Source organism: Somniosus microcephalus, chromosome 11, assembly GCF_052327205.1.
Source record: "Somniosus microcephalus isolate GS21.2 chromosome 11, FLI_Smic_1.0, whole genome shotgun sequence".
In the NCBI taxonomy this organism is placed as follows: Eukaryota; Metazoa; Chordata; class Chondrichthyes; order Squaliformes; family Somniosidae; genus Somniosus; species Somniosus microcephalus.
Genome location: NC_140997.1, coordinates 214,358,368 through 214,626,929, shown reverse-complemented (window position 1 = coordinate 214,626,929; position 268,562 = coordinate 214,358,368). Strand labels below are relative to the sequence as shown.

At 47.5% G+C, this 268,562-nt stretch overlaps 4 protein-coding genes across 10 annotated transcripts; 3 read left to right on the top strand and 1 right to left on the bottom strand.

The window, feature by feature from the left end:
• Positions 1 to 29,541: 29,541 nt before the first annotated feature.
• LOC147111222 (elongation factor 1-alpha, somatic form-like) lies at positions 29,542 to 43,463 on the top strand. Its single transcript, XM_086001901.1, has 7 exons — positions 29,542 to 29,739; positions 31,151 to 31,330; positions 32,207 to 32,503; positions 38,429 to 38,579; positions 38,666 to 38,922; positions 42,770 to 43,004; positions 43,239 to 43,463. Exons 1-7 carry the CDS (start codon positions 29,596 to 29,598, stop codon positions 43,358 to 43,360), a joined length of 1,386 nt encoding a protein of 461 aa, XP_085858027.1. The 5' UTR covers positions 29,542 to 29,595; the 3' UTR covers positions 43,361 to 43,463.
• Positions 43,464 to 58,280: 14,817 nt separating this feature from the next.
• On the top strand, positions 58,281 to 192,332 carry LOC147111221 (uncharacterized). Of its 3 annotated transcripts, none has more exons than XM_086001893.1 (4): positions 58,281 to 58,594; positions 109,471 to 111,417; positions 115,398 to 115,487; positions 186,137 to 192,332. In XM_086001893.1, exons 2-4 carry the CDS (start codon positions 109,542 to 109,544, stop codon positions 188,194 to 188,196), a joined length of 4,026 nt encoding a protein of 1,341 aa, XP_085858019.1. In that variant the 5' UTR covers positions 58,281 to 58,594; positions 109,471 to 109,541; the 3' UTR covers positions 188,197 to 192,332. The 3 variants fall into 3 exon arrangements, with proteins under 3 accessions (XP_085858019.1, XP_085858018.1, XP_085858020.1); XM_086001892.1 differs by having other exon boundaries at positions 58,281 to 58,661; XM_086001894.1 differs by lacking the exon at positions 58,281 to 58,594 and adding an exon at positions 98,798 to 98,984.
• Positions 192,333 to 201,451: 9,119 nt separating this feature from the next.
• LOC147111220 (uncharacterized) lies at positions 201,452 to 234,674 on the top strand. 3 transcript variants are annotated; one of them, XM_086001898.1, is made up of 6 exons: positions 201,457 to 202,130; positions 211,855 to 211,985; positions 214,178 to 214,305; positions 227,452 to 227,511; positions 229,918 to 230,107; positions 234,478 to 234,674. In XM_086001898.1, the coding sequence occupies exons 1-6, from the start codon at positions 202,103 to 202,105 to the stop codon at positions 234,586 to 234,588; spliced, it is 648 nt and encodes a 215-aa protein (XP_085858024.1). In that variant the 5' UTR covers positions 201,457 to 202,102; the 3' UTR covers positions 234,589 to 234,674. The 3 variants fall into 3 exon arrangements, with proteins under 3 accessions (XP_085858026.1, XP_085858024.1, XP_085858025.1); XM_086001899.1 differs by lacking the exon at positions 201,457 to 202,130 and adding an exon at positions 202,171 to 202,443; XM_086001900.1 differs by lacking the exon at positions 227,452 to 227,511 and having other exon boundaries at positions 201,452 to 202,130.
• A 2,240-nt stretch (positions 234,675 to 236,914) lies between these two features.
• On the bottom strand, positions 236,915 to 268,321 carry LOC147111219 (protein disulfide isomerase CRELD1-like). Of its 3 annotated transcripts, none has more exons than XM_086001895.1 (12): positions 268,277 to 268,321; positions 267,951 to 268,011; positions 260,709 to 260,903; positions 258,931 to 259,013; positions 257,259 to 257,369; positions 256,669 to 256,760; positions 248,539 to 248,715; positions 246,312 to 246,407; positions 244,135 to 244,218; positions 243,595 to 243,690; positions 242,352 to 242,492; positions 236,915 to 241,804 (listed from the first exon to the last, which is right to left on the bottom strand). In XM_086001895.1, the coding sequence occupies exons 3-12, from the start codon at positions 260,862 to 260,864 to the stop codon at positions 241,584 to 241,586; spliced, it is 1,257 nt and encodes a 418-aa protein (XP_085858021.1). In that variant the 5' UTR covers positions 260,865 to 260,903; positions 267,951 to 268,011; positions 268,277 to 268,321; the 3' UTR covers positions 236,915 to 241,583. The 3 variants fall into 3 exon arrangements, with proteins under 3 accessions (XP_085858021.1, XP_085858023.1, XP_085858022.1); XM_086001897.1 differs by having other exon boundaries at positions 268,285 to 268,303; XM_086001896.1 differs by lacking the exon at positions 268,277 to 268,321 and adding an exon at positions 268,156 to 268,220.
• Between the last annotated feature and the right edge of the window lie 241 nt (positions 268,322 to 268,562).

Below are 268,562 nucleotides of genomic sequence, written 5' to 3'. Positions count from 1 at the left end.
CTAAAAGGGCGACCCTTTATTCTGAGACTGTGCCCCCGAGTTCTAGATTTCCCCACGAGGGGAAACATCCTCTCTGCATCTACCTTGTCGAGCCCCCTCAGTATCTTATATGTTTCGATAAGATCACCTCTCATTCTTCTAAATTCCAATGAGTTTAGGCCCAGCCTGCTCAACCTTTCCTCATAAGCCAACCCCCTCATCTCTGGAATTAACCGAGTGAATCGTCTCTGAACTGCCTCTTTGGAGCCTTTGGGGGGGAAAAATTTGGTTGTGCCCCCTTTGGGGCACTAACTTCGCCGGGGCTACTGGAAGCGCTCCCCCTCCTTGGGGCGCCCCCATTGAATATCACGACACTACGTGCAGCGGCGCCACACACGGTACTGCAGGCCACCCTCCCCAATTGAAGGGGAGGGGCCCCGGGGCCCTGCTGGGCCACCAGGGAGCGGGGTGCCGGCAAAAGAATCCGGCGGGCTGACGGATCGCAGCCGGCACCCAGCAGCAGGAGGCCAGAGGGGGCAAGTGCTGGCAGGCAGCCCAGCACCTGCCCTTTAATTATCGCCGCCCCGGCCGCAGGAACGCCCCCCTGAACCTGTTGGGCATAGCCGGAGGTGCAGCGCCATGGGACGCTACCGGCTACCGCTAACCTCCCACTGAATGTCGCGGGAGGCATCAGCGGCGCCATGCCCAGGCGCTAGTTGCTTTGCACCCCGTTAGCGCCCCCTCGACAGTGGAGGCGCAAAGCAACTGAATTTTTCCCTCATTAGACTTTTCTCCGCAGGATTCTTCCAATGGATAATAATGTAATTAAAGCTGTAAAAATGTAACCCGATCAGAGCCTCTATATAATTATAAAGCGAGGAACAGCTTTTTACTGTTTAACCATGATACAAGGAAGCTGACTGAATTGTCTTGCATCAAGCTATTCAGCTATCTGCTGCATATGAATTAGATATATCTGATGCAGATGAAAATGTTTGATTTGTTCACACTGTCTTGCCTACTGCTACATTTAAGCTTCTTTTCCTCCTCACCCATGAAGGCTACCTATTTTGGGGAACATGAGTAGCCTTTTCAGCCCTCGATGCTGATGAGATGGTATCTGACCTGAGAAGGATTCAGTACTTGGTATTCAGCACCGTTTGGTTTGAATGCCTCCTGATCAGAACCCAGTTCGGTAAGGAAGGCATTTGGGATAAAAACTGAAATTTATGACACTGGAGTTGCAAATGACCAAATACCATTCCAAACATTGTTTCTCCTATGCAGTGCTACCTGGAATTAAAGAAATACTTCAGCTCAAAGGTCTACATGGGGCATAAGCAGCCATGGGAATATATTCATCCCAATTAACCATCGTCTGTATGACATTTCCAAGGCTGGAGATATATTGCCAGCAACTGAGCCATGCTGCTACTTCCAATGTTATAGGAACAACACCATCCCCTCCTTGGAACCTTCAGGAGGCTCAGTAACAAGATGGTGCAGTGTGTACATTCAAGCACCACAGGAAGAAGACAGCCCATGTAAAACACTCCAGTGGTACTGCCTTTGGTCAGTGTTGTTGAACTTCCAGGCAGGCCTAGGAAGCCTCAAATTATTCATTCATACCAATTAACCAGCTTCCCTCAGAGCCCCCACCACCTCCACTAACCCAATAATAATTAACAAATGCCCTCATTGGGCTACCCTGCTTGAAACTAGATTATGATTCCAACAAAGCTCAAAGGGATAGATGTTACTGAAGTGCTCTCACCAAAAGGAGGGTAAGAGAAAGTGGGCAGAAGTCATTGGCCCCGATTTTCCCGATCGTGCGGGAAATTTTCGGGTTCTGACCTGAAAAAAATGGGTCAGCCAGCTGCACGCAATTTTCCCTCAAGTGGCCAATTAAGTTCCAGCGTGTGGGGACCCTTGCTAATTGTCCATTTCCAGTCAGAAAGCCCCACAGTATGATGTCATCATTCGTGGTGCTTTTAAAGTGTCCAACAAGCTTCTCAACCTCTGCAGGCTTCCCAACCAGACTTGCAGAATGGCAGAGGAGCCTGCACCAGCTGCTGCCAGCGGCAGAGGCCGAGCTGCCGCCAAATTCGACGAGACGTCGCTCCAGACATTGGTGGATGGGGTAAGGGCCCACAGGGAGGTCCTCTACCCACACTCAGGGAGGAAGAAGCCTCCCAAAGAGACCAGGGCTGCCTGGATGGAGGTGGCGGCAGAGGTCAACTCTCTGGGAGTCACCCGTCGGACCTGGATGCAGTGCAGGAAGCACTTCCATGACCTTCACCGCACAGGGAAAGTAATTACGAAGTTTCCATTACCTTCAACCTGATCCCCATTGCCTTTCCCCAACAGCACTCAGCTTCAGCAATCTCTTCCTCCACATCCCACTTCACAGTCACATCCATGCACCCTTACCCACTCTCTATCTCTCTATGCTCACATTCACATAACTATTCCACCATGCAGCCCTCACACTGCCTCTCACTCTGATGCTTGGAACACAACTGACAACACAGGGAGGGCCCTTGGTCTTGCAGCCTCACAACATCTTTGTCTCCTTCTAAGTATCTATGCTATGCAATCTCTACGCTCACTCCTGCACTCTCACTCAAACTCCACTTGTCTCCCTCATTGCAGGAAAAGAGAGCTCACAATAGACGAGAGCGTGCGAGGACTGGAGGAGGACCACCCTCAATTGCCCAACTGAGCCCCTGGGAGGAAGCTGCAATTGAGATTGCTGGGGCTGACGTGCCTGTGGGTGCTGGGGCAGGAGAGACAGGAGCAAGCCCGCAAGCTGGTGACAGAATAGTTCCCCATCTCATTGACATAGCATGAGTTGCTGATATGATTCTGAAGCCACATCATTTGGACTTATGAGCATCTGCCAAATCCAATGTGCAAGTAGCCTTGGCATCACATCTCTAACTCTTTCCTTTACTCCCCTACAGGACCATCCGGAGCCCCCGTCGCCACTGCCGAGGAGGAAGAGGCTTTGCAGCCAGACTCCTCAGAGGAAGCTCCAGCCTCTGAGGGTGCAGCGTCAGCAGAAGTAAGCGCACCCAGCACCAGCGCAGATACTCACACCTCGGTGGGACCTTCGGGACATAGAGTAGTGTTGTCACCTGGTGTATCACAGCTCACAAGTGAGCATCAGCAGAGTGTGGAGACAGGGACAGCAGTGGAGAGTCCTCGTCAGAGGGCGCAGGCCTCTGCCAGCTCAGCTCAGCTGCATGTTGACGTTATGCCTCTGGGTCCATCCGCAAGAGAGGAGGTGATGGATCTCCATGCACAGATGCAGGAGTCTCTGGCACTATGATGGTCTGAGGAGTGAGTTGGGTAGGATTGATTGGGGAATGGCACTCAAAGGGTTGACGGTGGATAGGCAATGGCAAACATTCAAAGACCGAATGGATGAACTACAGAATTTGTTCATCCCAGTTTGGCATAAAAATAAAACAAAAAAGGTGACCCAACCATGGCTAACAAGGGAGATTAGGGATAGCATAAGGTCCAAGGAGAGGGCATATAAATTGGCCAGAAAAAGCAATAATCCTGAGGATTGGGAGCAGTTTAGGATTCAACAAAGGAGGACAAAGGGATTAATTAAGAAAGGGAAAATAGAGTATGAGAGTAAGCTTGCAGAGAACATAAAAACTGACTGTAAAGCTTTTATAGATATGTGAAGAGAAAAAGATTGGTGAAGTCAAGCGTAGGTCCCTTGCAGTCAGAATCGGGGGAATTTATAATGGGGAACAAAGAAATGGCAGACCAACTAAATACATATTTTGGTTCTGTCTTCACAAAGGAGGATACAAATAACCTCCCAGAGATGCCGGGGAACATAGGGTCTGATGAAAGGGTGGAACTGAAAGAAATCAGTGTTTGTAGGGAAATGGTGTTAGGAAAATTGATGGGACTGAAGGCCGATAAATCCCCAGGGCCTGATAATCTACATCCCAGGGTACTTAAGGAAGTGGCCCTAGAAATAGTAGATGCATTGCTGGTCATCTTCCAGAACTCGATAGACTCTGGAACGGTACCCATGGATTGGCGGGTAGCTAATGTTACCCCACTATTCAAAAAAGGTGGTAGAGAAAAGGCGGGGAATTATATACCGGTAAGCTTGACATCGGTAGTGGGGAAAATGCTAGAGTCCATTATAAAAGATGTAATAGCAGAGCACTTGGAAAGCAGTGACTGGATCAGACAAAGTCAACATGGATTTACAAAAGGTAAATCATGCTTGACTAATCTACTGGAATTTTTTGAGGATGTAACTGGTAAAATAGATAAGGGAGAACCAGTGGATGTGGTGTATTTGGACTTTCAGAAGGCTTTCGATAAGGTCCCGCATAAGAGATTAGCGTGCAAAATTAAGGCACATGGGATTGGGGGCAAGGTATTGACTTGGATAGAGAACTGGTTGGCGGACAGAAAGCAAAGAGTTGGAATAAACGGGTTGTTTTCCAAGTGGCAGGCAGTGACTAGTGGGGTACCGCAAGGATCGGTCCTAGGACCCCAGCTGTTCACAATATATATTAATGATCTGGACGAGGGAATTGGATGTACTCCAAATTTGCAGACGACAGAAAGCTGGGGGGGAGGGTATGCTGTGAGGAGGATGTCGTGAAACTCCAGCACGATTTGGACAGGTTGGGTGATTGGGCAGAAACATGGCAAATGCACTATAATGTGGATAAATGTGAGGTTATCCACTTTGGTGGCAAAAACAGGAAGGCAGATTATTATTTGAATGGTAATAGATTGGGAGAAGGGGCAGTGCAAAGAGACCTGGGTGTTCTTGTACACCAGTCGCTGAAGGTAAGCATGCAGGTGCAGCAGGCGGTTAAGAAGGCAAATGGTATGTTGGCCTTCGTAGCAAGAGGGTTCGAGTACAAGAACAAGGATGTCTTGCTGCAGTTGTACAGGGCCTTGGTGAGACCACACCTTGAGTATTGTGTGCAGTTTTGGTCGCCTTACCTGAGGAAGGACGTTCATGCCATGGAAGGAGTGCAGCGAAGATTCCCCAGGCTGATACCTGGGATGGCAGGAATGACGTATGAGGAGAGATTGTGTCGATTGGGCTTATACTCACTGGAGTTTAGAAGATTGAGAGGGGATCTCATCGAAACCTATAAAATTCTGTCAGGCCTGGACAGACTAGATACAGGAAGGATGTTTCTGATGGCCGGGGAGTCCAGAACCAGGGGTCATAGTCTAAGGATAAGGGGTAAGCCATTTAGGACTGAAATGAGGAGGAATTTCTTCACCCAGAGAGTGGTGAACCTGTGGAATTCTCTGCCACAGAGGGCGGTGGAGGCCAGTTCATTAAGTATATTCAAGAAAGAGTTGGATATATTTCTTAAGGCTAAAGGGATCAAGGGATATGGGGAGAAGGCAGGGACTGGGTACTGAGTTTGGATGATCAGCCATGATCTCATTGAATGGCGGAGCAGGCTCAAAGGGCCGAATGGCCTACTCCTGCTCCTATCTTCTATGTATCTATGTATCTATGTTTTGTCTCCAGGGTCGCTGCGAGTGTGGAGCGAATGGAGGAGTCCATGGCGAGCATGAGCAGAGCCTTATTGGAGACATTGGCGCATGAAAGCATCACCACAGAAAGGTTGGCAACCTCCGTGGTAAGGCTGGCTTCCACCGAGGAGAGGAGGTCTGTGGCCGAGGAGAGGAGGGCTGCAGCCGAGGAGAGGAGGGCTGCGGCCATGGAGGAGCTTAGTCACCAGCGTATCGAAAACATGGTGAGTGCTCTGAGTAGAATGGCATCTCTTGAGGAGCGATGGGCATCTATTGAGCACCGAAACCAGACCTTCATGGAAGTCCCTCTGAGCAGGACTTCCAGTGCTGAGACGGGTCCCCATGGCCCCCCTGATGTACTGCAAGGTGCTCTCCAGCCACTTGCAGGCGCTGAGGGGGAGCTGACCCATGAGAGGGAGGTTGTTGGCACACCTCAAGGAAGTGGGGGCTCCTCTCCACGTGCTCACACTTCCATGCCACTTCAGAGCCCTCGGTCAGAGCCCCGCCGGAGTCCACACCCCAGTGAGATAGGAGTCTCGAGCCCTGCACAGCCGCAGGAGCAGCAGACTGCTGGCGAGCCCTCACAGGCTCACCACCCCAGAGGACACCCGCCAAAGGTGTCGAGACAGGCGCAGCAGGAAAGTGAGCAAGGGGCCTCCACATCTGCTGAAGCCACAGAGGTACCACGACGTAGGAGCACGCGTAAGAGAAAAATAAAGCACCACTAGTCACTTGGGTGAAAAGTCTTGTAAATAGTTTTAATGCCATCATTTTCCTGTACATAAAAAACCTGGTGGCAACTGCTGCAGTTATGGCGTCTGTCATTTGGCGAATGGGGATATCACATAGAGGCCTTAGGATAACTTGCAGATGTCAGCAAGCTAGTCAAATAGGTAGGAATGTGCAGGCTGACGTAATAAAGACTCACTACGCACTTGGTTGTACATAAAGCAAGGCTTTAATCGACTTGTAACAAAACATGGAGGTCTAGTTAGTAGTCACTAGCTTCCTATTTCCAGACTGTCTCTGGCCAAGGTGGGCCCACGCCCGAGTGTTTATACTCCTTGGGCAGCGCCCTCAGCTGGCCGTTCAGTAGTACTTCTTGTAGAAGTTGCAATTTATGACACAGGCATGGGCCACTGTCCATGGTCAGTTAAGAAGCAGTGAGGCTGCAGTGTTTGATGTACCAGGCTATGCAAATCTGCCCAGGAGGAGCCTCTTGGTCCTGTGGAATCGGCAAGCCACAACGCTGTGCCATGTTGTGAAGCACACAGCATACCACGACGATTTTGGAGACCCTGGTTGATGAGTACTGTAGGGCTCCACCTGATCTATCGAGGCATCTGAAGCGCATCTTCAGCAATCCGATGGTTTGCTCGATAATGCATCTGGTGGTAATGTGGCTGGAGTTGTAGCGCTCCTCAGCTTCGCTGGCTGGTCTCCTCAACGGCGTCATTAGCCAAGAGCGCAGGGGATATCCCTTGTCTCCAAGTAGCCATCCTTGAAGTTCATTTGGCGGACTGAATAGCGGAGGCACAGTAGACTGGTGCAGTATGAAGGAGTCATGGCAGCTGCCAGGGAACCTGGCACAAACATGCAAAATCACCTTGTGCTCACACACCAGCTGAACGTTAAGGGAGTGGAAGCCCTTGCGGTTGACAAAAACTCCTGGATTGCGGTGGGGTGCCCTAAGGGCCACATGTGTGCAGTCAATGACGCCCTGCACCCTTGGAAAGTCTGCCAGCTGAGCTAATCCAAGTGCTCGCGCCCTCACACTTGCGCGATCCCTGGTGAAATGGATGTGATTGTGCGCGAGGGCAAAGAGGGCATCGGTTACCTGTTTGATGCAAGTGTGTGCGGCCGCCTGGGAGATGCCGCTGATATCTGCTGCTGATCCCTGGAAGGTGCCTGAGGCATAAAAGTTGAGTGCGGTGGTGACGTTGATGGCCACTGGTAAGGAGTGTGGACCTGGTGCTCTGGGCCCCAGGTCTTGCTGCAGCTTTGCGCAGATGTCGGTCACAACCTCTCGCGAAAGTCGGAGCCGCCTCTGGCACTGCTGCTCAGTCATGTTGCGGTAGCTCACCCTGTGTCTGTAGACCCTGTTTGGGGGGTATCTCCTGCGTCGACGGCCTTCCATGCGCTGGCCCCTTCTGGCCTGTGCTGCCTCAGGTGGGTGAGCCGCAGCCTGCCGCTCCTGCTGGTGCTGCTGTTGTTGCCGGTGCTGCTGTTGCTGGAGTTGCTCCAGCCTCCTCTGCTGTTGGAGATCCTCTAATGCCAGGAAGGGAAGGAACAAAAGGCTTCCCATGCTTCTGGCAGATGCCTCCGTTGAGGAGGCGCCGAGTTAGGGTGGTGAGAGGGGCTTCCCAGGAGCTCACACTGGAGAAGTGTGTGAGGCTCCAACCTTCCACAGCTGTGCCTAAGCCTTCAACAAGTTGCCCCAAGCCTTCAGCAACAAGGTCCTGCAGCCTGCAAATGCTGTCTGATTAAATCTCTTCAGTCCTGATTGACCTGTAGCTGAAAGCAAGCAAGCCAACTTTGTTCACGCCAGGTTTCATCAGCGGTGTTCCCACCAGGCGTGTTTTACGTGGGGAAAGGCTGAAAATTGCAAGGGACCCTGAAAATAGGATTAAACATGCCAATAATTGATCATTAGGCTCCCGCCGACCATTCCTGCCTGCTGCGGGCGGGACTGATTCGGGTTGCGCTGAAACGTGGGGGTGAAAGTCGGGTGGGGCAGGGAATTGGGCGGGGGGGGGTTCGCGACCCCCTATTTCTGCGATTTTCAGCCCCCACCCGCCTGAAAACCCGCCCAACGGCTGGGGGAAAATCGGGGCCATTGTGTTTGGCATAAAGGATCACCTGGACAGAGCATGCAAAGGGGTACTGGATGGGGAGCATCACAGGCCCAGAGTCTGCTTGATTTTCCTCTATCCACTGTGCCTAGGCAATCTTTTACACCAAACACAACCATAGGAAAATCTGCCCGGAGTTCTCCACACACGTGCTTCCTTGGGATCATGACAATGGTGCGAGTGTCAACAGATTTCAGACTCCTTTGATTGTCCTTCAGTTTTTTAATTAGCAGATCAACAGTCGGGAAAGGGTTTTCTGCTTCTACACTTACCAGCCTGCAATTTTCCATCCATTATAGCGAACGGGAGGAATATTACAGAAGCTTAAACTCCCAGCCTCAGTCTTCTGCTTCAGTTCAGAAAGCATGCAGGCAATGTGGTCAAAATGGGATTTTAGCACAGGGGTGTAGACAACTGTCTAGGATGGTTCAGAATGATCACTTGAGAAGCAAAGGCATGGTCAACCAGCAGAGTACTTAATAATGGGATTGAAGCACAAGTTCAATCCCCAGCTCCTTGGGTCAAAGCCTAGTGTACAAAAACTAGTTACTGATGTTTATCCAACAGACCTTATAATCTTAATCCAAAAAGCCATGTAAAAACCAGATCACCAGGAATGCATTCCAACTTGTGACTCAACCGATCCAATTATGCATGAAAAGCATTTCACTTAACCACATATAATCAGTGAGCACACTGAGACAGCAGACCAGAATAGCACTGCATTACCATGGAGTACTGTTGTAAATTGAAGGTTCACAACTGTGTTCACCAGTTTGACTTAATAATCTTGGCTATGTTGCTGAGGCAGGAGGTGAAGCACGTAGAAGAAATAAGTCATTCAACAGAGGCTAAGAACTTCTGACAGCGAGGGAACGTAAGTCAGCTCCAGGTCACCTATGTGCCTCCCAGTAGCTGACACAGAGCAGCTATGGCAGAAGAATGTTGAGCTGGCAACTTGTAAATTCAGTTGGGTGGACAATTACCACAACTCCACTTGGTCACCTGACCTGTGAAGCTTCCAAAGGATGAGCATTCTTGCTGACTCGAATCACATTGCCACAAACGTTGAATGTCCTTCCATCAACCCATTCTTGACATTGTACCCACATTGTCTCTGGCCACAGTTTCTGCCAGAGCTGAATAGTGCATCCCAACCACTTTTACTTCAGTCGAAAGGTCACTACCATGACAGCCTTCAGGGGCATTTTCACTCAGGCTACTGGTCAATCTCTGACTGGAAATGAGGTGGTAAATTAGAATTTCAATAATTGAATTAGAAGCAACTAAATATTCAGGAGAAGAGGTCAGATCTTAGCTGAACCCACTTGCAATCTTGTAGACATCCTATAGGGGAAGGTGATGGGTTTTGTCTATAGGACGTGATGGGGGGCGCAATAGCATCCAAAACTTCTTAAATGATCGTTCCACTGGTATTTACTTCTCTCCAATCCATTCTCCAGCCATTGAGCCAGAGCATCTGCAAGTTACAGTAAGAACCTAAGAACACAATTGAATAGTCAGAAATATCAAGCTTCCCAAAAGGCATTTCTCCAGTGAAAAGAACTCAAAACTAGGAATCAGGAGCCTATTCAAGTCACTGAGCAGTGGTTCACTTGTTCAGATCATCTCCAGGTTATTTTCACATACTGAATAGTTAAGCCAAAAGTATTGGGAATTCACAGAATGGTCAAATCAGCCTCAAGCACCAGGAAGGGAATTGTACACAATAAATAACAGTGCGGCTACATTATTTTAAAACCTTTATTCATTTCTCAAATCCCGAGTTTCAGAAAAGCATCAGAAACATAAGGATTGCTAAACCTAACCGATGCACTTACTTTTTTGCTGGATCTCAGCATGTTGTCCACATTTCATCCGGTGAGCGGTACAAAACCCACTCCAGCAAGATTGTAGCCAACTTTGATTTGAGTGCACATTTTCTGCATATCCTTTATTGCTTTTGTGTACGTGTGTGTGTTTGGGGTGGTGGGGGGTGGGGGGGTGGTTGCAGGAGTTGGAGGTGGGGAGGGACTCAGTGATGTCCATCTTGTTAATCATAACAATGAACTGCTTGGTCCCCATGGCCAGGAGTACATGTTCTCTGAATTGTCCATTCTTGGAAATGCCAGTCTCAAACTCTACAGCAGCAGCCAAGATTAGCACTGCACAGTCAGCCTGCAAAAGGAATACTTTAATTCCATTAGAGATGGGCTGATGGCTCATTTGACAATAAACCTTCACTCACCATTGTTAGGAAAACCACATGGGAAACGTTTAGTGAGAGAGAGAGAGGGGGAGAAAGGTCTACAATTCGGTAATAGTTTTATCCAGCTGTTGGGTAGCGTGTTATTGTGTAGAGTTAAGTGTCACTTCCCAGATTATGTTCATGTGCTGGAGAAAGGTTAGATGAGCAACAGCCTGTACACATTTTGATGAGTGCTATTACCAGCCAAGTCCCTGTGATCATGTTCTTTATGAAGTCCCATTGCCTGGGTAAATCAATGAATGTGATGGAGTCCTCCGTGATCTCAAACTTTAACAGGGAAACGGAAGTGGTGATACAACACGCCCTCTTTGCCTTCAGCTTATCCAGCAACCAGGCACACTTGGAGAAGCCTTTACTCATCTGCTAATAAAAACGCCTGAGCCGTATCAAAATGCAGAAACTGGAATGAAGAATGCAAAGATCTTACGATGTATTGCCAAGTATTACGAAGTATACAGCACAGAAACAGACCATTCGGCCCAACAGGGCCATGCTGCTGTTTATGCTCCACATGAGCCTCCTCCCACCCCTCTTCATCTCACCCCATCAACATATCCTTCTATTCCTTTCTGCCTCATGTGCTTATCTCGTTTCCCCTGAAATGCATCTATGCTATTCACTCTGACTACTCCCTGTGGTAGCGAGTTCCACATTCTAACCACTCTCTGGGTAAAGGAGTTTCTCCTGAATTCCTATATATGTAATAGTGCCTCTGCTATCTCTTTCCCAACTTCTTTTAATATGTACAGATGCAATCCACAGGGTTTTATCCTCTCGAAGTTTGATTAGTTTATCAATGATCTCCCCCCTCTATCTTAAGTGTCTTTATATCTTTTTAGGTTTCTTCTTCTAATGTCATGCCCACCCTATTAATCTCCCTGGTAAATACTGAGGCAAAGTAACTATTCAATATTTCTGCCATTTTGCTGTCATTACCTGTGAGTTTATCACATGTATCAATTCGTGGCCCTATCCTTATCCTGGTTTTTCTTTTGTTATTTATGTGTCTGTAGAATACTTTATTATTTCTTTTTAAATTCCTTAATAATTTAATTTTGTAGTTTCTCATTGTCTTCCTAATTGTTTTTTGACTTATTTTCTAACCTTTATGTATTCTCTTTTGTCATCCTCTCCTTTCTTGTCTATGTACTTCATGTAAGCCTTTTTCTTTAGTTTCAGTTTTGCCCTTATTTCTTTATTCAACCAAGGTGTGTCATTCCAGGCTAGCTTGTTCTTGCTTTTTGGTGGGATGTAGTTCTCCTGGACTCTGCTAATCACCATTTTAAATGTGTCCCACCGCTCTTCTATTTCTTTGTCGGTAAATTTTTCCAGTTTAGTTTCCCCAGTTCCATTCTCATCCCCTTAAAATCAGCTTCTTTCAAATTTATTACTTTGGTCTTTGTCTGAGTTCAATCTTCAGTGAGGTAACTACACACAATGGTGAAGTGTTGAGTTTTGAAAGGAATTCTGCACTGTGATTAAAAGTTAATGGCGTTTTCATGATATTCTACCTCTGACTTGTGGTGTATGTAACCTGTTCCACCTTAAGAGAACTACCTTAAGAGATGTACTACTTTCTCTTGGCTGCTGTATACTGTAATACCGGTGGTGACCACACCGGTATATAAACGTTGTGTAGTGATTTGCCGGGCAGTTCAGCCCTGACCTCCGAATAGTAAAGACCTGTTAAAGTTATTCTTGTTGTCTGTGTCCAGTGATTTATAATAACATAACTGGGACACACAGACTCAACAGTGGCGACGAGTCCGATCTTACCCTGCGGCAGTTTTACATCCAAGGCAGCTTCATCCTCAGAACGGGCGTCGAGAAGAGGCATCCGCCCTCATCATCCTGCTGAGCACCACATCGCACGGGAGGCATCGAGAACCCGGGTTAAAAAGAAAAATTCTGACCACGAAGCCCTCCATCAGCGACAGGCAGTGATCATCCCTTCTACCACGGTGGTGGGTAATCCAATCAGCGACACGAGCAGAAAGTTGGCCGCGTTGGCTGTGGAGTAGGGGAGGGAAAACGGAGGAAAAAGGGCGGAGAACTCGACCGCGGCCGGTGAAAAGGGTCGGGCTGCAATCGGGGCCGAGAGGCGCAGCGACTGGGGCAGCGTTAAGGCGACGAGAACCGCGGAGAACTCAACCGCAGCCAGTGTAAAGGACCGGCCTGCAAGTGGGGCTGAGAGGCGCAACAGCAGGGGAAGCGTGAATGCCCACGGGAACCACGGGGGAGCAAAAAAAAGCAGCGTCGGGGAATTGAGAACCGCTGGGGAGGCGAGAACGGCAGCAGCACGGCAATCACCATTGCAGCCAGCGGGGGAAGAAGGCAAACGCGGGAAGCCGCCATTGTAGTCGGCGGGGGAAGAAGACGAGCGCGGGAAAAACCGCCAAGCGCGGGAAGCCGCCATTTTAGTAGGCGGGGGAAGAAGACAAGCGCGGGAAGCCGTCATTTTGGGAAAAAGAAAATTTAAAGAAACTTGCAAGGATGCCTAAACATGGTAACATCAATGCTTTTGATAGCGATGTCGAAGATTGGGCCACGTATGTAGAACGCATGGAAGTTTATTGTAAAGCAAATGAGGTACCAGATGATAAGAAAGCACTAACCTTATTAAACTCAATGGGTGCGAGGACGTACGGGCTATTGAAGCACCTTGTATCGCCAGATAAACCGGCGGATCAGACTTTCGCGAATATTGTTACTGTCCTGAAAAATCATTTAAACCCCACGCCGCTGCTGATAGTGGAACGATTTAAATTTTACAGAAGAACGCAGCTGAAAGAAGAAAGCAACGCTGAATTCTTAATTGAACTGCGTAAGCTATCAAAGTACTGTCAGGTTGGAACAGGACTAGCAGATGCGCTGAGAGATAAATTTGTGTGTGGATTGTTAAAAGAAGGAACACAAAAGCGACTGCTAGAAGAGAATGATCTTACGCTTGATAAAGCTGTCACTATTGCAGCATCGCACGAAGCCGCAGCGAGAGGCACTGCGGAAATGCAGCTAAGGTCATCGGAACTCAGCACCAATCAAATGGCCTTGGGTGCAGTAAAGTGTTATCGTTGTGGAAAGACAACGCACGATCAGAACCAGTGCTGGTTCAAAAATCAGGAATGCAGAAAATGTGGCAGGCTTGGTCACATAGCTAAAGTATGCCGGTCAGGAAAGAAGACCAACAACAAAAAGTCACCGCAGGAAAAGTGCAGAAAGGTACACAAGGTGACAGAGAACAGTTCGGATGAACAGAAGTCAGATTCAGACTCCAGCAGTAAGGAACTGGGTTGTCTAAGAGTACACAATGTGGGTAATGAAGCAGACCTCCAAACTATCTGGGTCACACTTCAGATAGCAGGAGTCCAAGTGAAGATGGAATTGGACACTGGATCGGCATTGACGGTCATGAATAAGCAAGATTACAAAAGGTTATTCCCACATATTCCCCTACGGGATACGGAGATTGTATTGAAAACATACACGGGGCAAAGAGTATACCCCGTCGGAAAGATAAAGGTAAAGGTGGTCCACAAGGGCAAAGAAAGCCGAGGAATGGACTTATATGTGCTACCTGAGGGAGGCCCACCACTACTGGGACGGGAGTGGATCAGGAGAATAAATATGGACTGGCATTCCTTAAAAGCACTAACGGTAGATTCCGGTAAAAAAGAAGATGTCAAACCTAAACGATTGTCCAGAATATTGGACGATGCTAAAGAGGTGTTCCAACAGGGACTGGGAACACTGAGAGGAATTACGGCAACCATCAAGGTTGAAGAACATGCAAACCCGAAATTTTTCAAAGCCAGACCGGTACCTTATGCGATACGACCTGCTGTGGAAGCTGAGCTGGAAGGGCTAGAACGTTCAGGAGTACTGTCTAAGGTGGACTGGAGTGAGTGGGCCACACCCATTGTTCCCGTCATGAAGCGTTCATCGAGCAACAAGCCGGGGGAACCGGGGAAGGTTCGCATCTGTGGAGATTTCAAGATCACTGTTAATCCGGTGCTTCACACGGTGCAATATCCGCTTCCGCGGATTGAGGATATCTTCGCTTCGTTGTCTGGCGGGAAACACTTCACCAAGATAGACCTGGCGCAGGCGTACTTACAGATGGAAGTTGAGGAAGAGTCACGCCAGTATCTCACGATCAACACGCATAGAGGCTTGTATCGGTATAATAGACTGGTTTTTGGAGTGGCATCGGCTCCAGCAATTTGGCAGAGGGCCATGGAGCAGGTATTACAGGGAATTCCAGGCACACAATGTTACCTGGACGATATTCTGATTACAGGAGATGATGATGAGGAACATCTTGCAAATTTGGAACTGGTGCTCACCAGATTGAAAGAATATGGACTTCGAGTTAATCGCCAGAAATGTGAGTTCTTTCAGAAGCGGATCTCGTACTGTGGTCATGTCATTGACCAGGAGGGGCTTCATAAGTCTCCTGACAAGATCGAAGCTGTTGTGAAGGCTCCCGCTCCGGATAATGTATCCCAGTTGAGGTCGTTCCTCGGGTTGATTAACTATTACCGTAAGTTTCTGCCAAATTTATCCACGGTGCTGCACCCACTGAATGCTCTTTTGCAGAAGGGAGTACCATGGAAGTGGAGCGAGGACTGTAAGAGGGCCTTTCGCAAAAGCAAGGCATTGATCACCTCAGAGGAAGTGTTGGCTCACTTCAACCCAACGCTGCCTATTCGTTTGGCTTGTGATGTTTCTCCATATGATATTGGGGCAGTACTCTCACACAAGTTGCCAAATGGCTTGAAGAGGCCAGTCGCGTTCGCATCCCGATCATTGACCTCCGCTGAGCGCAACTATGCTCAGATAGATAGGGAGGCTCTCAGCCTTGTGTGGGGAGTAAAGAAGTTTAATCATTACCTGCAGGGCCAAAAGTTTACGCTACTGACAGACCACCAGCCGTTGGTATCCATTTTTAACCCTAAGAAGGGTGTTTCGGTGATGACAGCACAGAGGCTCCAGAGATGGTCCCTTTTCCTAGGGGCACATCAATATCAGATTGAATTCAAAGGTACAAAGCAGCATGGTAATGCTGATGGGCTGTCGCGCCTGCCACTACCTACAGCGGAGGAGGCACCGACGGTTGACCCTGTTGAGTTATTTCACTCGACCATCATCGAATGTTTACCAGTCACCAATGCAAGTATTGAAAGAGAAACCAGGAACGACCCGACACTGTCCCGGGTCTACGAATTGACAGTGAAGGGATGGCCAGCACATGGTGATCCACTGTTACCGGCATTCTCAGCAAGACGAGAACAGCTGTCCGTCTGTCAAGGAACATTGATGTATGGAACAAGGGTGATTATTCCTCCTAAGTTAAGAGAGAGAGTTCTAAAGGAACTGCATGAAGGTCATCTGGGGGGAGTCAAGATGAAAAGCCTTGCTAGGGCTTATGTGTGGTGGCCGGGTATCGACCAACAGATAGAGGAGCTGACGAAAAGCTGCTCAGGGTGCCAAAAAGTTCAAAATGCACCTCCGATTGCACCGCTGCATCCATGGGAATGGCCTTCAACCCCATGGCAACGTGTACATATTGACTTTGCTGGTCCATTCACGGACTCCATGTTTTTAATTGCGGTGGACGCACATTCTAAATGGCCAGAAGTGATTAAGATGACTACCACTACCTCAGAAAAGACGATCGCGGTGCTAAGAACGATATTTGCAAGAAATGGATTGCCAGAACAAATATGTTCAGACAACGGACTGCAGTTCGTGTCAGAAGAATTCCAGAAATTCATGAAGAAGAATGGGGTGAAACATTATACCTCTGCCCCATATCATCCGGCTACAAACGGGTTGGCCGAGAGATTTGTACAAACGTTCAAAAAAGCAATAAAGGCCATGAGCGAAGATCAGATTCCACTACAACACAAGGTGGACAATTTCCTACTGGCATATCGAAACGCCACTCGTGCAGTGACAAACCAAAGTCCTGCCATGATGTTCTATAACAGGAGGTTGCGGTCCAGGTTGGACTTGTTAAAACCAAATGTGCGGAGGGAAGTCGAAAACAAACAGTTCCAGCATATAAATAACAAGACCACTCGGAGTTTCGAAATAGGACAACCAGTGTTAGCCCGGGACTATAAAAATGAGAAATGGCAATCTGGAACAATTCGGGCCAGACAAGGACCCCTGATGTACATGGTAGATATTGGTGAAAATGTAATACGACGTCATGCTGACCAACTGGTAGAATCGAGAACAAGGGTCGAACCCAGGGTTACGGCAGAGACAACGGTGGAAGAAGTTAGTGAACCTGAAGCATCTACCTCAGAAGTGAATGTACCTGATGATGATGTCCAATCCGTAAGAGATCAACTAGATGAGTCACCCCAGCAACAAGAATCAGAGACCCCTGAAAGGCGTTATCCAACTCGGATCAGGAGGCCTCCTCAGAGACTGAATCTTTGAACTGTTTTGCATGAAGTTGTATATATATATATATATATGTTATTATGTTATGTTAAATGGGGATATACACTGTTAAGCTAAAAAGGGAGGATTGTGGTGTATGTAACCTGTTCCACCTTAAGAGAACTACCTTAAGAGATGTACTACTTTCTCTTGGCTGCTGTATACTGTAATACCGGTGGTGACCACACCGGTATATAAACATTGTGTAGTGAGTTGCTGGGCAGTTCAGCCCTGACCTCCGAATAGTAAAGACCTGTTAAAGTTATTCTTGTTGTCTGTGTCCAGTGATTTATAATAACATAACTGGGACACACAGACTCAACATGACTGAACAATCTGTGAGCATTTAAAAAAATGTAAACACCTGATTTTCCAAATATTCACATGCCCACCACAGCTTGAAAACAATAAAGCCCTGCCATTGTGCTTTTGAAGCACGGCACTGTTGCCTCACAGTGCCAGGGACCCGGGTTCGAATCCGGCCTCGGGCGACTGTCTGTGTGGAGTTTGCACATTCTCCCCGTGTTTGCGTGGGTTTCCTCCGGGTGCTCCGGTTTCCTCCCACAGTCCAAAGATGTGCGGGTTAGGTTGATTGGCTATGATAAATTGACCCTTAGTGTTAGGGGGATTAAATACGTGGGGTTACGGGGATAGGGTGGGATATGTGTTGGTGTAGGGGTTACGGGGATCGGGTGGGATATGTGTCGGTGCAGGCTCGATGGTCCGAAATGGCCTCTATCTGCACTGTGGGGTTTTTGTGATTCTGTGAGTTACCTGCACTTTACAGTAACTGAAAGAGCAGATCCTGCTGTTGGAAAATGCTTGAGGGTGAGCATTCCAACAATTCCCCTGGTTAAAGGACCACAGTTAGGCCACAATTATGTTATATAATGCTTTAAATTAAGATCCTGGTGCATCTCTCCTTTCCTCAGGGCTACTTGGAGTTTGCAAGAATGTACATATACAGAAGGTAAAGGATTCCATTAACTGGAATGAATAACCTCTAAACCCCTTTTAATAATCTGAAGTTTGTGACAATTTAAATCAAATAGAACAGACACCTTATTCTTGAACTTTGCTCTACATAGTAACTGAAATTAAGCTGTAAATATTCCATTTGTATTAATCATTGAAATTATTAGAATATCATATTAGAAACTGATTTGTTAGAATTCAGGATTCAATGAGACCCTGGCTGATCTGTATCTCAACTCTGTTTACCTGCCTTTGCTCCATAGCCCTTGATACCCTTACCCAACAAAAATCTATTGATCTCAGTCTTGATCATTTAAATTGATCCAGCATCCACAGGCTTGTAGGGGAGTGCGTTCCAGATTTCCACTATGACAAAACCAACAACAACTTGCATTTATATCACGTTTTACGTAGTCCCAAGGCACTTTACAGGAGTGTAATCAGGTAAAAATTGACGTTGAGCCAAGGAAGAAGGCATTAGGACAGGTTGGTCACAGAGGTAGGTTATCAGGGTCATCTTAAAGAAGAAAAAAGAAAAAGACTTGCATCTATATAGCGCCTTTCATGACCACCGGATGTTCCAAAGTGCTTTACAGCCAATGAGGTACTTTTGAGTGTAGTCATTGTTGTAATGTAGGAAATGCGGCAGCCAATTTGCGCACAGCAAGCTCCCACAAACAGCAATGTGACCATTCTTATGTTCATTAATAAATAGACATTCTTATTATGAACACAGCTAGCTTTTGCTAGTTACTTTATTGAGCACATATGGACTAGGTACAGTATCTGTAGAGGCTTCCATCTTGACTGCTGCCTTGTGGGTAGCCTAGTGCCTCATGGGTAATGTAGTCTTAATATACATACAGCTGGGTAGTGTAGTTTTATACATACAGCTATATACAGCTCTACACAGCTCTACGGCTCCACCTAGTGTCCACTATAGAATGACATGTTATTGATCATTACAATAATGACCAGATAATCTGTTTTTGTTATGTTGATTGAGGGATAACTATTGGCTGGGACACTGGGGATAACTCCCCTGCTCTTCTTCGAAATAGTGCCATGTGATCTTTTACGTCCACCTGAGTGGACAGACAGGGCCTCGGTTTAATGTCTCATCTGAAAGGAGAGCGAAGCGGAGAGGTTTAGGGAGGGACTTTCAGAGTTTAGGGTCTAGATGGCTGAAGGCAAGGCCGCCAATGGTGGGGTGGGGGATGTACGAGAGGCCAGAGTTGGAGGAACACAGAGTTCTTGGAGGGCTGGAGGAAGGTACAGAGATCAGGAGGAGCAAAGCCATGGAGGGATTTGAACACGAGAATGAGAATTTTAAAATCGAGGCATTGTTGGACCGGGAGCCAATGTAGGTCAGCGAGCACAGGTGATGGGCGAACGGGACTTGATGCAAGGTAGAATATGGGGAGCAGAGTTTTGGATAAGTTTAAGTTTATGGAGGGTGCAAGATGGGAGGCTGGTCAGGAAAGCATTGGAATAATTGAGGCTGGAGGTAACAAAAGCATGGATGACTATCTTTTGTGTGAAAAAAAGCTTCCTGATTTCACTCCTAAATGGCTAGCTCTAATTTTAAGATTATCCCTCTTGTTCTGGATTCCCCACCAGAGGAAATCATTTCTCTCTAGCTACTCTGTTGAATCCCTTTATCATTTTACACGTCTCGATTAGATCACCCCTCAACCATTAAATTCAAGGTAATACAAGTCAAGTTTATGCAACCTGACCTCATAATTTAACTTTTTAAGCCCTGGAATCATTCTGGTGAATCTGCACTGTATCCCTTCCAAGGTCAATATATCTTTCCCGAGGTTCAGTGCCCAAAACTGAATGAGGTACTCCAGATGGGGCCTAACCAGAGCTCTGTACAGCTGAGACATCATCATTTTTAATTCTAACCCAATTGAGATAAAGGCCAACATTCATAGAAACATAGAAACATAGATGATAGGAGCAGGAGTAGGCCATTCAGCCCCTTGAGCCTGCTCCGCCATTTAATGAGATCATGGCTGATCATCTAAATTCAGTACCCTGTCCCTGCTTTCTCCCCATATCCTTTGATCCCTTTAGCCTTAAGAAATATATCTAACTCCTTCTTGAATATATTTAATGAACTGGTCTCAACTGCCTTCTGTGGTAGAGAATTCCACAGGTTCACCACTCTCTGGGTGAAGAAATTCCTCTTCATCTCAGTCCTAAATGGCTTACCCCTTATCCTTAGACTGTGACCCCTGGTTCTGGACTCCCCCGCCATCGGGAACATCCTTCCTGCATCTAGTCTGTCTAGTCCTGTTAGAATTTTATAAGTTTCAATGAGATCCCCTCTCATTCTTCTTAACTCTAGCGAATATAAGCCTAATCGACCCAATCTCTCTTCATACGTCATTCCTGCCATCCCAGGTATCAGTCTGGTGAATCTTCGCTGAACTCCCTCCATGGCAAGAACATCCTTCCTCAGATAAGGCGACCAAAACTGCACACAATACTCAAGGTGTGGTCTCACCAAGGCCCTGTAGAACTGCAGCAAGACATCCTTGTTCTTGTACTTGAACCCTCTCGCTACGAAGGCCAACATACCATTTGTCTTCTTAACCGCCTGTTGCACCTGCATGCTTACCTTCAGCGACTGGTGCACAAGGACACCCAGGTCTCGTTGCACTTCCCCTTCTCCCAATCTATTGCCGTTCAGATAATAATCTGCCTTCCTGTTTTTGCCACCAAAGTGGATAACCTCGCATTTATCCACATTATACTGCATCTGCCATGCATCTGCCCAATCACCCAACCTGTCCAAATCATACTGGCATTTTTGATTATTTTTGTATTGGTACATTAACTTCTAATGATTTGTGTACACAAACACCTAAATTCCATTGCTCCTCCTCCGCTCCCAATCTCTTCCCATTAACAAAATATTGAAATTTAGCTTTCTCAGATCCAGAATGTATATTAATTATTGGATTACTGAATACTGCTCTATTTACATTGACTCAGGTTTACATGCTTGTCATAAACACAAATGACAGCCTCTGTAATTGTGACCGTGGGGCATTATCCTTCCATGTCTTCCTCATGCTCTCCATGGCATTTGACATGGTCTACCTTGCCAACCTCCTCTATTGCCTTTTCTCTTTTGTCCAGCTCTGTGGGCCTAATGTTCTTTTGCTTCCACTCCTACCTGTCCTAATACAACCAGCACATTTCCAGCAATAGTTTCTCATTGGACCCCACACAGTCACCGGCAGAATTCCCTACAGATCTATCCTTGGCCCCTTCCTCTTCTACAGAATGCCTTTGGTGACATGATTTACAGTCACAGAATCAGCTTCCATAGCTATACTGACGACACCTGGCTCTACCTCTCACCACTGCCATTGACCACTTCTGTACTGTAAGCCTGCCTAGCTGACATTGGGTCATGGATGAGTTCAAATTTCTTCCAACAACATCAGGAAGACCCAAACCATAGTTTTTATCTGTCTCTATAAATATTACTCTCTTGCAACTGGCTCAGCTTGAACCAGACTATGCAAAACCTTAACACCCTATTCGACCCAGAGTTCAGTTTCAACCTCTATATCTATTCTTCTACCTCCAGCAACATCGTCCATCTGTATCTCACACCCACTGCTGCGGAAACCTTTATTCACACTTGTATCACCTCTGGAGTTAATTTCTCCAATGTCCTCCTTGCTGGCCTTCCATTCTCCTTCCTCTATAAATTTCAACTCCTATAAACTCAGCTGCTCATGTCCTGTACTGCATTGAGTCCTGCTCATTCATTACTCCAGTCTTTGCTGATCTATGCTGGCACCCCATCTCCCAATACATTGAGTTTAAACTTCTTCTCATCATCTTCAAATGCCTCCACAGCCTTACCCAACCCTACCTTTGCAACCTCTTCCAACCTTATGGCCTAGAAATTCAGTTAGGGGCGCCCAGCTCGCCTGGGCGCCAGAATTACCGCTGCGCGCGGAGCCACTTGCGCCAGCGGGAAATTCACTTTCAGCGCCCCAAGTGGAAGCCGGCCGCTAAACAAGGGTTTTGGCGCCCCGCTTGGGGCGCTGAAACTGAATATCGGCGTGCAAGGTGCCACAGCGCCACCCGCTGCGGCACGGCAGCCTGTGGTACTGCAGGCCTTCCTCTCAGTCTTAAGGGGGAGGTGCCTGCAACAGCGCGATCCCCGCTCGCGAGTGCCGGCAAATGAGCCCGGCACCAAGGAGAAGTGCCGGGCTCTCTGGAAACAGCCGGCAATGCCGCGGCGGGGGGCGGGGTGTAGGAGGCCGGGGAAGGAGGTGCGGGCAGGCGGTCGCCGAAAAAGCGGCCTGCCGCACCTCCACCTTAACTCGCCCCAGTACCGGCACAGGTAGGCCCCGTGTACCGGTCGCTGTTTGCGGCCGGCGCGGGCGAGGCGGCAGCAACCAAATATGGCCAGCTGGGCGATAGCGGGGCGCTGCGCACACCGATGACGTCATCGGTGGCGGCGCAGCGCTAAGGGCTAATGCCGCCATTAGCGCCCCGCTAAATATCGCGGTAGGTTTGCACAGTGGCGCAAAAGCCCTCTTTGGGCGCAAACTGGTGGCGCAGGCCACTGAATTTCTAGGCCTATGTCTCTTCTTGCACTTTACAGTCCTCTGACTTTGGCCTTCTTTGCATCCTTTCCCTTTTTGTTTTTCCCATTGGTAGCAGAGGCTTCACCACTTCAACCCTACTCTCTGGAGCTCGCTCTCTAAACTCCTTCACCTTTCGACTTCAAAATAGGAAGCCCATGTCTCCCATGCTGGTGCTGCCACCAATGGTCCTATAAATACCAACTAGCTTGGTGTCAGAGATACAGATGGTCATAAACATGGGCACCAGCAGACTGAGTACTCTCACTCACCTCGATACATGCCAATGAAACAGTATTGCCATTACTGGTTTTTATGGACCTACCCCATTTATTGGGGAAGCTAGTGGCACTCAACAAAGTAGTGTTAGCCTCTGCTAGATAATTTAAAACAACTGTGCATGTGCAAGCTTAGGCATGCACAGTTCTTTCAAAGTAGGTCCATCTGCTACAGAAGCTACCCTATAATTTAAGAGGTGTGGTTTCTACACCAGTGTGAGCTGGTAATGGAGAATTGGCTCACCAATGCAAATGCAAAATAAAACTAAAAATCAACTTGACATACACTTTCCCAGGGCTCAGTCAAGGTAGAAAAAATGGACTCAGCTTGGAGAGGAGTGATTTGTCCACAGAACCCTGATGCTGACCTATAATTTTAAATAACCTTCCACAAAAAACTGTTTGCGATGTCCCAATGTCACTGAATCCCCCACCATCAACATCCTGGGTGGTCACCATTGACCAGAAACTTAACTGGACCAGCCACATGAATACTGTGGCTACAAGAGCAGGTCAGAGGCTAGGTGTTCTGCGGTGAGTGTCTCACCTCCTGACTCCCCAAAGCCTTTCCACCATCTACAAGGCACAAGTAAGGAGTGTGATGGAATACTCTCCACTTGCCTGGATGAGTGCAGCTCCAACAACACTCAAGAAACCCGACACCATCTAGGACAAAGCAGCCCGCTTGATTGGCACCCCATCCTCCACCATAGACATTCACTCCCTCCACCACTGGTGTACTGTGGCTGCAGTGTGTTCCATCTACAAGATGCACTGCAGAAACTCGCCAAGGCTTCTTTGACAGCACTGCCCAATCCCACAAACTCTACCACCTAGAAGGACAAGGGTAGCAGGTGAATGGGAACACTACCACCTCCAAGTTCCCCTGTAAGTCACACACCATCCTGACTTGGAAATATATCGACCATTCCTTCATCGTCGCTGGGTCAAAATCCTGGAACTCTGTCCTTAACAGCACTGTGGGAGTATTTTCACTACACGGACTGCAGCGGTTCAAGAAGGTGGCTCACCGGCACCTTCTCAAGGGCAACTAGGGATGGGCAATAAATGCTGGCATTGCCGGTGACGCCCACATCCCATGAATGAATTAAAAAAACATGCGATTTAAAAAAAATATTTATAAATTATTTTTCCTTCCTAACAGGTCCCGACATCACAAACTTTTCACATCTGAAAGATGGACTGTTTCACTTTATGCCCAACTGTTGGGAAGCATGCAGGAGTCCCTCAAGGATAAATGGCTGGTCTCTGCTCAGGAACACCCCCCCACCCTCTCTCCCACCCCCGCCATGGTGGCATAGCTGAGATTGGGAACTCGGTCAATGAGGAATTGTGGCTACCAAACCACATCTACCCATCTGCGCTGCAGCATGTTGGGACTCCAGTGTGCTTTACCACTGTGCTGCCCACATTTATTAGTGTAGTCTTTCATTGGCACCCATCCAAATTGGGTTTTGAATAAGTTATTTTTGTGTGGAATTGTCAGCACATGATTATCAGGAATGGTGGGCATTTCATGCTATATCCAGATTAACCCAGTAACAAACGGGTAAATGGTTAGCCCTGAGGCATGCGATACCATATTCAGTACATGCATAAGATTAAGTTTCTGTTCATAACAGGCAGGGTGAGCTTATGGAAGCTGCCTTTTGTGGTGAGCATGAGTTATGAGTTGGGAGAGGGTGTGCATTGTAACACTGCCATTGTGGACTTTGTGTATTCAGAGACAGACGGGATGGGGAATTTGGGTTTATGTAGCCTCCTCTGGATGGCTCATTGACATCTTTCCTCCCTTGGACTCCTAACTCTCATCTGTGACCCTTACTGCTTAGCAGTGGCCTTATCCTGGACACCATCCTATAAATGGCCACAATATATTGATAGTAACCCTCAGAGTCGCATAAAACACGAAGGGTGTGCAGTGTGTCCTCAAGCCATACAGATTTATTTTGCAGGGACTATGTGCACGCTCACAGTGATGTCCAGCAAATTTAGCAAATTAATGTAGCTTGCTACTATCGTTTTGCTCCTCCCAAACCACGCATACCTAGAATCCGGGGTCGAGAAAATAAAAGCCACCCAACATTATTATGGAATATAATATAAGCGTATTAAGCGTTCACGTGAACTTTCCCAATTGGAAGGTCCACCGTATTATATTTGATTTACTAATTTTCTAAGGTATCGCACCATTAATACACGTACAAAAATCAATGCACTTCTATGATAACACAGCTCCTTGTCGTAAGCTGGATACCCTGGAATATGTCAGTAAAGGAATGGCCCGTATTTTCCGATCGTAGGCCTCCCGCGGGCGGAGGCCTGCGATCTGGAAAAATCTGCGAACTTACCTGAGGGATCCCGGGATTCAGATACTTCCGCTCCTGGGCCTCTCCAAACTCCAAGTGTGCAGGGCCCACGTATCCCAGGGGTGCAGGCAGTTCGCAGTGTCCCTGGGATCACGTGGGCCATGGGGAGCCAATCACAGAGGGGAATCTCCCTTCATACACTTGGCAGGAAAACCTGTCAAATATATGAATGGAGATCACCCCAAAAACATAGTAAAACTTTAAATAAATTTTTTTTTTAAATTACATTTTTTGAAAAAGGTAATTAAAGTTTTTTAGGGGTTTAAAAATAAACTTACCTTTTTTTAAAGTATTTTTAAATGATAAATCAGTGAAAATTAATTTTTTTTTTTTTACTTTTTTCAAACTCTTATCCTGGTAAAAGCAGGCCTTATGCGTAAGAATTGTAAGGGTTTTCTGCGGGCGGAGGATCTCCAAAAAGCGGAACTATCCGCCTGCAGATGCCTTCTCCAGGGCAGCCGGAGGATCTGTCAAACATAGAAACATAGAAGATAGGAGCAGGAGTAGGCCATTCGGCCCCTCGAGCCTGTTCCGCCATTTAATGAGATCATGGCTGATCATCCAAATTCAGTACCCTGTCCCTGCTTTCTCCCCATATCCCTTGATCCCTTTAGCCTTAAGAAATATATCTAACTCCTTCTTGAATATATTTAATGAATTGGCCTCTACTGCCTTCTGTGGTAGAGAATTCCACAGGTTCACCACTCTCTGGGTGAACAAATTCCTCCTCATCTCAGTCCTAAATGGCTTACCCCTTATCTTTAGACTGTGACCCCTGGTTCTGGACTCCACCGCCATCGGGAACATCCTTCCTGCATCTAGTCTGTCTAGTCCTGTTAGAATTTTATAAGTTTCAATGAGATCCCCTCTCATTCTTCTTAACTCTAGTGAATATAAGCCTAATCGACCCAATCTCTCTTCATACGTCATTCCTGCCATCCCAGGTATCACCCTGGTGAATCTTCGCTGCACTCCCTCCATGGCAAGAACATCCTTCCTCAGATAAGGCGACCAAAACTGCACAGAATACTCAAGGTGTGGTCTCACCAAGGCCCTGTACAACTGCAGCAAGACATCCTTGCTCCTGTACTCGAATCCTCTCGCTATGAAGGCCAACATACCATATGTCTTCTTAACCGCCTGCTGCACCTGCATGCTTACCTTCAGCGACTGGTGCACAAGGACACCCAGGTCTCGTTGCACTTCTCTTTTTCCCAATCTATTGCCATTCAGATAATAATCTGCCTTCCTGTTTTTGCCACAAAAGTGGATAACCTCGCATTTATCCACATTATACTGCATCTGCCATGCATCTGCCCAATCACTCAACCTGTCCAAATCATACTGGAGTTTCTCTGCATCCTCCTCACAGCACACACGCCCACCCAGCTTTGTGTCGTCTGCAAACTTGGAGATATTACATCTAGTCAAGAGCATTCGGAAATGCTGGTTTTCAGCGCATGCGCTGTGCATACCTGAAACCGGCATTTCCGATGTCCCTACGGGTGTGTACACAGGAAGTCCTCCATGTCAGGATCGGAATATCTGGGTCATTATTGCTGTTTCGCAGTGACTGCTATTAGGCTTTACCAGGCGTGTAAACAGAGGTGTGCTCAGGGACACGACACATGGTGCGATAACATCATTGTATCAATGATCATTGTTTGCCCACAAAACTCTTAATGCAGAAATAAAAACCCTGAGTTGCAAAAATTTGTGCTGCAAAGATGTCACGGTCACTGCATCGCAAACTTACCCTAAAGGTCAATGCAGTATTCTGGGCTGTGCGGTGCTGCAAACTGGGCCAGTCCCAAACTGTTGCAATATACAAGGGAGGACGCCTTTCTTTCGTCCCTATCTAAATATTTTGCCTTTTTCCCCTCTTTCGAAATTCCAACGGGAAGAAACATTCTTCAGCTCAAGTAGTTGTCAGGCAAGCTGCCAGTTACACTCATGATTGTGTAGGGACAGTGAGGGATGTCTTATTTGTTTGTTTCCATTCCCTCTCTGGGGAAAGCAGCCAGCCTTTACTCTGCATTCAACCCTAAGCCTGAGACCCCGTCCTGTGCGGAACTGAAGGAAAGAAAGACTTGCATTTATATAGTGTCCCAAACTGCTTTACAGCCAATGAAGTACTTTTTTGGAAATAGTCACTGTGGTCATGTAGGAAACGCGCAGCCGATTTGTGCACAGCAAAATGTGATAATGACCAGATAATCTTTTTGTTTGACTGATGTTAGTTGAAGAATAAATATAGGCCAGGATACCGGGAGAACTCCCTTGCTCTTCTTTGAAATAGTGCCATGGGATCTTTTATGTCCACCCGAGAGGGCAGACTGAGTCTGTTAGTATATGAGCTACTGAGGCAAGCAGAACCATGGTTCTTTAATGGCATTGCACTTTGATATTTCTTTGCACCACTTTCCACTTCCTCGCCTTTCACTTCTGTTGGGATACCCTTTGTTGCAATATCTCACTGCCTGGTATGGATGACAGCCTGCAGTGGAAGGCTCTTGACTAAGAGACTCTTCCTGGCAGCACGGGGGAGCTGGGGTGCAGAGCTCGTCACGTTGTGGTGGCTTAGTGATGGCTTGCACCACTTTAATATTTATGGCCTGTTGGCTCTCAAGCCATGCTAAGTTGGCAAGTCGACTGACTTATGAGGGGGAGAGATTTATCCATTTTAAAATCTCAATTGAATACTCAACTTGGAAACTAATATTTATTATCTGTTGATTTTCGAGTTGGCTGTAAGCAAAGGCTTTTCTAGAATTCTCATAGTAGCAGTTTCAGCAACTTTATACCTCTTGGGATCTAAAAGGTAATGTACCACCATGGCTCCAAATGCTAATAATAAACTCTGCCCAGCCCTGATTCCTAAGGGAATTGTTAGCTTATTTAAAAAAAAATCTATGTCCTTGCTGAGAATCCATTCTGCACCAGGAGGAAATGGTTTTTCAGATAGATATGTAGAGCCAGAGATTGCAGTCACTATTCCACCATCTGAGGGACTACTCCTCAACTTCTGACTACATCTTTTGCCAAAAATGTCTCTGTCTGGTGGTGTGCAGGGTGAACGACATGGAGGACTTCCTGGTGGGTCTCCTCCCTGGTCTGGCTAAATCCAGGTCCAGAATCGCAGGGAAGGATCTCTGCAATTGCTTGCCCATGTTCAGATCTTTTTTTATTAATCTTTCATCGCTGGAGACTCCGGGTAAATCAGGGAGGGTCGGAAACCCGAGTTAACATGTGTATTGACTCCTGTCCTGTAGTGTCTGCTGACTGCGTTTCCTGTCTAGAGGCTAATGTTTCAGTTCACTCGGTCTCCAGGAATAGTCTCACACTGAGAATACCATTGTTCAATTGTGTCATTCTCCTGTTTTACTTTGTTCTCAAGGGTTTTTGTTTGTGTCTGCTTCTGTAGTGTCACTGGGTACCAACCATCCCAAAGTGACTCTGGGGCTCTCTACGCAGGGGTCCTCCCCTTCACCAATGGGGATCTGGGGTGGAGGGTGCTGCAAGGAACAGTCCTGTCAAACACATTTTGAAGTCACTTCACGGACTCCCAGGCCGCCTGCAACTTTTGCGGCCTGGATGAGTCTGTATTTCATATTTGCACAGAGTGTGAGAGGTTGCAGCCCCTATTTGAGGGGGCTGATCCTCAACTTCTGGCTCCACTTCAGTCCCACCCTCCTGATCTTTGGCCACCCAGTGTGGAGAGGGGGACGGGATAGTCTGAGGACCTCCTCGTAGGTCAGCTCCTGGTCCCGGCCACTAACAGGTCCAGGCGGAGTGCGGTCGAAGGGGCCGTTCATTGGCTATGTGGCTATGTCCATTCCTGGGTGTCCCTGGAGAGGGAACACGCGGTGTCCGCCGGTACGCTTGAGGCCTTCCCTGACCGCTGGGCACCGGAGGGACTGGAAAATTTGAAATGTTTTTATTAGAATTTGGAATTCATTGTTTGTGCCCCTTTTAAAAGTGGCCATTTATGATTTAAGGGTTTAAGTGCTTTTGTTTAAGGATTAACCATCCTAATTGACTAACTAAAAGAGTTGTGCCAGACTGCCTAATTGAATGTTAATGATCCCAATCTGTTGGCTCATTCTGTGCAGGTGCTCAGAGGTCTAAGGGACAGGCTGTCTAGCTCATATAAATTGCTGCTTTTGGAGACAATGCCATTCTTTTATTTTTTTTCAGGTGGTTGTGTAGTTTTCTCTGAGTATCGCCACTATGGGCAAGGAAAAAATTCACATTAATATTGTAGTCATTGGCCATGTGGACTCTGGTAAATCTACTACTACTGGCCACTTGATCTACAAATGTGGAGGTATTGACAAGAGGACTATTGAAAAGTTTGAAAAAGAAGCTTCGGAGGTAAGCCTGCTTTGTTAAAATTTTTACTTGTGGGAAGATATATTGTTTTTTTACTTACGGCTCTTGCTCTCATGAAGTTGTGGTAAATGTAGTTCTTCTACATAAATCCTGACCTTTTTAAAAGACTAATATTGAAGTCATTCTCCTGCTATGCTGGCTAGTAAACTGACATGTGAAGGAGTATGTTGGATTTTTTTGAACAGTTAAGAATCCAAGTTTAATATTTTTATGGTCTGCTTGCTGTAAGCCAAAGATTTTTTGATTACCAAATCCCTAGATTGTTTATACCAGCATTTTCAGCGATGTTCTGTATCTTTGTATCTAACGGCAATGTGCCATTAGTTCCATGTGCAAACAATAAACTCTGTGGAGCCCTGGTTCTTGAAGTGTGGGTTTTAATTACTAGTTTTTTAAAGAAGAAAAGTGACTTTAAATTGCAGTAGTTCAGGGCCATGATCGGTGGAGTTGCCATAATTTGATTCAAGCTGACTCTAGCCTCTGCAAATTTGAGCTGTTGAGAAATTAAATGTTCCCCTTGTTACTAAGATAGTCATTCAGCATTTGTTCGTTCTTCACCTTGTGTTGGTCTGATATGATTACTGAAGCTTCCAGTTCCTGCTAAACCTTCCTCTAAAATCACAAGCTGTCTTGCACTAAATCTTTGTCAATTTATTAGATAAGTTATAAAGACCTAATGAAGGTAATTTTGACTCTGGGTGACAGCGATGTATAATGGACAGCTGATCCGATAGTGTAAACCATTTAATATTCCTATAGCTCTAACATACCTATCTCGTACATTCCAATGCCTGAATAAGTTCAACACACTTTCCCACTAAAATAGTGAAAGACGTATGAGATTGTTATCAATTGGTTGCATGGATGAAAATTTCAGAGTTTTCAAAGCATTAACTTGAAGGTGTGTATTATGTCTTCCCTATGTTTACAAATCCACTTGTTCCCCCAACTATAAAGTTATATAAAAAAATAAACCCAGAGTGTGGCTGTAACCCATACCTTTTGTTAAATATGATTTTCATTCAAATTAGATTTACATTCAAATTAATCAGTAGGATAATTGTTGAACCAGTACTTTATTCCAAAGATACTTTGTTGTAATTCAAGTATACGCACTAATAAATGTAGTGATTGCCTCTTATTTTAACTTCCCAAGTGCCACAAACTTCCACTCTTCAGTTAAGGCCCTGGGTGAGTGCATCTCTTATCCTTCATAAGGGACTCAAAATAATGTAAACTGCTAAGCAATGTCTTTTTGCATGTCCAAGAATTGTCTTGAATCTGGGAGTGCTCTTAACTTCTAATTTTTGGTGGGTGGGGGAAGAACCTGAAATGCTATGTGTAGTTAAGGATTAAATAGTCCTGTAAGACATTAACCACTTGTATCTTGCAGATGGGTAAAGGCTCCTTCAAGTATGCCTGGGTGCTGGATAAACTGAAGGCGGAGAGGGAGCGGGGTATTACTATTGATATTTCCCTGTGGAAGTTTGAAACCAGCAAGTACTACATCACCATCATTGATGCACCTGGGCACAGGGACTTCATAAAGAACATGATCACTGGGACTTCCCAGGTATGCCTACATATCAAACTAGAGAACTAACAAAAGCTTGTGTGACATGTGAAAACCAGTTGTTTGGACTTTAATCTCTAAGTATATTCCAATATCCCCACTTGCACTGAAAAGGGGAGGGAGAAAAGTATAGAAGCCTGAAGGTGAAATCCAAATGTTAAAGGGGGCAGTGACTACTGAGTTTGGGGGGCATGTGTAATTATTTTGCATCACAATTATGCATTTTAACTAATTTTAGGCACTTGACAATTTTAATGTCACTTGATGTAAAGTTCAACAGACCATTGCTTACCCTGTCATCCACCACCTCTCCCAAGAACCATGCTAATTCACAAAGGCACTTTGTCTCTCTCCCAAACACCTTCCCATCCTCTTTACAGCCATCAGCCATGTTCTTCTCTTCTAACCCATTCATACTAGCACTCGACTCCCATCCCCTCAACAAACCAGTTGCTAGAATTCTTTAACTTCCTTAGTTCAACCTGACATTCTCTACCTTCCTGCAACCACACTAGTTTATCTCTTGCCTGAGTCTGCTGGCTAAGGCATGGCAACAAGTCCTTCTGCCCTTTCAACAGGGATTGTGGCTCCTATATACTGTAGGTAGGAATTCCACATTCCTGCCTACAATGGAGACCTGTGCTGTTGGCACAGTCTCTAATGCTAGCATGGAATTCTCTGATGGCATGTATGGATGTGAACCCTCCTGAGATATATCTAGGCTACTTGTTAAACCTGGAAATGACTCTTGACCCAGCAGAACAAAATTCTGTCTGATGGCTAAACACCTCTTCCTGTGCTGTCCATGTTTTTTTTTTCCCCCCTTGACAAATAGTGAGTGAAGTTATTGTGTAACAGAACTGACTTTCTTTGCAGGCTGACTGTGCAGTGCTGATTGTGGCTGCGGGTGTAGGTGAATTTGAGGCTGGCATTTCAAAGAATGGACAGACCAGAGAACATGCACTCCTGGCTTTCACCCTGGGGGTCAAGCAGCTGATTGTTGGAGTCAACAAGATGGACTCCACTGAGCCCCACTACAGCAGCAAGAGATATGAAGAAATTGTGAAAGAAGTGAGCACATACATCAAGAAGATTGGCTACAATCCTGCTGGGGTGGGATTTGTACCAATTTCAGGATGGCATGGGGACAATATGCTGGAACCCAGCAAAAAAGTAAGTGACCATTTTATTTTGTGACCCACTACTGGAGGCAGGGATGCCAAATGTTTTATTTTGAAGGTGGAACATCCGAGTGATGAAAGACAATATTTATAGTATTTACAGCACCGACGCAGGCCATTCGGCCCAACAAGTCCATGCTGATGTTTATGCTCCACACAAGCCTCCTACCACCCATCTTCATTTAACCCTATCAACATATCCTTCTATTCCTTTCTCTCATGTTTATTTAGCTTCCCCTTATGTATCTTTAGAATAATAGGAGTAATGATGCATCTTAGAATAATAGGAGTAATGATGCTTCATAGGTATACATACTTGTGGGCAGAGCCTATTATTGGCATAGCTTGTGAGTAACAGACTTTCATGATGCAAAGTTTTTACATGAACCATGGATTAGGGATCTCTCTACTGCAACTTGTATTTATATAGCACCTTTCACAGGAGTATTAAGACACAAAATTTGACACTGAGCCATAAGAGAAATGAGGGCAGGTGACTAAAAGCTTGGTCAAAGGTAGGCTTTAAGGAGTGTCTTTAAAGAGAGGTTTAGGCAGGGAATTCCAAAGCTTGGGGCCTAGGCAGCAGAAGGCACAGTCACCAAGGGTTGAGCAATTATAATCGGGGATGCTCAAGAGGGCAGAATTGGGGGATTTACAATGTCGGCTAGCTTGCTCCTCTCCACTCTTGGACTTGTTGAAGTGGAATACTTCTTAGCTCTGGGTAATGACTCAATACACTCTTGGATTCGTCAGACAGACAGGCCTTTTATTTCTCTTGCAAGGGGAATCAGCACCTCCACTCAAGGGGTGAGGCTACTATTCCAATGATACACTGTATAAATATGGAACGCTTACGCTGTAACAAACAAGTTTAATTGACATTCCTTTGTTCCTCAATCAGGATACATTTTAGATTAATCATTAGGTATTATTGACAGAAGGATCCTGGACACAAGTCAACCATTAATCTATAACAGGGCATGAATCGTGTAACCGGAGGTCCTCTTTAATCTTAATCATGTATTGGGAGGCTAGGTTTGCTTACGGTCACAAGTTGTCAGGTCACTGGTTACTTCAAAGGAACCCATTGTTTCACTTCTACATTCTCATTAGGTGGGCAGACATCTGTTCTTGGCTGTAATCTAAGTACGTGCAATAGCTCTAGTTACACATCGACTCTACCTGTGTCAAGTCTGAAAACTTTTACCCAGCAAGCACCTGAAATTAACCCCTTATAATATGTAGATTTCCTCATTCCCCCCTTTTGTCCTTTCTAAGGACAATCTATTTCGCTAAGTTTAAGAAATTCTACATCAAAGGTCTCACTCTTAATATCCTCATTCAGACATCATTGGTACTGGAGGAGTTGACGTCAATAAGGAAAGAACTTTTGTACACTAATTTTAAACAACCAATCAATAAACTAATTAAAATTATCATCACAATTGCAATTAAGACTTCCAAAATTTGCTTTCCTAGTGCTCTTCCCCACCCTGAAATTCAATCCCACATGGACCACGGTTCAGGTTGACATAGTTTCTTTATGGCCTCCTTTGTGTGGTTTACCAGGTTGGTGATATTTTCTGAGCTATCTGGAATATAGGTGCAACATTCAGTTCCTATGATTGCACATGTGCCCCCTTCTTTTGCCAACAAATAGTCCAGAGCCATGCGGTTTTGTAAGGCAACAGTGCGCAAAGCCACCATTTCTGCGTTTACATCACTAAGAGCATCAGCAGTATCATTGGCTATTTGTTCCAACACTGCTGCCATGTTTATAGATTCTCTTGCTAGCTTCCCTGTTCCATACAGGGAAATGCTATAGCAAAGAACCTTTCAGTTTCTGTAATGGCTTGTTTTACTCGTGTCCCAGGGTGGCTATCCAAAGATGAAATATGATGTGTATATAGGGCACTACATATCCCAAATAACATGACCCAGTCCAATTTTGTGGTAACCAAGGGTATGCTCTATGCCGACAGATGAAATAGGTGTTATAGGCTTCAAATTTGTTCCATATCTGGTGCATCATTCCTATTCCTTTTTCTCCTTTCCAGGTTTTTTTGCTAGTCAAATTTTGTACTGTGGACAGGTTCCACCATCCCCAATAGGGCCATTCGACTGCACCCGGTGGTTTAGTAGTAGTTTTAATCAAAGTGTAGTTACATTTGCACTCACTCCATCCAACCATCAATCCTTCTCCATTGTCGTTTACCAGACAGACTTCTCCTTTTGTTTTATTTACGGTTCCCATTGACGTCACTAATAGACTCTCTGGATTCCTTTGATTATCATATTGGGGATGAAACCACCCTTCAAATTTTATAAGGTTGTATCCTGCATCTTTCCATTCATTTTCCAATTGATCCAGGTGGTATTAGACTGTAATAACCACCCTACCATCTCTTCTATTTCGAAGGGAATGGGCCTTAGAGGTATTCCACCCTCTGCATGCACAGGGATGTGGCTGCATATCCAGCATTTGGCAAGGTTCTGTCTTTTAGTGTACAAATAACTCATGTATAGCCATACTTGTTTAACAGCCTTCTTCCCTGTTTCTTATCTGTCTTAAGTTTTCTTTTCTGAGTGGCTAATGTTGAAATAAAGGGCTGTGTAACTGGATTGTTACAAAACATTGGCCTGGCCGTCAGGGCCAGTCCTCCCTTTTGGATTACCACTACAGAACTCCTTCATTCACAATTCTTTCACTTGGTGACACAGTATCGGGGCATGTAACCCATAGCTTATCAAGCCTTTGTCCACTATCTTCTTCTACTATCTTACCCTAAGATTTAGGGGTTGATACGGGGGTACCTGCATAGTATGGTCCTGGAGCTGGACTTTCATGGTCTCATTATAACATATAATATAAAAGAGATTTTTGGTTAAAAGTACACATTCTTTTATGCATGGTTTGCCTTGCAGAGGATCTGGGTAAATCCATATGGCAGTTTCAATTATTGACAAAAAGAACAGTCTTATTAGAGTCCAAATCCAGTTCATCTTGGCAGTGTATCGTCTTCAACTGATGCCTTCTTACAATGGGACGTGTGTATCCATGTTGGTCGCTCCTTTACTTTCACAGCGGTGTTTGTGGTCAGGAGTACTTGGAAGGGTCCCTCAAATCTGGGTTGAAGGCTATTCTTTTGCTTGAAGATTTTTATATAGATGTTATCTCCTGGCTCAAAGGTATGGCACTTTCCTTCAGTGGGATCGACCTGGGCTTCCTTCACCTGTTGATGGAAACTAGAAATGCATTTGGTTAGTGCAATGCAATAACAACATATCTTCCTCCATTTTATGAATGTCCATTTGTTTAGCTGTTAAAGGTGCCAAAAAGGGCAATCTTTGTGGTCTTCCCATGACAATCTCGTGAGGCGACAATCCTGTAGTTCTGTTGGTAGCAGACCGCATTGTCATTAAAGCTATGGGTAACAGATCAACCCATTTAAGTCCAGTTTCTTTACACAGTTTTGCAAGCTTGTTTTTCAGCATCCCATTATATCTTTCCACTAGTTCAGCCGACTGTGGATGATAACTGCAATGGAGGTGCTGGTTAATCTGTAAGGCTTTGCATAGTTCCTTAATCACTGTTCCTGTAAAATGGGACCCATTGTCACTTGACAGTTTTGCTGGTATCCCAAAGCGAGGCACAATGTCCTTCAATAAACATTTAGCAACAGTAGTGGCGTCACTCTTTCTACAAGGAAACACTTCAATCCATCTTGAAAACATATCAACAATAACTAATACATATTTAAAGCTCATACACACAGGTAGTTCAATAAAAATCCATTTGCAAGTATACAAAAGGGCCCATGGGGTTTGGGTGGGATGCAGGCTGTACCTTCTTTATTTTCCCTGCATTCATGGTCTGGCAGATAGTACAATTTTCACATATTTGTTTTGCCAACTTTGAGATTCCTGGTGCATACCAGGTCTTGAGGATACAGTCTGCCATCCCCCCTTTGCCCGCATGGGTGAATTTATGAACACATCGGGCAATTGGTGATAGTAATGATTTGGGTGCCACCATGCGGCTGTCATGATGAACCCATAAGCCGTCAGTGTTTTTAAAACAATGATTAACAACCCATTCCTTTACTTCATCAGAACTGGCCCTATCTTGATGGGTCAGCACATCATCTAAAGACAGGGGCTGCGGTAGCTCTGGCTTTTCCCTAACAGGGAAGGCTGAAGCTTGTCGTTCAGTACTTGATGATATAGCTACTGACTTAGCAGCGCTATCTGCAGCAGCGTTTCCAAGCGCAACCTCGTCCAAATGCCCCGTGTGCGCTTGGCACTTAATAATTGCAATCTGTTTACGTCTCTGAATAGCTAGTAAAAGATTTTGCACTTCTTGTGCATTTTTAATCTGGGTTCCCGAGGAAGTCAGGTAACTGCGAATTTTCCAAATTTGTCATGCTCATGTCCAATGGTGGTCTGGTTATTTCTGAATAGTTCAATATCCATTGTCTACAATAGCCAGTCATTCCTAGAAAATGCTTCACTTCTTAGTTTTTGGCAACGATGTGTTGCAAACGACCTTTTATTCTATCCGGCGTTAACTCCCTGTTTTAACAATGATTCCATCACTGGCTCAATTCCTTTTTCTGCTTTCTCTGACAATGGATACTGTGACCTTTTGGGTAATGGTGCAGCTGGATTAATTGTAACTTTATAGGGCTGTGCAGTCTAATAGTTAGGAGGTATTTAAAAACTGCTGATAATCTAGTCTTGTTTTGTCATAGGCCATGCAGTGCAATTTTGAATGCCATTTCCCTAGTTTCAGGGATTCCTGGTATTTTATGGAGCTTGTAACAAATCCCCATGCTCCTAACAGACTGACAAGTTTGGGACTCAAACTTGGGTCGGCAATTTCCCATGCGTAAAGAACTGTTTTATTTCTGTTACTGGGTAGGCATATGCCTTATCTACTTGGATTTCTACCGTTACTCCTGATGGGGAGCAAATGGTTGTAGCATTCATTTTGCACAGCAAGTCTCTTCCACATAAATTCATAGACATCTCCCGATAACAGAAAGGAGTGTTCTTCCTCAAATTCTTCTACTTTTACTGTGAGGGGAGTCGATTGATTCAAACATTGTAGTATTCCAGCTATCGGGGTCTTTTTCCCATTAATAGGCATTCCTTCAGAATATCCTTTCCCTAACACCAAAAAGGTTGCTCCTGTATCTACTAAAATGACATAGGTCTCCCAGCTATTTGCATTTTAATTTCAGGTTCGCGGCGTGAATTTAAAGAAACAACGGGCATTTGGTGGTCTGTGGCTGCTGGTGTCAGTCAGTAATTCTGATCTCTCTTTCTCCTAAATCCCTGTCCGTTTGTAGGGTAACCTCCTGACTAGTCCGAAAAAGGGTTATGGACAGTGAAATTAGGACCTTTATTCTCTAACGGAGGTCCATTATTGGAGGTTTGGTTCTGACAATTTTTCACAGGGCATTGGTTTGCCCAATGTCCGGGTTGTCTGCAATTGTAACAATTACCAGATCGTCCATACCCTCTTATTCTACCACGTCTTCCTCTATATTCCCCTCTATTCATCCTTCGATAGTTACCTTGTTATCCTACCATAATAGAGGAGAAAGGTGTTTCTTTGGGGTAATTTAGATTTCCTCAGCCTCAATTGTGTAGTAATATTTCTGATTGTTCATGGGTTTGTTTTTAATTTTAACTTCCATTTTGAACCCACTTGTGATTAATATTTATTTGCCTTTTTTCTTTAGTAGGGTTCAATATTTGTCTCCAGTTGTATTCTTGACTTGTTCATTTGTAAATACTACTGCACTGGAACCTGTTTTAGTGCATAGAACTTGATTTTAATTTGGAGCTGGCAAACTCCTCTACCTTTTAATACAAACAATGTGCTGTGCCTCTAATGTTACTGTCATTACAGATGCCCTGGTTCAAAGGTTGGAAAATGGACCGTAAGGAAGGCAATGCTGCTGGCACCACCCTGTTGGAAGCTCTGGATTCTATCCTTCCCCCAACACGTCCCACAAACAAGCCCCTTCGCCTCCCCCTGCAAGATGTCTACAAGATTGGAGGTGGGTTCAGATTTATCTATGCTGGATACCTAGTCAAAGTATTTCAAAAGTTAAATTATAACTTTTTTCTACCACTGTGTATTCAGGGATTGGTACTGTGCCAGTGGGCAGAGTGGAAACAGGAATCCTGAAGGCTGGCATGGTGGTGACCTTTGCTCCTGTTAACCTCTCCACTGAAGTGAAATCTGTGGAGATGCACCATGAGGCTCTAGTAGAAGCTATGCCTGGGGACAACGTGGGGTTCAATGTTAAGAATGTGTCGATAAAGGATATTCGACGTGGAAATGTGGCTGGAGACAGCAAGAATGATCCTCCTTTGGAAACTGGAAGTTTCACATCCCAGGTGAGCAAGCAAGACATGATGGGCCTTAATGTTTAGCATGTTGGTCAACAGAACCTGCATTTATAATGGTGCCTTTTAATGCAGTAACATGTTCCAAGGTGTTAACAGAATATTTTACATTGACCATGAACCACAAGGAGATATTGGGACAGGTGACAAACCTTGGTCCGAGGTAGGTTTTAAGGAGTGTCTTAAAGGAGAGTATTGGGGAGGGAATGCCAGAGCTTTGGGCCTAGACTGCTGAAGGTGGCACCACCACCACCAACTGAGGGGCAAAGGAAATTGGGTCCCTTGGGGAAGAAATGGAGCAATGCAGAGTTCTGAGGGTAGTAATGCTGGAGTAGATTAAGGAGATGGGGAGGGGCAAGGCCATGGAGGGATTTCTGACCAATTTAACTTTTGGTCAAATACAGTAATTGAAATGTATTTAATTTCTTCAATGAAACCAGAATATTAAAATTGGATTTAAGTGATCCTTTTGGAGGAACAGGGCAGCTGATGGGAGTCCTGTCTTTTAAGAACAGGAGTAGGCCATACGGCCCCTCGCACCTGCTCCACCATTCAATAAGATCATGGCTGATAATTGACTTCAATTCCACTTTCCTGCCTGATCTCGATATCCCTTGATTCCCCTAGAGTCCAAAAATCTATCACTTGGATTCAGCATTTACAGCCCTCTGGGGCAGAGAATTCCAAAGATTCACAACCCTCAGTGAAGAAATTCCTCCTCCATCTCGGTCTTAAATGGCCAACCCCTTATCCTGAGACTATTCCCCCTAGTTCTAGACACTCCAGCCAGGGGAAACAACCTCAGCATTTATCTTGTCAATCCTCTTCAGAATCTTGTATGCTTCAGAGATCACCTCTCATTCTTCTAAACTTGAGGCCAATTCTACACAATCTCTCATCATAGGACAGCCTCCCCATCCCAGGAATCAATCTAGTGAACCTTCGTTGCACTGCCTCCAAGGCAAGTATATCCTTTTTTAGATAAGGAGACCAGAACTGCACAGTACTCCAGGTGTGGTTTCCTTACTCTATACTCCAACCCAATTGCAATAAAGGCCAACATGCCATTTGCCTTATTGCTTGCTGTACCTGCATGCTAGCTTTGTTTCTTGCACAAGTACACCCAAATCTCTCAATGCCAACATTTGAAAGTTTCTCACCATTTAAAAAATATTCTGGTTTTTCTACCTACCAAAGTGAACAACCTCACATTTCCCTACATTATACTCCATCTGCCACCTTGCTGCCCACTCACTTAGTCTATCTATATCCCTTTGCAGACTGTGTTCTCCTCACTGCTTACTGTCCCACATAGCTTTGTATCCTCTGCAAACTTGGATACATTACATTCAGTCCCTTCATCTAGGTCATTAATATAGATTGTAAATAGCTGAGGCCCCAACACTGATCCTTGCAGCACCCCACTAGTTACAGCCTGCCAACCTGAAAAAGATCAGTTTATCCCTACAGTTTTCTGTCTGTTAACAAATTGTCTATCCATGCTACTATATTATTCCCTAACCATGAGCCCTAATCTTGTGTAATATATTTTGTGGCACCTTATTGAATGCCTTTTGGAAATCCAAATATACTACATCCACTGGTTCCCCTTTATCTACCCTGCTAGTTACATCCTCAAAACTCTAAAATTTGTCAAACATTATTTCCCTTTCATAAAACCATGTTGACTCTACCTAAAATCATGTTATGATTTTCTAAGTGACTTGATACCACTTCCTTAACCATGGATTCCAGCTATTTACCAACAACTGACCTGTTTTTTTTTCCTCTCCCTCCTTTCTTGAATAGCGGTGTTACATTTGCGACCTTCCAATCTGCTGGAACTGCTCCAGAATCTAGAATTTTGGAAGATCAAAACCAATGTATCCACTCTTTTCAGCCACCTCTTAAAACCCTAGGATGTAGGCCATTGGGTCCAGGGGATTTGTTGGCTTTTAGACCCATTAGTTTCTCTAGCATTTTTTCTCCTTGTATTAATTACGTGAAGTTCCTCACCCTCATTAGACCCTTGTTTCCCCACCATTTTTGGTATGCTTTTTGTGTCTTCTACTGTGAAGATGGATACAAAATATTTGTTTAACGTTTCTCCCATTTCCTTATTCCCCATAATTTCTCTTGTCTCTGCCTCTATGGGACCAATATTTAATTTTGCTGCTTTTTTTTTTCCTTTTTACATGTAGAAACTCTTACAATCTGCTTTTATATTCCTTACTAGTTTTTCTCAATTTTTTGGCCAACCTTTGCTGACTTCTGAAACTCCCAATCCTCAGGCTTGCTGTTCTTTGCAACATTGTAAGCTTCTTTCAATCTAATGCTATCCTTAACTTCTAGTTAGCCATGGTTGGATCACTTTTTTCCTGTGGATTGTGGATTTCCAAAAGGCATTTGATAAAGTGCCACATAAGATTATTACACAAGATTAGGGCTCATGAGGTTGGGGATTGGTTAACTGACAGTAGAGATAATTGGATCTTTTTTTTCAGGTTGGCAGGCTGTAACTAGTGGGGGTGCTGCAAGGATCAGTGTGTTTTTGTTTCTCAATTGAATATATTTGAGAATTATGAAATATCTCTTTAAATGCTAGCCACTGCTTATCTACCACCATACCCTTTAATCTATTTTCCAATCTACCTTTGCTAACTTGCCCCTTATACCTATGTAATTGCTTTTATTTAAGTTTAAGACTCTAGTTTTGGACTTGGGCAATTCACACTCAGAATTTCATATTAATTTATCATCTGATCACTCTGCCCCAGAAGATCCTTCACTGAGATTGCTAATTAACAGTCTCATTACACAAAACAAGATCTAATAGCCTGTTCCCTGGTTGGTTCTATGACTTATTGTTCTAGGAAACTGTCCCGAATGCATTCCATGAACTCGTCCTCCAGGCTACCTTTGCCAACTTCATTTGTCCAGTTTATATGAAGATTAAAGTCCCCCAAGATTATTGCATTACCTTTGTTGCAAGCTCCTACTATTTCTTGATTAATAGTCTGTCCAATGGTATAGCTACTATTAGGTGGCCTATATACTACTCCCACCAGTGTTTTCTGCCCCTTGTTATTCCTTATCTCCACCCATACTGATTCTACTTCCTGATCTTCTGAGCCGAGATCCTTTCTCACTACTGTCCTTATGTTATCCTTTATCAGGGCTACTCCCCTTCCTTTTCCATTCTGCCTGTCTTTTTGAAACGTTGAGTACCCTGGAACATTCAGTTCCCAATCTTGCAACCATGTCTCTAATGACTATTTGATCAAACCCATTTATCTCTGCCACTAGTTCATCCAACTTGTTACAAATGCTTCATGTGTTCAGATAGAGCCTTTAATTTAAATTCCCTGCATTGACCTTATTCTCTACTGCACTGCTACCATTAAACTCTCCCTTCCTGTCACTGGTTATTTTTACCCAAATCACTACACTGCTCTATTACCTTGACCTTTCTCTTTTAGATTTCTAAATTTCCCCCCCCCCCCCCCCCACCCCCTTAGTTATTTGATTTGCCAGGACGCTAGTCCCAGCCCTGTAAGTGGAGCCTGTCCTCCTTCAGTACTGGTGCCAGTGCCTATGAAACACACACTCACTCTTTTTTGGCCTACAACTCACTATGCACTGCAATGGTATTAATATAAATAATGTGGGTCTAGTAAGTACCAGCAATAGTATGCAAGACTTGATTGAGCTAACTTGACCTTATCTAACCCTTGGTTTTCTTTATAAACACTTGCAACCTTGCTCCAGTGATGGAAATGCTAGGTTACCAGCTGTAGAATTCTCTGCTCTGCTTGCTGACCATGCTGTTGGTTCTCAGGTGATCATTCTGAACCACCCTGGACAGATCAACGCTGGCTACTCCCCTGTACTAGATTGCCACACTGCGCACATTTCCTGCAAATTCTCTGAATTAAAGCAGAAGATTGACCGTCGATCTGGTAAGAAACTGGAGGACAACCCAAAGAGTTTGAAGTCTGGAGATGCCGGCATCATTGTGATGATCCCAGGGAAGCCTATGTGTGTGGAAACCTTTGCTACTTATCCTCCACTTGGTGAGAATGAAACTTTTTAAAAACCTCCTGCTGTTCACTTTTTTTTTAATGCTGCCATCCCCCCCCCCCCCCCCCCCCCCCCCCCCCCCGTTTCTACAAACTGACCTTAATAGAGCTGGTGGTCAGCTTTCCCTTTAGGCAAGAGTAACTTCTTGCTGTATTGCCCTCATCTCTCATTGTACATGGGGGAAGGGGGTGAGAAGAAAGATTAATCGAACAACCTTTTTGTTGCAGGTCGTTTTGCAGTGCGTGACATGAGGCAGACGGTGGCTGTTGGAGTGATCAAGGCTGTAGAGAAGAAAACTACTGGACCTGGTAAAGTGACCAAGTCTGCTGCAAAGGTTCAGAAGAAGTAAACTTGAATCACATGATCTTTCTACCAGTTATGTAAATGTAGGCATGTAAATGTAGGCATGTTTTGAAATTAACAGTACAATAAAGTCTTAAGTAACCTAGTAAGTTGGCTTGCATTTGTTGTCTGTCTGTCTCCAACAGCCTGGAGTTTTTCTAAACTGGAAACCTGATGGACTGACATCATTCCTCAAATTTGCTTTACTATTAAATAATCTACATGCTGTCCAATGTTCCCTGTAAGCTGTGCTTTGTTCTGCACAGCCTTATTCTTTTAATGTGTGGTCCCTTTAAATTTCTGCACATGCCCAATATTTCCGATGTAAAAGCCAGTGAGTGAGTGGCCTGCACAGGATCTTTCCTGTTACTGCGCAGCTTAGGGGGAACATTGTGGCTGTTGGGCTTCCTCATTTTTATACTGGCCTGCAATTAATGGCTTTAAATGCTCTTTCAAATTAACTTGTCATGGGGGCAAAAGATAAGAGTGACATCTGACAGTTGTGGGCTCATTAAGTTCAATGGTAAAGGGGTCTTTGAACAGGATACCAGCTCTTGTATTGTTGCTTGCTGTTGACTCCATCTCTTGCAATCGGCACCTTCCTCAAGTGAACTTTCCAGATCTGACTACCAGGTTTAGTAGTGTTTAGCAGCTGCCTTCCATTCAGATTAGATTTATTTGCCATATGTAACCAGTACAATGGAATGCTTGTTCCCCGTAGGGACGCGTCAGCTATACATACAGCGCTGCGTTCAGAGTCAATACAATGGCTTTCCGTGGCAGTGGGAGCACGATGTCCCTCAGCCGCTCCGTCCTCCTCTTCACTGCGGCCTCCTCACTGTTGTCGGCTCCACGTGTGGTGGCCTGCTTCTCCCGCTCTGGCCACCATGCCCGGCTCCCATCCGGACTGCGAGTTACCCGAAATGGAGCTGCCGACGTGCTGCTAAAACCAACCTATTTTTAGGGTTTCTACCATCAAGATAGCTAGCAAAATCAGCTGAACATGACAAGTTACAATGAAAACAGATTTTGACCATCAAAGTATGCCACCTTTGTTTGATGGGTGACTTTAATTTTCCTGGAATTCAGTGGCCCTCTGGTGGGGAGCACAGCTGACTTTTGTGTAATTCAACATGTTAAAGTAACCAGGGATAACATTAGATGTAGTGAGCCTGACCTCACATCTGGCCTCCATGTGGGGGATAATTTGGGCAACAGTGATCACATTAGTTTCAACTGGCTGGTAGAACCAAGACCATCTACAACTCTTAATTGAAGGGCAAACTTTGCTTAAAATGGTATGATTTGGAACAGGTAAATTGGCTAACTGTACTGTGGTGAGACTGCTGTAGAATACCAATGGAAAGTTTTTCAAGAACCAGATTTTAATTTTTTTTAAATGGTGGAAGAAAACATGTACCCAAGTGATAAGAAAAAGCCAAGCTGGCTGGTCAGTCATGTACAAAGACAGAAATTTGTTTAAATCTTTTATAAATTGAAAAGCATCTAATACTCAGTTAAAGAAAACAAAGGCTGCTGTTAGATTAGCTAAAAGGATAATGGGAAAGAGGATTGTAGAAGTAATGGGCAAAGCTTTTAAGTATGAAGTGTCAACTTTGTGTATTGGGCCATTGAAGGGTGTTCAAGGACCAGTTACAAAAGACTCACTGGGTATGTCAAATATTAAATGAGTACATCTGTCTTCACTCTTAAATGATGCTCAACTGTTAGAATTTAACAGTACTGTAATAACATAGTATTGGTTTAGATAGCATTATGAACTTGAAAATACAGTGCAGCTGGACCAGATGAGATCCACACAAGGGTCCTCCACATTGAGCCCCTAGCCCATATTTTGATAACTCTCTGCACTCTTGACAGTTCCTTGACTGGAAAGTGGCTAATGTAGTACTGATTTTTTTCTTTGAAAAAAAATGATCAGATGGACTGCAGGGATTGTTGGTGGACTGTTGCTCTTTACTATTATCAACTAGATGTTGGGTGGCATAATCTGCAAGTTTGCAGATGATACGAAGATCTGAGTGTGTTGGGACTGTAGATGATGCTCTGGCTTCAGGTGGTTCTGGATTGGGCTCACGATTGGCAAATGTTTAATTTTGGGAAAGTGCTATGCATATGGGCAGGGCTAATATACCTACACCCTTCTGGGAAAAGCATTGCAAAGTAGAGAAAAAGACCTGGGTGTCCTAGTGCCTACATCTCCAAGATTTATGAGCAAAGCCATGAAGTGATAGCTAGAGCAAATAGGGTGTTTGGGTGCATTCATAGGACAGTTGATTATGACGAGGCACTTTTTTGTTGTCCTTGTACAAGACTTGTCAGGTCTCGCTTGGAATACTGTGGGTGATGGAGGCTTTGGAAAGGGTACAGAGGAGGGCCACTAGACTAAATCACAGTATAATGATAGGCTAAGAGAGTTGGGATGCCACACTTTGGAGAAGCATAGACTTGGGGATGATCTGATTGTAGCTAACACCCTCCAATTATAAACCAGATTTTTTTTCTGAAGAGTTGAGGGAATTGGTCAACTGCAGATGTGATTTGGGAGGGGAATTCCCTCAACTCTTAGTGTGAGTGGTGAGGATTGCTTCCTACTGAGGCATCAGTTGGCGGGACATGGTTCCAAATTCTTTAGTTTTGGGGAATAGGCTGTGGATTCCTTTGATTGGCCCAGTTAGCTACAGCCTCCTCTGATTGGAGGAGTTGGCTCCCAAATTTCCATCCAAAAGTACCAATCTTTAAGCTCATTGCTGACAAACTAGATAGTCCTTGCTTCTTTTCATGTGTTCTCATTGTAACACATGCTGAACTCCTCCACAGCTGCTTGGTAACCATGAGGTAATATTATCTATGACTAATCTTTGATGACAGACCATCTTCTCTCAATGAATCACACCTGTTCAAGGAAACCAGAGTGATGGAGCAGCTGCCTGAGGAGACACGAGGCATTTTGGAGCACATTCTTCCCCAGATGCAACAAGTGAAACATTTTAACTGGCATTTTAGACATGTCCACGCCTCTCGCTCTCTCCTAATCTCAAAACAGCTGTGTTTGTTGACATAGTCTGAAAGCTTCAGAGTGAAAGGATGGCACGTAAATATATCACTATTCATTCATTATATATTAGTAATATAAGGGGACATGAGTGCTGTAGAACATGGAGATATATCAGAGATTTGCCTGTTCCATTGATGGATACTATTTGGTGCTCAGAGCTTCTTCAATGTCTGGGATTGAGATTAATAGGCCTCTGGTTAGTTTCTATTGAACTACCTTCAATTCAGGAATACAAAGCCTCTGATTAGCTATTCAGTATTTAATGCGCACCAGAATGCTTCATTGTCCAATATGTTTCAGGCACACATCAATTAGTGGGAAGATTTTCTCTGCATTAGGTGTACTGAAGCTGTAATCCTGTTTATAAAGAACAGTTTCACTGCACATAGCACACAAAGGAAATCTTCCCCTGAATTATGCCATATGTGATTGTCACTGCGACAGAAGGATATTTTTGGTTTTTTTTGTTGCCCATTTCCCAATTCAATTGTTTTTCTTTACGATGTCATAATAGTTCGGATTTCACAGCGATTTTTCACATCACATTATAAGGCGTTTACCCATTCTCAGCAATACCTTGTTTCCACTTTTGCCTCACTGGCATTTCGTGTTATGGTAGCCGGGAATTTGCAGTTGTAATGACGGTGAAATTGTCAGCATTCGCCGTCGTTACAACTGTGAAACTGATTTCTGGGGTACGCACATGCACAGTTAAATGCGGAAATCCAGAAGTTGCTGTCAGTCATTCCCTGCTCCTTCATAGGGCGTGCTTCTGAAATCCCTGCAGCCGGCAATCAATTGAAATCACTGAACTGACAACTTCCCGTTTTATGCTGGAACATCGCTGTTTTAAAAAAAAAAGTGAAAAAGCTCAGGCTTATTGAATGAGGTGTAACTGGGTTTTAAAGGCGAACAGAGTCATAATTACTGCTGAACAACCGTTCTGGCCCTGAAAACCTCATTTTATATTTGTGGAATGTCAAATTTTTCCATTATGATAAATATTCCATGGTTTTTTTTAAAGTTAATTGTTTCGATTTCTGCCTTAATCCCATGTGTACGTCCCACTCTTCATTTTGTTCTCAGTAAAATGATTAAAAAGTGAAGAAAAATCAGTGTACAGTATTTTACTTCCTGGTTTGCTGTCTGAGAATTTTTCAATGTGATGTCATCACTGTTGCTGGACACTGGCGATTCCCCCTAGATTTGGCGTCGGATTCAAATTAATGTTGGGAGAGGTGATAGCGACGCCACAGAGAGCGCAAGATCTTTGTGGGCAGCTTTCTTCGAGGTCTGGGCGAGTGCCATTGCTTCGCTGCTGCCCACACAATCTGGGCCATTGTTGCAGCGAGTTAGTTGGAATCACATCCCATCACTACAGAAAAGTATAGATTTTGGAATTGATGAAGAGTCATATGAACACCTTTGAAAATCTTAATTGAATTCCCCTAATGGTTCAGTTACTGAATCATACATGTTCCATGTCCAGTCCCTGGATTGTGCTCATCATAGCTCAGGCTATGACAGGAATGCTACAATTGGCCTCAGCAACTCGAGGCTAGTGAAGGGAAAAATCAACCAAGGCTCCAGATCTTGATCATCTATCTAGTGACCCCTGCTGGGAAGTGCATGTGTGCAGATGTCAGATGAGATTGGGCTTGTATGTGAATCCCTCCATGGTCAAATAGCCCACTGACATTCATGGTCAAATAGCCCGCTGACATTCATTGCCAAATTTCAATTATGGGGAATGTTGAATAAAGTGAAGTAACTGGAAGTCAAGCTGTGCCTGTAGACGAGTTAGTAGCGCAGGAGAGAAGTGGTGAAAATTGGGGAATAGTGATGTACATTTAAAAATAGCACGATGATTATGCAACCTACTTTCATGATATTCATTCAGATCCCTGCAACAACCAGCACCCTCTACCCTTCTCCCACCTAGGCTTCTGTCCACTGTAATACGGTCTTCTCAAACACAGCTCATTTCTGTAAGAGATAGAATTTCTTTTTTCCTAATTCCTGTGACTCAATATAAACAGGCTTGTTCACTCTGACACTTGCACAAAATATCTTCTGCTGAAACTCAGTGCCAAGTGTACTTAAAAAAAAACCTTCAATGTAGTACAGTAACGGTAGCATAGAGTTATACCACAAATACATTGTAGCATGATGGCAGCACTGTTTATGGCACTGAAAGTGTAAGCATAGTTTCTACAGTGCGACAGTTGGGAACTTCAACAACAACTATTTTATTGGTCTGTGTTGGAGTCCCAGAGTGAAGAATTCCTAATTCATAACTGATACATAAATCACACTTTATTTGGGATGAAATGGCCTGGTGAATTTATATTCATTTCCCTCATAAGGAGATTTTGAAGATAGCAACTGTTTTGTATTTTGTGGAGGATTAAGTGGCAACTCACATGACCTAGTGGGGGACCATTGAAGGGCTCTCCATGCTCAACATAATCCCCATAGAAATTAATTAAGAAGAAACATAAAATATTTAAAAATAATATTTGAACATATGGTATTGATAGAACATGTCACAGGCAGCAGTGAGATATAGTTTCACATATGAGCCTTGCTTGTGGAAACTTTGCATTTCACATCTGACTGTGACAGATTCCCCTTCTATATATAAGCTAGCCCAATGAGTGGAGCCTGAAGTAGGATATCATTACGCGACAACAACATCATTTACGTTCGGTGTTCACAAATGGGACGAGTTTTCTTAAAACGCGAGGCTTACAACATGAGATCAAGCACAATTTTCTACCCTCCTCTTCTAAAGATAGGACCCGATTGCCAGTGGCTCTCCAGTACCTCACCCAGGAGGACATCCTTCATGTGTGCGTATGAGCAGGCTAGTCAACTGTGGGAAAGCATCACAACCGGTTCTCAACCAATGTCCACACATTCAACCAGCAGGAACCATTGGATAACCGTGAGCTGGTGTACAAATATTGGTTGACAATGGGAAGCAAAGTGACATTCTTGAATCTACCAGTCAAGAACCTTGCGCTCGTGTTGTAGTTCACAAATTTCACCAGTTCAGCAAAGCAATGCCCTCTCATTCCTAAATATCTTCAGGAGGATAGCTTTATGCTATTTGTTAGTGCTCTTTTTCTCCCCTTCAACTTTCTCTCCTGACTCGGACTGAGTTACAGCTCCACAGCCACTGGTCACTCTCCAGTACTTTGTTCAAGTGACACCAAAGGTTACTTCCGGGACATCAGTGGGATAATATTTAGCTTTTAGTTTTTAAAACCTAAATATACATTTGGGATTGAAAGCAGGGCGGAGCGAGGAGGATTTTCCTGCATTGTTTGTACGATGCTTCCTAATCCACTGAGTATTTTTATTAAATTTGTGTGTGAGCCTAGACAGTGCGGGTCTGTAGGCTATTTGACCCTGAGCGACATCACAGTCAAGCCTGATGCTGTGCTAGCCCAATGGGATGCTGGCCTCTTTTCTCCTCCTATAACAGGGCACCAATGGCAATTATGGCAGCCTTTCCTGCTACCTCGACTGAGGTCAGCTAACTCAGCACAGACCAGCAAACGGCCCTGGGACCTTTTGTTGCCTCAGTTACGTGCTGCCTTTGCCGACTGAGCCAGTACTCTTTCACAGCAGAGCCTGACACAACATTGACAAGATCTGAAGTAAGAAGACACATCAGTGCAGCACAAATAGTGATACCTTTACAGGATCATTGTCATGGGAAGACGGTATATTAATACCTTGCACACAGAGTGATAGGACAGGGGTCCGTGTAATCTTGTATTATAATCAGTCTTGTAACATGAATGCACCTATAGAGTGGCATGGCCGGAAGCCTGAGAATTGGTCACTTGCTTGCCTTTGGGTTTCGTGCATGATAAAAGGCGTTTTTGAAGAGGAGGCCAGACAATTGTCTGCACAGGCTCAGTTCCTGAGACAGCGCGTTCTTAAAACTGCACTGCCAGGATCTCGACACTGCAGTCGGCGTGGGTCTGCCACAGTACGAATGTGCGTGCGCTTTTTGATTAAAGCTAGTCATGAGCTACTGATCGGCTTATTTTGAAGACAAGCAGGCCTGGTGATTTGATGCGACACAACTGCATCTGACTGCAGGGGTCGACATTCAAACTAAGGGGAAAAAGATGCGCGAATGGGCCCATCGGGCCACCCATCGCGAGCCTCCTTTTCTTAAGTGGTTTGCACGACCTTGATGATGTCTTCGCTTTTACGGCTCAGTCGGGATTCCTGTTGCCAGACACTTGTGCTGATAGTGCTCTCCAGTCTCTCCGCTCCTTTTCAATAAAAATTCCAGACGTGTAAATCTACTTTTTGGCAGCCGGGCTACTATAATAAACAACGTTGAACTGTTTGTTGGCAAGAGGCGGAGAGCCAGAGAGCACTACCATTTGTTTCACTTTTATGATTAATCATCATTATTTGTGCATGAAGTGGAATTTGGGGATTCTTGATGACGCACTCCCTGATACAAGCCCGTTTCGTACTGAATCTCACCTTACAGAGGGAGCTGTGATATCTCATCCTGTCGTGGCACACACACACACACACACACACAGCCCATCTAGGGTCAAGATTGGCTGTAGCTGGATGATGTGCCTCAATAATTCCGAGACTCGAAGTTAGCAGAACAAAAACAAGGCTTTTATTCACTTAGAAAGTAACACGTAAGAGAGAGAGATGTCTTCCTTCTGGAGACTGAGGCCAGACTGAAGCTAGCTTACAAACGGGGCCAGGTATGGGCGGAGCCCTACACACAGCACATTCCAGCACATTCCAGTATACAATACAGCACATTCCAGTACACAATACAATGAGGTCTGGGGGAAGGGAAATGACACTGAAACCGATCTCAGTCACAGGCAGTGGTGAATGGAATATTTCATCACATTCACCCCTTCTATAGATTTAGTCTGTTCGGGGGTTTGATAGTCCTCTGCGACCGACGTGGCTGTTGCGGTGCCGTGGGTGTCGGCTGGGTGTCCCCGGTAGCCTCCTGGGTCTCTGCCGGGGGTGCCGCCAGGGTTGTTGGAGGGGTAGTTGGTGGGGGTGCTGTTGGTCGGTGTTCTTCCGGGGGTGATGAAAGAGTAGTGGGTGGGTAAGAGTTGCTGTGATCGTCGTTGCCGCTATTGCCGTGGTTGTTGTCGATGCCGGCTGGGGCGACGTCTTTTATGGACACGGTGTCCTCCCTTCCGTCGGCGTGCCGGACATATGCGTATTGGGGGTTGGCGTGGAGTAGGTGTACTGGCTCCATGAGAGGGTCCGTCTTGTGGCCCCTCACATGCCTTCGCACGAGTACCGGACCTGGGGTGGAGAGCCATGACAGCATGGATACGCCTGAGTTGGATTTCCGGGGAAAGACAAACATTCGTTCATGAGGCGTGGTATTAGTGGCCGTACACAATAGCGACCGTATCGAATGGAGCACACCCGAGAGGACTTCCTGCCAGCGGGAGATAGGGAGGCCCTTGGTCCTTAGAGCTAGAGTGACTGCTTTCCATACTGTCCCGTTCTCTCGCTCCACTTGGCCGTTACCCCGGGGGTTGTAGCTGGTGGTACGGCTCGTGGCGATCCCCTTGGACAGCATGTACTGGCGTAGCTCTTCACTCATGAAGGACGCCCCCCTATCCGTATGGATGTAGCTCGGCATACCGAACAGGCAGAACAGGCTGTTGAGGCATTTAATGACCGTGGCGCTGGTCATGTCTGGGCAGGGGAAGGCGAATGGGAACCGGGAGTATTCGTCCACAATGTTCAGGAAGTAAACATTGCGGTCGACGGATGGGAGGGGGCCCTTGAAATCTAAGCTGAGCTGCTCAAAGGGCCGTGTAGCTTTGATTAAGTGGGCTCTATCTGGGCAGTAGAACCGAGGTTTGCACTCAGCGCAAGTGCGGCAGTTCCTGGTCAGGGACCGAACTTCCTCAATCGAGTAGGGTAAGTTACGGGACTTTATGAAGTGGAACAGCCGCGTGACCCCTGGGTGGCAGAGGTCGTTGTGGAGGGTCTGTAGCCGATCCCCGGTGGCGCTGGCACACATCCCTCGTGAGAGGGCGTCAGGGGATTCGTTAAGGGCCCCTGGCCGGTAAATGATGTCGTACTCGAAGGTGGAGAGCTCGATCCGCCACCTAAGAATCTTATCATTTTTAATCTTCCCCCTCTGTTTATTATTGAACATAAACACTACCGACCGCTGGTCGGTAAGTAGGGTGAAGCGTTTGCCGGCTAGGTAGTGGCGCCAGTGGCGCACTGCCTCCACGATGGCTTGGGCCTCCTTTTCCACGGAGGAGTGTCTGATCTCGGGCCCTTGGAGGGTCCTCGAGAAGAAAGCTACGGGCCGCCCCGCCTGGTTGAGGGTGGCCGCCAAGGCGAAGTCAGACGCATCACTTTCCACTTGAAATGGAGTGTTCTCGTCCACTGCCTGTAGCGTGGCCCGCTCAATATCCTGCTTAATGCTTTTGAAGGCGGCGTGGGCCTCAGCAGAGAGCGGGAAAGAGGATGCTTTCAAGAGGGGGCGGGCTTTGTCGGAGTAGTTGGGGACCCATTGGGAATAATAAGAAAATAACCCCAGGCACCTTTTCAGGGCTTTGGGAGTGTTGGGCAGGGGCAGCTCCCATAGGGGGCGCAATCGGTCGGGGTCTGGCCCGATTTCCCCATTCTCCACCACGCTGCCTAGTATGCAGAGGCGCGTGGTGTTGTAAACGCACTTGTCCTCGTTGTAGGTGAGGTTGAGTTTTTGTGCGGTTTTCAGGAACCTCTCGAGGTTCGAGTCGTGATCCTGCTGGTTGTGACCGCAGATGGTGACGTTGTCGAGGTAGGGGAAGGTTGCCTGCAAGTGGTGGTCATCGACCATGCGGTCCATCTCCCTCTGGAAGACCGAGACCCCATTCGTCACCCCAAAGGGGACTCTGAGGAATTGGTAGAGGCGTCCGTTCGCCTCGAAGGCGGTGTACGGGCGGTCCTCTGGTCTGATAGGGAGCTGGTGGTACGCTGACTTGAGGTCGATGGTGGAGAACACCCGGTATTGGGCGATTTGGTTCACCATTTCTGATATGCGGGGTAGCGGGTAGGCGTCTAGTAGGGTGTACCTGTTGATCGTTTGACTATAGTCGATCACCATCCGTTTCTTCTCGCTACCCCTTACCACTACCACTTGGGCGCGCCACGGGCTGTTGCTGCGTTCAATAATGCGCTCTTTCAGGAGCCTGTCTACCTCGGTCGCGATAAACCGCCTGTCCTCCCAGCTGTACCTCCTGCTTTTGGTCGCTATTGGCCGGCAGTTAGGGGTAAGGTTCGCGAATAGCGAAGGCGGCTTTACCTTCAGGGTAGCCAGACCGCACACTGTGAGGGGCGGCTGGGACCCACCGTACTTGAGCGTGATGCTTTGGTGGTTGCACTGGAAATCCAGGCCCAAGATCACGCTCGCACATAGGTTCTTCATGATTAATACTTTAAAATTATCATATACAGTTCCGTTAACGCACAATTGTACCGTGCAGTAACCCAGAATGGTCGATGTCTGGGTTTTATCAGCCATAGAGATGGTACCCTGAGTAGGGACCACCTTTAGGGAGAGTTGTTGTGCCAGTTCTGGGTGGATAAAGCTCTCCGTGCTTCCACTGTCAATTAAGCATTTAACCCGGCACCCATTTACCTCGATGTCCACCATTGATCTGGATAGCGGGTGCGGCCTGGTCTGGTCCACCGTGACCGATGCCACTGTAGGGCCCTGATCGATACAAGATGGCGTCCACGCTGTCTGCTCACAAGATGGCGAACCCCACGAGGTCGGGCAAGATGGCGTCCAAGATGGCCGCTCCCACGGCGCACACGCGGCGGTGGCGGGTTTTCCGGCGGTTGGTTTTCCGGCGGGGTTCCCTCTGCACACCTTCCCGAAGTGCCCCTTCTTACCGCACTTAAAGCAGGTGGTGCCTTTCACCGGGCACAGGTTTCTGGTGTGCTTTGGCTGCCCGCAGAAGTAGCAGTTGGGTCCCTGCCGCGTCGCGGCTGTCGTAGGGCTTCTGGGGGGAGAGCGGGGCCCAGCCGGTGTCGGGCTGTCGGGCGGGGAAGATGCCTTCCAAGATGGCGGCGCCCTCGGTGCACACGTGGCGGCGTGGACGGCGCGGGCTGAAGAGTAGGCGTCCGAGTTTCTCTGGCCCACATCCAGGGATCGCGCGGTGTCCGCAGCCTGTTTCAGGTCCAACCCCGTTTTTTCCAGCAGTCTTTGCCGGATTTAAGTGGAGCTGAGGCCTGTGATGAATGCATCGCGAACAAGCTCGTCAGTGTACACTGCGGCTTTTACGTCTCGGCACTTGCAGTCTTTGCCAAGCATTTTCAGGGTGCTTAGGAACTCCTCCACCGATTCCCCAGGTCGCTGTGCGCGGGTAGCGAGCAGGTGCCTAGCATACACCTCATTCGTAGGCTGCTGGTAATGCGCCTTTAAGATGTCACAGGCGGCCAGGTACGTCTCGGCATCTTGGATGAGGGGTAAACCCGGTGGCTTACCCAATTCCGCAGAATTCCGAGTCTCATCCTCGCAGCGTCCGTAGCGTCTTTGACGGCTGCGGAATTGTCCAGGAAGAATTCCATACACTCAAACCAGTGTCCGAAGCGTGCTGATGCGTCCGGAGCATGTTGATCCAAATTCAAACATTCGAGTTTCAGGAGTTGATCCATAGTGTTGAAAAATAAGTTAATAAAATTGATGTGCCTCAATAATTCCGAGACTCGAAGTTAGCAGAACAAAAACAAGGCTTTTATTAACTTAGAAAGTAACACGTAAGAGAGAGAGATGTCTTCCTTCTGGAGACTGAGGCCAGACTGAAGCTAGCTTACAAACGGGGCCAGGTATGGGCGGAGCCCTACACACAGCACATTCCAGCACATTCCAGTATACAATACAGCACATTCCAGTACACAATACAATGAGGTCTGGGGGAAGGGAAATGACACTGAAACCGATCTCAGTCACAGGCAGTGGTGAATGGAATATTTCATCACACTGGATTAATGCTGAGTGTTACAGAGCAGGCCACCAGAGGCTGATGCTGGGGAAGATTCCCTCAGTCAGCTCCAATCAAAGACCTCGCCCACGCCGTCCTGATCTGTTCTTCAAGGAACCAGTTTATCAATCGTTTCAGATCTTTCCCAAAAAACCCAATCTCTGCGCCTTTTACTGCCAGGGTTGAAGTTCAGATTGGTGTTTGCCAATGGCGCGTCCATTGTATCAGCAGCCTCACACAGTCTGCTGTGTGACGCAAGATAAAAGTGGATAGGGCAGGCCCTTCGGCCTTTCTCAGCTCACCCATTAAAAAAAACCTTACAGTCCTCAAATCACAGCATCTCACTGTTCCCTGAAATGATTCCAAGATTTTTGTCTCCATTAGCCAGAAGTGCATTTCATGTGAAGAATTCTATTTATGGCGCGTTTTGTTACCCTCTGAAAACTGACCCAATTTGGATAACTTTGGCTAATTATAGAGCCCATTCCCATCAATAAGCTTTTATCAGCTAACTACTTATTTTCAAAAGTGTCATGCATCCACTGAAGGTTGGTTAAGAACTATACTGACGGAAGTCTGGAACCATGTCTGCCTACTTTGCCTTCTTGTTTGGGATTAGCTCTTGATGTTGGGGAGGGGGGTCACATCCAAGAGTAAATACATTACAAGACAGACCACGAGTAGAAGATAAAAAGGCATTTTACTGGGATGTTTTGACTCACTGGCTGTTTACATTCTTTACACATGGCGTCTTTTGCACTGACACTGTTTTCATTAACTTCCAAACGGCTGTCATCACTTTTAACTTAAAAAGGGAATTCTAAGCCTCTGCGCCCTTCTCAACTACCGCCGCCCCATCTCTAATCTCCTTTTCTTCTCTGAGGTCCTACAGGCACAATTCCTTCAGCCAGGCCTGCCCATAGTATTGAGACTGCTCTGGCCAAAGTCACCAATGACGGCCTTGCGACTGAAACCAGGGCGCTTTGCTTCTCCTCGTCCTCCTTCACTTCTCTGAAGCATCTCCTGCCCCACCACTCTGTGACCATTGGACTGCCCTCAAGTGGTACTACTACTACTTGTCCCCAAAAAAACCAGCACATCTCCAGCCTTCTCCTCCTGCCCCACATTGTTCTCCACAGGAGTACCCCAAGGTTCCATCTTTGCCACCCCCCCCCCCCCACCTCCTTTTCTGTGATTACATGTTGCAGCTTGATAAAAATCATTTGTAGCCACAGGCTCAGCTTTCACATACGTGACGACATTTACCTGTACCTCTCCACCACCCTCAACTCCATGACCGCCTCGATGTTGTCAGACTGCTTGTTCAACATCAAGTCACACATGAGCCAGAACTTCCTCCAATGGAATGGTGGGAAGACCACAAAGCTCTTGCCAATATCTCTGTATCCATCCCCATTGCCGGCTGCTTGCTCAAACTGAATCAAATAACCTCAGCGTCCTGCTCAGTCCTGAGCTGTTTGAAACCCCATAGTTAATCCATCGCCAACACCATTTACTTCTACCTCCGCAACATCACTTGCCTTTTGCTCTTATCTTATAAAAATTTATAAACTTCTGACAGGACTGGACAGGCTAGATGCAGGAAATATGTTCCCGATGGTCGGGGAGTCCAGAACCAGGGGTCACAGTCTAAGGATAAGGGGTAAGCCATTTAGGACAGAAATGAGGAGGAATTTCTTCACCCAGAGAGTGGTGAACCTGTGGAATTCTCTACCACAGAAGGCAGTTGAGGCCAATTCATTAAATATATTCAAGAAGGAGTTGGATATATTTCTTAAGGCTAAAGGGATCAAGGGGTATGGGGCGAAGGCAGGGACAGGGTACTGAATTTGGATGATCAGCCATGATCTCATTGAATGGCAGAGCAGGCTCGAGGGGCCGAATGGCCTACTCCTGCTCCTATCTTCTATGTTTCTATGTTTCTATCTCACCCAAATTGCCACTGAAACCCATATCCAGGCTTTATTGGCTCCAAACTTGACTTCTCCAATGCCCTCCTCAGGAGCCTATTGAACTCCACCATACACAAACTCCAACTCAGCCAAACGCCACTGTCTGCATCCTGTCCCACACTAAATTCACTTACCATCCCTGTCCTCACTAATTTCCATTAACTCCCTGCCCCACAACGTATCAAAATTGAAATTCCCTTTCTCACTAGCAAATTCCTCCACGACCCTACCTCTAAACTTTCTCCAGCCCTATGTGCCAGCTCATGCCCTTTGATCTTTTAACTCCAGCCTCCCCTCATTGCCTGAGCTTTCGGTCATTTTGTCCCTACTCCCTGGAACTCCCTCCCTAAACCCCTCCGCCTTCCTAGCTTCTCTTCCCATCTTTAAAAGGCTTCTCAAATCCTTGCTTTCCGTCATCTCTCCTCCCAATGCCCAGTGCCCATTTCACCTCTGTGAGATGCCTTGGCATTTTTTTTACATCAAAGTCACAATATAAGTTATCTTACGCTGATCACATTTAACTAGAGCTAGAGTCCTATCAAAATAAAAATTGCGCTATTCACAGGCACAAATGACAGTTTTCCCCTCTAAGACAAGTGAGAAAACGATTTGATTCTATTCTGAGAGAGAGACAGAGAGCAAGCAGCTGCTTCTGGGAAGGTTGGAGCCTCAAGCAGGACTCTGTTCTAATCCTGCCAAAGGGGAGGCATGGAGGCTGGGCCAGATCTGGGGCCATGAGCACGTTAATTCCTTGCAGTCAAAGCCCATTATATCCTCTGTGATGTGTGAGGCGGGTTTCAGTGAGTGCCGCCCCAACACGTGGAGCCCTTGCCCATATACAAACACACATTACAGCTGGACGTGCTTACTCAGCTAACAGCAGTCAAGGGGAGGGAAGCTGTCTGTTTTACGAGTACTGTACAGCTTGGAGTCACAGGAACCTTGTGCTCTCAGATTTATACAGGAACGCATTTGAATTAGAAGAATGCATTCTTTTTTAAATTCAGCTGTGGACTTGGGTTGCTGATCACACACTGCAGTTAATAAAAACCCAGATCTGGGTCAAAGATACCCGCTGCAGAAAAGAAGACAGATATAGAACTAAACTCTCTGTCTAAGAGAACGTTCAGGATTTTGAAAGTGAAAGGGATTTTCTGTGCCTGCAGGACCAGGTGAGTCCGAGTCTACAAAGTGCCTGCAACAAATACAAGCTGCGTGACAAAGGAAACTCAATAGCAGGTATGTCATTGAGGGTTTCAGACAGTGGACGTGTAGCCAAGGAAAGTTGCTCGTCGCTTGGTGACCACGTGAAACTCGATAGCAACAAGGTGATCGAGGACCTGGGACAGTAGATATGCAATCAAGGGAACTGACTAATGGTTGGGTAACCAAAGATATGAGTTAGGGGGTGTGGGAGTGAGAGTGTGCGGTGGTGCGTACGCAACGCGAGAGTGGCTATGTCGTTTAGGCCCGAGGACAGTGGCTCTGTAGCCAAGAGTACATGACAGTGGCTTTGTGATGGAGAGTCAGTAAGCACATGAGGCAACGTCTATGCAACTGAGGGTACACAGTGGTGGCGAGATGATAGTTGCTATGTGACTGAGGGCACATGATAGCAGCTAGGTGACAATGGCTATATGCAGAAGGATAGATGATATGTGACCGAAGACGTGTGATAACGCCTGGGTGGCCAAGGACCTGTGATAGTTGCTCGATGAGTGAGAGTATGTGATTGCGGTAAGTGGCTAAGGATAAAATGGTGGTTACTGGACAAAGGAGGTGTGACAGTGGCTGTATGACAGTGGATGATGGCAGAAACAGAGTTAACCCAAGGGCACTGATTCGAGGCCTTACACTTTTAGGAAAAACTATACATTCAGTGGCTAACCAGTGAATATTCTACTTATACCATCGTGCATGCTGAATTTCAGTAAAAGGCAATTTATTTATAATAATAAGTAAATTGAATATATTATCTTACAATTATAAACAGGTTAATCACAGCAAGGGCACATGTAATGCCATGGTAACAATGATGCAGCATGCAAATAGCATTAATGTGGCATGATCTGTAATCTGACTGTGCTGGATAACAAGGTCTCCCGCTGGTTTTACATGCTCATTCAAGCTGTAAAAAAAATTATATGGCTTCAATGTCTCAGGAAAACATTAACCCTTTGAAAGTAGCATCAACAGACTGATCATCATTACAGAATAATACCTTATATTCAATGCAGGCGAAATGTTCAATGTCTTTGATTCATTCGGTAAATTTTTTTGCTCCTAGTGTTAAAGAAAGACTTGCATTTATATAGCGCCTTTCACAACCACCAGACATTCCAAAGGGCTTTACAGCCAATGAAGTACTTTTTTTTTGAAGCGTAGTCATTGTTGTAATGTAGGAAACGCTGCAGCCAATTTGCGCACAGCAAGCTCCCACAAACAGCAACGTGATAATGACCAGACAATCTGTTTTAGTGATGTTGATTGCGGTATAAATATTGGCTGGGACAACTCCCCTGCTCTTTTTGAAAGAGTGCCATGGAATCTTTTACATCCACCTGAGAGGGCAGACAGGGCCTTGATTTAAAGTCTCATCTGAAAGACAGAACCTCTGACAGTGCAGCACTCCCTCAGCACTGCATTGGAGTGTCAGCCTAGATTTTTGTCACTGGAGTGGGACTTGAACTCACAACTTTCTGACCCAGAGGCAAGGGTGCTACCCACTGAGCCATGGCTGACACTTAAGACAAGATCCCACGTTCAGTCACCTCTAACTCTCCTCCCAGTTTCTTTTCATTACTGAGAGGTTTAATATTATAAAGAATCTTCCCCTGGTTAGCTTTTGAGAAGGGGGATTGAAGGTTCTCGAGATATTAGTGGCACACTGCTTAATTTTTTTTTCAGGGGAGGTAAGGCAAGAAATTTCTGCACCCCGCCTCCCAACCACCCACCTTCATAAAGGGTTTTAGGATGTTTTGCTACCTTGAAGGTGCGATATAAGTGCACATTGTTGTTAGTCTGTGAATTACAAAAGACTGATAAGTCCTAGAATACTTTTCATTACTGAGAGGTTTAATATTATAAAGAATCTTCCCCTGGTTAGGTTTTAGCAGTGGTTTTATTACATATTTTTATTAACGTTCCTCCTGAACAATTTTCAAAATAATCTCTTTAAAGGTTTTCAGAGATTATTCATTCCTATTACTGTGGGCCTCTTTAGAAGGTTATCTTAGGTCCAGCACAGATGAACAGCAAGTCAACTTCTGAGTTTGCACGTACACGAGACGGCACTTGAGTGTACCTGTGTGCATCTGCATGTGTGTATTTATGTGTGCACATATACATATGTCTGTGTATATGTGTGTGAGCATGTGTGTAGCTGCTTGTGAGTGCCAGAAGGAGGAGTGAGGAGATTGGGGATGGGATTGATGAACTTTCGGAGGATGGGTCAATCTGCGTCAACCTTACTACTCGGGGTTGCACCCTGGAACTCATTCCTCCACCTTCCCCACGGCAGTGTAAACATGTGTTCTGTCTGGTGCAAGGAACTTTAGACAAGGCAAAAAAAAAATCATCTGTAACTAAGGGGGAGCTCGATTGATAGCTCTTGAGAAGGGGGATTGAAGGTTCTCGAGATATTAGTGGCACACTGCTTAATGTTTTTTTCAGGGGAGGTAAGGCAAGAAATTTAAGGGTGAATTTTAAGATTTTGTGCTCCAGGCATAGAGTTTCATGTAATGGGGGTGCTTCTCTGGAATGCAGGTGCAGAGGTCAGTGCGACCAATTTCCGCTCCACTTGATTTTCCATCGGGTGCGCTGACCTCCTTTCTGAAAGCATGTTACCCTTGTGTGAAAGTAGGGGATCAAGAGGTGGTGTGGAAGAGAGGCCCATGGTGAAATAATCATACATGCAATACTAATTTAGCAAATTTATCAGATCAGGTTGAATTGACAACTATCCTGACAGACAGACAGAGAGATCAGGATTGGAGTTCAGCACTCCACCTGCTAGAAATGTCATCCGCCCCTGATGTGGACTGAACTCTGTGTCTGCCCCCAAGTGCAGCGTCTGCTCAGACTGACTCACTGGGACCAATTTTCCTCTGTTTAATGCCCTGTTTATGCACCAATTTCCAGGGTTTTAGAGGATTGGAGACCCATAGTGCCAGGTCTTTGTCCCGTTTGAAACTGTCCATTTCCTGGGGCACCTCAGTATGGCTGGGAAAGTCCTAGCTGGAACCAGCGGGAACATTTAAATTGTATGTAAGTGACGCGGGAGTGACATTATAACATAAGAACATAAGAAATAGGAGCAGGAGTAGGCCAATCGGTCCCTCGAGCCTGCTCCGCCATTCAATAAGATCATGGCTGATCTGATCCTAACCGCCAATCACATCATTTCCTGGGATTCGGCTGGGCGGGGGTCTGCACTCCAAGCTAACTGGCTGTTAGATGTTGCAGGGCTGCCCCCTTCAGATTGGAGGACCTGTAAGGGGGCTGTTAGCATTTCTATTAACCTCAGGTAAATACATTTTTTTAGTCTTTCGGTGCAGCAGGACTGCACTTGGGCATGGAAGCCATCTTGCTGTTTCTGACTGCTGATAGCAGGGCAATTAAAACAAACCATGGTCATTTAGTCTGATACAGGTCTGTAGTAGTGCACCATTTCCCTCCTCGAATTTGGAGTAAGCGCTGATTCCCAGGCACTAGTCACACCCACTGCTCACCTAGGACATTTGAACCCAGAAACACAGCTGGGTAGAGCTGAGGCGCTATCGTTCACTATCTCATTGTCTCTGGATGCCTGTATACCGCCATCTCCAACATGGGATATCAGTTTGATTAACTGATCCACTGTCTCTTCCTCCCCCTGGAATCTCAGCCTGACTTAATAGCTCTGCATTATATATAATTTGTGACTTGTGTATGAGTTGGGTGTTTCTCAGTATAATTGATCTGTCTGGAACTGGAATGATGTGGGTGATGGTTCAAGCCTTTAGCTGAATGTAACCAGTATGTTCCAGCGAATCAGTCTGGGGAGTTTCCTGGGCTCCAGTCCCAGGGCTGCCTAGTTCTAAGATACTCCTGTCTTGGTTGTGTGAGTTTGCTGCCTTCTAGCCACAGTCTTACGGCTGCCTGTCATTTTGAGGCCGCGTTCCCTGGCTGTGTCGACTGTGGTTCAGTGGGTAGCACTCTCGCCTCTGAGTCAGTAATGGTTGTGGGTTTAAGTCCCACTCCAGAGACTTAAGCACAAACAATCTAGGCTGACACACCCAGTACAGTGCTGCACTGTCACAGGTGCTGTCTTTCGGATGAGACGTTAAACTGAGGTCCCGTCTGCTCTCTCAGGTGGATGTAAAAGATCCCATGGCACTATTTCAATAGAAGAGCAGGGGAGTTATCCCTGCTGTCCTGGCCAATATTTATCCCTCACTCAACATCACTACACAGATTACCTGGTCATTATCACATTACTGTTTGTGGGAGCTTGCTGTGTGCAAATTGGCTGCTGCATTTCTTACATTACAACAGTGACTCCACTTTAAAAATACTTCATTGTTTGTGGGGTCGTGAAAGGCGCTATAGAAATGCAAGTCTTTCTTTTTGCTTCAGCTGCAATCCCAGGGCTGCCTGTCAGTTCAATGGCAGATATGGAGATGTCAGAGTTCCAGCCCGTCTTGTGCCTCTAGTGGGTGGAGGATGTGTGGTGGAGGGCGCCCCCCTTAACGGGAGGGAAAACAATGGGAGATTGATGACCTAATAAAGTAACACTGCCAATTTGTGCGAAATAAATTGGAACCTGTTATCCTGTTACCTGTGATGGAACACACCAGCTGTTCTGAATGTGTTAATTGCAGGAACGTTCGAGTGATGAAATCACAAATTCACACAGTGATAATGATATAAGCGATAGTCAGGGCTGCTCATTCATCTGTAGCCTGATGAACAAGTTGCTGCAGGTATCCTCGATGAAGCTAGAGGAGAGGAGAGGAGTGGAGTGGAATGGAATAGAGTGGGGAGGAGAGGAGAGGAGTTTATCAAAGCAATTATATTATCAGCAGTCCAGTTAACAAGTTCTATCTTGTATCCTTGGTGAAGCGAGTCAAGGGAGTTTATGTGTTTGCGTCAGGAAAGCTGATATGAATCTGTGTGTTGAAAACCTAGTTTCCATTCTAAGATATGACCCTCACCTTGATCTCAGGGAATTTTTATTTCCAAGCACACAGGTGAGATGTTCTCTGTTTGTATACATGTAAATCTCACATGGCTTCTGGCTGGATACAATATTGAAATATGTGGAATTGACTTTGTAGCATTCAACACAGCAGTTTTCTGTCCAGTCAGACCCACAAATTGTGCAAATGTCATATCGTAAACTCGGGGTGTATTAATAAATGAGAAGGAATAGAACGAGGCAATTCAACCCTTCAAGCTACTCCTTGCTCAGAGCACAAAGAATCGACCCAATCCATTTAATCTCCTGAGGAAAGGTTCTGCAAATTGCTCCTCTAGCAAAGACTATTTATACAATGAAATTCTGTGGAAAGAAAGTCTTTAGAATTCTGAAAGGCATGAATAGTGCCTGAAGTAAGGAGGTTATTTAATTGAAACTGTGATCTGTTGCAGATTTACATCAAAGGCTTGGTGGTTGAAATTCCTTTAGGCCCGTTTTAGAAATTGGGCCTTGGGCCTCGTTAATATTAATTGGACGAGCTGCCCGTGCCTGCAGCGCCTCCACAGGCAGCTCGACCAGTTGAAGAAAATTAATATCGAGCCTCTTGTCCTGCAGGCAGTGGCCTGAAGATAAATCCCGGGAAGGTGGGTAGAACAGGAATGGGGACTGTGGAGTCGCGGTAGCATTCCTGCTCCTGCTCCAGAGCGAAGTAGGCCCGGCCGCTGTTTCGCTCTGCGATATCCAATTTCCCAGAGAGGGCCTAAAACATGTGTAAATGAGGGACCCAACGCATGTTTTAGGTGGCTGCTAGAGAAACTTGGAAAATGGCCCGACCCAATTTCAGGCATCCTTTGGGCATGGGACATTGGTCCTCGAAATTGGCCCCCTTTGCGCCCGTTTTACGCCATAATGAAGTCTAATTTCTACCCCTTGGATTCAGAAACTCAGTGTGAATTGGTCAAATTTGCAGATGATACCAAACTATGGAAGGGCGGTGTTATCAGAGGAGGGAGCTCAAAGATTACGGAATAAGTGGGACAGAATTGTAAGTGGGCTGAACAATGGAATTTAATGCAGACAAGTGTATAGTACTGCACATAGGAAGGAAAAGTAGGTGGCACAGGTATTCCATGAACGGTGCTGAAGTAGTTAAGGATAAAGTTAAAGAGACCTAGGAGTCTTAGTAGACTCAACATTCAACATGTCCAAACAATGTACTGCAGGGATCCATAAGGTCAATAGAATGCTGAAATATATAGACAGAACAGTAGAATTCAAGTCAGAGGAAGTCATGATCAAACCATACAATGCTGTGTTTAGACCATACCTCGAAAACTGTATCCAGTTCTGGTCATTGGGACACAAGGGAGATACTCACGTGCTGAGAAGACCCACGAGGCTGATCCCCAGTGTAAAAGTTCTGAATTTTACTACGCTAAAGGTGCTATATAAATGCAAGTTGTTGCTGTTAGGAGAAAAGATGGGGGAGGTTTTGGCTTTTCAATCTCAAAAGGAGCCATCTGAGAAGTGAACTTATATAAGGATATATTGGATAGTTGAGGGAATGGAAAAAGGTAAATATGGAATATTGCAGTAAGTTAAAGTGCAAGAATAGGATACGGAGAGACACAGGTTCAAACTAGTGAAAAGTAAACTTAGGATCAATGTCAAAAAGTTCACGTAAAGAAAGATCAACACGTGGAGTAGTCTTCTGAATAGCGTAGTGGAGGCGCAAACCAAGGAATGATTTAAGAAACAATTGGATGCCACAATAGGGGGACTGCCAGTGTCAGCCAGGGGCACAGTTGGTAGCACCCTCACCTCTGACTCAGAAGGTTGTGGGTTCAAGTCCCACTCCAGAGACTTGAGCACAAAAATCTAGGCTGACACTCCAGTGCAGCACCGAGGGAGCGCTGCACTGTCGGAGGTGCCGTCTTTCGGGTGAGATGTTAAACCGAGGCCCTGTCTGCCCTCTCAGGTGGATGTAAAAGATCCCATGGCACTATTTCGAAGAAGAGCAGGGGAGTTATCCTTTAATCAACATCACTTTTTGACATTGATCCTAAGTTTACTTTTCACTAGTTTGAACCTGTGTCTCTCCGTATCCTATTCTTGCACTTTAACTTACTGCAATATTCCATATTTACCTTTTTCCATTCCCTCAACTATCCAATATATCCTTATAAGTTCACGTCTCAGATGGCTCCTTTTGAGATTGAAAAGCCAAAACCTCCCCCATCTTTTCTCCTAACAGCAACAACTTGCATTTATATAGCACCTTTAGCATAGTAAAATAAACATCACTAAAATAAACAGATTATCTGGTCATTATCACATTGCTGTTTGTGGGAGCTTGCTGTGCGCAAATTGGCTGCCGCGTTTCCTACATTACAACAGTGACTACACTTCAAAAAAAAAAGTACTTCATTGGCTGTAAAGCGCTTTGGGACATCCAGTGGTTGTGAAAGGCGCTATATAAATGCAAGTCTGTCTTTCTTTGGGGTCGTTCTCGATGGATGAACTAAGATATCCCGAATGGCCTTCCTCGTCTTAATTATCTTGTGATCGTAGAACTAGAGGATATAAATACAAAGCTAACGAGCCTCATGCAAGACTGGAGACAAGAAGTTAAGTGGAATGGGCATTCCATCACACGGAGTTACTATTTTGTTGACTAATCCATTTCAAAAGGAGCTGGGTGAATATTTGGTGAAGTTTGTAATTATGTTAGCTTGAAAAAAAATTACATTTCAGTGTGGTTAGTTACATTCTGTGGTACGGGTGGATCCTGAGCATGATCCAGTGATGCAATCATATGCATGCTATTACTAACACCCTTGTGGTGTCTTAATTGTGGTGTCAGACTGGCTATAGGATTGCTTTATACACAGTTCCATGCACCTGGTGTGATTATGGGTTCTCATTTTGATCTTGATGCATCTGTCTATATGCAAGTGCTTAAGATAAAGAAAATAAACCATATTGGGCCAAAGATCTGCGATGCCAAAATTCTGCCATAGGTGCCAGAATGTGCCCGCTGGTGCTCTTGCGGGCACACCCTACCAAAGTATGCAGGTTCGGGGGAGGATACCTTTCTTAATTAATACCGATGGGCATCTATGCCACTCGGGGTGCATCTCCGGCACCCACTGGCCAGAGGAACCAATAAATATTTTCCAGTTTCAAACATCTTCGGGACTACAGGCCTGGGCCTCCAGATGGGCTCCACTTTCACCTCATTTCACTCAGCATACCTGCCCGCCACTCCTCCGCCAGGACATGGTAGGCAACTCCTGGCTTGGGAGTTCCTTTCTCCTGGCCCACGCCACCTTTTGATGCGGGAGACCTTGTTTGTGGTGCCCAGGAGCTGGCGAAGGAGGCTGGGCCCTGGCATGTCTGGGTCTCGGGCCTTCTGCCGCACTCTCACTGGACTTACGCGTCTGAATGTGCGCTGAAAGGGCTGTGAATTTTCAACCCCCCCCCCCCATGTATATCAATCTATCTATCTAATCCACTGCAGGATGTGCAACTAAACTGTCCTTAAAGCAACAGGCCACAATCAGCACCTTAGAAGCAGAATAATACATTGTGCATTGTGTAGTTCAATGTTCCTGTCCTTATAAAACAGTGGAGGTGAAATTCAACTTCAGTGAAGGTACTAAACAGGCGGTATTGAATCGGCCAGCCTTTATAAACACTGCCCGATTGGAAAGGAAAATCGGTTGGGGTGTATAACAGGTGACCGATCCACTACTGCCTGTTTTGTGCCCCCGCCAAATTTGAATTTCACCCCCAGTGCACTCTTTGGCTTACCATGAACAATGCCATGGAAGATCCTCTGGTATATATGTAAACTCTCTGGGTAATACGCTGCCTCGTCCGAGCTGGTTTACTGTGCAATGATGTTACTCGCAAAACAAATAGAGCTGTGGTTAATTTAATTTCCAAGGGCTATGCTTCTGAAACGAGTCCAACTGATGTTTATTCTATCAGGAAAATAATTCTGCAAGGCAAGGACAAGCCAGGGCACTGCTGTGCGTTGTACTTATCGCACATCACTGCGACTGCTGCAAGATAGGGCCTCTCATCCTAATCTGTTTACACTGAAGATTGACATCACAGCAGCACACAACACGTTCCCCACTTGACAGACGGTGCTGGTGCTGATTGTTTTGAAGCCATGTTCGATCAAGAGTAACAGCACTGCTGGGGAGTGGGGTCCCTTACATCGTATTGGAAATGGCCCTGAGTATAAGGAGATAGGAATAGCCAGATGGTATCCTTCCCCCAAGTTGTTTTGTAGTTGATAAGGTTAAACACAATAAAGTGCTTTTCCACCTCATTCCAGTGTGGAATTCTTTCCAGCAGATTTTAAAGTTGTGGAAGATTTGGGGAAGGGCGTTTATTGAGTCAGAAGTTCCACACATCACACTGAAGACAGGGATGAGGCAGATGGCCAATTCATCCTGTGTAGCCCTCAGTGCACATCGTCATTCAATATATAGATGCACAAATAAAATATTGGATAGGATTAAAGAGGATTCCAATTAAATTTTTATTCCCCATTTTTCCCTTTCTCCTCTGAAGGTGTCATGACTTATGCTGGGGTCCAGTTCCACAGGTGTCGGTAGCCCTGTGGCACTTTGCCCAAGTGACCACTCTAAGTGTGAACTTCGGAGAGGGTGGGGGGCGAAGGCTGATCCTGTCCTCACCTGATGAACATAAACACAGACACAGACACATATTATCCAATTATAGCAACCGCACCACTGCTCCACTTAATCAAATTTAGCACAAACTAGGGTTCAAATCTGGAACCTTCTGTATGGTTCAATACTGTCATGAATCTTATCATGACTCATGAAGTAACACTGGACGGCCAGCTGGTGGCGCCATCCAAGGAGTATAAATACTCGGGCGTGGGCCCAGCTTGTTCAGGACGTTTTTGTAACCAGGAACTAGTGATGTAACTAGAATCTCATGGTTGTGAAACAGTTGATTAAAGCCTTGTTTAATACTCAAACCAAGTGCTCAGTAGTCTTTTTACATCAATTTAATCAACTGTGTATCGGCTCCACGCTCTGAGTAATTTCGGGAACAGCCAGCTACGACTTCGACTGTAGAAGGGAACTCCAACGTAGTAATCAATCCATCATGGACAAACTACTCAGACCCGCCCGTCTTGACCTGGTCCCGAATTCACCTACAACTGCTAAGGTATGGAAACATTGGTATCGTACCTTCAGCAACTTCCTCAGGGTGTGTGGTGAGAATGTTCCTGATAAATTAGAGATACTTGCCAATTATGTATCTCCTCATGTGTTTGACTATATCGAAGACTGTGTAGACTATGACTCCGCTATCCTAATATTACAGCGACTATATGTTAAGGCCCCAAATGAAATTTTTGCTCGACATCTACTGGCCACTACTCGACAACAACCCGGGGAATCACTTGACGAATTCCTTCAAAAGCTTCACAGGCTCAGCAAGGATTGTAATCTTAAAGCTGTCTCAGCTGAGCAGTACCAGAAGGAGCTAATTCGTGATTCTTTTATTAACGGAATTACGTCCCCCTTCATACGCCAGCATCTGTTGGAGAATAAAACCCTCGAGTTACAGGCTGCCTATGACCAGGCATGTTCCCTGGACTTAGCAAAGAGGAATGCAGATACCTATCTTTTACCACGTGCACAGGCTGCTGCTATCACTTTTAATGACTCCTTCGATAGGTCTCAGGTGGAAGCCCTCACTGATGATGACTCTAACCTAGCAGATGACAACCCTACCCAAGAAGCCTTCACTGATGAAGCTTCTGTGGAGGTGCATTCCACTATAGGAAATTTTGTCCTGCTCGTAACGCAACCTGCAATCATTGCAGTAAGAAAGGTCACTTTTCTAGGGTATGCCAGTCAAGAGTCTCTGTTAGTAAGAAAGGCCACTTTTCTAAGGTATACCGGTCGAGAACCCCTGCTAGTTTTGCAGCTACTATCTGTAAAACTGCTCCTCCCCCAAGAACCACTACTAAGGTTACAGCTGTCAAGGGTAAAACTGCCCCTCCTCCCATCACAGCTGTTTTTCCCCAAAGTCTGTCCCATGTAGCCATGAAGGTTTCAGTAAATGGACACATTTTGAGTGCACTAATCGACTCATGCAGCTCTGACAGCTTTATTAGTGAGCGGGCTGTCAGTAAGTTAAAACTGCGTATTTACCCCTCGGACAGGGAAATTGCAATGGCTCTGACGACACTGACCACCAACTCTTCCGGCTTTTTTCTTGTCGACCTTATTCTCAGTGGCCGCACTTATTTTTCCACCCGGCTCGGGGTGCTCAAAAACCTATGCAGTGATGTGCTCCTGGGACAGGATTTCCAGAAACAACACAAAAGACTCACTTTCGAATTTGGAGGGTCAAAGCCGGAGCTTACTATTTCCAAAGTACTGTTTTGTGTGCTTTTGGCAGCTTCGCTCGACGAGCCCTCCTTGTTTGCCAATCCTTCCCCCCGATGTAGGCCCATAGTCACTAAATCACGACGTTTCAGCCAAGATGATCTATCCTTTATTGAGGCAGAAATCTCTCGCCTTCTAGCTGACTGTATCATTGAGCCATGTTCATCTTCCTGGCGGGCTCAAGTTGTCGTTGTTAAAAATCCTCTGAAGCAACACAAGAAACGTCTTTGCATCGATTACTCACAAACTATTAACCAGTATACCGACCTGGATGCCTACCCACTACCACGCATCGATGACATGGTCAATAACCTTGCCAACTACAAGGTATTTTCAACTTTTGATTTAAAGAGCGCATACCATCAAGTACCGTTAAAGGACTCTGACAAAAAGTATACGGCCTTTGAGGCCAATTGTCTGATTTATCCGTTTTGTCGCCTTCCATTTTGGGTCACCAACAGGGTGGCCGTCTTTCAACGGGCAATGGATAACCTAGTCAAACAGGAGAACTTAACGGACACTTTTCCATATCTGGATAATATCACCATTGCTGGTCATGACCAGAAGGAACACGATGCCAACCTCCAGAAATGTTTTGACGTTCTCCGTCGTCGCAACTTAACCTTAAATGAGTCCAAACCTGTGAAATCAGTACCATCAGTCAACATCCTTGGCTACTGGGTGGGCAACGGTGTCACCAAACCGGATCCGGAGCAACTTCGTCCGCTTCAGGAGCTCCCTCCCCCTACAAATCTTGGCTCTCTTCGTCGGGCACTCGGCATGTTCGCCTATTATGTGAAGTGGATACCCCACTTCTCCGACAAGGTCCAGCCCCTGCTTCACGCAAAGTCATTTCCGTTGGAGGCAACGGCTATTTCAGCTTTCAACCTCCTCAAGCGATAACTGAAAAAAGCCAGGCTTTGTTCCATCGATGAAAATCTTCCTTTTGTGGTCGAGTGCGATGCATCGGAGGTGGCGATCTCTGCTACCTTGAATCAAGGTGGTCGACCCGTTGCATTTCTGTCCAGAACTTTGCAGGGTAGCGAGCTCCATTATCCTCCTGTCGAGAAGGAGGCTACGGCCATCATCGAAGCAGTACGTAAATGGAGTCATTTTCTTGTTTGTCGCCATTTCATGCTTATAACCGATCTGCGCTCCGTGGCCTTTATGCTGGATAACCGGAAACGCACTAAGATCAAGAATAACAAAATACAACTCTGGAGGATGGAATTGGCCGCCTTTGGCTACACCATACATTATCGACCTGGCAAAGAGAATGTGGCCCCGGATACCCTCACGTGCATTCTGCTCTTCTATGTCAACTTCGACTCTTGCAGATCTTCATACTGACTTATGCCATCTTGGCGTTACCCGTATGTTGCACTTTGTGCGATCTAAAAATCTCCCACTTTCTACGGAAGATGTGAAAAGAACTTGCTCCACCTGTAGAATCTGTGCGGAATTAAAACCTCAATTCTTCTGTCCATCAGATGGCTCGCTCATACACGCTATGCAGCCTATGCAGTGACTCAGCATTGACTTTAAAGGGCCATTGCCTTCCTCAACGTGAAACACCTACTTACTTACTATGGTGGACGAGTATTCACATAAGAACATAAGAACATAAGAAATAGGAGCAGGAGTAGGCCAATCGGCCCCTCGAGCCTGCTCCGCCATTCAATAAGATCATGGCTGATCTGATCCTAACCGCCAATCCACTATCACAGAACCATCTCCTGAATCTAACAGAATTAGACACACGAAATAGGAGCAGGATCAGGCTACACGGCCCCATGGCCCGCTCCGCTACCCACGGGGCCATGTCTGATCCGAACCTAGACTCATGTCCAAATTCCTGCCCGCTCCCCGTAACCCTTAATTCCCTTTACTTCTAGGAAACTGTCTATTTCTGTTTTAAATTTATGTAATGATGTAGCTTCTACAGCTATTTGGGGCAGCATATTCCATGGACCTACCACCCTCTGAGTGAAGTAGTTCCTCCTCATCTCAGTTTTGAAAGAGCAGCCCCTTATTCTAAGACTATGCCCCCTAGTTCTAGTTTCACCCATCATCGGGAACATCCTCCCCGCATCCACCCGATCCAACCCCTTCACAATCTTATATGTTTCAATAAGATCGCCTCACATTCTTCTGAACTCCAATGAGTAGAGTCCCAATCGACTCAACCTCTCCTCATATGTCCATCCCCTCATCCCCGGGATTAACCGAGTGAACCTTCTTTGTACTGACTCGAGAGCAAGTATGTCTTTTCTTAAGTATGGACACCAAAACTGTATGCAGTATTCCAGGTGCGGTCTCACCAATACCTTGTACAACTGAAGCAATACCTCCCTATTTTTATATTCTATCCCCCTAGCAATGAAAGCCAACATTCCATTGGCCTTCTTAATCACTTGCTGCACCTGCATACTAACCTTTTGAGTTTCGTGCACCAGGACCCCCAGATCCCTTTGTACTTCAGTACTTTCCAGTTTCTTGCCATTAAGATAATAACTTGCTCTACGATTTTTCCTGCCAAAGTGCATAACCTCACACTTTCCAGTATTGTATTCCATCTGCCAAATCTCTGCCCACTTACTTAGCCTGTCTATGTCCCCTTGCAGGTTTTTTATGTCCTCCTCACTCACTACTTTCCCTCCCATCTTAGTATCATCTGCAAACTTTGATATGTTACACTCGGTCCCCTCCTCCAAATCGTTAATATAGATTGTAAAGAGTTGGGGACCCAGCACTGACCCCTGCGGAACACCACTAGTTACTGATTGCCAGTCTGAGAATGAACCATTTATCCCAACTCTCTGCCTTCTGTTAGATAGCCAATCCTCTATCCATACCAGAATATTACCCCCAATCCCATGATTTTTTATCTTAAGCAATAATCTTTTGTGTGGCACCTTGTCAAATGCCTTTTGGAAGTCTAAATACACTACATCCACTGGTTCCCCTTTATCCACCCTATATGTTACTTCCTCAAAGAACTCCAGCAAATTTGTCAAACATGACTTCCCCTTCATAAAACCATGCTGACTTTGTCCTATTAAATTATGATTATCCAAATGTCCTGTTACTGTCTCCTTAACAATGGACTCCAAAATTTTACCTACCACAGATGTTAGGCTAACCGGTCTATAGTTTCCAGCCTTCTGTCTACTGCCCTTTTTAAATAAGGGTGTTACATTAGCAGTTTTCCAGTCTGCCGGGGCCTTTGCTGAGTCCAGGGAGTTTTGGAAAATTATTACCAATGCATCCGCAATCCCTAACGCCACTTCCCTCAAGACCCTAGGGTGTAAGCCATCAGGTCCAGGTGATTTATCCGCCTTGAGTCCCATTATTTTACCGAGTACCACTTCCTTAGTGATTTTGATCCTGTTTAGCTCCTCCCCCCCTATAGCCCCCTGTTTGTCCAGTGTTGGGATATTCTTAGTGTCCTCTACTGTAAAGCCTGATACAAAATATTCATTCAGTGTTTTTGCCATCTCCATATTTCCCACCATTAATTTCCCGGTCTCATCCTCTAAGGGACCAACATTTACTTTAGCCACCCTTTTTCTTTTTATATAACTATAAAAACTCTTACTATCTGTTTTTATATTTTTTGCTAATTTACTTTCATAATCTATCTTCCCTTTCTTAATCAATCTTTTTGTTATTTTTTGCTGTCTTTTAAAGTTTTCCCAATCCTCTATCCTCCCACTAGATTTGGCTACCTTATATGCCCTTGTTTTTAGTCGAATACTATCCTTAATTTCTTTACTTAGCCATGGATGGCTGTCTTTTCTTTTACACCCTTTTCTTCTCAGTGGAACATATTTTTTTTGGAAGTTGTAAAATAACTCCTTAAATGTACACCACTGATCATGTATCGTCTTACCCTTTAATCTATTTTCCCAATCCACTCTACTCAATTCCGCTCTCATACCTTCATAGTCTCCTTTATTCAAGCTTAGCATGCTTGTTTGAGATCCAACCTTCTCACCCTCTAATTGAATATGGAATTCAACCATGTTATGGTCACTCATTCCAAGGGGATCCTTTACTAGGACATTTTTAATTAATCCTGTCTCGTTACACAGGACCAGATCTAAGGTTGCTTGCCCCCTGGTCAGTTCAGTTACATACTGCTCAAGAAACCCATCCCTAATACACTCAATGAACTCATCCTCAAGGCAGCCCTGCCCAATTTGATTTGTCCAATTAATATGATAGTTAAAATCCCCCATAATTATAGATGTTCCCTTATTACAAGCCTCAACTATTTCCTGATTGATACTCCGTCCAACAGAGTTGCATCTGTTCGGAGGCCTATAGACTATGCCCACTAGTGTTTTTTTCCCCTTATTATTCCTTACCTCCACCCAAACTGTTTCATTATCCTGATCTTTTGACCCAATATAATTTCTCTGTATTACAGTGATTCCTTCCTTTATTAACATAGCCACCCCACCTCCCCTTCCTTCCTGCCTTCCCTTTGCTTTCCCTTGTCCCAATATGCTTACTTCCACAGTGATCAAATGCCTCGATCAAGTCTTTTCCCTTTGCGGTATGGCCAATTTCATCCACTCTGATCGGGGTCCCTCCTTCATGTCAAGCAAACTCAAAAGTTATCTTTCCCAATGGGGAATCGCCACAAGTAAAACGACACTGTATCATCCCATCGGTAATGGACAGGTTGAGAGATACAACGCTATCATTTGGAACGCTGTTCGTCTTGCACTGAGGTCACGCAACCTACCAGACCAGCAGTGGGAAACTCTGCTCCCTGACGCGTTGCATTCCATCAGGTCTCTTCTTTCTACATCCACCAATGTCACTCCTCACGAATGAATCTTCAGGTTCTAGCGTCGCTCCACTCATGGGACGTCCCTACCGTCATGGTTAGCAGCTCCAAAGATTCGTCCGGTCTTCCAAAAACGATCCCCACGTCGACGAGGTGGAACTAACGGACGTTAATCCCACATATGCACACGTGCGGTACCCTGATGGCCGGGAGTCCACCGTTTCACTCCGAGATCTGGCTCCCTGTCCAACCAGTCCCATGGACCCAACTGGTAGAGGAACCCATGGTAACGATGCCAATGCTCTGCGCTCCTTTGAGGATGACGCTCTACCTGGGACATCAAGGGATCTGCCGGCTACTCCACTGGATCAACTCGGGGAGCCGAGCGCTTCCCATGGGACGGCCACCCGAAGCCAGGACGCCGGTCAATCCCCGGCTACCAAACAAGATGACGCCAGCTCTGTGCCTGTGGGGACCCGCACCCGGAGTCACGATCTCCCCAGTCTTCCGCAGGTCGATCAAGGCGACACGGGCCCCGTCGATCTACCAGTACGGACCAAGCAACCCAGGGACCAAGACACGGTCCGAGGAGACGTGCCTTCCAGCCACAAGCGAAGATCTAAAAGACTGCGCCTATTCGTGGTCTGCCTAATCAGCTAGAAGGAAGTTGTCGGACTTCCAAAACTTTCAGGTGGGAAGAATGTCATGAATCTTATCATGACTCATGAAGTAACACTGGGCGGCCAGCTGGTGGCGCCGTCCAAGGAGTATAAATACTCCGGCGTGGGCCCAGCTTGCTCAGGATTTTTCTGTAACCAGGAACTAGTGATGTAACTAGAAATCTCATGGTTTTGAAACAGTTGATTAAAGCCTTGTTTTATACTCAAACCAAGTGCTCAGTTGTCTTTTTACATCAAATACTACATCATGCAATGCATTCACCCATTGAGCCCCTGTGGGGGAAACTCATCCATTTTTAAAGCATAGTGTTAACGCCCTTACTAACTGAGTCTTGAGTTTTGAAAGAGTTTACATAAAACCAATAGGGACTCCTCCTCCCGCTTCACTGCATACTATTTGCCCGCTGAGCGGAAGGTCCAGCATCAAACCCACAGTGTTCAGTTCCATTCGCAATTCCTCAGATAATGAAGCAGTCCATGCCCACATGCATCAAGGTCTGGACAACATCCAGGCTTGGGCTGATAAGTGGCAAGTAATATTTGTGCCACACAAGTGCCAGGCAAAGACCATCTCTAACAAGAGAGAGTTTAACCACCTCCCCTTGAATTCAATGGCATTACCATTGTCGAATCCCCCACCATCAACATCCTGGGGGTCACTATTGACCAGAAACTTAACTGGACCAACCACATAAATACAGTGGCAACAAGAGCGGGTCAGAGGCTGGGTATTCTGCAGTGAGTGACTCACCTCCTGATTTCCCAAAGTGATGGAATACTCTCCACTTGCCTGGATGAGTGCAGCTCCAACAACACTCAAGAAGCTCAACATCATCCAGGACAAAGCAACTTGCTTGATTAGCACCCCATCCACCACCTCAAACATTAATTCCCTCTACCATTGGCGCACCGTGGCTGCAGTGTGTACCATATACAAGATGCACTGCAGCAACTTGCCAAGGCTTCTTCAACAGCAACTCCCAAACCTGCGACCTCTACCAGCTAAAAGGGCAGCAGGCACATGGGATCACCACCACCTCCAAGTTCCCCTCCAAGTCACACACCATCCTGACTTAGAAGTATATCGCCGATCCTTCATCGTCGCTGGGTCAAAATCCTGGAACTCCCTCCCTAACAGCACTGTGGGAGTACCTTCACCACACAGACTGCAGCAGTCCAAGAAGGCGGCTCACCACCGCCTTCTCAAGGGCAACTAGGGATGGGCAATAAATGTGAATGAATAAAGAAAGAAAATAAAAAATCCTGTGCCGAGACTTCTGCCAATGGCTCTCTGATGGGGACTGCTTGGAGGTGTGTGTAAGTAGCCCAGGGTGATTCCCCTTCTAATTTTACTTCCCTTCCCTCTTGGTCTCTACTTCCTGTTTTCTTCCACAGGAGACACATGGAGGGCAGGAAGGGGTGTGGTTCTAATTCAAAGTCAAAATTAAACTCTCCACAAAACCAGAATGTTCATCTCTTAAGTTTTACAGTTTGAAAAGTTAAGAAAACACACTGAGTGGCTCAGCTGCACAGGAGGGGAGGAAAATGAGTGGGAGAGCAATAGTGATAGGGGATTCTATCGTAAGGGGAACAGATAGACGTTTCTGTGGCCACAGACGTGACTCCAGGATGGTATGTTGCCTCCCTGGTGCCAGGGTCAAGGATGTCACTGAACGGCTGAAGGGCAATCTGAAGGGTGAGGGTGAACAGTCAGAGGTTGTGGTTCACGTTGGTATCAACGACATGGGTAGAAAGATGAGGTCCTGCAACAAGAATTTAGGGAGCTAGGTAGCAGAGTAAAAAGCAGGACCTCAAAGGTTGTAATCTCTGGATTACTCCCAGTGCCACGTGCTAGTGAGTATAGGAATAGGAGGATAGAACAGATGAATGCTTGGCTAAAGAGTTGGTGCAGGAGGGAGGGCTTTAGTTTCCTGGATCACTGGCTCTGCTTCTGGGGAAGATGGGACCCGCACAAGTCAGACGGGTTGCACCTGAACCGGAACGGGACCAACAACCTTGTGGGGAGGTTTGCTGGTACTGTTGTGGGGGGGGGGGGGGTTTAAACTAACTTGGCAGGGGGATGGGATACGGAGTGGAGCTATAGTAGGAGATGATGCACAGCCAAATATAGAGGAAAAAGCAAGTCAGCCTGGAAGGCAGAGCAAATATGTAACGGCACAAGGGAGTATGGCAAGGCTGGATGGCATTTATTTTAATGCAAGGAGTCTTGCGAGCAAGGCAGATGAATTGAAGGTGTTGATGAACACATGGGAGTATGATATTGTTGCTATCACAGAGACATGGTTGAGGGAGGGGCAGGACTGGCAGCTCAATATTCCGGGGTATAGAATCTTCAGGCAAGACAGAGGGGGTGTAAAAGAGGAGGGGGTGTCGCAATATTAATCAAGGAGTCAATTACTGCTGTAAGGAGGAATGATATCTTAGCAGGTTCCTCTAATGAGGCCATATGGGTAGAACTTAAAAACAAAAAGGGGGCAAGCACTTTTCTGGGAGTGTACTATAGGCCCCCAAACAGTCAGGGGGAGATAGAGGAACAGATGTGTAGGCAAATCTCAGAGAAGTGTAGAAATAATAGGGTAATAATAGTAGGGGATTTCAACTTCCCCAATGTTAACTGGGATAGTCAGAGTGTGAAAGGCTTAGAGGGTGCAGAATTCTTAAAGTGCATCCAGGAGAGCTTTTTGAGCCAGCATGTAGAAAGTCCTACAAGAGAGGGGGCGGTACTGGACCTAATTCTAGGGAATGTAGCCGGGCAAGTGGTAGAAGTGTCAGTAGGAGAGCATTTTGGTGACAGTGACCATAATTCGGTGAGATTTAAGGTAGTCATGGAAAAGGACAAAGAGGGACCGGAAATAAAGGTTCTAAATTGGGGGAAGGCGATTTTAATATGATAAGACAGGATCTGGCCAAAATGGACTGGGATCAGCTACTTGTAGGAAAATCCACATCAGAGCAATGGGAGTATTTCAGAAAGGAGATAGAGAGAGTACAATGCCAACATGTTCCCGTACAGGTCAAGGGTGGGACCAACAAGCCCAGGGAACCCTGGATGTCAAGGGATATACAAGAATGGATTAGGAAAAAAAGGGAGGCTTTTGGCTGATACAAAGGACTAAAAACAGTGGAAGCCCTAGAGGAGTATAGAAAGTGCAGGGGGGGTACTTAAAAAATAAATTAGGAGAGCGAAGAGGGGGCATGAAAAAACACTGGCGGGCAAAATAAAGGAAAATCCCAAGGTGTTTTATAAGTATATTAAGGGCAAGATTCTGACAGGACTGGACAGACTAGATGCAGGAAGGATGTTCCTGATGGTCGGGGAGTCCAGAACCAGGGGTCACAGTCTAAGGATAAGAGGTAAGCCATTTAGGACAGAAATTAGGAGGAATTTCTTCACCCAGAGAGTGGTGAACCTGTGGAATTCTCTACCACAGAAGGCAGTAGAGGCCAATTCATTAAATATATTCAAGAAGGAGTTGGATATATTTCTTAAGGCTAAAGGGATCAAGGGATATGGGGAGAAAGCAGGGACAGGGTACTGAATTTGGATGATCAGCCATGATCGCATTGAATGGCGGCGCAGGCTCGAGGGGCCGAATGGCCTACTCCTGCTCCTATCTTCTATGTTTCTATGTTTAAGAGGATAACCAGGGAAAGAGTAGGGCCCATTAGGGACCAAAGTGGCAATCTGTGTGTAGAGCCGGAAGATGTAGGTGAGATTTTAAATGAATATTTTGCATCTGTGTTCACTATGGAGAAGGGTGATGTAGGCTTAGAAATCAGGCAGGGGGATTGTGATATACTTGAACAAATTAATATCGAGAGGGAGGAGGTACTAGCCGTTTTAGCGGGCTTAAAAGTGGATAAATCCCCAGGCCCTGAAGGGATGTATCCAGGCTGCTGTGTGAGGCAAGGGAGGAGATTGCAGGGGTTCTGACACAAATTTTCAGAACCTCTCTGGCCACAGGGGATGTGCCAGAGGACTGGAGAACAGTTAATGTAGTATCATTGTTCAAGAAGGGTAGTAGGGATAAACTAGGGAATTACAGGCCAGTGAGCCTAATATCAATGGTAGGGAAATTATTGGAAAATATTCTGAGGGACAGAATTAGTCTCCACTTGGAGAGGCAGGGATTAATCAGGGATAGCCAGCATGGCTTTGTCGGGGGGAGATCATGTCTGACCAATTTGATTGAATTTTTCGAGGGGGTGACTAGGTATGTGGATGAGGGTAGTGCAGTTGATGTAGTCTACATGGACTTCAGTAAGACATTTGACAAAGTCCCACATGGGAGACTGGTCAAGAAGGTAAGAGCCCATGGGATCCAGGGCAATGTGACACATTGGATTGAAAATTGGCTTAGTGGCAGGAGGCAGATGGTGATGGTCGAAGGTTGTTTTTGTGACTGGAAGCCTGTGCCCAGTGGTGTACCGCAGGGATCGGTGCTGGGTCCTTTGCTGTTTGTAGTGTACATTAATGATTTAGATATGAATGTAGGAGGTATGATCAGTAAGTTCGCAGATGACACGAAAATTGATGGAGTGGTAAATAGCGAGGAGGGAAGCCTAAGGCTACAGGACGATATAGACGGGATGGTTAGATGGGCAGAACAGTGGCAAATGGAATTTAACCCTGAAAAGTGTGAGATGATGCATTTTGGGAGGACAAACAAGGCAAGGGAATACACAATGAATGGTAGGACCCTAGGAAGGACAGAGCATCAGAGGGGCCTTGGTGTGCATGTACATAGATCCCTGAAGGCAGCAGGACAGGTAGATAAGGTGGTTAAAAAGGCATATGGGATACTTGCCTTCATTAGCCTAGGCATAGAATATAAGAGCAGGGAGGTTATGATGGAGCTGTACAAAACGCAAGTTAGGCCACAGCTGGAATACTGTGTGCAGTTCTGGTCGCCACACTATAGGAAGGATGTGATTGCATTGGAGAGGGTGCAGAGGAGATTCACCAGGATGTTACCTGGGCTGGAGCGCTTCAGCTATGAAGAGAGACTGGACAGGCTGGGATTGTTTTCCTTAGAGCAGAGAAGGCTGAGGGGGAACCTGATTGAGGTGTACAAAATTATGAGGGGCATAGATAGGGTAGATAGGAAGGAACTTTTCCCCTTAGTAGAGGGGTCAATAACCAGGGGGCCTAGTTTCAAGGTAAGGGGCAGGAGGTTTAGAGGGGATTTGAAGAAAAACCTTTTCACCCAGAGGGTGGTTGGAATCTGGAACTCACTGCCTAAAAGGATGGTAGAGGCAGGAACCCTCACAGCATTCAAGAAGCATTTAGATGAGCACTTGAAATGCCATTGCATACAAGGCTACGGACCAAGTGCTGGAAAATGTGATTAGAATAGACAGGGCTTGATGGCCGTCGCGGACATGATGGGCCAAAGGGCCTCTTTCTGTGCTGTGTAACTCTGTGACTCCATGGGGGGAAAGTTCAGTTGTTTGCGCCTCCCGTTAGTGCCTTAAGAGGGCGCCAATTGGAGCGCAAAGCAACTAGAGGCCGGGCGCGGCGATGTTTGTGCCGCTCGCGAAATTAACTAGACATTTTGCGGTGGCGCTGAACACTTCCGCCACGATCTCCTGCGCTGGCAAATTTTGACATCAATCGAGTGCGCAACGCCCCGTTAGCGCCCCAGACCGGATATTGAGTGGCGCCCCCTGTCTTACCGCCTGCCGCTAGCAACGACAGGTTGAGGGGAGCGTTATGCTGTCAGAAAGGGACTAGGAGAGCGCTATTTAAAGGCGACCGCTTCCTGCCTTTTTTTGTCGGTGACATTTTTGCACCACGCATTCTGAGAGAGAGAGAGAGAGAGAGACTTCTGGAGAGATTCAACGCTGTGTGAAGGAGTTTTGAGTACTGAGCAGCACTTTGCAGGTTTATTTTGATTTGCCCTTCCTTGCTTCGCCAGCACTCGGCGGTTGTGCCTTAAGACAGGTGTGAAGCGCCTGATTTAGCGCTCCAATCACCTCCAGGGGCGATAAAAGCCAAGTTTGCTGTCGGAGGCGATAATTAGCGCCAGGCGCTAAACTTTGCGCACGGCCGATAACGGCGCCCCAAATGGGGTGATACCGAATTTTCCCCCCTATGATTCTATACTGCCCACTATAAGATAAATGTTGAACACAAGGACAGAAAACTCCCAAGCAGGGAACCCAGCATTCTGGCAGCTCGAGGCACCATTAGCTGAGTTGTTCATTCCTGCAGCTTTTTGACAGCTTGTGATGCCATCAACCGCGAAGAGATTCAGAGCTGGATTCATTGCTGTTTAATGTTTCTGTTTCTAAATCTCTTTATTACTAGATACACGCTGATTCTAAGACTTTCCATTGCCTAGCACTAAAGATAGGACCCCCTGCTAAAACTCATTAGTAAGGGTAGCTAAGCATAGGGTTCTCCGGGGAGAAATAATCTTCCCTGGGAGAGCCTCAATAGAAATTCCGATTACTGGGTTTGTTAACAGCGGTGGTCCTTTCGCTTCTCTCGTGTTAATATTTGAGTGGCAGCAGCCACAAGCATTGACTTGTCTGAACCTTGGCTTGAGGAAATGTTGTTGGTGAATCTCAGAATTGTACTGGTTCATGAATTCTGCAACTTGTGGACAGACCAGTGGTTTTCAAACTTGTCCCATTACCATCTCCTTTCGCCTTGCACCATCATCCCGTTTGTCATTTAATCTCTCCTGCCTTCCACCCGATCACAGATCTTCCCATTTGTTCTTTCCTCCCCTCCCGCCTTTCCCTGCCCCTACACTTGTTTAAAACCTCGCACATCTCTAACCGTTCCCAGTTCTGACAAAAGGTCATCGACCTGAAGCGTTAACTTTGTTTCTCTCTCCACGGATGCTGCCTGACCTGCTGAGTGTTTCCAGCATTTTCTGTTTTTATTTCACATTTCCAGCACCCGCAGTATTTTGCTTTTGTTTTCTAACTTTTGTTTTGTGGAATCCCACTGCAATTATTGAGATACTCCTAGGATTCCCTGCAAATGTTGACGCACTCCCAGGGACTCTCTGTTCTTACTTTCGAAAGATTGCCTGCTGCCCAAAGAGAAACATTGCTATCATTGCTGAAATAATATTATATCAATATTATTAACATACAGTACCAGAAATAATGGGGGCAATTTTAACTTAACCCGCCGATCGGGATACCCACGGGATCAAGTGCAACACTGGTTTTACACCCCGCCCAATATTACTCGCCATTGACTATGGACAGTAAAATCGGGCAGGGAGTAAAACCAGAATTGCACCCGATTCCGTCAGTTTCTATTGGGAAGACCAAAGCCATTTTTTTTTCGGTTCCCACCACAAACTCCATCTCCCTAACATCTGTCTGAGGCTGAACCAGACTGTTCGCAACCTTGGTGTCATATTTGACCCTGAAATGAGCTTCCGACCACATATCCACAGCATAACTAAAACCGTCTATTTCCACCTCTATAACATCGCCCGTCTCCGGTCTTGCCTCAGCTCATCCGCTGCTGAAACCCTCATCCATGCCTTTGTTACCTCTAGACTTGACTATTCCAATGTACTCCTGGCTGGCCTCCCATACTCCACACTATGTAAACTTGGTCATCCAAAACTCGGCTGCCCGTGTCCTAACTCACACCAAGTCCCGTTCGCCCATCACCCCTGTGCTCACTGACCTACATTAGCTCCCGGTTAAGCAACGCCTCAATTTCAAAATTCTCATCCTTGTTTTCAAATCCCTCGATGGCCTCACTACTCCCTATCTCTGTAATCTCCTCCAGCCCCACATCCTCCCGACATATCTGCGCTCCTCAAATTCTGCCATCTTGAGCATCCCTCATTATAATTGCTCAATCATTGGTGGCTGTGCCTTCAGCTGCCAAGGCCCTAAGCTCTGGAATTCCCTCCCTAAACCTCTCCGACTCTCTACCTCTCTTTCCTCTTTTAAGACGCTCCTTAAAACCTACCTCTTTGACCAAGCTTTTGGTCATCTGCCCTAATTTCTCCTTATGTGGCTCGGTGTCAACATTTTTGTCTTACAATATTCCTGTGAAGCGCCTTGGGGATGTTTTACTACGTTAAAGACGCTATATAAATACAAGTTGTTGTTGTTTCTTGATGGCCGGGTTAAGTTAGAATTGCCACCCAGTGTGCCAACAGATACAGAAATTGGGTGATCGATGGACAGATGTTTGGCATTGTGGGCCTCCTCGGATTATCCCCGGGATCTACAGTTTGAAAACCCAAGACTTTGATCTTTGGTGTTGCAATCAATCGAACTGAATATCAGGCGTTGCGTATAACGGGCGGCCAATCCGATACTGCCCGTTGGGCGCCATCGCCCGAGGTGAATTTCTAGGCCTTTCCCTTTTCTAGACTAAAAAATCAGATATCTACAAAGTTACTGCAGACATCACCCCAAATTAAACAGGTGATCCACAATGTTAGCCCCAAACATCCAGAAATATTTTGGGGTGAATATTTCTAAGGATGGGGTGCAGGCCAGCGGGAGTCAGACTTTGATTCACCTCCCCTATAATCTCACTGAAATTAATGTTTGGGCTTTGGCAACCTTGATTCATTGACTGTTGTGACTCATGCATTGTAACCAGCCCAGCTATCAGGGAATGATATGCATCAGTTGTTATGAAAATACCTTTCGGAAAAGCAAAATTTTTCTTTGAAATGTTTGTGCTCCCACAGCCCTGGGTATTGTCCATTCAATTACTCATTCCTGTAGTTCACTCCTTTATCTTCTTTTGTATGGTAGTAGCAAAGCAAATCAAATGCCAATATCGAAGTCAGATATCCAGGCCGAAGCTTCAGGTGTAACAGTGTGGACATCTTGTAGGCTGCCTGCGAATTTCCTCTGAGGGCAGTGCTCAATGATGTGCTCCAGGGTCTGAGTAGGAACTCCAGAGTCGCATGATAGAAACATAGAAGATAGGAGCAGGAGTAGGCCATTTGGCCCCTCGAGCCTGCTCCGCCATTTAATGAGATCATGGCTGATCATCCAAATTCAGTACCCTGTCCCTGCCCTCTCCCCATATCCCTTGATCACTTTAGCCTTAAGAAATATATCTGACTCCTTCTTGAATATATTTAATGAATTGGCCTCAACTGCCTTCTGTGGTAGAGAATTCCATAGGTTCACCACTCTCTGGGTGAAGAAATTCCTCCTCATCTCTGTCCTAAATGGCCTATCCCTTATCCTTAGACTGTGACCCCTGGTTCTGGACTCCCCCGCCATTGGGAACATCCTTCCTGCATTTAGTCTGTCTAGTCCTGTTAGAATTTTATGATGGGGATGCTTTAATCTTCCATCTATGGAGAAGGTGGCAGCATCTACCGTGGCCCTGGAGATAGCAGATGCTCTAAGGATCATCTTCCGGAACTCCATTGACTCGGGAACAGTACCCGTGGATTGGAGGGTAGCTAATGTTACCCCAATATTTAAAAAGGGGGGTAGAGAGAAAGCAGGGAATTATAGACCAGTAAGCCTTACATCGGTTGTGGGCAAAATGCTAGAGTCCATTATTAAGGATAAAATAGCGGAGCACTTGATAAATGGGGAAAGGATCGGACAGAGTCAACATGGATTTACAAAGGGTAAATCGTGTTTGACTAATCTGCTGGAATTTTTTGAGGAAGTAACTGGTAAAATAGATGGGGGAGAGCCAGTGGATGTGGTGTACCTTGACTTCCAGAAAGCCTTCGATAAGGTTCCACACAAAAGATTATCATGCAAAATTAAGGCTCATGGGATTGGGGGCAAAGTATTAACGTGGATAGAGAACTGGCTGGCGGATAGAAAACAGAGAGTTGGAATAAACGGCTCGTTTTCGGAGTGGCAGGCAGTGACCAGCGGGGTGCCGCAAGGATCTGTCCTGGGACCCCAGCTGTTCACAATATATATAAATGATCTGGATCAGGGAATTGGATGCAATATTTCCAAATTCGCTGACGACACTAAACTAGGAGGAGGGGTGGGCTCTGATGAGGATGTCAGGAGGCTACAGTGCGATTTGGACAGGTTGGGGGAATGGGCGGATACGTGGCAGATGCACTATAATGTGGATAAATGCGAGGTTATCCACTTTGGGGGTAAAAACAGGAGGGTAGATTATTATCTAAATGGCAATAGATTGGGAGATGGGGAAGTGCAGAGGGACCTGGGTGTTCTTGTGCACCAGTCACTGAAGGAGAGCATGCAGGTGCAACAGGTGATTAAGAAGGCAAATGGTATGTTGGCCTTCATATCAAGGGGGTTCGAGTATAGGAATAGGGATACCTTACTACAGCTGTACAAGGTGCTGGTGAGACCGCATCTGGAGTATTGTGTACAGTTTTGGTCGCCCCATCTGCGGAAGGATGTTCTTGCCATGGAAAGAGTGCAACGGCGATTCACCAGGCTGATACCTGGAATGGCGGGAATGACCTACGAAGAGAGATTAAATAGTTTGGGCTTGTACTCACTGGAGTTTAGAAGATTGAGAGGGGATCTCATCGAAACATATAAAATTATGGCAGGCCTGGACAGGCTGAATTCAGAGAGAATGTTTCCAATGGCCGGGGAGCACAGAACCAGGGGCCACAGTCTAAAAATAGCGGGCAAATCATTTAAAACAGAGATGAGGAAGAATTTCTTCACTCAAAGAGTGGTGAGCCTGTGGAATTCCCTGCCACAGAGGGCTGTGAAGGCTAATTCAATAAATATTTTCAAGAGAGAATTGGATATATTTCTGAAGGCTAAGGGGATTAAGGGTTACGGAGAAAAGGCGGGGACGGGGTACTGAACTGGTAAGATCAGCTATGATCTCAGACGAAGATCAGCCATGATCTCATTGAATGGCGGAGCAGGCTCGAAGGGCCGAATGGCCTACTCCTGTTCCTATCTCTATGTTTCTATGACCAGTTCTGGGGTGGTTGATGGTTGTCCACTGTTTGCGAGGAAGGTTTGACCCTTCAGGTTGTACTGTGGGGTCCTTGAAAAGGAATCCATTCAGTATGTCCCAGTTCTTCCAAGCATTTCGCCATCAGTCATCAAGGCTGAGGGGAGATCGATCAGTGACGGTCCAAAATGGCCTTCTAGATTTGAGACGGGTGGTTGGTAGGTTGTTCAAGTCGGTCTGGATCGGCATGTCTTTGCTGGTGTAGCGGTTGTATTCTCTGGAGACTGCATATTCGCAGAGTAGGTGTGGTGGTGCGATGTTTGCAAGCACAGGCGGCCAAAGTGTTGGTGTCAATAAAAGCGTACCGGTGATAATTCTCATAGTAGAATTCAACTGGACATAAACGGATTTGACATGCAGATTCGATAGCCATGCCGGAGAGCAGTTCTCCACAGTCGAGTACGCCAGGGTGAGTGCTGCCGTACGGAGAGTTTGAGCGTCTGCTCCCCATGTGGATCTGGTGAGTGTCTGGATCAAGTTGACCCTACTCCTTAGTTTCTTCCCAAGATTCTGGAGATGTTGTCTATATGACAGGGTGCGATCGAGCGTGACTGCTAAATAGGAGGGTTTTTTGGCATGCTTTACCTCTGTCCAGCAAAAGAAGACTTTCAAAGCTTGGTTTGCTTGATGGGTATTGAGGTGGAATGTCGAGGTGATGGTCTTTTGTGGGTTTGGCCGAAGTTGCCATCGGCGGAAGTAGGCCTCCATCCTCTGTAAATCACTGGTCAGGGTCTCCTCGGTGATGGACAGATTCATGTTTTGCGTGGCCAAGGCAATGTCATCAGCGTATACGAAGTTGTAGTTCACTGAAAGCAGCGATGCCCAAGCCATGGACTTGCTTCCCATTCAGCTCCTTAACAAAAGGGTTACCTAATAATACGTGACAGCGGTTAGAGCAGCAAACCATCCCTGTGCAGGAACTCAGCACTGGCCAGAAGGCAAAATCCTATAGGGTTAACCCTGTGCTTCATGCAGAAGCCATTATAGCCAGCATTGGTATGGTGGCCAATCATTTCAAGCCCATATGAACAGCCACCATTTGGAAAACTGAGCAGGGTTGGCACAGTTTCACTTGCCTTGCCACAGATTTTCTATTTGAGTTTTGATCTGGGCATGGAACTGAAATATTTATTGAACTGACTTTGCAATAAGTATCTCTTTCAATTTATGTGCCCATATTCTTAACATGGCAGCAGAACAGAGTGTTAACTCGGTTGCAGGTGTCGATTTACAGTTTTCCAAATGATTATTCTTAAGTTCAGCTGAAAGACGATCAGGCAGATGGTGGATGTAAAATTATTTGACCTTTTGGCTGGTGCATAATAGAGATATGTTATTCCAATTTGATTATGGAAATAGCCAGTTTGATGCAACTCTTGAACCCTCCTGGGCTGCTACAAATGTATTATAATATATACTGTCATAAATCACAACTTCTACAAGAAGTAACTCAGGAAGTACTACTGAACGGCCAGCTGAGGGTGCCGTCCGAGGAGTATAAATACTTGGGCGTGGGCCCACCCTGGCAGAGACAATCTGGAAACAGGAAGCTAGTGACTACTAACTAGACCTCCATGTTTTGTTACAAGTCGATTAAAGCCTTGCTTTATGTACAACCAAGTGCGTAGTGAGTCTTTATTACGTCATATACTGTATTTACTGGGCTTCGTTTCACGAGTCTCAGTGTACTATTGTATATTTGTATACATATACTTAGTCTATGTATTGTGTCCTGTGGACTTCAAGAGAAAGAAATCGCACCTCGTTACGCCTGTTTTGCGGGCATAAAAAGGTGCGACGCGGCCCAATTTCGGGGACTAATGTCCTGCCCTCCAAAGACACCTGAGAAATGTCCAACCCTAAATTAGGTTGGGCCATTTTTCAGGCGTCCCTGGCAGCAGCATATAACAGGTGTCAGGTCCCTTGTGCATGTAAATGGACCTCCCTTAGACCAGTCAATTTGGCTGCTTGGCCTTTTGTCATCAGCAAATTATTATTAGAAATATTTTCTTCATTTCACTTCGAATATGAGCATAAGATTAGAGGAGCAAGTACAAAGGTCAGAAGACTCGAGCAAAGTTACATATTCAAAAAACTTTTTCCCCCCACAGGGTAGTGGTCGTCTGATACTTTCTCCCAGAAGAAAGAGTTGATTTGTGATCAATTGACATCTTTATGAGGGAGATGGATTATTACCTGTTGAGAGAGGGATTGACGGTAGTAGGCACTGCTTGATTCCTTACAGTAGGGCATCAACAGGCTAGGGCGACTGGGGGAGGGAAGTCCATGATAAAATAATGGCTCTGTGGGTAGCACACTCGCCTCTGAGTCAGAAGGTTGTGGGTTCAAGTCCCACTCCAAGGAACTTGAGCACATAAAGCTAGGCTGACATTCCAGTGCAGTGCTGAGGGAGTGCTGCACTGACGGAGGTGCCATCTTTCGGATGAGACGTTAAACCGAGGCCCCTGTCTGCTCTCTCAGGTGGACCTAAAAGATCCCATGGCACTATTTTGAAGAAGAGCAGGGGAGTTATCCCCGGTGTCCTGGCCAATATTTATCCCTCAACCAACATAATAAAAACAGATTATCTGGTCATTATCACATTGCTGTTCGTGGGTGCTTGCTGTGTGCAAATTGGCTGCCGCGTTTCCCACATTACAACACTTCAAAAGTACTTAATTGGCTGTAAAGCACTTTGAGACATCTGGTGGTCGTGAAAGGCGCTATATAAATGCCAGTCTTTTTTTCTTTAAATAGACCCTTCATGGAATGGGCTTGATGGGTTGAGTGGCTCTTTCTCACTCCAGACTTTCTTATGCTATTATTTTCTATATCTGGTTGCTGAATGATGCAAACAGCAGGGGATTGAGAAAGGACTCCTGCAGAACTCCACTACTCACTGCTTCTCCAACAGGAGCTTTATCTGTTTATCTTCTGCTTTCTATTACCAGGTCAATTTTCAAATTAGCCAGCTAATATACCATGAATTCTAAGTGCCTGCATCTGTATTGAAAGCCTTAGGCGCAGAATATAACCAAGTGGCTTCTGAAAATCAATTTTAATTATATCTACTGGATTGGCCTCAGCTGCAACCTCATCAAAAAAACTCCAGTTAAATCCCGTTGCAAGAGTTACAAGGGGGTACATGTGACCTCTGCCCGAAGTGAGCGCGAAGACTTCTGCCCAAGGCCGGCGTCAAGAGGGCGGGCAATCGGCCCGCTCCCATACTGAACTGGCCGGCAGATCGGGCCTGGGGAGCGGGGGTCGGGAAGGATAAATCGGGAGGGGACAAGCCAGCAGTGGGGACGGAGTTTTTTTGTGGGTCCAGGAGGAGCAGGGCTGCTCACAAAATGAAACATTAAACATTTCCTGGGCCCTTTTTCTGAGTGGCATCCAGCGGTCCCTTTAAATTAGGTTGCTCAATGCCTGGTAGAACTCCACGTATTTTTACCTGGATCACCAGCGTAGGACCCCAGTTTGCGTACTTAAGCAACCTTATGCCTATTTTCGGCGGGCTGGTTGCTTGCCCATTTACAGCCTTACCTGAAAGTTGCATCAGACGGGGTGTTGGACATCAATGGGGTAGCTGAAGTGCCCCCCACCCCCAACTCACCCCCCCCCACCCCAGATTTTCAACTGCTGGTTCAAGAAACAGGTGGCAGTTAGTTGACCATCTCCCCCATAGTGTTTGAAAAGCCATACTAACAACCCCTTACTGATTTATCTGCAATTGGCTCAAAAGTATTTAAATGAACATTGCTAGTCTCCCCTTCCTGACAGTAGACTAACTGGTTTATAACTGTGTCATGCTTCACTCCTTTTTGGAATGTCAGGATTATATTATCAATTCTCCAATCCTCAAGGACAGTCTCTGTATTTATGGAGCTCCTAAAAATATGAAGCAGGACCTCCCCTCATAATTTCCACTTATTTCTTTAAGGATTCCAGGGTGTATCCTATCTGGTCCAGCTGTCATTTAATGCTTGGATTATCTTCGTAACACATTCTTTACTGAAGTCTGTGTATGTTATGGATTCCTGAGCTCATTTAACTGGGTCTGGAATTGATCCATACTTTTGATTCCAGTTGGATTGACGTGAAGAATTTATTTAGCTGTCACCTTTGATCTTCATAATATTTCTGACTAGCTTATCGCATATTGGACCTAATGAATCTTTAGTACCTCTGCTTATTTGGTTTGTAGCTAAGAAAAATATCTTTCAATCCCTCTTGCAGCTATCAGCATCTTCTTTTCTACTGGTCTCTCAGCCGTTCTGATTCTCTGTATGATTGTGTACGAGAAACAATCTTTTCCTTTGAATGTGTTCCTTCAGATCTATTTAGGTGGAGTAATTCATTGCGTCCATGCCTTTGTTACTTCTAGACTTGATGGCCGGCCTCCCGTCTTCCACCCTATATAAACTTAAGCTCATGCAAAACTCTGCTGCCTGTGTCCTAACTCACACCTAGTCCCGTTCACCCATCACCCCTGTGCTCGCTGACCTACACTGGCTCCCGGTCCGGCAACGCCTCGATTTTAAAATTCTCATCCTTGTTTTCAAATCCCTCCATGGCCTCGCTCCTCCCTATCTCTGTAACCTCCAGCCCTATGACCCTCCGACATCTCTGCAATTCTGGTCTCTTGCGCATCCCTGATTTTAATTGTTCCACCATTGGCGGCCGTGCCTTCAGCTGCCTAGGCGCTAAGCTCTGGAATTCCCTCCCTAAACCGCTCCACTTCACCGCCTCTCTCACCTCCTTTAAGACGCTCCTTAAAACATACCTCTTTGACCAAGACTTTTGTCATCTGTGCTAATATCTCCTTATGTGGCTTGGTGTCAAATTTTGTTTGATAACGCTCCTGTGAAGCACCTTGGCACGTTTTACTATGTTAAAGGCGCTATATAAATACAAGTTGTTGTTATTGGTGCATGTCAACCTTGAACTGAATGCGTAGAAACAAAACTCAGCTGCAGAACCTGTTCACAGTGTTGTGATCTAACATTACATTTGGAACATATCGGCCCAGAAATTAGGATCGGGGGTTTGCCACGCGTGCAAGCCCCCGATGTGTACTTACCCGGCGCGCCGACAACTGAAGCCTGGGACTGCTTGGAATTCCTGTCACTGGCCCGGTTCAGCTGTCGGCGCGCTGTGCTTGCCTGATCCAGCGGCGTAGTTAGTGCGATGTGCCGGCTGGGATCAGGTGAGCACTGTGCAGCCAATCAGGGGAGGGGAAACTTCATTCATGAGTTTGATAGTAAGAACTGTCAAACTCATGAAAACTACGGGCGCCCAAAACACGACTTAAACTTTAAATAAAATGTTAAAAAACATCCCACTAATTAAATGAACTATAAATAACTTTAAAAAACTATTTTAAACAATTAATCAAATTTTTGAAAAAAATAATTTTTTAAGAAATCGGGTCTAAAAATAAACTTACCTTACTGTAAAGTCCTTAAAAACAATAAAGCTGTGGAAAAAATGTTATAATTTTAAATAATAGACCACTTACCTTAAAGAATCAAGTCCTTACGCCTCCTTTTTATATGTCTAAAAAGTTCAGGCCCTTACACACGGGCAAACCTGTCAAAAAGAAGGAAGTTCAACGCATGCGCACAGAGTCCTGCGCGCACGCGTTGGACCTCTGAACACCTTGGAGGAAATGCCGGTTTCCCGCACATGCGCTGTGCATGCTGAAATCCGGCACTTCCAACGGGCCCACGCGTGAGTACCCCGTCCGTACTCACGCGTTGGGACCGGAATTACTGGCCCAATATTCTAAACTTTGAGGTTCAGGACATAGAGTTCAGTTCTTATTTCCTGTGTGACCTAAAGGAATTTCTCATATATTGATTGTTTTGCCCCCTCTGCTCCACAATTACAAAACTCAAGGCTCAGTTGGAAGCACTCTTGCCTCTGAGTCAGAATGTTGTGGGTTCGAGCCCCACTCCAGAGCTTTGAGCACATAATCTAGGCTGACACACCAGTGCCGTACTGAGGGAGTGCTGCACTGTCAGAGGTGCCCTCTTTCGGATGAAACTTTAAAACGAGGCCCGGTCTGTCCTCTCAGGTGGACATGAAAGATCTCGCAGCACTATTCAAAGACGAACAGGAGCATTCTCCTGGTGTCCTGTCCAACATTTATCCCTCAAACAACACGTAAAACAGATGTTCTGGTCATTTATTTAATTGGTGTTTGTGGGGCCTTGCTGTGCGCTAATTGGCTGCTGCGTTTCCTACATTACAACAGTGACTACACTTCAAAAGTACTTCATTGCCTGTAAAGCGCTTTGGGACATCCTGAGGTCGTGAAATGCACTATAAAAATGCAAATTCTTCTTCCTTTAAGACTCCTGCAGCTGGTCTTCAATTAGAATTTCCAGAGGATTTTGTCCCAATAGTCAAACTTATCACAGGAATCCTGGTGAATTATACACCTAGGGTTTTGCTTTGGGGCAAAGAATTTGAGTCCACCGGTTTTGCTTCACTCTGGTCCAAATGTTGATCTCTCTTTCCCAATATCAATGCCTGGTTGACTGAATTGAATATATTTTTTTGTGTGAATGGTGGTTATAATAAAGGAAAAGAATAGAGATGTGTCCACATTCGTTACTAAATTAACTGCAAGTTTGCCCTTGAGTGCGAAAACATGCCAAATTCAAAGCAGGCCTTTATGACAACCTACAGGCCTCACTCTGGTCTGACGCCAGTCCAGCTAGAGTTGGATTTTTTGCTGTCTTTCTCCCTTTCTGTCAGTCACAGACTTTCCTATTTTCTCTAACAGGTCTGCTCACTTTCATTACTACTGAAAGTCAGATCTGGTTAGAGAGGGTGAAAAATGAAGTGAGTTGCAGATTATGTGACATTATACTAATCTGGACTGGATTCCATCGCATGTATTTTAGGCATAGGAGCTAGAGCAGTCAAAATTTTAGTTCGAGAGAATCTGAATTAAATCCTTTTAATAAATGTTAAATTCATCTGGGGTGAAACTACTAATGAGATCAACATGGCCATTAGTGTGGCATTTAGCACAATGCTGATTGTGTCTGGACAGATAGGACTTTTAGGGAGTGAGTTGCAAACTGTAATCTCTCCCTTCCGTCCCCCACCCCCTTCCTCCACACAGCCTTTTACTACCTTGTACAGGTGGCCACTCCTCATAAGTGAGCCTGGACAATGATTATTCAACTGTTTGGGGCATCACAGCACAGCCTCAACCTGTCCTTATTCAGTGTCAACGTACGTAGTAGCACTATCTGGCGAGGGCTGCTGGTTAGTGACCAGAGTAGGAACCCTAGCCTAGAAATTCGAGCGCGCCTGAAAGGATAGGCCCGAGGCGTATGATATGGCGGGCGGCGCACATCTGGCTCGTAATTAGCGTGCGCTTCCTACCCACTATATTGGAGGCTAAGGAGGCCGTTCAACGTCTGAAAAACGGGTGCTGTGCAGTCAAATTTCTAGGCCCCTAACTTTTCCTGACTTTAGCCAAGGAATGCATTCCCAGCACCACGTTGGCTGAGATCACAATAGACAGAGGTGTTGGGAATAATACAAATGTTTGAGAGAACAGTCTTAAAATTGGGGTTGGAGGCAGAAAGAATAATTCAAGACTAGATTCAGAGGAAATTTGTGAAATGCTACCATTAATTAGAAACAAACTCAGTTCCAGCAGCGATTCTGTTCTTGCATTAATGATAGAACCAGCTTGAAAGAGGCATGCCTCCCACTAGCGCGGTTACTACTACCAGGAACTGCGCCAGGAGTCTACAATTGAGATGCACTGCAGCAACTCCCCAAGGCTTCTTCAGCAGCACCTCCCAAACCCGCGACCTCTTCCACCTAGAAGGACAAGGGCAGCAGGCACTTGGGAACACCACCACCTCCAAGTTCCCCTCAAAGTCACACACCATCCTGACTTAGAAATATATCGTCGATCCTTCATCGTCACTGGGTCAAAATCCTGGAACTCCCTCCCTAACAGCACTGTGGGAATACCTTCACCACACGGACTGCAGAGGTTCAAGAAGGCGGCTCACCACCACCTTCTCAAGGGCAATTGGGGATGGGCAATAAATGCTGGCATTGCCAGCGACGCCCACATCCCATAAAAATGAATCATTTAAAAAAATGTTGTCTCCGGAGTACAGTTTGATGGGTGGAGCCAATGACTTAATAATTTTTCGCTCCTCGATCCCGTGGCTGTTTCAAGCTCTTCCAAGATCTTTCGTGAAACAAAATGGAATCCGTCATCAGTTTCGACATAACATTTGAAGAAAAGCAAAAACAGTTGCTAACTATTAGCACTGACTGCAGTCCATCTGAGGAACTGTGCTCAGCTCCTGGGAATAGTACTCATCAACCGGGAATGTCTCAAATTGCCGTGGCCTCTGAACAGCTGCCCTCCTTAGAAGCCTGATGTGTGCCGTGGGTGTGCTGCAAAAAAATATGTAAAATGCAGGGACTATCTGACCATGTAAGACCTCGGTCCGGGTACTGGCTACTCAGTATTTCAACTGCAATGTGTTAAGTTTCAGCCGTTCTTGTATTTGTAGAGGTCAGGAGAGCCCTGGCCCATGAGGTATTCAAGTCGAGATGCTTCTCTTCCTGTTAATTAGTTACTATCGTTAATTACAAATTAATTGCTTGGTCCTTCAATGGAACAGCTCTGCTGTTGTCGTTATCATCTGACAATGAATAATACATTACAAGACAGATATCAGCCACAGTAATAACTAGTGAACAGAAGATTTCTGAATCAGATAACTAAAAGCTAAGCTAGTAATTAGTGACTGGCAATTAGCTTAGGCTGGTAGGCAGTAGTCTTAGCAATTAACCTTTCAGTGAAAGAAAAAAAAAGCACAAAGTAACTTGTTTTATGGGTCTCTCGCTTAAGCCCCAATTAACATCCATGTTTGGGCCCATTGTGCGTTTGTCAATCTGTGTTTGTATGTGAATTTGTGCTATTGGTACTAACAGCATTAGCTCAGGTAACACACCTAGATGACTTTCTGCGGATAATGTTTTGAGACTTCAGTGAAGCCTCGAATACGATCTGCACTGGAAGAGTCGATTAACGTTGAAAAGCTTTTTTCCTTTAATTACCCTGCGGTAGATAATTTGGTGCCCTGCTTCTTTAAGAACCTGTATCGTTGATAAGTAAGTTCTCATGAATGTGGGATTTGGTGCCTCCTGCTGATGACAAGTGTTTCAATGGCTTTTGCTCAAAGATGCCTGTTCTGACCTTTGTGCAGAGTCCCAGCTCAGAATGTTGTGTCTCGTTTGGTCAGTGCACTTAGGAAGGTAGCCAACAGTGACTTCAATGACTCTCGTCTGTAGTTTTATGTGTTTTGGCAGCTAAAGAAAAAAGTATTTTAAAAGTGACATTTTATAATAAACCTCATGGTCAACTTTCCTAAAAATGTTAATGCAGAGCAAAATTTTATTCCAAAATGGCACTTATTCCTTTTGGGGTCTTTAGGAGGGCGACATTCCTGTCAACGAAAATTATAATGGAAGATTAAACGTGAGTTTAAAAAGTGTAATATCGGTTAAAAGAAAAGGTATGATCCCTTTAATTGTCACTTTTCTGCGATCTGATTATTTCCTTTGGTGAAAGCGGCAGTGGGGCTCTGATAAAGTCCCATTAAGTGAAGCCAGTTCTGAACCCAGTGAACCCTCGGACATAGGGCTCAGTTTGGTTGGAGCTGCCAGGTACAGGACTTGGCAATGAAAGGAGGGCGGTGGCGGAGGCTGTCTCAGTGGATTTATTCAGAAGGGGAATTGGGAGTCACTAAGAAGCATGGAGCATGATTAAAATAGAAAATAGAAAAACAAAGGGAGAAAGAGGGATCCTCTTTTCCCCCCCCCAATGTTTCTGCTTCTGCTCTCCATTTCATCCCACTTGGCTCCGATCCACCACCTGTTGCGCTTTTTTAATCTTTTCATGCATTTGAAAGAAAGAGAGAACTTGCATTTATATAGCGCCTTTCACAACCTCAAGACATCCCAAAGTGCGTTACAGCCAATGAAGTACTTTGACGTGTAGTCACTGTTGTAGCCCTAGATGTCCCTTCTTTCCTTCCTTCAGATGATGACGACTCGTTCTGAATTTTCTTTTTTCTGAAGGGCTGAGAAAGGGAAGGGGAAATGTTGTCCATGAGCTTCCCTCCGTGTCTGTCACGCCCATACCAATATAGGTTTCAAGGGCGTGACAGCAGCCTAAACACTTTGCTGTTGAATCCTGCTCCTTCAGCAGAGAATGAGGCAAAAGAACGGCACGAACAGATAGCATGATTAATCCTTGCCACCGTCTGGAAGCAATTTATTGTTCCACAAACCCAGCCAAGAGAATGGATAGGTACAGATGGGAACTGGAATTTCCCCCATATTGCAATCTTTTGTTGTGGTTATTTAACGTACTGACCTTTCCCCCTTCCTGCACTTGTAGTGTTTCCCAATAACATATTTAATGTTAAACAGGTGAAGCGTTATTTTTCATGTAGATTCAGTGACCAGTGGGTACAGACTGTGTTGCTGGCCCCAACCTCATGTTCCACATTCAATCATTTTTAAATCAACTGCTCCCTCAACAAGGAATCATTCTGTAAGAGTTCCAGCAAGACCAAGACTTTGCCCAGTCTAGCCAATAAAGGGTTCGCAATCTAAAACAAGACCCATGAGTATAGATACTGTAATCTTCCATCCAGGTCTGTGCTGATCTCACCTAGGGTGCCACTAGGGGCTGTATAAATGGCCTCACTATTGCTAGGCTGGGAAGGGGGGACATTCATAGGGTCCCTGCCCCTAGTCATTATCAAATGATCCCGACTGGGTAAATGGTAACAAGATCGCGCGCAGCTGTGATGCTGCCGGCAGTTGAATAGCCTGCTGACACTCACTGTCCAGGCTCATCGATGAAGAATGGCCACATGGGCAGGGAGTTGGAGGGGTACCAGAGCCCATGAAACCATACCCCAGAATAAATCAGCACTTCAAGGGATGAGGAAAGAAAATGAAGGGCAATTGTGTTGCAAATCTCCTCCTTTATGCCTCCATTTCCCTTTCTTCTCCTTCCATGAAAATAATGGACAGCCCTCTACACCAGAACACTCTGCCTGAAGATCATGGCATAACTTTGAATTACTTCAGCGTTGAAGAGTGGTTCTATCGCACACATTAAAAATAACGATTACACAAGGCTAATCATCTTTTCTTCTTTCTTCCGTGCCTAGTAGCACATAAAGGAACCCATCTCTTCCTCTGCTTTTACGTCTAGCAGCTCGTTCTCTGAGCTGTTTAAATAACAAAGACCCTTTTTACGTGGGCAGATCATTAGCCTGACTCACAGCTTCTACTAGAAGGACCAGCTAGTTGCGATGGTGGGTCGGCACTCCACTCCCATCGGATGCGAGTATTCTGGTGGATGTTAACCCAGTATTCAGAGACCAGTATTCAGAGACCAGGACTCGTGTCTCCTCTCGCTGGGATGAGGATAAGCATAACAGTAACAAATTCTTTCAGTATCCCAACAGGAAGAGGGCAGTCAGAGAAGAGGTGAAAATTATAAAAGATGTAAATAGGCTTAAAATTGAGGAGGAGCACAAAATATTCTGAATGACTACTTCTTCCAAGTACTCACAATGGAAGGCGTGAGCAACATGCCCTCGCCAAACAAAAATACTCTCCACTTGCCTGGATGAGTGCAGCTCCAACAACACTCAAGGAAATCAACACCAGCTAGGAAAAAGCAGTCCACTTGATTGGCACCCCATCCACCACTTAAACATTCACTCCCTCCACCACCGGCGCACCGTGGCTACAGTGTGTACCATCTACAAGATGCACTGCAGCAACTCGCCAAGGCTTCTTCGGCAGCACCTCCCAAACCCGCAACCTATTCCACCTAGAAGGACAAGGGCAGCAGGTGCATGGTAACCCCACCACCTCCAAGTTCCCCTCCACGTCACACACCATCCTGACTTGGAAGTATATCGCCGATCCTTCATCGTCGCTGGGTCAAAATCCTGGAACTCCCTCCCAAACAGCGCTGTGGGAGGACCTTCACCACACGGACTGCAGTGGTTCAAGAAGGCGGCTCACCACCACCTTCTCAAGGGCAATTGGGGATGGGCAATAAATGCTGGCCTTGCCAGCGACGCCCACATCCCAGGAACAAATTTTTAAAAAAGAACCGGTGGTATAAACCTTGTTTGTGCCTCAGGGTGATCCTTGGACCTCAACGTGCAGCATCGCTGCAGCGACTTAGAGCTCTGTAATCACCTGTATGGCCTTCAGCACAGCATAATCAGATGCTCTGTTATCCTCTGATTGTGCCTGATTCAGACAGTGGCGATGGTGTGTGTTTTAGTGAAGGTTAGAGAATACAAGAGTACTCAGTAATAGGGGTTATTACCTTGGGACTGCAGAAAGCGTTTGGAATAATTCAGACACTCTTCACTGACAGTTCATGCAGAGACCAGGAGGCAGGCCAGGTATGATTGTGTGCCTATTTTATTTTCCTTCTTTGCTGTAAGAGTACAGTGAGAAGGACGTGCATGCCAAGTATTTTAATCTCTAATGGATTGGGAGGAGTTTTGTTTTAACGATTTCTATTTGAGTATCTCTTTAGTATTTAGGACTGTGTGCGGAGAGTGTAATTCAGAATGCACTCGGAGCCCTGTCAGGATTTGGGGTGTCTGTTATCTCCATTCACCTTGTAAATTCACTTTGAACCTGTAATAAGTGTTCTGCTTTTTTTTTTTTTAAAAAAAAGCTCATTAAAAACCCTTTTTGCAGTTCATTAGATAGCAATGTTAATTCTGCAGCAAGGGGAAAGAATCATGAGCCCACTGCCCTTTCTACATTTTGTGTGATGATAGGGTACGTGAACGAACGGGGGAGACCCCCTTCATTCCTGAGTTGTGTGCAACCCAGATTTGATGACATTTTATATCAGCTGCTTTTCACGTGTAAATATGCAGCAGTACCACTGCAGATCTGTTCATTCAAGAAAAAGCAATGTCATCATGAATTTCTGGCTTGCAAGGTAGGCAGTCCTGCATGAAAATGCAATCTATTTTGACCAGTATCCAAGGTGGTGGCAAAAAAGCCCCCATAGAGTAATTGTGCATTTTTCACGGCTTTTTTATTGTGGATAAGGTGACACCTTTGACCCCGTTAGTTAATGTAACTAATGTAGTGGACTGGTGCATTTGCCTAAATTCTGATAATCCAACCTTGCCCGCTGTATGTACACAGCAACATTCACCATAGGTAAGTGGACTTGTCTCACTGTTTTAAACGCTCGTGGAAAATGCCCGGGTATGGCAAGGGACCGAGGGATTCAGTAAAGCACTGTTGGTTATGTGGTGGGTGAGTTTGCTGCCATCCAGTAGTCTGGGTTCCCCCTCTCTTCTGAGTTTGCAGTCTGTGCCGAGACCATTTCGGGAGACGTGGAGCGATGGCGAGATACCTCCCTTGAGGGAGAATGGACAGGCAAAGGCCAACTCTTTGGCATGTAATCCTGTAACAGTTTATATGCCAGCACTGGTAGTGAGTTGCTGCATGGCCTTGCAGCCTTAGAGCGGGTGCGGTGGATCTAACACGGGAAAGAAAATACATGAATATTACGCTTTAATTGTTTGGCCAATGAGGGGTTTTTACATTCGCACTTGGCTTCTCCCTCCTCATCCCCAATTATGTGTAGTTGAATCCATAATGGCATTATTTATTTTAACCAGCAATATCCTTACCTATAATCCAGATAATTGTCAAACATTCAGTTTGGCCACCATCTGTGCTTTATTATGCCCCGTTGTGCACAAAAAGGCTTTTCAACTTTTATATAACCAGTACAGGATTGACATTCGATACAATTTTTATGCTTTCTTAAACATTCCTTTACTTGTTCCCGGGCACCATTTTCTGACTTAAGAGTGTAAATAGGGAACCTTGAGTATGAAATTCCTTGAAGCCCACTCTACTGCAGGAAGTGAAACATTTCTGGCCACCTGTCTGTCCCAGCATTGACCCTGTCCCAAATCCCAAGGAGGGGATCGGTGTCATGAAAGGGACAAGGCACCCGTACCATTTATGGCACCGCATGTGCATCTACCCCGCAGGTTGCCAGGAATTTCGTGGCGGTTGGGGGAGGGGGTGCTGTTGGGCCACTCCGGCAGTATGGGAATTCTTTTTTAAACAGCGTTATTTCACTGTTACCATTGGCAAACCAGTATTGTGGGCCCGTTTCTGCCAGGAGGATATCCTAGCAACGCTGCTACAGCTGCATCGTGGAGGCAAAGTTTGCACTGGGTGCAGAGGATGAGAAACTGGTGGATGCATCATCTCTCCAGTCCTGCCTCCTCATCAGACGCAAAGAGCGCTCACCCCCCGTCCTCCAACAAAATTCATTGCTGTTCAAAAAAGGGGCAGACACCAGCTAGAACTGGGGCCCAAATTCCAGCCCACGTCCCAGCATATTCTCAATCTCCCAGGCCCAGGCCCTTTGGTTTCCCAAATTCCCTGTCGATGCTTTCCTTATGTTGGCCTCTGTGGAGACCGCAGCTTGACTCTGTCCTTCCCCAGAAGATGACCAGTAATGTCTATTTCTTCTGCAGCTACAGTGAGTGTCTCCCTGTGAGGGGCTAGACACTTCACCATGGGAGCCAGCTCACTGGAGTGTCAGATCACGGCAGTGCTGGGGAAACCCATCACATTAGGGGCAGGTATAATGGGCGATGGTTAGTCCCAGGACCTCTGCATTGTGGAGTGAGTTGCATCTATACAGGCAACAGACAGTGACCACGGGCCAGATTTTGCTGTAGCAGGGCATCTATCGGTGTCTGCCCCTGCCCCTGCCCCTACACCTCCCTCTGCCCCTGCCCTTGCCTCTCCCATGCCCCTGCCCCTGCCCTTACCCCTGCCCTTGCACCTGTCCCTGCCCCTGTCCCTGCCCCTGCCCCTGCCCTTGCCCTACCCCTGCCCCTGCCCCTACACCTGCCCCTCCCCTGCCCCTACACCTGCCCCTCCCCCTGCCCCCTGCCCCTGCCCTTGCCCCGCCCCTGCCCCTTGCCCCTGCCCCTACACCTGCCCCTGCCCTTGCCCCTCCCCCTGCCCTTGCCTCTCCCCTGCCCCTGCCCTTGCCCCTACCCCTGCCCTTGCACCTGTCCCTGCCCCTGTCCCTGCCCCGCCCTTGCCCTCCCCCTGCCCTGCCCCTGCCCCTACCCCTGCCCCTCCCCTGCCCCTACACCTGCCCCTCCCCTGCCCCTACACCTGCCCCTCCCCTGCCCCCCTGCCCTTGCCCTTGCCCCACCCCTGCCCCTTGCCCCTGCCCCTGCCCTTGCCACTGCCCCTGCCCTTGCCCTTGCCCCTTGCCCCTGCCCTTGCCCCTGCCCTTGCCCCTACACCTGCCCCTGCTCCTGCCATTGCCCCTACACCTGCCTTTGCCCCTGCCCCTACACCTGCCCCTGCCCCTACACCTGCCCCTGCCCCTACCCTTGCCCCTACCCCTGCCCCTGCCCCTGCCCCACCCCTACACCTGCCCCTGCCCTTGCCCCTGCAGCCTTCAGCTCCAAACCTTTTTGTCCAGGAGGTTGCTGAAAGTGTGAGCTGATGATGGCACAGCGAGGGGGAAACAGGGCATCTGGGACCTGAGCAAATAGGACAAGCAACAGGGTATCTCCTGAACCAATCAGATTGAAGGATTGAGAAATAAACAGCGGCAGGACTGAGGAGGAAGTGTAACTTAGTGTGGGTGAATTCAATGCCACATCAGGTACAGAAAGCGAAATAAAGAGTGAGAAAGAAAGATTAAGGGAAAGAGAAAAAAGAGACAGAAAGGAAAAGTAAGAAAAAAGTAAAATTTTAAATTTGGCATTTTTATAATCTCCAACAACAATTAGTACCTGGAGGAATAAGACTCCACATTTGTAATCATTAATTTTCAGTGCCAGAGAGGTTGATTGGCAGTAATTAACAATTATCACTTTGTTAAAACGGTACTTACGCTTGAATTGTCAAGACTTAACTTTCTGTGGTGAGTTTCATTCGTAGCTACCGCGCAAATACAGCAACTTCATGCATTTCAATGGTGAGGCAGACAGTGAGCTGCCGTTTTCGCGAAGCTAACGGCGGAGTGGCGCAACTCGGACAGCAACTTTTGGAAATTTGCATTTAACCGCGCATCTGCTTCTCTCCTGAAGTTGCTGCACCATTTACGCACGATTGACGGCAAGCGCCATTAGCCTCTGGCCCAAAAATATATGTGTGCACCCCTGTTTGATGTGCGCTTTTCACAATATTTTATCCATAAGTTTTCAGATTTTGAGTTCAACCTGATAATTCCAACATTGAGATCAAACCTTATTTCAGAACTTTGAAACATAAGTGGCACATTGAAGCTCTTCCCCTTTCGAAAAACAAATAGATTACCGGGCTCTGTTTTGGTTCATCGCCCATAGTCACAAGGAACGCAATTAAACCTCAAGGTATATTTTCCTCCTTTAGCTAATAATGTAAACAATTGCAGACTTTCTTAATGACATTAGCAAAATGAAAAGAATTGTTGGGATTGTTGGGATGAAGAATGTCTGTTCACGGAGAAGTTTTTTTTACTAGCATGCCCATCACACTTCAGATGTCACACTTTGTATAAAACACCAACAAATCACAACTGATCAATCTTTTTTTTTAAAAAGTACACAAAAAGAGAAAGTAATTTCCTGCTGGTTTTTCCATTTGAGGTAACTTGGGGTCTCCCCAAGGAGAACAGCTGAGCAGTGTGAAGTTTGAAATATGATGAATGTGCCAGACAGTGGGCTTTTATAACACATTGCAGATCATCAGCATCCGCAGTATTTTGCGTTTGTTCTGGTGGACTTTTATACATGAATGTTTATAATCAGGAAATTTCTAGGGTGTATTTTTTCTCCATTCATTAAAGCCAGTCTACAGGAATTACTCATAGTAACAGTAATTAGCCTGTAATTGACTTAATGATGTGCTTATTTATACCACGCCCAAAAGTACCACTTGGCAATGGTCTTAAAGGGACAGCCAGGTTAGCATCTAAACATCACAATCGTGTCCCAGACCACCTGTGAGCAATAACGGGAGATAAAATAATTTTGTTTTATTTTGACCCAGAAGAGGACATATTTGCTCATAGCTGATTTTATCCATTTTTTTTTACCTGAATTCAAGGAAAATAGGAAACCCAAAAGTCAGAAAGAAAAAAGAATGACTTGCATTTCTATAGCGCCTTTCATGACCTCTCGCCGTTCCAAAGTGTTTTACAGCCAATGAAGTACTTTTTGAAGCGCAATGCCACATCAGGTACAGAAAGAAAAATAAAGAGTGAGAAAGAAAGAGTAAGGGAAAGAAAAAAAAAGAGACAGAAAGGAAAAGTAAAAAAAAATTTAATTTAAAATTTGACACTTTTATAATCTCCAACAACAATTAGTACCTGGAGGAATAAGACTCCACATTTGTAATCATTAATTTTCATTGTTAGAGAGGTTGATTGGCAGTAATTAACAATTATCACTTTGTTAAAACGGTACTTATGCTTGAATTGTCAAGACTTAACTTTCTGTGGTGAGTTTCATTCGTAGCTACTGCGCAAATACAGCAACTTCACGCATTTCAATGGTGATGTTGTAATGCAGGAAACGCAGCAGCCAATCCGCACACAGCAAGCTCCCACAAACAGCAATGTGATAATGACCGGATAATCTGGGTTTCTTTTAGTGATGTTGATTGACAGATAAATATTGGCCAGGTCACCGGGGACAATTACCCTGCTCATCTTCAAAATGGTGCCGTGGGTCTCAGTTTAACGTCTCATTGAAAGACAGTGCAGCACTCCCTCGGTACTGCACTGGAGTGTCAGCCTAGATGTTGTGCTCAAATCTCTGGAGTGGGACTTGAACCCACAACATTCTGACTCAGAGGTGAGGGTGCTACCATTGAGCCAGGGCTGACAAAAGGCTTACCTATACATTGAACAGAAGTGCACACTTAACAAAAGTAGATATAAAGCATGGACTATGGTACAGTCTACTGGTTTGTAAAAGTGCAACGGCATCACTCTGCCCTTTACTGATCACACCTCACTACAAGCACGGCTTAGTGCATGATATTTGCTTTGGATAGATGCCAGATTAGGTGAACAATTTAACAGATTTGCATTTATGATGGTGAGATGGGGGAGGGAGCACCTACAAAGTAGATATACCAGAAAACAGCTCCTATTGTTACCCATTTAAGGCCAGGCCTTCTAAGTCAATGAATGGGGCGGGGCAGTGTTCATTGGAGGGAGCCGCCTTCATGGTCAAAGGATGGTGGATGTGAACTTGTGGCAGGGACTGGAACACTTGTGAAATGTTGTGTACTCAACTAAAAGTCAATGAATAAAAGGAGGAGGTTTATTTCTCAAACTCACTGAATTTGGATGATCAGCCATGATCTCATTAAATGGTGGAACAGGCTCGAGGGGCCGAATGGCCTACTCCTGCTCCTATCTTCTATGTGTCTATGTATGTTTAAAATATTTTTCATTCTATCTGAATGGAGAGCCAAAGGTCAATTCTTCCATCATCAACCTTTGGGTGTGTCTATCAGTTCTGTGTTAACTTTGCATTTCTATGCAGAACACACCCAAGGGCAAGCTGTATGTCACTACTGATTCAGAATAATTTACCCATAATTTGTTTTTTCCCCCTCTATACAATACATGTTACACGAATAGCCTGGCTGCTGTGTTAGTGATTGCTGTCTGAGATAAAGTAAGTGGGATTATGCGGAGCTGAATGAGCAAGTATTTTCCCAGAAATAAACTCAAGTGAAAAATATTGCTCTGCCTACACCTCTTGGCCTTGGCATGTGAGCAACACCAGTAAGGTAGCATTTATTGCCTATCCCCAATTGCCCAACATCTGTGGAGAGAGAAACAGAGTTAACGTTTCAGGTCGATGACCTTAGTTCTGATGAACGGACATCGACCTGAAACGTTAACTCTGTTTCTCTCTCCACAGATGCTGCCTGACCTGCTGAGTATTTCTAGCATCTTCTATTTTCATTTCAGATTTCCAGCATCCACAGTATTTTGCTTTTGCCCTACATCTGAATGGCCTTTGAGTCAACCATGTAGTGTAGGGCTAGAGTCACTTGTAGGTCAGACCAGATACTTGAGCACATAAATCTAGGCTGGCACTCCAGTGCAGTGCTGAGGGAGTGCTGCACTGTCAGAGGTGCCATTTTCGGATGAGTCGTTAAACCGAGGCTAACCAAATTAGTAACAATACTGTGGAGGAGGAATTCCTGGAGTGTATACGGGATGGTTTCCTGGACCAATATGTCGAGGAACCAACTAGAGATCAGGCCATCTTAGACTGGGTATTATGTAATGAGAAAGGATTAATTAGCAATCTTGTTGTGCAAGGCCCCTTGGGTCAGAGCGATCATAATATGATAGAATTCTTCATTAAGATGGAGAGTGAAATAGTTGACTCAGAGACTAGGGTCCTGAATTTAAATAAGGGAGACTACAATGGTATGAGGTGCGAGTTGGGTAGGATTGATTGGGGAAAGTCACTCAAAGGGTTGATGGTGGATGGGCAATGGCAAACATTCAAAGATTGCATGGATGAACTACAGAATTTGTTCATCCCAGTTTGGCATAAAAATAAAACAAAAAAGGTGACTCAACCGTGGCTAACAAGGGAAATTAGGGCTAGCATAAGATCCAAGGAGAGGACATATAAATTGGCCAGAAAAAGCAGTAAACCTGAGGATTGGGAGCAGTTTAGGATTCAACAAAGGAGGACAAAGGGATTAATTAAGAGGGGGAAAATAGAGTATGAGAGTAAGCTTGCGGGGAACATAAAAACTGACTGTAAAAGCTTTTATAGATATGTGAAGAGAAAAAGATTGGTGAAGTCAAGCGTAGGTCCCTTGCAGTCAGGATCAGGGGAATTTATAATGGGGAACAAAGAAATGGCTGAACAATTAAATACATACTTTTGTTCTGTCTTCACAAAGGAGGACACAAATAACCTCCCAAAGATGTCGGGGAACATAGGGTCTAATGAAAGGGAGGAACTGATAGAAATCAGTATTTGTAGGGAAATGGTGTTAGGGAATTTGATGGGATTGAGGGCCGATAAATCCCCAGGGCCTGATAATCTGCATCCTAGGGTACTTAAGGAAGTGGCCCTAGAAATAGTAGATGCATTGCTGGTCATCTTCCAAAATTCGATAGACTCTGGAACAGTACCCATGGATTGGCGGGTAGCTAATGTTACCCCACTGTTCAAAAAAGGTGGTAGAGAGAAAACGGGGAATTACAGACTGGTAAGCCTGACATCGGTAGTGGGGAAAATGCTAGAGTCCATTATAAAGGATGTAATAGCAGAGCACTTGGAAAAAAGTGACCGGATTGGACAAAGTCAACATGGACTTACAAAAGGTAAATCGTGCTTGACTAATCTACTGGAATTTTTTGAGGATGTAACTGGTAAAATAGATAAGGGAGAACCAGTGGATGTGGTGTATTTGGATTTTCAAAAGGCTTTCGATAAGGTCCCGCATAAGAGATTAGCATGTAAAATTAAGGCACATGGGATTGGGGGCAAGGTGTTGACTTGGATAGAGAACTGGTTGGCAGACAGAAAGCAAAGAGTTGGAATAAATGGCTCTTTTTCCGAGTGGCAGGCAGTGACTAGTGGGGTACCGCAGGGATCGGTCCTTGAACCCCAGCTATTCACAATATATATTAATGATCTGGACGAGGGAACTAGATGTAATATCTCCAAGTTTGCAGATGACACAAAGCTGGGTGGGCGTGTGTGCTGTGAGGAGGATGCCGAGAAACTCCAGTATGATTTGGACAAGTTGGGTGATTGGGCAGAAGCATGGCAGATGCAATATAACGTGGATAAATGCGAAGTTATCCACTTTGGTGTCAAAAACAGGAAGGCAGATTATTATCTGAATGGCAATAGATTGGGAAAAGGGGAAGTGCAACGAGACCTGGGTATCCTTGTCCACCAGTCGCTGAAGATAAGCATGCAGGTGCAGCAGGCGGTTAAGAAGGCAAATGGTATGTTGGCCTTCGTAGCGAGAGGGTTTGAGTACAGGAACAAGGATGTCTTGCTGCAGTTGTACAGGGCCTTGGTAAGACCACATCTTGAGTATTGTGTGCAGTTTTGGTCGCCTTATCTGAGGAAGGATGTTCTTGCCATGGAAGGAGTGCAGCGAAGATTCACCAGGCTGATACCTGGGATGGCAGGAATGACGTATGAGGAGAGATTGGGTCGATTGGGCTTGTACTCGCTGGAGTTTAGAAGAATGAGAGGGGATCTCATCGAAACTTATAAAATTCTAACAGGACTAGACAGACTAGATGCTGGAAGGATGTTCCCGATGGTCGGGGAGTCCAGAACCAGGGGTCACAGTCTAAGGATAAGGGGTAAGCCATTTAGGACAGAGATGAGGAGGAATTTCTTCACCCAGAGAGTGGTGAACCTGTGGAATTCTCTACCACAGAAGGCAGTAGAGGCCAATACATTAAATATATTCAAGAAGGAGTTGGATATATTTCTTAAGGCTAAAGGGATCAAGGGATATGGAGAGAAGGCTGGAACAGGGTACTGAATTTGGATGATCAGCCATGATCTCATTGAATGGTGGAGCAGGCTCGAGGGGCCGAATGGCCTACTCCTGCTCCTATCTTCTATGTTTCTATGAGGCCCTGTCTGACCTCTCAGGTGGACGTAAAAGATCCTATGGCACTGTTTTGAGGAAGAGCAGGGAAGTTATCCCCGGTGTCCTGGCCAACATTTATCCCTCAATCAACATCACTAAAACAGATTATCTGGTCATTATCAGAGTGCTGTTTGTGGGGCCTTGCTGTGTGCAAATTGACTGCCACGTTTCCTACATCACAACAGTGATTACATTTGAAAAGTGCTTCATTGGCTGTAAAGCACTTTGGGACGTCCTGAGTTTGTGAAAGGCGCTATAGAAATGCAGGTCTTTCTTTTTAGATAGAGGAGGAGGTTCCCTGGAGGATATTAGTGATTCAGTTGGGTTTTTAACTATAGTTCAGCATCTTTCATGGCTATTTTTCTAGTGCCAGCCCGCAAACGAGCAGAATTCAATTTCACAACTTGTCATGATGGGTTTTGAACTCATAGCATCTAGGTTACTAGGCCAAGGCCATAACCCCTACAGTAATGTACTGTTTTAATACACAGCGGAGGCTACAATAATTTGATCATCAACAACACATCCCCCCTAAACTTTTTTAAAATCATGGGTTTAATAAAAGCTAAGATAGGGTAATGGAATAGAGATGGAATGGTGGTTTGTAGGTTTGTGCTGGTGATTCCTCACACAACAGTGACTACACTTCAAAAAGTACTTCATTGGCTGTAAAGCACTTTGGGGCATCCGGTGGCCATGAAAGGTGCTATATAAATGCAAGTCTTTCTTTTTTCTTTCTTATCCTCAATTATGCCATTATAGTAAGATGCTGAATGGAACTATGGCAGCTCTCCACAGGGAAGACTAACTGAGGGCAAAGTCCGCTCAGGCCAATTTTGTTTCTGTTCCTGGTTCCAGAGTGGCATGTAAGGAAATCTGGGAAGAGGGAAGGTGACCCTTTTTGTTGTGGATGATGCAGGGAGACTAATCGTAAGGGGAGAAAATACTCACAAGAAGCTGAGTTGAAGATTGGGCAGCCACACTGCTACAGTTTGCACTGCAGTAGACACCAGGCCCGTTTCCATGTGCATGTTCCTGAAAATGGAGACGTTTTATGAACTATTTGCAGTGGACTGTTCCAGAGAAATGAGAGGCCTCTGAAACTCCGTTCAGTATATGTTATTTTGGGCCTGATATACAGTTAGCGCGTTAGTCTTTAATTAAACGTTCAACTCCGAATAATCCAAAATCTTAATTGAGATGTTTTTATTTCAGGGATTAGAGAACTTCACTTCAAAGAAATGAACGTTTAAAACTTCAATGCGTGTTGGAAGATCCGGGTGGTGATGGAGCACCGAGGTGTGCCGTGGGCCTGGGTCCTCATTCTTATTTATTCCAGTATTGTTCAAGCTATGACTTTATCTGCTCCTGCCAAAGAATCAGCCAATGATGGTTCACTATTCAATAAGAACTTAACCAACATTCATTCCAATGATGTTTACTATAACATGAACTCGGCCCCTCCGAGCAGCTCTTCCAGCTTCCCTCCTCTGCCTTTGCCTGAGATGTCCGTCAAGAACTCAGTTCATGCCAAACACATCTCGCCCATCCACTCAGGCATGCCCCCTTGGTACCTGAGTATGCCACCAGGAGAAAATGCCTTTGATTTTAGCGGAGACGATGAGGATAGAGATAGTGAGGATGATAGCGATGTTGAAAAAACTGAACAGGACATTTTTGAATCTGAACAGTTTATTTTAGGAAACGCATCTGTTCCATCAGCCCTGTCTGCCGAGGTGAATGCCAGCTCTGATTATTCTTTGTTGAGGCCGTTTGAAAGTACCCCAGATTATCAGACGACCCAGACGCATCAAAGCCCCATAAATTCTCAAGGTGACAAAATTGTGGATGCCAACAGTTTTTTCCAAAGGCCTACAGCAACACCTCCAAACGACTCTCCAGTTTTTGAGGTCACCACTCGCCACACGATTCTTACACGCACTGAAACTGTGCAGACAACAGCCGGGCCTATTGTCGCTCTTGAAAATATAGCTCCAACATCGACTTCAAGTCATTTAGTTACTGAAAAACAACATTTCGTCACTAGTTCCTATGCATCACTGGGAAAGGAGGAGGCCCTTGTGCAATCTGAAGGGAACCATGATCAAGTATTGTCTCCATCAGTTACTGGAGCCCCTCTCGCAAAAAGGGAGCAAGTCATGGTTCAAAAGGAGCCAGGTGAGAATCACATGACTCCTGCACCAATGCGATCTGCTTCTCCATTGGTCACAAAATCTGGTTATTCTCCAATGACAAGAGAAAGCTTGCTAATAGTTGGCCAGCCCAGTGTTGGTGTCCCTGAACGAGATGATCAGATGGATGCATTTAATGTGACTGACTCTATGGAAACCAATAGCCAGTACAATTACCAACACAGTGCTAATATTACAGAACATGTCCTGAATTTGCCAACATCTTCTGCTACTGAGCAGCTGGACCCTGGGGTGAAGTGGCAAATTACTGATCAAGCAAATCCAAGTGCGAAGACCCTTGGCGCTGTTGACGGTGCAGGTACGTCACAATGGCCAATGTATGATGCCGGCAAATCCTTACCCGCCCATCAAACTACGCACTCGTATTCCACCTCCGAACATGGATATGGCATCTACACCAACCCAGCAGACAACATGATGACAGTCATTAAGGTGTTGCAAGATGCACGATCCCACGCTGTTCAAGTAACTGATCTTGAGGGGGGTTCTACCGCGAGGGGCGTGCTTCCCACAGAAGTGGCTGCCGTCTCTCCAACTGCAAGGCTCCAGCACCTGACCGTGGAAGGTGGTGGAAGAGGAGTGACCTCAGCCAAGTTAACGAAAGCAGACACTTCCACTTATTTCTTGGCATTAACCGCACGGAGACGTGTGTCATCAGTAGAAGTCAACACTGTTCTTGCATCTACCGGGACTGTGAGGGACGAACGCACGCCAAGTGGCAGTTATATGGCAATGCTAAAGCCAAGGCCTACGGCACTGGCTCCGCACCTGTCGGCAAACGTTTCGAACAAAACAAACATTTCTCCGACCCAGCAACCTTTAACTCCGGAAGGGGTTGGGACCAAATGGACAACTACCAATCTGAGTCTGCCTCAGGCGACGTCAGGAGCCCCTTCTCCCAGTTCCCATCCCACAAAAAAGTTTGAGACGCAGACATCGACCGAGAGAGGTGAGGTGTTGCCTGATTCTGTTTTTAAACGTCTGCTCGGGAAGGCCGACTGAAATAAATTTACTTGGTTCTGTTTGTGTGAGTAGACGCTGTGCACGTCCAGTGATGCCATCACCAGCTGGCTGTGGGGGGTGGGGGGGTGGCAAGATCTCGTCACATGCCAAGATTCTGCCTCATTGTAGGTGGTCTGCACTGATCTGGTCTTTGTTTGCCCTTGGGGAGAGGAGGATGTGCAAGTGTTAACTCAGGCATTTGTATTGTAGCCTTCACAAAATCCCTGGCCCTAACTCCATAGTAAGGGGGAAGAGGACAAGAGTAAGGTGGGACGACATTCACTAACTAATCCTGTCTTCATTGTTAGGAAGAGATTTTGTAGACGGTCACAAATTGTGGCTCCTTGGTTTGAGGCAAGGTCATGGCACACACTTGCTAAACCTGTTTCTTTTATTTTGAGATGGATGGAGATATATATATATATAAATACACTCATTAATCCTAAAGCAAAAGCAAAATACTACGGATGCTAAACAGAAAATGCTGGAAATACTCAGCAGGTCAGTCAGCATCTGTGGAGAGAGAAACAGAGTTAACGGTTCAGGTCGATGACACTTCGTCTGTTCTGACCTGCTGAGTATTTCCAGCATTTTCTGTTTTTATTTCACTCATTCAACCAGTCTTTTAATTGGGGGCAGTTTACACACACTTGCTGATCCTTCGTAGAGTTAACTATGCACACACTAATCATGTTTCCTCAGAGGGGTCCGCACACACTCACTAATCCCGTCTCCTCAGTTAGAGGGGTCCGCACACACTCACTAATCCCGTCTCCTCGGTTAGAGGGGTCCACACACTCACTAATCCCGTCTCCTCGGTTAGAGGGGTCCACACACTCACTAATCCCGTCTCCTCGGTTAGAGGGGTCCGCACACACTCACTAATCCCGTCTCCTCGGTTAGAGGGGTCCACACACTCACTAATCCCGTCTCCTCAGTTAGAGGGGTCCGCACACACTCACTAATCCCGTCTCCTCGGTTAGAGGGGTCCGCACACACTCACTAATCGTGTCCTCTCGGTTAGAGGGGTCCGCACACACGCACTAATCCCGTCTCCTCAGTTAGAGGGGTCCACACACACTCACTAATCGTGTCTCTTCAGTTAGAGGGGTCCGCACACACTCACTAATCGTGTCCCCTCGGTTAGAGGGGTCCACACACTCACTAATCCCGTCTCCTCGGTTAGAGAGGTCCGCACACACTCACTAATCGTGTCTCCTCAGTTAGAGGGGTCCGCACACACTCACTAATCCCGTCCCCTCAGTTAGAGGGGTCCGCACACACTCACTAATCCCGTCTCCTCGGTTAGAGGGGTCTGCACACAATCACTAATCCCGTCTCCTCGGTTAGAGGGGTCCACACAAACTCACTAATCCTGTCTCCTCAGTTAGAGGGGTCCGCACACACTCACTAATCCCGTCTCCTTGGTTAGAGGGGTCTGCACACACTCACTAATCGTGTCTCCTCGGTTAGAGGGGTCCGTACACACTCACTAATCGTGTCTCCTCGGTTAGAGGGGTCTGCACACACTCACTGATCCCGTCTCCTCAGTTAGAGGGGTCCGCACACACTCACTAATCCCGTCCCCTCGGTTAGAGGGGTCCGTACACACTCACTAATCCCGTCTCCTCGGTTAGAGGGGTCTGCACACAATCACTAATCCCGTCTCCTCGGTTAGAGGGGTCCGCACACACTCACTAATCCTGTCTCCTCAGTTAGAGGGGTCCGCACACACTCACTAATCATGTCTCCTCGGTTAGAGGGGTCCACACACACTCACTAATCGTGTCTCCTCAGTTAGAGGGGTCCACACACACTCACTAATCGTGTCTCCTCAGTTAGAGGGGTCCACACACACTCACTAATCCTGTCTCCTCAGTTAGAGGGGTCCGCACACACTCACTAATCATGTCTCCTCGGTTAGAGGGGTCCGCACACACTCACTAATCATGTCTCCTCGGTTAGAGGGGTCCACACACTCACTAATCGTGTCTCCTCGGTTAGAGGGGTCCGCACACACTCACTAATCCCGTCTCCTCAGTTAGAGGGGTCCACACACACTCACTAATCCCGTCTCCTTGGTTAGAGGGGTCCGCACACACTCACTAATCCCATCTCCTCGGTTAGAGGGGTCCGCATACACTCACTAATCCCGTCTCTGCGGTTAGTGGGGTCCGCACACACTCACTAATTGTGTCTCCTCGGTTAGAGGGGTCTGCACACACTCACTAATCATGTCTCCTTGGTTAGAGGGGTCCGCACACACTCACTAATCCTGTCTCCTCGGTTAGAGGGGTCTGCACACACTCACTAATCCCGTGTCCTCGGTTAGAGGGGTCCGCACACACTCACTAATCCCGTCTCCTCGGTTAGAGTGGTCCGCATACACTCACTAATCCCGTCTCTGTGGTTAGTGGGGTCTGCACACACTCACTAATTGTGTCTCCTCGGTTAGAGGGGTCTGCACACACTCACTAATCCCGTGTCCTCGGTTAGAGGGGTCTGCACACACTCACTAATCCCGTCTCCACGATTAGAGGGCTCTGCACACACTCACTAATCCCGTCTCCGCGGTTAGAGGGGTCTGCACACACTCACTAATCCCGTCTCCGCGGTTAGAGGGGTCTGCACACACTCACTAATCGTGTCTCCTCGGTTAGAGGGGTCCGCACACACTCACTAATCGTGTCTCCTCGGTTAGAGGGGTCCGCACACACTCACTAATCCCGTCTCCTCGGTTAGAGGGGTCCGCACACACTCACTAATCCCGTCTCCTCGGTTAGAGGGGTCCGCACACACTCACTAATCCCGTCTCCTCGGTTAGAGGGGTCCGCACACACTCACTAATCCAGCCTCCTCGGTTAGAGGGGTCCGCACACACTCACTAATCGTGTCTCCTCGGTTAGAGGGGTCTGCACACACTCACTAATCCCATCTCCTCGGTTAGAGGGGTCTGCATACACTCACTAATCCCGTCTCCTCGGTTAGAGGGGTTTGCACACACTCACTAATCCCGTCTCCTCAGTTAGAGGGGTCCGCACACACTCACTAATCCCGCCTCCTCGGTTAGAGGGGTCTGCACACACTCACTAATCCCACCTCCTCGGTTAGAGGGGTCTGCACACATTCACTAATCCCGTCTCCTCGGTTAGAGGGGTCCGCACACACTCATTAATCATGTCTCCTGAGTTAGAGGGGTCTGCACACACTCACTAATCCCACCTCCTCGGTTAGAGGGGTCCGCACACACTCACTAATCCCGTCTCCTCGGTTAGAGGGGTCCGCACACACTCATTAATCATGTCTCCTGAGTTAGAGGGGTCCGCACACACTCAATAATCGTGTCTCCTCAGTTAGAGGGGTCTGCACACACTCACTAATCCTGTCTCCTCGGTTAGAGGGGTCCGCACACACTCACTAATCCCGTCTCCTCGGTTAGAGGGGTCCGCACACACTCATTAATCGTGTCTCCTGGGTTAGAGGGGTCCCCACACACTCAATAATCGTGTCTCCTCAGTTAGAGAGGTCTGCACACACTCACTAATTCCGTCTCCTCGGTTAGAGGGGTCCGCACACACTCATGAATCCAGTCTCCTCGGTTGGGCAATGGAGAATCTACACGCATGCACAAACCCCCTTTTGCTTAGCGGGGGTATCCACGCTCATATATTAATCGTAACGCTGGTTAGCAGGGGCTGGTCTTCATGCATCAGAGTGCTTTAAAGGTTGTTACATTCATGAGCTTGGAGAGCAGATTGTTTTAGAAATATATTATAGAATGAGATGTAAAAGGCCACACATTAAATAAAAACCAGATGAGCCATGTGTGCTGCTCCTCCAGTTCTGGTTAGTTTTATTTAGTCTCAACTATAATTTGGGTGCTTTGCTCAGGTCTTGCTAAACCAGATGTTACACATCCCTTTAAAGGTACTGTGACTGTGAGGACAGCGCCACGAGTTACTGGGACACCTGGAATCCATCACAATGTCATGACAACGACGATGGGCAGCCAATCAGGTGAGAGGTTGTTTCTTAATTGGTGCAGCAGTATCTATAGAAACAAGGCTTCACGATGTGTCTCGCTGGCTAGGCTGCTGGTTGCATTTGGAATAGGATGAAGGATTTTCCAGTCTCTGTGAAGCTGCATTTCATACTTACAGACCTCCCAACTCGCCCTTCTATCAAGAGTGGCGCCCTCATTGAAAGAAAAAAAAATATATATATACAATTATCTTATTACTTACTTCACTGGTATACTTTGGTTCAGACAGATTAAAGAAGGGTTTATGACAGCCCAAAGGTTTTTTTTTGGGTGGGCGGGGGACTTGAAGCAGCCCTGGATCCCAAGCCAATTGGATCGCACCTCGCACTTTCAACTCTTCTGCTATTGCCTGCATGACACTTTGACGCGTTGGCAGGCCTGTATTTGGAAGTGAATCCTGACGTGAGAACTCTTTCAGCAACTCTGACCTACTCTCTCTTTTGCTGTTGCAGCCTTCAGTAAGCTCTGTTGGTGCAGCCAGTGGAGTCTGCCTAACTGATGTCTCGGAGGGGTGTCCTTCCCCCTTTGCAGTCTTTTTGCCCAGTGCTTCACTGAAAGCCATAAACACTCTGGGATTCAAGCCATTTGGGTCTCTTTTACTCTAATTAAATTGTAAATCATTTGATTGAGTTACTATTCAGAGAGCAGGAGAGAGAGGCTTGATGTAATGCGATAAGCCTAATGAGGTCACTGTGTGATCAGCTTGTTCTCCTTGGGTGCATGAATTAAGTTTGCATTTATTGAAAGGAATACATTTCTGTGATTGATCGCTGTTGGTTAGATTAGCTATCAGAAAGATTTTTCCCTTCCTTGTTATTTGGTTCTGCTGGCACTGAAAATCAAAGGTGTGCCGGCCTTTAGGTGTGTTCCCTTCAGAGTGAAGGTGTTCTGAAAGAGACGTGAGTGGGGGAGGGTTTTAGTTCTTGGGTGGGGCTTAGAGCTGAGTGAAAGTGGCACTTAAGTTTGGGGGGGATTGTATTTTAGGTTTGGAGGGGGTGGAGGGGGGGTTAGCGCTTGGGTACGAGAGGATTACTGCTTCCTTTTTTCAATGTCTACACTTGTGTCGTAAACAAGAAGCACCAACTTGTAGCAACATACAACAGCTTGTTACCACAGAACTACACCATAAACATGCATTCCAGTCTTGTTCCTTGTTATTTGGTGTCAGTGTCTGCTGTGGCTCAGTGGGTAGCACACTCGCCTCTGAGTCAGAAGGTTGTGGGTTCAAGTCCCACTCCAGGGACCTGAGCACACAAATCTAGGCTGACACTCCAGTGCAGTGCTGAGGGAGTGCTGCACTGTCGGAGGTGCCGTCTTTCAGATGAGACGTTAAACCGAGGCCCCGTCTGCTCTCTCAGGTGGATGTAAAAGATCCCATGGCACTATTTTGAAGAAGAGCAGGGGAGTTATCCCCGGTGTCCTGGCCAATATTTATCCCTCAATCAACATAACAAAAACAGATTATCTGGTCATTATCACATTGCTGTTTGTGGGAGCTTGCTGTGCGCAAATTTGCTGCTGCGTTTCATCCATTACAACAGTGGCTGCACTCCAAAAGTACTTCATTGGCTGTAAAGAGCTTTGAGATGTCCGGTGGTCGTGAAAGGCGCGATAGAAATGTAAGTCTTTCTTTCTGGTTGTGCACTTCTGCCTAACTGTATTCTGTAGGAGGTCCAGGTCATTTAAAGCACATTTATACCCATGGACTGGCATTGTGTATGGTCAGATTTTGTAATTCCACGTAAGGTGAGTTCCTGATCTCACTTTCCCACAGGGAGCGGAAATCAGAAGATCTGTTAACTGCTGTCGGCATGTCGATTCGTCGTCGTACGTGTCTTCACACTGTTCCCTTTGGGGAACTGTATGAAGTAGTGGGAGGATTTCTGGCCGCGATTAACGCTCCTTCCGTGACCGTAACCATCTTCATACCAGCCATTAGGGTGGTTAGTCCTATGGCGGGAGGGTTTTACAGGCTCCCACAACCCATACGAGGGGGGGGGCCACCCACACCCACGGACGCAAGTATCCCGCTGGATGTCAACCCAGAATTTAGAGCCGGAGCTCCGACTCCACTTGCCGGGACTGTCTGGAGCGGGGTTCGAAACCCTACGCCTTCTGGCCCAGCGGCGGGGATGCTACCGCTACGCCAAAGGCCCACTCCGGCATGTCGATTGAAAGAAAGAAAGACTTGCATTTCTATAGTGTCTTTCACGGTGTCCCAAAGCGCTTTACAGCCAATTAAGTACTTTTGAAGTGTAGTCACTGTTGTAATGTAGGAAACACGGCAGCCAATTGCGCACAGCAAGGTCCCACAAACAGCAATGTGATAATGACCCAATAATCTGTTTTTGTTATGTTGATTGAGGGAAAAATATTGGCTGGGACACCAGAGATAACTCCCCTGCTCTTCTTCGAAATAGTGCCACAGGAATCTTTTACATCCACCTGGGAGAGCAGATGGGGCCTCGGTTTAACGTCTCATCTGAAAGGCGGCACCTCCGACAGTGCAGCACTCCCTCAGTACTGCACTGGAGTGTCAGCCTAGATTTGTGTGCTCAAGTCTCTGGAGTGGGACTTGAACCCACAACCTTCTGACTCAGAGGCGAGGCTGCTACCCACTGAGCCACAGCTGACACACTGACACCAGTGTGTTAGCCAATGAGTTGGAGGTGGGGCGGGACTTACGGCAAGACTTGCAGCAAACAGTCTGTTTTGCAGCAAACAAAGTCTATTAAGCGTCTATTTAAAAAGAGTCTGCAGCAACGTTTCCCGATAAGAGAACAGTGATTTTTCCAGCAAAGTGCCGTGAGTGGAGGATAGTTACATACAAATCACGTGCGTAAAATCAATCCCAGTCACTTACAGCACTGCGGTCTCCAGGCGTGATTGACGGGGGAATTACCCAATCATTTCCATTCTGGCCAGGAATAGTGAGTGGTGTGTCGAAATGCAGCCAATTTCTGCTGCTCTCATGCATGTCATTGCAGAACCCTCCAAAACCGCTGCAGCCTGGCTGTCTCCACCATGGGATAGTGTGCAATGGAGAGAGCGAGAACTTGAAGTTGGGGGGGAAATAACTAGAAACAAGAGAATTAAAAAGAAATGAAGCTTTGTTAAGAAGTGTGATAGCTTCTCAAGGGCAATTAGGGATGGGCAATAAATGCTGGCCTTGCCGGCGACGCCCACATCCCAGGAACGAATATAAAAAAAAGCTTGTGCCTTTGTTTTAGTTGTTTTCTGATGCAGACTCTAGAACAAGAATCCATCGGGTGGAGAATCACTCCGAGCTCTGGTGCAAGTGATTCGGAGACCATCCACTTCCATACTTATGGGAGAATGTGGCAGTCTGACAGTTTCTGTTCTCCCGGTGCCCTGGCCAATATTTATCACTCTACCAACATCACTGAAAAAACGGATCATCTGGTCATTTATTACATTGCTGTTTGTGGGATCTTGCTGTGTGCAGAAAGGCTGCCGCATTTCCTACATTACGACAGTGGCTACATTTCAAAATAACTTAATTGGCTGTAAAGCGGTTTGGGACGTCCTGAGGTGGTGAAAGGTGAGATAGAAATGCAGATTCTTCCGCCTTTCGTTCCTTCCTCATCCCTCTGCACGTCTTTTCATGGTGAGTCAGGCGGGACCTTCCCTGCCTTTGCTGATGCTGGTTTTGAATGGTCTGGAATTTTGTCAAGAAATAATGGTTAATCGTGTCTTATGGACCACGCATTACAAGGGGCCCGGGATTGACAGGAGTCAGGCTTGACCCTGCCTTATCAGACTTGACTGCTAGTGAGAGACCCCAGGGTGCCCATCAATGGTCGTGCTAGACTAGCTTCACTGTATAGACGGTTTCAAAGAGCTGGAGGGAGTTAGGTTTCCTGAAACAATGCCGAGGCTGTGATACCTGACACTGACTGGCCCGAGCTAATAAGCGTCAAGGATCTCAGACATTTTCCAGACATTTTCTTTTTGCAAAAATATCTTAATTATAATCTTTTTTTAGCTTATAAAGGAAATGGTGGGAAGCTAACATGACAGACGGGCTTGGCGTTGTTTTATGAATCTCGCCACCATGTTGAAAGTGTTTCAGGCGAGTATTTAATTTCACTTCTTGCAGACAGACTTGGCAGTTTTTCCATTGCCAGGAAATGGCTAAAGTGTCTTTCTCCACACCTGTCTCCTGGCTAGATAGTGCGCATCCAGACTGCCAGTGAAGGTCTGACAGTCTGCAGGGAGCTGCTGCAAACCCTTTCTAAACAATTCATTTTTAAACTTGTGTTTTTCAGTCATATTAATAATTATAATCAAGCCTCATTTTAAATTTCCAATTTCAACTTTTTTTCCTCCCTAAAAACTTAAAGGAGCACGCGCAGAAATTAATTCTCACATATTTCTTTTATGCAAATGAAAAAATATATTTTCTCACACCATTCCGCGATTATTATGGCAAAACTGATATGATAATCTACTTACATAGAAACATAGAGCAGGAGCAGGCCATTCGGCCCCTCGAGCCTGCTCCGCCATTCAATAAGATCATGGCTGATCATCTAAATTCAGTACCCTGTCTCTGCCTTCTCCCCATATCCCTTGATCCTTTTAGCATTAAGAAATATATCCAACTCCTTTTTGAATATATTTAATGAATTGGCCTCCACTGCCTTCTGTGGTAGAGAATTCCACAGGTTCACCACTTTCTGGGTGAAGAAATTCCTCCTCACCTCTGTCCTAAATGGCTTACTCCTTATCCTTAGACTGTGACCCCTGGTTCTGGACTCCCCGGCCATCGGGAACATCCTTCCTGCATCTAGTCTGTTTAGTCCTGTCAGAATTTTATAAGTTTCAATGAGATCCCCTCTCATTCTTCTAAACTCCAGCGAGTACAAGCCCAATCGTCCCAATCTCTCTTCATACGTCATTCCTGCCATCCCAGGTATCAGTCTGGTGAATCTTCGCTGCCCTCCCTCCATGGCAAGAACATCATTCCTCAGATAAGGCGACCAAAACTGCACACAATACTCAAGGTGTGGTCTCACCAAGGCCCCGTACAACTGTAGCAAGACATCCTTGCTCCTGTACTCGAATCCTCTCGCTACGAAGGCCAACATACCATTTGCCTTCTTAACCGCCTGCTGCACCTGCATGCTTATTGCTGCACAAGGACACCCAGGTCTCGTTGCACTTCCCTTTTTCCCAATCTATTGCCGTTCAGATAATAATCTGCCTTCCTGTTTTTGCCACCGAAGTGGATAACCTCGCATTTATCCACATTATATTGCATCTGCCATGCATCTGCCCAATCGCCCAACCTGTCCAAATCGTACTGGAGTTTCTCTGCATCCTCCTCACAGCACACATGCCCACCCAGCTTTGCGTCGTCTGCAAACTTGGAGATATTACATCTAGTTCCCTCGTCTAGATCATACTTGAAAAGGAAACATTTGCAGGGCTATGGGGAAAGAGCAGGTGAGTGGGACTAATTGGACAGCTCTACAGAGAGCTGGCACGGACTCGATGGGCCGAATGGCCTCCTTCTGTGCCGTTATGACTCTGACTGTATGACTCTTTCAAAGAGCTGGCATGGGCATGATGGGCCGAATGGCCTCCTTCTGTGCTGTATGATTCTATGGGGGTAATTTTGACACCCCAAGATGGGGTAGGTTTGGGTCGGGTGAGAAGTTAAAATTTGAAAAATTTCAAACCTAACTCCAATCCGCTCACTTCTGGTTTTAACGGAGGTGGGTCGGGGGCGGGCAACCAATCCGTTCTTGGGAGGCGGGTTGGTTAGTAAAAGCTTTTAAGGAGGCTTTTCACCTCCATTTTGACATGCTTTTTATTTTATTAACACATCGTCCTCAATATAAACCGGCAGGTTTAAGAATGAGACCACCACCTCTTCCGAATATAGCAGAGATACCTCCAAGTATTTACCTCCAACCTTCAAACTCAGTAAAAGTCTTTCCACCTCCTCTCGGCTACAGACCGTCACCTCGAACCCAACATTCGGCTTTGGTCGGCAGACAAAGCAACTTCTCTCGCCGCAGTCCTCATGTACCTCCTGGATAATATCCCAAGCTCGTATCTCCTTATCCTCACACTGAACCACCACCGTGTTTTCTTTTCCAAACCTCCGGGGATCCCGGCCCAAATCTTTGGGCCCTTTTTTCTCCCTTCCCCCAATATTTTCTCCCCTGATTAAATTCATCCTAGGAACATTCGCCTAGAAATTCGGTATGGCCCCGCCAGGTCTTTTGCGCCCGAAATTTTGCGCTCGCCAGGATTCCCGTAGCGCCCGCCTAAAATTCAGTTGCGACGGGCCAAGACGGCGGCGGGCGCTATTGCAGGGTTTGGCCGCCTCGCTAGGGGCGATGAATGTCACTTTCAGGCGTCCAGCTGCCGCTGCGGCACCCGATGCGGTGCGGCAGGCTGGGGTACTGCAGGCCTCCTCCTTCTCTTAAGGAGGAGCTGCCTGCAGCCGTCAGATCGCCAGTGGATTCCCCCGGCAAATGAGCCCGGCACCACGGAGAAGTGCCGGGCTCGCGGGACTCAGACATCAATGCCGCGGGGGGGGTGGTGCAGGAGTCCGGGGAGGGAGGTGCGGGCAGGCGGCCGACGGGAAAGCGGCCGGCCGCCACTCCACCTTTATGCGCCGGCCTTTCGGAGCTGCAAGACCCCGTTTCACAAACGCTGTTTGCAGCTGCCACGGGCGAGGCGGCCGCAAATGAATTTGGCCATCGGGCCGGAATAGCATTGCAACCGGGGCGCTGCGCACACCGATGACGTCATCGGTGCCGGCGCGGCGCTACCGGCTAACGCCGATGTTAGGGTCCATCTGAATTTCGGGCGATAAAAAACTTCAGGCGCAAACCACTTTATAGCCAATAAGTGGGCGCAAACGCAACTGAATTTCTAGGCCATTGTCCTTTGACAGGCCAGGAGTGCTGGGCCCCTCAGCAGCCAAATGGCTGCTGTATAAGCACCAAAAAGGCCTGAAAACTTGGGAAAAAAACCACCACCAACTTTTTACAAACTCACTCCAATTCCCTGCAGTAATCAAGCAGCCAGCAGCACCTGCTCACTCCTAGCCCCTCCCACCAAGAGAGTGCTACCCACTGAGCCACGGCTAACACTGAGGAGAAAGCACATGAAGTGATGGTTATGTGACACAAAGCCTGGGTTTCAAACGCCAGTACATTGTAGGAGGACAGGAAAACTGAGGAAGATCAGGCACTTTTTTGAGGTTCTGGGAAAGAATGAGTTAGTGCAGGAAACTAGTCTTGATTTTTCAGTCTTTGAATGAAATCCTGGACCAGAATGATTCATTTCATCCTAAAAGGCTGCTGGACAATATAAAAAAGTAAAAACATGTTGTGACAGATCCTGAGTTTGGGTGTTTAGCGTAACTTGCTATTTTGCTGGTGAGTGTGTGTGGGTATAGGCCAACAGAAATGAATGCGGTGAAATATTACCAAAATCCCTTGAATAAAATTGGTCAACATTTCGCAGTGTGTGCTTGAACTTGTGATGAGCTGCACTTTTCTTTTACGCTCTTGTTGGTGGTTGGAATACTGATAACTAACTGAGGAAGCTATGGGGAACAGGGTGGGTAAAAGTGATTGGAACTATTCACTTTTTTAAGCTGGGAATGTGTGACGATCCAAGCTCACTGTCTGTGATGCTGAATGGTGGATGGATAAGAGGCCTGTCCTTGTGAGGTGTGATGCATCCCGTCAATTCACACCCACCTACATTAAAGGTGAAAGTACATTTTGGGCTCTACAGTGGGGAGCTCAGCAAACTGAACCACTCCATAGATTGTTTTTTTAACTAACATTGTACATATATTTTATATAAAAATGACACCTTAAAAGGCCTTTCTTTTATTCTGATGTTTCATTTTTATATCCGTCTATAGGTGATTTGATAGAGGTGTACAAAATTATGACGGGTTTGGAATAGGCTAGATGGGGGAAGGACTAGGGGACACAGATTTGAGGTTTTGGGCAAGAGATACAGGGGGGGATGTGAGGAAAAACTTTTTTACGCAGCGAGTGATGAGGACCTGGAACTCACTGCCGACGGAAGTGGTGGAAGCGGAGAGACTCGGGGGAAAAATTTGGTTGCTTTGCACCTTAAAAGGGCACTAACGGGGCGCAAAGCAACTAGCGCCTGGGCGCGGCGATGCCAATGCCTCCCGCAAAATTCAGCAGGAGGTTAGCGGCGACGCTAACCGTTAGTGCCCCGCGGCGCTGCACCGCCGGCGATGACGTCATTGCCGTGCACAGCACCACGCTCGCACCCCGGCCATGATCTTCGGTAGCGCCCCCTGACTTACCGCCGGACGCTATGTCCGACGGGGTCGGCGGGCCTACCTGCGGCTGGGGCGGCGCTATTTAAAGGCGAGGTGCCGGGCGGCCATTTTTGTTGCTGGCCACCTGCCAGCACCTGCCTCCGCTCCCGTCCCCGGCCTCCTGACCCGCCCTCCCGCGGAGTGCCGGCTGCGCTCCATGAGCCCGGCACTTCTCTTGAGTGCCGGGCTCTTTTGCTGGCACTCCCGATTCCCGGGGGCCCAGCTGGGCCCCGAGTCGTGCTGCGCAAGGCCCCTCCCCTTTAAGAAGGGGAGAAAGGCCTGCAATACCACGGCACGACGTGCCACAGCGCCCCAAGAGGGAGGCGGGGCACTTCCAGCTATGACTCTGTGACTCTATAATATAATTATGAATAATGTGCATTGTTGCACATTTCCTTTCAACACGTATTTATGAACCTTCTCTCTAATAGTTCTCAGTTACACCTCATCATAGTCAAATTTATTTCAACCTAGGCAAATTTATTCTACAAGACCATTGTAGTCATGTATGGCCCCAAGTGATTCACTCCTAGCCCTGGTCCTTCCAGACATGACTTCATTTTCTCAACAGCTGCAGCAGACCATAGAGTTAAATCAACTAAAAACAATTGAACAGCTCCAAGATGGGTGTAAAAATAGGAAAGTTTGGTTTTCTTTAACAATGATTCTTACAATTAGGGTCATTTACACTTTCTACCAGCTGCACTCAGCTCTCTTTCTCACAGACGCTAAACAATCCTAAAGGCTGTGGTCAGTTCCTTCTCTCCAAGAACTTACCAGTTTCACGGTATCTCCCAACTTCTTAATTGACCTGCCAATCAAAGGAAGCCCTGGTTTTGATCGGCAGCCTGACCTATAACTGAGTTCAGTATTCATTTCAACAATACACAAAAAGTACACCTCCTAGCCTTAAAGAAATACATACATATTTTCTATTTTGCATGGCATATTGGGCCAAATTTTGCTGTAGAAATAACGGCGAGGCTATCAGCGCAGTTAACCGCGGAAATCAGGGAGTTGCTGCCCGAGTTGCCCTGCTCCTCCAGAAGCTGCACTATAATCAGTATCTCGCCGAGAGACTCGGCACTGAAATACATGAAAGGGCGTGAGGTTGCTGTACTTACGTGATAGATACCCACTAAATGTGCCAGAGAAAGTTAAGGCTTGTCCATTCCACTGTAAGTACATTTTTAACGCCGTGATGAGTCTTAATTACTGCCAGGCAATCTCTCTGTCACTGAAAATTAACTTTTACAAGTGTGGAGTGTCATTCCTTCAGATTAATACTGTTAAATTATTATTATTTAAAAAATAAAATCTCTTTTATCTATTTCTCTTTATCCCATCTTTCTTTCCCTCTTTATTTTGCTTTCTCTACCTGATTTGACATTGAATTTAATATTCTAACTGACACTTCCTGCTTCAGAATCTGCGCTGCTCGTTAACAGTTCTTCAATTTGATTGGTTAAGGCGATACACAGTTGCTTGCCCTTTTCGCACAGGTCCCAGATCCCCTGTAGAGGACGCTGCACCATTTTGGCTCTTTAATTTGGGAGGATTCAGGAAAGAGTAAATTTAAAAGCAGCAAGGGAAATGTCAAGGCTCTAGAGCAGAGTAGAGTTTTGGGTAAAAAATAAGCAGAGTGGGTCAGGAAGGGACAAGAGAGTAACAAAGGTAATAGGGCATCAGTGCCATCAGGGAAAATAGAAAAAAGTCAAAGCTAAAGGCACTATATCTGAATGTGCGAAGCATTCGCAACAAAATAGATGAATTAATAGCGCAGATAGAAATTAATAGGTTCGATCTAATAGCCATTACGGAGACGTGGTTGCAAAGTGACCAAGGTTGAGAACTAAATATTCCAGGATACTTAACTTTTAGAAGAGATAGGCAAAATGGAAAAGGAGGAGGGGTAGCCCTGATAATAAAGGATGGGATAAAGACAGTAGAGAGAAAGGATCTTAGCTCCGAAAATCAAGGAGTAGAATCAGTTTGGGTGGAGCTAAGAAACAGCAAGGGCAGAAAACATTGGTGGGAGTTGTTTATAGGCCCCCAAACAGTGGTTGTAATGTAGGGCAGAGTATAAATCAGGAAATCAGAGGCGCATGTAACAATGGTAATACATAATCATGGGGGACTTTGATCTACATATAGACTGGACAAACCAAATTTGCAGTAATAGTGTGGAGGACGAGTTCATGGAATGTATGCAAGATAGTTTTCTAGATCAGTATGTTGAGGAACCAACTAGGGAACAAGAGTGACCAAAATATGATCGAATTTTATATTGATTTTGAAAGCGATTTAGCTAAGTTCGAAACTAGGGTCTTAAATCTAAACAAGCAAACTATGCAGGTATGAGGGGAGAGTTGGCTAAGGTAGATTGGGAAACTACATTAAAAGGTATGACAGCAGACAAGCAATGGCTAGCATTTAAAGAATTAATACATAATTTACAACCAATATACATTCCTTTAAGGCACAAAAACCCCACAGGAAAAGTGGTCCAACTGTGGCTTAGAAGAAAAGTTAAAGATAGTATTAGATCAAAGGAAGAGGCTTATAATGCTGCCAACAAGAGCAGTAAGCCTGAGGATTGGGAGGATTTTAGAATTCAGCAAAGGAGGACCAAGAAATTGATAAGGAAAGAGAAAAAAGAATATGAGAGTAAAATAGCAAGAGATGTAAAAACAGATTGTAAACATTTCTATAGGTATGTAAATAGGAAGAGATTAATGAAAATAAACGTGGGTCCATTAAAGGCAGAGACGGGAGAAATTATAATGCGCAATAAGGAAATGACAGAGACACTAAACAAATACTTTGTATCTGTCTTTACGGTAGAAGAGGCAAAAAAAATTCCGGAAATAATGGGGAACCAAGGGTCTAGAGAGAATGAGGAACTTAAAGAAATCAGTATAAGTAAAGACATAGTGCTGGAGAAATTAATGGGACTAAGTGGCAACAAATCCCCTGGACCTGACGACCTGCATCCTAGGGTTTTAAAAGAGGTAGCTGCAGAGATAGTGGGTGCACTGGTATTAATCTTCCAGAATTCCCTAGATTCTAGAACAGTCCCCAAGGATTGGAAAGTAACAAACATAACCCCGCTATTTAAGAAAGGAGGAAGAGAAAAAACGGGAACTATAGGCCAGTTAGCCTGACATCAGTAGTAGGCAAAATGCTAGAATCTATTATTAGGGACGTGGTAACAGGGGACTTAGAAAATCATAATATGATTAGGCAAAGTCAACATGGTTTTATGAAAGGGAAATCATGTTTGACAAATCTGTTAGAGTTTTTTGAAGATGTAACTAGTAGGGTGGGTAAGGTATATCCAGTGGATGTAGTGTATTTGGATTTTCAAAAAGCATTTGATAAGGTGCCACACAAGAGGTTATTATACAAAATTAGGACTCATGGTATTGGGGGTAATATATTAGCATGGATTGAGGATTGGTTAATGGATAGAAAACAGAGAGTAGGAATAAATGGGACTTTTTCAGGTTGGCAGGCTGTAACTAGCGGGGTACCGCAAGGATCAGTGCTTGGGCCTCAGCTATTTACAGTCGATATTAATGACTTAGATGAAGGGACTGAGTGTAACGTATCCAAGTTTGCTGATGATACAAAGTTAGGTCGTAAATTAAGCTTTGAGGAGGATGCAAAGAGGCTGCAGAGAGATATAGACAGGTTGACTGAGTGGGCAAGAACATGGCAAATGGAATACAATGTGGGGAAGTGTGAAGTTATCCACTTTGGTAGGAGAAACAAAAAAGCAGAATATTTTTTGAATGGTGAGACTGGGAAATGTTTGCACTCAGAGGGATCTGGGTGTCCTTGTACATGAATCACAGAAAGTTAACATGCAAGTACAGCAAGCAATTAGGAAAGCAAATGGGATGTTAGCTTTTGTTACAAAGGGATTAGAGTATAAGAGTAAAGGAGTCTTACTACAATTATACAGGGCATTGGTGAGGTCACACCTGGAGTACTGTGTACAGTTCTGGTCTCCTTACCTAAGGAAAGACATACTTGCCTCAGAGGGAGTGCAGCGAAGGTTCACTAGACTGGTTCCTGGGATGAGGGGATTGCCCTATGAGGAGAGATTGAGTAGACTAGTCCTATATTCCCTAGAGTTTAGAAGAATGAGACTTGATCTAATTGAAACATATAAAATTCTTAAGGGGCTTGACAGGGTTAATGTTGAGAAAATGTTTCCCCTGGCTGGGGAATCTAGAACACGGGGTCACAGTCTCAGAATAAGGGGTCGGCCATTTAGGACTGAGATGAGGAGAAATTTCTTCACTCAAAGGGTTGTGAATCTTTGGAATTCTTTACCCCAGAGAGCTGTGGATGCTCAGTTGTTAAGTATATTTAATTTTGGGAACTAAGGGAATTAAGGGAATGGGGATAGTGCGGGAAGGTGGAGATGAGGTAGAAGATCAGCCATGATGTTATTGAATGGCGGAGCAGGCTCGAAGGGCCAAATGGCCGACTCCTGCTCCTATTTCTTATGTTCTTAAGTTCTTATGTTCTTAATTTACAGTAAGTTCCAATGCAAAATACCATAGAAAATCTGTCGGCAAGTGCAAGTGTAATGAACGGCTGGCACCGTTCGTTTGCCACTGAGAGCAAAATCAGGCCCAAGGTTCGTGTCCTGTTAAAGTGGAGCATCCTCCAATTTACTGTGAGCAGCACCACAAGCGATTCACTACAACAGCAACAACTTGCATTTATTCAGCGCCTTGAACATAAAAAATCATCCCAAGGCATTTCACAGATAAGCTTCTGGAAAACAGACCAGTATAAAATATATAAAATGTCAGTAAAACCTGTTGGTGAATATTTAAGCTTATTACACACACACACACACACACACACTCACACACATTAAAATTTAAGGATCTATGATTCTCTTTCCATATTGGCAGTTCTCTTTATCTTTATGTCTGTTCAGTTTGCTGGGCTTCCCATTGCAGAGCCCAAGATGTACCGCCACCTCCCAGTCCCCCTCCAAGTCACACACCATCCTGACTTGGAAATATATCGCTGATCCTTCATCGTCGCTGGGTCAAAAGCCTGGAACTCCCTTCCTAACAGCACTGTGGGAGTAGCTTCACTTCACGGTCTGCAGCGGTTCAAGGAGAAGACTCACCACCACTTTCTCAAGGACAACTAGGGACGGGCAATAAATGCTGGCCTTGCCAGCGATGCCCACATCACGAGAATGAGTAAAAAAACCTTTAAAATACAGGCTTCAGATAATAAACAATATAATAAAACAAAACTGGTAGTTCTGTCTATCTCTTTTATCCCCCTCCGCTCCTGATGGCATTCACTCATGTTGGATATGGTTCTGCATTATCTCAGTGCCCTCTAGCACCATAAATAAGTACGAGCCCAGACAGTGAGGATTGGCAAGGTGGTTGTCTAGGGTGACATCACAGCCAAGTCTGAACCCGCTTGATTATGCTGTTTATTATCTCAGCGCTGTAATCCTGTATTTAAAGGTGACAGTAAATCTTGGACTGAATTCAATGTCCACATACGAACGTATTCCAGCAGGAGTCACAACTAGGCGTGAGAACAGAACACTATTGTAGTGGGTGGCCGAGAAGAGATCACAAAGCTTAGACCTGGGTTGTACCTGGGTTTTACCAATCTGTATGACTCAGTTTCCCAGCAGCTAATACATTTCCCAACCAAGCCCATTATGATTGCTCACAACTTCTGTCTTTCATTACGTACTAACATGCATCGATGAGAAAGAAAGACTTGCATTTATATAGCACCTTTCTTGACCACCGGACGTTCCTAAGCACTTTACAGCCAATGAAGTACTTTTTTTGAAGTGGAGTCACTGTTGTAATGTGGGAAACGCGGCAACCAATTTGCACACAGCAAGCTCCCACAAACAGCAATGTGATAATGACCAGATAATCTGTTTTTGTTATGTTGGTTGAGGGATAAATATTGGCCCAGGACACCGGGGATAACTCCCCTGTTCTGAGCCTGCAAACCTGCTTCTGAATACTGACTGCCCGACCTGTCAGGAGTAGAGGGCATGTAGAAAGAAACCTAGCACTCTGAATTGTGAAAGACTATTTTCTCTGGTTGAGGAGTCAGTGACGAAGGGTCATCAGGTTAAAGTAGTCGCTAAGGGATTGAGGAGCGAGGTTAAGAGCAATGCTCCCTTTAAGCCGTACGGCCGCACGGCCACACAGCGCTCTGGACGTCCCGTGCAGCTGGTGAGCCGGCTTGTAAATAGAAAAACCGCGGAATTTTGAATGGTCCGTGCAGCCCATTAGAGGGGCTGCGCGGGCCAAAATAAAATTAGAGGGAAGATTGGTTTGGAGATATTTCTTTATGCAGAGTGTTGATGCAGACAAGATGGCGACCGAGGCGGTCCGGAGCTAAGCGCTCTCCTGCTTCGGACGGCCCGCACCCCCCGCCGCCCGCTCCCAATGCCGGAGTGATGTGTTCGGCGAGTCGGGCGGAGGCAGCGCAGCAGCGGGAAGCGGCAGCAGCAGCCACGAAGACCCGCTTTGGCCCGTCGCCCGGCAGCTCCTCGTCGTGAATTTCTGTTTCGGACTAGGAGGAGGGGAGCCGGGCATGACGGTTGGGGGCCGGACGTGAGCGTGAGAGGCAGACACCGGGCCGTTGCAAATTTGAACCGGCGACAGTACGGGAAGCTCGCAGTTCGAGAGGAAGGAGGGAGAGCTGGGCATGGAGACCTGAGGCCAGACGGTGAGCGTGAGAAGAAGGACACCATTTTGTGGAGCTGGCAACAGGGAGGAGGAGTCCACGGAGACGGAGCGGCTGATGAACATTGCGTTCCCACTGCCATTGGACGCAATTGAATTGACTTTTACCGAACATGGCGCTGTAGAATAGCGACATGTCTCTGTGAGCTCCCACAGCCTATTGTGGAAGTGATCGGGGAGTAAAAACATTCCATTGCAGTAATACATATGGCAAATAAAATTTGATTTGATTTTGATTTCATTTGATTTGATTTGATGGAGTATGGTTGAGTTGGAGGTCAGTGCACTTTTTAAAGGAAAATTGGATAAATGTTTGAAGCAGCGGAAGATACAAGGCAATGGGGAGAGAGCAGAGCAGTGGGATTAGTTTTGGATTGATTTATCAAAGAGCTGGCACAAGCATGATGGGCCAAATGGCCTCCCTGTGTGCTAGAAACTTGTGTGGTTCTATGCTGTCACTAACATTTAAGCTAATTTTGCACACCACATAACAGGATGGGCTGGTAAGATTTTGACCCGTATCAACCCCATTAACATGGCCGATATGATAACCAGGCTACAACGTGTTCAAAGAGGGGACTCATGGACGAGTTGGCACATTCTCCTGTTGTACTGCGGGTAACGGGATTCCCAAGGGATAGTCAAACAACTCTCCTCTGAAACCCGATGTAACCCGCAGGCTGCAGACACTCAAACTCCCCTTCATCTTGAGGATGACGTGACCGTTTCTGAATAATCCCCCACACTTTTTAATATACATCCACTCATTACTTAGTTTACTGGCATATTTTTGCTTCTAACTGAACGAATAAAAAGTTTGTGACAGCCCAAAGCTTCTGGCAACATAAAGCACCCTCAACTCCCCAGCCAAGGTTTCTACACCCGGTGCTTTCAGCCCTTGGCCCTCGTAACATTACTCATCGGGTTGGAAGGTCTGCATCTGCCTGGTGGCATTCAGCCGAGACAAGCCCATCTATTAGGAGGGGAGTCTGTGAATAGAAACCATTTACAGGCTGCACTCTGGGGAGCTGGGAGCGTAAAGCCAGAGCATGAGGTAATCATCTTTGTGATGCTGAGATTTGTGGGATGGGATTAGCCAGGAAGGACAATTCCGCCTCGACGGCAGCGGTGCAAGCATCCTGCTGCATTCCACAAGAAGGGCTAGGATTTCAGATCTGCGTTCCGAGTCTCGGAAACCAAACTCTTGACACTTGATCTTCCCAGGAGTGGCTATGTTGAAGTTATCCCTTTGTTTTAGGGAATGTTGCCTCAGGCACAAAGGAATGCTTCCCCCTGGAATATTTTCCCCTTGTTATTTTAAAATAAATGCTGAAATCAGTAGATTGGAAATCTGAAAACTGCGCAGAAAAATGTCACTCAAAAAACCTGTTGTGTGTAGAGCAGACTGTGTGTCTGTCATATTCTCCAAGAGACCTAACTCCCTGTTGCTCATTGGCTATAATAGTTTGGTTAACCAAGTGGCAGAGCACAGTGAGAACCATCCACTGCAGGATAGTGTAGTGGGAAGCCAATTCATAGAAACATAGAAACATAGAAGATAGGAGCAGGAGTAGGCCATTCGGCCCCTCGAGCCTGCTCCACCATTCAATGAGATCATGGCTGATCATCCAAATTCAGTACCCTGTCCCTGCTTTCTCCCCATATCCCTTGATCCCTTTAGCCTTATATCTAACTCCTTCTTGAATATATTTAATGAATTGGCCTCCACTGCCTTCTGTGGTAGAGAATTCCACAGGTTCACCACTCTCTGGATGAAGAAATTCCTCCTCATCTCTGTCCTAAATAGCTTACCCCTTATCCTTAGACTGTGACCCCTGGTTCTGGACTCCCCGGCCATCGGGAACATCCTTGCTGCATCTAATCTGTCTAATCCTGTTAGAATTTTATAAGTTTCGATGAGCTCCCCTCTCATTCTTCTAAACTCCAGCGAGTACAAGCCCAATCGACCCAATCTCTCCTCATACGTCATTCCTTCCTCCCCCCGCCCCCCCCATATCTTATGAGGAAAGGTTGAGCAGGTTGAGCCTATACTCATTGGAGTTTAGAAGAATGAAAGGTGATCTTATTGAAACATATAAGATTCTGAGGGGGCTCGACAGGGTAGATGCCGGGAGGATGTTTCCCCTTGTGGGGGAATCTAGAACTCGGGGGCACAGTTTCAGGATAAGGGGTCGCCCATTTAAAACGGAGATGAGGAGGAATTTCTTCTCTCAGAGGGTCGTGAATCTGTGGAATTCTCTACCCCAGAGAGCTGTGGAGGCGGAGTCAGTGAATATATTCAAGGCCGAGATAGACAGATTTTTGAAAAGCTGGGGAATCAAGGGTTATGGGGAGCGGGCAGGAAAGTGGAGTTGAGGCCAAGATCAGATCAGCCATGATCTTATTGAATGGGGGCCGAATGGCCTACTCCTGCTCCTATTTCTTATGTTCTTATAGTCTGCAGGGAATGGCAAGTGAGAAGTCATCTAGGCCACACTCGCACACTACCTTGCAACTTGCTACAGAGCGAGGTTGGCAGGCGGCTGGTCCTATGGGATGAAGAGTGCCAGGAAGAGGGAAGGAAATAGTCTCCTTTTTACCCTCAATCTTTTCTCCTCTGCTCCATGAGTCATGTTGGGTTGTAGATGGTCACACGCCAGTGTGGTGTATGTAACCTGTTCCACCTTAAGAGAACTACCTTAAGAGATGTACTACTTTCTCTTGGCTGCTGTATACTGTAATACCGGTGGTGACCACACCGGTGTATAAACGTTGTGTAGGGATTTGCTGGGCAGTTCAGCCCTGACCTCCGAATAGTAAAGACCTGTTAAAAGTTATTCTTGTGGTCTGTGTCCAGTGATTTATAATAAGCATAACTAGGACACACAGACTTAACAGTGGCGACGAGTCCGATCTTACCCTGCGGCAGTTTTACATCCAAGGCAGCTTCATCCTCAGAACGGGCGTCGAGAAGAGGCATCCGCCCTCATCATCCTGCTGAGCACCATCGCACGGGAGGCATCGAGAACCCGGGTTAAAAAGAAAAATTCTGACCACGAAGCCCTCCATCAGCGACAGGCAGTGACCATCCCTTCTACCACGGTGGTGGGTAAGCCGATCAGCGACACGAGCAGAAAGTCGGCCGCGTTGACTGTGGAGTGGGGGAGGGAAAACGGAGGAAAAAGGGCGGAGAACTCGACCACAGCCGGTGAAAAGGGCCGGGCTGCAATCGAGGCCGAGAGGCGCAGCGACTGGGGAAGCTTAAGGCACGAGAGCCACGGAGAACTCAAACGCAGCCGGTGTAAAGGACGGGGCTGAGAGGCGCAACAGCAGGGGAAGCGTGAATGCCCACGGGAACCGCGGGGGAGTAAAAGCAGCGTCGGGGAATTGAGAACCGCTGGGGAGGCGAGAACGGCAGCAGCACGGCAATCGCCATTGCAGCCAGCGGGGGAAGAAGGCAAACGCAGGAATCCGCCATTGTAGTCGGCGGGGGAAGAAGACGAGCGCGGAAAAGACCGCCAAGTGCGGGAAGCTGCCATTTTAGTAGGCAGGGGAAGAAGACAAGCGCGGGAAGCCGCCATTTTGAGAAAAAGAAAAATTAAAAAACTTGCAAGGATGCCTAAACATGGGAACATTAATACCTTTGATAGCGATATCGAAGATTGGACCACGTATGTAGAACGCATGGAAGTTTATTGTAAAGCAAATAAGGTACCAGATGATGAGAAAGCACTAACCTTAATAAGCTCAATGGGTGTGAAGACATACGGGCTATTGAAGCACCTTCTATCACCAGGTAAACTGGCGGATCAGACTTTCGCGAATATTGTTACTGTCCTGAAAAATCATTTAAACCCCACGCCACTGATGATAGCGGAACGATTTAAATTTTACAGAAGAACGCAGCTGAAAGACGAAAGCAACACTGAATTTTTAATTGAACTGCGTAAGCTATCAAAGTACTGTCAGTTTGGAACAGGACTAGCAGATGCGCTGAGAGATAAATTTGTGTGTGGATTGTTAAAAGAAGGAACACAAAAGCGACTGCTTGAGGAGAATGATCTTACGTTTGATAAAGCTGTCACTATTGCAGCATCGCACGAAGCCGCAGCGAGAGGCACTGCAGAAATGCAGCTACGGTCACCGGAACTCAGCACCAATCAAATGGTCTTGGGTACAGTAAAATGTTATCGTTATGGAAAGACAACGCACGATCAGAACCAGTGCTGGTTCAAAAATCAGGAATGCAGAAAATGTGGCAGGCTTGGTCACATAGCTAAAGTATGCCGGTCAGGAAAGAAGACCAACAACAAAAAGTCACCGCAGGAAAAGTACAGAAAGGTACACAAGGTGACAGAGAACAGTTCGAACGAACAGAAGTCAAATTCAGACTCCAGCAGTAATGAACTGGGTAGTCTAAGAGTACACAATGTTGGTAATGAAGCAGACCTCCAAACAATCTGGGTCACACTTCAGATAGCAGGAGTCCAAGTGAAGATGGAATTGGACACTGGATCGGCATTGACGGTCATGAATAAGCAAGATTACAAAAGGTTATTCCCACATATTCCCCTACGGGATACGGAGATTGTATTGAAAACATACACGGGGCAAAGAGTATACCCCATCGGGAAGATAGAGGTAAAGGTGGTCCACAAGGGCAAAGAAAGCCGAGGAATGGACTTATATGTGCTACCTGAGGGAGGTCCACCACTACTGGGACGGGAGTGGATTAGGAAAATAAATATGGACTGGCATTCCTTAAAAGCACTAACGGTAGAGTCCGGTAAAAAAGATGTCAAACCTAAACGATTGTCCAGAATATTGGACGATGCTAAAGAGGTGTTCCAACAGGGACTGGGAACACTGAGAGGAATTACGGCAAACATCAAGGTTGAAGAACACGCAAACCCGAAATTTTTCAAAGCCAGACCGGTACCTTATGCGATACGACCTGCTGTGGAAGCTGAGCTGGAAGGGCTAGAACGTTCAGGAGTACTGTCTAAGGTAGACTGGAGTGAGTGGGCCACGCCCATTGTTCCCGTCATGAAGCGTTCATCGAGCAACAAGCCGGGGGAACTGGGGAAGGTTCGCATCAGTGGAGATTTCAAGATCACTGTTAATCCGGTGCTTCACACGGTGCAGTATCCGCTTCCGCGGATTGAGGATATCTTCGCTTCGTTGTCTGGCGGGAAACACTTCACCAAGATAGACCTGGCGCAGGCGTACTTACAGATGGAAGTTGAGGAAGAGTCACGCCAGTATCTCACGATCAACACGCATAGAGGCTTGTATCGGTATAATAGACTGGTTTTTGGAGTGGCATCGGCTCCAGCAATTTGGCAGAGGGCCATGGAGCAGGTATTACAGGGAATTCCAGGCACACAATGTTACCTGGACGATATTCTGATTACAGGAGATGATGACGAGGAACACCTTGCAAATTTGGAACTGGTGCTCACCAGATTGAAAGAATATGGACTTCGAGTTAATCGCCAGAAATGTGAGTTCTTTCAGAAGCGGATCTCGTACTGTGGTCATGTCATTGACCAGGAGGGGCTTCATAAGTCTCCTGACAAGATCGAAGCTGTTGTGAAGGCTCCCGCTCCGGATAATGTATCCCAGTTGAGGTCGTTCCTAGGGTTGATTAACTATTACCATAAGTTTCTGCCAAATTTATCCACGGTGCTGCACCCGCTGAACGCTCTTTTGCAGAAGGGAGTACCATGGAAGTGGAGCGAGGACTGTAAGAGGGCCTTTCGCAAAAGCAAGGCGTTGATCACCTCAGAGGAAGTGTTGGCTCACTTCAACCCAATGCTGCCTATTCGTTTGGCTTGTGATGCTTCTCCATATGGTATTGGGGCAGTACTCTCACACAAGTTGCCAAATGGCCTGGAGAGGCCAGTTGCGTTCGCATCCAGATCATTGACCTCCGCTGAGCGCAACTATGCTCAGATAGATAGGGAGGCTCCCAGCCTTGTGTGGGGAGTAAAGAAGTTTAATCATTACCTGCAGGGCCAAAAGTTTACGCTTCTGACAGACCACCAGCCGTTGGTATCCATTTTTAACCCTAAGAAGGGTGTTTCGGTGATGACAGCACAGAGACTCCAGAGATGGTCCCTTTTCCTAGGGGCACATCAATATCAGATCGAATTCAAAGGTACAAAGCAGCATGGTAATGCTGATGGGCTGTCGCGCCTGCCACTACCTACAGAGGAGGAGGCACCGACGGTTGACCCTGTTGAGTTATTTCACTCGACCATCATCGAATGTTTACCAGTCACCAATGCAAGTATTGAAAGAGAAACCAGGAACGACCCGACACTGTCCCGGGTCTACGAAGTGACAGTGAAGGGATGGCCAGCACATGGTGATCCACTGTTACCGGCATTCTCAGCAAGACGAGAACAGCTGTCCGTCTGTCAAGGAACATTGATGTATGGAACAAGGGTGATTATTCCTCCTAAGTTAAGAGAGAGCGTTCTAAAGGAACTGCATGAAGGTCATCTGGGGGGAGTCAAGATGAAAAGCCTTGCTAGGGCTTATGTGTGGTGGCCGGGTATCGACCAACAGATAGAGGATCTGACGAAAAGCTGCTCAGGGTGCCAAAAAGTTCAAAATGCACCTCCGATTGCACCGCTGCATCCATGGGAATGGCCTTCAACCCCATGGCAATGTGTACATATTGACTTTGCTGGTCCATTCATGGACTCCATGTTTTTAATTGCGGTGGACGCACATTCTAAATGGCCAGAAGTGATTAAGATTACTACCACTACCTCGGAAAAGACGATCGCGGTGCTAAGAACAATATTTGCAAGAAATGGATTGCCAGAACAAATATGTTCAGACAACGGACCGCAGTTCGTGTCAGAAGAATTCCAGAAATTCATGAAGAAGAATGGGATGAAACATTATACCTCTGCCCCATATCATCCGGCTACAAACAGGTTGGCCGAGAGATTTGTACAAACGTTCAAAAAAGCAATAAAGGCCATGAGCGAAGATCAGATTCCACTACAACACAAGGTGGACAAATTCCTACTGGCATATCGAAACGCCACTCATGCAGTGACAAACCAAAGTCCTGCCATGATGTTCTATAACAGGAGGTTGCGGTCCAGGTTGGACTTGTTAAAACCAAATGTGCGGAGGGAAGTTGAAAACAAACAGTTCCAGCATATAAATAACAAGACCACTCGGAGTTTCGAAATAGGACAACCAGTGTTAGCCCGGGACTATAAAAACGAGAAATGGCAATCTGGAACAATTCGGGCCAGACAAGGACCCCTGATGTACACGGTAGATATTGGTGAAAATGTAATACGGCGTCATGCTGACCAACTGGTAGAATCGAGAACAAGGGTCGAACCCAGGGTTACGGCAGAGACAACCGTGGAAGAAGTTAGTGAACCTGAAGCATCTACCTCAGAAGTGAATGTACCTGAGGATGATGTCCAATCCATAAGAGATCAACTAGATGAGTCACCCCAGCAACGAGAATCAGAGACCCCTGAAAGGCATTATCCAACTCGAATCAGGAGGCCTCCTCAGAGACTGAATCTTTGAACTGTTTTGCATGAAGTTGTATATATATATATCTATATGTTAATATGTTATGTTAAATGGGGATATAACTGTTAAGCTAAAAAGGGAGGATTGTGGTGTATGTAACCTGTTCCACCTTAAGAGAACTACCTTAAGAGATGTACTACTTTCTCTTGGCTGCTGTATACTGTAATACCGGTGGTGACCACACCGGTATATAAACGTTGTGTAGTGATTTGCTGGGCAGTTCAGCCCTGACCTCCGAATAGTAAAGACCTGTTAAAAGTTATTCTTGTGGTCTGTGTCCAGTGATTTATAATAAGCATAACTGGGACACACAGACTTAACAGCCAGCAGCTCTCTGGTACTTCTCTTGAGAGGCTTTTCTTTATATATGAGCCAGAGAGTGAATGCCAGGAGGTGGGAGAGTGCAGAGGTGTGGAGAAGATTGAGCCTGATCTTGCACTCACTCAATATCCACACGCATGCACTTTCCTGGAGGAGTACATACACAGTGATCAGGAGCAGGAACTATGGCAGCATAGCAAGTGCCAACTTGGTTCAGTGGTAGCACACTTGCTTATTAATCAGAAGGTGTGGGTTCAAGCCACCGCAGGATTTGAACACATAGGGCTCGATTTTCATTGCGCCGTGGAGTCGGGCTTGGAGGCGTGCGGGGGGTTAAAATCGCAAAAACTGGTGGCCGGGACCCCCCCCACCCCGGCCTGGTTCCCGACTCCGAGCAATTTTAACTCAGGCGTGTCTGATGGTCCCGACTCCGTCCCGCATCCAACAGGAGGGACTGGTCTTTAAGGCCCTTAATAACCACTAAATGGCCTCTATAATGCTATTTTAAAAGGCCCTTGCAAATTTAACCCTTTTCCCACGTAAAACACGCCTGGTGGGAAACACAAATGTGAAACCTGGCGGGAGCACTATTGGATTGCTGACTATCAACTGCAGGTCAACCATTAAAGAAGAGATTTGATCAGCCATCATTTGCAGGTGGCAGGACTTAGTGGTCTCAGGCCTGGGGCAACTTTTAGAAGGTTTAACCACACCTGTGGAAGGTTGGAGCCTCACACCCATCTCCAGTGTGACCTCCTGGGAAACCCCTCTCGCCACCTTCACTCAGCGCTTCCTCAACGGAGGCATATACCAGAAGCATGGGAGCCATTTATTTCCTTCCCATCTGGGCATTAGAGGAGCTCGAGCACCAGCCGCGGCATCAGCAGAACCAGGAATAACAGCAGCACCAGCAACAGCAGCAGCAGGAGCGCCAAGCTGCTGCTCACCCACCTGAGGCTGCACAGGCCAGAAGGGGCCAGCTCCCGGAAGCCCGTCGGGGCAGGAGATAACCCCCAAACGGGGTCTACAGACGCAGGGTCAGCTATCTCAACATGTCTGAGCAGCAGTGCCAAAGGCGGCTCCGACTTTCGCGAGAGGTAGTGACTGACATCTGCACAATGCTACAGCAAGACCTGCTGCCCAGAGGACCAGGTGGACAAGCATTACCAGTGGCCGTCAAAGTCACCACCGCGCTCAACTTTTTTGCCTCAGGCTCATTCCAGGGATCAGCAGCAGACGTCAGCGGCATCTCCGAGGCGGCCGCACACACTTGCATCACGCAGGTAACCGATGCCCTCTTTGCCCTTGCGCACAATCACATCCATTTCACCAAGGATCGAGCAAGTGTAACGGCGCGAGCGGTTGGATTAGCTCACTTGGCAGGCTTTCCAAGGGTGCAGGGCGTCGTTGACTGCACGCATGTGGCTCTTAAGGCACCCCATCGCAATCCAGGTATTTTTGTCAACCGCAAGGGCTTCCACTCCCTTAACGTTCAGCTGGTGTGTGACCACAAGAAGGAAATATTGCATGTTTGTGCCATGTACCCTGGCAATTGCCATGACGCCTTCATACTGCGCCAGTCTAGTGTGCCTCCGCTATTCAGTCCGCCAGACCAACTTAATGGATGGCTACTTGGAGACAAGGGCTATCCCCTGAGGACGTGGCTAATGACGCCGTTGAGGAGACCATCCAACGAAGCTGAGGAGAGCTACAACTCCAGCCACATTTCCACCAGATCCATAATTGAGCAAACCATCGGCTTGCTGAAGATGCACTTCAGATGCCTGGATAGATCAGGTGGAGCCCTACAGTACTCAGCAGCCAGGGTCTCCAGAATCGTCGTGGTTTGCTGTGCACTTCACAACACGGCACAGTGTCGTGGCTTGCAGATTCCTGAGGACCAAGTGGCTCCTCACATATCCTCCTCAGATGAGGAGGAGGGTGAAAACGAACATCCTGCAGAGGCCCATCAACCAGCGGCAGCATTACCCGAGAATATTGCTGCCCAGGATGCAAGGAACGCACTCATCCTGGCCAGATTTGCTTAGCCTAGTCAATCAAACACTTTTGCCTCGCAGCTTCTTACCAAAGCATTGACAATGGCCAAGAACCAGTGGATTCCTAGCACTCTGACCACCATACTGACAGTTGCAAGTATTCCTAAGGCTTCAATGTGGAAGTCCCAATAGCGAAATGACAGACGCCACAACTGCAACATTTGCCATCAGAATTTTTATGTACAATTACGACGTGATGGCATTTTTACACTAAACACAAAAGTCCACCCAAGTGACTACCCTTGTGACTACTTGTGCTTTATCTTCCTCTTACGCGTGCTCCTACGTAGTGCTTCCCCTGTGGCTTCAGCAGATGTGGAGGCCCCTTGCTGACTTTCCTGCTGCTCCTGTCTCAACACGTTTGGCGGGCGTCCTCTGGGGTTGCGAGCCTGTGAGGGCTCGTCAACAGTCTGCTGCTCCTGTGGCTGTGCAGGGGTTGAGACGTCTATCTCACTTGGGTGTGGACTCCGGTGGGGCTCTGACCGAGGGCTTTGCAGTGGCATGGAAGTGTGAGCGCTTGGAGAGGAGCCCCCACTTCCTTGAGGTCTGCCACCAAAATCCCTCTCATGGGTCAGGTCCCCCTCAGCACCTGCAAGTGGCTGGAGAGCACCTTGCTGCACATCAGGGAGGCCATGGGGACCCATATCTGCAATGGCAGTCCTACTCAGAAGGACTTCCATGAAGGTCTGGTTTCTCTGTTCAATAGATGCCCATCGCTCCTCAAGAGATGTCATTCTATTCTGAACAATGACCATGTTTTCCATACTCTGGCGACTAAGCTCCTCCATGGCCGTAGCCCTCCTCTCCTCTACTGTAGCCATCCTCTCCTCTACGGTAGCTAGCCTTAACTCGGAGGTAGCAATCGTTTCCACGGAGGTAGCCATCTTTCCGTGGTGATGCGTTCATGCGCCAATGGCTCCACAAAGGCTCTGCTCATGTTCGCTATGGACTCCTCCATTTGCTCCACACTCGCAGTGACCCTAGAGACAAAACCTGCCAGAGAGTCCTGCATCTGTGCCTGGAGTTCCATCACCTCTGATCTTATGGACGGACCCAGAGGCAGAGGGTCGACATGTTGCTGAGCCGAGCTGGCAGAGTCCTACGCCCTCCGACAAGGACTCTCCACTGCTTTCCCTGTCTCCACAATCTGCTGATGCACACTTGTGAGCTGTGATACACCAGGTGACAACACTACTCTATGCCCCGAAAGTCCCACCGAGGTGTGAGTGTCTGCGCTGGTGCTGGGTGCGCTGAATTCTGCTGACGCTGCGTCCTCAGAGGTTGCAGCTTCCTCTGATGAGTCTGGCTGCTCAGCCTCTTCTTCCTGGCTAGGGGGGACGGATGCTTGTAATGGTCCTTTGGGGGAGTAAAGGAAAGAGTCAGAGATGCGATGCAAAGGCTACATGCACATAGCTTTTTGCAGATGCTCATAAGTTCATCTGTTACAGCTTCACAATCATTATCAGCGACTCATGCAATGTCAAAGAGAGAGATGGGAAACTTTTCTGTCACCAGCTTGCTGTGTTGCACCCGTCTGTCTGTCCCCCACGTGTGAATCATCCTCAATGCCCATAATTTCCAGGACGGCCTCCTCCCAGGGGGTCAGGTGGGCTATTGAGGGTGGCCCTCCTCCTGTCCTGGCTCACTCTCTTTTGTTGTGAGCTCTCTTTTCCTGCAATGAGGGAGACAAGTGGAGGTTGAATGAGAATGAAGGAGTGAGTGTAGAGATTGCATAGCATAGATACTTAGAAGGAGACAAAGATGGAGTGAGGTTGCAAGACCAAGGGCCCTCCCTGTGTGTTGTCAGTTGTGTTCAAAGCATCAGAGTGATAGGGAGTTTGAGGGCTGCATGGTGGAATAGTTATGTGAATGTGAGCATAGAGAGAGAGGGAATGGGTAAGTGTAGTGTATGTACTTTGCAGAAGGAACTATATTCTGCAGCCCCTGTATACTGCAGTACCAGTAGTGACCACCCCTGTATATAAGCCTGTGTAGTAACTTTGCATAGTTAGTTCCAGTTTGTCTCCACTCAGTAAAGACCTGTTGTAACCAAATCCTGCAGTCCGTGTCTCAATTACACACGGACATAATAGTAAGGGTGCATGGATGTCAGTGTCAAGTGGGATGTGGAGGAAGAGATTGCTAAAGCTGAGTGCTGGTGAGGAAAGGCAATGGGGATCAGATTGAGGGTGATGGGAAATTCATACTCACTTTTCCAGTGCGCTGAAGGTCATGAAATCTTTCCCTGCACTGTATCCAGGTTCTGCGGATAACTCCCAAGGAGTTGACCTCCTCAGCCACCTGCATCCACACTGCCTTGGTCTGAGTGGGAGGCCTCTTCCTCCCTGATGAAGGGAACAGCACCTCCCTGTTGGCCCTAGCCCCATCCATTAATGCCTGCAGTGCCACCTCGTCAAAGCGAGGAGCTGATCTGGCCCTCCCGCTTGTCATTTTTGCTGCAGCTCCCTCACACTGCACAGTCAAGAAGCTTGGCAGTCTGCAGAAGAAGCAAGGCTTGCTGTGGACCTTAAATGCAGCAGCAATGATGACGTCATCGGAGGGGACTTTGGCCTAGAAATTCAGTAGCGTTTGCGCCCACTTAGGGGCGAAAGAGTGGGTTGCGCCGGAAGTTTTTTAGTGTCCGAAATTAAGTTGGGCCCTAACATCGGCGTTAGCCGGTAGCGCTGCGCCGGCACCGATGACGTCATCGGTGTGCGCAGCGCCCCGGTTCCAACGCGATTCCGTTCCGAAGGCCAAATTCAGTTGCGGCCGCCTCGCCCGTGGCAGCCGCAACCAGCGTTTTGTCAGAGATGCCTTACTGCAGTTAGCGCCGGCGCATTAAAGGCCCCGCGGCGGCCGGCCGCTTACCCGCCGGCCGCCTGCCCGCAGCTCCCTCCCCGGACTTCTCTCCCCCCCCCCCCCCCCGGAACAGATGCAAGCCCGGCACTTGTCCGAGGTGCCGGGCTCATTTTTAAGCAGATTTGCGCGGGCCGCGGCCGGGTGCAGGCAGCTCCTCCTTAACGGAAGGAGGAGGCCTGCACTTCCCCAGCCTGCCGCACCGCATCGGGTGCCGCAGCGCCGGAATTGCGGTGCGAAACGGCAGTTAGCGCCCTTTTCCAGGCGCTAAGACCCTTCAGTAGCGCCGGCAGCCGTTTGGGCGCGGCGCCACTGAATTTTTGGCGCGCGCAGGGGACTTAGCGCCGGCACTAATTTCCGGCGCTAAAGCCCTGGCTTAGCCAAAACCCAATTTCTAGGCCATAATGGCCTCTGCTTCAACAGCTCCCTGTGAAGAAACATTCCCTGCTCCAACAACTCCAACATAAAGAAAATTCTTCTAATCTCTGTCCTCACTCTCTTAATGACAACTTTAAATCAATGACTCCTCCTCACTGTCACTCCAAGTCTTTCTCTATTCATTCTTATCAATGCCCTTCATAATTTAAAAAAAACCTCCATTAAATCACCTCTTAGCCTTTTCTGCTCCAGTGAAAATAGTCTCTCACGTGTCCCTCATAACTATAGTTTCCCCGTTCCTGGGCTCCAACTGAATGGAAGACATCAGAGCAATAAGAACAGTTCCTGTCCAGATTTGGAAGGTGATTCACTTTGAGCCCAAAGTGATTTGGAGTTTCTGAAGGCACCACTGGCTGGACTTTTCCCTGTGACAGGACATAATTAGGTAACCACACCTTCCCCCCCCTGACCCTGAACACGGGGGCCCCACAAGGATGTGTGCTGAGCCCCCTCCTCTACTCCCTCTTCACCCACGACTGTGTGGCTGTTCATGGTTCCAACACCATCATCAAGTTTGCGGATGATACCACGGTGGTAGGCCAGATCACCAACAACGATGAGTCAGCCTACAGGGAGGAGGTCCAGCATCTCGTGAAGTGGTGCGCCGATAACAACCTGGCCCTTAACATCAAGAAAACCAAAGAAATCATTGTGGACTTCAGGAAGTCTAAAGGCGGAAGTCACACCCCCATCCACATCAATGGGGCTGTGGTGGAAAGGGTGGACAGCTTTAAGTCCCTCGGAGTCCACATCACGGAAGACCTCTCCTGGTCCCTCAATACCTCCTCTCTGGTGAAGAAGGCCCAGCAGCGCCTATATTTCCTAAGGAGGCTGAAGGGATGTAACCTGTCACCCCTGATCCTCTCTAACTTTTACCGCTGCACAATAGAGAGCATCCTGACGAACTGTATCACAGTATGGTACGGCAGCTGTAGCTACTATGACCGGAAAGCCCTGCAGCGGGTAGTCAAAACTGTCCAACGCATTACCAGCACCCGGCTACCGACCATAGAGCACATATACCAGAAACGCTGTTTACGGAGGTCACGGTCCATCATCAAAGACCCTACCCACCCCAGCCACAGCCTGTTCGCCCTCCTGCCATCTGGGAGACGCTACAGATGCATTCGCACCCGTATGACCAGATTTAGGAACAGCTTCTTTCCCAGGGCTGTCATCCTACTGAACTCCACAAATAAACTCTAAAGCCTGCACATCTGCCAATGCACTTTATTATGGTTATGTTTATGTTAATGTATTACAAGCCAAATGTATGTTGAATGTTTAAATGTCTTAATCTAAATGTACACTCTCGGGAGCCGCAAGCCTACATTTCGTTGTACTGCACTTGTGCACTAACAATGACAATAAAAGTTGATTTGATTTGATTTTGATTTGATATAAGGAGGGGGAGGAGCAGTAAGAATTTCTTCGGGAAGCTGGGGAAAGAATGTGTGCATCTGTTCCGCGAAGAGGATCATAAACGTGCCAGTCTTAGAAACACATTCCCTGGAGCCCAAATCAATTGTCCCTTAAATAAAAAGACAGATGGAGCTACAGGTGACCCTTTACCATAGAACTGCCCGGTTCACTCAACCCGTCTTTATCTGACGTTTAAAATTTATGCTTTTTTTTATTTTTAAAAACTGAACACAACATTATCTGCTGGCCGATCTGGTCTGTAGTTTCAACTTGCAGAACTTTGAAGCTGAGGCCTAAGCAGTCTGATGAAAAGGGACATTTTAATCAAGCAATCCAACTATCCTGAAGGCTAACAAAAAGACCTTGCAATCTGTCAGGGTCTCAGCAGATGGGTGGGGCTGCTCATTCTTGGCAGAGCTGATGGGCTCAAACAGGATTGGAATGTTGGCAGCGTGGGCGATGGGCAATAGGTCCAGGTAGAACTGACATTTTAAACAAAGAAAGCTGCAAAGCTGCCTCCCCCCACCCCCACCCCCACCGTGCTCTCCAACTCTTTTCCAGCACACCGCCAACTAAAAGAAAGTGGAGCGGGTCCAGACCAAACCCCAGGAAAGTTACAGGGGACGTGTTAATGATGTTTTTCAACCTGCCAGGTGAAGTGGAATTCTAGATTTGGATAAATTATTTGGAAGAATTTACTCTTCACATAACTTTTAATTAAACTCTTGGCTGAACTCGCAACTCCTCTCCTAGCTCCAGACATAGTCCACCTTTTCAGCTAAGCTGGGAGTTGAATGCAATAGATTCTTTCGACATGACGCAAATTCTTGTGGAGGAAATGTTCTTTCTGTTCTGGATTCAGATCGTGTCCAGACAGGGGTGAGAGGTTTCCTCTCCGGCGGGGTGCGGCACGGTGCAGTGTATTACATACAATTCATTTGCTGTGAGACAGTTGCACTCGGAACCCAGAGCTGACACAGCGGTGTGACATTAAGTTCAAGCTCTGTATCAGGAAAAGTAAATCTGTGACAAGCAGCCTTCGATGTTTAAAAATAGCCGGTTTATATCTCTGCTGCATCTGAGAAATTCTACACTTTATCGATATGAAAGCTGCTGTGATATATGAAAGGGCATTGGCTCCAGACTCGTCCTTCAAACCGTACAGTAATATTAATGCACTGAACTCAAAAACCAGGCAAAATCCTAACAATTTATTTATCTATTTCCCACTTACTTGAGTCAATGAATATGATTTCTCTGATACTATTTGAGACACAAGTCTCTTTAGAAAGTTTCAGATGAGACTTTTGATGGTGCAGTGGATAGATGCACTGTCTGATGTGGTACTGAGCTGTACACATCAGGATGGCCCCAAGGTTTGGCCCCTTGGCTGTACTGTTACAGTTGCTCTGGTATCTCCTGGTTAGAGAGGTGAAAATCAGCCATGGATCCCTCTTCTGACTGCTATCCAGTCTGCTGGAAAGTGTACATGCGGGCATTGAGTGACGATAGGATTGGACTTGGCTTTGATGCCTCTCATTGTTGATCAGTCCACCAATGCTCGCTATCTAGAATGGCTGCATGAAAGAGGTACTGTGGATGGGTGAGGTGGGGGGGGGGAAGCTGGCAAAAGCTGCGGAACTGTATCCCAACATGTCACCACATTCTGGGTAGGGTGGGGGTTGGGGGGGAGATTAAAAAATAAAAGAACAGACAGTTGTATTTTAACAGTTTGAACAGATTAGCTTTTTCCTCTTTTGCGGCTGATTGGCCTGTTTTTTTTCCGAGGGTGGGCCTGTTCTTGCTGTAGTCACATCTCGACCGCTATTTGATGACCTGCCACCCGAGGCCCTGTGTCTGTCTCCGTTGCCTCTCTTATTGAGCCCAGGCCACTCCCTGAATTCTCAAGGCTGCCACACGAGCTTTGTGTTTTCTTTGAACAGAAGGGCCGTTTCATGCCTTTGCTGTACAGATGAAGGGTTTGCACTAGTTCATGGTGAGTCAGCAAAGCGAGGGCTGTCCTCCCTCCCAAGGTGCCTGTGATCTGGCCGTATTTGTACGACACAAGGCCAACTATCCTGATACTGAGTTTGTACAAATGCAAATTGTATTGCAATCGTAGGAACTGAAAGTTGTGGCAATTCCAATAGAATTTTTGTCAAAAAAGTTTAAGGAGGACCTCTCACCATCAGGGACCCTTATTGAAAGAGAGAGTGGACATTGGGAGCTCCTTTTAAATCCCGAGATGCCAAAAGCCCTACAGCCTATGGTACAATGCTACCACAGCTCCAGCGGGAGTGTGGCAGAAAGGTTGAAAAGTAGGCCAAGTTCCTGCTTTTTGCTCCAGTTTCTAGCTGGCCTTTTGGGGGCAGAGCCTCCGCCCACCACAAGCAAGATCATTGGCATAAGGTGTTGCACGGCTGGGGGTTGAGGACTCCCTCTATCACGAGTTCCTGCCACCTCAGCCCTTAAAGGGACCTGGCGTATCTTTGGTGGTGGTAACACCTAGTGAAAGCGGGCGTACGTGCCACCTCAAATGGAGGGCTGGGGCTCACCTGAGGGGGGAGGGAATGGGAGAGGGAGGTTCAGGCCTAGGTTATGGCCAAATTTCTTACCTCTCACTATCAGCTCCCTTTATAAATGGGGCAGAGGTGGCCAAAAATATGCCTTGCTGGGAGGAAACCCACCAACATCCTCTTCCTCCCCCAGGATCCGGCCACGTCACTCATGCTGTGTGGCTTCCTTGGGTTGGATGGTGCCCGCCATCGAGTGGTGTGGGCATCCACCATTGAGGTGCAAGTGAGGGAACCCCACCCCATTCCAGACCCTAGAAAATTTGCTTGGGTTCCTGGTGGGTACAACATCCTGGCTGTTGTACTGGGATGCAACCATCACCGATTTTAGGCCTCCAAATATTTTAGCCTAATTTATACTTAATTTTAACATCTTTTCCCTCTATAGGGTGCTTAGTGTGTAGAATGTTTTTGTTTCACGCATGAGTGCTGATGGTGTTGAGGGACCTGAGAGAAGGAGTTCCTAAATCTGGCAGTTGAACTCTCTTGTACCAACATGCTCGTTTCAAATTAAAACTAAAAGTGCCCCTGGGTTAATCAATCTGTCCGAATGTTGATTCCGCTCTGCTTCAATTGCTTGGTTCTGTGAAGCCCTTCAGACAAATCTCTCAATAACGTCCTCAGCACTTGCTGTTTAAACAAAAACATTTTTAAAAACAAATACAACATATAGAAATAAAAATGGCATTCAAAATGTATTTTTTATTGCTAAAACAAACTGATGATGACTCAGCGCCAAGATTTCTTTCTCACACCCCAGTCACAGGTCTGAACATTGAAGAGTTCCTCTGTCTTACTCCCGGTCACGGGTCTGAACATTGAAGAGTTCCTCTGTCTTACTCCCGGTCACAGGTCTGAACATTGAAGAGTTACTCCGTCTTACTCCCAGTCACAGGTCTGAACATTGAAGAGTTACTCTGTCTTACTCCCGGTCACAGGTCTGAACATTGAAGAGTTCCTCTGTCTTACTCCCAGTCACAGGTCTGAACATTGAAGAGTTACTCCGTCTTACTCCCAGTCACAGGTCTGAACATTGAAGAGTTACTCTGTCTTACTCCCGGTCACGGGTCTGAACATTGAAGAGTTACTCTGTCTTACTCCCGGTCACAGGTCTGAACATTGAAGAGTTATTCTGTCTTACTCCCGGTCACAGGTCTGAACATTGAAGAGTTACTCTGTCTTACTCCCGGTCACGGGTCTGAACATTGAAGAGTTACTCTGTCTTACTCCCGGTCACGGGTCTGAACATTGAAGAGTTATTCTGTCTTACTCCCAGTCACAGGCCTGAACATTGAAGAGTTACTCTGTCTTACTCCCAGTCACAGGTCTGAACATTGAAGAGTTACTCTGTCTTACTCCCGGTCACAGGTCTGAACATGGAAGAGTTACTCTGTCTTACTCCCGGTCACAGGTCTGAACATTGAAGAGTTACTCTGTCTTACTCCCGGTCACGGGTCTGAACATTGAAGAGTTACTCTGTCTTACTCCCAGTCACAGGTCTGAACATTGAAGAGTTACTCTGTCTTACTCCCAGTCACGGGTCTGAACATTGAAGAGTTACTCTGTCCTACTCTCAGTCACAGGTCTGAACATTGAAGAGTTACTCCGTCTTAATTCAGGTCATGGGTCTGAACATTGAAGAGTTACTCTGTCTTACTCCCAGTCACAGGTCTGAACATTGAAGAGTTACTCTGTCCTACTCTCAGTCACAGGTCTGAACATTGAAGAGTTACTCTGTCTTAATTCAGGTCATGGGTCTGAACATTGAAGAGTTACTCTGTCTTACTCTTGGTCACAGGTCTGAACATTGAAGAGTTACTCTGTCTTACTCCCAGTCACAGGTCTGAACATCGAAGGGTTACTCGCTCCTTCTCCCAGTCACAGGTCTGAACATCAGTGGGTTACTGTCCCACCCAGCCACGATGCTCAACACCGTAGGTTTTTACTATTTTCGTACCTCTGCTTACACTAGCAGTTTTGATGGGTAAATGCTCTGTCTACAGTAAGTAATTCAGTCAGAATGTACATCTGGGTTGGACTTAAATTGTTTGCACATCATCGAGCTCCAACTGTCGTGAGGAGTCCCATCAAATCATGCACCTTTCTTTCACACAGATGAGCTTGATGTCTGAGTCTATGCATGAGTAAGTCTGTCCAGTGGACATTAAAGCTGCATGCTAATTTTGCCAAACTCAACTTCTATCTGGGACAGTAGAGATTTTAAACTTGGGCCGGACTAGTGAACCCACCTCAGACCTTGGTCGAAGACCCAGGCCACTCAGAATAAACAGCTTCTTTCTTGTCTCCCAAATGAAAATGGATATTGTTTATATTTGGGGCAGGTTTCAGTGCAATTAGCCAGTGCAAAAATTGGCTGCTGCTTCTCCCACTTGCTTGAACCTTCCAATAGCTGTTTTGTAACCCCATACAGGAGCTTCTCCCCATGTGGCTGCTGTCTGGAGCACTCTTACAAGCAGACAAGAAGGTGGACGCTCAATTGATATGCAAGTTCTGGACTATCTTGCAGGTGACCATTGGGACCGTTTCCACAAGCACTGCTTCAAGGGACAGGCTCGAACCCCATTTGGGTTGTACGTTAAGGTCTAGTGTTGCTACTGGCTGAGGAGACTAATAGTTTTGTTGCCCTAAAACTGCAATATTTATTTATTTTTTATTTGTTTATAGGATGTGGGTGCCACTGGCAAGGCCAGCATTTATTGCCCATCCCTAGTTGCCCTTGAGAAGGTGGTGGTGAGCCGCCGCCTTGAACCGCTGCAGTCCGTGTGGTGAAGATACTCCCACAGTGCTGTTAGGGAGGGAGTTCCAGGATTTTGACCCAGCGACGATGAAGGATCGGCGATATACTTCCAAGTCAGGATGGTGTGTGACTTGGAGGGGAACTTGGAGGTGGTGGTGTTCCTGTGTGCCTGCTGCTCTTGTCCTTCTAGGTGGAAGAGGTCGCGGGTTTGGGAGGTGCTGCCGAAGAAACCTTGGCGAGTTGCTGCAGTGCATCTTGTAGATGGTACACACTGCAGCCACGGTACGCCGGTAGTGGAGGGAGTGGCTGTTTAAGGTGGTGGATGAGGTGCCAATCAAGCGGGCTGCTTTGTCCTCAGGGGATTTGACAGGATTTTCCAGCTTGTTGTGTAAGATAGTTTACATGATTGTGTCAGAAGCACAAAGGTCTCGATTGTCCGCTAGATCTTCTGTCCTTGATTTGAACTATCAGCACTTCGCCCATCTGAGCCATTTGTGTCATCATTAGGCTAACGATTGGGGGGGGGGGGGAAATTACATGAAGACTGCAGCCTTCGGGCCCTTTTGATTTTGATAATTGATCCCCGCCTCTCTTCTTTGTGCCTCTTACATGAATTAACAATGCCTCGCAAATTTTGTCAGAATTAATTTAAAGGGATAAAATGTTTATGTAAAAAAAACCTGGCTGATCTGTTATGGTTTGGGGTATAAGCAGATCCAGAAGAGTTGTGTGTTATTTTTGTCATGGCAAGAGCAGTGACACGATGCTTGATTTCAATGCGATTTACACCAATGCTTTGCGTGGTTCTAATCAAATGGAAAATGGTTTATCATTATACGAATAGTGCTCCTTTAAAACCTCCAGAAATCCCTGGCTCGGAACTTCCTTGGGAAGTGGGGGGAGGGTGGTGTCCGTCAGACGCCAGCTGTAACTCTGGTGGGAGGTCAACGGCGCCCATGTGGAAAACAGCAGGCACCCAGGTCCTGCCGTGTATGGGTGGAGCCTCCACTCACCCCTTAGTAGGCAAATGTCATTGAGGGGGGTTCCGCTTCCCGGCTCATTTGGGACCTGGCTGTATTACTGGAGTACATCCAGTGAGGTGCAGCCACCGGCCTGAAGAGGTTAGCAGGTTAGTCCCACCAGAAGGGGTGGGGTGGGGCGGGGGTTGGTGCGGGGGGCATCTAGACAAGCGGCAAGCAACCTGGACCCCTGGAGAATGGACCAAGGCTTTTATAAAACAGAGGGCCCAAGGGGAAATAGCTGAGGTTGGGGGGAATGGGCACCTCTCCCTCGAGTGGTGGGTAGGCGCCAGATTTTCTAGTTGCATGGGACAGGTGGGTGGCAGAGATATGCCCACCTGCCCACTGACTCCGCAAACTCTGGTAGAATCAGCACTGGCGGGTGCTGGCTGGGATCGTAGCCTGCATATTTTGGGGCCTCAATGTGTAAACATTAAATGATTATTTTGTTCAAAATATGTTTTATTTTAAGTGTTATGAGACCACTGTAGTGTTTAGTTTTCATTCTATAGGGGAGAAAGGGAACGGCACCTCATCTTTCAATTAGGCACTTTACAGCCTTCTGGACTCAACATTGAGTTCAACAATTTCAGACTATAACCCCCCCCACTCTTTCTCTGCCTCTGCACCTGCTCATAACCTGCTACATCTCCAACTTTTACCAGTTCTGACAAAGGGTCACAGACCTGAAACATTGGCCCAGAAATTCGGGTCTCCACGGGTGAGTACGCACGGGGTACTCACCCGTAAGCCCAATGGAAGTGCCGGTTTCGTGCATGCACTGCGCATGCAGGAAACCGGCACTTCCGTTCCCCTGAAAGAAGGGGTTCAGAGGTCGAACGTGTGCAGGAGAGGCAGCGCGTGCGCATCGAACTTACGTTTTTTTTGCCGGTTTTCCCGAGAAGGTAAGTCTCCAGGGCCTAGAAATTCAGTGGGCTTTGCGCCCAGTTACCGCCCAAAGAGGGCTTCTGCGCCAGTCTGGAAACTTCGGGCTAAATTCAGTGACGCGCTAATTGCGGCGGTAGCCGGTAGCGCTGCGCCGCCACCGATGACGTCATCGGTGTGTGCAGTGCCCTGGTTCCGCCCCGACACCGGCCCGACCCCCATCTTCAGTAGCGGCCGCCTCTTCCGTGGCGGCCGCTAATAACATTCAGAGACTGGGTCCGTACTGCAGCCTCAGTGGGGCGCTTTAAGGTGGAGGTGCGGCCGGCCGCTTTTTCGGCAGCCGCCTGCCCGCACCTCCTTCCCCGGCCTCCTCCACCCCCCCCCCCCCGCGGCATTGCCGGCTGGTTTCCGGGAGCCCGGCACTTCTCCGTTGTGCCGGGCTCTTTTGCCGGCACTCGCGATCGGGGCTCCGGCTGTTGCAGGCACCTCCCCCTTAAGAGAGGGAGGAAGGCCTGCAGTACCGCAGCCTGCCGCTCCGCTGCGGGTGGCGCTGCGGCAACTAGCGCGCCGATATTCAGTTTCAGCACCCCAAGCGGGGGCGGCCACACCCTTGAACAGCGGCCGTCTTGGGCGCAAGCGAGCTGGCGGGGCTATACCTAATTTCTAGCCCCAGAAGTTAGACATGTAAAAAGCAGTCGCAAGGTCTGCTTTTTACAAGGTATGTGGTGAATTAATTAAAATTAAAACATTTTTTCCACAGGTTTATTATTTTTTAATACTTTAAAGAAAGGTAAGTTTATTTTTAGCCCTGTTAGAAAATAAAATTCTTTTTTTCAAAAATTTAAATTATTGTTTAAAATAGTTATTTCATGTAATTTATAGTTTATTTTAAAAATGATGTTTTTTTTAAATTTATTTAAAGATTTAGTGATTTTTGGGGCTTATAATATTTATAGGTTTGACAGGTCCTGTCAAACTTATGAATGAAGCATTCCCTGCTACCATTGGCTCTCCATGGCCCACGTGATCCCAGGGACGCATCGAGCTAACTGCGCCCCTGGGATACGCAAGCACTGCGCGCCGGCAGTTGGAGGAGGCCCAGGATCACAATCCCACGTGGGCCCACAGCTCAACGGCCGGCGCGGTAAGTGCAGGTCGGGGGCTTGCACCCGCGGGAAGCCCCCGACCCGAATTTCTGGGCCGTTAACCCTGTTTCTCTCTCCATGGATGCTGCCTGGCCTGCTGAGTGTTTCCAGCATTTTCTGTTGTTATTTCAGATTTCCAGCATCCGCAGTATTTTGCTATTGTGTTGTGGTCAGTAACAGTATTGGCCTCCTCCTTCCTGACTCCCAGTAATACCACAGCATTATCCTCTCCTCACTCCTCGGTCTCTGAAATAAGGTTGCAGGATTCTAGTCTCTCCTTTCACATGGGTCTTGGCAGCATGGTGGCATAGTGGTTAGCACTGTTGCCTCACAGCGCCAGGGACCCGGGTTCAAATCCGGCCTCGGGTGACTGTCTGTGTGGAGTTTGCACATTCTCCCTGTGTTTGCGTGGGTTTTCTCTGGGTGCTCTGGTTTCCTCCCACAGTCCACAGATGTGCGGGTTAGGTTGATTGGCCATGATAAAAATTGGCCCTTAGTGTTAGGAGGGATTAAATACGTGGGGTTACGGGGTTACGGGGATAGGGCTTGGGTGGGATGGCTGTCGGTGTAGGGACCGGGTGCTAGGGTTTGGATGATCAGCCATGATCTCGTTGAATGGCGGAGCAGGCTCGAAGGGCCGAATGGCCTACTCCTGCTCCTATCTTCTATGTTTCTATACCATTTAAGCAGTAATAAAGGAATGCCTGAGGGTGAACAATAGATTGTTACTAAGAATACTACCGACTGGAAAATCTCAGTAAAGTCTTACCCCAATAAAATAGCTGCTGTGAGTCTGATCTTAGGAAGTTTTTTTATGCAGGGGTTTTGCTGTTAGGAAAGCTGAGGGATATTAATACACTTCCTGTGCAAACTCCGCTATCACATTACCCACTGCTTCCCCATTGAGGTGCATTACAAAGTATCCAAAACACAGTTTTGACATCTGAACATCGGGAAGTCAAAACAGACACCCAGATTGTTGGCCTCCCTCAACTTGATAAGCATCAGATTTGTGCAGAAACAGCAATCTTAAACAGAGACGTTATTAAACGGTATCATTTATCACTGCTTCAGGCACAGTTACTGGTTTTAGTATGAAAGAGGCAGATGCGTGTGGGGGAGGGCAGAAGAATTTCATTTTGTTCCAAAGGATGAAACCCATCCAAGTTCGCTTCATTTGGAGACCCAGTTTATTTTTGTACGACCAGTTTCAAAGCTGGAAATCAGTTTCTTCAAGAAATCACTCGAGGTGCCACCTCAAACAGCTGCTTTCATTTCTTTTCACGTTTCAAAAATCAGAGGGTCTAATCTTTCGGGTCAAGCTCAAGAAAGGAAAATGATGTGATACTGTGACGCTTTAATGTTGAGAGATACTGGATAATTTTCACAGTTCCCTGTAATGCTCCAAAACCAATAATGGGCTAGCAGCAAACTGTCAGATATTTCCAATACTTGAAGTTCTGGGCTGTGAAGGCTTTTGAAAGGGTTTACAGTTTACCTGTTACCCTGGCCATTGGATATTAATAGTGCAAGGGCTGCATGTACAGCCTGGCAGGTGAAAAATCTATTTGTCAACTCAATGTCATCCTTGTTGACTATGATGGTCTTCTTCTCAGATCGTGTCCCTACGGGGAGTAAGCATTCCATTGTACTTGTACTAGTACTGGTTACATATGGCAAATAAAATTGAATTGAGATCACTTCTTAATGAAAGTGCCAGATGAGCCAGATCTAATTCCTCAGTTGTTCATTGGGTAAATGCATAAATGGCACCATGTGGCATGGTAGTGAGCCACAGTCATCAGAAAGGTCCTGGTTAAATTGTAGCCAGGGCTGCAAAGGAGGGACTTGTTGCTATAGTTGGCCTCAGTGTCCTCATGCTAGGGAAGGGAGTAGGGTGTGGATGTCAGCTAAGGATTGTGTCTGGTTTGACTAAGGGTGTTTCCTATGGTTGAACAGGCAGCTGGTGCTCACTATCCAAGCTCTCTGGTAAGGAATGGCCACTTGAATGAGGTACTAGAGGACCACCCACCCATGGAACCATGAGAGGAAGGGTAAGGGAGGTGGGGGAAATCAAAGAAGGAAAAGTTGCCGTAATTAAAATGATTGCCATAATTCATAGAAACATAGAAGATAGGAGCAGGAGTAAGCCATTCGGCCCCTCGAGCCTGCTCCGCCTTTCAATGCGATCATGGCTGATCATCCAAATTCAATACCCTGTCCCTGCTTTCTCCCCATACCCCTTGATCCCTTTAGCCTTGAGAAATATATCCAACTCCTTCTTGAATATATTTAATGAATTGGCCTCTACTGCCTTCTGTGGCAGAGAATTCCACAGGTTCACCACTCTCTGGGTGAAGAAATTCCTCCTCATTTCTGTCCTAAATGGCCTACACCTTATCCTTAGACTGTGACCCCTGGTTCTGGACTCCCCGACCATTGGGAACATTCTTCCTGCACCTAGTCTGTCCAGTCCTGTCAGAATTTTATAAGTTTCAATGAGATCCCCTCTCATTCTTCTAAACTCCAGTGAGTATAAGCCCAATCGACACAATCTCTCCTCATACGTCATTCCTGCCATCCCAGGTATCAGCCTAGTGAATCTTCGCTGAACTCCTTCCATGGCAAGAACATCCTTCCTCAGATAAGGCGACCAAAACTGCACACAATACTCAAGATGTGGTCTCACCAAGGCCCTGTACAACTGCAGCAAGACATCCTTGTTCCTGTACTCGAACCCTCTCGCTACGAAGGCCAACATACCATTTGCCTTCTTAACCGCCTGCTGCACCTGCATGCTTACCTTCAGCGACTGGTGCACAAGGACACTCAGGTCTCGTTGCACTTGCCCTTCTCCCAATCTATTGCCATTCAGATAATAATCTGTCTTCCTGTTTTTGCCACCAAAGTGGATAACCTCACAATTCCCTGGGGATTTAGCTGCCTCATGTATGGGTTCAAATCCAGCTCAGATAAAAGGGTGACAATCCTCGGGAATAAATTAGTTTTGGGCACGGAATCCGAATGATCTATTTCTGGAGCACAGTGGGTGGTAGGAATTTGAGGTGGAACCTATTTCTGCCCGTTTCTAGCTGCTGTCAGAAATTCCGAGGGTGAGTGGATGCCTTCTTCCATCCATCCCCACCTCCATCCTGAGGCAGGACCAGCAGGCAGGTCTCTGGTGGGTGGGCACGTCTCTCCTGCCAGGGTGCCGAGTGGTACATTGGGATGACCTCTCTTTTATGGGTTCCCTTTTATAGGAACATGATGATGATGCAGTGGGAAGCCCTTCTCTCTGTGTTAGGCCTTGGGTGGTACATTGTGAAGGTCTCTTTCTGGGGACTGAGTGGTACAGTGTTCAGATCTCTCTTTGGTTCTTATGTGGGACTGGGCAGTGCAGAATGCTCTGTGCTGTGATTTCATCACTGGTCCTGGTATTGAATGTAACAAGAAGGGATAGTCAGTTCTTGCCCAAAAGTTGTTAAGGATCCTACCTCCTAAGTCCATTGTAATTGTTTACTAATGTCCCGGGAGAACACAAGGACATAAAGTGAGAAATGATAGGTAGAGTATCTTCTAACTTCTAAGCAGTAGTTAAGGCATGATGTCTGGAACGTTTAGGGGGAATCTCTACTCTGTATTTCATCCATCTCTTTTTCAAGCATGATTCACATCAGCCCTGGTTTGAATATTGTTTGCGTCCCCAGAATTGCACCCCAACCCTTGGCACCTCTATATATGCATAGAATAAATACTGTGCCATGTTTAGTGCTTGACTATTTTGGGGCGCTGTAATCCATATTTCTATCAATTGTGACATACTGAGGAATATTTTGAGATGTTCAGTTATGAGCTCTGCTGGATCAGATAGTCTCTCATAAGAACATAAGAAATAGGAGCAGGAGTAGGCCATACGGCCCCTTGAGCCTTCTCCGCCATTCAATAAGATCATGGCTGTTCTTCAACTTCAACTCCACTTTCCTGCCCAATCTCCATATCCCTTAATTTCTCTGGTGTCCAAAAATCTATTTATCTCTGCCTTGAATATACTCAACGACTCAGCATCCACAGCCCTTTGGGGCAGAGAATTCCAAAGATTCGCCACCCTCTGAGTGAAGAAATTCCTCCTCACCTCAGTCTTAAATGGCCGACCCCTTATCCTGAGACTATGCGCCCTAGTTCTAGACTCTCCAGCCAGGGGAAACAACCTCTCCGCATCTACCCTATCAATCATTACTTGGGAGTCAGTATTTAGTCGGTGGCAGTATTACGGTTGTCAGGTTTCATGTTTATTTTTCTCATTGCAGTAACATGACTTTCACCAATGTGACTGCAAACACTCTCCCCTCTGACCTTGTCTATGAGCAACTGAGAGAATCTATATTTAGGATGAAGTTGAGCATCTCCTGCAGCAGAAAGTGAAAATGAGCCTTGGTTTTGTAATATAGTTGACTTTTATCACAGCACGGGGAACTGAATCTACACGATTCCTTCTTCCAAAATTGAGCAAATGTAGAGAGCTGCGTTTATGTATACCTCCCATCCCCTGCCCCAACTCCCCCCAACACCTGGCAGACAGTTAGTACTGTGAGCTGTGTCTGAAATTTTGCACTCTTTTGCTATGCTGACTCGGCCAATCCCATTCCCGACTCTGAGCTACTGATAATAGAATAGAAAGCCTCACAGATGCCAGAATACAACCTTCCAATGGAAGACAGGTCATTTTCGATTTTGCACTATGAGCATGGAACCTTGCGATCAGCTGCACCTGCCGTGGATTCATGGGTGGGGTGGCGTGATTTTCAGTCCATTCATTTTAATAAAAAGCTGAATAATCTCAAGAATCAATGGAAAATTGTGGGTGGTTCATGATGTAATAAAACTCACTACACACTTGGTTTGAGTATAAAGCAAGGCTTTAATCAACTTGTTTCAGAACATGGAGGTCTAGTTGTACTTCACTAGCTCCTTGTCTTACAAAATGTCCCTGGCAAGCTGGGGCCCACGCCCGAGTATTTATACTCCTTGGACGGCGCCACCAGCTGGCCGTCCAGCGTTATTTCATAAGTAGTTTCTTGGTGATGAGATTTATAACAGTTCACATTATCCTTTCAAGGCATTCAGTCATTAATGTGGAAACTACAGTTACCCAGGCAGAAAAACACTCTCGGGTGGAAAGGTGGTATCTAACTAATGCAGCTCTTTGAACGCTTTGTTCAGCTGACTTGCCCAAGCACTGAGTACCAATGTGAGAGGTACAGAATAACACAGGATGAGGTATACCTCAACAAATTGACATAGATGAGAGAGCAAGTGAGAGCATAATCCAGATATTAAGTAAATAGTTGGAAACAAAATGATCAAAAATAAATTTGATAGGCAAGGCTTCAAAATGTCTTGGATATACTAGTAGGTATACTGAGAATAACAGTGAGCAGACTAGTATACTATATGTAAGAACATAAAACATAATAGGAGCAGGAATAGGCCACTTGGCCCCTCGAGCCTGCTCCGCCATTCAATAAGCTCATGGCTGATCTTGGGCTCAAAGCCACTTCCACGCCCGCTCCCCATAACCCTTCACTCCCTTATCTTGCAAAAATCTGTCTATCTCCACCTTAAATGTATTTAGTGACCCAGCCTCCACTGCTCTCTGGGGTAGAGAATTACACAGATTTAAGACCCTTTGAGAAAGAAATTCCTCCTTATCTCAGTTCTAAAAGGATGACCCTTTATTTTAAAACTGTGCCCCCGCGTTCTAGATTTCCCCACGAAGGGAAACATCCTCTCTGCATCTACCCTGTCGAGCCCCCTCAGTATCTTATATGTTTCAATAAGATCACCTCTCATTCTTCTAAATTCCAATGAGTATAGGCCCAACCTGCTCAACCTTTCCTCATAAGTCAACCCTCTCATCTCTGGAATTAACCTAGTGAATCGTCTCTGAACTGCCTCCAATGCAAGTATATCCTTCCTTAAATAAGGAGACCAAAACTGTATGCAGTACTCAAGGTGTAGTCTCACCAATACCCTGTACAGTTGTAGCAGGGCTTCCCTGCTTTTATACTCCAACCCCCTTGCAAGAAAGGCCAACATTCCATTTGCCTTTTTGATTACTTGCTGTACCTGCATGCTAACTTTTTGTGTTTCATGCACAAGGACCCCCAGGTCCCTCTGAACTGTAGCATTTTGTAACCTCTCTTCATTTAAATAATAATTTGCTTTTTTATTTTTCCTGCCAAAGTATATAACCTTGCACTTTCCCACATTATACTCCATCTGCCAAATGTTTGCCCACTCACTTAGCCTGTCTATATCCCTTTGCAGGTTCTTTGAGTCCTCTGCACAACTTGCTTTCCCACCCATCTTTGTATCATCCGCAAACTTGGCTACATTACACTTGGTCCCTTCATCCAAGTCATTAATGTAAATTGTAAATAGTTGAGGCCCAAGCACCGCTCCCTGTGGCACCCCACTAGTTACCTTTTGCCAACCGAAAAATGACCCATTTATCCCGACTCTCTGCTTTCTGTTAGCCAATTCTCTATCCATGCTAATATATTACCCCCAATTCCGTGAGCTCTTATCTTATGCAGTAACCTTTTATGTGGCACTTTATCGAATGCCTTCTGGAAATCCAAATACATCACATCTGCTGGTTCACCTTTGTCCACCCTGCTCGTTACCTCCTCAAAGAACTCCAGCAAATTTGTTAAACATGATTTCCCTTTCATAAAACCATGCTGACTCTGCTTGACTACATTATGATTTTCCAAATGCCCTGCTACTGCTTCCTTAATGAAGGACTCCAGCATTTTCCCAATGACAGATGTTAAGCTAACTGGTCTATAGTTTCCTGCTTTCTGTCTCCCTCCTTTCTTAAGTAGGGGTGTTACATTTGCAGTTTTCCAATCTGCTGGGACCTCTCCAGAGTCATGGGAATTTTGGTATATTGCAACCAATGCATCCACTATCTCTGCAGCCACTTCTTTTAAGACCCTGGGATGCAGGCCATCTGGTCCAGGGGACTTGTCATCTTTTAGTCCCATTATTTTACCAAGTACTATTTCCTTAGTGATAGTGATTGTCTTTAGTTCCCCCCTCTCTGTGGCCCCTTGATTATCCACTATTGGGATGTTGTTAGTGTCTTCTACCATGAAGACAGGTACAAAATATTTGTTCAGAGTCTCTGCCATTTCCCCGTTCCCCATTATTAATTCCCCAGTCTCATCCTCTAAGGGGCCAATGTTTATTTTAGCTACCCTCTTCCTTTTTATATACCTGTAGAAGCTCTTACTATCTGTTTTAATGTTTCTTGCCAGTTTACTCTCATAATTGATCTTCTCTCTCTTTATTATTTTTTTAGTCATCCTTTGCTGGTTTTAAAAAATTTCCCAATCCTCTGGTCTCCCACCAATCTTGGCAACATTGTATGCCTTTGTTTTCAATTTGATACCATCCTTTACTTCCTTAGTTAGCCACGGATGGTGCCCCCTTCTCTTAAAATCTTTCTTTCTCACCAGAATATATTTTTGTTGAGAGTTATGAAATATCTCCTTAAATGTCCACCACTGCATTTCAACTGTCTTACCCTTTAATTTATTTTTCCAGTCCACTTTAGCCAGTTCTGCCCTCATGCCATTGTAATTGCCTTTGTTTAAGATCAGGACACTGGTTTGAGATACAACTTTCTCACTCTCCAACTGAATTTGAAATTCAACCATGCTATGATCACTCTTTCCTAGAGGATCCTTTACTATGAGATCATTTATTAATTCTGTCTCATTACGCAGTACCAGATCCAACATAGCCTGCTCCCTGGTCGGTTCCATTACATACTGTTCTGGGAAACCATCCCGGATACACTCTATGAACTCCTCCTCAAGCCATGGCCAATTTAATTTGTCCAATCAATATGGAGATTAAAATCACCCATGATTATTACCGTACCTTTTTTACAGGCCTCTATTATCTGTTGATTTATACTCTGTCCAACAGTATTGCTACTGTTCGGGGGCCTGTAGACTACACCCACCAGAGACTTTTTCCCTTTATTAATTTTTATCTCCACCCAAACCGATTCTACATCTTGATCTTCTGAGCCAATATCACTTCTCACCACTGCACTGATCCCATCCTTTACCAACAAAGCCACCCCACCTCCCTTTTGTTTCTGTCTATCCTTCCGAATTATCATATACCCTGGAATATTCAGTTCCCAGCCCTGATCACCTTGCAACCATGTCTCTGTAATGGTGATCAGATCATACCCATTTGTATCTATTTGTGCCGTCAACTCATCTATCTTGTTACGAATGCTGCGTGCATTCAGATATAGAGCTTTTAACTTTGTCTTTTTTACCATTTCTCCTTGTTTTGGCCCCATTTTCTCTTACACTCTTATTTTTAAACATTCTGTCCTTTCCTGTCACACTCTGGTTATTATTTCCCCCATCTCTAGCCTGCTCTATTGCTTTCTCATTTCTCATTGACTTTTTAAATTCCCGCTCACCTGGATCCTTCCCCCCCCCCATCACTATTTAGTTTAAAGCCCTCTCTACAGCCCTAGTTATTCGATTTGCCAGGACTCTCGCCCCAGCATGGTTCAAGTGAAGCCCGTTCAAACGGAACAGCTCCCTCTTATCCCAGTACTGGTGCCCCACAAATCGAAACCCATTTCTCCCGCACCAGTCTTTGAGCCACTCGTTCATTTCTCTGATCTTATTTACCCCATGCAAACTCGCTCGTGGCTCAGGTAGTAATCCAGAGATTATTACCTTTGTGGTTCTGCTTTTTAATTTAGCCCCTAGCTGCTCATACTCTCTCAGCAGTACCTCATTCTTTGTCCTACCTTTGTCATTGGTACCTACATGGACCATGACAACTGGATCCTCCCCCTCCTACTCCAAGTTCCTCTTCAGCCCAGAGGAGATGTCCTTAACCCTGGCACCGGGCAGTCAACACAGCCTTCGGGACTCACGCTCTCGGCTGCAGAGAACAGTGTCTATCCCCCTAACTATACTATCCCCTATCACTACAACATTTCTTTTTACTCCCCCCACTTGAATGGCTCCCTGTATCACGGTGCTGTGGTCAGATTGCTCATCCTCCCTGCAGTCCCTGCCCTCGTCCACACAGGGAGCAAGAATCTCATACCTGTTGGACAAGGCCAAGGGCTGAGACTCCTCCACCACGACCTCCTGGATCCCAATACCTGCCTCGCTTGTAGTCACACCCTCCTGTCCCTGACCATGGTCCAAATTGGAAGTAAATATTCTAGTGGGTGTGACTGCCTCCTGGAACTTAGTGTCCAGGTAACGCTCCCCCTCCCTAATGTGTCGCAGTGTCTGAAGCTCGGACTCCAGCTTATCAACTCTGAGCCGAAGTTCCTCGAGCAGCCAACATTTGCTGCAGATGTGGTCGCCCTGGACCTCAATGCTGTCCGCCAGCTCGTACATGCAACAACAACAACACATTGCCCGGTCTCCCATCTCAATTAATTAATTAATTAGTTTTAAAATTTGGAACACGTATATCTTTTAATCGACACCAAGGCACTTAAATTTAGAAGCCCAAGTTTGGAAAAAAAAGCAAGAAATATAGAAATACTCACCAACCAATCACTTACCTGCTTTCTGGTGTCGTCACACTTCGATTACTTCTTACTTCTTTACACTCACCGGGCTGTTTTAGCCGCTCTCCTGGCCTCCCGCTGTGTTTAGTATCGCCGAGGTCTCGCGCTCTCCTGGTCTCCCGCTGTGTTTAGTATCGCCGAGGTCTCGTGCTCTCCTGGGCTCCCGCTGTGTTTAGTACCGCCGAGGTCTCATGCTCTCCTGGGCTCCCGCTGTGTTTAGTACCGCCGAACTCTCATGCTCTCCTGGGCTCCCGCTGTGTTTAGTACCGCCGAACTCTCGCGCTCTCCTGGGCTCCCGCTGTGTTTAGTACCGCCGAACACTTGCACTCTCCTGGGCTCCCGCTGTGTTTAGTACCGCCGAACTCTCGCGCTCTCCTGGGCTCCCGCTGTGTTTAGTACCGCCGAACTCTCGCACTCTCCTGGGCTCTCGCTGTGTTTTGTACCGCTGAACTCTCGCGCTTTCCTGGTCTCCCGCTGTGTTTAGTACTGCCGAACTCTCGCGCTCTGCTAGGCTCCCGCTGTGTTTAGTACCGCCAAACTCTCGCGCTCTCCTGGGCTCCCGCTGTGTTTTGTACCGCCGAACTCTCGCACTCTCCTGGGCTCCCGCTGTGTTTAGTACCGCCGAAAGCTCACGCTCTGCTGGGCTCCCACTGTGTTTAGTACCGCCGAACTCTCGCACTCTCCTGGGCTCCCGCTGTGTTTAGTACCGCCGAAAGCTCACGCTCTGCTGGGCTCCCACTGTGTGTAGTACCGCCAAACTCTCGCGCTCTCCTGGGCTCCCACTGTGTTTAGTACCGCCGAACTCTCGTGCTCTCCTGGGCTCCCGCTGTGTTTAGTACCGCCGAACTCTCGTGCTCTCCTGGACTCCCGCTCTGTTTAGTACCACCGAACTCCCGCGCTCTCCTGGGCTCTCGCTGTGTTTTGTACCGCTGAACTCTCGCGCTTTCCTGGTCTCCCGCTGTGTTTAGTACTGCCGAACTCTCGCGCTCTCCTGGGCTCCCGCTGTGTTTAGTACCGCCGAACTCTCGCGCTCTCCTGGGCTCCCGCTGTGTTTAGTACCACCAAACTCTTGCGCTCTCCTGGGCTCTCGCTGTGTTTAGTACCGCCAAACTCTCGCACTCCCCTGGGCTCCCACTGTGTTTAGTACCGCCGAACTCTCGTGCTCTCCTGGGCTCCCGCTGTGTTTTGTACCGCCGAAATCTCGTGCTCTCCTGGGCTCCCACTGTGTTTTGTACCACCAAACCCTCGCGCTCTCTTGGGCTCCCACTGTGTTTAGTACCATCGAACTCTCGCGCGCTCCTGGGCTCCCACTGTGCTTAGTACCGCCGAACTCTCGTGCTCTCCTGGGCTCCCGCTGTGTTTAGTACCGCTGAACTCTCGCGCTCTCCTGGGCTCCTGCTGTGTTTAGTACCGCCGAACTCTCGCGCTCTCCTGGGCTCCCGCTGTGTTTTGTACCGCCGAACTCTTGCACTCCCCTGGTCTTCCGCTGTGTTTAGTACTGCCGAACTCTTGCACTCTCCTGGGCTCCCGCTGTGTTTAATAACACCGAACATTCGCGCTCTCCTGGGCTCTCGCTGTGTTTAGTACCGCCGAACTCTCGCACTCCCCTGGGCTCCCGCTGTGTTAAGTACCGCCGAGGTCTCGTGCTCTCCTGGCTTCCCGCTGTGTTTTGTACCGCTGAACTCTCACGCTCTCCTGGGCCTCCGCTGTGTTTAGTACAACCGAACTCTCGCGCTCTCCTGGGCTCCCGCTGTGTTTTGTACCGCTGAACTCTCGCGCTCCCTTGGGCTCCCGCTGTGTCTTGTACCGCCAAACTCTCGCGCTCTCCTGGTCTCCCGCTGTGTTTAGTATCGCCGAGGTCTCGTGCTCTCCTGGGCTCCCGCTGTGTTTTGTACCGCCGAACTCTCGCACTCTCCTGGTCTCCCGCTGTGTTTAGTATCGCCGAGGTCTCACGCTCTCCTGGGCTCCCGCTGTGTTTTGTACCGCCGAACTCTTGCCCTCTCCTGGGCTCTCGCTGTGTTTAGCACTGACGAACTCTCGTCTTCTCCTGGGCTCCCACTGTGTTTAGTACCGCCGAACTCTCGCGCTCTCCTGGGCTCCCGCTGTGTTTAGTACCACCAAACTCTCGTCCTCTCCTGGGCTCCCGCTGTGTTTAGTACCGCCGAACTCTCGCGCTCTCCTGGGCTCCCGCTGTGTTTAGTACCACCGAACTCTCGTGCTCTCCTGGGCTCCCGCTGTGTTTAGTACCGCCGAACTCTCGCGCTCTCCTGGGCTCCCGCTGTGTTTAGTACCGCTGAACTCTCGTGCTCTCCTGGGCTCCCGCTGTGTTTCGTACCGCCAAACTCTCGCGCTATCCTGGGCTCCCACTGTGTTTAGTACCGCCGAACTCTCGTGCTCTCCTGGGCTCCCGCTGTGTTTAGTACCGCCGAACTCTCGTGCTCTCCTGAACTCCCGCTGTGTTTAGTACCGCCGAACTCCCGCGCTCTCCTGGGCTCTCGCTGTGTTTTGTACCGCTGAACTCTCACGCTTTCCTGGCCTCCCGCTGTGTTTAGTACTGCCGAACTCTCGCGCTCCCCTGGGCTCCCGCTGTGTTTAGTATCGCCGAGGTCTCGCGCTCTCCTGGACTCCCGCTTTGTTTAGTACCGCCGAACACTCGCACTCTCCTGGGCTCCCGCTGTGTTTAGTACCGCTGAACTCTCATGCTCTCCTGGTCTCCTGCTGTGTTTTGTACCGCTGAACTCTCGCGCTTTCCTGGTCTCCCGCTGTGTTTAGGACTGCCGAACTCTCGCGCTCTCCTGAGCTCCCGCTGTGTTTTGTACCACCAAACCCTCGCGCTCTCCTGGGCTCCCGCTGTGTTTTGTACCGCCGAACTCTCGCGCTCTCCTGGGCTCCCGCTGTGTTTTGTACCACCAAACCCTCGCACTCTCCTGGGCTCCCACTGTGTTTAGAACCGCCGAACTCTCGTGCTCTCCTGGGCTCCCGCTGTGTTTTGTACCACCAAACCCTCACGCTCTCTTGGGCTCCCGCTGTGTTTAGTTCCGCCGAATTCTCGCGCTCTCCTGGGCTCCCGCTGTGTTTTGTACCGCCGAACTCTTGCACTCCCCTGGTCTTCCGCTGTGTTTAGTACTGCCGAGCTCTTGCACTCTCCTGGGCTCCCGCTGTGTTTAGTTCCGCTGAACTCTCCCACTCCACTGGGCTGCCGTTGTGTTTAGTACCGCCGAACTCTCGCGCACTCCTGGGCTCCCGCTATGTTTGGTACCGCCGAACTCTCGCGCTCTCCTCTGCTCCCGCTGTGTTTAGTACCGCCGAACTCCCGCGCTCTCCTGGGCTCTCGCTGTGTTTCGTACCGCCGAACTCTCGCGCTCTCCTGGGCTCCCGCTGTGTTTAGTACCGCCGAACTCCCACGCTCTCCTGGGCTCCCGCTGTGTTTAGTACCGCCGAACACTTGCAATCTCCTGGGCTCCCGCTGTGTTTACTACCGCTGAACTCTCATGCTCTCCTGGTCTCCTGCTGTGTTTTGTACCGCTGAACTCTCGCGCTCTCCTGGTCTCCCGCTGTGTTTAGTACCGCCGAACTCTCGCACTCTCCTGGGCTCCTGCTGTGTTTAGTACCGCCGAACTCTCGCACTCTCCTGGGCTCCTGCTGTGTTTAGTACCGCTGAGGTCTCGCGCTCTCCTGGGCTCCCGCTGTGTTTTGTACCACCAAACTCTCGCGCTCGTCTGGGCTCTCACTGTGTTTAGCAGCGCCAAACTCTTGCACTCCCCTGGGCTCCCACTGTGTTTAGTACCACCGAACTCTCATGCTCTCCTGGGCTCCCGCTGTGTTTTGTAGCGCCGAACTCTCGTGCTCTCCTGGGCTCCCGCTGTGTTTTGTACCACCAAACCCTCGCGCTCTCTTGGGCTCCCGCTGTGTTTAGTACCGCCGAACTCTCGCGCTCTCCTGGGCTCCCGCTGTGTTTTGTACCGCTGAACTCTTACACTCCCCTGGTCTTCCGCTGTGTTTAGTACTGCCGAACTCTTGCACTCTCCTGGGCTCCCACTGTGTTTAGTAACGCCGAACTTTCGCGCTCTCTTGGTCTCCCGCTGTGTTTAGTACCGCTGACCTCTCCCACTCCACTGGGCTCCCGCTGTGTTTAGTACCGCTGAACTCTCGCGCTCTCCTGGGCTCCCGCTGTGTTTAGTACCGCCGAACTCTCGCGCTCTCCTGGGCTCCCGCTGTGTTTAGTACCACCAAACTTTCGCGCTCTCCTGGGCTCCCGCTGTGTTTAGTACCGCCAAACTCTCACACTCCCCTGGGCTCCCACTGTGTTTAGTACTGCCGAACTCTCGTGCTCTCCTGGGCTCCCGCTGTGTTTTGTACCGCCGAACTCTCGCGCTCTCCTGGGCTCCCGCTGTGTTTTGTACCACCAAACCCTCGCACTCTCCTGGGCTCCCACTGTGTTTAGAACCGCCGAACTCTCGCGCTCTCCTGGGCTCCCGCTGTGTTTTGTACCACCAAACCCTCGCGCTCTCCTGGGCTCCCGCTGTGTTTTGTACCACCAAACCCTCGCACTCTCCTGGGCTCCCACTGTGTTTTGTACCGCTGAACTCTCGCGCTCTCCTGGGCTCCCGCTGTGTTTTGTACCGCCGAACTCTCGCGCTCTCCTGGGCTCCCACTGTGTTTTGTACCGCTGAACTCTCGCGCTCTCCTGGGCTCCCGCTGTGTTTTGTACCACCAAACCCTCGCGCTCTCCTGGGCTCCCACTGTGTTTAGAACCGCCGAACTCTCGCGCTCTCCTGGGCTCCCGCTGTGTTTGTACCGCCGAACTGTCGTGCTCTCCGGGGCTCCCGCTGTGTTTTGTACCACCAAACCCTCACGCTCTCTTGGGCTCCCGCTGTGTTTAGTACCGCCGAACTCTCGCGCTCTCCTGGGCTCCCGCTGTGTTTTGTACCGCTGAACTCTTGCACTCCCCTGGTCTTCCGCTGTGTTTAGTACTGCCGAGCTCTTGCACTCTCCTGGGCTCCCGCTGTGTTTAGTTCCGCTGAACTCTCCCACTCCACTGGGCTGCCGCTGTGTTTAGTACCGCCGAACTCTCGCGCTCTCCTGGGCTCCCGCTATGTTTGGTACCGCCGAACTCTCGCGCTCTCCTCTGCTCCCGCTGTGTTTAGTACCGCCGAACTCTCGCACTCTCCTCTGCTCCCGCTGTGTTTAGTACCGCCGAACTCCCGCGCTCTCCTGGGCTCTCGCTGTGTTTTGTACCGCTGAACTCTTGCGCTTTCCTGGTCTCCCGCTGTGTATTGTACCACTGAACTCTCGTGCTCTCCTGGGCTCCCGCTGTGTTTAGTACCGCCGAACTCTCGCGCTCTCCTAGGCTCCTGCTGTGTTTAGTACCGCCGAACTCTCGCGCTCTCCTGGGCTCCCACTGTGTTTAGTACCGCCGAACTCTCGCGCTCTCCTGGGCTGCCGCTGTGTTTAGTACCGCCGAACTCTCGTGCTCTCCTGGGCTCCCGCTGTGTTTAGTACCGCCGAACTCTCGAACTTCCCTGGGCTCCCGCTGTGTTTAGTACCGCCGAACTTCCGCGCTCTCCTGGGCTCCTGCTGTGTTTTGTATCGTCGAACTCTCGCGCTCTCCGGGGCTCCCGCTGTGTTTAGTACCGCCGAACTCTCGAACTTCCCTGGGCTCCCGCTGTGTTTAGTACCGCCGAACTTCCGCGCTCTCCTGGGCTCCTGCTGTGTTTTGTATCGTTGAACTCTCGCGCTCTCCTGGGCTCCCGCTGTGTTTAGTGCTGCTGAACTCTCACACTTCCCTGGGCTCCCGCTGTGTTTTGTACCGCCGAACTCTCGCGCTCTCCTGGGGTCCCGCTGCGTTTTGTCCCGCTGAACTCTCGTGCTCTCCTGGGCTCCTGCTGTATTTAGTACCGCCGAACTCTCGGCTCTCCTGGGCTCCCGCTGTGTTTAGTACCGCCGAACCCTCTCGCTCTCCTGGGCTCCCGCTGTGTTTAGTACCGCCGAACTCTCGCGCTCTCCTGGGCTCCCGCTGTGTTTAGTACCACCGAACTTCCGCACTCTCCTTGGCTCCTGCTGTGTTTTGTACCGTCGAACTCACACGCTCTCCTGGGCTCCCACTGTGTTTAGTACTGCTGAACTCTCGCACTCTCCTGGGCTCCCGCTGTGTTTAGTACCGCCGAACTCTCGCGCTCTCCTGGGCTCCCGCTGTGTTTAGTACCGCCGAACTCTCGCGCTCTCCTGGGCTCCCGCTGTGTATTGTACCGCCGAACTCTCGCGCTCTCCTGGGCTCCCGCTGTGTTTAGTACCGCCGAACTCCCGCGCTCTCCTGGGCTCCCGCTGTGTTTAGTACCGCCGAACACTTGCAATCTCCTGGGCTCCCGCTGTGTTTACTACCGCTGAACTCTCATGCTCTCCTGGTCTCCTGCTGTGTTTTGTACCGCTGAATTCTCGCGCTTTCCTGGTCTCCCGCTGTGTTTAGTACTGCTGAACTCTCGCGCTCTCCTGAGCTCCCGCTGTGTTTAGTACCGCCGAGGTCTCGCGCTCCCCTGGGCTCCCGCTGTGTTTAGTACCACCGAACTCTCGCAATCTCCTGGGCTCCCGCTGTGTTTAGTACCACCGAACATTTGCACTCTCCTGGGCTACCACTGTGTTTAGTACCGCTGAACTCTCACGCTCTCCTGGTCTCCCGCTGTGTATTTTACCGCCGAACTCACGCGCTCTCCAGGGCTCCTGCTGTGTTTAGTACCGCCGAACTCTCGCACTCTCCTGGGCTCTTGCTGTGTTTAGTACCGCTGAGGTCTCGCGCTCTCCTGGGCTCCCGCTGTGTTTTGTACCACCAAACTCTCGCGCTCGTCTGGGCTCTCACTGTGTTTAGCAGCGCCAAACTCTTGCACTCCCCTGGGCTCCCACTGTGTTTAGTACCACCGAACTCTCATGCTCTCCTGGGCTCCCGCTGTGTTTTGTAGCGCCGAACTCTCGTGCTCTCCTGGGCTCCCGCTGTGTTTTGTACCACCAAACCCTCGCGCTCTCTTGGGCTCCCGCTGTGTTTAGTACCGTCGAACTCTCGCGCTCTCCTGGGCTCCCGCTGTGTTTAGTACCGCCGAACTCTCGCGCTCTCCTGGGCTCCCGCTGTGTTTTCTACCGCTGAACTCTTGCGCTCTCCTGGGCTCCCGCTGTGTTTAGTACCGCCGAACTCTCGCGATCTCCTGGGCTCCCGCTGTGTTTTGTACCGCCGAACTCTTGCACTCCCCTGGTCTTCCGCTGTGTTTAGTAATGCCGAACTCTTGCACTCTCCTGGACTCCCGCTGTGTTTAGTAATGCCGAACTTTCGCGCTCTCCTGGTCTCCCGCTGTGTTTAGTTCCGCTGAACTCTCCCGCTCCACTGGGCTCCCGCTGTGTTTAGTACCGCCGAACGCTCGCGCTCTCCTGGGTTCGGCTGTGTTTAGTACCGTCGAACTCTCGCGCTCTCCTGGGTTCCCGCTGTGTTTAGTACCGCCGAACTCTCGCACTCCCCTGGGCTACCACTGTGTTAAGTACCACCGAGGTCTCGTGCTCTCCTGGGCTCCCGCTGTGTTTAGTACCACCGAACTCTCGCGCTCTCCTGGGCTCCCGCTGTGTTTAGTACCGCCGAACTCTCGCGCTCTCCTGGGCTCCCGCTGTGTTTTGTACCGCTGAACTCTTGCACTCCCCTGGTCTTCCGCTGTGTTTAGTACTGCCGAACTCTTGCACTCTCCTGGGCTCCCACTGTGTTTTGCACAGCTGAACTCTTGTGCTCTCCTGGGCTCCCGCTGTGTTTAGTACCGCCAAACTCTCGCGCTCTCCTGGGCTCCTGCTGTGTTTAGTACCGCCAAACTCTCGCGCTCTACTGGGCTCCCGCTGTGTATTGTACGGCCGAACTCTCGCGCTCTCCTGGGCTCCTGCTGTGTTTAGTACCGCCAAACTCTCGTGCTCTCCTGGGCTCCTGCTGTGTTTTGTACCGTCGAACTCTCGCGCTCTCCTGGGCTCCCACTGTGTTTAGTACTGCCGAACTCTCACGCTCTCCTGGACGCCCGCTGTGTTTTGTACCGCTGAACTCTCGTGCTCTCCTGGGTTCCCGCTGTGTTTAGTACCGCCAAACTCTCGCGCTCTCCTGCTCTCCTGCTGTGTTTAGTACCGCCAAACTCTTGCGCTCTCCTGGGCTCCCGCTGTGTTTAGTACCGCCAAACTCTCGCGCTCTCCTGCGCTCCTGCTGTGTCTTGTACCGTCGAACTCACACGTTCTCCTGGGCTCCCGCTGTGTTTAGTACTGCTGAACTCTCGCACTTTCCTGGGCTCCCGCTGTGTTTAGTACCGCCGAACTCTCACACTTCCCTGGGCTCCCGCTGTGTTTTGTACCGCCGAACTCTCGCACTCTCCTGGGGTCCCGCTGTGTTTAGTACCGCCGAACTTCCGCGCTCTCCTGGGCTCCTGCTGTGTTTTGTATCGTTGAACTCTCGCGCTCTCCTGGGCTCCCGCTGTGTTTAGTGCTGCTGAACTCTCACACTTCCCTGGGCTCCCGCTGTGTTTTGTACCGCTGAACTCTCGTGCTCTCCTGGGCTCCCGCTGTGTTTCGTACCGCTGAACTCTTGTGCTCTCCTGGGCTCCCACTGTGTTTAGTACCGCCAAACTCTCGCACTCTCCTGGGCTCCTGCTGTGTTTTGTACCGCCGAACTCTCGCGCTCTCCTGGGCTCCCGCTGCGTTTTGTACCGCTGAACTCTCGTGCTCTCCTGGGCTCCTGCTGTACTTAGTACTGCCGAACTCTCGTGCTCTCCTGGGGTCCCGCTGCGTTTTGTCCCGCTGAACTCTCGTGCTCTCCTGGGCTCCTGCTGTATTTAGTACCGCCGAACTCTCGGCTCTCCTGGGCTCCCGCTGTGTTTAGTACCGCCGAACCCTCTCGCTCTCCTGGGCTCCCGCTGTGTTTAGTACCGCCGAACTCTCGCGCTCTCCTGGGCTCCCGCTGTGTTTAGTACCGCCGAACTTCCGCACTCTCCTTGGCTCCTGCTGTGTTTTGTACCGTCGAACTCACACGCTCTCCTGGGCTCCCACTGTGTTTAGTACTGCTGAACTCTCGCACTCTCCTGGGCTCCTGCTGTGTTTAGTACCGCCGAACTCTCGCGCTCTCCTGGGCTCCCGCTGTGTTTAGTACCGCCGAACTCTCGCGCTCTCCTGGGCTCCCGCTGTGTATTGTACCGCCGAACTCTCGCGCTCTCCTGGGCTCCCGCTGTGTTTAGTACCGCTGAACTCTCGCACTCTCCTGGGCTCCTGCTGTGTTTAGTACCGCCGAACTCTCACACTTCCCTGGGCTCCCGCTGTGTTTTGTTCCGCCAAACTCTCGTGCTCTCCTGGGTTCCCGCTGTGTTTAGTACTGCTGAACTCTCGCACTCTCCTGGGCTCCCGCTGTGTTTTGCACAGCTGAACTCTTGTGCTCTCCTGGGCTCCCGCTGTGTTTAGTACCGCCAAACTCTCGCGCTCTCCTGGGCTCCTGCTGTGTTTAGTACCGCCAAACTCTCACGCTCTACTGGGCTCCCGCTGTGTATTGTACGGCCGAACTCTCGCGCTCTCCTGGGCTCCTGCTGTGTTTAGTACCGCCAAACTCTCGTGCTCTCCTGGGCTCCTGCTGTGTTTTGTACCGTCGAACTCTCGCGCTCTCCTGGGCTCCCACTGTGTTTAGTACTGCCGAACTCTTGTGCTCTCCTGGGCTCCCGTTGTGTTTAGTACCGCCAAACTCTCGCGCTCTCCTGGGCTCCCGCTGTGTTTTGTACCGCCAAACTGTCGCGCTCTCCTGGGCTCCCGCTGTGTTTAGTACCGCCAAACTCTCACACACTCCTGGGCTCCCGCTGTGTTTAGTACCGCCAAACTCTCGTGCTCTCCTGAGCTCCCGCTGTGTTTTGTACCGCCAAACTCTCGCGCTCTCCTGGGCTCCCACTGTGTTTAGTACCGCCGAACTCTCGCGCTCTCCTGGGCTCCCACTGTGTTTAGTACCGCCGAACTCTCGCGCTCTCCTGGGCTCCCGCTGTGTTTAGTACCGCCGAACTCTCGCGCTCTCCTGGGCTCCCGCTGTGTTTAGTACCGCCGAACTTCCGCGCTCTCCTGGGCTCCTGCTGTGTTTAGTACCGCCGAACTCTCACACTTCCCTGGGCTCCCGCTGTGTTTTGTACCGCCAAACTCTCGTGCTGTCCTGGGTTCCCGCTGTGTTTAGTACTGCTGAACTCTCGCGCTCTCCTGGGCTCCCGCTGTGTTTTGTACCGCTGAACTCTTGTGCTCTCCTGGGCTCCCGCTGTGTTTAGTACCGCCAAACTCTCGCACTCTCCTGGGCTCCCGCTGTGTTTAGTACCGCCAAACTCTCGCACTCTCCTGGGCTCCCGCTGTGTATTGTACCGCCAAACTCTCACACACTCCTGGGCTCCCGCTGTGTTTAGTACCGCCAAACTCTCGCGCTCTCCTGAGCTCCTGCTGCATTTAGTACCGCCGAACTCTCGGCTCTCCTGGGCTCCCGCTGTGTTTAGTACCGCCGAACCCTCTCGCTCTCCTGGGCTCCCGCTGTGTTTAGTACCGCCGAACTCTCGCGCTCTCCTGGGCTCCCGCTGTGTTTAGTACCGCCGAACTTCCGCACTCTCCTTGGCTCCTGCTGTGTTTTGTACCGTCGAACTCACACGCTCTCCTGGGCTCCCACTGTGTTTAGTACTGCTGAACTCTCGCACTCTCCTGGGCTCCCGCTGTGTTTAGTACCGCCGAACTCTCGCGCTCTCCTGGGCTCCCGCTGTGTTTAGTACCGCCGAACTCTCGCGCTCTCCTGGGCTCCCGCTGTGTTTAGTACCGCCAAACTCTCGCGCTCTCCTGGGCTCCCGCTGTGTATTGTACCGCCGAACTCTCGCGCTCTCCTGGGCTCCCGCTGTGTTTAGTACCGCTGAACTCTCGCACTCTCCTGGGCTCCCGCTGTGTTTAGTACCGCCGAACTCTCACACTTCCCTGGGCTCCCGCTGTGTTTTGTTCCGCCAAACTCTCGTGCTCTCCTGGGTTCCCGCTGTGTTTAGTACTGCTGAACTCTCGCACTCTCCTGGGCTCCCGCTGTGTTTTGTACAGCTGAACTCTTGTGCTCTCCTGGGCTCCCGCTGTGTTTAGTACCGCCAAACTCTCGCGCTCTCCTGGGCTCCTGCTGTGTTTAGTACCGCCAAACTCTCGCGCTCTACTGGGCTCCCACTGTGTATTGTACCGCCGAACTCTCGCGCTCTCCTGGGCTCCTGCTGTGTTTAGTCCCGCCAAACTCTCGTGCTCTCCTGGGCTCCTGCTGTGTTTTGTACCGTCGAACTCTCGCGCTCTCCTGGGCTCCCACTGTGTTTAGTACTGCCGAACTCTCACGCTCTCCTGGACGCCCGCTGTGTTTTGTACCGCTGAACTCTCGTGCTCTCCTGGGTTCCCGCTGTGTTTAGTACCGCCAAACTCTCGCGCTCTCCTGCTCTCCTGCTGTGTTTAGTACCGCCAAACTCTTGCGCTCTCCTGGGCTCCCGCTGTGTTTAGTACCGCCAAACTCTCGCGCTCTCCTGCGCTCCTGCTGTGTCTTGTACCGTCGAACTCACACGTTCTCCTGGGCTCCCGCTGTGTTTAGTACTGCTGAACTCTCGCACTTTCCTGGGCTCCCGCTGTGTTTAGTACCGCCGAACTCTCACACTTCCCTGGGCTCCCGCTGTGTTTAGTACTGCTGAACTCCCGCAGTCTCCTGGGCTCCCGCTGTTTTTAGTACCGCCAAACTCTCACGCTCTCCTGGGCTCCCGCTGTGTTTTGTACCGCCGAACTCTCGCACTCTCCTGGGCTCCCGCTGTGTTTAGTACCACCAAACTCTCGCGCTCTCCTGGGCTCCCGCTGTGTATTGTACCGCCGAACTCTTGTGCTCTCCTGGGCTCCCGTTGTGTTTAGTACCGCCAAACTCTCGCGCTCTCCTGGGCTCCCGCTGTGTTTTGTACCACCAAACTGTCGCGCTCTCCTGGGCTCCCGCTGTGTTTAGTACCGCCAAACTCTCACACACTCCTGGGCTCCCGCTGTGTTTAGTACCGCCAAACTCTCGCGCTCTCCTGAGCTCCCGCTGTGTTTTGTACCGCCAAACTCTCGCGCTCTCCTGGGCTCCCACTGTGTTTAGTACCGCCGAACTCTCGCGCTCTCCTGGGCTCCCACTGTGTTTAGTACTGCCGAACTCTCGCGCTCTCCTGGGCTCCCGCTGTGTTTAGTACCGCCGAACTCTCGCGCTCTCCTGGGCTCCCGCTGTGTTTAGTACCGCCGAACTTCCGCGCTCTCCTGGGCTCCTGCTGTGTTTTGTACCGTCGAACTCTCGCGCTCTCCTGGGCTCCCGCTGTGTTTAGTACTGCTGAACTCTCGCACTCTCCTGGGCTCCCGCTGTGTTTAGTACCGCCGAACTCTCACACTTCCCTGGGCTCCCGCTGTGTTTTGTACCGCCAAACTCTCGTGCTGTCCTGGGTTCCCGCTGTGTTTAGTACTGCTGAACTCTCGCGCTCTCCTGGGCTCCCGCTGTGTTTTGTACCGCTGAACTCTTGTGCTCTCCTGGGCTCCCGCTGTGTTTAGTACCGCCAAACTCTCGCACTCTCCTGGGCTCCCGCTGTGTTTAGTACCGCCAAACTCTCGCACTCTCCTGGGCTCCCGCTGTGTATTGTACCGCCGAACTCTCGCGCTCTTCTGGGCTCCCGCTGTGTTTAGTACCGCCAAACTCTCGTGCTCTCCTGGGCTCCTGCTGTGTTTTGTACCATCGAACTTTCGCGCTCTTCTGGGCTCCCACTGTATTTAGTACTGCGGAACTCTCGCACTCTCCTGGGCTCCCGCTGTGTTTAGTACCGCCAAACTCTCGCGCTCTCCTGAGCTCCCGCTGTGTTTTGTACCGCCAAACTCTCGCGCTCTCCTGGGCTCCCACTGTGTTTAGTACCGCCGAACTCTCGCGCTCTCCTGGGCTCCCACTGTGTTTAGTACCGCCGAACTCTCGCGCTCTCCTGGGCTCCCGCTGTGTTTAGTACCGCCGAACTCTCGCGCTCTCCTGGGCTCCCGCTGTGTTTAGTACCGCCGAACTTCCGCGCTCTCCTGGGCTCCTGCTGTGTTTTGTACCGTCGAACTCTCGCGCTCTCCTGGGCTCCCGCTGTGTTTAGTACCGCCAAACTCTCGCACTCTCCTGGGCTCCCGCTGTGTTTAGTACCGCCGAACTCTCACACTTCCCTGGGCTCCCGCTGTGTTTTGTACCGCCAAACTCTCACACACTCCTGGGCTCCCGCTGTGTTTAGTACCGCCAAACTCTCGCGCTCTCCTGAGCTCCTGCTGTATTTAGTACCGCCGAACTCTCGGCTCTCCTGGGCTCCCGCTGTGTTTAGTACCGCCGAACCCTCTCGCTCTCCTGGGCTCCCGCTGTGTTTAGTACTGCCGAACTCTCGCGCTCTCCTGGGCTCCCGCTGTGTTTAGTACCGCTGAACTTCCGCACTCTCCTTGGCTCCTGCTGTGTTTTGTACCGTCGAACTCACACGCTCTCCTGGGCTCCCACTGTGTTTAGTACTGCTGAACTCTCGCACTCTCCTGGGCTCCCGCTGTGTTTAGTACCGCCGAACTCTCGCGCTCTCCTGGGCTCCCGCTGTGTTTAGTACCGCCGAACTCTCGCGCTCTCCTGGGCTCCCGCTGTGTTTAGTACCGCCAAACTCTCACGCTCTCCTGGGCTCCCGCTGTGTATTGTACCGCCGAACTCTCGCGCTCTCCTGGGCTCCCGCTGTGTTTAGTACCGCCGAACTCTCACACTTCCCTGGGCTCCCGCTGTGTTTTGTTCCGCCAAACTCTCGTGCTCTCCTGGGTTCCCGCTGTGTTTAGTACTGCTGAACTCTCGCACTCTCCTGGGCTCCCGCTGTGTTTTGTACAGCTGAACTCTTGTGCTCTCCTGGGCTCCCGCTGTGTTTAGTACCGCCAAACTCTCGCGCTCTCCTGGGCTCCTGCTGTGTTTAGTACCGCCAAACTCTCGCGCTCTACTGGGCTCCCACTGTGTATTGTACCGCCGAACTCTCGCGCTCTCCTGGGCTCCTGCTGTGTTTAGTACCGCCAAACTCTCGTGCTCTCCTGGGCTCCTGCTGTGTTTTGTACCGTCGAACTCTCGCGCTCTCCTGGGCTCCCACTGTGTTTAGTACTGCCGAACTCTCACGCTCTCCTGGACGCCCGCTGTGTTTTGTACCGCTGAACTCTCGTGCTCTCCTGGGTTCCCGCTGTGTTTAGTACCGCCAAACTCTCGCGCTCTCCTGCTCTCCTGCTGTGTTTAGTACCGCCAAACTCTTGCGCTCTCCTGGGCTCCCGCTGTGTTTAGTACCGCCAAACTCTCGCGCTCTCCTGCGCTCCTGCTGTGTCTTGTACCGTCGAACTCACACGTTCTCCTGGGCTCCCGCTGTGTTTAGTACTGCTGCACTCTCGCACTTTCCTGGGCTCCCGCTGTGTTTAGTACCGCCGAACTCTCACACTTCCCTGGGCTCCCGCTGTGTTTAGTACTGCTGAACTCCCGCAGTCTCCTGGGCTCCCGCTGTTTTTAGTACCGCCAAACTCTCACGCTCTCCTGGGCTCCCGCTGTGTTTTGTACCGCCGAACTCTCGCACTCTCCTGGGCTCCCGCTGTGTTTAGTACCGCCAAACTCTCGCGCTCTCCTGGGCTCCCGCTGTGTATTGTACCGCCGAACTCTTGTGCTCTCCTGGGCTCCCGTTGTGTTTAGTACCGCCAAACTCTCGCGCTCTCCTGGGCTCCCGCTGTGTTTTGTACCACCAAACTGTCGCGCGCTCCTGGGCTCCCGCTGTGTTTAGTACCGCCAAACTCTCACACACTCCTGGGCTCCCGCTGTGTTTAGTACCGCCAAACTCTCGCGCTCTCCTGAGCTCCCGCTGTGTTTTGTACCGCCAAACTCTCGCGCTCTCCTGGGCTCCCACTGTGTTTAGTACCGCCGAACTCTCGCGCTCTCCTGGGCTCCCACTGTGTTTAGTACCGCCGAACTCTCGCGCTCTCCTGGGCTCCCGCTGTGTTTAGTACCGCCGAACTCTTGCGCTCTCCTGGGCTCCCGCTGTGTTTAGTACCGCCGAACTTCCGCGCTCTCCTGGGCTCCTGCTGTGTTTTGTACCGTCGAACTCTCGCGCTCTCCTGGGCTCCCGCTGTGTTTAGTACTGCTGAACTCTCGCACTCTCCTGGGCTCCCGCTGTGTTTAGTACCGCCGAACTCTCACACTTCCCTGGGCTCCCGCTGTGTTTTGTACCGCCAAACTCTCGTGCTGTCCTGGGTTCCCGCTGTGTTTAGTACTGCTGAACTTTCGCGCTCTCCTGGGCTCCCGCTGTGTTTTGTACCGCTGAACTCTTGTGCTCTCCTGGGCTCCCGCTGTGTTTAGTACCGCCAACCTCTCGCACTCTCCTGGGCTCCCGCTGTGTTTAATACCGCCAAACTCTCGCACTCTCCTGGGCTCCCGCTGTGTATTGTACCGCCGAACTCTCGCGCTCTTCTGGGCTCCCGCTGTGTTTAGTACCGCCAAACTCTCGTGCTCTCCTGGGCTCCTGCTGTGTTTTGTACCATCGAACTTTCGCGCTCTTCTGGGCTCCCACTGTATTTAGTACTGCGGAACTCTCGCACTCTCCTGGGCTCCCGCTGTGTTTAGTATCGCCGAACTCTCACACTTCCCTGGGCTCCCGCTGTGTTTTGTACCGCTGAACTCTCGTGCTCTCCTGGGTTCCCGCTGTGTTTAGTACCGCCAAACTCTAGCGCTCTCCTGGGCTCCCGCTGTGTTTCGTACCGCCAAACTCTCATGCTCTCCTGGGCTCCCACTGTGTTTAGTACCGCCAAACTCTCGCGCTCTCCTGGGCTCCTGCTGTGTCTTGTACCGTCGAACTCACACGCTCTCCTGGGCTCCCGCTGTGTTTAGTACTGCTGAACTCTCGAACTTCCCTGGGCTCCCGCTGTGTTTAGTACCGCCGAACTCTCGTGCTCTCCTGGGCTCCCGCTGTGTTTAGTACCGCCGAACTCTCGAACTTCTCTGGGCTCCCGCTGTGTTTAGTACCACCGAACTTCCGCGCTCTCCTGGGCTCCTGCTGTGTTTTGTATCGTCGAACTCTCGCGCTCTCCGGGGCTCCCGCTGTGTTTAGTACCGCCGAACTCTCGAACTTCCCTGGGCTCCCGCTGTGTTTAGTACCGCCGAACTTCCGCGCTCTCCTGGGCTCCTGCTGTGTTTTGTATCGTTGAACTCTCGCGCTCTCCTGGGCTCCCGCTGTGTTTAGTGCTGCTGAACTCTCACACTTCCCTGGGCTCCCGCTGTGTTTTGTACCGCTGAACTCTCGTGCTCTCCTGGGCTCCCGCTGTGTTTCGTACCGCTGAACTCTTGTGCTCTCCTGGGCTCCCACTGTGTTTAGTACCGCCAAACTCTCGCACTCTCCTGGGCTCCTGCTGTGTTTTGTACCGCCGAACTCTCGCGCTCTCCTGGGCTCCCGCTGCGTTTTGTACCGCTGAACTCTCGTGCTCTCCTGGGCTCCTGCTGTATTTAGTACTGCCGAACTCTCGTGCTCTCCTGGGGTCCCGCTGCGTTTTGTCCCGCTGAACTCTCGTGCTCTCCTGGGCTCCTGCTGTATTTAGTACCGCCGAACTCTCGGCTCTCCTGGGCTCCCGCTGTGTTTAGTACCGCCGAACTCTCGCGCTCTCCTGGGCTCCCGCTGTGTTTAGTACCGCCGAACTTCCGCACTCTCCTTGGCTCCTGCTGTGTTTTGTACCGTCGAACTCACACGCTCTCCTGGGCTCCCACTGTGTTTAGTACTGCTGAACTCTCGCACTCTCCTGGGCTCCCGCTGTGTTTAGTACCGCCGAACCCTCTCGCTCTCCTGGGCTCCCGCTGTGTTTAGTACCGCCGAACTCTCGCGCTCTCCTGGGCTCCCGCTGTGTTTAGTACCGCCGAACTTCCGCACTCTCCTTGGCTCCTGCTGTGTTTTGTACCGTCGAACTCACACGCTCTCCTGGGCTCCCACTGTGTTTAGTACTGCTGAACTCTCGCACTCTCCTGGGCTCCCGCTGTGTTTAGTACCGCTGAACTCTCGCGCTCTCCTGGGCTCCCGCTGTGTTTAGTACCGCCGAACTCTCGCGCTCTCCTGGGCTCCCGCTGTGTATTGTACCGCCGAACTCTCGCGCTCTCCTGGGCTCCCGCTGTGTATTGTACCGCCGAACTCTCGCGCTCTCCTGGGCTCCCGCTGTGTTTCGTACTCTGAACTCTCGCGCTCTCCTGGGCTCCCGCTGTGTTTTGTACCGCTGAACTCTTGTGCTCTCCTGGGCTCCCGCTGTGTTTAGTACCGCCAAACTCTCGCACTCTCCTGGGCTCCCGCTGTGTTTAATACCGCCAAACTCTCGCACTCTCCTGGGCTCCCGCTGTGTATTGTACCGCCGAACTCTCGCGCTCTTCTGGGCTCCCGCTGTGTTTAGTACCGCCAAACTCTTGTGCTCTCCTGGGCTCCTGCTGTGTTTTGTACCATCGAACTTTCGCGCTCTTCTGGGCTCCCACTGTATTTAGTACTGCGGAACTCTCGCACTCTCCTGGGCTCCCGCTGTGTTTAGTATCGCCGAACTCTCACACTTCCCTGGGCTCCCGCTGTGTTTTGTACCGCTGAACTCTCGTGCTCTCCTGGGTTCCCGCTGTGTTTAGTACCGCCAAACTCTAGCGCTCTCCTGGGCTCCCGCTGTGTTTCGTACCGCCAAACTCTCATGCTCTCCTGGGCTCCCACTGTGTTTAGTACCGCCAAACTCTCGCGCTCTCCTGGGCTCCTGCTGTGTCTTGTACCGTCGAACTCACACGCTCTCCTGGGCTCCCGCTGTGTTTAGTACTGCTGAACTCTCGAACTTCCCTGGGCTCCCGCTGTGTTTAGTACCGCCGAACTCTCGTGCTCTCCTGGGCTCCCGCTGTGTTTAGTACCGCCGAACTCTCGAACTTCTCTGGGCTCCCGCTGTGTTTAGTACCACCGAACTTCCGCGCTCTCCTGGGCTCCTGCTGTGTTTTGTATCGTCGAACTCTCGCGCTCTCCGGGGCTCCCGCTGTGTTTAGTACCGCCGAACTCTCGAACTTCCCTGGGCTCCCGCTGTGTTTAGTACCGCCGAACTTCCGCACTCTCCTGGGCTCCTGCTGTGTTTTGTATCGTTGAACTCTCGCGCTCTCCTGGGCTCCCGCTGTGTTTAGTGCTGCTGAACTCTCACACTTCCCTGGGCTCCCGCTGTGTTTTGTACCGCTGAACTCTCGTGCTCTCCTGGGCTCCCGCTGTGTTTCGTACCGCTGAACTCTTGTGCTCTCCTGGGCTCCCACTGTGTTTAGTACCGCCAAACTCTCGCACTCTCCTGGGCTCCTGCTGTGTTTTGTACCGCCGAACTCTCGCGCTCTCCTGGGCTCCCGCTGCGTTTTGTACCGCTGAACTCTCGTGCTCTCCTGGGCTCCTGCTGTATTTAGTACTGCCGAACTCTCGTGCTCTCCTGGGGTCCCGCTGTGTTTTGTCCCGCTGAACTCTCGTGCTCTCCTGGGCTCCTGCTGTATTTAGTACCGCCGAACTCTCGGCTCTCCTGGGCTCCCGCTGTGTTTAGTACCGCCGAACTCTCGCGCTCTCCTGGGCTCCCGCTGTGTTTAGTACCGCCGAACTTCCGCACTCTCCTTGGCTCCTGCTGTGTTTTGTACCGTCGAACTCACACGCTCTCCTGGGCTCCCACTGTGTTTAGTACTGCTGAACTCTCGCACTCTCCTGGGCTCCCGCTGTGTTTAGTACCGCCGAACTCTCGCGCTCTCCTGGGCTCCCGCTGTGTTTAGTACCGCCGAACTCTCGCGCTCTCCTGGGCTCCCGCTGTGTATTGTACCGCCGAACTCTCGCGCTCTCCTGGGCTCCCGCTGTGTATTGTACCGCCGAACTCTCGCGCTCTCCTGGGCTCCCGCTGTGTTTAGTACCGCCAAACTCTCGCGCTCTCCTGGGCTCCTGCTGTGTTTAGTACCGCCAAACTCTCGCGCTCTACTGGGCTCCCACTGTGTATTGTACCGCCGAACTCTCGCGCTCTCCTGGGCTCCTGCTGTGTTTAGTACCGCCAAACTCTCGTGCTCTCCTGGGCTCCTGCTGTGTTTTGTACCGTCGAACTCTCGCGCTCTCCTGGGCTCCCACTGTGTTTAGTACTGCCGAACTCTCACGCTCTCCTGGACTCCCGCTGTGTTTTGTACCGCTGAGCTCTCGTGCTCTCCTGGGTTCCCGCTGTGTTTAGTACCGCCAAACTCTCGCGCTCTCCTGCTCTCCTGCTGTGTTTAGTACCGCCAAACTCTCGCGCTCTCCTGGGCTCCCGCTGTGTTTAGTACCGCCAAACTCTCGCGCTCTCCTGCGCTCCTGCTGTGTCTTGTACCGTCGAACTCACACGCTCTCCTGGGCTCCCGCTGTGTTTAGTACTGCTGAACTCTCGCACTTTCCTGGGCTCCCGCTGTGTTTAGTACCGCCGAACTCTCACACTTCCCTGGGCTCCCGCTGTGTTTAGTACTGCTGAACTCCCGCAGTCTCCTGGGCTCCCGCTGTTTTTAGTACCGCCAAACTCTCACGCTCTCGTGGGCTCCCGCTGTGTTTTGTACCGCCGAACTCTCGCACTCTCCTGGGCTCCCGCTGTGTTTAGTACCGCCAAACTCTCGCGCTCTCCTGGGCTCCCGCTGTGTATTGTACCGCCGAACTCTTGTGCTCTCCTGGGCTCCCGTTGTGTTTAGTACCGCCAAACTCTCGCGCTCTCCTGGGCTCCCGCTGTGTTTTGCACCGCCAAACTGTCGCGCTCTCCTGGGCTCCCGCTGTGTTTAGTACCGCCGAACTCTCACACTCTCCTGGGCTCCCGCTGTGTTTAGTACCGCCAAACTCTCGCGCTCTCCTGAGCTCCCGCTGTGTTTTGTACCGCCAAACTCTCGCGCTCTCCTGGGCTCCCACTGTGTTTAGTACCGCCGAACTCTCGCGCTCTCCTGGGCTCCCACTGTGTTTAGTACCGCCGAACTCTCGCGCTCTCCTGGGCTCCCGCTGTGTTTAGTACCGCCGAACTCTCGCGCTCTCCTGGGCTCCCGCTGTGTTTAGTACCGCCAAACTTCCGCGCTCTCCTGGGCTCCTGCTGTGTTTTGTACCGTCGAACTCTCGCGCTCTCCTGGGCTCCCGCTGTGTTTAGTACTGCTGAACTCTCGCACTCTCCTGGGCTCCCGCTGTGTTTAGTACCGCTGAACGCTCACACTTCCCTGGGCTCCCGCTGTGTTTTGTACCGCCAAACTCTCGTGCTGTCCTGGGTTCCCGCTGTGTTTCGTACTGCTGAACTCTCGCGCTCTCCTGGGCTCCCGCTGTGTTTTGTACCGCTGAACTCTTGTGCTCTCCTGGGCTCCCGCTGTGTTTAGTACCGCCAAACTCTCGCACTCTCCTGGGCTCCCGCTGTGTTTAGTACTGCCAAACTCTCGCGCTCTCCTGGGCTCCCGCTGTGTTTAGTACCGCCAAACTCTCGCACTCTCCTGGGCTCCCGCTGTGTATTGTACCGCCGAACTCTCGCGCTCTTCTGGGCTCCCGCTGTGTTTAGTACCGCCAAACTCTCGTGCTCTCCTGGGCTCCTGCTGTGTTTTGTACCGTCGAACTTTCGCGCTCTTCTGGGCTCCCACTGTATTTAGTACTGCGAAACTCTCGCACTCTCCTGGGCTCCCGCTGTGTTTAGTATCGCCGAACTCTCACACTTCCCTGGGCTCCCGCTGTGTTTTGTACCGCTGAACTCTCGTGCTCTCCTGGGTTCCCGCTGTGTTTAGTACCGCCAAACTCTTGCGCTCTCCTGGGCTCCCGCTGTGTTTAGTACCGCCAAACTCTCACGCTCTCCTGGGCTCCCACTGTGTTTAGTACCGCCAAACTCTCGCGCTCTCCTGGGCTCCTGCTGTGTCTTGTACCGTCGAACTCACACGCTCTCCTGGGCTCCCGCTGTGTTTAGTACTGCTGAACTCTCGCACTCTCCTGGGCTCCCGCTGTGTTTAGTACCGCCGAAATCTCACACTTCCCTGGGCTCCCGCTGTGTTTAGTACCGCCGAAATCTCACACTTCCCTGGGCTCCTGCTGTGTTTAGTACTGCTGAACTCCCGCAGTCTCCTGGGCTCCCGCTGCTTTTAGTACCGCCGAACTCTTGTGCTCTCCTGGGCTCCCGTTGTGTTTAGTACCGCCAAACTCTCGCACTCTCCTGGTCTTCCGCTGTGTTTAGTACCGCCGAACTCTTGCGCTCTCTTGGGCTCCCGCTGTGTTTAGTACCGCCAAACTCTCGCGCTCTCCTGGTCTTCCGCTGTGTTTAGTACCGCCGAACTCTCGTGCTCTCCTGGGCTCCCGCTGTGTTTAGTACCGCCGAACTCTCGCGCTCTCCTGGGCTCCCGCTGTGTTTAGTACCGCCGAACTCTCGCGCTCTCCTGGGCTCCCGCTGTGTTTAGTACCGCCGAACTCTCGTGCTCTCCTGGGCTCCCGCTGTGTTTAGTACCGCCGAACTCTCGTGCTCTCCTGGGCTCCCACTGTGTTTAGTACTGCCGAACTCTCGTGCTCTCCTGGGCTCCCGCTGTGTTTAGTACCGCCGAACTCTCGGCTCTCCTGGTCTCCCTCTGTGTTTAGTACCGCCGAACTCTCGCGCTCTCTTGGGCTCCCGCTGTGTTTAGTACCGCTGAACTCTCGCGCTCTCCTGGGCTCCCACTGTGTTTAGTACCGCCGAACTCTCGCGCTCTCCTGGGCTCCCGCTGTGTTTAGTACCGCCGAACTCTCGCGCTCTCCTGGGCTCCCGCTGTGTTTAGTACCGCCGAACTCTCGCGCTCTCCTGGGCTCCCGCTGTGTTTAGTACCGCCGAACTCTCGCGCTCTCCTGGGCTCCCGCTGTGTTTAGTACCGCCGAACTGTCGTGCTCTCCTGGGCTCCCACTGTGTTTAGTACCGCCAAACTCTCGCGCTCTCCTGGGCTCCCACTATGTTTAGTACCACCGAACTCTCGCGCTCTCCTGGGCTCCCGCTGTGTTTAGTACCGCTGAACTCTCGCGCTCTCCTGGGCTCTCGCTGTGTTTAGTACCGCCGAACTCTCGCGCTCTCTTGGTCTCCCGCTGTGTTTAGTACCGCCGAACTCTCGCGCTCTCCTGGGCTCTCGCTGTGTTAAGTACCGCCGAACTCTCGCGCTCTCCTGGTCTCCCGCTGTGTTTAGTACCGCCGAACTCTCGCGCTCTCCTGGGCTCCCACTGTGTTTAGTACCGCCGAACTCTCACACTCTCCTGGGCTCCCGCTGTGTTTAGTACCGCCGAACTCACGCGCTCTCCTGGGCTCCCGCTGTGTTTAGTACCGCCAAACTCTCGCGCTCTCCTGGGCTCCCGCTGTGTTTAGTACCGCCGAGGTCTCGCGCTCTCCTGGGCTCCCGCTGTGTTTAGTACTGCCGAACTCTCGCGCTCTCCTGGTCTCCCGCTGTGTTTAGTACCGCCGAACTGTCGCGCTCTCCTGTGCTCCCACTGTGTTTAGTACCGCCGAACTCTCACACTCTCCTGGGCTCCCGCTGTGTTTAGTACCGCCGAACTCTCGCGCTCTCCTGGGCTCTCGCTGTGTTTAGTACTGCCGAACTCTCGCGCTCTCCTGGGCTCCCGCTGTGTTTAGTACCGCCGAGGTCTCGCGCTCTCCTGGGCTCATCTATGACTCTTTGCCAATGTACAATATATATTTTTTGCCATTTTAGCTTTGACAGGTGGTCCACACCTGCTCTAGGCCATGATTCATAGTAACCTCCAGAATAATATGACTGATGTTCTCTTACTATATCTTTCACAGGGAACAACAGACAAAGTCCAACCGTGAAGATAGCTTCCAACACTTCAACTGGTGTCGACATTTCTTCCAAAGAACGGGACTCTCAAAATAAGTCAGAACAGAAAAGGATCATGCCAGTCAATGCTCAGAAACCAGATCGCACTCCAGACTCGAAGCCGACCATTGGCAATCGTTCAGATGAAATTAACTCCTATTCCCGACGGTGCTCCACCCGGGATAGGGACTGTGTCTCCAATAAAACTTCCACTCAGTGGAATGATCTGAAACGGGCTCTGGGCTTTGCCTGGGAAATGCATGTTTATGGGGCAGGAGTACTCTTTGTCATCCTCATGTTGCTGCCTCTTATTAATTTGATAGGCTCTCCTATTTTGTACATTCCAGACCTTGGCTATCTCATGGCAGCTAATGCCCTGCTATTTGCATTGGCTCTCTTAAGAGCTGTGTACTTGTTCCTTGACCCCTATGGCAGCAAGTCCAATCTTCCTCCAGCAGGTGATTTGGTGTTATATAACATCACATTTCCCCTTCTCATCACCACCTTTGGCATTCTTACATTGCTGTTGCTGAAGATCGGGAGGCTTCAAATGCTCTCCTCAAAAATGCAGAACCCAGCTTTCTTGGCCGTGATTGCAATTATCCATTTTGTCATGCTGATAAGCGGAGATCTTCTTTATTTCCTGGTGAACCCTGCTGTGAACATAGTCTTGCATGTCTTTTCAGTTTCGTGGGGCTCATTTCTAATCTCTGCATTTTTTCTCACCTATCGTAAACTCAAGAGTCGCTCTGAAGCCACTATCGGGCAAATCCAGAAACCTACAATCCGTAATGAAGAATCCCTTGATCTCCAGAATCAGGAGAGGGCACTAAAGCGGCTTTTGATCTCCACAAGGGTGATGGCGATCGGTGGTGTCTTTGGGTTGCTTTGCTGTGCTCTACAAGTCTATGCCACTTTATGGATTTATGGAATATTGGGAGAGAAGGGACGGTTCTACTGGTCTTGGTGGTTCCTCCAGTTTTGGTATCGAAGTTTTGAGATTGCAATGTCCTTTGCCATGAGTTTCGTGGCCTCATATGCCTTCTGTCAGCAACGAGGCCGGCCTGACCACATCTGTTGGGGCAAGATTGTTCAATATTTCCACCACTACAGGAAGAGTGAGGTGCCAGAATACCCTAACAACTGCTATGATTGGTCTTCTGGAACGCAGGACAGGATAACCAACAATGACATCTGCAAGAACCTTATACGGAACCAGCCAGAGTGCATGCCTCTGAAAACATTGAATGCAACAAATAAACCAAAACCTAACAAAAGTTACTACAACAACGACGGTTCAATGATCTCCCTGGACCACAGGCCCAAAATACCAGTTCTGGGACCCAAATCTCACAATCTAATGATGGGCCGTTCGTTTACTAGCATCTGCATTGAGAAGGAGTCGGTTCTGTCTCTCAATGACTTTGACTTGCGTCCGCCTTCACCTATCAATCTTAGCCGCAGTATTGACGAAGCTCTTTTCAGAGAGCACATCGTCAGAGACAGCCTGTTTAACAATTCCAGTCTTCGATGTCCCAGCTATTTAGCCATGGAAGACTCTCGCTCCTTTGTGAGAGTGCACAACGCGCTTGAGCAGGGTAATGTTACGTTGGCGTCATCAGATTTCAATCGTCGGAACAGTGACCCAGACTATTTGTACAGCATAGCCAAGTGCAGCTCACTGAACAATGTCCAAGCAGATACATCCAAACTGTCCGGCCAGGATCTCGAGTGCACTCAAGCATCCAGCAGATTGCACAGGTCAGCTTCAGGCAGTTCTTTGGATAGTATTTCTAAGACATCCTTTGGAATCCATTGGTATGCATGGACTCGTGACCATTCCTCTGTTGATAGTGTCCCTTCTGTTGATCCAGCTAGCGAGAGTCTTCTCCCGCAAAACAAGAGTTTAGACAATCCTGAAGTAAAATTGAAGACAGAAGACCCTGATGTTGAGGCACAAAAGAGTTTTGTAGAAATAAGAGTGATTGATGATGTCAGTCTTTCTAGTGATACCATAGAACTCTAATGCTTGGACCCATGTCCGATTCCTTTAATAATATTGGGGGAAAATACCAGATCTGATTGAAGGTGAGGTATCTTGCATTATTGGCAATAAAAGGCTCATGATTACTTTATCACTGATTGAAGGGAGAGCTACAAGTCATGCAGAGAGAGGAGCAGCAATACTTCATCCTCAGCCGATGAAACTTGGCCAATATTTCAATGTGTGATTGTGAGACTGAATGTTTACATCCCAATACCAATTTTTTTTGTGATTTATTAGTGCATTACCATTCAAAGCTCACTTGCTCTCGCTGAAGTTCATATTCACACCAAACAAAAGCGACCTTTGTCGGTTAACAATTGGGGCTGAGAGGAATGCCAGCCTTAAAATAGTATCTCCCACCTATGGTGAAAAAGAGATTAACCATTAATCGGTTATTAGGAGATTTTTCTTGATAATGAATAGATTCCTTCCTGTTGCAAAGGAAATACTGTATTCTTGGTTAACAAAGTATCCAATCACACGTGTTCTTATTGGGAAGGAACATGTTGTGTAATCGTTTAGCACTTTATTGGTCTGTCTCAGAGAGATCAACATGCCAGATTTCCTGAGCACACCCCAGCACAGGTCCCGGTAAACATCACCATTCACCTAAACTTTTCAATACCCTTATTGTGGAACTCAACATCAACCCTTTCCATGCAGAAAAATTTTCAGGAGCAAGACGTCACTTGTGGGATAAAGTAGAATCGTAGAATGATACAACACAGAAGAAGGTCATTCGGCGCATCGTGCCTGTGCCGTATGTCGCCACAGACATGAGAGAGAGAGAGAGCGGGGCAAAAAGAAAGAAAGGAAGACTTGCATTTATATAGCGCCTTTCACGACCTCAGGACGCCCTGAAGTGCTTTACAGCCAATGAAGTACTTTTGAAATGTAGTCAATGTTGTAATGTAGGAAATGTAAGCACAGAGAGAGAGAGAAATTGTACCAGTTTTACAGAAACTGCAACCCGAGTCCACTGCACTTTCAACTTCTCTTGTTCTGGTGGATTTCAGAGTTGGACGGAAACAGCTACAGAGCTTCACTGCTCAGTTAATCAAACCTATTCTTTGAAGGGCTCGCCAGCTGTTAGGGATTTTGCAGTGCAGTGTTTACTCAGTTCTCTGCTTTGTAACAGTGATCAGTGTGTTTCAAGAATATCTGAAATGAAACCGCTAGGTCTGTTTTCATAGATGATTTTGAGATGGAAGTGCTTGAAAATGCTCGCCAATGTGTTTTACTCAATCTAGAAAATTATTTTGATTTCCCCATCCATCATCATTTTTGAACATTATATTGATGTGGAATTACTTCATACTGTAAATAGACTCCCCTCCCACCCCAAGCCTTGTCTTTAAAAAAATCTTAATGGCAAAACATTTTTCAATCCATGTCTCTACAAGCTCCCCCCCCCCCCCCCCCATATTCATATCCATCTTTTACGAGATGACTTTTGAGCTAAGACCCTTTTGGCCAAGGCATAATGTGTACTGAAGAGGCCGAGAAAGGGCGTGAGGGGAGAAAACAGGATGAGAACTTTTTGCATAAAACCAACAGAAGCAAATCAATACGAAGAATTATACCTCACATTTTTATTTGTCAAATTGCCTTCAAAATGAGTTGATCCATATTGGATCATGTGGTTTGGGGCTGAGATGGAGTGTGTAACAATGGATTCTATTCACACTCTGCGAATCTTTCCACTTAGTTATTCGTTTGGTTTCCACATTAAGCAAGAGGGTGGCCGACAAGAAAATGAGAAGAGACCCAGCACGGCCACCTGACTAGATTGTGGGATCGGAGCCCTCAGAAAGACTGCATTGAACTTTTTGGGCTTTGTTGAGAATCAACATGTGTGCCCCGCCTCAGCCTGTTCCAGTTACCTATTAGCTCCAAGCACAGGAAACACCACTTTCTGTCTTGCTGTCCACCATTCCCCTGCCAAAAACAAACTGTGCACCCAATCATCCTAAAACATTGCTGCATCATTTGAGTATCGATGTGTGTACAAAATCACAACTCAGACTTGTATTTTGAAAAGTATATATAGTTGCATTGCCATAGAATCTATGAGCACATTGGACAGAGGCAATCACTTCAGATCCAGGTTGGTGCTGTTTAATGTTACTCTGAGTCAAAGGCTGTCTGCAGGAGCTTATAGCTGTCGGAGCTGATAAACAAATGCACTACTCAACTGGTTCATGCAAAGAAGATTGAAGACTTTTCTCCAGCCGACACTTGAAATTGAACTTGGACATAAGATGTAAGGAGAGAAAGTGACCAGCATTTCAAAGCTTTTTCAGCAACCGTGACTGGATTTCAAATACATGTTTTGTATTAGTTTTAAACTAGAGTGATGTTTGCGAGAATTGCAATCACTAGGATAATCCGTCGTCGCAGTATTTCCAAATCGCAATATTCACAACTTGCAGCTAGAGCCTTAAAAATAAAACAATTGCTGCTTAGTATTTGATTGCCTCTGAAGTACAGTATTATATTGGATGAGATCAGATGGCTCCAGCTTTCACACCCACCGGTGACAACACAATGGATGGCTTATTAGAGCAATAACTTCTTTTCATGGGACAGACCCATGAAAATGCACTGTTTGCACAGAACATAAACTTGTTTGCACTCGCTTTAACTAACGACTATACGAGTTGTTTGCTCACGCCTGACCCTATCCTGCCCAGCTGCAGTAAGTCTATCTATTGTCTTACCAACATCAGCAACTGGGATGGGAAATGCATTGTGATAGCAGCAGCCGAAATTTCAGGAAACTTGTCAGGCATTTGTGCAACGCTGCCTCTAGTGGAAGAGGGATAATGTTGTCATTGTGTGCATTATTCGGGAGGCATGTATACTTGAGTGAAGGGGCTGGGGAGAATGTGCAGGTATGCGTTTTATATTTGGGGGGTGGTTATGCGTGCAGGAGAGTGGAGCGTATGCAAAGAGGCGTATGCCGCTTTTAATATCTTCTTGCAACTGCAGGTCATCTTTGTTCAGGCAGGACCAAAGGCTCCTGGAACTCCAACAATATGTTGTGATGTTCAAATGTTGTGTAAATTTGAGATTTAAAAATGCACCTAACAAGCCAAGCCCCTTTGAATTAGACTGGTGAGTACAATGGTTTGTGAACATTTCCTCTCAGTATATTCTCATGGGCAACTTTACAGTTGGCGTGCCGGGGTCATTAAGGCTGAATACTCTCTCTCAATAAGGTACTTCAGTGCCTTGATAGTTAATCTGGCAAGCATTTGCTAAAGCCACTAGTGTCTATTTAAGATATTCATTAAGGTAATGGATTCGAAAAATATTTTAAGGACAGAAATCAATAATGTGATTGATAGCATAACTCTTTTTTATTAAGAATAGTTTCATTATGGGGCCTTCCTTTTCCTGTTCCAAAAGGTGAATTCTCTCATTGAAAGGAAGGTGTACATTGTATTTTAATTCTTCCCATTGCAGACCTTTGGCCAAAGTGACCAAGTTGACCTTAATATTTTTTAATCTCCTATATCCCAGTATAACCGAGGTTCGTGGCTTCTAGTTGCATAAAATAGTACAGATGAATTAATGTTACAATATCTATATATTTTTTCTCTTTCTTTGAGCTTTGTGCTCAGCAGATTTGACTGACTGACGCCACCAATGGCTCTCGGTTTGGTACTAACATGAGTACCACAAATGGCTGTCAATCTGTTGCTCATTGACACACTGCAAATGGTACCCACATTGGGACTGAGAGGCGCACTATACATGGCTGCCAGTCTAGACAATTGCAGTGTCATTAAAGTGAGTTCCAGACTTGTGTTCTGTACAAGGCTGGCAACCTGGGCCCCTGCAGCTCTATTAAAGAGGGACAATTGGCCTTGAAAAGTCTAAAGTGCTTAATTAGACTAGCAAAAATGATGTATATTATGATGCATTGCTGATGGTATTTCTGTACGATACACTTTGTACAGCTTAAAGCACAGCAGTAACTGTTTAAAATCCCCTGTAATTAATCTATAAGTTGCTTTTGATGTTATTTTATAGCAAATTTACAAGACAGCAAAAATATACTTTTTTATGTTTTGTTCATATAATAAACCAAATGTTTGTTTTTGCTTGTTCTGCCGTCTCCTTCTCCTTACTGTGCTCTTTCTAGATAGTGCAACTGTAGGTTATAATCCATGGGAATAGGGTGCACCTACCTTGCACTGAGAGATGAGGTGGATGCAAGCCCATCCTATCTCCCTACATTTTAAGACAACATATAAATGGAATCTCAATCTACGATGGACCGTAACAATGATATGTGCCTCCAGCCAGTATTTGCATTCACTTTCTTACAAAATAATTAACAATATATGTATCTCTGCCCAATCGGTGTGAATGCAGGTGGATAAAGCCATAAAAAAGCCAATCACATTTTGGGTTTTATAACTGGACATGGTGTAGTGGTTTTCATAGAAATGCAGAATTTGAGAGTTAAAATTCCACCATGGCAAGATGTGAAATTGAATTCAATAATTCTGGGGAAAAAAGTGACCATGAAAGCTGCCATGTTGTCATAAAACCAAAGCAGTAGTGTTGTGGAGCCAAGAGGAGCGCTCCTTCTCCTCCTTGCTCCACGGTCAAGGTTAGTTAAAAAGAAAAAAACTTACTTTTTAGTTGGCGGCCACCAGTGGTCCCTTTAAGGACTGTTGGTTAGGCCGTAGAAGGAACCGGAAGAACTGCTAACCTAACAAAAATCTATCGACTTCAGTCTTAAAAGTTTCAATTGTCCCCGCATCCACAGCCTTTTTGGGGACAGAGTTCCAGATTTCTACTACCCTTTGTGTGAAGAAGTGCTTCCTGATTTCACTCCGGAATGGCCTGGCTCTCGTTTTAAGATTATGCCCCCTTGTTCTAGATTCCCCCACCAGAGGAAATAGTTTTAATTTATCTACCCTATCGATGCTTTTTTAAATCATTTTAAACACCTCTATTAGATTGCCCCTCAATCTACTATACTCAAGGAAATCAAGCCAAGTTTATGCCACCTGTCCTCATAATTTATCATTTTGGTGAATTTGCACTGCACCCCCTCCAAGACCAATATATCCTTCCTGAGATATGGTGCTCAGAACTGAACACTGTACTCCAGGTGGGGTCTGACCAAGGCTCTATACAACTGAAACGTCACTTCCTCCCCTTTGTGTTCCAGCTCCCTTGAGTGTTCAAACCAGAAGACTGAAATTGCCCAGTAGAAAGCTAAGATACAGTTCTTGAAGCTGAGACCCGAGGTGGAGAGGTTAGATTAGGAAAGGGAAGGGGAGGTAGAGTGATGAGTCACAGGGAAGCCAGGATTGCATTTGCAGACAAAATGGAGATGTTCAGTGACGAGCCCACCTCATCTGTGTTGGGTCTCCCCAATGTAGGAGACTGCACCACGAGCAGAGAATATAGTATAACTTGAAGGATGTACATGTGAATTGCTGTCATAAATGGAAGGAGTATTTGGGACCCAGGACAACGACGTGGGAGCAGATAATTGGGCAGGTGTTGCATTTGCTGTTGTTGCACGGGAAGGGGCAAGGGGAAGGATATGTGGAAGTAGAAGTGGTGGAAGATTGAACAAGGATGTCATGGAGGGGTCAATTCCTCTGGAAAGCAGAGAAGGGAGGGGAGGGGAGGGGGAAATGTGTTTGGGGTGGAATCGTATTTTGGTCTTTGATGCCGTACATTGCTCCAATGTAGCTCAATGCAAGCTTCAGGAACAGTACCATCTTTCGGCTGGGCACCCCACAGCCTGAGCATGCAACAACATCTTGTATTTATATAGCGCATTTAATATAGTTAAAATGTCCCAAGGCATGTCACGGGAGCGTAATCAGACCAAAACTGACACTGAGTCAAGGAAGGCGAGTTTCGGACAGGTAACCAATCACTTGGTCAAGGATGGAGGCTTTCAGCAGTGTCTTAAAGGAGAGAGACGTGGAGCGGTTGAGCGGTTTGGGGAGGGAATCCCAGAGCTTAGGCTCACAAACGAAGAGTGACTACTTGGATGAGGTACTGGAGGGTTGCAGACAATGTTCCCTCTAATTTTTATTTTAGGTGCGCGGTCCCTTTAGATTTGCTGCGTGGTATCTTTTTCAGCGTTACACCTGGCGAGCGGCCTGCGCGGGACCTCCTGATCGCTGCACGGCTGCGCAGCTTGCGGGGGGGAACGTTGGTCGAAGGTACCTATATCTGAGCGAGAGTCAGCAATTTCAGGTGAAGTAGAGAGAATGCTGAAAAAGCAAAAGAAAAGTAAGCAATTAATGATGGAAGACAGTTTTGGTCAGGCTTGCTGCTGGCAGAGATTAGCTGTGTTTCCCCTGATGCAAGCAACATTAAGAGGCCTGTAAGCATATATTTAACATTCTCATTGATAGCAGCGTTATGTTAAAGCATCTGTGGCGAGGAGATCACAGGTAGGCAAGAGACATCTGGCTCAGCAGCTAAGTACAGGGACTGGATAAATAAATATGGAAAGTGCCCCCTGATTATGAGGAATTCACACAGCTGGAGTCTTATCCCCTGAGGACAAGACTACAGCCATAAAAAAACAGGAGAACTTTAAAAAAAACAATTTAGCTCAAGTTGAAGGCTATTCTTTTTGTTCTCTTGAATTCATTCTTATATCAGAAAATTAGGAGCAGATTTAGCAGTGACCCATGCTGTTTAACATAATACATTTACACAAGTGGAAAATTGGCAACCAATTACAACTCATACTCGGCAGAAGCTGGCCAATGCCATCCAAAGGTTAGATCGTACAGATTTTTGAAAATAGGGCCTATTAAAGGGGAAAAATCACCGATCCCTTTGTTCCCTTGCATGTTGTTTTCTGATCCATTCTCTCTCTTTGCACATTGCCTCTAATCTTTGTCTATTGTCTTAGAATCATAGAATCACAGACTAGGTCAACACAGAAGGAGGCCATTCGGCCCATCGAGTCTGCGCCGGCTCTTTCGAAGAGCAATCCAGTTAGTCCCACTCCCCCGCTCTTTCCCCATATCCCTGCAATTTTTTCTCCTTCAAGTATTTATCCAATTCCCTTTTGAAGGCTGCTATTGAATCTGTTTCCACCGCCCTATCAGGCAGTGCATTCCAAATCCTAACCACTCATCGCATAAAAAAGTTTTTCCTCATGTCGCCTCTGATTCTTTTGCCAATCACCTTAAATCTGTGCCCTTTGGTTATTGACCCTTCAGCCATTGGAAACAATTTCTCTTTATTTACTCGATCTAAATCCTTCACGATTTTAAACACCTCAATCAAATCTCCTCTTAGCCTTCTCTGCTCAAAGGAGAACAACCCCAGCTTCTCTAGTCTACCCAAGCAACTGTAGTCCCTCATCCCTGGAACCCTTCTAGCCAATCTCTTCTCTACCCTCTCCAAAGCCTTCACTCCCTTCCTAAAGTGCAGTGCCCAGAATTGGACACAATACTCCAGCTGGGGCCGAACTAGTGTTTTATATGGGCTTTCTGGCTTTTGTACTCTATGCCTCTATTTATAAAGCCCAGGATCCCATATGCTTCATTAACTGTCCCATCTACAAGATGCACTGCAGCAACTCGCCAAGGCTTCTTCGGCAGCACCTCCCAAACCCGCGACCTCTTCCACCTAGAAGGACAAGGGCAGCAGGCGCATGGGAACACCACCACCTCCAAGTTCCCTCCAAGTCACACACCATCCTGACTTAGAAATATATCGCCATTCCTTCATCGTCGCTGGGTCAAAATCCTGGTACTCCCTACCAAACAGCACTGTGGGAGTACCTTCACCACATGGACTGCCCTCATCCACCCGCTCTGCTACCTCATCAAAAAACTCAACCAAGTTAGTCAAACACAAATCGTGCTGGCTCTCCTTTATTAGTCCATGCTTGTCCAAGTGGCTCTTAATTTTCTCCCAGATTATTGTTTCTAAAAGCTCCCCCACCACCGACGTTAAATTGACTGGCCTGTAATTGCCAGGTTTATCCTTCTTCCCTTGTTTGAACAAGGGTGTAACATTTGAAATTCTCCAGTCCTCTGGCACCACCCCTGTATCGAAGGAGGATTGGAAGATTGTGGCCAGCACCTCTGCAATTTCTTCTCCATTCTTTGTCCTTTATTTCCTCATATGTTAGAGGTGACCCAATAGAGGTCTTTAAAATGATGAATGGGTTGGACAGGGTAGATGTGAAGAGAATGTTTCCACTTGTGGGAGAATCCAAAACTAGGGGCCATGAATACAGGATAGTTACTCATGAATCCAATCGGGAAATAAGGAGCAATTTCTTTACTCAGAGAGTGGTTCGAATGTGGAACTCGCTACCTCAGGAAGTGGTTGAGGCAAATAGCTTCGATGCTTTCAAAAGGAAACCAGATGAGTACATGAGAGAAAAAGGAATAGAAAGATATGCTGAAAGGCTGAGAGGAGGCAGATGGAATGAGAGGAAACTCGTGTGGAGTATAGACACTAGCACAGACTAGTTGGGATGAATGGCCTGTTCCTGCGCTGTATATTCTGTGTAATTCTATGTAATGTTGGTTTTCTCTGTATGTGCTCTCTCTAGACATTGGTTCTCCATGTATTCTCTGGGCTGTCTGCTTCTGTGTTTTTATTTTTGCTGTTATCTCTCCCTTCTCGCTCTTCATTTTCTCATATCTTTCCTCTTTGTTAGTGTACTTGCTACATTTATTGTGTCAATCTCTCTTTGGTTCCTTGCATCCTTGCATTCTAGCTCCCTATGTATTTTCTGCTGTCTTCCCTCTTGATCTCGATTTCCAATTTTTCTGATCTATTAATTCTACGTATTTTAATCCTCTTTCTATCTCTTTATTTCCTGCTCTACTTTCTGCTCTTTTGGTTTGCTGCTCTATTCCCACTGATGTGCCTCAATAATCCCGAGACTCGATGTTAGCGAAACAAAACAAGGCTTTTATTAACTTAGAAGATAACACACAGTGGAGAGAGGTATCTTCCCTGGAGGTCTGCAGTACTGGCTGTGAAGCCAGACTGAGCTGGCTTACATAGAGGCCAGGTATGGGCGGAGCCCTACACACAACACATTCCATACATTCCAATACACAATACAATGGTGAGGAGAAACCTGAAACCAACCACAGTCACAGGCAATACAATGGTAAGGGGGAACCTGAAACCAACCACAGTCACAGGCAGTGATGAATGGAATATTTCATCACATTCACCCCTTCTATAGATTTAGTCTGTTCGGGGGTTTGGTAGTCCTCTGCGACCGACGTGGCTGTTGTGGTGTCGCGGGTGTCGGCTGGGTGTCCCCGGTGGCCTCCTGGGTCTCTGCCGGGGGTGCCGCCAGGGTTGTTGAAGGGGTAGTTGGTGGGGGTGCCGTTGGTCGATGTTCTTCCGGGGGTGATGAAAGAGTAGTGGGTGGGTAAGAGTTGCTGTGGTCGTTGTTGCTGCTATTGCCGTGGTTGTTGTCGTTAACGGCTGGAGCGACGTCTTTTATTGACACGGTGTCCTCCCTTCCTTCGGCGTGCCGGACATACGCGTATTGGGGGTTGGCGTGGAGTAGGTGCACTGGCTCCACGAGAGGGTCCATCTTATGGCCCCTCACATGCCTTCGCACGAATACCGGACCCGGGGTGGAGAGCCATGACGGCATGGATACGCCCGAGGTGGATTTCCGGGGGAAGCTAAACATTCGTTCATGAGGCGTGGCATTAGTGGCAGTACACAATAGCGACCGTATCGAATGGAGCACATCTGAGAGGACTTCCTGCCAGCGGGAGATAGGGAGGCCCTTGGTCCTTAGAGCTAGAGTGACTGCTTTCCATACTGTCCCGTTCTCTCGCTCCACTTGACCGTTACCCCGGGGGTTGTAGCTGGTGGTACGGCTCGTGGCGATACCCCTGGACAGCATGTACTGGCGTAGCTCTTCACTCATGAAGGACGCCCCCCTATCCGTGTGGATGTAGCTCAGCATACCGAACAGGCAGAACAGGCTGTTGAGGCATTTAATGACCGTGGCACTGGTCATGTCTGGGCAGGGGAAGGCGAATGGGAACCGGGAGTATTCGTCCACAATGTTCAGGAAGTAAACATTGCGGTCGACGGACGGGAGGGGGCCCTTGAAATCTAAGCTGAGCCGCTCAAAGGGCCGTGTAGCTTTGATTAAGTGGGCTCTATCAGGGTGGTAGAACCGAGGCTTGCACTCAGCGCAAGTGCGGCAGTTCCTGGTCAGAGACCGAACTTCCTCAATCGAGTAGGGTAAGTTGCAGGACTTTATGAAGTGGAACAGCCGCGTGACCCCTGGGTGGCAGAGGTCGTTGTGGAGGGTCTGTAGCCGATCCCCGGTGGCGCTGGCACACATCCCTCGTGAGAGGGCATCTGGGGATTCGTTAAGGGCCCCTGGCCAGTAAATTATGTCATACTCGAAGGTGGAGAGCTCGATCCGCCACCTAAGAATCTTATCATTTTTGATCTTCCCCCTCTGTTTATTATTGAACATAAACGCTACCGACCGCTGGTCGGTAAGTAGGGTGAAGCGTTTGCCGGCTAGGTAGTGGCGCCAGTGGTGCACTGCCTCCACGATGGCTTGGGCCTCCTTTTCCACGGAGGAGTGTCTGATCTCGGGCCCTTGGAGGGTCCTCGAGAAGAAAGCTACGGGCCGTCCCGCCTGGTTGAGGGTGGCCGCCAAGGCAAAGTCAGACGCATCACTTTCCACTTGAAATGGAGTGTTCTCGTCCACTGCCTGTAGCGTGGCCCGCTCAATATCCTACTTAATGCTTTTGAAGGCGGCGTGGGCCTCAGCAGAGAGCGGAAAAGAGGATGCTTTCAAGAGGGGGCGGGCTTTGTCGGAGTAGTTGGGGACCCATTGGGAATAATAAGAAAATAACCCCAGGCACCTTTTCAGGGCTTTGGGAGTGTTGGGCAGGGGCAGCTCCCATAGGGGGCGCAATCGGTCGGGGTCTGGTCCAATTTCCCCATTCTCCACCACGCTGCCTAGTATGCAGAGGCGCGTGGTGTTGAAAACGCACTTGTCCTCGTTGTAGGTGAGGTTGAGTTTTTGTGCGGTTTTCAGGAACCTCTCGAGGTTCGAGTCGTGATCCTGCTGGTTGTGACCGCAGATGGTGACGTTGTCGAGGTAGGGGAAGGTTGCCTGCAAGTGGTGGTCATCGACCATGCGATCCATCTCCCTCTGGAAGACCGAGACCCCATTCGTCACCCCAAAGGGGACTCTGAGGAATTGGTAGAGGCGTCCGTTCGCCTCGAAGGCGGTGTACGGGCGGTCCTCTAGTCTGATAGGGAGCTGGTGGTACGCTGACTTGAGGTCGATGGTGGAGAACACCCGGTATTGGGCGATTTGGTTCACCATTTCTGATATGCGGGGTAGCGGGTAGGCGTCTAGTTGGGTGTACCTGTTGATTGTTTGGCTATAGTCGATCACCATCCGTTTCTTCTCGCTACCCCTTACCACCACCACTTGGGCGCGCCACGGGCTATTGCTGCATTCAATAATGCGCTCTTTCAGGAGCCTGTCTACCTCGGTTGCGATAAACCGCCTGTCCTCCCAGCTGTACCTCCTGCTTTTGGTCGCTATTGGCCGGCAGTTAGGGGTAAGGTTCGCGAATAGCGAAGGTGGCTTTACCTTCAGGGTAGCCAGGCCGCACACTGTGAGGGGCGGCTGGGACCCACCGTACTTGAGCGTGATGCTTTGGTGGTTGCACTGGAAATCCAGGCCCAAGATCACGCTCGCGCATAGATTCTTCATGATTAATACTTTAAAATTATCGTATACAGTCCCGTTAACAGACAATTGTACCGTGCAGTAACCCAGAATGGTCGATGTCTGGGTTTTATCAGCCATAGAGATGGTACCCCGAGTAGGGACCACCTTTAGGGAGAGTTGTCGTGCCAGTTCCGGGTGGATAAAACTCTCCGTGCTTCCACTGTCAATTAAACATTTAACCCCGCACCCGTTTACCTCGATGTCCACCATTGATTTGGATAGCGGGTGGGGCCTGGTCTGGTCCACTGTGACCGATGCCACTGTAGGGCCCTGATCAAGACAAGATGGCGTCCGCGCTGTCTGCTCACAAGATGGCGGGCCCCACGAGGTCGGGCAAGATGGCGTCCAAGATGGCCGCTCCCACGGCGCACACGCGGCGGTGGCGGGTTTTGGTTTTCCAGCGGGGTTCCCTCTGCACACCTTCCCAAAGTGCCCCTTCTTACCGCACTTAAAGCAGGTGGTGCCTTTCGCCGGGCACAGGTTTCTGGTGTGCTTTGGCTGCCCGCAGAAGTAGCAGTTGGGTCCCCGACGCGTCGCGGCTGTCGTAGGGCTTCTGGGGGGAGAGCGGGGCCCCGACGGTGTCGGGCTGCCGGGCGGGGAAGATGCCTTCCAAGATGGCGGCGCCCTTGGTGCACACGTGGCGGCGTGGACGGCGCGGGCTGAAGAGTAGGCGTCCGAGTTTCTCTGGGCCACATCCAGGGATCGCGCAGTGTCCGCAGCCTGTTTCAGGTCCAATCCCGTTTTTTCCAGCAGTCTTTGCCGGATGTAAGTGGAGCTGAGGCCTGTGATAAAGGCATCGCGAACAAGCTCGTCGGTGTACACTGCGGCTTTTACATCTCGGCACTTGCAGTCTTTGCCAAGCATTTTCAGGGTGCCTAGGAACTCCTCCACCGATACCCCAGGTCGCTGTGCGCGAGTGGCGAGCAGATGCCTAGCATACACCTCATTCGTAGGCTGCTGGTAATGCGCCTTTAAGATGTCGCAGGCGGCCAGGTACGTGTCGGCGTCTTGGATGAGGGGGTAAACCCGGTGGCTTACCCAATTCCGCAGAATTCCGAGTTTCATACTCGCAGCGTCCGTAGCGTCTTTGACGGCTGCGGAATTGTCCAGGAAGAATTCCATACACATAAACCAGTGTCCGAAGCGTGCTGATGCGTCCGGAGCATGCTGATCCAAATCCAAACGTTCGGGTTTCAGGAGTTGATCCATTGTCTTGAAAAATAAGTTAATAAAATTGATGTGCCTCAATAATCCCGAGACTCGATGTTAGCGAAACAAAACAAGGCTTTTATTAACTTAGAAGATAACACGCAGTGGAGAGAGGTATCTTCCCTGGAGGTCTGCAGTACTGGCTGTGAGGCCAGACTGAGCTGGCTTACATAGAGGCCAGGTATGGGCGGAGCCCTACACACAACACATTCCATACATTCCAATACACAATACAATGGTGAGGAGAAACCTGAAACCAACCACAGTCACAGGCAATACAATGGTAAGGGGGAACCTGAAACCAACCACAGTCACAGGCAGTGATGAATGGAATATTTCATCACACCCACTTTGTAGTCTAATTATTCTCTATATTCTGTTCTGTGCCCTGCTATCTCTATTTCCCACTCTGAACTCTGCCCTCCCTCTGTCTTCTCTGTTCTTTGCTCGATACAATTTCTGCTCTGTTCTCATCCTGTTTTCTCTCTTCTCGCTACTACATTTTTTTCTAGCACCCTGTCCTCTGTCCATTCTGTTTTTTCTCACCTATTTTCTCTGTGGGGTTTTTCTTGCTCTGGCTCTCAGTTCTCTTTTCCTGTTTTCTCTCTTTATTCTCTTTCTGTGCACTTTCTCCTCTGCCTGTTTGCTGCCTGCTTTGTTTTATCTTCCCTCTGTTTTTCCTCTTTCACTACATTTTTTCTACTCTGGTTTTTCCCGTTGCCTCTGCTTTGTTGCGTCTCCTGCACTGCTCCTTTGTGTGCTGGCACTTACTTTCTGTACTTTATTCTACCCATTTTCTGCTCTTTCTAAAGATATCTGCTCTCTCTGGCTGCCTCTATTTATTGATATTTCAGTGTCAATTTCACTGTCTCCAGAGCAGCGGCCAGTCACGTGGCACAACACAGGATGCCCGCACTTCCGGACCCAAACTCCAGTAAGTATCAAACTTTGCGAAACTTTCTCAAACTCTGCAAAAGTGCGCGCAAATCGACAGCAGGGTGCTTGTAAAATTATGTGTGTGTGTGTTCATCACCATTGGATACAGGAGCAGCCGGTTTTATTTTCTAACTGTTGCCCTGGATATGCAGTAGTGGCTAACTGGCGGTCGTTGGGTTTCTGTCTGTCTGCCACTACCTGAGCTAGTTTAAAACAATCACGGAGAGTGGGTTTAACTGTATCTAAACCAATGGTCGGAGCGGTGATGGAAGAGACACCAGAAGGGAAACAGAGAGAATATTGAAGAACCGGTTGGTGCCTATTTTAAAATAAGTACACATTTTAACCATATTCCGTTTCCTACATTACAACAGTGACTGCACTTCAAAAGTACTTCATTGGCTGTAAAGCACTTTGGGACCTCCCGAGGTCTTGAAAGGCGCTATGTAAATGCAAGTCTTTCTTTCCCATTTTCGGACATGTAAAGTGAACAGGTGAAGAGAAGCTGATGTCCTATACAGAACCCACCCACACAAGAAAGGAACCAAAGGTAAAACGGACCAGCACCTCAGCTTTCCATGAGGCACTTTATAGCCTTTGGACAACTTCAAATCATAACCACCGCTCCCATTTTCTGGGACAGCAGGTGCTGGTAATGGTTCTGCTGTAACCATTTACACCTCCTCTGGCCCCATCTTTCGTTTCTTTACTTGTCCCACTGCCAGCCCCTTTTGCCTTGCACCATCATTCCTTTTGTCATTTAATCACTCCTGCCCTCCACTCTATCATAGACCTTCACTTTTGTTCCCCCCCAGTACTTGCTTATAAACTGTTACATCTCGATCTTCTTCCAAGGTTCATGAAGGGTCATCGAGCTGAAACGTTGACTCTGTTTCTCTCTCCACGGATGCTGCCTGACCTGCTGAATATTTCCAGCATGTTTTGCCTTTATGTCATTTTTTTCTTTCTATTTTTGTCAACAATTTCTCCCCTTCCCTCCTGCCTCCTGGCTGAGGTGCAGTTCCATGGTGGTCAGGTGTCCTCCGGTACCTCACCCATGTGGCCACGTGAGAGCAACATGTCAGCAGGTTATTCAACCAACTGTCTTGCATAAAGGTCTTCTGCCGAAAATATTGAGAATTTGGGGCCACATGCTAGGCTGAATTACTGCTAAGGAGCCGATGTTTCAGTGTACACATACATGGCCTACTGCACCAGCTCATGGAGAGATCAAATCAACGGCTTCTCTCAGAGATCAATTCTAACACCACTCCTTTTTATTTTGTACATAAACGGCCTGCCTGCGGCCAGATGCAGGAAATGCATCTATGCTGATGACAGTGTCTTTGATACTCAAGCTAGTGACTTTTCCACCCTGGAAACCACGCTCACTAATGATATGAAACTTCTGGCGGTGTACTGCCTGAAATGGCGCCTTCAACTAAGTACCACAAAGACTGTGCCCTCCCTCTTGCACAATGCTCGTGCCTCTCGTGAGCTCACCATCATCCTAAATGGTCATCTTCTTAAACACGATGCTCACCCTCTTTATTTGGGTGTCGCCCTCGACTGATCACTAACCTACAAAACCATCCACTGAAAACTGTTGAGAAAGTCAAAATCCGAAATGACCCCATTGTCAAACTTACTGGCTCTGCCTGGACACTAAACACCTCCACTTTATGTTCATCTGCTCTCACTCTCTGCTATTCAGTTGCGGAATATTAGGCTCCTGTTTGAACTCGCTCACTGCACACCAAGCTGGTGGATACTCCACTTCATGCTACTGTGTGTCTTGTGTCAAGCACATTGTATTCTATGGTAATCAGTCTTCTGAAATGTAACGCCTCCACTTCTTTGTTGTTCAGATGCAGTAGCAAAATTGGTGAATAGACTTCATGATGAAATCTTGTTGCCACTTCACTCTGATTAGTTCTATTCACTAACAGTGTGTCTCTCGAGACACCCAGTATGGTCAACATTTCCTGATTCCTTTGACTTTTAGAGTCATAGAGTCATAGAGTTATACAGCACGGATAGAGGCCCTTCGGCCCATCGTGTCCGCGCCGGCCATCAAGCCCTGTCTAATCTAATCCCATATTCCAGCATTTGGTCCGTAGCCTTGTATGCTATGGCATTTCAAGTGCTCATCCAAATGCTTCTTAAATGTTGTGAGGGTTTCTGCCTCCACAACCCTTTCAGGCAGTGAGTTCCAGACTCCAACCACCCTCTGGGTGAAAAAGTTCTTTCTCAAATCCCCTCTAAACCTCCCGCCCTTTACCTTGAATCTATGCCCCCTAGTTATTGACCCTTCTACTAAGGGAAAAAGCTCCTCAGTATCCATCCTATCTATGCCCCTCATAATTTTGTACACCTCAATCATGTCCCCCCTCAGCCTCCTCTGCTCCAAGGAAAACAAACCCAATCTGCCCAGTCTCTCTTCATAGCTGAAGCGCTCCAGCCCTGGTAACATCCTGGTGAATCTCCTCTGCACCCTCTCCAAAGCGTTCACATCCTTCCTGTAGTGTGGCGACCAGAACTGCACACAGTATTCCAGCTGTGGCCTAACCAGTGTTTTATACAGCTCCATCATAACCTCCTTGCTCTTATATTCTATGCCTCGGCTAATGAAGGCAAGTATCCCATATGCCTTTTTTACCACCTTATCCACCTGTTCCGCCGCCTTCAGGGATCTGTGTACTTGCACACCCAGATCCCTCTGACCCTCCATCTTGCCTAGGGTCTTACCATTCATTGTGTATTCCCTTGCCTTGTTAGTCCCCCCAAAGTGCATCACCTCGCACTTTTCCGGGTTAAATTCCATTTGCCACTGTTCCGCCCATCTGACCAACCCATCTATATCGTCCTGCAGACTGAGGCTACCCTCCTCGCTATTTACCACCCTACCAATTTTTGTATCATCCGCGAACTTACTGATCATACCCTTTACATTCATATCCAAGTCATTAATGTAGACCACAAACAGCAAGGGACCCAGCACCGATCCCTGTGGTACCCCACTGGCCACAGGCTTCCAGTCACAAAAACAACCTTCGACCATCACCCTCTGCCTTCTGCCACTAAGCCAGTTTTGTATCCAATGTGCCAAGGCACCCTGGATTCCATGGGCTCTTACCTTCTTGACCAGTCTCCTGTGTGGGACTTTATCGAAGGCCTTACTGAAATCCATGTATACCACATCCACTGCGTTACCCTCATCCACACACCTAGTCACCCACTCAAAAAATTCAATCAAATTAGTCAGACATGATCTTCCCTTGACAAAGCCATGTTGACTATCCCCGATTAATCCTTGCCTCTCCAAGTGGAGACTAATTTTGTCCCCCAGAATTTTTTCCAATAATTTTCCTACCACTGATGTTAGGCTCACTGGCCTGTAGTTCCCCGGTTTTTCCCTACTTCCCTTCTTGAATAATGGTACTACATTAGCGGTTCTCCAGTCCTCTGGCACATCCTCTGTGGCCAGAGAGGTCCTGAATATATGTGTTAGAGCCCCCGTAATCTCTTCCTTTGCCTCACACAGCAGCCTGGGATACATTTCGTCCGGGCCTGGGGATTTATCCATTTTTAGGCCTGCTAAAACCGCCAATACCTCCTCCCTCTCGATGTTAATATGTTCGAGCATATCACAGTCCCCCCGCCCTATTTCTATGTCTACATCGTCCTTCTCCATAGTGAAGACAGATGCAAAAAATTCATTTAGAACCCCTCCTACATCTTCCGGCTCCACACACAGATTGCCACTTTTGTCCCTAATGGGCCCTATTTTTTCCCTAGTTATCCTCTTACCCTTAATATACTTATAAAACATCTTAGGATTTTCCTTTATTTTGCTCGCCAGTGTTATTTCATGGCCCCTCCTTGATCTCCTAATTTCTTTTTTAAGTATCCCCCTGCACTTTTTGTACTCCTCTAGGGCTTCCTCCGTCTTTAGCCTTTTGTATCTGCCAAAAGCCCTCCTTTTTTTCCTAATCCATTCTCGTATATCCCCTGACATCCAAGGTTCCCTGTGGTTTTTGGAACCACCCTTGACCTTTACGGGAACATGTTGCCATTGTATGATCTCAATCTCCCTTCTGAAAGCCTCCCATTGCTCCGATGTGGATTTTCCTACAAGTAGCTGATCCCAGTCCATTTTGGCCAGATCCTGCCTTATCCTATTAAAATCGGCCTTCCCCCAATTTAGAACCTTTATTTCCGGCCCATCCCTGTCCTTTTCCATGACCACCTTAAATCTCACCATATTATGGTCACTGTCACCAAAGTGCTCACCTACTAGCACTTTTTCTACTTGGCCGGCAACATTCCCTAGAATTAGGTCCAGTACCGCCCCCTCTCTTGTAGGACTTTCTACATGCTGGCTCAAAAAGCTCTCCTGGATGCACTTTAAGAATTCTACACCCTCTGAGCCTTTAACACTCTGACTATCCCAGTTAATATTGGGGAAGTTGAAATCCCCCATTATTATTACCCTATTATTTGCACATTTCTCTGAGATTTGCCTACATATCTGTTCCTCTATCTCCCCCTGACTGTTTGGAGGCCTATAGTACACTCCCAGCAAAGTGCTTGCCCCCTTTTTGTTTTTAAGCTCCACCCATATGGCCTCATTAGAGGAACCTGCTAATATATCATCCCTCCTTACTGCAGTAATTGACTCCTTAATTAATATTGCGACACCCCCTCCTCTTATACCTCCCCCTCTGTCTCGCCTGAAGATTCTGTACCCCGGAATATTGAGCTGCCAGTCTTGCCCCTCCCTCAACCATGTCTCCGTGATAGCAACAATATCATACTCCCATGTGTTTATCAACACCTTCAGTTCATCCACCTTATTTGCAAGACTCCTTGCATTAAAATAGATGCCATCCAGCCTTGTCCTTATATATTTGCCCTGTCTACCAAGCTGACTTGTTTTTTTCTCTATAATTGGCAGCACATCACCCCCTATTTCAGCTCCCCTCTGTACCCCATCCCCCTGCCAAGTTAGTTTAAACCCCCCCCAACAGTGCTAGCAAACCTCCCCGCAAGGATATTTGTCCCACTCTGGTTCAGGTGCAACCCGTCCGACTTGTACAAGTCCCACCTTTCCCAGAAGCAGGCCCAGTGATCCAGGAAAGTAAAACCCTCCCTCCTACACCAACTCTTTTTAGCCATGCATTCATCTGCTCTATCCTTCTATTCCTATACTCACTAGCACGTGGCACTGGGAGTAATCCAGAGATTACAACCTTTGAGGTCCTGCTCTTTAATCTGTTACCTAGCTCCCTAAATTCTTGATGCAGGACCTCATCCCCCTTCCTACCTATGTCGTTGGTCCCAATGTGGACCACGACCTCTGCCTGCTCACCCTCCCCCTTAAGAATGCCCTGTAGCCACTCAGTGACATCCATGACCCTGGCCCCAGGGAGGCAACAAACCATCCTGGAGTCACGTTTGCGGCCACAGAAACGCCTATCTGTTCCCCTTACGATAGAATCCCCTACCACTATTGCTCTCCCACTCTTTTTCCTCCCTTTCTGAGCAGCAGAAGTGTCCCTGGTGCCAGGAAGCTGGCTGCTGCTGCCTTCCCCTGGTGAGTCATCCCCCTCAACAGTATCCAACTTGGTATACCTGTTTGAAAGGGGGATGTCCGCAGGGGTTCCCTGCACTTCCTGCCTGCCTCTGTTGCTCCGCCTGATGGTCACCCAATTTCTTTCTGCCTGTGCAGCCCTACTCGGCGGCATGAACAACTCGCTAAATGTGCTATCCACGACCCTCTCAGCGTCGCGCATGCTCCAAAACTCATCCAGCCGCAGCTCGAGCGCCGCAATGCGGTCTACAAGTAGCTGCAGCTGGATGCATTTCCCGCACACATGGTCGTCAGGGACACTGGCAGCGTCCCTGACTTCCCACATGGAGCAAGAGGAGCAGAACACGGGTCTGAGCTCTCCTGCCATGACTTACTCCTTTAATTAATTAAAAAATTTATTCAACACCCCAGTTACAGGTATACTCTAGGGCGCTTTATTTACCAACTGTCCCCACTACAACACAGAGACCCTAGAAATTTAACACCACAGAATTCAAGCTTGTATTACCAACTCACTGGCGTGAAGAATGGACAGCAGATGCTCCTACAAATCACCACACCTCAGACTCTACAGACCGTCAACCAGGGCAAAAGAGTTCAAAACAATTCCGCTTGACGGCTGCCTGTTAAAAGTTAAAGCTAAGGAGCTTGCCGAAGAACTCCAGGGTGGAAAATGTGGAGAGATGACTGACGCAGAAATTGTTTCTTCTCTGAAAGACTTGGAAACAGAGGCTGTAGAAGATGAAGATGAAGATGTGCCAGAACTGATAATTCCCAAAGTTAGAGAGGTAGATTCTGCACCGTAAGTTCGGCGTCGATTCATTGAATCAAAAGATGGTTAAATGTTTGATGAATTTTATGCATTGGAAGGGAAAGTGCGGAAGTTGATGAATTCTGATTCATTAAAAAAAAATCACAGATTTCTTTGCACTTTAAAAAACTCACGAGACATGAGCATTTTTCTTTAAGTTGTTACACTGTTTTTACCTTTTTAAGATACTGAGATGTTGCCATTTTTAAGATGTTACGCTGTACTCACCCTTGATATAACTCGCCAAGGCTTCTTCGGCAGCACCTCCCAAACCCGCGACCTCTTCCACCTAGAAGGACAAGGGCAGCAGGCGCATGGGAACACCACCACCTCCAAGTTCCCCTCCAAGTCACGCACCATCCTGACTTAGAAGTATATCGCCGATCCTTCATCATCGCTGGGTCAAAATCCTGGTACTCCCTACCAAACAGCACTGTGGGAGTACCTTCACCACATGGACTGCAGCAGTTCAAGAAGGCAGCTCATCACCACCTTCTCAAGGGCAATTAGGGATGGACAATAAATGCTGGCCTTGCCAGCAACGCCCACATCCCATGAGTGAATTAAAAAAAACATAAGTTGCCATATGAAATTTAGGCAAATAAAGGTTGTTATGCACCAGATCGGCCTTGATTTCTGTTGTTTCCCATTTCACAGAAATTCCCATTTTATTGCAATTTGCGAGGTTGTCCTGAGCAATTTCAATTTCAGGTTCCACTGTATATGTACAGTAGTTACTGGGGCAATTGGTCCTATTATAGACATAGTCTGTCCCTTTCTTATAAATAGTGCCAGAATAGTCAATCCTGTAATAGTCACACTCAATCCCAAGACAGTCCTGTTATGGACGTCACTAGTAATAGGACACGCTAAGTGTATATTAAAGTAACCTCTTACTGTAAATTGCCAATGGTAATTCTGATGTTACAAATCCCTTATTACACTGACAGGCCCAGAAATTCTGCAGGGGGTGCCCTGCTAGTGAAAGCGTGTTGGAGCAGAATTCCTGTTTGCCCACAATCTTGGCCATGGACCCTGCCCCCAATTGTGGTTATGGGCTCATTTGCATGAATCCCAGTAACGTTCCTGATCTTCAGCCCATGACATAATGGAAAGCCATATATTAAAAGATGGAACGACATAAACTTGGCAATAGGCACTGATTCAGGAGTTTGAATATTTCAACATTGGGTTTATTAAGACCAGCAACTCTTTACATAGAAGATAGGAGCAGGAGTAGGCCATTTGGCCCTTCGAGCCTGCTCCGCCATTCAATGAGATCATGGCTGATCATCCAAATTCAGTACCCTGTCCCTGCCTTCGCCCCATATCCCTTGATCCCTTTAGCCTCAAGAAATATATCCAACTCTTTCTTGAATGTATTTAATGAGCTGGCCTCCACCGCCCTCTGTGGCAGAGAATTCCACAGGTTCACCACTCTCTGGGTGAAGAAATTCCTCCTCATTTCAGTCCTAAATGGCTTACCCCTTATACTTAGACTATGACCCCTGGTTCTGGACTCCCCGGCCATCAGAAACATCCTTTCTGCATCTAGTCTGTCCAGACCTGACAGAATTTTATAGGTTTCGATGAGATCCCCTCTCAATCTTCTAAACTCCAGTGAGTATAAGCCCAATCGACACAATCTCTCCTTGTACGTCATTCCTGCCATCCCAGGTATCAGCCTGGTGAATCTTCGCTGCACTCCCTCCACGGCAAGAATGTCCTTCCTCAGGTAAGGTGACCAAAACTGCACACAATACTCAAAGTGCGGTCTCACCAAGGCCCTGTACAACTGCAGCAAGACATCCTTGTTCTTGTACTCGAACCCTCTTGCTACGAAGGCCAACATACCATTTGCCTTCTTAACCACCTGCTGCACCTACATCCTTACCTTCAGCGACTGGTGCACAAGGACACCCAGGTCTCTTTGCACTCCCCCTTCTCCCAATCTATTGCCATTCAAATAATAATCTGCCTTCCTGTTTTTGCCACCAAAGTGGATAACCTCACATTTATCCACATTATAGTGCATTTGCCATGTTTCTGCCCAATCACCCAACCTGTCCAAATCATACTGGAGTTTCACAACATCCTCCTCACAGCATACCCTCCCACCCAGCTTCGTGTCGTCTGCAAATTTGGAGATATTACATCCAATTCCCTCGTCCAGATCATTAATATATATTGTGAACAGCTGGGGTCCTAGGACCGATCCTTGCGGTACCCCACTAGTCACTGCCTGCCACTCGGAAAACGACCCGTTTATTCCAACTCTTTGCTTTCTGTCCACCAACCAGTTCTCTATCCAAGTCAATACCTTGCCCCCAATCCCATGTGCCTTAATTTTGCACGCTCATCTCTTATGTGGGACCTTATCGAAAGCCTTCTGAAAGTCCAAATACACCACATCCACTGGTTCTCCCTTATCTATTTTACCAGTTACATCCTCAAAAAATTCCAGTAGATTAGTCAAGCATGATTTACCTTTTGTAAATCCATGTTGACTTTGTCCAATCCTGTCACTGCTTTCCAAGTGCTCTGCTATTACATCTTTTATAATAGACTCCAGCATTTTCCCCACTACCGATGTCAGGCTTACCGGTCTATAATTCCCCGCTTTTTCTCTATCACCTTTTTTGAATAGTGGGGTAACATTAGCTACCCTCCAATCCATGGGAACTGTTCCAGAGTCTATCGAGTTCTGGAAGATGACCAGCAATGCATCTACTATCTCTAGGGCCACTTCATTAAGTACCCTGGGATGTAGACCATCAGGCCCTGGGGATTTATCGGCCTTCAGTCCCATCAATTTTCCTAACACCATTTCCCTACAAATACTGATTTCTTTCAGTTCCTCCCTCTCATTAGACCCTATGTTCCCCGGCATCTCTGGGAGGTTATTTGTGTCCTCCTTTGTGAAGACAGAACCAAAGTATGTATTTAGTTGGTCTGCCATTTCCTTGTTTCCCATTATAAATTCCCCTGATTCTGACTGCAAGGGACCTACGCTTGACTTCACCAATCTTTTTCTCTTCACATATCTATAAAAGCTTTTACAGCCAGGATTTACTTTAAGAGGCCTATTATACATATTGCAGTCAGCCAGCAGGACTTTTGAGCCCCAAAGCACTCCAACTGCAGAAGAATAGTCAATCTAAGAGTGGTATAGGACAGTCCAGCTCTGAAGCACTCCAGCCAGTCATGAATGGTCCCTCAGTGGCTTGCTGAATGAAAGCATGGTCTGACCAGCACAAATTCTAGTCGCAAGTAGTGATTTGAAAAAGTCTGTAAAATGGGTTTGTTTTCCTTCCACAGAGAGGATGTCATTGCCATGCACGCCTCTGACTGGAGGTGGAAGAATCGGAGTCGCGCAAAGAAGTTTCACTGTGACACCGTTAATACTTCCAAAAGTGACTCAGGCTATGATCCCGCTCTCTGTCAATCAGGTAAGCAACAGATTAACACCATGAAATGCGGAGAGAGCAGCCATGACTTTGAAGGAGGTTTATTCAGTCCAGCTGGGTGGTTGCTATGGTAATTTCCCACTTGTTTTGGCTGGATTTGGTAACTCTGTCATTGCCTCCACTTGATATAGCTCAGGCCATCAATTGATGGGAAGTCCTGCCAATCCAATGTATGGGGGACATGCTTTTTGTGGGCTCCTGACCTGAGAAGATCTGAGAGTTATGAACGTTGGTCCTGTGGAGAAAATTGAAATAAGAGTAGGAGCAGTTTTCTGCCTCCTAGAGGCACTCTGCCACAAAGACCTATATTAATAGTAAGAAAGACTTGCATTTATATAGCGCCTTTCACGACCAGTGGACATCCCAAAGCACTTTACAGCCAATGAAGAACTTTTTTTTTGAAGTGTAGTCACTGTTGTAATGTAGGAAATGCAGCAGCCAATTTGCGCACAGCAATATCTCCCACAAACAGCAATGTGATAATGACCAGATAATCTGTTTTAGTGATGTTGGTTGAGGGATAAATGCTGGCCAGGACACCGTGGATAACTCCCCTGCTGTTCTTCGAAATAGTGTCAGGGGATCTTTTTCTTCCATCTGAGAGGGCAGACGGGGCCTCAGTTTAACATCTCATCTGAAAGACAAGTAGAGGTGAGCTACTGCAGGATTGAATTACTGGACAGAACCTTGGAAAATATCTGAGGTGAGGACGTGGACCAAAATCCCCAGGGGAAAAAAAGATTTCCCAGCCATGTATCTACCAGGCATCTCACAGAGGATCTCGGGTAGAAAGCTGATGAGATTTATAAAGAGTGTCCCAATGTTCATTTCAACCAATTAACTTCATTGTCAATTATGAACAATGGATCATCCACCATAAAGTTAGAAGAGGGAATCCCGTGTTGTACATCTCATTATATCTCCATTATCATTGTACCAGGTGACTACCAGGCTGGTAGAAGGCGAACCTTGGCCTTTTTTGTCTCGCAATTCCTATGTTCCTAATGGAGATACTTAGAAAAAAATAATTGGGCTAAGGAGGCTGTGGTTGGGTATATTTATGAATTGGCCATTAGAATCTAAGTTGGGACAAGGAATAGTTGAACCCTGTTCTGTTATAGATGGGCACATTAAAAAAAAATCTAATGTAATCAAAGGAAAATAATATCTCAAGGAAAGTCAGGAAGTCTTGCATCAAAGGAAAATATTTAATTAAAAATGTCTTGGCTACTGAGAGTCTATCTCTGAATCCCAACTGGGGAAGTAATGGTCATCAACAAAGCATTTTACAGGACAAATTGAGGGAAAAAGAAGCTTCATTTACAGTGTTTTATCAAGAAACATTATGTAGCAAAACCGACTGTTTATTCTCACTGTTTCCTCAAAACATTCAACGGGTAAGTAATCCATTGTGGGCTTTGCAAAGAATCTTCATGTTTGCTCAGTGTACTCTGCCAGTAGTGAACTGTCTAAACCTAACTCTGATGCTTCTTTGTGAGGTATAATTTGCAAATAAATACAGTACTTTAGTAAATTATCAACTGCAATAGCCATGATGAGCTGAGGCGACTGAATGCTTAAGGCGAGTCTACATAGCCTCCTGTACACAGTTTACTGAAACTGGGGTAACTCTCAGTTCAGATCATGTAACATCTGCATGAGCAGGTCGTGTAAAACATTGGGACAAATCATAAGGGACAAAACCCTCCAAAGGAATTATGATGAAACCATTGAAAGGGAAAATAGTATTTTAAAAACCCAAAACACAATACTTATCTTTATTTAAAGATTGGGAAAAGATGGGAGAATTATTTCAGGCCCATCAGGATACTATCTTGTCGACTTATATACATTGTGCATGATCATGTGTCAATAGAAGGAGAATATTTGTGTGTCTGTGTGTTTCAGTATTAGGAGCTTGTGTGTGCCTGCCAGTGAAAGGAATGAAATGAGTGAGCGTTGTGTGTCTGTCAGTTTAAAAAAAATATGCGTTGGTATAAGCAGCATTGGTGACAGACTGGCTGGTCCATGTTTTTGCACAGGAACCTTGGTAAGAGGACTGATTATGTAGCTAGTGCATATGAATTTGAACTCTGATTGTAGAACGATTTCGTCAGTACATACAAGGGAACTCTGGTCGCAGGACTGATTGTGTGGTCTTTTCTCATTTATAGTGTGGCCCACGTATTAATCCTCTACATCCACCCGGCGTGAAGCGACGGACAGTCAGTCTCGAAACCTTTGCAGCTCATCACTATAATCAACAAAGGGCTTTGGTGATGCGACAGAAAGAGTATAACAGGTAGGGACAAGAAACCACAGGAAGAGAGGCAAATGCAGTTGATTGTACACTTGAATTTTTAGAAGGCTCTCGACAAGTTTCCACGTTGGAAATTAATGGTTACGGTAAGGAGTCACACCACAGGAAATAAAATATATCATTGGATAGATAGTTAGCGGAAAACAGGGAAAACAAAAGGTAGTTATAAGTTCAAACTTTTCTGGTTGTAAGAGGTTATGAACATAATACCCCCATGTGCTGATCTGGGAACCTTATTATTCTTAATATGTATTAATGACTTGGGCGAAAGTATTGGGAGCAAAATTTCCAAATTTGAAGATGATGCCAAAATAGTAGCCAGAGCAAATAACGATGTACAATGCAGGACAATTTGGGAGTAATTAGAGCCTAAAAATTACTGCTGGCAATATTAATGGATGAATGTTTAACACATTCATATGGCATTCATCTGTCTGCTATTATAATGGTTGTAATAATGCATTTATTCTGAATATGTTAAAGTCTCTGGCAAAACAGCAGGCAATGGAATGTCATATGAAGATGCTAAGCTTTCGTCTGCTGATGTTAGTAATTCCTAGACAAAGTTCTTTTAGGTTGTTGGGCCACTAGGGGGCAGATGCAGTTCAATATGGGTAAATGTAAAATAAGTACGATACGATTAAGGAAGTAGGAGACAGTGGCTTCATAATTCCTCAGGTCGCAATCTTGTTGGTTATACCAGGAACACACCCGACGGTGGCCTCCAGCTCTGACCCTGCTGGAGTTTGCAGAGTCAGTGCTCGGGCACCTCATTAGCATGGGGCAGGCAGGCAGAATCATTACTTCAGCTGCATCTCTAGCACCTGCCTACACCATGCACATGGAAACTCTGGTGTTGCTCCACCTATGGAGAGAGTTGTCCAGGCCCTTTCACCTTGACCCTTGACATCATGTTTTGAGCAATCTTCAGAAATTCTGCACCCCCCCACCCCCCACCCCCAAAAAAAAAATCCAGTTGGCCGTTAGAGGTCCAGGCCACTCACTCGGCACCACATAAATGTCAGGCGCCAAATGTGGATCCGGAGCAAGAACTCCCAGCTTAGGGAATCCCCACTCTTGGTCCCACCCGCTGCCTGTCATTTGCTTGTAACAAATAAGTTCCATCCCTTACAAGTCAATGAAGAAACATTCAGAAATGATAGAGACTGGCACAAGCACTGTGGAATTTCAGCACCAGTGTTTTGTGTTATATGAAACAGAGGCATAACATGCCGATCATGAAAGAGATCATGGGCTTATTGTGAAATAAGTCTACAAAACAGTCAACAACAACAACTTGCATTCATATAGCACCTTTAACATAGAAAAAAGTCCCAAGGCGCTCAACACAATCCTCAGCTGCAGTAAAAAGAATGCAAACAAGAAACTCTTGGATGGGCAAACGCAAGTTATTGTGGTACCTGGTTCATTGACAATAGTTATATGATGGGGCAATGAATGTGTGATAAATACTGAAGATTATTATAAACATTGCTGTAAAAATCTCACTGGAAAGAAATTAAAATGAAAGGAACTGCCTGTCTGACTGGCAAAATTGTGAAACTCAATTGCAGTGCTCACAAATCGAGAAGGTACGTAACGTCATTAAATTAATCTCCAGGTCCTGTTGCTAGGCTACAGTTGCTGTGAAAAGAGGCCCTGAATGTCAACTGCCAACATGATCTTTTATAAGCTGCGGAGCTTTACTTAACAAAGAATTTCCCCATACAGAGCGAGTGTGGCAAAAAAAAAACCTAATGGAAAAACAAACCTCTGCTTCTATCGAGCAGCGGTACAAAACATTGGGCGAGCACTGGGCTTGGTACTGCCAGCGGGTGAGCCTGGTAATTCTTAGCTGGACTTTTAGTTTTATGCTTGAAATAAAAGTTCAAGCTCCCCGCTACAGAGTGAACTTTCCACAGCACAACTCGTCTGAGCTCAGTGTGCAACACAGGGACAGGCCGCAGACTGGGTTTTGGGGATGAACCCTGTCTTAGTGACACAGCAAATGAGTGAGTCTAACGGAGCAAAGCTAGAGGTGCCTCTCGTCCTCTGCATTGCAGAAATAAAAAAGAAACAGTGGGATTATTCTTGATGCCTCTCTGGCGACACCATTCAGTCGGATTACTTTCAATTGTAAGCAGGTTTGGACACACTAGGTCCTCAATTCTTGCAATATTTCATCACATTGCACAATAACTATTTTTGACAAATCAACACTATATTTATGACAAAAAATACCACTTGCAGACATTTAAGCAATGTATATAGTCACTGCCTCTATTACAATCTATTTATTTTTGAAAATGATAACCATAAATCTTTGAATATAATATGCTCCCATGTATAATACACACCAGGCCCTAGTACATGTTTGTGCTGTGGGAGAGCCTCTTGTGTCAGCTGTGGTTCGGTGGTAACACACTTACCTCTGAGTCAGAAGGCTCTGGGTTCACAGTCCCACTCCAGAGACTTGAGCACAAAATTTAGGCTGACACTTTGGTGTCCTGGCCAATATTTATCCCTCAACCAACATCACTAAAGCAGATGATCTGGTCATTATCACGTTGCTTTTTGTGGGCGCTTGCTGTGTGCAAATTGGCTGCCGCGTTTCTTACATTACAACAGTCACTACACTTCAAAAAGTACTTCATTGGCTGTAAAGCACTTTGGAATGTCCTGAGGTCGTGCAAGGTGCTATAGAAATGCAAGTCTTTTTGAGCCTGCACGTCCAGTGTCCAAGAAAGAAAGATTTGCATTTATATAGTGCCCATCATGACTTCAGGACATTTCTCTTGAAAAAGGCAGCTGAGGGGTGACCTAATAGAGGTCTTTAAAATTCTGAAAATTTTGATAAGAGTGGATACAGAGAGAATGTTTCCACTTGTGGGGAAGAGCATAGCTAGAGGCCATCAATATAAGATAGTCACCAAGAAATCCAATGGGGAATTCAGAAGAAACTTCTTTACCCAGAGAGTGGTGAGAATGTGGAACTCGCTACCACGGAGTGGTTGAAGCGAATAGTATAGATGCATTTAAGGGGAGTCTAGACTAGCATACGAGGGAGAAGGGAATAGAGGGTTATGCTGAGAGATTTAGATGAGGAAAGACGGGAGGAGGCTCGTGTGGAGAATAAATGCCGGCATGGACTGGTTGGGCCGAATGGCCTGATTCTCTGTCGTTTATCCTATGTAGGACGTCCAAAAGCGCTTTACAGTCAATGGAGTACTTTAGAAATGTAGTCACTGTTTTAATGTGGGAATGTAAAAGGTAAGAGACTGAAACTCTGAGAGAGACTCAGTAATGAACTGTCGCTGGCCTGCAGCTCTTCTTTGAGGTGGAGATTTGGAGGGGCAGCACTTCCGCATGCCCCTCTGTGTCCACTCCAGACCCAACCTATTTTCCTGGTTCGGGGCTCATTAAAGATGCATGGCGGGCTTCTGGTAAGATTCCTACTGTCAAGAGGGAGTGGGCCAGTGGGGAGGGGAGAATCCCAGGAATGCCATTGCAGGACCAGAAGATCAGACAAGGGAACTTAAAGGGGCATTCTCCAATATACTCCACTACAATCCTGCCCAAGTTTGGATGGGATCACGGAGGAATATTACCTCATGATCCCTCCACATGTTAACTTGTTATATAAGTTTAAGTTCTTTCTTACTGCACCAATGCAATATTTTTATTTCTCATACCTGTCATTCCAGTAGTGATTCAGAGTTTGCCCACTTAGTGGCTGATTTCACAGATTTGTGCCATGGATTGATGCCCACATGCAATAAATCCAAGCTTGGTAAAACATAGAAACATAGAAGATAGGAGCAGGAGTAGGCCATTTGGCCCCTCAAGCCTGTTCCGCCATTTAATGAGATCATGGCTGATCATCCAAATTCAGTACCCTGTCCCTGCTTTCTCCCCATATCCCTTGATCCCTTTAGCCTTAAGAAATATATCTAACTCCTTCTTGAATATATTTAATAAATTGGCCTCAACTGCCTTGTGTGGTAGAGAATTCCACAGTTTACCGCTCTCTGGGTGAAGAAATTCCTCCTCATCTCAGTCCTAAATGGCTTACCCCTTATCCTTAGACTGTGACCCCTGGTTCTGGACTCCCCCGCCATCGGGAACATCCTTCCTGCATCTAGTCTGTCTAGCCCTGTTAGTATTTTATAAGTTTCAATGAGATCCCCTCCCATTCTTCTAAACTCTAGCGAATATAAGCCTAATCGACCCAATCTCTCTTCATACGTCATTCCTGCCATCCCAGGTATCAGTCTGGTGAATCTTTGCTGCACTCCTTCCATGGCAAGAACATCCTTCCTCAGATAAGGCGACCAAACTGCACACAATACTCAAGATGTGGTCTCACCAAGGCCCTGTACAACTGCAGCAAGATATCCTTGTTCCTGTACTCGAGCCATCTCACTACAAAGGCCAACATACCATTTGCCTTCTTAATCACATGCTGCACCTGCATGCTTACCTTCAGCGACTGGTGCACAAGGACACCCAGGTCTCATTGCACTTCCCCTTTTCCCAATCAATTGCCATTCAGATAATAATCTGTCTTCTTGTTTTTGCCACCGAAGTGGATAACCTCACATTTATCCATATTATATTGCATCTGCCATGCATCTGCCCAATCACTCAACCTGTCCAAATCATACTGGAGTTTCTCTGCATCCTCCTCATGGCACACACGCCCACCCAGCTTTGTGTCGTCTGCAAACTTGAAGATACTACATCTAGTTCCCTCGTCTAGATCATTAATACATATTTTGAATAGCTGGGGTCCTAGCACCGATCCCTGCGGTACCCCACTAGTCACTGCCTGTCACTCGGAAAAAGACCCGTTTACTCCAACTCTTTGCTTCCTGTCTGCCAACCAGTTCTCTATCCAAGTCAGTACCTTACCCCCAATCCCATGTGCTCTAACTTTGCACGCTAATCTCTTACGCGGGACCTTATCGAAAGCCTTCTGAAAGTCCACATACACCACATCCACTGGTTCTCCCTTATCTATTCTACCAGTTACATCCTCAAAAAATTCCAGTAGATTAGTCAAGCATGATTTACCTTTTGTAAATCCATGTTGACTTTGTCCGATCCTGTCACTGTTTTCCAAGTGCTCTGCTATTACATCTTTTATAATGGACTCTAGCATTTTCCCCACTACCGATGTCAGGCTATAATTCCCCGTTTTCTCTCTACCACCTTTTTTAAATAGTGGGGTTACATTAGCTACCCTCCAATCCATGGGAACTGTTCCAGAGTCTATAGAATTTAGCACGTAACCATTGCTTTATTACTTATCTCATCTTTTCTCTTACTCTTTTCAGCCTTCCTGGTGTCCTTCACTTTTGACCTTGATCATTGAACTCAGTTTGTCAATAAAAAAGTCTCAGTCTCATTTACATTAGTCTTATTTCACAGTACACCCAGATGTTTTGAGCAGTCAAGACAAACTGCTGAGTATTAACCATTACATTTTAAATATATTTGTGATACCCATTTATGCCAAGAACAATCCACATGGTTAAAACTGTTAGATTACATACTGTTGAAAAATGATACACACGTTGCACTCCTAGTGAGGATAGATAAGAAATAAGACTTGGGCATCATTGGACTGGTTGGTGGCTATGTCAGGCTGAAGTAGGTCGTCTTCTTCTTAGGCAGTCCGTCGGAACCGAGGATGACTTGCTTCCACATTAAAAATGAGTTCTCAGGTGACTGATGAGTCCAATGCGGGACCTACAGTCTCTGTCACAGGTGGGGCAGATGGTGGTTGAAGGGGCGGGTGGGTGGGGTGCTTGGGTTGACGTGCGCGCCTTTCGCTGTTTGTGCTTGGCTTCCGCTTGCTCCCGGCGAAGAGACTCGAGGTGTTCGGCACCTTCCCGGATGCTTCTCCTCCACTTTGTGCGGTCTTGGGCCAGGGATTCCCAGGTGTCGGTGGGGATGTTGCACTTTTTCCAAGGAGGCTTTGAGGGTGTCCTTGAAGCATTTCCTCTGCGCACCTGGGGCTCTCTTGCCGTGCTGGAGCTCTGAGTAGAGCGCTTGTTTTGGGAGTCTCGTATCGGGCATGCAAACCATGTGGCCCATCCATCGGAGCTGATCGAGCGTGGTCAAAGCTTCGATGCTGGGTGTGGTGTATGTGCCTTTAAGAGCAATTGAGGTGTATGTGCCTTTAAGAGCAATTGAGGTGTATGTGCCTTTAAGAGCCCCAGGTGTGCGTAATGCCGGTAATTGCCACTTGGGCTATATAAGCCTGTGTATTGTGTATATCCTTTAGAACCCCCCCCAGACTTGCTTAGTAAATACCTATGAACCAACTCCTGTCTTCAGTGTCTTTATCTACACACGGACACTACAGTGGCGACGAAGTGGAAACGGACTTACCTGCAATTCGGCAGCACCTCAAAGACATCGATTCCTCCAGCGTCCAGAAGACTCAAGGAAGTAATAGAAACTGTGGTTTCACCAGCTGGCCAAGCTGGTGGCAGGTACTGCGCTAATCCTTCCTGGGCGTCAGGCTGGGGCTCCAGCGGCGGGCTCTACAGCTGAGACAGTCAGCGAAATCGGAGGCAAGCAATAACGGACTGGGAGGGTGCACTCGGGAGACGGCCGGCGCGGCAAGCAGGTCAGCATTTAGACCTCCATCGGGAACGAGTCTCCAACAGTGAATAAACGGAAACCACAGTAAAACAACGTTGTTATCGGTAGCAGCGGCGGGAAAGCGTGGTAAGCACCATATCGTTGCTACAGAGAGAAAAAAAAAAAGCGCGGGAAGCGCCATATCTTTTTTTTTTGAAATGCCTAAGTCTGGCAATATTGATGCTTGTGATAACGAAACAGAGCCTAACTTTGGCAATATTGATGTTTTTGATAACAAGATAGAGAATTGGACCACATATGTAGAAAGAGTGGAGGTGTTTTGCACCGCAAATGGAATAGAAGATGAAAAAAAAGCTTCAGTGCTTCTGGACCTAATGGGCGCAGAAACATACAAGCTGTTACGCAACTTAATCACTCCAGCCGAACCGATGGACAAGAATTTTGAGGAGATTGTTAATACCCTACACTGCCAATTCGAGGCAGGACTGGCAGATTCTCTGCAAGACAAATTCATCTGCGATCCCCTAAGTGTAGAAACACAAAAAAAGGTATCTTCTGGAAAAGATTTAACACTGGACAAGGCTTTCAGTGCAATAGGAGCGGCAAAGATACAGCAAAGGCCACAGGACTTCGGCACCCATGAAATGACACGGGGTTTCAAGAGATGTTATCGCTGCGGCAGATCCAACCATGACCAGAGGGATTGCTGGTTCAAAGAAAAAGCATGCAGGCGATGTGGAAAGATGGGACACATTCCACGTGTATGCCGGTCTGAAAATAAAAAATCCACTAACGGGAAAAGAATCAATAAGGAAAAGCACAGAAAGGTACAAATGATGACGGACAGTAGCTCCAAAGACCAGAAGAGCGATAGCGACTCCGGGAACAAGAGACTAAGCTCTCTCAAATTACATAATGTAATTGCCAATGAAGATTACCAGACCATTTGGGTTACCCTCATAATAGCAGGGTCCCCAGTTAAAATGGAGCTAGATACAGGATCAGCTCTAACCGTAATAAATCGACGAGATTACGAGAGGCTATTTTCGCATATACCTCTAAAAGACACATCCATTATCTTAAAAACATATACGGGGCAGAAAGTATACCCCAAAGGAAAAATAAAGGTGCCTGTGGTATACAACGGCAAAGAAATACAAAAGTTGTATTTATACATTCTACAAGATGGTGGTCCACCGTTGTTGGGACGTGAATGGATAAGGAAGATACGTTTAGACTGGCACTCCATTCAGGCACTGACGGTGACCAATAAGGAAAAAAACAATGATGACATCATACCTGAACGATTAAAAGACATCTTGGCCAACGCCAAAGAAGTGTTTCAAGAGAAACTAGGAACCTTGAAAGGCATCACCGCCTCAATAAAAGTGGACGATACAGCAATTCCCAAATTTTTTAAGGCACGACCGGTGCCATACGCAATACGTCCGGCAGTCGAAGCAGAGCTGGAGAATTTGGAAAAGTCAGGCGTATTATCCAAAATAGATTGGAGCGAATGGGCAACACCCATCGTTCCAGTCATGAAAAAAGCATTGAAAAATAACTCTGAGGAACAGAGAAAAATTCGCATCTGTGGGGACTTTAAGGTGACTGTAAACCCGGTCCTTCACACGGTACAGTATCCTCTTCCGAGGATAGAAGATATTTTCGCCTCACTATCCGGAGGGAAACGTTTCACAAAAATTGACTTGGCACAGGCATATCTACAAATGGAGGTTGAGGAGACCTCTAAAAAGTATCTCACAATAAACACACACAAAGGCCTGTACCAGTACAATCGACTGGTTTTTGGAGTAGCATCAGCTCCAGCTATCTGGCAAAGAGCTATGGAGCAAGTCCTGCAAGGGATTCCGGGGACTCAATGCTACCTAGACGACATCCTTATAACAGGAGAAAACGACAACGAGCACCTTGCCAATTTGGAGCAGGTGCTCACTAGGCTGAAAGAACGGGGCCTACGAGCAAATCGCCCCAAGTGTGAATTTTTTCAAAATCAAATATCATATTGTGGCCACATAATTAATAAGGAAGGGTTGCATAAGTCACCTGAAAAAATTGAAGCAGTTATAAAAGCCCCAGCACCTGAAAATGTTTCACAATTAAGGTCATTCCTGGGATTAATAAATTACTATCATAAATTTTTACCGAACTTATCAACTATTCTACACCCTCTTAATGATCTTCTACAGACAGGAGTGATTTGGAAATGGAACGAAGACTGTAAACGTGCCTTCCATAAATGTAAAGACTTAATCACATCCGAGAAAGTTTTGGCTCATTACAACCCATCACTACCAATCAGACTGGCATGCGATGCATCCCCTTACGGCATAGGAGCAGTATTATCCCATAAATTCCCTGATGGCTCAGAACGGCCGATAGCTTTTGCGTCACGCTCATTAAACACAGCTGAGCGTAACTATGTCCAAATAGACAGGGAAGCACTCAGCCTGGTATGGGGAGTGAAGAAATTCAACCATTACCTACACGGACAAAAATTTACCTTGCTGACTGACCATCAACCCCTCATCTCCATATTCAACCCTAAAAAAGGTGTTCCCATTATGACAGCACAAAGATTACAGAGGTGGTCCCTTTTTCTAGGGGCACACCAATACAACATTGAATACAAGGGGTCAAAACAGCATGGGAATGCTGACGGTTTATCGCGCCTACCGTTGCCAACGATAGAAGAGGCACCTACAGTAGACCCAGTAGAGATAGTCCACTCTACCATAGTGGAATGTCTACCGGTGACAAATTCTGCCATTGAAAGGGAGACAAGAAATGACCCTACTCTCTCACGGGTCTACGATTTAACAGTGAATGGATGGCCAGCACATGGCGAACCACTGTTGCCAGCATTCTCGCAAAGAAGAGAACAACTGTCAGTGTGCCGAGGAACCTTGATGTGTGGATCCAGAGTGGTGATTCCACCCAAACTCCAGGATAAAGTACTAAAGGAGCTTCACGAGGGGCATCTGGGTGGAGTGAAAATGAAGAACCTAGCTAGAGCATTTGTATGGTGGCCAGGTATCGATGGAGACATCGAAGACATGACCAAGAGCTGCCTAGGATGCCAGAAGGTCCAAAATGCTCCGCCACAGGCCCCTCTACATCCATGGGAGTGGCCCTCATTTCCCTGGCAAAGGGTACACATCGACTTTGCTGGTCCATTTATGGACTCAATGTTCTTAATCGCAGTTGATGCACACTCCAAGTGGCCGGAGGTAATAAAGATGTCCTCCACCACCACGGAAAAAACCATCACAGTATTAAGGACCATATTTGCCAGGAATGGGCTGCCGGAACAGATATGTTCTGATAATGGACCGCAATTTGTGTCCGAAGAATTCAGAAAGTTCTTAAAGAACAATGGGGTAAAGCACTACATGTCCGCCCCATACCATCCCGCCACCAATGGATTGGCTGAAAGGCTTGTCCAGACCTTCAAGAAGGCCATAAAGGCCATGGGTAATGAAGACATAAAACTTCAGCACAAGGTGGATAACTTCTTATTTGCATATAGGAATGCAACACACATGGTTACCAACCAAACTCCCGCCATGATGTTCTACAATAGAAACCTAAGATGCCGGCTGGATTTGGTCAAGCCCAACATCCGAAGGGACGTGGAGAACCGGCAGTTTCATGGTATGAATGAAAGGCCAACTAGGGCCTTCCAGATAGGCCAACCGGTTTTGGCCCGGGACTACCGTACCGAGAAATGGCGGCCTGGAACTATCTGCACACGACTAGGACCACTGATGTATACCGTGGACATCGGAGAAAGCATAATAAAGCGCCATGCTGACCAAATCATCAAATCATCCGAAAAGGGACAACCTACACCACCACTCTATACATCTAACGATGAAGTAGAGATACCCATATCTACCTCCGATCCGGTGAGACTGGAACCCGATGAACCCGACACTGGCATTCAAGCCGAATCAGCCTTGCCAGAAGAACCTACTACACCACCAGAAACTACTACACCCCCGAGGCGTTATCTGGACCGAGTCAGGAAGCCTCCTGAGAGACTAACTTATAATTAATTAATACAGCAATGTATATTATTTTGCATATAACATGTAATTAATAATTACTTAAAATATGATGTACTAGTTAGCTAGAAGGGGAGGAATTGTGGTGTATGTGCCTTTAAGAGCAATTGAGGTGTATGTGCCTTTAAGAGCCCCAGGTGTGCGTAATGCCGGTAATTGCCACTTGGGCTATATAAGCCTGTGTATTGTGTATATCCTTTAGAGCCCCCCCCCCAGACTTGCTTAGTAAATACCTATGAACCAACTCCTGTCTTCAGTGTCTTTATCTACACACGGACACTACACTGGGGATGTTGGCCTGAGCGAGAACACTGATGTTGGTGCGCCTATCCTGCCAATGGATTTGCAGGATCTTGCGGAGGCAGCATTGGTGGTACCGCTCCAGTGTTTTGTGGTGCCTGCTGTACATGGTCCATGTCTCTGAAGCATACAGGAGGGCGGGTATTGCTACTGCTCTGTAGACCATGAGCTTAGTGCCGGGTTTGAGGTCCTTTACCAACCTGCCCCTGCCACACAGTACTGCTCCCCGATTATCAAAATCCATGATGAGGCCTTTGACAACGTGAACCACTTTCCATACCTCGGGAGCCTACTGTCGACAAGGGCATATGTCGATGACAAAGTCCAACACTGTCTTCAGTGTGCCAGTGCAGCCTTCGGTCGCCTGAGGAAGAGAGTGTTTGAAGACCAGGACCTCAAACCTCGGCTGAAGTAGGTACAGACAGTATGGCAACACGTTAAAGGTGAAAAACAAAGAGGATTGAATCATGTGAGGATAACAGTATTTTCATAGGATACTGTATTAAAAAGTTTTAAAACAAAACTGAATATCACCTTAAGTAGACCCTTTAAGTAAGCAGGAGTGCCTTCTTGTGTACTTCTCTCATCCTGCAATTGTGTCAATGCAAAATACCCAGATTTGCAGTGTTAAAGCGTAGATGTGGTGCAGTGTGCTGATACTCCATAGTTTGTTGAATCAGAGTGGTAGGACACCGGCCCATGTTCCCCACTGCTTCACACAATGAGTTCCAGATCTCAGTCAGGCAGAGGTGTTAAGTGAGGCCAAATGTTTCTCCACAGGTGGCAAGCTTAAAGCTTGCATTTAAGAACTCCAGCCAGGGCCAAAGTGCTGGTGGTGGTCCTTATCCTTGAACTGCTGTCGTCCTTGTGCCGATGGTGCTCCCACAATGGTGTGAGGTAGGGAATTCCAGGATTTTAATCCAGCAACAATGAAGAAATGGTGATACATGTCCAAGCCAGGATGCTATTTTTCTTGGAGAGGGACTTGCGGGTGATGATGTTCCCATGACAGTATTGCTCTTGTCCTTCTCGATGAAAGAGGTGCTATCAAAGTAAGGTGGCAGTAAGCTGAGTTGCTGCAGTGCATACTGTAGATAGCACATGCTGCAGCCACACTGCACCAATGGTGGATATTAAGGTCAGTGCCAATCAAACAGACTACTTTGCTGTGGATGGTGTTGAGCTTTTTGAATGTGTTACAGCCGCACCCATCCAGGAGAATGGTGAGTATTCCATTGCAGGCCAGGCTTGAGATTTGTAGAAGGTTGAGAGGGATTATGAGGTCAGGGGGTGAGCCACTCATTACAGAGTACTCAGGCTCTGCCCTGCTCTTGCAGGTTATTTGTGAGTAGGTCTTGTTTGATGGCACTATTGATGACTCCTTCTATCACTTTGCTCATGACTGATAGGAGGCTGACGTGGTGGTAATTGCCCAGGTTAAATTTGTCCTGCGTTTTGTAGTTAGGACATACTTGAGCAATTTTCCATGTTTTCGGTTAGATGCCAGTGTCAAAACTGCACTGGAACAGGTTGGCTAGTTCTAACGCACAGGTCTCCAGCACTGCAGCCGGGATGTTGTCAGCGGCCATTGCCTTTGCTTTGTCTAGTATATTCAGCTGCTTCTTAATGTCGCATGGAGTCAACTGATTTGACTGGATATTGGCATCTATGATGGCAGGGATCTCAGGAGAAGGCTAAGCATGATGGCCCACTTGGCACTTTTGACTTAAGTTGCTTGCAAACACTTCAGCTTTGTCTCTTGCATTCATGCTGGGCTCCTCCATGGTTGAGAATGGGGAGGTTAATCGAACTTCCCACTCCCGTTACTTGCTTGATTTCAACTACCATTCTTGACTGGATATAATAGGACAACAGAGCTTTGCTCTGATTTATTGGACGTGGGACTATTTAGCTCCGTCGATAACCTGCTACTTTTGCTGTTTAACACATAAGCAGCCCTAATTACAGCTTCACTAAGTCGGTATACCATTTTAAGGCATGCATGATGCCTAGAAAGCTCTTCTATAATCCCAATGAACCAGGATTGATCTACTCTGTACATCTGATATTTTAGATTTATTATAGTTTCACCTTTTGAAGGTTGTTCGATGTTATTGTCGCTTTGTAGGTATCATCAGAGCTGGCAGCGCCCATTTTATGGATCTGTGGCTGAGAAGGAGGAGTATAGGTAAGAGAACATGGGACCAGTAACACAATTACTTGCAAACACTAGAAGGTACTCGGTAGGATTTCTATGTTTAAATTTGCATTAGTGTTTGTGTGCAGTAATATGTAAGCATGCAGGTGCAGCAGGTGGTTAAGAAGGCAAATGGTATGTTGGCCTTCGTAGCAAGAGGGTTCGAGTACAGGAACAAGGATGTCTTGCTACAGTTGTACAGGGCCTTGGTGAGACCGCACCTTGAGTATTGTGTGCAGTTTTGGTCGCCTTATCTGAGGAAGGATGTTCTTGCCATGGAAGGAGTGCAGCGAAGATTCACCAGGCTGATACCTGGGATGGCGGGAATGACGTATGAGGAGAGATTGCATCGATTGGGCTTATACTCACTGGAGTTTAGAAGATTGAGAGGGGATCTCGTCGAAACCTATAAAATTCTGTCAGGCCTGGACAGACTAGATGCTGGAAGGATGTTCCCGATGGCCGGGGAGTCCAGAACCAGGGGTCACAGTCTAAGGATAAGGGGTAGGACATTTAGGACTGAAATGAGGAGGAATTTCTTCACCCAAAGAGTGGTGAACCTGTGGAATTCTTTGCCACAGAGGGCGGTGGAGGCCAGTTCATTAAATATATTCAAGAAAGAGTTGGATATATTTCTTAAGGCTAAAGGGATCAAGGGATATGGGGAAAAGGCAGGGACAAGGTACTGAATTTGGATGATCAGCCATGATCGCATTGAATGGCGGAGCAGGCTCGAAGGGCCGAATGGCCTACTCCTGCTCCTATCTTCTATGTTTCTATGTACATACACTCAAAATGCATGGCTTTGCTGAATCCTTCATATGTCCAATAATCGCACCTTCCCTGAAGCCCTGATCAAGAAGCATCAGCTTGGCTCAGTGGTATCTCTCTCTTACTTCTGAGTCAGAAGGTGTGGGTTCAAGCCCCAATCCAAGGACTAAAATGGGTAATCTAGGCCGACGCTTCAATGCAGCGCCATTGGAGGTGCGAACAGCTCATCTGCCTGTTCAGGTGGACATAAACCATCACATGGTACTATCTGAAGATGAGCAGTGGCGCTCTTCTTGTGTACTGGCCAACATTTACATAGAAACATAGAAGATAGGAGCAGGAGTAGGCCATTCGGCCCCTCGAGCCTGCTCCGCCATTTAATGAGATCATGGTTGATCATCCAAATTCAGTACCCGGTCCCTGCCTTCTCCCCATATCCCTTGATCCCTTTAGCTTTAAGATATATATCTAACTCCTTCTTGAATATATTTAATGAATTGGCCTCCACTGCCTTCTGTGGTAGAGAATTCCACAGATTCACCACTCTCTGGGTGAAGAAATTCCTCCTCATCTCAGTCCTAAATGGCTTATCCCTTATCCTTAGACTGTGACCCCTGGTTCTGGACTCCCCGGCCATCGGGAACATCCTTCCTGCATCTAGTCTGTCTAGTCCTGTTAGAATTTTATAAGTTTCAATGAGATCCCCTATCATTCTTCTGAACTCCAGCGAATATAAGCCCAATTGACCCAATCTCTCCTCATACGTCATTCCTGCCATCCCAGGTATCAGTCTGGTGAATCTTCACTGCACTCCCTCCATAGCAAGAACATCTTTCCTCAGATAAGGTGACCAAAACTGCACACAATACTCAAGGTGTGGTCTCACCAAGGCCCTGTACAACTGCAGCAAGACATCCTTGCTGCTGTACTCGAATCCTCTCGCTACGAAGGCCAACATACCATTTGCCTTCTTAACCGGCTGCTGCACCTGCATTTATCCCTCAACTATCACAAAACGTAACTGGTCACGTATCTCATTTGCTACTTGTGGGCCTTACTGTGCACAAATTGGCTGCTGTATTTTCCTACATAACAGTAACTACACTTCAAAAGTCATTACTTCCTTGTGAAGTGCTTGGGGGCATCCTAACGAAGACATGAAAAGCACTGTAATAATGCAAGTCCTTTCTCTTTTTATTTTCCCACATCCTAAATCTCAGGTCTGTTGGTTCTTTATGCTCCCACTTCCAGCCCCCGCATATGCTCTAAACTCTAACATATTTATCTCTGCTTGGTTACTTTAATCTGTAGCAGACACTGGAGCTTTTGAAAGCTGTTCTAGCAAGGAGATCATTTATTTATTTTTTATCACAAGAGGAATAAAAGTTTCTATCATTTCTGACCACCTCCCCCATTCCAAGACCCCACAGGTTCATAATTGAGAATGTACTTGGGGTGTTTTGCAAAAATGGTGGATAGAACAAGCTAAATGCTAGTTATTTATTTTGAATGGTTTTTTTTGGCGGGTGGGGGGGGGGGGCGCGCGGGCAGTGGCGGCCCAGTCACTATCTGAGCAGGTAGAACCTGCGAGCTGATGAAGTCTCTTTCTATGTTTGGCTGCTTAAGGCATGAGATCCGGCAGCTGCTAAAGCGGCAGATGAGTCAGCAGTGGGAGTCCCAGCGCTGTGCCCTGTTCACTCGCGCCAAAGAGGGAGAGGCAGCACGGGAAGCAGAAAGGCAGGCAACTCTTCGGGACATCGAAAAGCAGAGTGCACGCTCCCATTTTCTTCAAGCATTCCGAGATGAAAACAAGAAGGTGAGATGGTCAGATTTTCCTGTGGAGCAGGTCTTCAATGCCACTATTTAAAAACTGAAACTTTCTGGAGCTAAATTTGATGTTGATTAGATTTGCTATTTGAGCTAGTTCACTCAGTCATGCAATGTTGTGTTTTTTTTAAATGTATTCATTCACAGGGTGTGAGCTTCACTGGCAAGGCCAGCATTTATTGCCCATCCCTAATTGCCCTTGAGAAGGTGCTGATGAGACACCTTCTTGAATCGCTGCAGTCTGTGTGGCGAAGGTACTCCCACATTGCTGTTAGGTAGGGAATTCCAGGATTTTGACCCAACAACAATGAAGGAACTGTGATATATTTCCAAGTCAGGATGGTGTGTGATTTGGAGGGGAACTTGGGAGGTGACGGTGTTCCCAAGCACCTACTGCCCTTGTCCTGCAGGGGAGGTGCCTGGGGATTGGAAAGTGGCAAATGTGACACCATGGTTCAAGAAAAGGTGTAAGGACAATCCTAGTAACTACAGGCCGGTCAGTTTAACATCAGTGGTGGGTAAAGTTTTAGAAACACTAATCAACGAAAAAGTAACAGGCATTTGGAGAGATTTAAGCTAATTAAGGAGAGCCAACACGGGTTTGTAAAAGGAAGATTGTGTTTGACTAATCTAATTGAATTTTTTGATGAAGTAACAGAGAGGATTGATGAAGGGAATGCAATGGATGTTGTCTACATGGATTTTCAGAAGGCGTTTGACAAAGTACCACAAAGAAAGCTGGTTAACAAAATTGAGGCTCATGGAATAGGTGGGTCAGTGACAGCTCTGGCTTAAGGACAGAAAACAGCGAGTTGTGGTAAATGGCTGTTTTTCCAGACTGGAGGATGGTAGACGGTGGTGTACGACTGTTTTTCAGACTGGAGGATGGTAGACGGTGGTGTACCCCAAGGGTCAGTGCTGGGGCCACTGCCTTTTCTGATATATATATATATATATAAATGACCTGGACATTGGAATACAGAGTAGAATTTCTAAATTTGCCGATGACACCAAACTTGGGGATGTGGCAAACAGTGATGAGGACATCAATCGACTGCAACAGGACATAGAAAGGCTAGCAGAAATGGCAGATGGAATTTAGTACAGAGAAGTGTGAGGTGATGTATTTTGGCAGAAGGAACAGGGAGAGGCAATATACACTTAATGGGACAGAGGGACCTGGGAGTTAATGTGCATAAGTTCCTGAAGGTGGCAGGACATATTGAGAGAGTGGTTAACAAAGCATATGGGATCTTGGGCTTCATAAATAGAGGTATTGAGTACAAAAGTAGAGAAGTTATGCTGAATCTTTATAAAGCGCTGGTTAGGCTACAACTGGAGTATCGAGTCCAGTCCTGGTGACCACACTTTAGGAAGGATGTGAAGGCCCTTGAGAGGGTGCAGAGGAGATTTACCAGAATGGTTCCAGGGTTGGGGGATCTTAGCTACAAGGACAGGTTGGAGAAGCTGGATTTGTTTTCATTAGAGCAAAGGAGGTTGAGGGGTGATTTGATAGAGGTGTACAAGATTATGACAGGTTTGGATAGGCTAGACGGGGACTAGATTTAAGGTTTTGGGCAAGAGATACAATGGGGATGTGAGGAAAAACTTTTTTACAGAGCGCGTGGTGATGACCTGGAATTCGCTGCTGCCGGACATGGTAGAAGCGGAGACACTCAATGTTTTCAAGGGGAGACTGGATAGGCGCTTGAGGGAAATAAATTTGCAGGGCTACGGGGATAGAACGGGGGAATGGGACTGACTAGATTGCTCTAGAGAGCCGGCACGGACTCGATGGGCCGAATGGCCTCCTTCTCTGCCATTATGACTCTATAAGCCTTGGTATGTTGCTGCAATGCATCTTGTAGATGGTACACACTGCAGCCACATTGCACGGATAGTGGAGGGAGTGAATGTTTAAGGTGGTGGATGGGGTAGTGTGATTTATTTGCTATTGGGTCAAGATCAGGGAATTTGTCAATAAATAGTTGATAAAGTGAAGATTCCTCTTTTTTTTACAGAAATGGCCGCTGTTTTTATTCATTATATAACAATCATAGAAACTAGTTGGCTTAACTGTGTAGGAAATATGAATGTTAAATCCTCCATAATGCCCACAATATGGCAAAAGTATTGTACTGAAAAATCCCAACATGTAATCTCTATTAGTTGAAGTGTATCAGATGAATCTCCCGTTTCACACAAATTAGGATTTACAGTTTGTCTAGAGTTTTATATACGATGCCTGAATTAGTTCAGTTCAAACCGTCCTATATAGCCCTGTCAAAAAGAGATTGATCGACAAAATCAGATCGGGCAACAGCGTGAAGTACTGAGTGAAGTACATCTCAACACAAAGACCCAGTGCGGTAACACTACTTTATTTTAAAACATCTACTGTACTATAATTAGTACCATCATAAATTAAGTATTGGTGTTCTGACTTTGGGTCAGCGATAGATACCATCTCAGGTTCAGTCACTCCCCTAAGTGGTCTGAGCGTATCACTTGTCTGATAGTACAATCCAGGGATGTAACTGCACCATCACCTTAAAAGCTGAACTGGATCCTTGTATCTTTTGCATATGTCATCTTGCTTGACTTAAACAAACTAATTTCTCTGCATTCTGACTTTGAGCCTGCCTTTTTTTTTTTACGGTCTTTCTACCTCAGCATCTTCAGTTGCAAAAGCTAGACCACTGTTTAGCGGTCTGTAATTCTGCTTTACTCCTGACTTTTCAGTCAGAAAGAGATCAAAATCCTTCCAATGCAATGGTTGTGAGGTATTTATCAATTATGCAGACAAGTTATCAAATTGCTTATTATTTGCATTCCATGAGGAAACAACATCAAAGGTAGTCTATTAGCATATTAACTAGCTACTGCCTCAGACCACACCCCCATCCTTTTTAACTTGCAAGAACAAACCATGCTTTTAAACACAACATTCAAAGTGATTTTTTTTCTCTCAAATCCTTTGTGGAAAAATAGCCAAAAATCCCAAACCATGACAATTAGTGATTACTGATATTTAATATCAATCAACAGGACCTAAATAAGAACTAGTAGCAGGAGTAGACCATACAGCCCCTTGAGCCTGCCCTACCATTCAGTAAGATCATGGCCGATCTTCGACCTCAACATTACTTTCCCGCCCGATCCCCATATCCCTCGATTCCCCGCCCGATCCCCATATCCCTCGATTCCCCGCCCGATCCCCATATCCCTTGATTCCCCTAGAGTCCAAAAATCTATCTCAGTCTTGAATATACTTAATGACTCAGCATCCACAGCCCTTTGGAGTAGAGAATTCCAAAGATTCACAACCTTCTGAGTGAAGAAATTCCAAATCTTAGTCTTAAATGTCTGACCCCTTATCCTGAGGCTATCCCCCCCCCCAGTTAGACTCTCCAGCCAGAGGAAACAACCCCTCAGAATCTTATATCTTTCCACGAGATCTCTTTCTTTTAAACTCGAGTATAGGCCCGATCTACTCAATCTCTCCTCATAGAGCAACCCTCTCATCCCAGGGATCAATTTAGTAGGACATAAGCACATCAGTTAACCTAATTCTAAGTATAATAGCTCAGCATTAGCTGGTTTTCAATATTACAGTGTGGCAGACGCTATCTGATGTTTAGTACAAACTTAAAATTAAGTCTACAGTCCATATTCAGTGCATCATTGGTAGGCTTTCAACGTTAAGGTTGTTCCTCAACACCCGTTATATCCCACCCAAGACTAAACATCTCCAAAGTGAGTAACATTAACTCGCTAAGTCTATTGTCATATCTAAGAGATTTGAGTTTCAGTATCATGCTCCTTGTCCTCCTTTGTACCCTCTCTAGGGTCCTAATTTATAAGAATATAAGCCCAAGTTGCAGTTCATTTCAAATAAACAACATATCTATCTAGCAGGTGTTAGCCATGGTTCAGTGGTAACACTCTAGCCTCTGTGAGAAGGGGTCATGTCCCAGTCCAGAGACTTGAGCAGAAAATCTAGGCTGACACTCCACTACCGCACTGAGGAAGTGCTGCACTATCAGACGCATCGTCTTTCAGATGAGACGTTAAACCGAAGTCTCGTCTTCCCTCTCAGTTGGACGTAAAAGATCTCATGGCACTGAGAAGGGGAGTTTCCCCCAGTGTCATGGCCAATATTTGTCCCTCAAACTATCAGTAAAAAAAAATTCTGCTCATTATCGCATTGCTAGTTTGTGGGACATTGCTGTACCTGTTTCCTACATTACAACAGTGACTACACTTCAAAAGTACTTAATTGGCTATAAAGCGCTTTGGGAGTCCTGAGCTCCTGACCAGCACTATATAAATGTAAGTCTTTTTGTTTGTTCCCCTCAGCTGATGGAAATTCAGTGGAAGGAGAAGAGGTTAGCGAAATCCTTGGATTCTCTACGAGAACGTGAGATGCTGCAGTACAATCCAATCAACTGGAGCTGTACACTGAAATAGATTTCGGCCCTCAATCTGCATCTGTCACAATACGAATAGACACGAGGTTATTGTGTTTTCGTAATAAAGATTAATTTTTAATGTTTTGCAATCTCTTCAACCCTTGTGACACATAGTCCCACATGGCGGTGGGGCATAAAATAAGGAGCAAAATATTAATTTTAAAGTTCCCCCTCACCTCAATTTTCAGCAAGCTATTCTACTGTGGGATAAAGCCAAGTTCAACAATATCTACATATGCAAACTTTCCAGAAAGGGCCATTGGATAATAGAGACCTCAGCTGATTTTCTTTTAACCTCCAGTGGTCCCGAGGTCAACTGTAGAATCCAGGTTGCCACTTAAAAAATCACAACAAAGATCAGTGTTTGGGGTGATTTAGTGTGTACACAGGGGGCTTGTGAAACCTGGAGAGAGCCACAGGACACTAGGCCCACCGTTGAAATTTTCAGCACTGGAAAATTCGTGGCTGTAACAGACACAATCAAGATCTAAATATACAGTTAGTGTCGGTGTAACTCAGTGGTCGCACTCACCTTTGAGTAAGAAGGTCCAAGCCCCACTCCTGAATTTGATCTAGGCAGGCACTTTAGTGCGGTTCTAGGAAGCACTGGCAAAAGGTGCCATCTTTTAAATGAGACATTAAACCAAGGCCCTATCTGCCCAAGGTAGGTGTAACAGATCCCCATGGCACTATTCAAAAAACAGGGGAGCTTCCCAGTATCCTGGCCAATATTTATTCCTGAATCAAAAGCAGAATAACCATTCAATGATCTACTGCTGTTTGTGAGCAAAGTGGCTACCACATTTGCCTAGAATAGTAACTACACTTACATAGTATTTACAGCAAACAGGCCCTTCAGCCCAACAGATTCATGCTCATGTTTATGCTCCAGGCGAACCTCCTCCCGCCCATCTTCATCTAACCCCCATCAACATATCCTCTATTCCTTTCTCCATCGCATTTATCTAGCTTCCCCTTAAATGCATCTATGCTATTCGCTTCAACTACCCACATTTGAACCACTCTCTGGCTAAAGAAGTATTAATAGGCTGCAAAGCACTTTGCGAAGTCCTGAGGATGGCACTATATAAATGTAAGTTCTTTCTAGAGCGGTTTACTTTTTTTTTAAAAAGAGTAACTTGAGTAACAAAACAGATTACACTTTAAAATGGAGTAATAGTCATTCCTAATGGGCAAGGCTTGGTGAGTCTGAGTCTGGGTAACACCAGACCATTAGTAAACCATGAGGATTTGGAACTTTAGTAATTCTACACGTCCCCAGGACCCTGGTGTTAGTGGAACCCTGCAAAATCCTGAGTGTTCTGAGGATTGTGCCCATGTCACGCCATCCCTTTGAATGAAACTTTATTTCACCATGCAATACAACAGCAGCTACAAAGTTTTAACCTCGAAGGGCCAAATGGCCTACTCCTGCTATCTTCTATGTCTAAATAACACAAGAAAAAAATGCCAGGGCAAACGCAATTCAAAAAAGGTTTGAATTTTCACTGGCAGTAAAGCCAGCACCACTACTTCCAATTCCCTAACCATCTCCAGTTCCCTCATCACATCCTGTATTTTGTGTTCAAATTACACAGCTGTGTAGAAGAGCTTTTCCTTATTTCCTGCCAGCCACATGGTCAGCAGCAAATTAGAGGTCAGCTGCCGATCACAAGGCGAGTACTTAATGTCCTTATTGCACACAATTTGAGGTTTTACAACAGCGTGAAATTAAAAGGAAAACCTCTTCCACTTTTTAATTGGAACACTTAGGCTTTGCATTATTAATGTAGTGCTTAATGAGGAGTCCAAAGTATTTATCTCATTTAAAAAAGGGATCATCAGGCTCCCATTGCAAAAGGCAACTTTCCTGTGTAATGTATCATCCCCGTAGCTTTATCTAGGAAATGAAAGTAATCACATGCTTCATGGAAGCACATTTTCCTTATTCCCCCAGCACTGCTATTTACTCTTTGAATACATTCCTGGCAATATTCCTACTACCCATTAATATCAATGTACAATCTCTAGCAAGGTCTATGCTGAAATAAGAGGCATAGGTGCAATTAAAAACAGCTTCTTCGCTATAACCCCATCCTCAGTTGTTAGCTCCTGCTTTAACCAGTTATCCCTCTGAAGTGTTGCAGTCCGAAATCACTTCAGTGAAAACGACGCCATTTGTCAGCATGGCTCGATGACATTTCACTTGCTCAGGAAAAACGGGTATGTGGCCTCACTTCACCCCCGGCTTGGAAGGCCCTGCTAACGTAAGCTGCAGGTTAAAGGATTTTTGTAACAAAGAATAAAAGCATTGTCATAACAGCAAGGATACAATTCAAGTTTTATTTACCACAAAATGTTTATTTTTTTTAATAGAATGTTAGTGCTAGCAGCTCCAGTGTTTTGGAGGATCTACCCCCACCCCCCATGTTTTACAATATATCATTTCAATTGGAGTCTTCCGGTTACTAAACAGGCATATTCGGAATAACTGAGTAACATAGCCACCAGCTCCATTTATCTAAAGGCCTCCAATTATTACCCAATATTTATCCCAGTCTTTTTTAGTCAGCTACGACACTTCCAAAAAAAGGCTGGATTGAATGTCAGAGAGTTAAGTGGCTCCCGGTGAAACACCTGGACACACTACAAACGTTTGAAACTACATCATCAATTAAAGAATGATAGATCCAGACTGCTTTGTATTCACTCAGGTCCAGCACACCTAGTTATACAAAATAGTGGTGAGAACCTTCAGTGTATGGTACTGATACTCATCAAATATCCTATATACACACACACAAAGGGACAGTACAGAGAAATATCAGTACCACAGATACCCATCAGCTTATCTAGTTATACAAAGGCAGTATGAGAAATGTCCAGCATAATCACATACACAGCAGTTACTTTATGTATAGAGGCAATACAGTCAGTGTAGGATAGTGCTACTCAGAAACCCCATACAGGGTCAGTAACAGAAATTACACATTGCTATACTATAGGGTAGCCAATGTTAAGAAACCTCCATTTTCCTTGTTTTTTTTAAATATGGGTTTATTATAGTGAAGCAGTCCCTAGCAAGATTCCAATGATGGAGTCTGACATCTTGGGGTTCAGAATTAAAGAGCACATTTTCAGATTTGAGGAGTAGTAGGAGGGCATTCCAGCCCACTTTGTGAAAGATAGGGACAGGGCATTCTCCCATTTTATTCCTATGGTGAAACAATGGGGGTTTCAGTGCAGACGCTTCCACCTTCCACCAGTAGATGGCTGCTGCACTCTATAAACAATTGGCAATTGAGTGCCAATGTTTTGCACATGTGGTGTTACACTATTACACCTTCAGTTAGAAAGGATAAAACTCCCCGGTACTGCCCTTTGAAGTAAACTGCCAAACTATTAAAATTATATTTAAAAAGTCTATTTTCCTGAATATACAGAAAAAACTTCACTGCTATCAGAGTCACTCTCAGCCAGGTCCCTTGCATTATCGGTTTGACAAAAACACAGAACAGGAAAAGTTAATGTTAAAACGACAAGAATGTCACAACTTTGATAACACTGGGCTTTCTTGAGGGGCCCATTTGCTATAAGAATTTAAAAGTTATGTGGTAGATTAAAAAATCTTTATGCATATCCCTCACATTTACCAACGAGAGGGAGCAACAGGAATTTTAAAGAGGAGCTGACTGGATGCCAAGTAAAATATCAAATCCAAACCCTTCTCAATTCTATCCAGGTATTTAAGGCTGTAGAGAGAACTTGAACAGCCCATTCGTTTCAGCTCTGTCAGTTCACATCTCATGTAAAAGGGAAAATAATATCCCATAGTTCAGTATAATAAATGATACATAAGTCAAAATACAATAAATATAGAAACAGCAAATGACAAAAAATTAAGAATCTGAAGTCAATGACACGGCCAAATTCTACTAGGAGGGGAGGGAGTGATGTGTCTCGGACAGGAGTGATCTTCCAGTACTGAGGAATTAGAGACATTATACAAACACAACCTTCACATCAAAATTAGTATAAATAAATCAGAAAAAGCCTCAAATGCAGGAAAACGGAATGCTGGAAATGCACACAAAGTCTGTCAGCATCTGTAAAGAGAAGACAACTTAGGACATTTTGCGTGTGCTCTGTTGAAGGGTACATACCCGAAACATAAGCTCCGTGCCCTTAATCAGAACATGTCCAAAACATCATAGCCTGTCTTTTCTCCTTACAGATACTGACTGACGTGGCTTGTATAACCATCATTCTCTGTTTCTAATTAGATCACAACTTATTTCCTGCAAATAGTGCTCAAATATAAAACATATATACAAACGACATTATGCAAAAAAGGAGCATCAATAGGGGCAGTGATAAAGATCAACAAAGGGCTGGTTGAAAGTAAAATAGGTTCATTGTCAGGACAGCACTAATTGAACCCTCTACATAACTCCATTGAGCTAAAGTTTGCTGCCTCTTGTACTTTGTAGGGTCAACGTGATTCCCATGGATATGAAGCTAGGGAATCTGTACCCCTCCGAGTGGCAACCCCTGTGAAATGACACACACACCTGCAGTTGCTTGGTGTAGTACGGAGTTGCACAGACGAGAAGTGTCATAGGCTCAACCGATTTGTTGTTGTATTAGCAGTCGAGTCACTGCAATTGGCCCTAGCAACTCTGGGCTGGGGGAAATAAAAGGCAAATATAAATCAGCCAAGGTTCTCACTCTGAATAGCCAATTATCCCTACTGGAAAGTACACATTCACTTAGTGAAGACAAGTTAGAGTTCAGCTGTGATGCCCTCCACAATGGAACAGGAAGCCAAGACTATTCTCCAGGAACTCTATAGCCACTGGGGATCTACAAACCTTACTCCAATAAGTTAGTGTCTGCAGGGGAGAAATTAGAAAGAAAAATAAGCCACTCCCACAATTAAAGAAATGATGCTTAAGTAACAAAAGATTATGGGCTATTTACACAATCCAGATCAGTAAGATTTGCACAGGTACAAAGGTCTGCTCCAGTGACATGTGGAAGGGTCCATCCCAGTTTCATGGTATTATTTCACAGATGAGTGTTCGAGGGGCTGCACTGATGACTCCCAAAAAGACCCCATTATTCTGACGAAGGGTCAGCCACCTGAAATGTTAACTCAGTTTCTCTCTCTATAGATGCTGCCTGACCTGCTGAGTATTTCCAGTTTTTATTTCAGATTTCCAGCATCTGCAGTACTTCGCTTTTGCTGCCCCATTATTAGTTTGAACAGAGGCAGAGATGGTGCTAGGCTGCTCCTCTGACCAAATGCTCCCAAAGATCCTTTAAGATTACTCACATTTCCATCTCAAACAAGTATCAGGGATGTCTTGTTCAGTGTTAGATCCACTTGAGTCCAATTTAAGATGACAGAGGGACCTCCATTCTCCACCAGAAGGCAAGTACAGTTCAAATGTCTCTCTTCTGCTATTCACCTTTGGGGTACTGCGGTCACCTGGTTCTACCCCAACACTTGGCCCAACACAGATGCTCCAATGGTTTCATCTCTCCTATCTGAAAGGTGACCTCCAGGGTCCATTCCGGTTCCCTTCTCTTCACCGTTTATATGCGATCTTTTAGCTTTTTAATCATCCAAAAGCATGAGACCAGCTTTCACATTTATGCCTCTTCAATCAATCCAAAGGCTGTTGCATTCTCCAACAGCCTCTCCCAGGTAAAGACCAGGACGAGTCAAAGTTTCGACCAGCTTAATGTTGGCAAAACTGAAGCCATCCTGCTCCGTTCCAGCCAGCGCCTAAAATGCCTCTGATCTGGAACCCACCAGCTACCTCCTCAAGCAGGAGGTGCGTACTGTGTGACCTAGAGATAAGATTCCTCCCCCACATGCAATCCAAGACCACTTTCTTCCAGGTCTAACATTGCCTGCCTTGGCACCCAACGAAAGCCAGGTTTATGCTTTGATCACGTCATGGCTGGACTTCTTTAACATTTTCCTAGCTGGCTTTAACTCTCCACAAGTTACACCGGATACGAAATGCCACAACCTCTCCATGTTCAACTGGTGCCCCACGCCTAATGAGTATATTCTCTTTCTCACCTTCATTTTCTTAACTATAAAATCACTTCACATCTGCTGTGAATAGCACGCCACAATAGGTCAAGGAAAAAAGTTTACTTACACAACAGTACATCAAGTATGCATATTGCCATCTAATCATCCCACCCGCAGGGATTGAGGAGCACATTATTTTACTAGTCTATGTTGTGCAACAAATTCAACCTGATCAGTGTTCATTTGTACCCGACCCCACTTCAGCTATTTTCTATTTCTCCCCCATTTGAGATAACTTTAGGAGTAAACTTGTTTGAACGAAAACTGGCGACTCAAGACAGTGGTCAGAAACTAAGTGACCTACAAAATGGGACTAGACTAATGACCAATCCGATACCAAGCCTGAGAGAGAGTACAAACTGGACATTGACAGGTTTATTAGACAAAGCCACGGTCCATTTGGCTGAAGTTGGGCCATTTTTCCAAAAATAAAATAAGATGTTTTATAAATGGAAGCACGATTTGGTTGAGGTGACAGAAGATAATACTTCTCCCCTGAATCTTAAATATGCTTTTGGATCAAGCCCATGCTGCAGCTTTTTACAATAAATTAGAACAGTGCATTATTCAGGAACAGTTACATCATTGTACATTTTATCTAAACTCAGTATTCACCAAAAGTATAGCATGAGAGTTGTTCAGATATAAACAACCCCACACACGCCATCTGAACATAAATAAATCTTGCATTTTCAGACATGCAGCGCTTACTTGTGTTGAATTCATAATTTATAGATTGATATTTTACTCATACTTCCAACTGGCGATCCCAGCCGCTGGCTCCGCCAAAGCAGTCCGCTGGGTAACAAACCAGTTTTGTTTTAAATAGTCAGCTATTACCACAGATAACCATCCGATTGATTGCACTCAAATTACATTCCGCGTTATTTTCCTTTAAGAAATCCATCTACAAGGCGGTCTGACTTCTCCGACAGCCAGTATCCTGCAGTTGCTGCAATAGCACCGATGAAGATGGAGGTGAAGACCATATCCCCCTTTGCGGCAAGTGTCGCCAGTGCACATATGATGACACCAAAGAACATCTGCTGTAGGACCACCATCTCGTCCTCGGTGACGGTGTCAAAGAGACCTTCCTGAGGGACTGCTGTTTGAAGAGATGGAGAGAGCTAGCATTAGTTACTTAAAAATATTTTCTATTTACAGCTAGTTTCCCTTTTTGTAAAAAAAACCTCCCACGAGGTCACACCTCTTATGAAGCCTCTTTGACATACTCCATGACTGGCATTAATGACACGGAGAAAACAGTGTTATTTGATTACGTTTATGTTCAAGTGCAAGGATGTCAATGTTGGGGAATGGAGCATTTTCCCATTGTTTTGTCCCCAGTGTCAACATGAAGCATGCCGAGGTAAGCCATGGGTCAGATTCAGAATCAAACTCTCCCTGCTCTGCCCTACTGAGCGTTCCTGGGCTGGTAAATCTTTCCCTTTCAGCTGCAAATTGACCTGCTGTGCATTTCCAGCATTTATTTCCTTTAAAAAAAAAAATCTCCCATCTACATGTTGCCAACTAATGACTGCCACATAGTGCGTTAAATATTAGCTCTGCTGAAACCTTCAAAAGGGTATCAGTGCGATTGCATCTTGGAATAAAGGGACACAAGTTTGGGTTAGGAGAGATGTAAAACTTACAGGTCAACTTGTCCTCAACACAAACACCATTCTGTTTAGAGAACCCATCAACACATGCACACAGGTAGCTGCCGTCTGTGTTTTTACACTCCTCATGTGCACCAATACATACTGGTTTCTCACTGTCACACTCATCGATATCTGTAACAGAACAGAACACATTAAGAGACCAAACTTTTCACACCTGAACTACTTCTCCAGCTTCCAAAGCACTTGGATCAGATCTCCCATTTCCTCTCCAGCTCCCAACCCAAACAGTTCATCACTGCACGGTCTCCTTTAGTCTGGTTGCAATCTACTCACCATTAAACGGCCTCAATTACTGGGATGGGGATTGTTCTTTGTCTAATCCCTCCATCAACTGAGATAGAGACCACTCATCATTGCACAGCCTGAACCGCAGACCGTTTCCAAAATAGGGACAGTCTGTACTACTAATTTCTTTGGCCCATTGTTAAATTCTGTTCTACGATCAGCTGACAAAAGAAGCCACTTTGCCCTTCTTTACATAGACTGTTCAAGGACCATAGTTGCTGAACTTCAGCAATGCAACACTAGATGCATCCATGGAAAATCCTCCAGAACATAAACGTTGACACCATCAGGTCCTGCATCAATACTTCCAAAATGTCCTGCTCTGCCCTAATCGCAGCACAGAATCCAACAATGGGCCAGAGTAATTGGTAGCTCAGACTGCCAGTCTAGTACCGTGACGTTTACATCTGCAACGATCGAGGTCTTGATCTGAATACACCAGCTGTAAAGGTAATGTTTCGCTGCATCTAAACTTTACCTTCAAAGAATTTTACAGCGCAGAAAAAGGCCATTTGGCCCCTCACGCCTGTGCCGGTTCTCCAAAAGATTTAACCACTTAGTCCTCACCCCCTGCACTTTCCTCATACATTTTTTAAATTTCTAATTTCCAGATATTTATCCACTTCTCTTTTAAAAAATATTACGGATCCTGCTTCCACCACTGTTTCTGGCAGCACATTCCATTTCTGAAAAACAGTTCTGCATCTTTTGGTGATGATCTTAAATTTATACTTCTAGTTACTGACCAATGGAACCAAGTTTTGAACACTTCTATCAAATCTCCTCTTAACCTTTATTCTAGGTGAAAAGAGATCCAGGTTCTCCAATTGATTTTCAGATCTAAAGCCTCTATCATCTTCTGAAACCTCTCCATGGACTGGGCATCCTTCCACACACCCCTGCACAAATACTGGAATACTGCACTTACCCAGACACTTCACACCTTCCATCTGGTAACCTTTGTTACACTTTTTACATCTGCTGGATCCAGCTCCCATACAGGTCAGACAGGCCTGGTCACAAGCTAGAATCAGACAAGAGAAACATTAAAAAGGAGTCAAATATTACAATGTAATGCACAGCACTCGAGAGTCCCCATAGAGCCCAGCAAATTATTCCTCAGTCTTCAGACAGTTTCAAAGTTCACTGCCATTTACATACATACACACATAATGTCACTCATCGGTCTTTGGCCAAGATGGTGGGCAGGAAATTTACTCTCAATACTCTGGCAATGCCTGAAGAGAGGAAATCTTAGAAGTAGGAGCAACACATTGACTTGCAACCTGAATTGACTTTGGAGAAGGCTCGACTGAGCTCAGGTACACATTATATCATCAAGAATCAGTGGGACAAGGGGGGGGGGAATTAAACTGTCTTTCCACTATAGTAGAATGCCTGTAAAATGTACAAATTGCAACTGGTAGGATGATTTAGCAGACATCACAAAGAGGACGGGAACACTGACCTCTGCACTCATAGGAGCCGTCCACGTTCACACAGTACTGACCAGCCTTGCAGTTCGCCAACTCCGTGCCGCACTCATCAATATCTGAATGAGAGGAAAGAACAGATGATTAAATTTTGTTTAAACAAACTCTGAGAAGAGAGTTGAAGATATAGAACAATCCCTCACGATCCTGGAATTCTTTCTCTTATAAGTTACAAACAAGCTGCCTCTGTAGTCAAACCCTCTCTTTGTTTTTTGTAGAAATAGACCTTGATTCTCTCCGCTTTGTTTTGTAATTCTGTCACAAACTGTCCCTAGTAATAATGAGTGGTTTCCCATATCCTGTAAGGTCAATCACATTTACATTGGATGTTATAGCCATAAATAGTCAGGAATTAAAATAGAACCAGAGGTTTACAGTATAGGGGGCCATTTGGCCCATCATGCCTTTTATGGCTATTTGATGATAGAACGATCCAAACCTAATCCCACCGTCTTGCTCTCTCCACATAGTCCTGAATCTCCTCTTCAAATGTTTATTATTTTTCCCTTAAAAGATGCAATGGCCTTCACTCCCAGTGGTAAAGGATTCCGTGCGCCCACTCCAGAGATTTCAGCAGAATATCTAGGTTGACCCGCCAGTGCTGTACTGAGGGAGTGCTGCACTGTTGGAGGTGCAGTATCTCTGATGAGACGTTAAACCGAGGCCCTATCTGCTCTCAGGTGGATGTAAAAGATCCCATGGCACGATTTCGAAGAGGAGCTGGGGAGTTCTCCCTGTTGTACAAAAAATATTTAACCCTCAATCAACACTCGAACAGATTGTCTGGTCATTGTCACATTGCTGGTTGTGGGAGCTTGCTGTGGGCAAACTGGCTGCCGTGTTTCCTACATTACAACAGTGACTACACTTCAAAAGTACTTCATTAGCTGTAAAGTGCTTTGGGACATCCTGATTTCATGAAAGGCGCTATACAAGTGCAAGTTCTTTCTTCTTTAACAAGTCTTCTGCAAAATAAAATTTCTCCTAAACACTCTCCTCACTCGATAAGTAACAATTTTAAATTGATGGCCCCCTCATTACTGATTCCCCAAACAGAGGAAATAGTCCATCTCAATTCACCTATCAAAACCCTTCATAATAGAAACATAGAAGATAGGAGCAGGAGTAGGCCATTCGGCCCCTCGAGCCTGCTCTGCCATTTAATGAGCTCATGGCTGATCATCCAAATTCAGTGCCCTGTCCCCGCTTTCTCCTCATATCCCTTGATCCCTTTAGCCTTAAGAAATATATCAAACTCCTTCTTGAATATATTTAATGAATTGGCCTCAACTGCCTTTTGTGGTAGAGAATTCCACAGGTTCACCACTCTCTGGGTGAAGAAATTCCTCCTCATCTCTGTCCTAAATGGCTTACCCCTTATCCTTAGACTGTGACCCCTGGTTCTGGACTCCCCGGCCATCGGGAACATCCTTCCTGCATCTAGTCCTGTTAGAATTTTATAAGTTTCAATGAGATCCCCTCTCATTCTTCTAAAACTCTAGTGAATATAAGCCTAATCGACCCAATCTCTCCTCATACGTCATTCCTGCCATCCCAGGTATCAGCCTGGTGAATCTTCGCTGCACTCCCTCCATGGCAAGAACATCCTTCCTCAGATAAGGCGACCAAAACTGCACACAATACTCAAGGTGTGGTCTTACCAAGGCCCTGTACAACTGCAGCAAGACATCCTGGTTCCTGTACTCGAATCCTCTCGCTACGAAGGCTAACATACCATTTGCCTTCTTAACCGCCTGCTGCACCTGCATGCTTACCTTCAGCGACTGGTGCACAAGGACACCCAGGTCTCGTTGCACTTCCCCTTCTCCCAATCTATTGCCGTTCAGATAATAATCTGCCTTCCTGTTTTTGCCACCGAAGTGGATAACCTCGCATTTATCCACATTATACTGCATCTGCCCAATCACCCAACCTGTCCAAATCATACTGGAATTTCTCTGCATCCTCCTCACAGCACATACGCCCAGCTTTGTGTCAGAGCTTTGTAACAGAACCAACAGAAATACTGTAAACAAAGGTCAAAGCAGAGTATAATGGATAATGAAGTGGACAGATTGTCCATCACAGATGCTGCTGAAGCTTAGTTCGCAACAAGTCACAAGGACCGCATAGGTAAGCAGTTAGCACTTACCTATACACTTGTCGTCATGGAGGAACCAGCCGACTTTACACTCTTGACATTTATAGTCCTCAGGGCCTGTGCACCTCTTACAGGATTTGTAGCATTCTGAAACACAGCAGCCAACAGAGCACAAGATCAATCGAACTGTGACCAGACCTCATTAAAACCATGCTTAGAAATCGTGAGCACCAATTTGAAGACTTAACACAAAAAGACTCTGGATATGGCACTATGAATGCAGAGAAAAAAAGTATCCTGATGGCTGGAGGATGTCACTTTTAAAGTTGTGTCAGTTTTAATATCATGGTCCATGTTTGCTGTCCTTGGTATCATTGACAAGTAACAATTTGCTTTACTGCATCGGAGTAACAGCTTTATTTCCAGGTTCATAAAAGTTGATTTTTTTTTCCTATGCAGTGTCAGCATCAAGCACTTCCAGGTTTGTATACCATGAAGATCCTTCTATTCAGTCCCAAGGATACTAATTCACTTTAGTTTCAGAACACTCCCGTCTGCACCCGGTGAACTGTCAAATGTCCTCACCCGTGTGAACTGTCAAATGTCTGCACCTGTGTGAACTGTCAAATGTCCTCACCTGTGTGAACTGTCAAATGTCTGCACCCGTGTGAACTGTCAAATGTCTGCACCCGTGTGAACTGTCAAATGTCTGCACCCGTGTGAACTGACAAATGTCTGCACCCGTGTAAACGGTCAAATGTCTGCACCTGTGTAAACGGTCAAATGTCTGCAGCAGTGTGAACGGTCAAATGTCCTCACCTGTGTGAACGGTCAAATGTCCGCACCTGTGTAAACGGTCAAATGTCCTCACCTGTGTGAACTGTCAAATGTCCTCACCTGTGTGAACTGTCAAATGTCTGCACCCGTGTGAACTGTCAAATGTCTGCACCCGTGTGAACTGTCAAATGTCTGCACCCGTGTGAACGGTCAAATGTCCGCACCTGTGTAAACGGTCAAATGTCCGCACCTGTGTAAACGGTCAAATGTCCTCACCTGTGTGAACTGTCAAATGTCCTCACCTGTGTGAACTGTCAAATGTCCTCACCTGTGTGAACGGTCAAATGTCCTCACCTGTGTAAACGGTCAAATGTCCTCACCTGTGTGAACTGTCAAATGTCCTCACCTGTGTGAACTGTCAAATGTCTGCACCTGTGTGAACGGTCAAATGTCCTCACCTGTGTGAACCGTCAAATGTCCTCACCTGTGTGAACTGTCAAATGTCTGCACCCGTGTGAACTGTCAAATGTCTGCACCTGTGTAAACGGTCAAATGTCCTCACCTGTGTGAACTGTCAAATGTCTGCACCAGTGTGAACCGTCAAATGTCCTCACCTGTGTGAACTGACAAATGTCTGCACCCGTGTGAACTGTCAAATGTCTGCACCCGTGTGAATTGTCAAATTTCCCCACATCAGCCACTCATGGCATCTAGTTATGAAAAAGTCAACTTCATGCCAAGTTGGGGGTAATTTCAGGAACTGGACTGACATTGCCCAATTCTTTTTCTTTGGCTTTTGGATTTTCTCCCTGAAGGCAGAGATTCGCGTTGAGATACGGTTCCATGGGCAGCACTGGGCCTAAATGCCCATTCTTAATACACGCACCTTGATAATGAGTGTTGGTGAAAGATTTGATTGCATTATCCATCAGAGTCAAATCTGATCCTGTCCTCATCCAATGTCCTACACATTGCACAAATGGAGCAGAGAACAGGCGGGGTGTAAAATGGCCGTCTGACCTGAACCTGCCCCATTCTGCTGTGTGAATTAGATTAAAAATGTGGCTGAATACAGCAGAGGCAAGTAAAAGAGTGACTGTTTTCTCTGGCTTACCATGTGAAATGGCACGGAAATCAACATATAAAAGATAAAGATGTATCAGAATTTCCACTAGTGACAACTGTTACTACAGTATTTCATTCCAGAGAGATTTGGTACCGACTCTGATCCCAAAAAGGCAGATCCATGCACATAAAATTACCATTCAGGTGAGGTATCTAATGACTGCTGGTGCCAATGAAACCAAACTCCAAACTGAATCACTGCCAGCAAGGGAGAAAATAGGAGGAACAAAATGCTAATAAGAAAATTAATTCTGCCCATTTATTTTGCTGTCACTTATGTCCATGCACAAGGTCGGTGCAGGATCATTTTCATTTCCCTTGTGCCTTTGAGTTAAGCTTATAGAATATAAAAGATATTTAGATATGTATCTCGTACCTTGACATACCAAATGGGTATCATTCCTCGACTCTTCAAAGTATCCATCAGCGCACTCCATACAGATAGAACCGGCATAGCCTGCATCACAATTACATAGTCCAGTCCCAGACCGAGTTCCATTGCCATCACATTGACCATATCCACTGCACGGCTTTGTTGATCCGCCTGTACATGCTGTAAATGTGGAATAAAAAATTAATGATATGACTAGAATGTAATTGTCCAGTTAAAGTAATTGGAGTGTCCTAAACAACAACAACTTGCATTTATAGAGCACCTTGAAACGCAGTAAAACTTCCCAAGGTGCTTCACAGGAGCGTTATCAGACAAAATTTGACATCAAGCCACGTAAAGAGGTATTAGGACAGGTGACCAAAAGCTTGGTCAAAGAGGTAGATTTTAAGGAGCGTCTTAAAGTAGGAGAGTGGTAGAGAGGCAGAGAGGTTTAGGGAGGGAATTCCAGAGCTTAGGGCCTAGGCAGCTAAAGGCACGGCTGCCAATGGTGGGGCGATGGAAATCTGGGATGCACAAGCAGCCACAATTGGAGGAGCGCAGAGATCTCAAGAGGGTTGTAGGGCTGGAGAAACATAGAAGATAGGAGCAGGAGTAGGCCATTCGGCCCCTCGAGCCTGCTCCGCCATTCAATGAGATCATGGCTGATCATCCAAACTCAGTACCCCGTCCCTGCCTTCTCCCCATATCCCTTGATCCCTTTAGCCTTAAGAAATATATCCAACTCCTTCTTGAATATATTTAATGAACTGGCCTCCACTGCCTTCTGTGGTAGAGAATTCCACAGGTTCACCACTCTCTGGATGAAGAAATTCCTCCTTATCTCTGTCCTAAATGGCTTACCCCTTATCCTTAGACTGTGACCCCTGGTTCTGGACTCCCCGACCATCGGGAACAACCTTCCTGCATCTAGTCTGTCTAGTCCTGTCAGAATTTTATAAGTTTCAATGAGATCCCCTCTCATTCTTCTAAACTCCAGCAAGTATAAGCCCAATCGACCCAATCTCTCCTCATATGTCATTCCTGCCATCCCAGGTATCAGTCTGGTGAATCTTCGCTGCACTCCCTCCATGGCAAGAACATCCTTCCTCAGATAAGGCGACCAAAACTGTACACAATACTCAAGGTGTGGTCTCACCAAGGCCCTGTACAACTGCAGCAAGACATCCTTGTTCCTGTACTCAAGCCCATTTGCCTTCGTAACCGCCTGCTGCACCTGCATGCTTACCTTCAGCGACTGGTGCACAAGGACACCCAGGTCTCGTTGCACTTCCCCTTCTCCCAATCTATTGCCATTCAGATAATAATCTGCCTTCCTGTTTTTGCCACCAAAGTGGATAACCTCACATTTATCCACATTATCATGCATCTGCCCAATCACCCAACCTGTCCAAATCATACTGGAGTTTCTTGGCATCCTCCTCACAGCACACATGCCCACCCAGCTTTGTGTCATCTGCAAACTTGGAGATATTACATCTAGTTCCCTTGTCTAGATCATTAATATGTATTGTGAATAGCTGGGGTCCTAGGACCGATCCCTGCGGTACCCCACTAGTCACTGCCTGCCACTCGGAAAAAGACCAGTTTATTCCAACTCTTTGCTTCCTGTCTGCCAACCAGTTCTCTATCCAAGTCAGTACCTTGCCCCCAATCCCATGTGCCTTAACTTTACACGCTAATCTCTTATGCGGGACCTTATCGAAAGCCTTCTAAAAGTCCAAATACACCACATCCACTGATTCTCCCTTATCTTTAAGAAGTTTACAAAGATAGTGAGAAGTAAGGCGTGTGCATTTCACTGGTCCAGATAAAGCAAAGTCAACAAATAGCAATTGTGAGATTAGACTGCTTATGAAGTTTGAGTTACTCAGCCATCGGTCAGCATTTCAGCCCCTTGGGAGCTTGAAAAGACTTCAGGTTTAAAATCTCACACATGATATCTGCAATCATGTATTAAAGTAGAATTAGAAAAACACGGCATAATATATTTTTAAGTTCATAAATATTTAGCACTACTTTGTGCTCCCGGCACAGACATTTGGAACTCCAGCCAAGAAGCCATCCACATCTTTGCATTTTCTGTATCCAGTGAACAGCATGTCCAACAGTACAGCATCAGCTCACCCATAGAGAACATCTCTCAATTCTTGTTATTCCTGGAATAAACTAAACCATTTTGTTCTTTTGATCTGCAATCCAGTTCTCAAAACATTACTTAGCCTACCCAGTAATTTCAGTAAACTTCTTTTGAATAACCACTTAAACACGATGCTGCTCATCGGCTCTGAAACCTGCCTACTAGTAGATTGTCTAGAGTATATATTGGTCACCTGTACAAGAGGGAAGCTGAAGTATTCGATATATAATATATGAAAGGTCAAGTTATGCATCACAAAAGAGGACGAGAAGCTCCAAAACGGGGTACGCAAAGGCAAACTGTACTCTTTTCATTAGAACAGAGAAGGCTACGGAGAAGTCAGATAGAAATGTAAAAAATTATGAAGGGTTTTGCCAAGGAAAATTGGGAAAAACTAATTGATGAGTCGGTAGCTAGAGGACATAAACTTATCACCAAAAGAATGAAGAGAGAAGTTAGAAGAAACTTTCCCACCCTCCCACAGAGAATCGTTAGGAGATGGAATGCCCTTCCAGAAACAGTGGTAGAAGCAGAATTCATAATAGAAGTCATGTGGGGAAAAGAAAATTGTTAAAGGGAAGGGCAAAGGAATAGGGCTAAGTTTATAGCTTTTCAGAGAGCTGGCACAGGCACAATGGGCCAAATGGCCCCCTTCTGTGCTGTAAAATGCTACGGCCCTGAATTTCTTCTGTCAGTTACACAGTCTCAGGAGCCAGCTGCTGTAAGTCAAGGGCCACCTCAATCTCATGACCCTTTAGTAAAGCTTGAGCAGCCAACCACCTCTTGCGAGGGAGGTAGGGAGAAGGAAAGAAAGACTTGCATTTATATAGCGCCTTTCACAACCTCAGGACGTCCCAAAGCGCTTTACAGTCAGTCAATGAAGTACTTTTGAAGTATTGTCACTGTGGTAATGTAGGAAACGCAGCAGTCAATTTGCACAAGAGGGGGGAGCACGGTGCTAAGAAGGAAGTCTTATAAGTTGGACACAAGTATTTGTTTTCTGTAAATAGAAAAAATGTTTTGTTTGAAATACACTGTTCAGTTATCTTGTGCTTTGTTACTTATGGTGTAGACTTCATCACTCAGCTAATGCTTCGTGGCAAAGTCCCGTTAGGTCAATGAAGTCTGCTGTGGTGTCATCTGGTAAGGTGGGTGAAAGGAGGTAAGATTGGAGGTGCTGCCACTGCAGTTAATCAGTCAACGATGAAGACGTCCTGCAGAATCTGCCCTCTGATCCATTTCGCAGCTGAGTGAAGACACAGCCTGGTTTACATCATAGCCGAGCTGGATGTCTTGGGAATGGAACCCCTTCCTATTCACATACGTCAGCAGCTGCTTGGTTGCCACGTGTGTGCCACTGTGACACCCTGCACACAGGGCAATCAAGCTATTCTGTGCAAGTTTCTGCCTACATTTTCGGGGGGGGGGGGGGGGTGGAGGGTGATGCCCACGTGGAGGAATTCAGCTGCTTATAAAAGAGGGCATCATGAAACATGCCCCGACAACTCCCCGACTAATGTTGCACAGATGGCGGGTGGCAGCCTGGAAGGTTGTGGAGCAGTGGAAGTTAAGAGTTACTGTCCCTTTAATTGCCATGGACAGAGCAGTTGTGGTAGTACAGCAAGGCTGTAAATCATCAGGAAGTTGGCAGAGGCACAATGGCATCCTTGGAAACGTGCTGCCATTGGATGCATTGCTCCTTGGAGAGATCCTTGTAGGGCTAGTGTGACCCATATGCATGTTGGGGAGGACAGTGCCTGTTGGACTGCTTTCCTCAGCCATTCTGCCCGATTCTCCTGGCCTAGACATGCTGCTGCTGCCACTCCTCGTCCATTGTGATGGCGCAGAGTGATGGGGTAAGCCATCCCTTGTCTGAAGTTGATTTGAGTGTGGGTTTGGGTTGGGGGAAGCGGGTCCCAAAATTGTTTTCTGGGAAAGAACTACGGTAAAATGAAGTGCAGGTGCCAGTGATTTAAAAATGTGAAGGAAGGGGTTTAAAAAAATGAAGTTTCTTGGAAGCCTGTAATTGGAAAATGAAGTTGGTGCCCTCTTCAGCTCACCAACTCCTCACTTACACTTGTCTGATGTGATGGGAGGGAACGACTGGACTTTTGTTCGGGTGTAAAGTTACACCGATTGCAGAAGCGGCATAAACCCAGGAAAGCTCTGTGTAATTGAACACTGCTTTGACAGGCGTAAGATTTGCCTGGTTAAAAAGATCGAGAAATCTTGCATTTAGCACAGTAGCAGTGTAAATGTACCCAAGTGCACTAAAACACAACATTTCCTCATCTTTTCAGTCCAACAACAGGGTTAACAACAGTGCAAGTGCTGAAGACATCAGGGAAATTCAAGGCCTATGATTCTAAAGATTTAATTCGGCTTTACCCCGCCCTCCCACAAAAAGGCCATTAATGAATGACTGTTTAACCTTTTGCTAACTAACAGCTTAACTTTATTTTAAATCAAATCTCAGTCCAGGCTAGGACTTTAACCCCAAGTTGATTACCCAAATAGTTCATTCCTGATGCACTAACACTGCGCTAGAGAGAAGGAAGTGGATGGTCCACACAACTTCCCACATGAGAAGTTGCCAATTTCAGCCAGGACACTTGGAGCCGACGAGAACAGAGACATGGGGCCCGATTTTCGGCTTGTGTGGGAAATGGTCGGATTTCCCCGAATGTGGGGTTTCTGACACACATAAAAAAGTGTCAGCCAGCCCCACGCAATTTTCCCTCAATTGGCCAATTAATTCCCAGCATGTGGGAAGCCTTGCTAATTGTCTAAATCGAGTCAGAAATCCCCACAGTATGATGTCATCATTCGTGGTGCTTTCAAGGTCCATGGCAAGCACTGCATCCTCTGAAGGCTTCCAAATGAGCCATACAGGATGGCATAAGGAGCCTGCAGCAGCTGTGGCCAGTGCCAGACCCCGAGCTGCCTTCAAATTCGACGAGGCTTCACTGCAGGCATTATTGGATGGGGTTAGGGCCCACAGGGAGGTCCTCTTCCCTAGGTCAGGGAGGAAGAGGCCTCCCACTGAGACCAATGCTGCATGGATGCAGGTGTCAGCAGATGCCAACTCGCTGGGAGTCACCAGAGGAACCATGGCATTATATCTCTAACTCCTTCCTTTACTCCCCCACAGTACCATCCAGAGCCCCCGTCCTCACTGTGGAGGAGGAAGAGGCTGTGCAGCCAGACTCCTCAGAGGAAGCTCCAACCTCGGAGGGTGCAGCGTCAGCAGAAGTAAGCACACCCAGCACCAGCGCAGACACTCATACCTCGGGGGGACCTTTGGGACATAGAGTAGTGTTGTCACCTGGTGTTTCACAGCTGACAAGTGAGCCTCAGCAGATTCTGGAGACAGGGACAGCAGTGGAAAGTCCTCGTCGGAGGGCGCAGGGCTCTGCCAGCTCAGCTCAGCTGCGCTGCATCTCGACCCTCTGCCTCTGGGTCCATCCGCAAGAGAAGAGGTGATGGATCTCCATGCACAGATGCAGGAGTCTCTGGCAGGTTTTGTCTCCAGGGTCGCTGCAAGTGTGGAGCGAATGGAGGAGTCCATAGCGACCATGAGCAGAGCCTTTGTGGAGTCATTGGTGCATGAACGCAGCACCATGGAAAGGTTGGCAACCTCCATGGAGGGGATAACTCGCCAGCATACGGAAAACATGGTGAGTGCTCATAAGAGAATGACATCTCTTGAGGAGCGTTGGCCATCTGTTGAACAGAGAAACCAGATCTTCATGGAAGTCCTTCTGAGTAGGACTGCCAGTGCAGAAACGGGTCCCACTGGCCCCCTAAAGCGCAGCAAGGTGCTCTCAAGCCACTTCCAAGCGCTGGCCCCTTCTGGCTTGTGCAGCTTCAGGTGAGTGAGCAGCAGCCTGGTGCTCCCGGTAATCATCCTGCTGTTCCTGGTTCTGCTGCTGCCACCTCTGCTGTTGGAGATCCTCTAATGCCAGGAAGGGAAGGTGCCAAAGGCCTCCCATGCTTCTAGCAGATGCCTCGGTTGAGGAGGTCCTGAGTTAGGGTGGTGAGAGGGGCTTCCCAGGAGCTCACACTGAAGAAGTGTGTGAGGCTCCAACTTTCTGCAGCTGCTCCTAAGGCTTCAAATAGTTCCCCCAAGCCTTGATCAACAAGGTCCTGTAGCCTGCAAAGGCTGCCTCTTTAAATATCTTCAGCCCTCAGCGACCTGCTGCTGCAAGCAAGCAAGCCAGCTGTTTTCACGCCAGCTCTCATTGGCGGGGTTCCCTGCAGGCGGGTTTCAGGTGGGGAAAGCCCCAAAGTCGCAACGGCACGGGAAAATCCACTTCAACAAGCAGATAATTGCTTGTTAGTGCTCCGACGAACAATCCCGCCAGCGGCGGGCGGGACTGAAGCGGGGCGCGTGAAAACGGCAGTCCGAAAGTCGGACGGGGCGGGGAATCAGACGGGGGGGGGGGGGGGTCCCGACCCGCTTTTTCCGCGATTTTCGGACCACGGCCGCATGAAAAGCCGCCCGAAAATCGGGGCCATGGTGAAAGTAGGAGAATCAACCTGTGCCGTTCTTATGCACTTCCAAGCAGATGGACAGCAGAAGAGGCAGCTGAGGAAAAGCCTGCTCCCTGCTCTCTCAAGTCAGGGATTGGTGTGCAATATGGGGGGAGTGGGGGAAATGAAAACAAAAGGTGGGAGGTGGGAAAAGGTTTGATATATGTGTACTTTGTTAACACTACTTTATAATGTTTAGCAGGAGACATTTTACTTAATAGACTACATGGAGTTTGAACTGTAAAAGATACCTAGAATCCAAGATTAGAAATTAGATATTATATTTGCCCTTTCCTCCTCAAAAACCTAACAAATACAAGCAAGGCCTATTTCAGATGGTAATGTGCCTGGTACAAACCTTCATGTTCTAACTCCACTCAAGAGGTTAAAAAATACACACAAATCATCACATTCAGATGTTTGTGTACAGTACTGTTACACCCACACCACCTGGCTCGGAAGCAAGATAAGGGAAATATTAAATTAAATTGTATATTTACCAATAGATCTTGTTGGTTAAATGGTTACCTCACTAATCTAAGTTTCTGATTATGACGGTCACAGCAAGTAAATGTTTAATAGCCTTGGGCATTCACCAACCAGAGAACACAGTCCTTTCAACATCCACACTCTGCATCCAAGCAAACTCCTGGTTACGACACAGAGTCTCAATAATTTAGGATTTAAGCAGCCTACTTAGCATATCTTATACACTCTCGTTATACAGCCAATTTTAGGGTAAAGTTAGATCACCTACCTTGCAGAGTCAGCTTCATTTTTGAAGAATCATCCATCACATACCACTTAGATAAGCCATGTGACCAATAAAAGAATCATAAAGGACATACCTCTAACAAGTTTGGACATTGGTAACATCATTTAATTCTCCCTTCCATAAATAAGACCCCAGGAAAAGTTAATGGATATGCAAATAATGTGTAGAAAAGGGGCAGAAAGGATCGAGTTGGGCGGTTTTGATGCCTGGGGAGGATGTTTTCATTCAGAGAATGAAGTTGATCCTACAAGGTAATGTTTTTCTCTATTACACCAATGTTTCACATGTACACCTGTATCTAGACAGGCAACAAGAAGGTCCAACAAAAGCAGTAAGCTCAATGCCACAGAGAACAAGTCCAGAAGCTGGATAATCACCATCATGCATATAAATAACCAGTGAGCCTGCTATAAAATTCAGAAGCAATTCAACATTCTCGCTGGTGCAGGTGTCTGAAACCTGCACTCTCAAACAGAATTTAGTTCCTATACATACTCTCAACATTTTGGACTCATTTGTAAAATACAAGGAGAAAGCATAAAAGAAGAAACAAAAACCTTTGGCCAATAGAGCATTTCATTTGGCTAAATGAGCCAACATTTCTGTCACACATGCACTGGGATCTGGAGTCTCCACCTCTTGATATTTACAGTCAGACTATACTCACATGAGCAGTCAGGTCCAAAGGTCCCAGGAGGACAGCACACTTTGATGGTATCCAGACAGAGCCACTGGAATAGATCCGAGTACTCCTCCTGCCTGCAAGGGGTCAAACAGATTGAGTTATGGAAGGGTTCCCAGCCTGGAGGTGAGTATACAGAAGGTACAGCGAGTCTCCCATACACTGCTCAGCTCAACTCTCCCACAACACTGAAGAGAGGCCATCCCATCTAGGACCGTGCACAAAGAGATCACCTCTTCTACAGGTGTTTGAGAGAGAAAGAAAACTCTCTCCTGATATTCATAATGCCAGGCTGCGGTGCCCTCTCCTACAGGAAAGGCCAGTCTGCAAAGACACATATCCGCTAGCAGCAGTTATAGCGTGGTGGCAAGTTATTTGGTCCGACTTGGAAGTGTCTAAACACAAATCCACAAGCCAATTACCTACTGTCACAGCAGAAGGGCATTGGAGATTCAGCATACTGCTTAACCACTTGCTGACCGGAGATGAGATGGCTTTGAGACAGTTATGGAAAATTATAGTGAAAGGAAGAGAAGGATAATGCAAATGGCAGCATGACAAATTTAAACACTCACTTTTTGAACCACCACTTTTCAATGTGCTCCTCATTCTGTTCCACCATCTGATTACAGTCAAAATTCATGCTTTCACATAGCATCTCTATAATCTCCAGCAGACGAGTCTCACTACAAGCAACGTAAAGAGAGGAATTGAAATTGTTAATGGACTCAGAACATATAATTAACATTCGTATCATAAGATATTAACACATTTAGACTAAGCTAATCACAAGATAAATACAAATGAGGAAGGCCTGTGGCCCATTTTAATTCATCCATCAAAACAATCCTACAGTCCCCACACTGAGGCATGCAATTCTTTCTTAAATTCCAGGATTGTTGCCTCTACTATTTTATCGTATAGTAATCGCTCAAACTGTATACAATATTCCAGGTGTGGTATCACCAGGGACACTTGCAGTAAGACGTCTTTACTCTTATACTCAAATCCTCTTGTACTAAAGGCCAACATACCATTTGCTTTCCTAATTGCGTGCTGTACCTGCATGTTAACTTTCAGTGATTCGTGTACAAGGACACCCAGGTCCCTCTGAACACCAACATTTCCCAATCTCTCAACATTTTAAAAACTACTCTGCTTTTCTATTTTTACTACCAACGTGGTTTCTATACCACAGAAGGCAGTGGAGGCCAATTCATTAAATATATTCAAGAAGGAGTTAGATATATTTCTTAAGGCTAAAGGGATCAAGGGGTATGGGGAGAAAGCAGGGACAGGGTACTGAATTTGGATGATCAGCCATGATCACACTGAATGGCGGAGCAGGCTCGAGGGGCTGAATGGCCTACTCCTGCTCCTATCTTCTATGTTTCTATGATAACTTCACATTTCTCCACATTATATTCCATTTAACACTCACTTGGTGTTATGTCACAAGTGATGGTGAGAAAGGCACATTTTCCATCAGAATGTGGGAACTACCAACAAAATCCTGCAACTTGCCATTCTTAATTTTGGTTCAAAAATCCCAAGAAACTAAACCAACATGACCCAGCCTGCATGCAGAGACAACCCTCCCACCACCACACTACATAAGAACATAAGAAATAGGAGCAGGAGTAGGCCAATCGGCCCCTCGAGCCTGCTCCGCCATTCAATAAGATCATGGCTGATCTGATCCTAACTGCCAATCCACTATCACAGAACCATCTCCTGAATCTAACAGAATTAGACACACGAAATAGGAGCAGGATCAGGCTACACGGCCCCTGGGCCCGCTCCGCTACCCACAGGGCCATGACCGATCCGAACCTAGACTCATGTCCAAATTCCTGCCCGCTCCCCGTAACCCTTAATTCCCTTTACTTCTAGGAAACTGTCTATTTCTGTTTTAAATTTATGTAATGATGTAGCTTCTACAGCTTTTTGGGGCAGCATATTCCATGGACCTACCACCCTCTGAGTGAAGTAGTTCCTCCTCATCTCCGTTTTGAAAGAGCAGCCCCTTATTCTAAGACTATGCCCCCTAGTTCTAGTTTCACCCATCATCGGGAACATCTTCCCCGCATCCACCCGATCCAACCCCTTCACAATCTTATATGTTTCAATAAGATCGCCTCAATACTGATCATCCATAACTCATCATCATGTCTGGAGTTAAATGCACATGATGCAACCCGTGTACCTCTGTGCATACACACTCATAAGTGACCTTTAAGCTCTTACCTGATTTCATACTTTGCCAAGTTTTTCTTTTCCCAGTCAGTGTTTCCACCACCAAAATTCTTGTTTGCAGTTTTTTCCATTCCCTGATAAACATAAACAAGATAAAGACATTACTTGCAATGAAACGGATTGAGAGTCATGCAATCCACTTTTACCAGAACCAGTTGGTTGTCTCATGTTCATTTTGTGAGTACATTGGAGGCTCTGCACCAGCTTGCTGCAAGCTTTTTCCAACAACATTTTGGCTTCTCTGCTCCTGAAGATGCTAACTTTTGGGGCTAGATTTTCCACCACTGACTATGAAAGGCCAGAATTCGAGTCACTGAATGGGCCAGAAATTAGGTTCGGGGGCTTGCTGCGCGTGCAAGCCCCCGATGTGCACTCACCCAGCGCGCCGACATCTGAAGCCTGGGCCTGTTTGGAATTCCTGTCACTGGCCCGGTTCTGATGTCGGCGCGCTGTGCTTACCTGATCCAGCGGCGTAGTTAGTGCGATGTGCCGGCTGGGATCAGGTGAGCACTGTGCAGCCAATCAGGGGAGGGGAAACTTCATTCATGAGTTTGATAGAAAGAACTGTCAAACTCATGAAAAGTACGGGCGCCCAAAAGAATAGTTTAACTTTAAATAAAATTTTAAAAAACATCCCAATAATTAAATAAACTATAAATAACTTTAAATCAAATTTTTGAAAAAAATAATTTATTAAGAAATCGGGTCTAAAAATAAACTTACCTTACTGTAAAGTCCTTAAAAACAATAAAGCTGTGGAAAAAATGTTATAATTTTAAATAATAGACCACTTACCTTCAAGAATCAAGTCCTTACACCTCCTTTTTATATGTCTAAAAAGTTCAGGCCCTTACACACGAGCAAACCTGTCAAAAAGAAGGAAGTTCAACGCGTGCGCACAGAGTCCTGCGCGCACGCGTTGGACCTCTGAACCCCTTGGAGGAAATGCCGGTTTCCCGCGCATGCGCTGTGCATGCTGAAATCCGGCACTTCCAATGGGCCCACGTGTGAGCACCTCGTCCGTACTCACGTGTTGGGACCGGAATTACTGGCCCAATGATCTTTCAAGGGAAATGGTTATGGCTAGGGAGAAAGAACAAATATACTAAGTAAAACTACCAAAACCATTCCCACTACTGGGATTAATTGAAGTTTAAAAATTAAAATGCACATTCTTCCCACTTTCACGGCTTCAATTATCGAAGTACTCACTATCACCATCATGCAAATTGCAACCAACTTATTCTTTTAAAAGACAGCTTGGAACACTGAATAACAAATCTCACACTGGATAATACAGGAATTATTATTGTAAATCTCCACCATCAGTGGGATAGAAAGAAAATCACTCGTTCAATTAACAGTCTGACATTTGGAGCTGGATTTCTCATCAATGGAGCAACATAGGTTCAAACACTGGACAGCACTTCCATTTTTGAGAAAATGTATTAAAACCTCTTATTTAATCCCCATTTTTAAAAGTAATCTTTAGCGTGGATTGAGGTAAATAACCCATTGATCTTTCCTTCCATTCTACAGTGAGGGAAAACACTTAATGCCTCCCCTAATGGCACCTTTTCACATTTTACACCCATGACTCTCCAGAATCTTAGGATGAGTAATCGGCAGAGAAAACGTGGGATGGAGCAACTGACACTGCAACCAGCTGACTGGCCCAAAGCCACAGCTGCCGGAGGAGAGTTACTTCAATGACAGTGCACTTCCCCTTGTGGGCCAAACAGCGGAGATTCGCAGGCACAGCTTCTTACCTTTCTGAAGTTCTCAGTGATACGACGACAAATCTGACAGGAGTCCTGTTTTGTGGCAATAGACTCCAGAAATAGCAGAGGAACGACAAAGTAGAGGAGGAACCAAAGGACTGGGGAGATGAATAGCCTGTGGCTCGGGAGTAGCAAGGCCTTCATTGTGAATTGGAGAGTATCCCCCTTTCCCAGAGAACAGGGCTACACAAAAAAGGAAAGAAATATCACATTGTAACGAACTGTGCCCATTTACAGCTGGATACATAATGGAAAAATAAGGATACTAGAAGGGTGAAATATGTCAAATGGCCATTTTTCACCTTCAACATTGTATACTCATTAGGACAATGGTACCATAATAGATATCATCTATTGTTAGTATTTACTGGTTACTAAGCAAAAAAGTTCAGAATTACTAGTCAATCCATGGCACTGAAAAAATTCCAAACAGTCCCATTTTTGGTTGCTGCAGAAGACTGACAAACCTCTACAACAGTGCAATAAAAATACTAAATGTGACAGTTCCTGGAAATAGTTGGCAGGGAAGCTGATGTATTTCTTCAGTGATAACAATTTATTAATACTCAGAGTGCTAGCCTCTGTTTGGGGCGGGGTTGGTGTCAGTGTGCCATGACTGAAATGGGGGTGGACATTTACAATAAAAAAATTAGAACAATTAAATTGTAAGTATATCTGATGTTTCACACACACACACGTATATTATGGAATCATGTACGCATATATAATAGAAAGCACGTCTTAGACACAGATCACATTAAAAGGTACGTTATTGAGACAAATAACTACAGTAGTATGCATTGCAGATTCGTGCTTCACTCCTACAATTTATACATAAAAGTCATCTAAATTCCTTGATGCCTTGTGCAGAACTGACATCAGGAGACACCCATTTATAGATACCCATGCCCCCAATCCAAACCGGCCAAGTGCCACTCATTTTGGTTTAACACTGCCCCTAATCTGATGTATCTCATTCTTAAACACAGCTCAACATGAAAGAAAAGGCTTGCATTTATAGAACACCTTTCACGACCACTGAACGTCCCAAAGCGTTTAACAGCCAATAAAGTACTTTTTGAAGTGTAGTCACTGTTGTAATGGAGGAAATGCGACAGCCAATTTGTGCACAGCAAGCTCCCACAAACCGCAATGCGATGACAACCAGATAATCTGTTTTTAATTATGCTGATGGAGGGATAAATATTGGCCAGGACACCAGAGATAATTTCCCTGCTCTTCTTCAAAATAGTGCCATGGGACCTTTTACGTGCACCTCAGGGGTAGATGGGGCCTCGGTTTAATGCCTCGGCCAAAAGACGGCACCTCCAATAGGTTCAAATTTAATTGTTTGTTCTAATTTTTTTTATTGCAAATGTCCACCTCCATTTCAATCATGGCAACTGAACTCCCCCCACCCTCCTACACCTCCTCACCCCTCCTCCTCACCACCTCCTCCTCACCACCTCCTCCATTCCCTCATCTCCTTCTCGCCCTCCTCACCTCCTCCTCCTCCATTCCCTCCCCTCCATTCCCTCCTCACCTCCGCCGCCCCCCCTCCTCATCTCCGCCCCCCTCCTCACCTCCGCCCCCCCTCCTCCTCACCTCCGCCCCCCCCTCCTCCTCCACCCTCCTCCCCGCCCCCCCTCCTCCATTCCCTCACCACCTCCTCCTCCCCTCCATTCCCTCCCCTCCTCCTCATCTCCGCCCCCCCTCCTCCTCACCTCCCCTCCTCCTCCTCTCCTCCTCACCTCCGCCCCTTCTCCTCCTCACCTCCGCCCCTCCTCCTCCTCCTCTCCGCCCCCCCTCCTCCTCCCCTCCGCCTGCTCCTCCCCTCCTGCTCCTCCCCTCCGCCCCCCTCCCCTCCGCCCCCCTCCTCTCCTCCGCCCCCCTCCTCCTCCTCCTCCCCCCCTCCTCCTCCTCCCCTCCGCCCCCCCTCCTCCTCCTCCCCTCCGCCCCTCCTTCCTCCCCACCCCCCTCCTCCGCCCCTCCTTCCTCCCCACCCCCCTCCTCAACTCCGCCCCCCCTCCTCCGCCCCTCCTTCCTCCCCACCCCCTCCTCAACTCCGCCCCCCCTCCTCCTCAACTCCGCCCCCTCCTCCTCAACTCCCCGCCCCTCCTCCTCACCTCCGCCCCTCCTCACCTCCTCCTCCTCACCTCCGCACCCTCACCTCCGCCCCCCCTTCCTCCCCCCTCACCTCCGCCCCCCCTTCCTCCTCCTCACCTCCGCCCCCCTTCCTCCTCCTCCTCACCTCCGCCCTTCCTCCTCCTCCTCACCTCCGCCCCGCCTTCCTCCTCACCTCCGCCCCCCCTTCCACCTCACCTCCGGCCCCCCTTCCTCCTCACCTCCGGCCCCCCTTCCTCCTCACCTCCGCCCCCCCTTCCTCCTCACCTCCGCCCCCCCTTCCTCCTCACCTCCGCCCCCCCTTCCTCCTCACCTCCGCCCCCCCTTCCTCCTCACCTCCGCCCCCCCTTCCTCCTCACCTCCGCCCCCCCTTCCTCCTCACCTCCGCCCCCCCTTCCTCCTCACCTCCGCCCCCCCTTCCTCCTCACCTCCGCCCCCCCTTCCTCCTCACCTCCGCCCCCCCCTTCCTCCTCACCTCCGCCCCCCCTTCCTCCTCACCTCCGCCCCCCCTTCCTCCTCACCTCCGCCCCCCCTTCCTCCTCACCTCCGCCCCCCCTTCCTCCTCACCTCCGCCCCCCCTTCCTCCTCACCTCCTCCTCCTCACCCTCCTCACCTCCTCCTCCTCACCTCCGCCCCCTCCTCACCTCCCCCTCCTCCTCCTCACCTCCCCCTCCTCCTCCTCACCTCCGCCCCCCCCCTCCTCCTCCTCACCTCCGCCCCCCTCCTCCTCCTCACCTCCGCCCCCCTCCTCCTCCTCACCTCCGCCCCCCTCCTCCTCCTCACCTCCGCCCCCCTCCTCCTCCTCACCTCCGCCCCCCTCCTCCTCCTCACCTCCGCCCCCCTCCTCCTCCTCACCTCCGCCCCCCTCCTCCTCCTCACCTCCGCCCCCCCTTCCTCCTCACCTCCGCCCCCTCCTCACCTCCGCCCCCTCCTCACCTCCGCCCCCTCCTCACCTCCGCCCCCTCCTCACCTCCGCCCCCCCTCCTCCTCCTCACCTCCGCGCCCCCCTCCTCCTCCTCCTCCTCACCTCCGCCCCCCCTCCACCTCCTCCTCACCTCCGCCCCCCCTCCTCCTCCTCCTCACCTCCTCCCCCTCGCGCCCCTCCTCCCCCTCGCCGCCCCTTCCCCTCCTCCTCACCTCTCCTCCGCCTCGCCCCCTCCTCACCTCTCCTCCACCTCGCCCCCTCCTCACCTCTCCTCCACCTCGCCCCCTCCTCACCCCTCCTCCACCTCGCCCCCTCCTCACCTCGCCGCCCCCTCCTCCCCTCTCCTCCACCTCGCCGCCCCCTCCACCTCCCCTCGCCCCCTCTCCTTCGCCCTCTCCTCCACCTCGCCCTCTCCTCTGCCCCCTCCTCCCCTTCGCCCTCTCCTCTGCCCTCTCCTCCACCTTGCCCCCACCCCTCCTCACCTCTCCTCCACCTCGCCCCCTCCTCACCTCGCCCTCACCCCCTCCTCCTCCACCTCCTCCCCTTCGCCCTCTCCTCCACCTTGCCCTCTCCCTCCCCTTCGCCCTCTCCTCTCCTTCGCCCTCTCCTCCACCTCGCCCCACCCCTTCTTACCCTCCCCTACACCGCTCCTCCTCCCCCCGCTCTTCCTCCCCTTCGCCCCACCTCTCCCCTCCTCCACCTCGCCCTCACCCCCCTCCTCACCTCCGCACCCCTCCTCCTCACCTCCGCCCCCCTCCTGCTCCTCACCTCTGCCCCCTCCTCCTCCTCACCTCCGCCCCCCCTCCTCCTCCTCCGCCCCCCTCCCCCTCCCCCCCCTCCGCACCCCCCCTCCCCCTCACCTCCGCCCCACCTCTCCCCTCCTCCACCTCGCCCTCACCCCCCTCCTCACCTCCGCACCCCTCCTCCTCACCTCCGCCCCCCTCCTGCTCCTCACCTCTGCCCCCTCCTCCTCCTCACCTCTGCCCCCTCCTCCTCCTCCTCACCTCCGCCCCCCCTCCTCCTCCTCCTCCCTCCCCCTCCCCCCCTCCGCACCCCCCTCCCCCTCCCCTCCGCCCCTCCTCCTCCTCACCTCCGCCCCCCCTCCTCCTCCCCTCCGCCCCCCCTCCTCCTCCTCACCTCCGCCCCTCCTCACCTCCTCCTCCCCTCCGCCCCCTCCTCCTCCCCTCCGCCCCCTCCTCCTCCTCCTCACCTCCGCCCCCCCTCCTCCTCCTCCTCTCCGCCCCCCCTCCTCCTCCTCCTCACCTCCGCCCCCCCTCCTCCTCCTCCTCACCTCCGCCCCCCCTCCTCCTCCTCCTCCTCACCTCCGCCCCCCCTCCTCCTCCTCCTCACCTCCGCCCCCCCTCCTCCTCCTCACCTCCGCCCCCCCTCCTCCTCCTCCTCCTCCTCACCTCCGCCCCTCCTCCTCCTCCTCCTCACCTCCGCCCCCCCCTCCTCCTCCTCCTCCTCACCCTCCGCACCTCCGCCCCCCCTCCTCCGCACCTCCGCCCCCCCTCCTCCTCACCTCCGCCCCCCCTCCTCCTCACCTCCGCCCCCCTCCTCCTCACCTCCGCCCCCCCTCCTCCTCACCTCCGCCCCCCCTCCTCCTCTCACCTCCGCCCCCCCCTCCTCCTCACCTCCGCCCCCCCTCCTCCTCACCTCCGCCCCCCCCTCCTCCTCACCTCCGCCCCCCTCCTCCCCTCCCTCCTCCCCGCCCCCTCCTCCTCACCTCCGCCCCCTCCTCCCCGCACCGCCCCCCTCCTCCGCCTCGCCCTCAACCCCTCCTCGCCCTCTCCTCCCCTCGCCCTCTCCCCCGCCCCGCTCTCCTCCCCTCGCCCTCTCCCCCCGCCCCTCCTCTCCACCTCGCCCTCTCCCCCCCGCCCCTCCTCTCCACCTCGCCCTCTCCCCCCCGCCCCCTCCTCTCCACCTCGCCCTCTCCCCCCCGCCCCCTCCTCTCCACCTCGCCCCCCTCCCCCCCGCCCCCTCCTCTCCACCTCGCCCCCTCCTCGCCACCTCGCCCCTCCTCTCCTTCGCCCTCTCCTTCACCCTCTCCTCCGCCTCGCCCTCTCCTCCACCTCGCCCTCGCCCTCTCCTCCACCTCGCCCTCTCCTCTGCCCTCTCCTCCCCTTCGCCCCCACCCCTTCTTACCCTCCCCTACACCGCTCCTCCTCCCCCCCGCTCTTCCTCCCCCCCGCCCCTCCTCCCATCTCCCCTCACCTCTCCTCCACCTCACCCCCTCTCTCCTCCCCCCCCCTCTCGCCCCTCCTCTCCTTCGCCCTCTCCTCCACCTCACCCTCTCCTTCGCCCTCTCCTCCACCTCTCCTCCCTCGCCTTCGCCCGCTCCTTCGCCCTCTCCTCTCCTTCGCCCTCTCCTCCCCTTCGCCCCACCCCTTCTTACCCTCCCCTACACCGCTCCTCCTCCCCCCCGCTCTTCCTCCCCCTCCTCGCCCCTCCTCCCCATCTCCCCTCTCCTCTCCTCACCCCCTCTCCTCTCCTCGCCCTCTCCCCCCGCCCCGCTCTCCTCCCCTCGCCCTCTCCCCCCGCCCCTCCTCTCCACCTCGCCCTCTCCCCCCCGCCCCCTCCTCTCCACCTCGCCCTCTCCCCCCCGCCCCCTCCTCTCCACCTCGCCCCCTCCCCCCCGCCCCCTCCTCTCCACCTCGCCCCCCTCCCCCCCCGCCCCCTCCTCCTCCACCTCGCCCCCTCCTCGCCACCTCGCCCCTCCTCTCCTTCGCCCTCTCCTTCACCCTCTCCTCCGCCTCGCCCTCTCCTCCACCTCGCCCTCTCCTCCACCTCGCCCTCGCCCTCTCCTCCACCTCGCCCTCTCCTCTGCCCCTCTCCTCCCCTTCGCCCCACCCCTTCTTACCCTCCCCTACACCGCTCCTCCTCCCCCCCGCCCCTCCTCCCCATCTCCCCTCACCTCTCCTCCACCTCACCCCCTCTCTCCTCCCCCCCCCTCTCGCCCCTCCTCTCCTTCGCCCTCTCCTCCACCTCACCCTCTCCTTCGCCCTCATCCTCCACCTCTCCTCCCTCGCCCCTTCGCCCGCTCCTTCGCCCTCTCCTCTCCTTCGCCCTCTCCTCCCCTTCGCCCCACCCCTTCTTACCCTCCCCTACACCGCTCCTCCTCCCCCCCGCTCTTCCTCCCCCTCCTCCCCATCTCCCCTCTCCTCTCCTCACCCCCTCTCCTCTCCTCCCCCCTCCTCCTCTCCCTCCCCCCCTCCTCCCCTCTCCTCTCCCCCCTCTCCTCTCCTCCCCCCCCTCTCCTCTCCCCCCCCCCCCCCCTCTCCCCCCCCCCCCCTCCTCTCCTCCCCCCTCCTCTCCTCCCTCTCCCCTCCCCTCCTCTCCCTCCCCTCCCCCCCTCTCCTCTCCTCCCCTCTCCTCTCCCTCCCCCCCCTCTCCTCTCCTCTCCCCCCCTCTCCTCTCCTCCCCCCCTCTCCTCTCCTCTCCTCTCCTCCCCTCCCCTCCCCCCCCCCTCTCTTCTCCTCTCCTCCCCCCCTCTCCCCCCCTCTCCTCTCCTCTCCTCCCCTCCTCTCCCCCCCCCCCTCTCTTCTCCTTCCCCCCCCGCCTCTCCTCTCCTCCCCCCCCGCCTCTCCTCTCCTCCCCCCCCGCCTCTCCTCTCCTCCCCCCCCGCCTCTCCTCTCCTCCCCCCCCGCCTCTCCTCTCCTCCCCCCCCGCCTCTCCTCTCCTCCCCCCCCGCCTCTCCTCTCCTCCCCCCCCCCGCCTCTCCTCTCCTCCCCCCCCCCCGCCTCTCCTCCCCTCCTCCCCCCCCCGCCTCTCCTCCCCCCCCTCTCCTCTCCTCCTCTCCTCCCCCCCCTCTCCTCTCCTCCTCCCCCCCTCTCCTCCTCCCCCCCCTCTCCTCTCCTCCCGCCCCTCTCCTCTCCTCCTCTCCTCCCCCCCTCTCCTCTCCTCCTCCCCCTCTCCTCTCCTCCTCCCCCTCCTCTCCTCCTCCCCCCCTCTCCTCTCCTCCCGCCCCTCTCCCTCTCCTCCCCCTCGCCACCTCCTCTCCTCCCCATCCTCCTCGCCACCTCCCTCTCCTCCACCTCCCCTCAGCTTCTCCTCCTCCTCACCATCACCTCCCAGAGACTAGAGATCTACCTCCCCAGAGACTAGAGATCTGCCTCCCACTTTCCGGTTGGGGTACAGCTGACTGACGAGAGCAGCTCTGCGGGTTAAAGGCGCTGCTGTACCTGGGTGGAAAGCCCCGGTCGGCCAGTCGGTCTCGCTCTGACACACACACACACCCAGAACCTGCAAAAGTGAAAGAAGAAAAAACACAGGTCAGAACATAAGACGAAGAGGAACGGCCTGCGGGAGCCCGAGAGCAGTAAAGGCAATCCGAGCAATAAACAGCGGTAATAACGGGCGGCATTGAACAATGGCGGCACCACACACTCCAGCTCTGGCGCCACTCCTGCAACGGAGTTTTTGCTGCCCTTTCCTCCTCCTCCTCTCCTCTTGATTATTATTTTCTTTTAGAGAAAAAATCTATTGCTATTTTAAAAATTTTGCACACCAAACAACCTGCGCGTTAGCTCAATAACCTTCAATCCAATTGGTTGAAACGGCTTCTTTCGCCCGCCCTCGCGAAAGCCAACCAATCGGATTGCGCCGTACGCTTGGGTGCCAGGACGTTGTCGTCAACCGACGCCCTTGGTGTGCGCGGCTGCGCAGTACCTGCCGGCGGGAGCGCGCTCTACCTAGGGAAGGAGACTGTGAGGGAGTCAGTATACTGTACACACATGGTTAACATCAAAATCCGAATTGAAAGTAGAAATGACAGCTCTGGCGCTGAGGCAGAA

Excerpts from the sequence above, each read along its gene's own strand:
- LOC147111219 (XM_086001895.1), bottom strand. The coding sequence starts at position 260,864 with ATGAAGGCCTTGCTACTCCCGAGCCACAGGCTATTCATCTCCCCAGTC. Across the intron at positions 257,370-258,930 it reads TTGGCAAAGTATGAAATCAG|TGAGACTCGTCTGCTGGAGA; the intron begins GTAAGAGCTTAA and ends CGTTGCTTGTAG. Across the intron at positions 241,805-242,351 it reads TGTTGAGGACAAGTTGACCT|CAGTCCCTCAGGAAGGTCTC; the intron begins GTAAGTTTTACA and ends CTCTTCAAACAG.
- LOC147111222 (XM_086001901.1), top strand. The coding sequence starts at position 29,596 with ATGGGCAAGGAAAAAATTCACATTAATATTGTAGTCATTGGCCATGTG. Across the intron at positions 32,504-38,428 it reads TGCTGGAACCCAGCAAAAAA|ATGCCCTGGTTCAAAGGTTG; the intron begins GTAAGTGACCAT and ends CTGTCATTACAG. Across the intron at positions 38,923-42,769 it reads CTGGAAGTTTCACATCCCAG|GTGATCATTCTGAACCACCC; the intron begins GTGAGCAAGCAA and ends GTTGGTTCTCAG.
- LOC147111220 (XM_086001898.1), top strand. The coding sequence starts at position 202,103 with ATGCCCGCACTTCCGGACCCAAACTCCA. Across the intron at positions 202,131-211,854 it reads ACTTCCGGACCCAAACTCCA|AGAGGATGTCATTGCCATGC; the intron begins GTAAGTATCAAA and ends TTCCTTCCACAG. Across the intron at positions 230,108-234,477 it reads TCCGAGATGAAAACAAGAAG|CTGATGGAAATTCAGTGGAA; the intron begins GTGAGATGGTCA and ends TGTTCCCCTCAG.
- LOC147111221 (XM_086001893.1), top strand. The coding sequence starts at position 109,542 with ATGGAGCACCGAGGTGTGCCGTGGGCCTGGGTCCTCATTCTTATTTAT. Across the intron at positions 111,418-115,397 it reads GCAGACATCGACCGAGAGAG|GTACTGTGACTGTGAGGACA; the intron begins GTGAGGTGTTGC and ends ATCCCTTTAAAG. Across the intron at positions 115,488-186,136 it reads GACGATGGGCAGCCAATCAG|GGAACAACAGACAAAGTCCA; the intron begins GTGAGAGGTTGT and ends TATCTTTCACAG.